Consider the following 288,358-nt stretch of genomic DNA (forward strand, 5'->3'; position numbering starts at 1 on the left):
GTGTCCTGAGAGTCAGCTTAGAGACAAGTCCATCACTCATAGGAGTAACTTCTGTAACAGACTACAGAAATAAAACTTTCTCCTTTTGTCCTCAAGTTGAAAAAACAGAAGTTGTGGCTGCAAAGAAAAAGAAGCTTTAAAAACACAATTTTACCCCAGGAGGAACTTTGAAACCAGGGCTCTAGTTGTTGAAAACTTTCTTTTTGTTTTTGTTAGCTGACTGACCAAGGCTGCACATCCATCTTTCTTCTATTCTGACGTTTGGACAAAAATCCTTACAGCAGTTTGGAGCCAAGAGCGAGCGTCTGATCTGTAAACAAATCAAAGTCCTGTGCTGTCACTCCCCTCTGCTTCCACTTTACAGAGAATCAATTTGTGTGAGAGAAAAAGCCTTTGCGCACCAAAAACAACCCAGACCTTAATAGTTAATCGCGCAGGCTGCAGGGCTGGAGGAGGATATGGTATGAATGATGTGAAGCTGTGATCTGCTGCTGCAGAAAAAACAATGAGCACGGCTTTTTTCTTTTTCCAGGGAAAACTTTAATCCTTGTTGTAGTGAACATGGTGACACCAGAGAAGCTGCTGAGAGATGCTATTTGATACATGAACACCAGTGATCACATGTCGGAGATGTGCTGCATGGAGGCCACTGAAAACTAAATACTTTGACTAATGTCTGACTGAAATCTGCATCTTCAGAAGCTTACATGATTTAAAGGAAACACCACTCAGGTCAGGAAACCAAACACAGGTGTGCCGGTCGAGGGCTGGACAATCAATATGAGCTTGTTGATCGTTTGAAATTCGTAAGAAATTAAACCTGTGCAAAGTTAGTAAAGTTAAGTGTCTCTTTTTGAGTTTAAGACGAAGAATCCTTCTGGATGTGATCAAAACATCTTAGCAAAATGAAAAGCATGACTCCACAGGAGAGCTACATCACAGTAACAGGATTGTCTGACACTGAGGCAGCACCATGTGTGGACTCTGAGACTGAGTGGGGTTTCTGTGGCAGTGAAAAGAACAGAAACGTACAACTGATGCATTTTCAGGATCTAGCATACGAAGCTCACTGAAACGGTTTGAGTCGACATTCCATGTGAGACTTCATACATTTTGCATAAATCCATGATCAGATTTACTAAACCAAATTACACCCATCATCAGCTAGAATTAACAATAATCATATTACAGCTACTCTCCTGTCTTTGCTGTTACACACACAATCTGACACATTGTAATGCATCTGTGACTTTGAGCCGTCCCTCTGAAATGTCCAATTTCAAAGTTGACCTCTAATGATTTACACGTTTTCCCATATCTGGAAATTTCACAATCCATATAAAATATAACAAGAAAAAAAAAAAAAAGATAAAATCTTGAATACATTTCCAATCACAGTGCAATAAAATCTGAGGAGATTCATTCATTCAAACTGTGTCTGCTGGAGCCCACTGTACAGTCACACAACACTTTGAAATCTACACAGGAGCTTTGAGTGAGCGCGTCAGTGCTGCACTTTGTCTGACCTCCAGCAGAGGGTGCTGTGGCACTGTGCTGCATATGATGAAACTCAGTAATCTATAAATTGGAGGTCTGGAAAAAAATTAAAACAATGATTTACAGACAAGAAATTGACAAAAATCTGTCTTGAAGTTGTTTTGAATGATGTGCACAGTTCTGAGTCAGAGGATCGCAGACCATTAAATCGTCCACGAGCATTACACCTATTGAACAACCTCAGCTCACCTCTTCTCCAGTTTAGTGTTTTTGTTTCATCTTTAGATTTTAACCTCTGCACCTAAAATCGCTGATTACTGAAAGGTTCCTATGACACCTCTGAGCTGACCTCCCTAAGGCTCTCAGTCTCCCAAGAGGAGGTGATGAGCAGCTGTACAATGAAACATGGCTCCATCACTGCATTACAATATTTACAAAGGAAATTCGGTTTTGATGTGACACTGAACTTATTACTTGCATCATGGATTTGAGCCTCTGGACACAGAGCTGGACATGTGACATAAAGCATGAAGCGAAATGATCAGTGTCCTCAGTGGATCTCTGACTCCAGTGTTCAGCATCAACACACAATACTCCTCTTTCTTACATGTTGCCATCAACTTTAGAGAATGAGATTATGTTTTAAATCCTTCTGATTGTCAACAAATCTCATGCTCAGAACAAAAGAAAGTCTCACCTAACACTCATTGAGTGTATCAAAGCCTGATGACTTTAAACAAGGTTGAAAAAACACATAAACAAGGCTCACTAATGCATCCAGAGATCATCTTTGTAATCTGACCTGACCCCATATACCCTGCACCAAATATGTTCATTTGAAACAGTTTTTAGTCTCTATTAAATGCATCCTTCCTGTGCGCAAAAAGTCTCATCTGTGTGTGTTTTAAGATCTTTTAGCGAGACTTGTTGACAATACAAAGCTTTTCCAGAGTCTCAGTATTCTCCAGAATGTCTCAGATAAACCGAATCAGGAGCAGACAGGCAACAAACACACCTGCTGAGCACGAGCACTGACTGGGTGTGTGTTAGTGTAATGAACGCAACGTTTATCTTCCAGTATGTGGCAGTTTTACATCAATCACAACAGTGTGAATGCCTTTCGAGGAGGCAGATTAAACCTCAATGTCTGTACACACACAGGCTATTTGGGACTCAGCACTGGAGCCAGAAATGAACTACTACGATTTGATGATGACTGTGTCTACTATGCAAGCAGAGCGTGGCTCTTAACTGAAATCTTAAAAAAAGTGTAACAGCAGCCTCCTGTAAAGAGCAGCAGCAGAGCCTTGTTCAACAAGCGGTGAAAAAGTGTGGAAGAAATGATTTCCTCAATCCACAGGTGGTGATTTGTTCGTTTGTCTGTGTATCTCTCAGGTCACTCTAACAACAGATCATTTTCTGAGAGTTTGTGCTACACTTTAAGCCCAGAGCAAGGCCGTCTGCTTCGAAGACTAAAGAAATGTAGACAATCATTAATGCAGCGAGCGCAGTGTGACGAGAGAGAACTGACCTTTTTTTTACTCATTAACTGGATGTTGATCAGACACGACTGGCACTTCTGGAAAAGAGAGTGATGAATGCATCGCAGCCTTCTTGTAATGACTGTTGATCTTCACGCCTCAGACACAGGAGCTAACCCCCTCACAAGGAGAACACACATATCACACACACCAAATCCAGATGGCGAGGCGTGCACGATGAGAACTCGGTGCAGTAACAGAAGAAAGAAGGTTCAGTCCAAAGTGGAAGCTTTAACGATACTTGATGGACTTCAGCTCTCAGTGCACTTCATGAAACCACGGTCAATCAGTGAAGATAATAATCCAAAGTTAATGACCTCAGATGGGAGTTGGGATGAACTAGAGTTCAAAGTTTGTTCGTCTTTCCGTCTCGTCTCCCCCAACGTTTCTCTCACCCCTGCACGAATCCCAGCGTCTCTTTTGGAGGCACAAGAGTTGGTGAACGCAGGCATCCCACTGCGATATGATGAGAAGTACGGCCGTGTGAGTTTGGGTGTGGGGGGAGAGTTAGTGTTACCATATGTGGGATTCACAGTGAGTCATTTTAATGACGCCCACACCGCCACCTAGCCGGCGATAGTTCATTCCTCCGTACAACCTGCAGAGGGATGAGAGGGGAAGAGTTCACAGGTTAGAGAAAGATAAGGATGCCGTCATAGTTTTAACACCTGCGCAATGTCCAGCAGCATCAGTAGCCACATTTACATGGAGCCAAATATTCCGAATAGAATCGGGTTAGAAGCCCAAACGGAATGAAAATGCTCCATATAAACACCTCATTTGGAATGAACAGGCCAAATCCGAATGGAATTTCATTCCGATGCACAGGGGTAGAATTTTCCTTTTCCCATTCCGATTAAAAGCAAAATCCTGTCATGTAAACAGTGAATCAGAAAGCTGTCAGGCTGGGTTCTGTCTGTGGATGCTCTGTCCTGACATAATCAAGCAGTGACGTATGACATTTACTCACATGGAAACATGGCGGCTTCCAAACAGAGCACACAGCACTGGTCTGCGTCGGAAAGATTGTTTTTAATACAAACTCTCAAAGAACTAGACGCACAGACGGTAACTCTGCAGCTGTAGCTGTGGAGCTTCTACCCCAGTCACTCACACTTACAGCCTGTCGTAGTCTCACGTAGCAGCTCCAGCTGCAAGCAAGCCGACACGGAGGGTAGAATTTACATTTAGACAGTAGGAAAAAGAAGAAATACTGAACTTTTTAAAAAAGTCCACGAAAAACTCAGCGAGGGTGGATCGTAACGTTGAACAAATAAGGAAATGCTGGAAGACACTGAAGGCTAGCTACTATAAGGCTAAACAGCACAATAGCAAAAGTGGGCATGACCCCAACAACTTTCTGTTTTTCAAATAAAAAATAAAAATAAATAAAATAGCTGTTCCGATTGAATGCCGTGGCACATGTAAACACCAGATCGGAATAGATCGCTTAACATGTAAACAGTTCACCTGAGAGCTTCAATCGGAATGATCATAATCTGAATGAGAAAAAAGTCTGCATGTAAACGTGGCTAGTGACACACGAACAGAGACACGAGATACCTCACAAACTTTACTTTCACTGCTACATCAAAAACGTCCCGTTATGGATACAATATCAATGTGCTTTTTTTAAAGAAGGGGTATTGTGCTCTCTAAGGCATCATACTGCCCCTGTGGTAATCCCAAAGTATCTGCACAATCTACAGCTTGAAAAAAAAAACCTTTTTACTCTCACTGGTGTTTTAAAAAGCCCAAACTTCAGGCAGCATGAGATTTAAGTGTGCTAGTATTTAATCTCGCTTTTAGCTGATTGTATTTAATATTATTTTATGTTATATGTAACTTATTTTAACCCTTTTATTTTGTTTTATTACTACATTTCAGTCAGATTTTTTTTTTATTTTATGTATTATTTATTTATTTTAATTTTTTACTTGGAATTTTATTTTTTGTTAAATGCTTCTCCAATTTGAGCTGATTTTATTACACACCTGATGTTACACAATCTCATTTTACAATATTATTTATCCAACTTTTATTCTATACTGTTATATTATTTTATTTATTTATCTTACCCTCTAGTATTTCCAAGTATTTTTAAGTATTATATTACTTTTAGCTCCTGTGTTTCCTCATTTTTAATACAAGATGGCGTTTCCTCAGTCCTCTTATTCTGCTCTCTGTCAGAATTTCCTTTTCTTCATGTGTTTGAGTAAGTGAGTGTGTATGTTGAATATGATTTGGGGGTGGGGGGGGATTGTGGGGGTCTTTTGTTTTGATTTTATGTAGTTACGCAATTTCTGCTTTTTATTCCACATATTATTTTATTTTATCTTTTTCTCATGTGAAGCACTTTGTATGACAAAATCCTGTACGAAAAGTGCTATACAAATAAAGTTTGATTGATTGATTGATTGATTGATTGATTGATTGATTGATTGATTGATTGATTGATTGATATTGTTTGCACAAAAGCTCAACGGGCCTCATACAGGAGAGCATGTAAAATATATCAGATGAATTCAACATCAAAGCTAGCTGGACTGAGTTAAATTGATGAGCTAAAACATATTTCAGCTGATGATTTTTACTATTCATTATTGTTAAAATGCAAAACAAATAAGTGTGCAGCTCTCTCTTTACCTCTTTGGTAAAGTTTATCTCTGCAAACCCAAGTATTGGGTTGGGACTCGGTATGGGCAGATACTCAATACTGAAAAACTGGATCAGATAAAAAAAAAAACGCTGATCAGGACATCCCTACGTGGTCCTGTCAGAGCGATATCTGAGCTGCCCCCAGGTCTCACTGATGTATTATTGATAGCTGAGACTTAGGTACTGATAATAAATCTAAAGGACTCTAAAGCACATATTATCAGTTCAGAGCTGCACTCACCTCCATGTGTTGGCGTCAGGGTCATAAACTTCTATAGTTTTCAGATACGTCGTCCCATCAAAGCCTCCCACTGCCATCAGCTGACCGTTCACCACGGCCAAACCCACCTACACACACAATATCAATTTCAGCCTGAGAGTGCATCAACATTTACAACCTGACTAACATGTATAACTGTCCCACTTTTATTAATGAAAGCCGCCCCTCTGGTTATTTATACACTCACCCCACTCCGTCTGGACGTCATGGCCACCACAGGAGACCACTGGTTGGTTCTGGGGTTATATCGCTCTGCACTGCTGAGCTCTGTGGTGTCATCTCTCCCACCGACAGAGTAAATCATGTCCTGGTACACCGCACAGCCCAGGTGCTTCCTCCTGGTTCCCATGGGTGACACTGTGTGCCAGCGGTTCTCCTGAGGGTTGTAGCGCTCCACTAGGAAGGAAATAATCAAGGGGAAACATCGATCACACAGCTGAGGCTGCGTCTGTTTCATCAACCATCAATACAGACCTGAACTAACACCTACTGTTTCTAACTAGTGCGTCTCAATCAGTTTATAGATGCTGTCATACCTGTATTTAAAGGTGACGTCCCATCAGAGCCTCCAACAGCGTACAGGAAACCACCCAGCACAGCCACAGCTACACCAAGTCGCCTGGTGCTCATGGAGGCCACACGAGTCCATTTGTTCTCCTTAGGATCATATCTACAGCAGGAGGAAAAACAACATCCTGTTCATTAATGTGTCTACATCTCATCACATCGCCAATGCCAAAGCCCAGCACTATCAATTAACCTGTGTAAACAGGACAAGGTCATTGCTACAAACCAGCTCCAATATGGCTCAAAAAGCTAAGCAGAGAAAAATAAGGTGCTTTTAGACTGCAGCAATTTTCCTCAGGAACCAGGAACTATGTCCATTTGATTGGAGGATTGGCCTTGGTTGCTGTCTTAATTCCCTCTACTGGTCAGGCAGTGAAGTGCAATGACTTTTTTTCCTTCGTATGTCATTGGTCTGATTTGAACAATCCTCATGGGACTACAGACCCCAAAGGAAACACATACAACAACGGGCAACAAAACCTTAACTAAAAGTTTCTGGAAGTTCTTAAAAAAAACACCCTGTAACACCAAATCAGAACCAGCTCCTATTGGTTGGTGCAAAACTTTGTTATTTGGTCATCTTTAAAGCATTCCTTTCCAGTGTCTCAGCTGTTGAACTGCCATCCAGAGCTTTATCTTCTCCCTTTTTCCTCTCTGAATATTATTCAAGATCAAATATTTGACAGACACAGGACTGAGATATTTCCTGTGTTGGAATAATCCAAGTTACCTGATTCAGGCTACAGAATCACTTACGGCACATCCATTACCTCTCTACAATGTTGAGACAGGAAACCCCGTCTTGTCCACCAACTGCATACAGATAACCTCCAAGTACGGCCACTCCCACGCTGGTGCGACATGTGCTTGTAGGAGCCACATCACTGCTCCACTGATTTGTCTTAGGATCATATCTGCACAGGAAAAAAAGACATTCAACTTGAACACATGTTCTAAACTTCCTCTGTGAAATATAAAGCACCGAAGTCTTTAGGTCAAACCTTTCTACAGAGTTGAGATACGATGAGCCGTCGTGACCTCCCACAGCATACAGCAAGTCATCTAGAACGCTGACACCAACTCCACATCGACGCTTACTCATCGAGGCGACCATGCGCCACTCGTTGGTTTGGGGGTCATAACGCTCCACGCTAGAAATAGCATCACCGCTGCACCATCCACCGACTACAGAACAACATGGAGAGTACGAACAAGGTTAATATTATCAAACAATGGGGCTGGGTTTTGCATAGAACCTCACGGTTCGGTTCAATTTCGATTCTTGAGGTTGCAATTCGATAATACTTAGATTTATAACGTGTTTATTGTATTACAGCAAGATAGATAATGCAGAGTCTGCCTTTGAAACTGATGTCCTGTTAATGAAAAATGACACCCATCCACTATAGCTATTCCACAAACAGGGAAGGCTGGGTGAATAAATCAAACTCCCCCCTCCATACACAGTGTGTGTTCATGGAGCAGCTACCATTCTGCAATTTTGTCCAAACGTAACTAACATTATTTAAATTTTGTTACCATAAGATGACTGTGTCAAAATTATGATCCAACGACAGCAGCCTCCTGTGCTCTGATGCACACAGAGGAGGGAGAGTGATGAGTCTCACTGATCCTGATCAATGCCTTTTTGGCAGAACCCTTGCAAAAACTTGCTGTAAGTTATATAGAGTTATTGTATAAATTAGTGCTGTCAGGCGATTAAAAAAATTAATCTAATTAATTACAGGATTTGTAATTAATTAATCTAATTAATCACATTTTAATCTCATATCTGCTTAAGGTCCCAAAATAAAGAATTTGAATTCGAGGACATTTAAATTACATTAAAAACATTTAAAAATAAGGTGGGAGTATAAACAACACATTTTTTTTGGTACCCTGAGGCATAAGGAACAAAAGAAAAAAGTGTTATGGTTCTATCTTTACAAAATCTACACAGTCCTGCACCTAAGATAAGCTGATTTGATTTTTAGGACGTTTTTTGCTTCTGTCACATTTTTACTCGATGTGGACTCAATTTTCACTGCAATATGAACTTCTATACTTCTATGAGGTCAGGAGAACCAGGGCTAAAGGCTAAAAACTGTGAGAAACTATGTACAAAACACTTTATTCAAGTCTTGGATCAAAGAAAAGTGAAGCATTTTCAGTTTTACGTGCTCTGAACACACAAACTGTTGCTCATTGGTGCAGAGCAGCCCCAAGCTGAAACATGACACCAGGAAGATGGGAGCAAATTTTCAAAGAATTCTTTAGATATAAATACAGGACAAATATCAATCATTCAGGGCTTGTTTAATGCAGTAAAGAGTGTAGAATTATCTGTTTTTTACAGAAATGAGCTAGAGCAAACGGTTGATTTTCTGCAGATTTTCAAAAAAGACGTGTGAATAAACGAGATGTGGACAGCAAGTCTCACAAAAATGACTCTTGCTTCCCCCCGGTTTTAAAGCATGTTGCGGGCGTGTGATACATTCAGGGACCGTCGGAAAATCTGTCAAGAACACCACTTTTTCCAAGTAGGACAAACGGTTTGTAAATGCCAGACATTTGAAAAAAGGTACGTCTTTGAATGCCCCGCGGGTTTGGATCCAGATTAATCTGCGTTAATTTTTATAATGCGTTGATTTGCGGTGTAATTAATTGACGAGTTAAAATGACAGCCGTAGTATAAATATGTATCCCACATTATTGGCCCTAAAGTTTATGTTTTCTGCAGAGTACCTGCAGTCGCGCACTAAAATTGGGCCCTTTAATTTTTTAACTTGATTTTATTTCATGCCCCTTTCGTGAAATCTATTTTGCAAAATTTTGTCACACCCGTATTTATTTTCATGCTCATGTGAACCTATGTGGCATGTCACCCCACATTTTGACCAATTAAACAACCCAAGGAGCTGGCTTTACGCTGCTGCTTCACGCTTTGGTTGCCATTTTGTTGTTGTTTGGTCTAGTGCAGCCTCTGTCCAACAACACGAAAAACAAGCACAGTGCCCCCGACTGGCCAGGAGGTGATTCAACTCAGAGGATTTGCCAAATGGATATTGAATTGGGTAGGGAACTATTGCAATGCATTGATTAGTCAATATTTTAGCCATCCCCATCAAACAAGCACAAACAACATGCAGGTGACTCATTTCAGTCAGCAAATCATACTTTGCACACTGTCTTTCTCATCTTGGAAAAGGGTTTCTAGGTTTTATTACAGATTTGTTTGGAGGTGAATTCTGGTTTTCCCGTTATATCAAGAGGAGCTGACCTGCAAACAACACTTCACCACAACGAATGGGTTTCCGAGGCCGAGTTCTGGGGCCCTGCATCAAAGGCCTCTCCTGTGGCAGCAGCAGGTAATTCTTTGCTTCATCAACCAGGTCTCTGAAATTACAGAAAAACAGCACGATTTAATATTAATTATAATTATAATTATAATTAAAATAATATCTGTGAATAATCATGTATCAAACACTGTGATGGCTGATAAACCCACCTGCACTCTTCGTCACTCTTAATGAGGGGATCTGAACCCACAGTGCCCACCAGGAACTTTGGGCTAAGCAGTGGTAGACGGACGTGCTGTAGAACCTAAAGAACACAAGCCGTCTTCATCAGTCCCTGCTATGATGAGCTTTGAATAAGACTTTTTGTCTTTGACCACATTTTTGTTGTAGAGGGTTATCCTCAGTCACAAACCTGGGGCAGCTGCGGTCTGCGCTCCTGGATGCTGTATTTGACCCAGGCCATCACAGCGTTGAACACCTGCTCCTCACTCCGCACGTTGAGCTCATCGCTGGAAATGATGTCGATCAACTGGTTGGCAGGCAACAGCATGAACTCTTCACTTTCCATTACCTGAGGGAGGTGAGCAGAGAGTCAGTCAGCAGTTCTTCCACTGAGAGGGAGAGGAGAGAGTACAGTATGATTCTCTTTTACCATCCACTCCCATCACATCACTTTTGGAAGGAGGAAAGTTCAAATCAACATCCAGCTCCTGCTGATTGAAATGTTAACAACCGATGTCTTCCTCACTACTCTTCATAAGAATAGTGATGATACTGATAAACAATAAAGTTGCCAGTGCTCCAGAACTGTGATAGTATCCAGACTGACTCAGCAGTGACTGACTGTGCACTTCAACACAGTCAGTGAGGATTTTTATTATCAACACTTGTTTATCACCAACACCTGTTTCTAAAATATTAGCAGTATAAAACATTTGTAAACACTTCTTCAGACTGCAGGAACGTCACAATATGCAGGAGATCAAATCTCCAAAACATAGAGTTTGTGCGCGCACATCAACGGCCTATCCCTACCATTTACTGTGGTTATTACCACATGCCAAGTGCTGCATGATTAATCCAGTTGCAGTCATGATTTGATTGGATTGTAAAGTCACAGCAGGGGATCTAGTCTCGTTTGCGTATACATGCAGGAAATTGAATCAGACTTCTACCTGAGAATGTCTCGCTCTGCTTCAAACCAGTTTCAGTCACTCAAAGAGGAAGAAACACTCTAACAACAATGGCTGACATAGATGACGCAGTAGCTCTCTGTGTTTTTATGTCAGTATGTGTCATAGAGTTTGTGCTGGAGCCATAGACTGTATGAGCGCAGCAACCCTATTAACCATGGTCATCATCTTCCTCTTTCAGCTGACCGCTGAGGCATCCAAGACATGCTGAGTCCTGCTAAATCCAACCACAGTCCAACAGCAATCACTAGGGCAGGGGTAAACGATTACTTTTTAAAACGATTAATCAGGCGATTATTTTATCGATTAGTTGACTAATCTATCGATTAATTGGACAATTAGTCTAACGATTATTTTTCTGTTTTTTATTTTATTGTTTTTTATTTCAAAGCCATAATGTATCCTAAATAAATGCCAAAACGATCTCTCTAATAACAGAGCTAATTAAAAAACACTGTTTTGCACAGCAAGATGCAAAATATAAAATAAAATTACAAAAAATAAAAAGGCCAGTCTGTTTACTCTTACAGTCCAATAGGGCTGCAACTAACGATTATTTTTAATTTGACTAATCTATCAATTATTTTTTCGATTAGTCGATTAATCACAGTTATTTTGTGTGAATTATGAATGAACATAACGAATCCCAAAGCACACAGACTGAGAAAGACATGCCATCAACAAAGTTATTCTTATATCGTGAGAAATTCAAACTTTGTGATACAATTAGGATACTCATACGGTGAATAGGGTGGCAACTAACAATTACTTTTAAAGTCAACTACTGATTATTTTGTCGATTAGTCGACTAATCGCAGTTATTTTGTGTTTTGGCCTCTAAAATGTGCAGACCTTTATAATTTGACCTGTGTGTTGCATTTTCACTGCATTTACCCAGAGTTAGGTTCTCACCTCTGATTGGTCAGCCCTGTGTCATGTTTGTTTGTCTTTATTTCATTCATGATGACATAAAAATATAAGTACAATACAAAAAAATAAATAAATCTCAAAATGAATGAAGCAGGTAACAGGGAAATGAAGTTGTTGTATGCAGTGTTGGACAAACCGCTTGTTCGTGACTTTGTTCTTGTTTTCTAATGTTTATTTGCTTATTGGGGCTTTGCTCTCTGTATGATCCCGCCTAACTCTCTCCAAGCTCTCCATGACAACACGTTTAGTTTCGTTTCTCTACATGCGCTATTTCACTCATGCGCACTTTCGCCCCTCCTCCTCCCCACTGAGTGTTACCGCTGCAGTGTGAGCTTGAGAGTGAGAGCTCCTACAGATAAATGTTCTCTCTTTTCTAAAGTTAGGAGAGTTTTGACACTAGTTTGTGGCTCAGATCCTGAAAAACTGTCCGTAACAGAGAGTGAAGGAGACTCTCTAAATCACGTTATCATACGCTAAACTCCGGGAACTGTCAGGCTGTCCAAGCTGGAGATGCAGAGCCTCTGTCAGCGCACAACGCTCTCTGGGAGTGGAGAGTTTTCCTCATCAATATTCCTCACGTATGAACTTAGTGATCTTTTCCCATAAAAGTATCCAATAACACAGCACCTCATGCTGTGAACTGAAGTTACGAATTAGTATTACCCCCTGGTATTTGATTTCACCATGTGACAACGACAATGAAAACAATAATACAACGCATCCACTATCAAAATTTGCGTCAAAGATTTTTTATCGTCGACTAGTCGATTATGTCGACTAATCGCTGCAGCCCTAGCAATCACATTATTTAGGTATTTCAATCGAGCTATGATCAGTCCTATTTCAGTGTGACTAAGCTTTTTACATACTTTTCAATAGTCCAATAGTACAATATAAGATTTTTTGTGTTTTAAAAATTCAGAATTTTTAAAATTGAAATTTGTGTGTTCTTAATTGGAAAATACAAATCTGCATGTTCCTTTCAAAGCTTTCAAATGTTCCTAGCAAAGCATGTGGCTTTATATCAATACTCATCATAACACAATTTTGCCAAGTTGAACAGCACTACCATAGACACCGATCAGCCAAAGCAAAGTCTTTGTTGTGCAAATCATCAGAAATAGGTCAAAATGTAAATCCTGACAACAGTTTTTCATGACAGTCAACCACTTAATTGCATCATTTAACTATGCTGCTTTATAGAAAACGTCCACTAGATGACACTGTTTAGAGAGAGTGTAAAAGTGAGAAGCAGATGGGTTGAGACTAATGATGTTTCTTTTATCAAAAATCAACCTGCCAATTATTCCTCTGAACATTTGTTTTGGTTACAAGGTGTGGAAAAAATTCTGAAATGTGTTAAATTGAGTCTCCCACAGTGTGACAGGATGTTTCAAGCTGTTCAGTTTCGTCTAACAACACACATCAGCACATGCATCAAACCAGCTCTTTCAGAAAGTTGGAACCAGAAGATTTTTGTACAAATCCTAGAACATTTTTTTTCTTACCGTCAGAATGAAAAACTTTTAAGTTTGGATCCTGACATGTCTCCACCAGGTCTCAATGAAATCAATAACCAAACATGATGAATGAGCGTCTTCTTTGTTCAAAGATCAAAAAAACTTTTTTTTTGTCACTGGACTAAATTAAATGTGAAGAGTTCTGAAAGGTGTTTTTCTCTGTCATTCTATCACACTTTCTGTCATACACTGAATAATAAGTGAGTAAGTAAACACCTTCTAAAAGTTGGACGCAAGACAAAAAGAGATCAACAGTGAGTCAGTTAATGAGTAAGTCACAGAAGTTAACAGCCTGAAGCCTATTTCCAATTCCTCCTGACTCACAAGCTGCCAAACAACATTTCTTTTATCAGTAAGAAAACATTTAAGTCTTCTGCCAAAGAATTCTACAAGTTCTTCTTCATTGTTGTTCTTTCAAATATCATGATTCATAACAGTAGATACAAAAGGTGAAAGCATGACTCAAACAGAGAGCCACAGCCTCAGAGATGCTTTGTCCCCCATCATGTATTATCCAAACCCAGTCAAGTGATTCCTAAATTAAAGAACAGGCTGAAACAAAGCACTGATCAAATGCCACTGCCAAAGTGAACTACAGTCTGTTGATGAGATATTTGCATTGCTGCATATCAAAAGAATAAATGCTCACATTTTTGTTGCCTCCTCTCACCTACTTGAAGGTAGAGTCTGCAGGATTACCCTAAAAAAATAAAATGTCAACTTTTACAGGAATAATCCTGCTCAATCGTCTCCTGCAGGCCCCTCTACACATGTGTCAGTGTCTGTATCGACCTTAACCCCTCCTCAGCCTGTATGTTGATGTTTTGGTTAAAAACAAAACAAAAAAATGCCATTTTCACAGCAGAAATTAACCTATTTACAGCCTGGTTAAAAACGTCTCCTGTCTGAGTTGCTAATTTTACTACCAGCACCCACTGTACGGGGGTGAATTTTTTTCTAACGTGGCCGTTCAGAGGATATTAAGATCGCAAGCTCCCACGATAAGAGGCACAGCTGAGGGTCACGTGACAGCCGGCGCCCTTTGGCTGTAGGCAAAGCCCTTTCCACTACCAATATGGCCGCTATAGCCGATGTGCTTCATTTTCCGTTTCAGAAACAGATGGGTGACGTCGGCGAGACTACGTCCATGTTTTACTCCTAAATTCCACCGCAAGCACTGCACCGCGCAGCGGAGCGCCGTGGTCTTACTCCGATTGTCAAACCTCACTGGAAGCAGCGCACTGCGCAGCGCTGCTCCGCTCAATCTGGAGGGGGAGGGCTGGTCCTCGGAGAGTCACAGGCTATTGTATGAATAGCGATATCACACGATTACCATCCACTCCCATAACTTTTGATATGTCAGTCCACACCCTGTCCTTTCTGCCTGTATCCTTATAAAAAGGATGTTTGAGATCATACAGAATGTTGAACTTCTCCACTTCCAAGATCAGCTTCTCTTCATCCATGCCTTTGTGTTGTGTCTAGGACCCTCCAACCGACTGTTTACCTGATGCACGTGCCTTCAGATGTGGCATATGTTATAACATATGGGGGAAAGTTACATTTGAGAGTTCGTGCATTGTGTTTTATTTGGAATCTTCCGGGTACTTCAAACAGTGACTTCCTGTCTAGTGCTTTCTTATCAACAGTGAATTTACGAGGTTTGGAAGGGGCCGCGCCGAAAATAGACCTGAAGCGTATTTCGCCGCGCCGCGCCGCACTTGAAACATACTGCGGAGCACTTTCGCTTCCATTGTAATCTATCAGGCAAATTCCACTGCCCGCGCCAAGGCGCACGCCCTGGCGCGGGCAGTGGAATTTGCCTGATAGATTACAATGGAAGCGAAAGTGCTCCGCAGTATGTTTCAAGTGCGGCGCGGCGCTTGCGGTGGAATTTAGGGGCTACACAGTCTATGGAGGACACATGGATATACCTTTGTCTGAGACCTGGGGACCCTTTAATCTTTTTTTCTGCACTTCAACAGGTGGTACTAGTGACAGACACTGCACATCCCTACCCTCCATCTACACTTCAGAGGGTGCCCAAATTGAGCTTGTATCATCCTAAAAAAAGGCCTTTAAATTTGCTGCTCTTTTTGCTTGGAATGAGCTGCAAAAAGACCTGAAACTGATTGAGCTGGTCTCATTGGACACTTTTAAGAGAATGTTAAATGATGTAAACACTAAGGCATCTGGCTACAGATGTGTCGAGAGATGATCTTGCTTCCTTTAATAATCCAGCCCGTCAAATGTCTTTAATTTTTGTACATAAAGTGTTTTACAGGTCTGTGTATTTTGTGAGTAATGCTGTTTGTGAATGTAAGAAACTTTGTACACTGTGCTGCTGCCTATCTTGGCCAGGACACTCTGTAAAAGAGATTTTTAATCTCAATGAGTTTCTTTTCCTGGTTAAATAAAGGTTAAATAAAAACATTCATGTACGACTCAATAGAGTAGTCAAGAAAAACTTTTGAAACTGGTTTCACCTCTTCAGACCCGGGCTTTTGTCTGATGTGCAATTTTTAACTCACCTTGCTATTTGGGACAAGTAAGACCTAATAAGTTTTATAACTAAACTTAGTCTTTGTATGGGAAGTTTGATTAGTTGTGCTATGAGTTCTCTATTAGGTGTTTGTTATTAGTGTTATTGTACTTAAATATGTTGTTTTTTTCACTAAATTGGGGGTAATGTTGTGATTTCACCAAAAGATGATGTAGGCAGCGTCCCTAAATGTGGCTAATTGGTCAAAATCTACAAAAATGAAGAATCATGGGTCTGGGAGGCAGAAATGTGATGTCCTCATATGTGGACGCTGGGTCTTAGAAGGTTAAATCAAACAAAAACAATTATCCCCAGATCAATAAATGATGAAACCATGAGCATGCTGATCCCACATTTACATCAGCATCAGAGCATTTCTAGAACTTGCATCAGTGTCAGAACAATTCTTTTTTTGCTCTGGGTCTGTCTCATCTCACTTAAAAGAACGACGAGTTGACAGCTCCTCTTTCCTCTGTGCTCTGTTTGCAACAAAACCCTAAATCCCCCCCCCCCCCCCCCCCCTCCATCTTTGTGATCATGAGTCAATAGGCTGTCTGGGCTTTTTCCATGTTTACTATCCCCTGTGAACCAGACGCAAACAGCTGTCTTAGTGATTCTGTATGCAGGCGTCATGAGGAAGGTTTGGAAAAAGTGCAGGCAAACAGAAAAAAGCGTGTTACAAGATATCCTGCTGTTGACATGATGTCGTCTGTAAACACAGACACATGTTGATTCTGGTTAGTTTGCAAAAGTAGCAGTTAGTTCTCCAAAAGTAACGTGATAACAGAGATTACAGGGATTACAGAGTCCTCTTTTTGGATTTAACTGCAGCTGTATTTTCGAGCAGCACTGCAATAGCCGTGTTGCAGTGCTTTAAAAGCGAGCAGGAAACAGTTTGTGTGTGTACGAGTTGTTTTCTCACCTCTTGAAAATTGTGCTGGGTGAACTTGTCTGCGATGCGGAGCAGCTCACGGCAGGAGTGTGTGTCTGCAAAGGCCCTGATGCCCAGACAGTTGGAGGGATCCAGCTGTCTCTTGAGGAACTCGCAGCAGGCCTCCTGGATCTCAGCCAGCTGAAGGAGGCAGGCCGCAGGGAGCAGGGTTTGGACGTTTCCTTCCTCTACAGTCACCTGGAACATCAGGGTCACATGGAGTCAGACAGCCAGAAAGCTGTGGGTGGTTACATTAAAGTAAAATCTGTTTTTTGTGGGATGCCTTCAATCTCAGCTGTGCCACCCTGAGGTGGCCTACTGGCCTTAACGTAAGATCCTCATACTGACACTTATCTTTGGATGCTCTACATGGATTTACATTATCTGCACTTTTGTGACAGACTTTTAAATAATCCACAACATTCTTTCACAAACAGCAGTTAATCTAAAAACCAGGTGAAACTATGTTTTATTTTTAGACTGGGTCAAACAAAAATTGAAGAGCAGCTTAAAATAAAGCAAGAAAAAAGACGTATTTCTTAAAACCTTGGATTAAATTTGCTTCCATTTCACAAAACCTCAAACTCTACATTGTGATCCTGTGTTATCTTAAAACTGACATTTGAGCAAGTTTAACTTGCTTGAAAAATGACAAACTGACTGGAAGGTTTTGTTTTTGTTTTGTTGCTGTCTCCTTGATCAAGAAGCTTAATGTTTAACGTTGGGGATGGGTACCTTTCACATTTGAAACGATGCAGTACTGATGCCTGGTACCTGGCAATCTGTATAGGTACTCAGCAGGACCTATTTTCTGTACTTTTGTGTGTGTTTGTGTGGTAAGAAATAGGAATTTCTTTCATTACAAAATCTCAAAGTTTTTCAGTTTAACATCTTTATTTCTCAGTATATAAACTTGCAATGCTGTGTTCATGTCTAGCATGGAAAATTGCCTGCTCTTCCACTTTCTCACAATCACAAGGACATGTTTAGGTACTGAAAAAATGGTACTTTTTGATTTCACATGAATCAGTACTATGTACTACAGATGGTACTTGGTTGGTACCTATAAAAGTACTGTACTCAGTACCCATCCTTAGTAAACATTTCATCTCCTCTTATACTGACAAAGGTCCATTAAATCTGCTCCTATTTAGCTACTAAATTGACTTTAAGTTTCTAAAATAGTTGTACAGGGCTCCAGACCGCGACCATTTTTTCAGCGTGTGCGAGTAAAAAAATTCATCTGGTCGTGTTTGTGCGAGTGCATATGTTTAAATACTCCATCTATCACGGGCACTGTGTAAGACATTGTGGATTGAATTCCCCCTCTCTTTCACTGGCTCAGTCAGTCTCCTCCACCTGAACTCTCTCCTGTTCTGAAGAGAGAGCGCCATCGTACACCGAAGACAGACAGAACTTCACAACGACACGCGTTTCACTATTTTAGAGCCAGCCTTCTCACTTTAAGATTCACACTGCTCTAAACTCTCCTTATTGAAGAAGGTGCTACGTTAGAGCAGAGCTACGTTAGTTTAACTTACGACATGTCATGTTAACACCAAAAAAGAAAGATAGAAAACAGCTAAGGTTCTGATAAACTCTTCATCAGCGAGTGCTGCTTGCTGCACCGTTATCTGTCATCTCTGAGAGATCTCCTGCAGCGTCTTTGGATCAAACCAAGTAAGAGAGAGGGGGGGTGGATGATTTTTGAGTTTTCGATATAACGCCCAAGTACGGGACTTGATTTGACTTACAAAAATATTAGAGCTCACAGAAACATACTGAAAGTTGGGGGACATCAGGAGAAATCACAAGCCAGGAGAACAGCCGGAGAAAGGGTTAAAAAATGGGAGACTCCCTCCATATCCAGGAGTGTTGGCAGCCTGCCAGCACTCGCGATCGGTGAAAGTAACTAGTTTATGTTTGACACAGATTGACAAAAACGAAAACTAAAGAGATTTTCTCTATCATTTTAGGTTATTTTAGTAAGTTTCTTTAAACTGACTTAGGAATTTTAGTTATTGTTTTATGTAAAGCCTCGTTTTTATTTTATATTTTATTTTTTCAACAAAAATGTTATTGCTAACTAATAACCCTGATATGTACAAACATGCATGTCTGTTGTTATTATCTGCTTTCATTTAAGAAGCATTTTTATTGTCTTCTTTTTAAGTTACACAAAAGAAATAACCTGTTATGTCAGACAGAGATTGTTGCAGACAAACTTCATATTTACAGTAAAATATTTAGCAAGATCATAGCTAGAGTTACACACAAACAAACAAACGAATAAATAAATAAATGGTGTGACCAAATCATGTACTGGTGCGACCAAGTTGGTCGCACCAGTGCTACCAGTGAAAAAGTTAGTGTAGAGCCCTGTTGTAGTTTTAATTTAACTGGTTTTAAAGGTTTTGTTTCATATGTGTCCATAGTAAAACTCTTCAGGTTTTGCTCAGACTTTTTCATTTTGTGGTAGTCAAATGGATCTAAATGCATTTGTTATTTTCTGATGTGTACAAGCTTTATCATACAAAGGACACAGTGTAAAATTAAAACAAAAATTTGTGTTAAATAGTTAAAAAATGATTTGTTAAATAACAACAATATTTTAATAATATTCACTCATTTTAAATTTGATCTTTGCGACATATTTCAAAGTAGTTAGGCCAGGGACAAAATGGGAACTGAAAAAAAATGAAACTAGACAAGGTTGTTCATAATGATAGAAGTTCACCACTCCATGTGAAACTTGGTGAGGATATAAATCAGTGATTCCAAAATCATATTGATAACACAAAATTGCAAAGCATGCTGGGATTTCATCTTTGTCATCTTTGTTTTATGAATTAAGATTTGGATGATCTGGAGAAAACTGTAAAAGAGGAAAGAAGAACTAAAACCAAGGCTGATTGGACATGATCCTTGGACCACTGCATTAAAACCAGACATGACTCTGAAGTGGAACTTACTGCATGGGCTGAAAATTCTGTTTGTAAACTATTATCTGTGAAGACAGGTTGTTGCCAAAAACAAACTCTTGTCTGTTTTTTTCTAAAATGCAGGGGAAATCAGCCTACACTGATCTCTACTTATCACTAATTACTTGTTAAGTGAGTTCTACAGGAGCACTCGTAACTGTCATATCTTCACATTTTACTACTTGCACCTCTTGTTTTGTCATGTTTAGTTGGTGTTATTGTTCATCAGAAAACAATACATCACAAACACCGCTGAACCGTCTTCTCTGCTGCAGTTACCTGTGAGGTGTAGGCAAAGTCAATGAGCAGCTCCATGGCTCTCTCATCAATGTCTCTGATAACCACTTCAGTCTGCCTGCTCTCTGCCAGCTCTCCAGTGAACATCGCCCTGAAGGAAACACGCAGTACACCGTTAAAAACGTCTGTCAGATTTCAAATGAATGAGTAAAACCACGCTGAGTCTCTCTGTACCTGAAGTACGGGCTGCAGGCAGACAGGATCACTCTGTGGGCATAAATCTTCTTGGCACCAACCACCAGCACCACATCACAGAGCTCCCTGTGCTTCCTCAGCAGGTTGATCACCTCCAGGGTCTGTCGGGGATGTTTGTCTGAGACGTAGGGCATGCGCGCAGGCTGGGGGACCCCTTCAGGGAGCTTGTTGGGGTCCCCCAGAGTACAGCGGCTGGTGATGTCCATTCCAGTGGCGTCTTGGCGTGCGCTGGTGGCCCTTAGGATCAAGCAGAGGAACAGTGAATCAAAGCACCCTTCGTTTCAACTTGACATTCTAAGAACTCATCTCAGCGCAAACTCACACTATAATTTGTTTGGTTTATTTCCTGAAAGTTATTTCTTCAACATTTCTAAGCCTTTATTCAGATAAGATTGGGGTGTGATGTATTTCAAACAGGTGTAGCTTCCTTTCAACACACTGATGTATTCAGAGTACCTAGGAGTTCAAAGCCCACTCCTCGTAATACACCTGCTCTCCAGTCCCAGTGAAGGAATATTTAAATATAGCTGTAAACAAATCCACACCAAACACTTCACTCAGATGTGTTATGGACGTGGTTTCTCCTCAGATCATGTTCTCTGAACCGGCCAAAAAATCTCTGTCATCTGAACAGATTTAACACAACATGTTGCCTCGCTACGACATGAAAGATTAATACAACTTTCACAAGATCACGGCAAACTTTTCACCTAGACTGCTAAACCTTTATCCAGCACTTACACACGAAACACTGCCCCTCAGGTTCAGTGTCTTAATCATCAGAAGCCACTAAATAAATGATTATAATCTACCTTGACTCACCCACACAGGGTTTGTGTCCAGCAGGTTGTGTTGATTTGAAAGAGGAAAACCAGACTCTCCTCACAAAGAGTAGCCTGCTGTCTGGCCTGTGCAAACTGTGGTGTAATGAGCTTTCAATAATGTGAAATCTATAATCCTGATTACATCACTGCAGTAATCTGGGCTCACATTGAAGACTCAAAACTTTTAACTCCTGCTCTGAAAACTGGAGTTCTTGAGATTCAAAACCAGGCACTAACCAGGCAACCATCAAATTAGAAGTTCCATCACTGAGGCTGGAGGATCCAGACTTTCAGGAGTTTTAACTAAAGTTGTCTGTTTTATTGAGGTGTTACGTGTTACACCTGAAGAGTGAGGCTGCATGTTAGGGGTGGGAAAAAAGCTGTGTAACAACAAAACAAAAACATGAAGAGTATATATCTCACGTTTCTCTGTTAACATGCTGTTCTTCATATTTTACACAATACACGTTTGCAGTATGTCCATCTATGCTCCAAATGAATCCCAAAGCACACAGACTGAGAAAGACATGCCATCAGCAAAGTTATTCTTATATCGTGAGAAATTCAAACTTTTTGTGACACAATTAGGATACTCATACGGTGAATAGGGCGGTAACTAAAAATTATTTTTAAAGTTGACTATCGATTATTTTTCAGATTAGTCGACTAATCACAGTTGTTTTGTGTTTCAACCTAATTTGGCCTCTAAAATGTGCAGACCTTTATAATTTGACCTGTGTGTTGCATTTTCACTGCATTTACCCAGAGTTAGGTTCTCACCTCTGATTGGTCAGCCCTGTGTCATGTTTGTTTGTTTGTTTGTCTTTATTGCATTCATGATGACATAAAAAAATATAAGTAGCCTACTATACAAAAAAATTGAATAAATCTCAAAATGAATGAAGCAGGTAACAGGGAAATGAAGTTGTTGTTTGCAGTGTTGTTAGAGACTTTGTTCTTGTTTTCTAATGTTTATTTGCTTATTGGGGCTTGCTTTGCTCTCTGTATGATCCTGCCTGACTCTCCCAGCTCTCCATGACAACGCGTTTAGTTTCATTTCTCTACATGCGCTATTTCACTCATGCACACTCCGCCCCTTCTCCTCCCCACTGAGTGTTACCGCTGCAGTGTGAGCTTGAGAGTGAGAGCTCCTACAGATAAATGTCCTCTCTTTTGAAAAGTTAGGGGAGTTTTGACACTAGTTTGTGACTCAGATCCTGAAAAACTGTCTGTAACAGAGAGTGAAGGAGACTCTCTAAATCACGTTATCAGACACTAAACTCCGGGAGCTGTCAGGCTGTTCAAGCCGGAGATGCAGAGCCTCCGTCAGCGCACAGCGCTCTCTGGGAGTGGAGAGTTTTCCTCATCAATAATCCTTACATATGAACTTAGCGATCTTCTCCCATAAAAGTATCCAATAACACAGCACCTCATGCTGTGAACTGAAGTTACAAATGAGTATCATTTGATTTCACCACGTGACAACGACAATAAAAACAATAAAAAACAATACGATGCGTTGACTATTAAAATTTGCTTCGATGAATTCTTATCGTCGACGTAGCCGATTATGTCGACTAATCGCTGCAGCCCTACTGTTCATCCAAATTTTAATTTTCAATTTAATTTTCAATTTTTGTCATATGCAATGTTTACTGAAGTGGATGTTACATACTGTGCAATTTATTTACTGTCCTCCAATGTTTTGTGTTGTTGTTTTTATACCATAGATGGAGCTGCACTTCTAATTTCACTGCAGCACTTGCTTAAAATGACAACAAAGGCATTCAGTTGTGTTCTAACAGGGCAGTAATACACGAGCAGCTCCTGGACTCTGCAGGAGTGAAATGACTGTTTTTGTCAACAGAATGTGTCCATACTGAAACAGAAGTAATGTTTAAAATTAAACTACAACCCCTGACAAAACACTGTCAGAGAGGAATTACTGTGCATTGTTATCATGTTGGGATCTTTCCTGTAATGTTGTCAGACATACTGAAGAACAACTCAGCCTGTCAACACCAAACAAGCACTTTTGGTAGGCATACAGTTCGAGCACATTTGCCTGCAGGGAGGACTCTGACAGCTTGTTTCTCAACAGCTGAAGCAGTAAATAAGAGAAATTCCAAAACTTCAAAAGACTTCAAACTCTTACTGCAAAGTATTTAAAAAAAGAGTTGTAAGGGTTTTAAAAGTCCTAAATAAGATCTTACTGCTTTTCCAGTCTACACAAGGTCTGAAGAAGTGACACGCACAGAGTCCTTTTCTTACAGCACACATACCTGCGCATTGGCTTCGCGTCCATGCACTGAAGAGCAATGTTTGGTCTCACAACTGCAGATCAACCTGCAAAAAGGATTAAAAAAAAGATCAGACCATCACCTTCTGCAGTGTTTCCCAAATGTTACTTTCACAGTTCCCAGTTATATGAGGGATTTTTATGTAACACAATATGATAGGGGTGTGGTGAGATCTCACCAAACGAGATCTTGCAGTACAAAAAAAGCATCATCAAGCTAAGTTGTGAACAATGTCAGAAACGTGTCAGAAAGTCGAACTGAAGCAACATTTATTACAAAATGAATAAACATTTTAAAACAAATGCTTTTTGTGAAGTTCATTCAAATAATTTGGCTATTGTACAGTCAGTCTATAGTTACATTTTTCCCCAAATAACATCTTAAAATACATGAGATTTGTTTTCATGCATCATCTCTCATGTGCCAAGTGTTCTGGGACACCTCTGTAAACTTGTGTCTAGTTTTATGACTTATTTCACTGAGCTTAACAAAGCAGCATCTTCTGATGAGAGTATGCTAAATCGACCCATCAGTGTCTTACTGCCTTTATTATTTGATCTGATGTCTAATTTTTTTTATTAAGACTGTGCTCAAATTCATGTGCTTGCTCACACTGAGGGAGCAGCTATTAAAAACAGACACACCTGTCCATTCTCTTTCAATTGGCGATCACTGCCCTACAATGAACTCTGCCTTTGCAGAGTTTACGATAAACGGTTGCTGTCAAACAGGTGCAGCATTGGACGCAGAAGTTGTGTGGTTACACCTTAGCTTTCACATTACATAATGACATCAATACAAAGTACAGCACTACAATGAAAACAAAGAAAGATACAGGTAACTGATAGGCTTGTATTATACACTGGAAATCTAGCTTAACCAAGATTTACAAACTGGATCACTGTGATTCATATTTTTGATTAACACTTTGGAAAGAAAACCAGCAGAATCAGTAGTTGTTGTGTTAAGCATTGCTCAGTGATTTACAGGTGGATGGGGTCGGGCCTATGTTATCAGACTGTGATCTATTAATGGACTGTGGTAGGCCTGTCACGATAATCAAAAAATCAATTAACCGAACGATAAATAAAAACGTCCTCGGTAAGTTTGCCAGCCTCTATAAACTGACACATGCATGCATGTTTGTTTTCCTCCTCTCTTTCCACCAAAGAGGCTGAATGAGAAGATGGCTCACTACGTCTATCTTTCCTAACCTCGGGGTGCATAGGTTCTATAGCGGATTTATAGCGGAGTGAGCATCCGTCAAAAATGCAATCTTTGGGGTGAAGACGGGGCTGCTCGCGCGTACACACGAAGAGAGCTGAAGCCAGCGTCCTGAGGGGTAAGGAGGAAACACGCATCATATGAGTGATGGCACGAAAGATCTGGTTCTTATGCTGCCTACCACAGTCCCAGTGTGGGAATATTTTGTTTTTTATCAGAATGAACAAAGTGTGAGCTCATGAACACCAACGAGCTGATATGTCGCATTTGTTTGAAAATAGTGGCGACGAAGAAGAAGAAGTAGAGGTGCAGCAGAGCCTTATTCTTTGTCAATCCGCTCTTACTGAGACTTTTGGTGTGCAAAGTAAATAGAAATAAAAGCGCCAAATGGTGGGCGCTCAAAGACAGCTACATTGCCAAAGAAATGCAGCCCTTCAATACGGTTGAAAGCCAGAAATGTTCAAAATGTTTGACAGACAGTACGGCTTGACTGGGAAAAAGTACATGTTACAAACAATTCAGGAACTGTATAAACTCCCTTTTACTTTGGCTATAGTTTTTATTGTTGTTGGGTTTTTTTGGGAGTTTCGTTTTTTCTTTAGGGACAGGGTCTATGTTTTATTATTTTTGATTAGTATTAATTATTTTCATTAACATGTATTTTTTTCTAAAAGAGAGTCCATTTCATTTTCATTGTTTTTTTTTCTCTTTCTTGTTTGTTAAATTTATTATATTTTTTGTTTAATTTATTTTATTTAAAAGATCCTGACCTTTTAATTACAGTTAAATACTCTTAAGAAATTAAAGTTTCTTGCTTTTGATATGGTGTACTCACTTTATTATCCCATTTATCATAATTATATCAATGAAAAAATGGGGGGGGGGGGGGGGGGGGGGGGTCAAAATAATATTGACAATAATATAATTTATCGGCAATAATATTTTGGAAAATTATCGTCTAGCAAAATTTGTTATTGTGACAGGCCGAGCTGGGAGTGTTGGGAACCACTCATGACAAAGTGCAGCAGCCCAGTGTAGCTGGCTTTCAGATCAGGGTTAATCAGTAGGAAAACAGGATAAACAGATACTGCTGCACGCAATCAGCAGGACATCGGCTTAGGTGTTGATTGACTTTCCACATTACCTGCCAAATATTACCCCAAGCTCTCTGTATACAACGGAATATATTATTAATATGTATTGCTGCATTCTGCGTACGAATAACAGACACAAATGTAGGCTAAGTGTGTGCTGTGAGTAATTTCAGCACACAGACTGACCCGGTGTTTCGGTTTGATGTGTGTCCCTGTTAAGTTGCGACTGCATGTCGTATGTGGTTGCCTGCTACAAGGAATGCAAACATCCTCGTGCCGTTTTGTTAAGTTATGATCTATTATGTGACAAGATGTCAATAAAATAAAATTCAACAACAGGACAGTTCCAGAACTGTAGTCCTGATTTCACGTCTGCTGTATCCACCACAACGGGTGACATATTTGGCCAGAAGACGCCAGTTGACAGGGTCACTGGTTAAACCGAAACACCGGATGTGAAGTTAGCTAGCTTGGTAGCTTATGTCAATTTTTGCAGATAATTGATTGCAAACATAAGTATGAAATGGAAAAAAAACAGCTGGATGTAACCTAAATAGCGTATAATGCCAAGACATTCTTGTAGTTACAAATGAATGTGTCTAAGTCAGAATCTTTTCGCGATGTCAGAGAACGCTATGTGCTATAGCTAGTACTTGGATAGGAGGACTCTACAGGCGACTCACCCATACATGAAAAACGTAGAGTTGATCGATTGTACAAGGAGTAAACCACTTGAAATAATAGTAATATTTATGATAAATTGATTTCCTAAGATGATGGGCAGGTATAGAGTAGCTGGCTGAATAGTCTGCCTCAGCATCAGATCACACAGTAGGTTTTAAAGTTATAAACTAGAATGTTAATGCTAATGGAGACTAACTTATTGTCAACGCGTGTAATGATTTGAACAGTTTAAACAGTGACAACTGCCCGAAAGGTAGAGAATTTTAAGACGGATTTACCTTAAATTTCCATCCCAGCGACACAGGAGTCCGCCGGGTTTCTAATGTTTACAATTTAATGCTTTCGGTCCAACACTGGGGCTTTTCTTCCTCGGTGTGATTATGCGCATGCCAAATGACCAGCGTAACTTCCGTTACAAGGTTTTTCAAAATTAAAGCACATTACGTCATTTTCTTATGGAGTACAGTCAATGTAGGACGTTGTAGATTTGATTTATTTTTGTCACATCAGCAATGAAATCAATGTTCCCTGGGTCTCTGGTCTCAGAAAGTACATATTTCTTTTCAAAACAACAGCAAAAGAAGTGATCAAAAGTTTGAGCTATTTTGTGTTAAGAACTGTTCTTTTAATAAATAATACATACCCACATATTCTAAGCAGATTTTATTTTTGGATTTAAGCCTCATTTCAGCACTTGTTCCTTTGACCTTGACTTCTTTTACTGAAGGTAAATAAATAAATAAGAAAATAAAATAAAACAATATTTGCCCATTCATGTTAGGCTTTTATAATAAACCCCTCTTTACCTGTTTCAGCACAAAACCAGATCAAAACAGTGGAGTAATATACAAGCAAAAAACACCAGACATAAAGCATGCTTGAAAACAATGGATAGCATACACAAATTGAAAAAAGAAAAAAATAAAGAATTGGAGCCACAGCTTTAGTACAGCTTGTTACACTGTTTAAGGCAAAAATAATGATTTAATCTTTAACCTTTTATTTTCATTTTATTTCTTTTAAAACTAATAAATAGAAAAGATCCCTTTACTAAACCCAGTTGTAGATCAGTCATATATTCAACCACTGATATGGGTAAAGAAATTTTGAAACTGACACTTTTATGAAATATTTGCTCATTTTGCAAATGATGCCAGCAACTCAAATTTTATGAGGAAAATGTATGTATCTCGTATTAGCACTGATAAAGTCTATCCAGGTGGCAACAGTGGAGGACAACAAAAGAGAGTGAAGAGATCACTCACTTTGGATAGAGATATTGTACATAAGTTGAAGAAAAGCAAACTGTATACTTGTAGTTTGTCACCCAAAGAAGTATGAACTGTAAGAAAAAACTTTGTTGTGCAGCCATTAATTTTTATTTTCAGTATCTTTTATAGTAAATCAGACAGTCCATCTATTCCCAGTGTGCTGTTCAAACATGGCTCATAGTGGCATTTAACATTTCCAATCTAGAAAAGCAATTACACTTTTTTGTGGTAGGATTAACACATTGTCTACAGAAAAGCATCCATATTGATGGCAAACATCCAAATTAGATACAATATTCACGTTATGAGAACATCAACTTTTGCACCCAGCAGTGGTGATTGGTCCAGATAGTAAATGTCTTGGAAAAAAGAAAAATCATCGTCAATAAACAGAGTAATCTTAGTGTTATCTCAGGCGGTCAAAGCATTTCTAAACAACGTAATTCTTTTGTCATGAGGCCTAAGTGACACTTTTGTTCTCTTCAAACACACGTCCAACCATTCAACCTAATACTATCCAACTGAAAACATTCACTTCACTTATGTTTACATTTTCAAAGTGCCCCTTTGTATTACATTCTCCAAATAAATTAAAGACAAAAATAATAAAATACATTTAAACAAGGTTCATCTCATAAACAAAGGTGTTTGACTTGACTTTCTAGCATGACTTCATAGCAAGTAATTCAATTACCTAAATTAATTTAAGAGCCTCCTTAAAGATTGAGAAATGAAAGTCAAATTTATCATTTTCAAAAACTGTTTTAAACGTTTAGACATTTAATCATCCAATCCTTCTTTAATCTTTCCAGAAGAGCTGGGAAATTGCTCTTTATTTTCCGGTCAGCTGACCAGTGTCCTCTGTCAGAGGAAGCAGGATGGAGCTCAGGCATGGCTGACTGGCAGCTGTGTCAAAGAATGGGAGATGAGTGGCTGAAGCAAAAGTGGATCTGGATTTTGGACTGGAAATTTTAAAGAAAAAGAAAAACAAACATGAATGTGAATTGAAAGAATGGAGGACATAGCACATCAAGTTTTAAAACAATAACCCCACATTATAGCCTAAGTAGAATGCTGACATGTGTCCTCCAGATAAGGGCCTGCAGTTTCTGAGCAACAGTTTGCCAAGTGTGTAGAGGGAAAGAGCTGTTCTTTGAGTTCTTAAAGTGCTTTAGAGCTGTGATGAAGGCTTTTAATCACCACTCTGTCCCTTTAATCAGTATCTGCAGACTTCCCTGTGGCACCTATTGATCAATGAGAACTTGTGTGAAAGAGTTTGTCCGTCACCCAACTGTCATAGCATCCGACCATTCACGCAGCATGTCTTTGTAGGATGAGCAGCACAGCTTAGTTTGTGGGTCGGGCCCACAAAAAAATAGCCAAATCTTTGACAATGCAAACCAGCTTATTCTACGCTGTGGCATCATTCAAAAGCAGAAATAAGCAGGCTCTCCATCAGCGTAAGATTTACTGCCTAGCAGCATGGTTACTACAAAGAACTAATCTGCTTAACACAAACGCCTTATTTTTTCAACATCTAGGAAAGGAAACCATACAGCATCTGGCAATGTGTCTTACCATCCATGTAAGTCAAAGTAGCCAGGAGTGGTGTGTCTGGGGACATATAAGTGGTGTATTGTAGATCATCCATCAGAGGTGGGGTCATGTGACCAGGAGTTAGTGATGTCATCACCGTAGTGGAGGAGGGATGTGGGTTGATGTATTTCTTTTGACGGGCTCGACAGTTTTGAAACCAAACCTGTGGAAAGAAAGGATCAACAACTGAGGAAAAGTTTAATATTGGTACAGCTTTACCTTAAAGGTACAGTGTGTTGAAATGGGGTTACTTAGAGATATTTGGTGGTCAGATTCTCAATTTAAACCTTACTGCCTTACCCCTGCTTATTCTACCATGAAGTAAATCTGTATACTAGTTCCTTTCATGGAAACAAGTAATTTGCTTTTCTATACACTAAATAACCAAACTTTCCACTTCTGAGCTCCAGCCAAACAATCATCTCCCTGCTTTGTTGTCAGCCAGCCGGCAGGTTGCTTGAGGGAGCAAACCCAAACATAACAGAGCCCCATCTCACCTGTAAATAAGCTGATAGCTCATTACTACCTGGCTGAAAGATATGTGCCTGGCTCTGCAAAAGCAGATATACAAACTCTTCTGCACACAATGAATACTGCTCTCTTCTCCCTTCAGTGTGCTGCATGAAGCCACTCACTTACACAAGCATCACTAGTTTATGCCACTTTGAAACCATGGAGGTAGAACATAACAGCCTCTGTAGCAAGGGACCGGCTCCTCAAGCTGATATAAAAGGCTCAGTCTAAGTTATTGAAGTCAAAACAATTTATATATTCAGGTAACTCCACACAGATGTAAACACTTACAATTATTGTATTCCATTTCTACCAAACCCAGCTAAACCTTCCAAATATACGCATTGTACCTTTAAAGCATTAGTGGAAGAGCATGATTTCATTTAAAAGTACAATAATGTAGCAATAAGTTGAATTTTATTTATCTTTAAGTGTTGGAGACATCTTATTTCACCCTTTCAAGTTTCAGGCTCTTCTCAGCTGATGGAGTATGTGTATTTCACTAACTCTACCACTAACAGTCACTAACCTGAATCACCCTGCGGCTGAGTCCAGTCCTCTCTGCCAGTTTCTGAAGAGTCTGGGCATCTGGGTTGTTATCTTTGGCAAATTGAGTTTGCATTACCTGTGCATGAGAAGAAAAGAGAGGTGAGATGAATGGTTTAGATGTCAGTCAAGATCAATTAGGACACTGCAGAGTTGAATAATAATAATAGTACATTTTACTTAAAAGCATATTTCACACCACTCAAGGTCACTTTGCAAATATTTTTCAATGTAGTTAAGAAAAACAACACAAAATAAAAACAACAGACAAACAAAGTAACATGAAGTTACACATAGAGAGGATACAGTGGCTGTTTTACAAAGTGGCTGCCTACTGTACGAGTAGTGCCCACTATTTTGGCTGAAATTCAGTATGTAGTAGGTAGTATGCAAAAACTTGCAAAATCTGGTCTATTGGAAAATTAGAATCTCAAGGCTGAGATCTGCTCATAGATTGTTTCGTACATTTTTAGGCAAAAAAAAAAAACATAGTCTGTAGCTCTGCTTCTGAAACCAGAAACCAGAGTAGTTCACTACGGGTGTAATCACACTGGCCATCCAAACTGTGCCCCCCCCCCCCCAACTGGAGAGTACGGCCAGCAGTCACATGACTCCAAAATGAACCACACCTTAGCGGGTATCTCACATGCACATGGCACACCTACGTCATCGTGAAGCGTCTGTTTACATGAAGCGCAATCTCATCAGAGTCAGCACAATGAGACACAGAGAGCACTGCTACAACTTTTGGGGACTTTTTGACATATTGTAAGTCGTTTTGGCCCAAAACAGCCCTCTAACACCCTGCTACTGTTTAAAATTATTGTCTAGAGATGCGCTCGCGGCGATCATACGTCATGGATCACACGCTGTCCGCGTGCTTGTGCTCCTGCATGAAGTAAACCGTGCTGAAGCCCACCTCTCCAAAGCGTGCCAAAGCAGAGAAGTAAATCGTGCTCAAGCACGACACAGTTGTGGTCACACTGGTCATTCAAAACGTGCTTTAGGGCTGAAGCGTGCTTAAGCTCAGCACAGTTTGCCAGTGTGACAGTGTCCTACAAAACAGACCCAACAGTAAGACTACATACTAGTACAAATGACAGCAGTGGGTAGTATGTAGTGCCTACTACATCTACATTTACATGTAGTATGTAGTAGGCAGTTTGGAAAACAGTCAGTGTTTTTAAACACAGTGCAGTACCAAACCATGTCACCAGAGGGCAGAAAATACCAACAAACATCACAATGTAAGACTACCTCTGGCTGCTATTGAAGCTAGCTGTAAAGGCTACAGTCAGTGGGGGGCAGTACCTGTAACTGGTCAACAGTGAAACTGGTCCGGGCCCTCTTAGCAGGTCTGGGCATGGTGCTGGACTCCTCCTTGTTCCCCGAGTCTTCCTCTGCTCTGGGTTGCTCTAAAGAAAATAATACAAGTCAACTTAAAAAAGGGGCAGGCACATTATCTGTTTTCCAAACCACCTACTATTGGGTCTGTTTTAATATATGCCACTCTGTTTTTCAGTTTCAGTTTCAGGAAGCAGGAGCATGGCACTTCATATGCAAAGAGATTGTCAGATAGGGAATTTTGCATAAAATCAATCAGTGGTGAGGATACAGGAACATAAAAAATACATTTAAGTTAGAGATAATATACACTGCTCAAAATACAAAGGGAACACTAAAATAACACATCCTAGTTCTGAATGAATGGAATTTTCTTATTGAGTGCTTTGTTCATTTCATAACCGAATGTGCTGACAACAAAATCACACAAAAATTATCAACGGAAATTAACCCATGGAGGTCTGGATTTGGAGTCACACTAAAATTAAAGTGGAAAAACACACTACAGGCTGATCCAATTTTGATGTAATGTCCTTAAAACAAGCTGAAATGAGGCTCACTGGTGGATGAAGCGAGACATGATGTCCCACATGAACTCCGGCATTGTTTTGCATTAGGAGGAACCCAGGGTCAACCACCAGCATATGGTCTCTCAAGGGGTCTGAGGATCTCATCTCAGTACCTAATGGCAGTCAGGCTACCTCTGGAGAGCACATGGAGGGCTGTGCGGCCCCCCAAAGAAATGCCACCCCACACCATTACTGACCCACTGTCAAAGCGGTCATGCTGGAGGATGTTGCAGGCAGCAGAACGTTCTCCACTGCGTCTCCAGACTCTGTCACGCATATCACATATGCTCAGTGTGAACCAGCTTTCATCTGTGAAGAGCACAGGGCGCCAGTGGCAAATTTACCAATCTTGGTGTTTTCTGGCAAATGGCAAACATTCTGCACGGTGCTGGACTGTAAGCACAACCCCGACCTGAGGACATCAGGCCCTCACACCACCCTCATGGAGTCTGTTTCTGACCCTTTGTGCAGACACATGCACATTTGTGGCCTGCTGGGGCTCATTTTGCAGGGCTCTGGCAGTGCTCCTCCTGTTCCTCCTTGCACAAAGGAGGAGGTAGTGGTCCTGCTGCTGGGTCGTTGCCCTCCTCCTGATGTACTGGTCTGTCTCCTGGTAGCACCTCCATGCTCTGGACACTATGCTGACAGACACAGCAAACCTTCTTGCCACAGCTCACATTGATGTGCCATCCTGGATGAGCTGCACTACCTGAGCCACTTGTGTGGGTTGTAGACTCCGTCTATGCAACCACTAGAGTGAAAGCTCTCAGCATTCAAAAGTGACCGAAGCATCATCCAGAAAGCTCAGGAACTGAGAAGCCGTCTGTGGTCACCACCTGCAGAAACACTCCTTTATTGGGGGGGGTCTTGCTAGTTGCCTATAATGTCCTCCTGTTGTTTATTCCATTTGCACAACAACATGTGAAACTGATTGTCATCAGTGTTGCTTCCTAAGTGGACAGTTTAATTTCATAGAAGTGTAATTGACATGGAGTTACACTATACTGTTTAAGTGTTCCCTTTATTTTTTTTATCAGTGTACTATCTAAATAAAAATCAAGCCAGGGAACAGAAAAGATATTTATTTATTTCCTGTTAAGAAATGTATACTTCTTTGTGTAATATAGCTTTTTTTTTCTTTTTAAGTTTTGAAAGTGACATAACATCAACAAGTAGGAATGAGCAGATTGTTTTTTGTTAACTCAATCACTTATTTGGCTCCACTGACTGAAGGTACATTAGAACTTCACCAGGACCGGACAGTTACTGACCAGCGCAATCATCTTACTGCACCATTTCTACTTTGAGTCTTGATACAACAGAAAAGCTGTTTTATATCCTGCTCCAGTCCTCTGAAAGCCTTTCAGACCTCATTGTTGGAGGCCATCATTTCAGCAAGTCTCATGAAGATCTCGTACTGCTATATAAGTAAGGATTGTTTTGATCAGTTTACAGACAGATTCAAGGATTTTTACAACCTATAAAAATGTAGGGGTTTGAAAATCTGTACACATTCAGTCTGCACATCCAGCATTGTTACTTTATGTCCATGTTTAAAGCATGGGAAGGTATAATACTCCTTTTTAGTCAGATTGCCTGGTCCTTTACTTGTTCTCTTTGTCATAAACAAAAAAATGTTTTATATTTCAAAGTGCAGCCACTTTTTTAGGATATGGGGTTTTAATTATTTTTATGTCATTTTCAGAATCCCCTCATTGAAATTCTTGCCATCATTCCACCTGGCTCTTCTTCCTTTTTCATCAGTTTACTACCATAAACACCAAGCGTATCCTCACCATTCTCCTTGGCTCGTTTGATATTCTCCACCATGGCGTCATAGTGGGGTCTACAGAAGATCCTGTTCTCCAGAAGTCCACATTCCTCCCCAGTGGACAGCTGGCGTTTGCATGAGGTGCATGAGAAACAGGCTAGGTGGAAGGTGCTGCCTCTGGCCCGGCGCACCCAGTCACTGGAGTGGATGTTACGGCCACAACGGGCGCAGCGAGTCCCATACCTCCTGATGACAGAGAGTCAAGACAGCTTACTGACAAAGTTTGATAGGGGTTCATTTTTAAGTGTTGTGTAGTGATAGATATTCAAAACCAGGTTATGACCTCATGCTTTTTTCCTGCAGTTATTTATTAAAGATAAAGAAAACACAAGGTAATAACACAATGCAATGACGTGATGCAGCACTGCTGACTGCATTTCTTCAACTTTGAGATTTCTATCCCTCCATCAAAATGTCCCAGGAAACATTTAATTTAACATATTGATGTCAACAATACACCTGGCAGAGAGGAAAGAAGCTCTCTATCCTACTTTAGTTCTCTTATTAATGTGATAAAAAAAACATTTTAACATTTGTTTCACTCCTCCAGAAAAACACTGCTTTTCTTCTCCATTCACTAAAAAATAAACACAAATATCACTTACAGATACTTTCACCTTGACTATCATAACAAAAAACAAAACCATCACTTCAAATTAAACTAAAAAACTCATCTTTTCCTGACTTAAATGTTTTTTTTTAAAAACTGAAATAAGCCTGTGATGGGGCTGACCTACCTGAAGTAGTCTAGTTTGCAGAAAACCTGTTTATCCTTGATGTAGCAGCTCACGTGTCGCCCCAGAGATGTCTGACACACGCTGCATGAGAGGCAGCGAACATGCCAGCACAAGTTGTTTACCTTTGATGGAGAAAATAGATAAGATCAGTAAAGCTGAGTGAAACCATTTGACTGTAGGTTTTTTGAAGTCTTTAAAGAGATTCAAAAAGTTAGTATTTAGATGGCCAAGTTTTTCAACTGGACTCCAATCAATCTTATTTTCATGTCTAATAAAATTGACTCATCTCTCGCGGGATCATTCAGACACATCAACAGACAACTATTAAAAATATTCCAGGATCTCACCCAGCCAGCATCAAACAGCATACAGGATTACAATTACATCCTCAACTGATGTATGTATCTAAAATGTTTCTTTTGTCAAAAGTGTCTTAAAATCTGAAAGAAACCTAAAGAGCTGCAACAAAACTGCTTGTGAAAATCCATCCAAATCCCATTTTATGCAAAGAGATGACAGAGGAAGGACTTCCATTGAAGCAAGGCTTTAAAGTCTCAAAAGCATCTGATCATGTTTAAATTGGGCAATACTATCTTTAGGCTTTTACGCCATAATTTTCCTCCTTCACTCATAATTTATCAACACTTTTTATCCTCTGACATCCAGAGAGGAGCTGCTTCATGTTGCAGTGTGTTGCAAAGCCCTGCTATGAAACAGCACCCAAAAAGTAACACATATTTACCATCATATCTACACATACGTGCACATATTTTCATATATATTTGCCAATCTGCATAACTTTAAACAGATTTAAACAGAGTGGATTGCACAGCTCCACCTTTACCATTGTACGGTTTTGAAGCCAAAATACTCCTGTCAGAGGAGTTGCTATTGTACAGCCAGAGGCTGTGCAGTCGAGAATCTGAGTGGAGCTGGGTGAAATATATGCTTTTTTTTTTTTGCTTTTTTTTTAATTGAGAAATTTTGTGAAAATTACACTTCACATCATTTTCACAATTTAAGTCACTTTATGAGAAGTAAGCTCTCAGATAAGCACTCAAGTTCAAACGTATTTATCACAGGAATGACTTTTAAATTCTTCTATATATTCAGGCTGGCTTCATGTTTTATTTACTTAACCTTTGTTTAACCAGGTAAGAGCTTACTGGGTTATAAAATCTGTTATGCCAAAGTGACCTGGCCCAGAGGCAGTAGAATTCCTAAGTACACAACAAACAACTCAAAGTAATTCTTACAATCAAAAAGGCGCGCCATCTGATTTGAAAACTGAGATGAAACCTGATGCTGTCAAGTTCCTTGGCTCTAAGAGTTTCAACAAAGCTGTCAAGATGGATCAGGCTTGGCAATTTTAATTCAGCATGCAGAAGGAGCAGCACAACAAAATGTTTTTTTCCTCAATTCTGTGATGACAGGAGGGACATGCAGAGTAAGGAAGTCATTGGATCACAGACCATAACGTCCATGGTTCCTGACAAGATGGATTCCAAGGTAGGGTCATGGGACCAAACCAAGTAGAGTCTTATTTAGAAAGTCAACTAATGAGTGGATCTTCTGACAGACAGGGGTGTCAGTTCACCTTTTTTTTAGTACAAAGTTCAACGATGGATCTGATTCTTGCAAACCTTGTGACAAACCTCAAAGCATGGTGATACACAGTATTCAGTGAATGTGAACATTTGAGAGATGTTGCTAATACAAGACATTTCCTGGCCCCATGAGAAAAGCGAGATTTATTCCCTAAAGTGAAAGTCCAATTTTACCTTAAGTTTAGAAACTATATTGGAAATTTGGTATTTGAAAATTCAGAGGTTTATATTTATCTTTAAGTCCACAGATTCCATTGAACCATTTTATGTATCATAATGATTATAAATAGCTGGTAACATTAGTGTGCATAATTTGTGTTTCATCATTTTCTGAAGCAAGTAGCATAGCTTGATTTAAATGTACACAGAAACCACATAACAACCATTCAACATACCAGATAAAATAAGACTACATTACTCTGAAATGTTACCTTTAATGGGGCAGGGAACTATTTTTAGCCCCTTCTGCGGACACTAAAAATAGGAAAATTTTAAAACTGTAAAAAGTTTTGTTATATCCTCCAATCTAGGGCAGGGGTCTGCAACCTGAAGCTCTGGAGCCTCATGTGGCTCTTTGACTCCTTTGCAGTGGCTCCTTGTAGCTTGGAAATAAACAATTGTTATTTTTCTTACAGAGGGTATTAATGATAAAAGGCTCTCACACTTCATAAAATGATGATTTAACGTTTTGTTAACCTAAATAGGCACCACATCTGTCAATAAAGCCTGCCATTGCTCTACCTCACCTCCTACATCAACAGCTCACCAACTTTCCATGCACCTGTGGCCAATTTCAAGTTTCACACCCCTGGGAAGATGATTAAATCTACAAAAAGAAAAATCTGAAATAAAATACAAACTTTACTTCTGTGTGGATAGATTAATTTAACTGTCAACATGCTAGCTCAAAACACATGCTTTATATGTAGCAAGACAGTGCAAAGAAAAAAATGCCGAGTCGAGTGATAGTAAAATTCAAGATTTTTTTCAAAAATGTCAATCTTTTTTTTTACAAATTTGTTAAATTTCAATTTCCATTCTTTATTTCTAATTTTTTAAATTTCTAAATTTTTGCTGTTTTTTAGACAAATAAACTATTACATCACAATTAGGATTTTTTAATAGCAAAAAAAACCCGAATTGTTTAGATGATTATTTACTAGATTTTAGAATTTTATCCACTTCACTGTCTTTATTGTGAAGATGAAGTAGTTTTTTGGCTCTGATATGACTTTAATCCAGATGAGCTGAGGCAAAATGGCTTCTATCAAAGTTAAGGTTGCACACCCCTGGTCTAGAGCGGCATACAAAGGGTTCAGTTGGAGAATTTGGAGACACTTCTACCCCAAATGACAAGAATGAAGCCGTCAGAATAAAACCCTGAATGAATATAGTCAAAGCTAACCTTCAGCAAGTATCGGTCCACTATCTCCTGGCCGCAGGAGGTGCACAGAGTTCTCCCCGGTAGGGAGGTCACAGTGGGGACGGAGGAGGAGGAGGACAGGGAGGACGGAGAGTAGCAGTCCTCGTCGAAAAGATCTTCAGGCCCGGAGGAACCCTGACGGAGGAAACGGGTTAAAATGGACACCTTACCAAAACATTTAAATCAATATTTGTCCCATTTGTCAGGTCTGGCTTATTAATTACAGGTTTAAACGCTAATAAACGCCGAGGTTGGTTGGGTATTGGGACAAACATTATGACAAGTATGCCTCGACTGTTATTTCGGCACCAACGCTGCCCATAAACTATGAGCAAACCCAACATTTAGTCTCAAACACCTACTGAGTCGACAAACAGGTTCGCCTGCAGCTGAGTGAAAACAGCCTCGGTGGATTGCCTTTCTCCCTCCGACACGCTGTCAGTGAAGTCCATGATGCCCACTGACGACAGAGTGAGCCGCCGTACCCTCACACTGTATTTTCATGGTGATGGAGGTAATTACGCCTCACATCGACAGAGTTCTTCCCGAAAAGTAACGTCCTGTATGGGCTCAAACATTTCTGTGGCTGGGTTTATTTATTTGGAGGTGGGTTGAGTGTTACATCTCCATTCTGCTGTGATATTTGCACACATTGAAGGTTTTTTGCTTTAGAAATATTTCTAAGTTGGAGGAAAATGGGGACAGGTCGCGTCCGCAGGTGAAGCTGACCTTTTCACTGAATGATTTCAGCTGCTCGCGCGCGAGAGATAATGAGCCGTCCTCTTAGCCACGTGCGCAGAGTGACACCTCCTGAAGGATTCTATCGGATACTTTGCCCCATAAAAAGAAGAAGAAGAAAACCCGACGATGTATACATGATATGCGACCTGTATTTTACAAAAACAGAATAAAACAACCAAAACATGACACTAAAACCTCACATATGTCCCAATGACAGGATTGCTTTACCTGGGTTTTATTAGACCCCACAGCCTAATTGATCATTGTAGGCAGCTGTGGAGCCTCGGATTGCCTAATCTTCCTCGATGCAGACTACTGTAGTCTACTGTTAAATCACTGTTTGGAGAGAGGGGACGGAATAAAACTCAAATATTCAGACTAATGTAAAAACATTTTTTTTTATTTTACCTGTGCCTGACACCTTTAAATGAACTCTCACTGTCAGTTTTTGCGTAATTAAACAAAAGCCAAATGTCAAACATATTTAAGGCTACTTATTTGTATTAGGTCTAGTTTTAGGCTTGTTGTGTTTGGTTTTATGACATGTTAAAATAATAATGTGACGGCAAATATGAACCCTGTTGTTAGTTTAGAAAAGATATTTTAAATAATTGTAATTTTAGACGGCTATGGGGTTAATATTTGTTTGTTTTTAAAAGCCAAACGGCTCTATATGAATCAATCATTAACCCAGAACATCAGCAGCGTTAATAATAATAATAATAATAATAATAATAATAATAATAATAATAGTGCGTATTATATTAAAAGGCCTAATAAATAAAAAATATAAGGCCTTAATTTGGCGTTCCCGTACAAAATGTAAACGGAGATTATGGTGCAGTTTCGCAAAACTGAGCCTAATGTTTGATGAAAAATTGGCGACATGAGAAAAATTTTCTTTCCAAAATTGTACAAATTTATAAGTACAGCCCACACAAAATGCACGTTTTTTTGTTTGTTTGTTTGTTTTGTTTTGTTTTGTTTCTAGTTTGCAAAAAAATGTAGGCTAATTTTCTTGCAAGCAATATCTACAGTTCAATCATTTTCATATTTTAGCTAGGTCTATGCTGGGTCAATCAAGTGTACAGTAGCCTGCTGTGTTACAACTCACCCCGCTGTTGGAGACGGAGTTAAACATCTTCTCAGAACATCTGCGCGCTCCCCCGGTACATCCCACAGTTCAGCTTGAGGTCCTTGCTCCACAGCAGCAGAGTCCGGGGTTTCTCCCTATTAACAGTCCACTGTACTCCAGCCTGGCAGACTTGTTGCTTTTTCTGTAAACGTGTTTCGCTCAGCGTCTCCCCGAGCCAAAACTTTAGTTCATGTCATTTAAAGCAGGACCGCGCGCGCGCCGCCCACCGCGGGGACCACGGACCCGCCCGCTGCGCCCTTAATGAGCGCTCAGGTTTCCTCTGCAGGTCAATTTATTAAGTAATTTTCCCTTTATTCATTTATCAAAATGGGTTCAGAACAAATATGTCAGTATTTTTTAAGTAGCAAGGAAAGAATCTCATTTAACTAGTCACAATAGTTTAAAAGAAACTGCTCAACATGAATTATGTCACGCTTTTCCTGTGAGAAGCCCTAGTCCTACACAGGGGCGTAGCTGCAATTAGGCAAACACAGGCAGTTGACTGGGGCCCCAAGATTCCCAGGGGCCCCCAAAGCATCTCTTAAAAACGGATTTATGAAGTTCTCTTCACTTGAAAGCATTTCTTTTTTCTAAATCTTACTTCACATGCTTCAAAATGCATCAAAAGGCTTAATCTTTAATGATCGTTTTGGGTACTCCCCCTCCCTTCTTATTCAATGGGCTATTCCATGTTACAACACATCTGAAAATTTGATTCAGGAAGAAAGTGGTAAGAAACACTTTTTACCCCATTTTTTTCTTATTTTCAACCAAGTCGGAAATAAAAACAATGTTGCTCTGACATCTGAGTTAAACATATAAGACTTTTAGGATTTTAAGGACTTTATCTAGCCCAGGAAATAGGATAATTTTCTCAAAATCAAACTTTTTGAGTTGGTGATAAACATTATCGTATAAATCTCTTTTTTGGATACATAACTCACTGAACAGGGGGTCAAATAAAAATACATTAACATTAAAATAATAGAACCAAAAAGTATGGTAACTGTAAATATCACCTCTTTCAGTATTTTTTTTCCCAGTTTTATGTTGTGCTTGATATTTACAAATTTTCTTTACTAAATTATTTTTTTCAATATTTACCTATTGTAATGTTTTTCACTTCATACTTTCTTGTTTGTTACTGTTACTCTGTAAATTCCCCACTGTGGAACAAATAATCTGTCAATTGACAATAAAAGATTTCAAATCCAGGACAAAGTGGACTAAATTATGTATTCACTTTTTTCTAAATCAAACTAAAGTACAGAACTTGAGGAAATGCATTTAGTTGCGTTAAGTTACCATGTACAAGATTAGCACTGTGTCATGCCTTGATTCTGGGAAAGAGACAGTGGACCCAGGGAAGGCCAGTCTAGCTCTGAGGAAGATGAGTCACAAGGACATGGAGGGCCCCATTGACTGGGTTTGCCTTGGGCCCCAGAACGACTAAATAAGCCCCTGGTCCTACAAGACATTATCAGTGTTCTTCATCTTTTCCTTTCTTACCACCAGGGACATAATGAATGCAGCACAGGTTGAGTCAGGGGAGCAGTTATATTTGTGTAGACATCCACACCAACTGACCAGCAGCTCACAGACAGAGCAGCCCATAGACACTGATGACAGCCCTCACAGCTCTGTTGTTACATAGCCTTACATGTTTAGATGAAAATGTGCTTAAAAGTTATTGCTTAAGCCTCCAAACCATTCTGTTCTGTAACTAACATTTTGTTGTTAATATTATTAGATGTTGTATGCATTAACTGAGTCCTATGTGATAGTATGATTTCATTTGGACAGAACTGTTTCATTCATTAACAGTAGTAGCTTGCAGTTTAGATAAGTCAGAGAAGAGTGGGTACTCTCACTCCTTCAGGGCGTCCCGTCAGATTTTAAGTGGGGATGAAGGCTCACCAGAGTCTGGGTCAAAAAGGCATGAATGAAACATTTTCAGAGGGCACTTAGTGAATGAAGAGGTAATGACCCAGGTCCCTTTGGGCCTGCCATGCCTGCAACCTGATACCTCAACACCCCCACCCCAAATCCTTCCAGACCCAAGAGGTGGATGTGTGCCATGGTGTGTATTATCAATGGAGAAAAGTCAGAAGAAACTTCCAAACACCAAGACTCCTGACAGTTTCGTCATATCATCACCAGTATAAACTGCTGACAACACATTAAAGATCTGAAACTTTGGTTGATACCAAAGTGTCTTTCTGCGGGATACTCAACCCCACCTGGCTCCAATCCTGTACCATCGGATTGTGAGTGGATTAGGGGTACATTTCAAGTCCATGGGGTATACTTATTAATTTTACTTAATATTAACTTCAAGGGTTGAACATTTTTATATTGAGTCATTTGGGTAATGTTTTACTTTCCTTAAAATTAAAAAGTAAACAGGTTCCAGTTTTTCCCATTATTTGGCAAAAACTACAAATAATGTGTCGGAATTTGCAGTTTTTGTGCTGTCTGATTCCTCTAATGTCAAGTCTGCTCTTAGAAATTGAGACTAGAATACATGTTTGTGAACATTATATTCAGTATTAACTGTCCAAAATAATCACTAAAACATGACAACGCTGTTTTTAAAACTATTTAAATAATTTATGTTGATAAAATCACTTCGTGTGTGGCCAAAAAATCTGTGTCAACCCATTGAAAAAAGGCCTATAAATCAGCAATGGTTTGCTCCAAAGTCACATGACTTAGATGAGGTCACATCCTTTTTGGTGGGAACCTTGAAGAAAGTGGGGCATTTTTCAACTCCCCCATCAATATTTCATCAGAATGATTGTCTGGGGTGTATTAATAGTTCATCAACCGTGTTACTAACACTTTCGAGAGGCACCCATCTGCAGGGACTGAGCGTCACCATATTGTCAACACATAGCGGAAAAGGCAAACCGGAAGTTGGTCTTTTTCGTGTTTTTTTGTTTTGTTTTTTAATGCAAGAATGTGCAATTAAAGTTATTACAGTACTGAAGATTCTTTTGTTTTTGGAGCCCTTTTTTTTTCTTTTTTTAGTAATACCAAAGTACAATTAACAATATACACAGAGTTGCAGCCAGTGGGTAAGATACAGCAATCATCCAACAAAGATGCACAAAAATATACACATAACAACACAAGAAAAAGAAAAGTTGAAATATTCTCTGTGTTCTTTGTGACTTTTTTTGGCGCTACGGTGCTCTCATTAAACTAAAAGTTGGACATATTCGAGTTTTTATTCAGGGCTCCATAACAGAATATGTTTTTATTTTCCCATTTATGGTTAAGAGAATTCAGACTGGCGCTATACCCCTGGTTGTGTTTCTTACCCATTTTTTGTTGTATTTCTGGTTTAAATTTTTGTTTTCTGTTTTGTTTCTTACATGAATTACTGTTTCATTTGAAACGTGCATAATACATGTCATGTTATGTTTTTTTCAACTTAGAATTTCAGTGGCCTTGTCTTTTTTTTATTTATGATCAAGAAATCCCCTTTAATGTGTCCTGGACATCCTCTCACAACTTTTACAGAAAAAAGGCAAACGTTAAAAATGAAACTGTCTTCACCCCGGTATAAACAATAGCCTATGTGATACAGGATACCTCAGGTTGAACTTATTTCAGTGAGTGACTAAAAACAGCAGCTCAGAGATGGAGTTTTCTGTCTGCGTCTTTACTCTCACCAGGACATGGCGCTGCCCCCAACGACGCTGAGCGTTTCGGGAGGTATTTAGATCAGATATTCACACGTACATCGGCTGCACTGTTAAGTGACATTACTGTGAGACAACAACAGTAACAGCCTCACTTTAAATGGAAGTCTGAAGTCTCTCTGTGGACATTTTTTTCAGCGTGAGGAATACAATGTGTGGCGGGAGTCCGTGACAAAAGACCCAAAAGAATGACTGTCACGCTCAATGCGCGACACTTGAGAGCCCTGAACAGCATAACGTCTACAAAATCTGGTTACGTTGAAATTTCATTCGTGTTTCATTGAGATCTGGTATTATTGGCTCTAAGGGATGCCCGAGTTCCTGCATGGTGTCGTACAGCTGAAAAAGTGAAAAAATAGACGAAGAAGACCAACTTCCGGTTTGCCTTTTCCGCTATGTGTTGACGGTATGGCGACGCCCACTCCCTGCAGATGGGTGCTCTTGACACTTTCTGCTGTTCTTACTATAGACATTATAAAGACCAAACTGTGAAGAAAATGTGCAGAAATATAAGGTGATGGAGGTCACCTGGTGGTGGCATGTTCAATGTCTGCTGTTAGCATGAGGGCCAAAAAATGGAGAAAATGTCAACTGTGTTAGCATCTGTAAATGTAGTATTGTAGAGACAGGCTTCTCTCTACTTATCCTGTCAACTGTGGTATCATATGTTGCCAACCGTGTTACATGTGATTTTTCTGCCATAGCTTTTACATTTTGGCTAAACTGTGATATAAATGATGAGGGAAATTTCTAGAAAGTGTAGTCTGACATAGAAATGTTGAATAACTCTAAATTCAGAACGATATGGATTTATGTTGAAAAAAGAGTCACAACTTTTGTCAATAACACAGTTGACAAAATAATGCTCCATTTTTTTAATTACTCAAATATTTAAGAATTCATCAGAGCTTAAGCTTGCAAATGAATTAATTCAGTACATTCCTTTTATATCATTTGCAAACAGAATTTGTTTTAAAAAAAAAGCACATATTTTTCTCTCTTTTTGTATACCTGAAATGTACCCCTAGTTATAGAATCACTGATTTACTGATGTGCACTTACATACTGTAGCAATCTGTGTGAATGTGGTGTAAGCGTGTGACATGTGCTGTGGTCAGAAAACTAGAAAAAGTGCTTTATAAACAGTCCATTCACTAACAAGTTTCACCAGGCATCAGTCCAGTTTTTGATTCAGCCTGGGTTGGGAAACTTCCTCCTCTCACCTGTGGTTCCACTCCACAGCTCCATAATCCTCCTCACAGGGTTTTAGGATCAGGACAACACTCCTGCAGACATCTGCTGACCAACAGAAAGAAAGGAGGGAGGAGTGTGTTTAGGGTCAGGGCTTTAGCTCCCTGAGTGTTTAACATGACGACCACCAGACTCCATGTGGACTGGATCCCTGACCCTTTGTTTCTCCTCAGATAATTGCAGTAATTTTAGTAATCTCTGGTGTATAAACCTGTATCCAGCTGCCTTTATTCTTTTTTTTCTGTAACATCTCTGACTCAAGAAGGTCTGAGAGCTCTGGAGGACATACACTCTGCAGACACCTGCTTCGCGTGAGTGGATGGTTAAAGTAGCTGTTAAATCTGAAGAGCAGGCACAGGCCACATACAGCCATTCAGGAAATCAGGGAATCAAGGAAAATCAGGAAAATATTCAAATTTTACAAGTTTGTGAGAACACGTGTTTTGCAGATGTGTCTGCCTATGTGTTTATATTCATCTGAGTATGTCTGAGTGAAATCCAGATGAAATGATGATCAGAGAGCTTACAGAGCTGCATGGAGGGAAGTTTTTCATAATGTCATCAGGGTTCGTGACGGTGGCCATGTTTGTCGTAGGGCTTGGTTTCCCTCTGCAGCCAAAAACATCCCACAAACACACTCTTGTTTTTAGTTTGAAGCAGGAGTTGCTTCTGGTTAGGTCATGACATGCCGTGCTTATCTCCCTGCTTCCACTGTCACGATACGGGTGTGTCACTGTGTTTTTGTGTGTGTGTGTGTGTGTGTGTGTGTGTGTGTGTGTGGTGGTTGCAAGTGCATCTGAGATTACGGAGTTTGATGTCAGTAACTGCTGAGGGATTGGATGTGACTGTAGAAGGTCTGTAAGAGGGAGATGTAGAGACCGTTTGCTGGCCTCCGTGTCTCATGTGGTGACCTGACGCTGACAGGAAGTGTTTGGGTGTAACAGGTATGCCTGGATGATGGCGATCCTTTCTCTCAAGACTGTGGAAACTGAGCATGTGGTTATGATAAGAGAGGTCAGCGGGTCTGTCTGATTGAATGTGTGTTTACAGATTCATCACTAGTTTTTCATGTCCACAAAACCACAGCTTTATCAAACAGTAGAGTGGTGGAGTAGAGTGGTCTACCATAAACAGAAAAACAGAACAGACTTTGGATAAACTTGAGAAAAAATTCCTTAAATACAGAAAACTGCAAAAATGTAATGTATATTGTGTGTACAGTTACGTTCATGTTGGTAGATCTACATCTGCTGTGGTCCTGACTCCCGACCCAGACCATGACTTTAAATCAGTCACACTTATTCTGTTGTCTGTAGTGTTTGGTCCTCAAATCAGACATTTCTCTAACATGTAACTGACATTGTTTCTATAAGGCTGTGGCACTTGTTGTTATTTTCTATGCTGTATTCATCCCCATGTCTTTCTGCCTGTCACTGATTAACTGGTTTCCACTGAACAGTTCAGTTGTTTGCTGCAGATGAGTTGATGTGTCTGAGACCTGGGCTGTCTCCTGAATAACTTTTGTAATGTCAATAAAAATTGCCTGACTGATGGACTGACTTTATCTTAAAGGAAAGGATTTACAACTTCCTCTGCAAAAAAAATAAATCCTGATTTACTGATTAGTGCAAACTTAAAAATTACTAGAAAATGGCTATTTACAAGTGGTTCTACTTTAAAAGTGAAATTAAAAAAAGTAAGCTTTGCCTCAACTTTTTGCAGTACTGCTGACATATTGTGGCAGTCGAATATGCACAATTTCTTTGAACGATGCAGATAGAAATAGAATAGAAGAATAGAAAATACTTTATTTATCCCCAAGGGGAAATTCAGGAGTCACAGCAGCAATCAAGAAAACAAAAGTAAGAAAGAGTATAGAAAGTGAAAAAAAGGTCCACGAGAAAATAGATGGCGACAGCCCGTCCACCACTCGTCCACCACTCTCCAGCCCAGCCAGTCTCCACCTCCACAGGGTCCAGGACTGAGCCTCCCCAGCAGTCTGTTCAGTCTGAGTCTCCTGGATCCTGTCTGCTCACAGCAGGTGAAGATCTTCCAATGTGGCGCAGGTGTCCGATGTCAGCTCCGTCAGCCACGTCCGTGAACAGCACGATGCCACTCTGCCTTCTGGCAGCCCCTCTGCCGCTGGGCTAGCACGGCTGGCTCGTCCATCCCACCGGAGATAGATGGATGGAAGGACAGGTCCATGTCGTCATCTCCCAGCTCACACCTGAGAACCGGCACGTCGTCCTCACCGTGAGGGAAATCATCAAGCCTTACACCAGTTAGCATTGACATGCTACAGGCTGCTAACAGCTAATTTCACATGTGAACAATGCAGCCATAGTTACATGTAGGATCTCCAGACAAACACAGGAGAAAAGTAGTAAAAATATCACTGAAGCCACAAAAAGTTTGGTGTCCATGACCAACAATGAGCCATACAAAGTAATGATCCACTCCAAATACAAAGATTACGAAAAAGAGACTAAAAAAATTACAAGAAACAGACAAAGAAGAGAGAGCTGCTGCAACAGGCAGCTACTTGGGCAGCAAGATGAACCAGGACATACAGTTTTATCAGAAGCAAAGCAATCTTTTGAGCAAAAATATAGACAGTCGAACGTACTTTTACAAGAAGCACAAAAGGATGCACAGTGGTGTTCAGGGATGCACCCTCTAGAGTTTGGGGATCACCAAACAACAGGGGCATATCAGAAGTTGTAAGGGCAAGGTCACACTGGCCATCTGTACTCTGACCCCATTTTGTTATTTCATAACAGTGTTTTAGAAAACCCTCATTTTATCTTCTGTATTAAACACTTTATTTTCGCTGCTCTCTCTTTAAGGCTCCCTGTCCCACAAACCTCCCTTTCTCTGATTGGCTAGGCCTCTGGAGGCCTGTAAGGGATGTAGCTATGGTCAGACCTTGGTGTTTGAAAACAGAATCCCTTCTCTTTAATTCTCTGAATGATCCAGCCTCTATTTTTTCTCTGACTGGGCATCAGAGAGCCTCCAGTTTTACATCCCAGAGATTAATTAGATCAGTGGACCTCAGTTTAGGCATCAGACTGTTCAAGTGACAAGTACATACCTCTCATCCTCTTTGAGAAGAAACATGCATCATCAGTCCAAAAGTTGTCCTTGCCTCTCTTTTTTAGTCAGGTGAGCCTGAATTTATAAAAACCATCAGCCAAAAACCTGGTGGTGCTATCCCACTCTTTAAACTCTACTACAGTACCTCTTCACCAAGACAACCAAAATAAACAGAGGCATCCTGGGTAGTGTACTGCAGTGACAACAAAGGATAAGGGGGTAAGGGCCGGACAGGACCAGAGGATCTACATCTGGGCTTCATTTGCTTAACGGGCCATTGACAGACGACTTGTATTTTGCAGAGTGACACAGCGTTGGCTGGCCGGTGGTCTGCTTGGGCAGAAAAGGAGATGACATCATGCAGGGAAACTGATGTTTCCTGGGCCTCATAGAGCCTGGTCTGGACAAGGATGGGTTAAAAGACACAAATAACTGTTGAGTTGAAGTCACTGAATGGTTGATGCAAGGACATACTTTGGAGACATTTCTTCTGCAAACCTTTCAGAAATGCAATCCAATGAGCAGCCTGAAGGTTGGCATTTTATGCTCACCCTCCTGAATAATGTCCAGATATTTTCATCCATGTGATGTGTCTGAATACATTTAGTGGACTGAAGATGGGGGAGACAGAGGGGGACGTACTTTGACTTTTGTCTTTGTGTTCTTATTGCTGATAGGATAATGAAGATACTGGATTAAATCCAGGTCAAAATAAATTTGGCTCTGTGACCTGCTCTGTTTAATAACCTAGTGTCTGTCATCTCTCACCCATAAAAAAACCTACCCTCGGCAGAGATATCATCAGACTTTGTTATGTTTCCTCCCCCCAGCTTCTGCAGTGAGAACTCACTGGATACTCCAAGCCTCCCTCCTCGGCTCCAAAGGAAACAGTGTTTTCTCCTCGGAGGCAAGCTGGCGTGCTGGCTCTCTCCTGAGATGGCTGTGGTCTGCTGAAGGCAGAAACAGCCTTTAAAGTCTGTCTCATGCAGGAACTCGAACACTCACGTCATGAATTATGGATAGAGCTGTCATTTGTCTGGTGTTTAATTTTGTTTTGACAAAGTCTTGATGAAATATCATACTGCCTGTATGCTTGAAGGGTTTGTAGTAAAGCCACACACAAGGTCATATCTGTTACGTGTGCGCTGAGAGTAAGACAGACAGAGTCCTGAGTTTGTAAATGTGGTCTTAAAAAGATGTGTTAGATAAACTTTATTTGTGCTCAGAGTGGACAGATCCTGGAATCCATTCAATGGTTCTCCCTCTTTGGTGTGACTGTGACTTTTCCTCTATTCATTTCTCTTTAACAGACTGTTTTTTCTCATCCCCCCCCCCCCCCCCCCCCCCCCCCCCCCCGTCAGTGTCAGGTTTTCTTTGATATACATAATGCTTTTTAATAAACTGAATGACCAATAAGAGTGACACATGACAGTAACAGAGATACAGACACAGAACAATGTGTCCACTGTTGTTGCTGCACCAACCAATCACATTCAGGTTCTTTTTTCATTCTTTTATTCTGTTTCTTTCAAGATCGATTGTGTTTTGTTTTCTGTTTCTGTTTTTGTCTGTATTTGGTAGGACAGCTAAAGAAAGGCAGAGATACAAATTGTGATGGAACCAGGACTCTGTCTTGCATCTGGTGCAACCAGCACCATAGACAGGTAAGAGTTGGTAAAACTGATAAATGCAATTTGGTGTAATCAATTAATCAATTAATCAATCAATCAATCAATCAATCAATCAATCAATCAATCAATCAATCAATCAATCTTTATTTGTATAGCGCCAAATCATAACAAACGTTATCTCAAGACACTTTACAAAAACATTTACAGGTCTAGACCCGTAAATGATCAGCTCGTCTTCAAGCTCTGCCTGAGCCTGATAACGAGCCATTCATTTGAATCAGGTGTGCTGGAGTGGGGTAACATCTAAAACTTGCAGGGCAGGGGGTCCCCAGGACCAGGGTTGGGTAACACTGATGTACATGTTACATCACATTTACATGTGTTTAGGGGTTACAGTCATGGCATTTATGTATTTAGAGACATGTAAAATGTTGATTATTTTACTGTTTAATTGCACTTTTTAGTAGTTTATTTAGTCTGGACATGAGTCTGTACATTTTATAAAAGTTTGGGATACAAGGGTTGAATTGATGTTCAGCAAAAGTTTTAAGCAAAAAAAAAAAAAAGACACTAAAGCATGGAAAATGTAAAGATATCCTTTTTGCTTTTAGTTTGATAAACTAAACTCTGTCAAACTGAAGGACACTTACAAAGATGGCAACAGACTTATATTTATCAATGTTCTGGTAAATATTTGAAACTTTAACAATTTGGGGCCTCATGGGACTTCTTGAGGAACTTCAGGTTTAGGCTCTAAAACATGGTTTAATTATTGAGACCTCAAAGTATCAGAACAGCAACCATAGTGTTTCTGTAAATCCCTACACAGGAGACATCAGGATATACTACTTCAGTTATTTCCCAGCCTTTTCTTGGAGCCGATGAGCTTAGGGATTTGTCTGTAATTTGAATAGCTTGCTTCATTGTTCCATGTCAGTCACGGGCTCACCATGCAGAATAGATATTAATTATAGATGACAGTAAATAAATTTACATGTAGGGAAGAAGAGTTATTATGTTCCAAGACATTAAAAACCATCACAGAACACTTCCTCATTTAAGTAAAAACTGTAAGCAGCAGATAATTTCCTCAATAGGTCTTGAGGCCTGACCGTGGTGCTGAGTGCTGAGGCCGCAGCTCAGAGCAGCTACAGGACTGAAAACCAGACTGACTGAAAGTCTCTTGTTGGTGTTGACAGGCCACTTTCATCCTATTTCTGTTTTCCTCTACTGGCACACGCAGATACATTACAACAAACCTGAGAGCTATGGGCAAGAAATCCCCTGAAGATTGTGTATATTGGCCCACATGTTTGATAGCCATCAGGATACTTCCTCCGTCTGTCGATGTAGTGTAACAAAACACAGAGTGAACTTCAAACAGGCCAGAGAAAAGGCTTGATCTTCAGCGTGTTAACATGCAACACTGAGGGTCTCAAAGGGCATATCAGACATGTTAAATATAGACCCTTATATCTAACAGACCCTTTAATAAAATGTTCTATGAAACCATGTTTGCGTGGTCTCATATGGACGGAGAATTCTTTAGCTATTCTCCATCTGTGGGTTTGAGTATGTGAAGCATGTATATAGCACTTTTGGATTTACACAGCTTACAGATCATAACTTTGGTCAAATATCTAACCGTTTTTTATTTTGATTTTTTTTTAATTGAGAAAATATGTGTGTTAGTCTGATTTCTGCTATCTCATTCCACCAGAATCCAACAGGGGAAAGAGAACTGACCAAAAACAATTTAGATTATTTTCCTAAACTTTAACTGAATATAAATCTAGTTTAGCAGTCTTTCGAAAGTGAAACCACGGCTGTTTCCTGATGTGTGGTAGAATAGAATAGAATAGAATAGAATAGAATAGAATAGAATTGAATTGAATAGAACCTTATTGTTGTTGTAACAAGTACAAGGAAATTGAAGTTACAGCAGCAATCAAGAAAAAAGTATAGAAAGTCCAAAAAGGTCCATAAGAAAATAGATGCTGACAGCTTGTCCATCATTGTCCAGTTCAGCCAGTCTCCACCTCCACAGGGTCCAGGACTGAGCTTCTTCGGTCATGCTTCATCTCTGTCTCCTGGATCCTGTCTGCTCACAGCAGGTGAAGCTCTTCCAACTCTTGGTGTCTGGTGCGTTAGCCATGTTTGTGAGTAGCATGATGCTACTCTGCCCTCTGGTATTCCCTCTGTTGCTGGGTTAGCACAGCTAGCTTGTCCATCTTATTGGAGATAGATCTTACGTTCCCAATAACGATGGATGGAAGGACAGGTCCATGTCATCACTTCTTAGCTCACACCTGAGAACCAGTATGTCGTCCTTACCTCCTTCTCCACACCTCCTCGCATGCCATGCGCGGTTCATATTGGCCAACTAGTATGCAGCTTTGCAGTGGATATACTGACTGGATTTTTTTTGTTCTTTTGGGTCTTTATATTGTGAAGATTGGACCATAGGACCATTACAGCCCTATAACTGGTGTTATTAAGATGTACAAAGCTTCCAAATCGTAGACCATAGCTTTAAAAGCTACTTCATTATTGTCCAGTTTTGGTGCTCCCGTGGCCCACCTGAAAAAAAGGCTGTCAACCCTAGGAGAGGGTTGTGGGTTAAATTCCCAGTATATCAGCAGTTTGTGAAACACTCAGAACAACAACCATGCCATGTTCAAAGTCTCTTAAATCACCCTTCTTGTCCATTCTGGTGCTCAGTTTGAACTCCAGCAGCTGGTCTTCACCAGGTCTACATGACTAAATACATTGAGTTGCTTCCTTGTTATTGGTTTATATTTGTGTTAATGAACAGCGGCACAGGTGTACCTATTAAAGCGTCTGATGAACACATCCCTGTGTCTGAGTTTGTGAAAAAAGTATGTAATTCTTTAAACTGTACACAGGTCTGGGCTCTGAGTATCAAAGCTAAAGATCAAAGCTGTGTCTGTCAGTCTGCTGGGCTGTCCCGTTAAAAACCAAAAGCTTTGACTCACTTCTGTTGTTGGAAACTTTCATCACTTCATCTGCAGGGCACTAAGAGCAGGAGCTCACTGTTTATTGTATCATATCATAATGACAACAAACTATTAAGCACCAAAAAAGACTTCAGAGTCATTTCTTTCTTTTAATTTGTTTCCTTGTCATATCATTTATGTTTTCTATCTTTGTCATTCTTTATCTTTCTTTACTAACTTGTTCTTTTCTTCCCTTTCTTCTTTTTCTCTGTCAGTCTCATTGACTTCTCTTCTTTCTCCCATGTCCGTCCACTTATCCCCCCGGGCCCTGGTCTATCGCTCCATCATCTCTCCCTCCTGCTCTCTTTGACATGTCTGTGTGTTTCCTGTCCTTTGTAAAACCCTCCTCTCTGTCACATCTTGTTTTCCTCATTCTATCCTGTTTTAATCCAGTTCCCGCCTCCTTGTACAACAGAGTCACGCTATTGGAGGAAATGGCTGAATGGTGGCTGCTGAGTGACAGGTTATTCTGGGCCCACTGTGGAGGTAAACATGGCGAGGTAATGGAGGTAAACGTCCGGTCACTTGGCTGGGTGGTTCACAAACAATGAGCCAGAAGGTTCTGCCTGAGCAGTGGCTCACTTGGGACTGACGTGGATCAGAAAAACCTCACTCATCGGAGGCTTTTCTCATACCCTGATACCTGTTCATCAACAGGTCTGACTACACTCTCACACATAGTCATCTGCAGTTATATCCATGGTCATATCGAGGACTTCTGCTGCCTTCTCTGCCACTTTCAGTGCTTTATGTGTTTCTTTATTTCACTATTAGATAAGCTGTTTTTTTTATTATTATTTCTTTGGACTTAACTGCAGCACACATGTTTGATGAACCATTTTGCTGATTTCCATCTAAATTGATGAACTCAGAACATCTGTGTCATATTCACTGACAAGCATGTCATGAGTTTCCAATGAATTATTTAGAGTTGGCATTAAAGCATGCTTATATATTCTGGTTGTTGATTTTTTTGTGTTTGTTTCATTGTGGACTATGTAAAGTGTCACAGTGTTGATGCAGCTGTAACATATTGTTTTAAAGACTTTTCCACATCTTATGTTTGGCACTTAAGAGACCCCATACTTAAATAAAGTATTTATTAGGGCTGGGACTTCAGTGCTTTAATTCTAAATAATTAACAGTTAGCCTTGCTAACTTTGGAGAGATTTTGGTTCCACAAACAAGGCCTAGGGCAAGCGTGGCTTGGTAACCATGGTATATTAGCCAGCGAGACAAACCTGGTCACGGGCAGGCTTACGGTCAAGCTTACCTGAGCTGCATCTCAGAGAAGGTCTGACAGGCTTCCTAAAGACGCCTTGTGAGCTGTATTTCTCACATTAAATGATGTTCTTGTTCGGAAACATAAATTGAGACCTTTTGGTTACTTTTCTGACACCTCCTGCTTAAAACCCAAAAAGCCAGTAGTATTGTGAGGCCCCGCTTTATATATATATATATATATATATATATATATATATATATATATATATATATATATATATATATATATATATATATATATATATTAGTGCTGTCAGGCGATTAAAAAAATATTCTAATTAATTACAGGGTTTGTAATTAATTAATCTAATTAATCGCATTTTAATCTTAAAATTACATTAAAAGACATTAAAAAACATTTAAAAAAAAAAGGTGGGAATATATACAACACATTTTTAGGTACCCTGAGGCATAAGGACCACATGAAAAAAGTGTTATGGTTCTATCTTTACAAAATCTACACAGTCCTGCACCTAAGATAAGCTGATTTGATTTTTGGGACGTTTTTTGCTTCTGTTCACATTTTTACTCGATGTGGACTCAATTTTCACTGCAATATGAAGTTCTACATTTCTATGTGGTCAGGAGAACCAGGGCTAAAGGCTAAAAAGTGTGAGGAACTATGTACAAAGCACTTTTTTCAAGTCTTGGATCAAAGAAAAGTGAAGTATTCTCGGTTTAACATGCTCTGAACACACAAACTGTTGCTCATTGGTGCAGAGCAGCCCCAAGCTGAAACATGACACCAGGAAGATGGAAGGAAATTTTCAAAGAATTCTTAAGATTTAAATACAGGACATATATCGATCGTTCAGGGCTTGTTTAATGCAGTAAAGAGTGTAGAATTATCTGTTTTTAACAGAATTGAACAAACAGTTGATTTTCTGTAGATTTTCAAAAAGGACGTGTGAATAAACGAGATGTGGACAGCAGTCCCCTTAACAGCGCTCTCTTCCCCCGGATTAGAAGCATGTTGCTGACATCAGGTGTGATACATTCAGGGACCATCGGAAATTTGAAAATCTGACGAGAACTCCACTTTTTCCATGTAGGACAAACAGTTTGTAAATGCGAGACATTTGAAAATAAGTGCGTCTTTGAACGCCTCGCAGGTTTGGGATCCAGATTAATCTGCGTTAATTTTTATAACGCGTTAATTTGCGGTGTAATTAATTAATCTAATTAACGCGTTAAAATGACAGCCCTAATATATATATATATATATATATATATATATATATAAATCAACTTGATTGACAGGTTTTGAACAGCTTTGATTTTATCAAGATTTATCAGTCTCCTCTAGGCCACAGTAGTGTGAGGAGCATCAGGGTGAGAGAAAAAGGTCATCAGATACAGCAGAAACTGAGTGTCTTTATCAGCATGGTACTCTTGAACCAGCAGCATTGCTGGCTTTATTAATTTCAACCGTGTTAACCTTTTATGTGATTTTCTCCCTGTAGTCCTCATACAACTCTGCAACAAGTTTTTGTTCCGCTGAGGGAAACGTCTCTGCTCTCAGTTCTGACATGATTTGATCATTTCAACAATCGATATGTTGGAGCTTTTTATGTACCGCGGACACGTGCTTAGCTGCAGCTTGGAGCAGCCTGGCTTGAATAAGCATCTCTGAAAAACAGCTGAGTCTCTTTAGTGGAATGAGTTGTAGAAGTGTGGCGCTTATTCAAGCCATGCTTACAGGCGATTGCCCAGCCTTTTTTAGCCAGCTTCATGGAATGCCCCCATGGTCTACCTGACGTCACCTGTCCTGTTTCTGTTACAGAGTTTTGAAGCAAAACGGCTGGCGTGTCCATATTGGAGGTAGGGTGGGCTTCCAGTCCCCCACACTAACAGCTATAGGGGGCATTAGTTAGTTAGCTGAGCCTGTTATTAGGTGAACTTATGATCTAAACATCTTCTAAAGTGCTGGGTTAGAAAAAAAATCATCCCCCATACAGTGTGCCGATAGTGAAATTAGCAACTCAGACAAAAACTGCCTTTTTCAGCTTGGTGTGTATGTGATTTCTGGTACTTCTGGAGCCAGCCCCAAGCACACACTCAAGGAACAGCAGATTTTTGCTCTCCACCATTGTCTCATATTTTTAGTCCGTAGTTTGATGCTTGATTTTAACGCAGTCTATAACACTCGAGACAACGTTTCTTAGTGCATGAGTTCCTGGCGTACAAGTTACAGCGACACACACGACCCAATTGTGGAAGTGGCTGTTTTCCAAACCGCCTACTACACTAGCAGTGCCTACTATTTTGGCTGAATGTCAGTCTCCTGTTTAGTAGTCAATATGCGAAAACTTGCAAAATCCACAGTGTACTAAAAATCCTTGGATGTCCTAGTGATCCAGGAAGATTCTCTGATTGCAACGGACCAGTCTACCTCACATACTGTTTTCCACAATCTACAGCGCTAACGCCATTTGTCAATGCAGGTGGCAGGTTTCGGTGAATTACTGCCATCTACTGGGATGAGTCAGCATTATAATTACAACACAATATTAACGTTAGATGGTCTGTGAGATAGAAGTAAAGTGATGCGAAGAAACACGAGTAAATCTTATCACTTCCAGTCATAAAAGAGGTGTTTGCTTCTACAAATTCATTAGCCCATATAAACCGCTTATTCACTTTTTAAACCATACATGGATTATACAGAAGTGTTTTTTTCCATCAGCTGTAAAAAATAAAAAAAACCTTTCAGATTTATTTTCAGAAAATGATATAACTTTTGGCGCAAGATCAGAAATCAGGGATGATGATTCTGCTATTATATGACTAAAATATAACTAAATGCTGAGATCTGTCCATAGTTTCTTTTGTACATTTATATTGGAGGAAAAAAAAATAAACATCATCTGTAGCTTCACCGTTCGAGACTGAAAACCAGAGCAACAAACCACAAAACAGATCCAACAGAACAGGCATACTTCATACTACATGCAAAAGCAATAGTATGTAGTGCCTACTACAGACTACATTCACATGTAGCATGTAGCATGTGTTAGGTGGTTTGGAAAACAGCATTGTTGGTATCAGTACTGATGATTAGATCGATAGTTAAGTTTTGGTTTCTCTTCTCCACGTGTGTTACTCTCACTCACTTTGCTCATACACACTCTGCCCCCTTACCGACAGAGAAGAGTACCATTTGTTTTTATTCTTTAGCAGCTTCAAAAGCTTTGGTTTTTGCTGTAAACAAGCAAGGTACTATGGAAACACCAAATATTGGTACAAACATCCAAAATCACCCTCATGTTTTATTGTATTTATTTATTCATGTATTTTATCATATTTCAGGTCTTGTTTATGTATCATATTAATCTACAACAATCTAATTTTCAAACTTTTTACACATGGTTTGACTTTTGCACTGGTAAATTTAAGACACAACTTTATCAGTAATTCTCAGCAAATCTGATTCAGGGATAAATTATGTAGAGATTAAAAAATATGTTTTGAAAAACTAAGGGGAAAAGCTTTCCCACATCAAAAGTTCAGTTTTCAAATGACTTTTTGGGTAAGAAATATATAAATGTATTAGCCATATAGTAAAAAGTCAATCCACTCCATTCAAACTGTTCATTGTTATTTTAGCTGCTTAAAAAAAAGTAAACAGAGGTGTGTACCACTCTGATTTATGGCCTTTGTTGATAAAGAACTGTAATACTTGATAGTAGTTTTGGTTTTGTAACTTGTGAAACATAAAACCTGCAGGGATGAAAAGTCATCTTTATTCCATTGTTGCGGATTTGCCAGTTTGATCATGATCACAGAGATAATGTACATTGATGTAATATATGTCCTTTTGGAAAATATGGAAAGTTTGATATTCAATCTTCAGACTTGTGAATTTCCCCTGAATTATTGATGATGTTTAAGGATTTTAACTGTTGAAGTTTTGTTGAAGACGTGTTTAAACTTCTTCTTTGCTTCTTCCTTCTGAATGTGAGCTTCTGCTCCCACAGCTGCTGGAGATAATCTCTCTGCAGGCTCAGACAGAGAACACTGCTACATTTATTGGTAAATAAGGTGTGTGTGTGTGTGTGTGTGTGTGTGTGTGTGTGTGTGTGTGTGTGTGTGTGTGTGTGTGTGTGTGTGTGTGTGTGTGTGTGTGTGTGTGTGTGTGTGTGTGTGTGTGTGTGTAATTGGAGGCCACACACTGTCACATTGGTGTAGTATAGCTATCCCTGCCAGTGTTTAGTGTTATCTCTGTCTGTGGGACCCTCAGTTATGGCTGGATGCTGTCAGAGATGGAGAGTTACCAGAGACAACAGTGGAGGGACACATGAGCAACAGAAACTTGGGAAGAGCTACAAGAATATGTGAGATTTTAGACATAAGTTCTGTTTTTAAGAGTTTCTAGATGTTTGTTTGTAGTATTTTATCACAGTTTTATCACACAGGGTGTTAATGAAGAAAAAAATAAAGTTACTTCCAGGTCAAAGAAATCAGTTAAAACCAGTGCTGTAGTCACTATAATAAGTCAAAGGAGGCGCCATGGGTCGGGTGTTTTTCTTATGATGATTTTACAACTTGCTGCTAGCTGCTAAAAAACAACAAGGTTACCCTCTAAAGTTACTCAAGCAATGGTTCTTTGATATTTGGTTAAGTTATGATCTGTTTATAACTTTACAAACATTCATCCTCACACAGATAAGTAAAGTAACATTACATAAATAAATACGGACTGCAGGTGCATTCTGCATATAAAGTTTATTCTGGCAGGTTGGATGAAGTGTGAATTAATTCATCATTTGTTGTATGCATTGTAATTAAAGTGTATTTAAGCCAAGGTTTATAGTACAGACTCTTTGGTAAACTGTCACAGTGTACAATTCAGATCAACAGACACAAGTGCTAGTTCACTGAATGTGTTTTCTGACCATTAGAGTTGTCCAACACAGTCCGTGCAGGTTCACACAGCCAATGATCTGGAGTCATACAGTAGCTTTCCATATCCTGAACTCAATCTTGGCTTCAAGCATTATCATATTCAATAAACTAAAAAGTTAGACAAAATTCCATCACGTGACTTTCCCCTGTCCTACTTTGCTGGATTTTCTTTGGTGACTCGACTACAACACTAGATAGACTACATCCATATATCAAACAGTCTATCATGTATGGGTGTGTCCTGTGGTTAATTTATTATTTTTATCCACAGGCTGCTTTAAAAACAAATGTTGATGGGGCCTCACATGTGTCTTAACTATGAGCACCACACAACTACAACCAACTCTAAGTGTCATAAAGTTAGTGAATACATTTCAATTTTTTATCCAGGTAACATTGTTTTAGGCTGACAGACTCAAATGCTGTCACACCGACAGTCAGATGTATGAGGGGCTGACAGGGACATTATTCAGGATTACTATTCACACACACATATGAAACTAAACATATTCACACACAATATAGTAAAAATCTCACACGCTTACAACTGAAATGCTCTCACACACACTACTGAAACGCTCTCACACACACACTACTGAAACGCTCTCATACACACTACTAAAACGATCTCATACACACTACTGAAATGCTCTCATACACGCTACTGAAATGCTCTCATACACACTACTGAAACACTCATATACACAGCTGAAACGCACGAGTGTATGAGAGCAACAGGACAGGAAAATAGTCAGTAGGAGCTGCTGCTGCCTCAAAAGCTGGTCACATTGCCATTCAACATTAGTTAAATCATATTTTTGGTGCTCTTTTAAATCAGTGCCACAGCTGCGCTACTTAACTCATCTTTCTAGTTGTTTCCCCTTCCCCTAAATTGAAAGAAAGAAAGAAAATTAAAGGTCTTTAAATATAAAACCAAACCAAAACAAATCAAAGAAAAATCAAAGAAAAAAACAAATGAAACAAAAATGAAAGATAAACAAACAAAAAAAATACTCTCTTGTGGCTGTTACCTTGTGGTGGTAAGGGAGCTTGTGTACTTCGATGAACCCTGTAAGCTTTGCTGTTGGGAGGCACTCGGGAGGTTTTACCAAATTGGACAGGTGGAGGGTAAAGAGTTAGACAAAACACAGTCAAATAAACACTCCCGGCCTTCAGTTTTGAAATGACAAGAGGCTGTAAATGCTTTCTGGTCAAGTGAACTCATAAACACTCCTAATACTTATTTTCTACTACAGTGGTGGCTATCCTAAAAAATGACTACCACAGTTGATTTTCAGGTTTTTGATGTCTTTATTCAAATGAGTGGCAAATAGATGGTATCTGTGCCAACTTTTAAGCTTGCATCCCTATTTGAACTATCGAAAAATGTACCTACTATAGAAATGGTGGCCATCTTAAAAAATGGCTGCCATCTTTATTTTCCACATGTGTAATGTTATATTTCAAAAGAATGTCACATATTGAGTACTTGTGCCAAATTTCATGCTTGCATTAACATATGAACTACTGAAAAAATACACTTTTGATAGAAATTTTGTCCGTCTTGAAAAATGGCAGCCCTTTTGAATTTTCACGTCTAACATTTTATTTCCAAAGAGTGACTCTAAGAGAGTATCTGTCAAATTTAATGCTTGCATCACCACTTGAACAATTTTCTTCACTTGTGTATTGTTCTGCAAAAAGTGTGAGGCTGACTTTGTGTTTATAGTGGTAGAAATCTGGTCCAATGTTTTGCTCCTTGAGTGTAAGATGCTGATAATTTTATAAGTCTTTTGTTTTTAGAGTATTTGTAATCATAAAAAACTGTAACATGTAATTTGGAACACTGCGGTTATTTTACACTCACACTCAATAGTTACATGTTAGTTTGAGAGTTTGAAAAGACATCTGTAAACTTGCTAAAGTTATCAAGTTACAGTATCAGTGAGCTATAAGTTGTTGATTTCACCTCGGACCACAGCTGACTGACTGGGTGAGCTTGGAATACACAACAAGGATGTTGTTTGGTAGATTTTTAAATCCCTGCATCAGGATGAACAGTGAAACCACTGGTCACAAGAGACATGGGTCTCAAATGACTCTGAACACCAGCTCTTAGATTTTATTTAACTTTTTTGTTGCTGGATTTCTCTGAGATTACTCTGAGGCACTGAAAGATAGACCAAACAACTACTGCTCTACTGCTGCTGTCAAGTTTGAAACAGGCCCACATGGGTTCAGAGGGTAGAGTAGACCGAGGTGAAAGGGATACCACAGGGACAGGAAGTCAGGAGAGACCTCTGGGCCCTCTCTGAGTGTTTATATAGCGCTGGTAGGAAATCCTGCTACACGATGAAACCATTACAGACCTGAGTAGGCTTAGTTTCTGTGTGTGTGTGTGTGTGTGTGTGTGTGTGTGTGTGTGTGTGTGTGTGTGTGTATGTGTGTGTGTGTGTGTGTGTGTGTGTGTGTGTGTGTGTGTGTGTGTGTGTGTGTGTGTGTGTGTGCTGACTGAGTGATCATGCTCTGGGTCAAAGCTATTTGTCAGTATAAGACCCGTCTGAATCTATGAGGGGCCAACAGGGACATTATTCAGGATTACTATTCACACACACATATGAAACTAAACATATTCACACATTAAAGTAAAAATCTCACACTCTTACAACTGAGATGCTCTCACACACACACTACTGAAATGTTGTGCTCTCATACACACTAGTGAACACTCTCACTTACACTACTGAAACGCTCTCATATACACTACTGAAACGCTACCACTCTCATACACACTACTGAAAAATTCTCACACACACTACTGAAACGCTCTCATTCACACAACAGAAACTGCTCTCATACACACTTCTGAAATGCTCTCACACACACCCTTGCAACGCTCTCATACACACTACTGCAACGCTTTCATACACACTACTGAAACACTCTCATACACACTACTGAAACGCTCTCTCATACACACTACTGAAACGCTCTCATACACACTACTGCAATGCTCTCATACACAATATTAAAACGCTCTCACATACACAGCTGAATCTGCTCTCATATACACTACTGAAACGCTCTCATACACACTACTGAAACGTTCTCATACACACTACTGAAATGCTCTCATACACACTGCTGAAACGCTCTCATACACACTACTGAAATGTTCTCACATACACTGCTGAAACGCTCTCATACACACTACTGAAACACTCTCATACACACTACTGAAACGCTCTTATTCACACTACTGAAACGCTCTCACATACACTGCTGAATCTGCTCTCATATACACTACTGAAACGCTCTCATACACACTACTGAAACGCTCTTATACACACTGCTGAAACGCTCTCATACACACTACTGAAACGCTCTCACATACACCGCTGAAACGCTCTCATTTACACTACTGAAACACTCTCATACACGCTACTGAAAAGCTTATACACACTACTGAAACGCTCTCATTGCACTTGTGAGATTTTTACTTTAATGTGTGAATATGTTTAGTTTCATATGTGTGTGAATAGTAGTCTTGAATAATGTCCCTGTCGGCCCTTCATATAAATCTGTGCTGTTTAGCTTTCAGCTGTAACAAGAAGCAGAGCAGGGTTTGAGGTCAGACATCTAAACTCCATGAAACAGATGAAAAAATTCTTTGAATGAACTTCTCTAAAAGTGCTTTTACTACATTTTAAAGCCCATTCTCATCTTTATGTTGTCTTTCTTTACTCACTTGGGGTGTCAAGGTTCCTAAAATGGGGGTTGGGACCCCGTGGAGGATCCAGAAATGTCAACCACAATTTAAACGTTAAAAAATGTCATATTTCAACCTTTATTTTAAAAGTGTGGAAAAAAAGAAGCAGGATTTAAAGGATTTTATATAAAAAAGTTTTATACGAACAGAAAATTTTTGATCTGTTTTCACATTTCTTTCTTAAAGATTTCTGAGATAACTGGACCAGGATAACAACAGTATCAGCTGAGGTAGATTTATTTCTGAAACACAGCAGAGGAAGAACAGAACAACTAAAATCTTACAGGTTTTTGTTTGTTTATTTGATTGTGTGTATACATGTGTGTGTTTGTGTGTGTGTGTGTGTGTGTGTGGGGGGGGGGGGGGGGGGGGGGTTCTCTCACTAACACACTGTTTGCTTTTTAAACACACTCTCAATTCACGCACGCCTTAGTGACTTTGTGAAAAAGTCCTGATCAAGCTTCACCTAGAGAAAAACAAAAGCTTCATTTCCTGTCTGTGTTTTTCTTTCATTCATTGGTCGATAAGCTTTGAAGCTGTAGTTGTGTTATTGTTCTTTGTCTGAAATGATTGTTGATTTTTTCTGAGACAATGACAGGCACGCTACGTTTCCACATCTCCTTTAGGAGGAAATATTACATTTATCACACTAGTGTCTGCCTTTCTGTCAGTGTGTGTGTGTGTGTGTGTGTGTGTGTGTGTCTCAGTATGTGTTGGCGGCTTGCTTTAAGTGATGTAGAGAGTAGGAGGGTGCTGAAAAGAAGGAAGACAACAGCTTATTCAACAATGAAGCCTGTACAGACTAGAGACTTACCCACACACACACATACACACACACACACACACACACACACACACACACACACACACACACACACATATAGACACACACTTGGAGGTGAAAGAGGAAACCAGACTGAATGGAACGATGACAGAAAGAGTCAGAAACTGAGGGAGAAGTGTGTGACTCGGTGAAGGCCTGGAGCTCGACTTCTGGACGGCACTAAATGAATTCCCTTAAAAGCCTCAGGGTACTGAGTCGTATCATGCTGAAAATCTTGATTTTTGTTTTTTTGTAAGATTTGTATTTTCTAATATGAGCTATTACTGTTTGGCCTTTTAAATTTGCTTTGACCACTGCAGTTTTGTCCCTAACCTCTGGTTGAGACCTTGTTTTCCCCTCAGTTTGCCCCTTTTTTGGTTTCCCACTTTAGATTTACCTTTTCATCCCTTTTCTGTTTTTCAGTTGTTTTCCTTCCTTCTTTAAAGGGGCTGTGAGGAGTTTCCAATTGATCTTGTAAAAGTCTCCCTTCTAGAAATATGTCTGATTGTAATCCACACTTTACAATGACATCACCAGCACCAATATAACAGGTTAGAGGTGAGAAGAGAGATAGAATAGAATAGAATAGAATAGAATAGAGTAGAATAGAATATAATAGAATAGAATTGAATAGAAAATACTTTATTTATCCCCGAGGAGAAATTCAGGAGTCACCGCAGCGTTTAAGAAAACAAAAGTAAGAAAGTGTATAGAAAGTGCAAAAAGGTCCAAAAGAAATTAGATGATGACATCCCGTCCACCACTCGTCCACCACTCTCCAGCCCAGCCAGTCTCCACCTCCACAGGGTCCAGGACTGAGCCTCCCCAGCAGTCTGTTCAGTCTCTGTCTCCTGGATCCTGTCTGCCCACAGCAGGTGAAGCTCCTCCAATGTGGCGCCGGCGTCCGATGTCAGCTCCGTCAGCCACGTCAGTGAACAGCACGATGCTGCTGGGCTAGCACAGCTAGCTTGTCCATCCCCCGGGGCTAGATCCCACGTTCCCAACAATGATGGATGGAAGGACAGGTCCACGTCGTCACCTCCCAGCTCACACCTGAGAACCAGCACGTCGTCCTCACCTCCTCCTCCTCAGCTCGAGGGAAATCATCAAGCCCTACACTAGTTAGCATTGACATGCTACAGGCTGCTAACAGCTAATTTCGCATGTAAACAATGCAGCCATGGTTACATGTAGGATCTCCAGACAAACACAGGAGAAAAGTAGTAAAAAATATCACTGAAGCCACAAAAAGTTTGGTGTCCGTGACCAACAATGAACAATACAAAGTAATGATCCACTCCAAATACAAAGATGACGAAAAAGAGATGAAAAACATTACAAGAAACGGACAAAGACGAGGGAGCTGCTGCAACAGGCAGCTATTTGGGCAGCACCTAGATCTGTGTTTTTCTCTGCTGAAAACGATTTCTGTGATTAATTTTGTAGTGATGGTGGACACTGGAGCCTAACTGTCAGACAGAAAAAGGACGGAAGAGCAGAAGAAAGCTAAAGCGGAGAGTGATACAGCCTAAGCTAAAGGCTAACACAGGGTGATTGTGTTCATTCCAACCCACATGCAGCAGTTATTTTATAGTGGTCTATTCAAACTTGAGAGTCAATCAATAAAATGAAGACCATAGACTGTATAAAACATGGACGTAGCCTCCCCAACGTCATCCATCTATTTGGATAGTGCCGATAGTGGAATTAACGACTCAACAGGAGACGCTTTTTGAACCATAGGTTGATTTCAGCTTTGAAAACAGGTTTTTTTGTTTGGTGTGTATGCGACTTCTGGTACTTCCAGAGCAGTGGCGGCTGCTGGTCAGTTAAGGAGGGGAAGCTCATTTTTTTTTGGCCTACATCATAAATGTGTTTATTTATTTAAACGTAAATTCTACCCTCCGTGTCAGCTTGTTAGCAGCTGGAGCTGCTACGTGAGACTACGACAGGCTGTAAGTGTGAGTGACAGGGGGAGAAGCTCCACAGCTGTAGCTGTAGCTGCTTATTGGTGAAAAGAGACAGAATCTTTAAACACAACGCTTGTTGTTTTTCAGAAAGGTAAACTCGCTGGGGATCAATAATGCCTCCGGATCAGTTCGTAACAACTGAATGTAGAACTCAGAAGATGCTCTGGTGGAGGGTTATACTTCAAGATCCCTGACTGGCTCATTTCACTGTCAATCAAAAAGGGATTCGGCCTCAGACAGATCATCCAATCATCATGCAGAAGCCCAGCGTCCAGGCCCGCCCACTGCCTCATAAACCCCCAGAGACGCTCAGCGTCCGAGGGCGGGACAAAGCCCAGCGTTTATCCAATGACCGTCCAGTTTCCACAGAGGATTAACCCACTCTACGCTTCCCTGCTGAAGTCAGAGGATGTTCAGCGTCTGACTTCGTTAAAGCTCTGAGACGCTGTGGGGATGAATGAGAAGGAGGTCAAGCCAGTTACCAGCCGGCTACTACATTAGTTTGATGTCACATTTCAAACCATAGCGCTACATAATTGTACTGATAAAATACTTGACCTCAGCATGCTGTATCCAGTACAAAGTTGTCTTGAACAAGGAAAGTTTGTTTCAATCCGATCCCTGAATTCCAAAACAAACACACGCTCCACTTAAAGTAATAAACAGTGTGCAGAGACTCCTGGCCAGAAGGTGGTGAGGCAGTCCAATTATAACAGATCCTCCTCACAACAGCTTTAACTTTGCCTTTTCTCTGCTTCATCAGCTTTAAACTTAAGAGTCTTAATTTGTACGATGTCTGTGGTCAAAGTTTGTCTTGTTCTTCCTGGAGAGAAAGTCTCTACGTTGACTTCCATTGCTGTGCGAGAATGCACGCCTTTGAAGACATCAAACAGCCTCAAACGTTTTACTTTCCTTTTAACACCACTGACTATGCACCTTTCATCGTTCCATCAACTTACCACCTTATGTCTTTAAAAAGTAGAATAGTTGAATGACATAGGCATGAAGATGTAAAGCAAAACCCTTACGAAAGAAAAATATATGTACCAATATAATTTTTGAAACGTATTGTAATATATTATTGATATATTATGATATACATGGAATAATATATTGAGGGCACATATACAATATATTATATATTCATGACATATATTGCAATATATTGCAATATATACAAATGATTGCTGCTTTCCATTTATTGCAATATATTGGAAAATATAGATACTAAATCTCATATATGGGAATATATTACTTAATATATGACATGATATTTTCCAATATGCTGCAATATATTTTTCTTTCGTAAGGGAAGGTTCAGCTGTGTTTAACTGACACATTAATCGACACAGTCAGACCTTCTTCCTCTGAAGCTTCCTGACTTTGTCATGTCATTTCCTCTGTCTGCATTACACTTAATGAACTCTAACTATTAAAGAATGATGTACTCCATCATCAGCCCAAAAAACAAGAGATCAAATTATTCATGGAAGCCATTTTGAAGTTGCAGACAAAGCTTTTGTCCACTAGATGGTGGTGCACATCCACATGTTTGGATCTTCAGTATGCTGTTATGTTCTACACAGATCTGTATTTGTGTTGATCCAGAATTAACTCACTGATCAGCTCTGGAAACACAGAGGTAATAAATCTGAAGCTGTTATTATTTAATTTTGAAGTTGTACCAAATTACACCCAAGATACTTGTTCAATCTTTACTCCTCTCTGTCTTCTCTTCTTGGCTTCAGTTCATTTCCTCTTCACACATCATTTCTAAAACATTGCGAAACATAGTTTTTATTCGCAAAAAGCAGAGTAAAAGCCCCCTCAGTATTTCAGAGTACTCTCTGGAGACCTGCATACGATAAAGCTGGTACTGGCTGCATGTTTTATATCTTCTCACGTCTTTTCTGGAAGAGGAGGATGTTAGAAACCATTCGCAGCATCAAAAGACGACAGGACCTTTTGTTCCTTCACATCAGAGACAAAGTCAAAGCTTCTCCAGGTCGTTTTTAGTTTTTGCTTCATGTGTGTATTAGACGCTGCAGTGAGCAATGACAACAAAAATGTCAATGTGCAGGACAGTGAAGGTCAGGTAGACCTCAACCTTTCTGTTTTCATTCTCTTTGTATGAGCCCTGTCCCTCCACAATTAAAAAAAAAAATCAGTGTTTAATAAATTCCTCCAGAGAAAAATGTACACATAGGCAGAAATCATAGGGAGGCAGTGGGGATCGCCAACCCTGGAAGATCAGCAGTTTGTCCCCCCAATTAATCACATTGTATCACGCAGTTTGTGTTTCAACCCTCAGTCACCATAGAAAAGGAGCGCTCTTTCAGATAGATCTTAGATTTTCATTTCATTTAATTTATTTGCACCATAGATTAAAAACAATTACATTGGCATTGAAAAGAAAATACAAGATAGTGCAGGAGAGGTAAAAAAACAAAAACAAAAACAAATTGGGCTTATCAAAGATACCTCCCCAAATAGAGTTGATAATAACATAGGAAGAAAAAGAAACAAGATTCATTACAATGAAATAAACTCAAAATAATTCAACAACAAAAAGACAACAAGCAAATTATTGAGCTATGAATGAGAACAAAAAGAAGCTTTAGGATCTTGATGGATTATATACGACTTTAGTCTGAACTTAAATTGGTCAGAGATGTAGATGTTTTTGTTAAATGATAGCATGAATTCCAAATTAATGAAGCTCTTTAAGTAAAGGAAAACTGACATTGAGAATTTCAGCAAAAGGGGGTGTGACGTTTAATGGCATGTCTTGTATTGTGCGAATGAATCTGAGAGTTAAATGTAAAAAAAATACATAAACGATTCCGGGAGCAAATGTGGTAGATGAATGTATTTATAAATAAATATACAAGATTGAAGAATATAAACATCGTAAATGGACAATAAGTTCAGCTTTTTAAACAGAGGGGCAGATGGAGATAAATAATTAGAAGCAAGAAATAATATTACAGTAACTAAGATGTAGATATATTAAACTGTAATACAATGTATAATGAGTATTCTTTGTAATGAAACCATGAATTTTCCTGATGATGCCAATAGACTTCATCACCTTGTTATTGATGAGCTTAATATGCTTCGTCCATGACAACCTCTCACCAATCAAAACCCCCGAAAATTTTGTGGAAGAGACCTGGATTAAATGGAAATCTTAGCCTTGGATGTACAGTAAATTTTGTTTTTACCTGTTGAAATAATTAAATTAGATTTTTTTATATTTAATGTTAACTTGTTTATCTGGAACCATTCTGAAAATATTCCTATTCCAGAATTAGCTTCACTAATTAACGAATCAGCAAAAAGTATCGGTAGTATGGTGGAAGACACAGAAGCTAAATCATTGATGTACACACGTTGTATTCATGGTTGGAGTTTTTGTGTCTTTGTCCAGATTGGGATCAATCCTTGTTCTACTGAGGATCCAGTTCTGCACTCTTTTGAATCTTAAACTCAGTAGCGTAACAGTTTTTTGATAATGTGAACGGTGCTTCAGTCAACAGAGTATCCTGTTGACTTTACTGTAATTGAAACCAGATCACCAGTGGACAAACAGACTTAGATTGTTTGAAGATAGAACTGAATCATCAGGTTTAAAACCTCAATGGCTGATTTCAGATTAATTACTGTTCATGTTATCATTTCTGCAAACAGGGACACAACCTTGGCTCAGTGCTTTGGTAGTTTGTATCAAACAAACCAAAATAAAGAAGCGTTGACTCTGAGCTGCTGCAGATGTGTAATATTCATCTCCTCCCTCTTTAGAGTTTGAGTGTCTTTAACTCAGCTGTTTTAAAGGAAGTTCAGTGAGCTTAAAACCATAATACAGTGTTTGATTCTGTGTTACGATCCAATTTCTAAGAGCTATCAAGTGAAGGGACTGTGAACACTTTCTTTTTCTGAAAAAATCTCCCTTCTGGGTTTATTTCTGATTACAATCCACAGTTTAGACTCCACACCAAGATTATCAGCACCAAAATGCTATTTCTTAGCTTTCTGATCAGGCCTGAATGGATTTATTGATTTACATCATTACGTGAAAGTCTCAATGACAACACCGCACGGCTGACAACGTTTTATCATGAACTAGGGCACAGAAAGGCATACACAAATGCAAACACACGCCAGAGCTCCAGAAAGCAAATGGGTTTAATCAATTTCAGGCAGAGATCAGTACACGGGAGAGGTATCCAACAAACATCAGGCAAAAAGGCAAGGTCAAAAAGGTAGGCAAGGAACAGATCACAGCAAGGCTTTGACTTTGACGATGAAAGGTGGCTTGAGTGAAGACAGTGTGGTACGACGAACTAGCAACAAGACAGTGAGAAACATGAAGTTCAAAACAAGAGGTAATGAGAGTGATGGGCAAATTGCAAAACACGTTACACCATGAATGCAAATAGTAAAACGCAGGGGCGTATTTAGTGGTTTGGGGGCCCAAGGCAAACCCAGTCAATGGGGCCCTCCATGTCCTTGTAACTCATCTTCCTCAGAGCTAGACTGGCCTTCCCTGGGTCCACTGTCTCTTTCTGAGAATCAAGGCATGAGACAGTGCTAATCTTGTACATGGTAACTTAACGCAACTAAACGCATTTCCTCAAGTTCTGTACTTTAGTTTGATTTTGAAAAAAGTGAATCCATAATTTAGTCCACTTTGTCCTGGATTTGAAATCTTTTATGGCCAATTGACAGTTTATTTGTCCCACAGTGGGGAATTTACAGAGTAACAGTAACAAACAAGAAAGTATGAAGTGAAAAACATTACAATAGGTAAATACTGAAAAAAATAATTTAGTTAATAAAAAATGTGTAGATATCAAGCAAAACATAAAGCTGGAAAAAAAATCTACTGAAAGAGGTGATATTTACAGTTACCATACTTTTTGGTTCTATTATTTTAAAGTTAATGTATTTTTATTTGACCCCCTGTCCAGTGAGTTATGTTTCCAAAAAAGAGATTTTGTACAATAATGTTGATCACCAACTCAAAAAGTTTGATTTTGAGAAAATTATCCTGTTTCCTGGACTAGATAAAGTCCTTAAAATCCTAAAAGTCTTATATGTTTATCTCAGATCTCAGAGCAACATTGTTTTTATTTCTGACTTGGTTGAAAATAAGAAAAAAATATGTGAAAAAAGTGTTTTTTACCACTTTCTTCCTGAATCAAGTTTTCAGATGTGTTGTAACATGGAATAGCCCATTGAATAAGAAGGGAGGGGGAGTACCCAAAACCATCATTAAAGATTAAGCTTTTAGATGTCTTTTGAAGCATGTGAAGTAAGATTTAGAAAAAAGAAATGCTTTCAATTGAAGAGAACTTCATAAATCAGTTTTTAAGAGATGCTTTGGGGGCCCTAGGGAATCTTGGGGCCCCAGTCAACTGCCTGTGTTTGCCTAATTGTAGCAACGCCCCTGGTAAAACACAAATGCAAACTCCACAACACATCAAGTCTACCCACTTTTTTCAGACTCTATCTTTCTTTATGTTGGAACTGATGCAGTTCAGTGAGTTCAGCGGGTTCAGGGCTCAGCATCCTCAGTGTCAGCTGTTGAAAGGCTTTAGAGTATTTAACGTACACTAACCCACAGACCTTGCATGACAACTAAATGTACACGCTGAGGCTGTTACATGGACATCTCATCAAACACAGTTGTTGAAAGGACATCTGAGAGGACATTTTGTGTTTCTAATGGATGGTGATTTGTTGGGTTTTAGAAATAGCCTGTTCTCCCCTCTTTTTTTACAGCTCCATCATTTCTATGTTGCTCTTTCTCCACCCACAGACTCCCTGCCTGCCTCATTGATTCCTCACCCACGCCTCACCATCTTCATCTCCCCTCATCCCCACCTTCTACCCCTCTAACCCAGACACCCCCTGCACAGCCTCGCCCCAAATCCCCCTCCAGCCTTAAAACTCTCTCCTCTAAATCTCTGTTCTCCCAGCCCCACCCCCAGACCCCTCCTCAGCGCACATCATTAAATAAAACTCACCATGCTCCTGACCAGTGACTTGAAGATAAACTGTCAGCTCTGTGTCAGGAAAACACATTTTTGTTTTACAGGATTGTGAACAATGAGTGATGGAGGAGAGGAGCTGTAAAGTCAGTTAACATCAGTGTGTTTATGCAGCTGTGCAGTATGTGGCAGAGAGTGGTTGACCAGCATTAACACAGTATATCCAGTGTATCAGTGTGTGTCAATCCCTGCTCTAAGCCTGTGCTCTGCGGGGGTTCCCTCCTTATTTAGGTCATCAGATGGTTAAAGAGTTAAACTCCTCTGGATGAACGCAGAATAAAACTCTGACTGGTTTCAGCTCCAGCAGCAGCAGCAGCAGCTGGCCTAAATCCTGCACAGCTCCCATACACAGAGGTGGATTCCATCAGGAACAAAATGTTTCCATGAGGGGGGTTTACATCTGCTCACAGTCCAGTGTACATCAAGATTTAAGAGGCTAAACATGACAGTTAGTGTTAGAGGAGTTAAATTAATGCTCTAAGTTTTTTTGTATTGGTCTGATCAGCTGTAAGAAGAGTGAAGATCATAAACCCTAAACTCTGAGTTGTATTATTATTATTTTTATTTTTTAATTTTGCTCCAATCCAAACCTCTAAAAGGGTGTGTCCTGGTGTTTCTTTATCTTCAGAGTCATTTCAGGCAAAATCCCAGAAACATCTTCCCTCCTTCTCACTCTTGGGAGATTTTGACATCCTTTATCCATTGGATATGGGGATATTTGTTTTTCTTTAAGTCTGAACTGAACTGGGAAAAGAGGCTTTCCAGTATCCTGCACTTTTTTTTTTCCTGCAATCAACAGTCAGACTTCAAATTGCAAAATTTGTTCATTTTGAGTGTTTTAAAATCCCTGGTGGTAGCTTTGAATTTTGCAAGGTTCTGATTGTTTTCAGCTGAAACTTTGTGTTGCTGCCAGTAGGTCAGGGGCCTGTACTACGAAGCTGGATTAGCTCTTAGAGATAACTTCCTGGATAAGTTTCAGGTTTTCCGCACTACGAATGTGGATCTCTTTTTATCCAGACACGTTGCCCCAGTAACTGATGCTGAACGCCAAACCTGGTCTGGAGCAGGTTCAGTTCCAGGATAAGAGCTCACGGGGTGTGACAGACCACCCGCTGACCAATCAGTTCTCTCGAGCATAAAGACCACTCAGTCACCAATTTGCTCAGCTGGAGTGAAGTCCTCTGGCGTGGGACCACCCCCTGTCTTTTTGGACCAACATTTTTTCTTATGGGCTGTGAACAAACAATATCTTACTGATCATCATAACTGAGACATTGTCAGGGAAAAGTAGAAATGTGTGCAAATGGAATCTTTCATACTGAGCACTTTGAAGGATGTTTTTATATTTATTTTTTATTTGCTCCCACGTTCTTTTTTCCCCACTGCTATTGCATCCACAATACAAACTGCCTATAATGAGCGTTTTCCTTGGGATTTGTAGGAACATAAATGGATTAAGTCATCCAGGAAACATACATGAAACATGAATGAATAAGGACCTAACTGCCCGTGTCGTTACATGATAAGATAGGTCTATTAATATCAGCATTTTGGAAATTTACGCGTTCACAGAGTCTGCAATTTTTTTTGCCAGCAATCCCTCCGGCTTCTTGCGGCCGCAGTCGTGTTGCTCCTGGCCTGGATAATACTGTGGTACTCCTCGTATTTTTGCAGGATTATTTGTTGCTCCTCCGCCGTAAAGTAGGCTGCTCTCTTCTCCATAGTGGAAAACGCTCCGGGGCCGCTAACCACGCCCATTGTGTGTGTGCGCGCACAGATTCCAGTCGGATTCACTTATAGAGTTGATAACGAGCTTCTTAGTACAGCAGATCTGGATGACGGAGATCCGGTGAAGTTCAGCGAGTTGTCGCAGAGTTATCCTGGATGACTTAATCCAGCTTCGTAGAACTGGCCCCAGGTCTTCCTTGATAAAGAGATCTAATGTCATCTAATGGGATTGACCCGACTGAATAAAGGTTAAATAAAAAATGTTGGAGTGTTACATTCACAGAGAGTTAGCCGGTAACAGTACTTTTTTTTTTTTTTTTCATTAAAACTATGTTACCTCTCACTGACTGTAGATCTGATGTTGGGTTGGATGTTGAGCACCTGTCTAAGTGCTCCAGTCAACAAAAATAAACTACCTGTTTTTGTTTTGTTTTTTTCTTTCTGAAAGCAAATCATTTAATTTGGGCTCTGTAAGATTTTAGGTCAGCATTAGGGTTTAAGATCAGAAAAAGCATTGCAAAGAAGAAGGTGATTATCATGCAGTGCAAATTTGCTAATAAGTTTGTCAAAACAGCATAGGATAATAAACTTACAGCCTCAATTCCAAAAATGTTTTGACACAGCATTAAAAGATAATAAATTATGAGCCCTTCAAACCCAATGGGTATTGAAACTAGAGCAAAGAAAATATTTCGCAAGTAATATAAAAAATAAAAGCTCACATTTAATGGATTTGGGATGGGTATTACTTCTTGCCTTTAGGTGGCACAACATTAAAAACTGACAAGACTCTGTAGTGGAAGTCTGCATGGAATGGACTTACACTCATTCATGTGTTAAACTGATACGTCTGCTATGGAAAATTATTGCTGCTCTCTCTCTCTCTCTCTCTCTTACACACACACACACACACACACACACACACACACACACACACACACACACACACAGTGAGCCACATTCATCCAGTTCTCTGTTCTCTGTACAGTTTCCACCACTAAACAAGTTTAACAATATTAGTAACCACGTTATAACCCCGAAATTATCGATGAAACTTAGTAGTTTAGTTATAACGTGTTACTGATTTGACTTTTCACCATCATGAAAAAAAGCAGTCAAAAAAATGGAATCCTGCATCAGGAAAGGATAAGACAATTTTTAAATGTCAAACATTTTTTATCATATTTTAACTGCGCAAATATCATTTTAAAGACAAATTCCCAGCTTAAGACTCAATAGTTTTTGCACAATGTGATTAATATAAATAAATGCATTTAAATGATTTACAAACTATAAGAATATAGGTATATTTTTCAGAACACATTGGAGCAGACCAGGTGTGCACTGATAATTTGATCAGATGTTGAGTAAATGAGAATCTTTTTCCCTTTGACGTAAGTGAGAGTGCTGAAAAGTTTTATTGAGTTAAAGTGATCGATCCGGAAATGATAAGTTTGATCTATTTTCAGCCCTGCCCCATTAAACTTGGACTCAGAAAATCAATGAGTAAACTGATGCTCAGCTGGGAAGGCTCCTGCCTCACTGTTCTTATTCTTTCACTTTCTGAAAAAGAAAAAGACAGGACATAGGATAAAGAGTAAAGTAATGAGAGGAATGATGCAGCTCTAAGAGGAGGACCGTTAGAGAAAGAGGAGAGGGGAGAGGGTTGTTGACAGATTGAGTTTGGATAAGACAGAAACAAAGATGTTGACAAGAGAGAGAGAGGGAGGGATGATGCAGGCACATTACATAACGCTTCATCAAGGAGAGGAAGAGAGAGCAGCAGGAAGGATGATTGGATGATTTACTGAGGAGAGGACAGGCAGTGACGCAGACTGTGAGCAAAGAGAAAGTACCTCTGACTCCTCCTCTGTTCAAACCTGATGAAGACGACTAACAGACACACCCTCCACTTTGAGTTATTGAGAGGAGCTGCTGCAGCATCAGGAGGAAAACACACACTCCAACGTCAAACACACAAAAAAGTCTCAGCTCAGAGTTAGACCAAAGTTAGTCTCATACAAATATCACTCCATTAGTTTACTCCTCAGAACACCTAACATCTGAGTCTTTTTAAGACCTTACTCTGATATCTATTGGAGAAAATCTGTAGTTCATAATAAAACATTGTTACAAGAAACTTCATTCAATAAGTTTGAGGATAAATGCTTTATTACAGAAAACGGGATGTCAAATTTAAAGTAGACTTTCTAGTTAAGTTTAGTTTTCATTCCTGTGGGATTGTTTTATTTTACTTTAGTTTTGATTGTTTGAGAACATTTTATTTCAATTTACTTTAAATTAGTTTCAGTTTAGTTTAAGTTTGTATTAGTTTCAGTTTAGTTTTAGTTTCAGTTTAGTTTAGTTTTAGTTTGTATTAGTTTCAGTTTAGTTTTAGTTTGTATAAGTTTCAGTTTAGTTTTTGTTTCAGTTTAGTTTAGTTTTAGTTTGTATTAGTTTCAGTTTAGTTTTATTTTGTATTAGTTTTAGTTTCAGTTTAGTTTTAGTTTGGTTTTAGTTTCAGTTTGGCTTTAGTTTCAGTTTAGTTTTAGTTTAGTTTTAGTTTGAATTAGTTTCAGTTTAGTTTTAGTTTGGTTTTAGTTTTAGTTTAGTTTTAATTTGTATTAGTTTCAGTTCAGTTTCAGTTTCAGTTTAGTTTTAGTTTAGTTTTAGTTTGTATCAGTTTCAGTTTAGTTTTAGTTTCTGTTTAGTTTTAGTTTGTATTAGTGTCAGTTTAGTCTTAGTATTATGTAATATGGGGTATTTGTCAGGAGGTGAGATTCCAAAGTGTCAGAAAAAGCCTTGTGTAAACTTAAAACTTGATACCATTTCCAAAAATATATTCACTAAGGACAGATTGACAACAATAAAACGTCACTCAGTGTTATTATATCTGACCACTAGGTGGTATAAACAGAATAGGGAGTTTATGTATGAAAAAAATGACAAAAACAAAAACTAGATATTTTCTCTGTAATTTTGGTTTATTTTAGTGAGTCTTTTAAACTCACAATACAGTTTAAGTTTTTTTTTTTTAATGAAAGCCTTGTTTTTTTTAACTTTTATTTTAATTTTGCTAGCTGTATTTTTTATTCAGTTGTTCAATTAGCTAGTTAGTAAGATAGATTTGGAAAACTATAACAAATTTGGTGTGGACTAAAATTCTCATTTTACAAACATGGATGAAAGGGCAATGAAAGGTGTCATTTTAAGTGATTAGGTACATTTAGACTTACCATCCTGTTTGTGTAATGACTGGTCATACATTCAGGTCCTGGTCATCAGCTTGCTTGCACACTTCCTTAACAACAGGCATGTGTTTCACTCGGTGAAGCTTTACCACATGGAGATAGATATTTTTACAACATGCATCTAAAGTCTGAAGCAGCTAACGCTTAACCCAAAATAAATAAGTAAATGAATAACTAAATAATTCTGTGTTGGCAAGCAGGCAATAACATATTTTATGCCATACTACAGGCTGCTGGTAAGTGCTGTTGCCCTTGAGCAAGAAGGCTCTGGGTTTGAATTCCTAGCTGGGCTTGTTTCTTTCTTGTATAAACAAAGTCACTGAGGTCAAGTCAGCTTCATCCATTAATCACAGAAATGACACAACACATATTTCATCAGGTGTTTGTTTTTGATGTTTTTGTTGACACTGTTTCCGTGCTTGTGTACTGTAGACAGTATTAGGTATTTGGGAGATTACAGACAAACCCACCAAATCAAATGGGAGCCATAATCCAAGATAATCCTATAGAAACCTCTGCCTCTCCAACAGCCAGTCAGTCATCTGGCTAGCTGCATTCAAAAACAATCCAATAGCTTTTATGTTTTCCTATCAAACACACACTCCTCTGAGCCGGGGGGTCCACAAACTTTCTTAGATGATTCACAACGAGTGGCCACCAAGAAAACAGTTATTGTTTCATTGCTTTTATGATTTTGCTGTTAAACTATTCAGTGTAGATACTCTGACTGGAAATTTTTCACTTTGAACCCCATATAAATTCATTTCTTTTGAGGGTAAAAAAATCAAACTCCAAAAGATTCAGCTGGAGTCACTAGGAGATAAATGATTGCTTCACAAATTGAGCAAAGGACACAAACAGGAAACACATCTTTAGGCAAGCCCACTATATTACATATACATATGTAAGTGACAACCAACTCAAAGGAAAACGTGATGACCAAACCCAACTGGAATTTCTCATGAGCATCAAGACTTGCAACTATGTAACTAGTTAGCTCAGTAATAAAAATCTAAAAGATAACTTACCCTTCACACTCCCTAGGGGTAACAATTAGGAATATGCTACCTCTTTTTGTCAGACTGATACCAGTACTAGTGCTCCCTCTTGAGTACTCATCAATACCAAGTACCGATACCCATCACATACACAACACACTTTTTATACATTGATAACAGTGACAGATCATTTTGAACAAAGGCAACAGTCACTCTGCCATTAAGTCCAAAATGAAACACAAACAACTCTTTCTGAGTTAGGATTTGTTTAAAAAAAAAAAAAACTTTTACAACTGTCAGAGTTCCTGGTTAATTCATGTTGTCTGACCGGGACCTGACGCATATGCGCCATGGTGTTAAACCACAGTGATGTAGCACCAACTACTGGCGAGGAGTGTGTACGATTTTTTACCTTGAGTACTGGCTGCTGGTATCAGCAACCTTTCAGAAGTACTGATACCTTGAATTGAAGGCTGTCAATCGATCAAAATATTCAGTCCTGACTAATCATATACCTTACCGTGTACCTTAAAGGGATAATTTTCAAGTTTTAAAACTAAACAGCCTGTCTTTTTAGGCAACTCAACACAAACTGATAGAGCTCATGCACTACAAGGTCCGACGCATTGTCCAACAAGTACTTCTGGTAGGAAAGAAGAGATAATTCCCCGGAGGATTCACACTAAAAAAATCATCTTACCCAGTGTATCTCTCTGAAGCCCCTGCATGCTTGGCTAGCAAGTGGTATTTGAGGACGTGGTCACACTGGCAAACCGTACCGTGCTTAAGCTGCTTCAACCTTAAAGTCCAGCTTGTTTGTCCATTGTAACGACAAGTGTACTGTGCTTAAGCACACAAACCCTCAAGTCCAGTTCGCGTGGCCAGTGTGACCGCAAATGTGCCGTGCTTCAGCTGCTTTGTCACACTTTGGAGAGGTGGGTTTTAGCATGGTTCACTCCATGAACAAGCACAAGCACACAGACAGCGCATATTATTTATGAGGTATGATTGCTGCGAGTGCACCTCTTGACAATAATTTTGAACAATAGCGGGGTGTTACTGGGCTGTGTTGGGCCAAAACAACTTAAAATTAGTGTAAAAGTCCTTAAAGTTGTAGCAGTGCTCTCTGTGTCTGATTTTGCTGACTCTGATGAGATCTTGCTTCGTGTAAACAGACGCTTTATGATGGCATAGGTGAGCCATGCGTGTGTGTGATACCCGCTAATGGTTCATAAAGGCGTAGGGTGACCGCTGGCCCGGCTGTCCAGGGGGGGAAATCATGCTTAAGCACAGCATGGTTTGGATGGCCGGTGTGCCATCTGGTAGTGCTTTGAAGCTGAATTTCCCACCCAAACACCATCTTTACTCATCTCTGCTTGTCAACCACAATGTTACGTTAGTGCGATATCGATTCCTGATTCTTCCAACCTATGGGGCTCGCTGAGGGTCACACACAGAACGTGTGCGCGCTAATCGCGCGTCAAATAAATTAGTGCCGTTAAGAGAAATTTGAGTTAACGTGTTATTATTGCGTTAATTTCGGCAGCCCTACTTGAAATAACACTGGTATTGGCCCCTATATTGATACTTGCCCATCCCTAGTAACAGATGTTTTGCTATAAACCCATCATGTAAAAGCCTTAAAGAAAAACACTGAGCTGTGTTAAACCAGAGAAGACTATGTAGTTGAGCTGTATTACATAAACTTAAACAACACAATTTGAGAGACAGCGCTCTCTGGTGGTGAGATGAGTGTGACAACCAACCCATGTGACAACTAACTCCATTCTCCCCTACTACAGCTTTCAAGGTTAGGTCTAAGTGATCATTCATGCCTTTGTCTCATCTCGTCTAGATTATAATGATTCACTTTTCACCTGCCTCAGTAAGACGTCCCTCCATCGTCCTCTATCAGTCCAGAACGCTGCTGCTAGGCTACTGACCAAGACCAGCCGGACGTCTCATATCACTATGACTCTATCTTTCCTAAACTGACTTCCAAATTAAATTAAGGATTAATTTCAAAGTTCTTGTTTTTGTGTGTAGAGCTCTCTGTGGTCAGGCTTCTGAACAAATTGCTGACCTGCTCCACCCCACCTCACCAGTAGGTCACTCAGGTCTTCTGACCAGAACTTGCTGGTTGTCCCCATAGACTGTAAAAAAAAAAATGGATGTCCTCTTGCTTGGCCCGAAGTGAGGTCGCCACAAAAACTGCTCCCCCTGGTGGCTGGCTGCAGTATAGGTTAAACAATCTGGCTATCCAGCCATTCCAGATGAGCTGTGGCCAAACTTTAAAAAGTTAATACACCTCGTAGAAATGTTTCTCAAGTCCGATTATTCTGGTGATTTGAAGACATCATTTGGCTGTCTTGTATTCAAGTCCTCTTTTTTTCTGAAAAGTTTTGCTTTCATTAGTTCTACGAGGTTAAAAACAAGGCTTTACGTAACATTTAAAAACCATTGACAGCTGCCGTTCTCGTGTATTTTTTCTGGGGATTGTAAAATATGTCAGGAGGTAGAGTCAAAAAGTGATTAGACTCTCGAAAGAAAAAAAAAATACATTATTATTTTTGTCACTCAGCTCTCCTCAGATTTTCCCAGAATCCCTCACAGTCTCTACTGCGTAGACTCTAGCTGCACAACTGCTACAATGGCTGGTATGAAAACTCAACTTGTTCTTTGTACAGGAAGTTTGGTTATTTTTGTCATGAGTTTGCTATAAGTTATTTTTCATTCAAATACTTTTTTTCACTAAAAACCACAGCTCATTGTTTTTCAGATGCTCTCTTGGGCTTTCGGTCATTAAATGAACGGGCTCTCTACTCTGCATGCGCTGTGCCGCGCTAACACGTGTTTGCCCCTCAGCTTGTCAAAATAGTTCAGCGTCCAGATTCGGGTGTTCACGTGGCGTGTTACAGGCGATTCACGCGAATAAATTTGCGAGTTCGCATTTGGTGTGGCCATGGCATTACACCCGCAACACAATGGGCCAAGGTTGTTTAAGCAGTCTAGCTCTGCTGGCCATTGAGAGAACACTGGTAAAATCCCTGGAAAAAACACCTGGTTGGTACGACAGGAACACAGATCATTTTCTTGAAAAGGAACGGAGGGTGGACTTTACGTCTAAATGAATAAACAAATTTATGATGTAGGCCGGAAAAAAATGAGCTTCCCCTCCTTGACTGACCATCAGCTGTCACTGGTGAAGACATGACTCTTATCAAGGTGTATGTGTTTGTTTTGAAAATGGATGGAGGTCAGATCCTCTTTTTAACTCCACTTTTCTTTGTTCAAAACAACTTTTTACTGGATACTGGGCATAGAGGTAAGGTAGACATCAACAGTTACAAAGTGCTGTTGTTCTTAACATGACAAGAAAACTTTGTATGTTTATATAATTGTTTAGTAGCCGGCTACATTTAGTAGCTCATAGCCCGCTTCTCTTTTGTATTAGTGAATCCTGGTTATTCCTTCCAGTGCTCATCTACCAAGCAGAGCAAACGTTGCCTTGAAGGACTCACTCAGAACATTATCACAAACAGTTTAACCAGTTTTAACCTTTAGCTCATGTGTTAGCCTTTAGCTCGTGCTCTATCTCTCTCCCGCTTAGCTTTCTTCTGCTCTTCTGTCCTTTGTCTGTCTGACAGTTAGGCTCCAGTGTCCACCATCACTACAAAATTAATCACAGAAATCATTTCCAGCAGAGAGAAACAGAGATGTCTCTTCTTACTACTAAACTTCATCAGCCGTTGTGGGGTTGTCATTTAGACATGCCATAAATCAATCCAGTCCTGGAAAACCCAACCAGAAAGCTAGGAAAAAAATTTAAGAAATAACTTATTTGGATCTGACAATCTCATTTCAAAGTGTTGATTATGATCTGGCACATATCTAGAAGGGAGACTTTTCAAGATCAGATACAAACTCCCCACAGTCCCTTTAACAATGCACAGTATCTTGGACTTGAAGAGCTCAGACCTCAAACTGTCTGGTAGGATACGAATGAATCTATGTATTAAAGGAACAATCCACTAAATTATGGTAAAGCAAGATAAAACACATTTATCTGTCTAATATCCAATATTCAGAAGCAAAGATTTGTTTAATGAGATAATTCTTTGTGAGAGGTCTCTGAGAAGATTGTGTTTGAGAAAGTTAGTCATATTTGTGACACTTTAACAGCTTGAGTCCATGTTTGTAAGAGCCTTTTTTGTTATCATTATCATTTAATTAACTTTTTATTTTTAATTTATTTTTTTTTTAGTATAAAATGACGTGTAGGCCCACGCTCATATCCATTTGGTGTACTAACCACTTTCATTTTTCCAGCAGCCCTTGAAGGCAGCAGTAGCCTTGCTGCCTGCAGATTCCTTTTTGTTCCTGCGTCCTGATTGGCTGCCCTCGTTGAGAAGGGGGCGGGGCTTTTGTCTGAGTCCTGGCACCCAGTCTGCTCTGCTGAAGCAGTGAAAGGTGGAGAGATTTTCACCATCACACTCTTTGACTGACACACACACACACATACACAAATAAACACACAAACACACTCGAGTCGCGAGGACCAGGACACGTCGAAACGGTGAGTGAAACGTCCTGTTTGTGTCATTTCTCGTCTGATTTGTGGCGTGTCATCGCGTGATTCTGCGCGTACTGTACTGTATCCTCGCGCTGCGCCATCCTCTCGTGCACTGCTAAATGAATGATGAAATTCATGGCATATTTATGGCACTATTTGGGTCTGGCGCTGCAGAGGCATGGATATGGGCCTAAATTTAGCTTACTCTATGGCGGACTGGACGTTTGACATTGTCTGCTCCGTGGTTCCCATCACAATGGTGGAGAGGGGAGTGGGCGTGTGAGGGGGTATCTCTGTCTGCCATGCAGTGCTCCGTGGATTCGTGTCTCTTTGTTATGGTGGTGCCGCAGTCGGGATGGTACACCCTCCTGCTGGAAAAAAACAAAAAAAAACAAAAACACACACGCACACACACACTGGGATAGAGTACTCTAAAATCATTCCTCTGTTGTCTCTCCTCCTCAGAAAACATTAATGAGTGTCTTCATTGAATCCAACGGCATCCTGTATCTTTAACTCTATTTATCCTCAGACAGGACTTCACTGTTCTGTGCACTTTGATGTGAGTGTGTGTTTTTATGTTTTCTATCATTTCTGCCACAGCAGTGTGTTTTTCTCAGGGGCACTCAGATGCAGCTCTAGATCGGTCCAGGCCTGTTATATAAAGGGGTTTTCATCGGATCTCACTGAGCCTACACACCAGTTTTAGGAAAAGTCTGTGATTTTCTATAAGGACTAAGCCTGTAGTTATACAATACCCCCCACCCCCCACAGACAGAGACACACACACACACACACACACACACACACACACACACACACACACACACACACACTGCATCCTCTGTCACTGTGTGGATTAGTACACATTGTTCTATTTATGCACATGTCTTTCTCTCTCCAGCTCTTTGTGTTTCCTGTCTTCAGTTTATTTCACGTGAAAAATAGCCCATGCACTGTGTGTGAGGATAATGAATGTGAAGTCATTGATAAATACGATACTGGAGCACAGACAGTCACACACTGTGCTTAGTACTACTGATGAGGAGCCTCTAACACTTCCCTGACAGTGGAAGTGTGTCTGTAGTGGATGAAGACACCAGGATGTTGTGTATCTGCGTGTTGCACCGCTGGCAGAGCAACATGTCTGAGCCCACAGCACATGGCTGCACTGTTGCATAAAGAGGACATGTTTTAGGGTCGTTATAGTAATTCATCCTGACATGTTTGGTATCTTTGGAGAGTTTAAATTAGTCCTGTGAGCCAGGGAAACATGCTAATATTGATGCACCTGCTGGAGGCCGGCTTTGTTTGCGTGCTTATTTCAGGTTGTTAGACTTTCAACCCAGCTGACCTGTCCCCTCATTTGTCATCATCTGCACTGAATTTAAACAGTGGTCACCATCATTAGGACTATTAATTTTGGAACACAAGCCCAAAACAAAGACATAGTTGTAAAACAGTTATTGGGTCAACACATTCAGGGTTGTTAACTCACCTTTAAACACAGCCTCTTGTCTCAGATTTTATTCATCCATCTGTTTTTCTACATTCTACGGAAGCGTATTGCATTCACTTGAAGAAAAACAAAACACTCAGGTTTTTCAGAGTGATTTATTCTTCGGTTTGTTTTTTGTGGTAATTAATTTTATTTTACTGATTCATATTTTTTATTGGTTTGTTTTTTGTTATAATTATTATATTGTTTTTTTGTTAAAATTTTCTTTTTGTTTTTTTTGAGTATTTTTTTGTGGTGATTAATTTTGTTTTTCTGATTAATATTTTTTTTATTGGTTTGTTTCTTGTTATAATTATTTCTGTTTTTATCAGTATTTTTTTCTGTTTTCAGATTACTTTTTTCCTGTTTTCCGGAGTAATTTTTTCCTGAAGTATCGAGATACTTAGAAATCCCACGAGAACCTTCAACCTGTAGACGACTCCCATGGATGTGTGGTGGCTCCTGTGTCCCGCACGGATCAGAGATCCTGTTCAGCACATATATGCCTTATCCTTAACTTTCTACCAGTCCGTACTGGCTCAATAAAGGTAAGGTATTAGCCACACACAGGGTATGATATCCTTGTTATGTTTTCAACTTTATCCTTATATTTTATATGAGCCTATTGTTCAATGTAATCCTTAAGGAATAGACAAAGATGTGGCATTAAAAAAATGCGTTGCCTCTACATTTGGAAAGCCGGTAGAAAGTTAAGGATAAGGCATATATGTGCCGAGCAGGATCTCTGATCCGTGCGGGACACAGGAGCCACCACATCCATGGAAGTCGTCTGCAGGTTGGAGGTTCTCACGGGATTTCGAAGTAGCTCGATACTTCAGGAAAGAAAAATTACTCCTAAAAACAGGAGGAAAAAAATTACCATGAAAAACAGCAGGTTGAGGTTCTTGCGGGATTTCGAAGTAGCTCGATACTTCAGGAAAAAATTACTCAGAAAAACAGGAAAAAAGTAATCTGAAAACAGAAAAAAAATTACTCATAGAAACAGAAATAATTATAACAAAAAACAAGCCAATATAATAATTATAACAAAAAACAAGCCAATAAAAAATATGAATCAGAAAAACAAAATTAATTACCACAAAAAACAAACGGCAGAATAAATTACTCTGAAAAACCTGAGTTTTTTTTGTTTTTTTTATTCAAGTGAATGCAATACGCTTCCGTAACATTCAGTTAATGCAAAGTAAAAAGAAAAACAACAAACTTGCTGCTCGTGCTTTTTAATCCTTCTGCAAACCTTGTTTACAATATAATGGAATAAATCTGCTTTGAAGCTTCTCAGTTACACTTCTGAGTGTGACGCCACAGAAAATGGCCACTTTGGATAGAAATAGGTACCAAATTAGGTACTTTAATGGGTACTGATTGAGTTGTGACTGAAGTATCAAGTATCAATTTGCATAGAACCAAATGGTACCATGTTTTGGTACCTTAACACATCTTTGTGACTGTGAGGGAGTGAAAGACAAGGTGATTTTCCATGCTGGACATGAACGCAGCATTAAATACAGAGAAATAAATTTGCGCAAATGAAAAACTTTCATTTTATAATAAACAAATGTATATTGATTAACGCATAAAGTAGCAAAATTAGCACCGTTGAGTACCAATACCAGTTTGGCCAGGTACTGAGCATCAGGTTTCAAATGTGAATGGTACCCATCCCTAGCCCTGGATATGGTGATTTGGAGTTTTGGCAAGCTATGCAAGTAAAAGCACCAGTATGACAGCTCTTATAAATACAGAGAAATATCAGTATCCCCAAATTTATTGCTACTGATATTTTAATGTGGAAAATGACTTTCATCTTTTAAAAAAAAGTAATTGACTACTTCTTGGTCAATGTCCTTATTGTGGCTACAGTGGGTCCAAACAACTGGCACTGAATTCTTTTTGGTACAAGCTGCTCATGTTGTGGTGTCGGCCTAGTGTTTCAGTTTCCCTCCATGATGCTTCTGTTCAGAGTCCTGCCAAGTCCAACCGTAGTCTAATGGCAATCATACTATCTTCGTGTGTTGATAGAGCTATGCTCAGTTCGTTCTCTGTTTGACTAAGCTGTTTACATGAATCTTAACCCCTTGATGCCTGTTGTCGCAAATTTGCGGCATACCCTGTTAGGTCTTGATGCAGCTGAAATGAGCCTTGTATTTCATCATTACCTGTTGATTCATATTCTACACATACCAAAGACCGTATTAGATCCACTATGTCACAATACATTGGTCAGGGGATGAACTTCTCATGTCTATGTATAACTTAGTTATAACTATTGTGTGTACGATACTCAAATTTACAACCTCCACTTAATTCAACATCTATAAGAATGCAAAAACACACAAAAACCATCTAATTTTATAATTATGAATTAATTTAGGCAGTAAGGGGTTAATAGTCCGATCTGATGCTGACTAAGCTCATTGTAGGGTTTCTTAAGCTGTGTGTAAATGTACTATGTGTAAGACACCTGGCTGCCTGTTGTGTTAACTACACAACCACTAGTGTAATGTGAAGGGACGATGTATTAAAAGGGGGGGGGGGGGGGGGGGGGGCTACAAAGGGGAAAGATCTAAACAATAGACAGCAGTTTTATGCCAGTTAGAAGCTCTAAATGTCCGTTTCGATTATTTTTCGATTTATCACCCAGCCCTACTACAGGATAACATTTTGACTAATCAGATAGAAGATTAAAAAAAAGGATTCCAAAAAAATGTTTTAGATGGAAGTCAAAAAGGGTGAAAAATAAATCAGTGAATTCTAGTTTATATATTATTTAATATGATCTGAAGTGACTAATATCCGTCATTTTTGTATAAATTTAACTTCCAACCAACAGATTGATACTATAAGAAAGCTTTAAAAACATTTAAAACTGGAATACACTGATATTGCGCAGAATTACATAGTGTACTGGTTACCTTACTGTGGAAAAAGCAGTTCTGCATGTTTGTTATGCTGCCCTTGTATTGTGTTAGCGTGAGACACTTCTTGCATGCTGCAAAGTTCCCTGTCCCATCCACACTATAAAAGCCAAAGTGCATCCAAACTTGTTTAACCTATACCGGTACATCTTCCAGTTCAACTTTACTGATTGTGTCTGCCACAAGTTAACCCTAACCCAACATAAAGAGTGCAAAGATATCATCATAGGGTTAAATATTGTGGTAGAATGTCCTATCAATATTTTGTCACACTTTTAACTGGTAAACAATGTGAAACTGGTTTGCTGAATGGCCAATGTTAGCAAAGCTAGCACCATCAGCCTTCAGCTCTGCTTGCAGGTAAACCTGGTTTATCAGAGCTTGTTATGCTCAGGTTGGTAGTGACTGTTAGTCTGTAGGTGATCTGCAAGTTTAACCAACTGTTTTTATACATAAATCTTTAAATTATTACCAAACTGTACCGTGTTTACAGAGCTCAGACTTGTTTACATCAGAGTAGGAAAGTATCATAGTATTTATGTCCATTTAGCATGCAACAGCTACAGCTGGCATTACTATGGCGCAGACAAACTTTCAGAAAACTTTCCTGAAATGTACCAGAAATTTTCCACCCCTTTGCAACAGTACTACAAAGTGCTTTTCTCACAGTGCATTAACATAAAAACAGATCTTATCCAATCTTGATACTTGGTCTTTAATGTTGTCTCTAATGTTAGATTGTAACAGAGTAGAGTTTGAATCTGTTCTTTTGTACTGCATCTCAAGGTAGCATTTATTGTGATCATGTAGAACTATATAAATGATATTAATAGATAAAAGTAAAGATTGACATAAAGCCAGGCAGACTGCGCTCTTTGCAAAACTGTTCTTTAACCCACTGTGAAGTAGCAAAAAATATGCCTGTGTGAAAATGTTAAAAACTGCAGTAGTTGAGTTTTTTTTTTAACTCATTATGTAAGATGTTATTAAACTTGTAAGTGTTGTCCATATAAGGGCATGGCTGATTTGACTGGCAGATGAGCTGTAGATGTCTGTCACGGAGCTAAAGGCCCGCCTGTTTATCCCTACTAACTCAAACAAGGCTAGCTTGTGTTCAGGATTCCCAATGTCGACAATGAACTTCAAAACTCCAAATCAGAAACAAATGGATGATGTTACCAACTAGGGATGGAACAATTCACAAAATCCACGGTTTGGTTCCTATCACGGTTTTGGGGTTACAGTTTTTGGTTCGGTGTACATTGTTGTTTTTAACACCTTTATTTTTACCATATGCCCCAATAATCCACTCATAACAGATTACTTTAATCAGTTAAATCATGTGTAGTCATGGAAAAACCTGAAAGGATAAGGCTTTTTTCCATTTCAAACATCATTAAAGCTGAGTGAAACATGGCTAGTTTCAACATGCCAACTCCTCAGTAAGGAAACTCACTATTGGCTGTCCCAGAAGTCAAGTCACTTAATGATGCTACTGTCTAATTTGCATAATAATCCATTTGCATGTAAGTGTAATGGAGTCTGTAGGAGACAGAAATAAGGTGGTAGAGACAGACAGTAGGTAAAAAACAACATCATAAATATGTTCAGAACTACAAATTAACTTTCTTCTGTCCGTTCTTGTTTTATTTAAATGTCAAATATCAACCCTCCTCGTCCGATGTCAGCTCTGTCAGCCACGTCCGTGAACAGCACGATGCCGCTGGGTTAGCATGGCTAGCTCGGCCATCCGAGCAGTGATATATATATATATATATATATATTCTTTTTGGCCTGTTTCCCTATTGGTGGATCCACTAGTGAGTACAGAGATGGACTAGATGTGACTTTCAACAGCCAGAGTAAGAGAAAATCACCACACAACTCTTAATACCGAGTTTAACTATCTCGGGAGCGAGAGATCAACAGGTGGATCAGTGCAGCGTCTGCAGTAATGCGGACTCTGCACAGGTCTGTCGTAGTGAAGAGGGAGCTGAGCTGGAAGGCAAAGCTCTCTGTTTACCGGTCGATCTTCGTTCCCACCCTCACCTATGGTCATGAGCTTTGGGTAGTGACCGAAAGAACAAGATCGCGGGTACAAGCGGCTGAAATGAGCTTCCTCTGTAGGGTGGCCGGGCTCTCCCTTAGAGATAGGGTGAGAAGCTCGGCAATCCGGGAGGAGCTCGGAGTAGAGCCGCTGCTCCTCCATGTTGAGAGGAGCCAGATGAGGTGGCTCAGGCATCTGATGAGGATGCCTCCCGGACGCCTCCCTAGTGAGGTGTTCAGGGCACGTCCCACCAGGAGGAGACCCTGGGGCAGACCCAGGACACGCTGGGGAGACAACATCTGCCGGCTGGCCTGGGAACGTCTCGGGATCCCCTGGGAAGAGCTGGACGAAGTGGCTAGGGAGAGGGAAGTCTGGGCTTCCCTGCTTAGGCTGCTGCCCCCGCGACCCAACTCCGGATAAGCGGCAGAAAATGGATGGATGGATGGATGGAACTCTTAATACCTGCATCCCTTTGTTCTTCCTCCTGCTGCACTCTCACCCATACCTGCAAACACTCCCATTTTCTGTGGGTGTCTCGTATTTTTTTACTAATTTGGACTTACTCACAATTTCCTCCCTCATTTTCATGTGGATTTGTTTCAAGAATTAACATTTGATACCATGTCAGTGATTACAGAAACATTCCTAGTGCTGTATCTGTGCAAATAATGTGCAGTGAATAATCACTTCACTGTAAACACTGAGAGACAGTTTCCTCTCTGGTGCTCCTCATAAACCAGCAAAAACATGAGCCGGAGCTGGGAGTTGGAGATAAATCACAGAGATGCAGACTAAATTTGTTGTGAAGTGGGCAGTGTGCTGGATAGTGGAAGCCTTACTTCATAACCCATGGCATTTTACATCCCTCAGGGAGCCTAATTATGATTCATTAGCTAATGGTGGGGAAATCAAAAGTCATTTCTGCAGTGAAATACAAATTTTGAGATACTGTGAGGTAGAAAAAAAGCCAAATGAGCCCTTCAGATCTGAAGAGTATTTCTGGATCACAGCCGGTGTGGTTTGGCGCTGCAGTGCCAACAGCATCCTTGAATATTGGAGCAATAGATATCATTGTAGGAGAGAAAGCAGGCAGGCTGGAGCCTGAGCCTACAAGCAGGACATTGGATGGATTATCAGAGATGTTCTAATGCATGTCCGTTGTGATGATGATGCCATGATTTCTGCTTTAGGGATTGGTGGGATTACATGCAATCCCTTCCAGATTACAAGCCAAGCAAAAAGGAAATCATGCTTACTCTCAACCAAGCAGGTAAACGCAGCATTTTTAGCCTTATTTCCAGGTAGTCAGTGATTCAGAGTCTCTAATGAAACAGGCGGTATCCAGGCCACAAAACCTAGCAACCACTCACTTTTAACTTAAGAGCTGCAACAGTTATTCTAATAATCGATTACTCTGATGATTATATCTATGATTAATCGATGAATCAGAAAAAAAGGATGAGAATGCATAAAAGTGAAATTCGCAAAACCAAACATGGGTTGTTATTTTAGTTTATGACTATTGTTTGCTTAATGACATATACAAAGAAATAATGTATTTGAATATAAATAACCGGACCAGATGCTACATTTATAAAGTATAAAAAGTGATATAGATGTATTGTCCCCATCATGTTTGCATTTTAAGTGCTAGATTATTGCAGTTGTACTGCCATACCATCCAAGGTCATTTTTACAAATGTTGCATTTAACACGCTGTGTGCTTTTACTCAGCGTGAAATACTCCCAAACTCTGGAACTTTCAGGAAGATCGGCTTCTCCGGCTCTGCCATTATTTACAAGTTTACTGGTTTCCCTCACTTGCTGGCTCGGCTTGTCCTCCCCCGCGCTGTTCTGTTTACATGTGATGCATACAGCCCCGCACCCCAGGTAATCTACACTCCAGTCGAGTAGGTGGGGGTAATGCACCTTCAACTAGTTGCCAACCACTAAATGATCCAATAAAAAAGAAGAGGACAAATTAAACTGAAGAGAAACTAATACATCAATGATGCAGCACAGTGTATCAATTATGGAAATACGTTGTCGATGCTTTTACTAATCAATTTTTATCCATTTCCATTGATTCGCTGTTGCAGCTCTAGTTAACTGATATTACATGATAACAGTGTCAGTTATAAACCACTGTGGGCACAGAGAGTGTGTGGGCTCTTTATTCACTCAATGGGCTCTAATTTCGTAGACCAGGCGCAAGCACAGGCGCACCTGCCCTGCGCCAGCCCTCGCCGCGTGGACAGGGTGTGACCGGCTAAAAAACTTGATGCTGTAGTAGTTTGTCTATGGTAAACTTTGGTGATTCTCAGTGTGTTGTGTTAGATTAGAGCTGTTATATTACCCTCTTTCATACACCCGTGACCCATCATTGCAAAGTAGAATTAAAAGAAGATGAGATGGACTGTATGGCAATGTTATAAATACAGGAACCATGATGTTGCCCAAGTGGACCAATCAGGCCTTGTAGTCATTTTGGAGGAGGACTATCAGCTATAGTTTTCTCCAGGTGTCTGGGCTCCTCATCCTTTCTCTAAGACTGGTCCCAATGAGCATAACAGGAACCAAAACTAAAGCTGAAAAGGAGAGTAGAAACTGAACTTGAAAATAAAGTAATGATCAGTGTTAAAGATTTAAAGCTGAGGCTAAAAGTTTTAGAGAGTTTTTTGTTCAGAAATGTTGGTTACTACTACTTCAGCACTTTTTAACATTTGCTGTAACAATTTTAAATATTTCACAGCTGAAAAGTAAAAGTGGTTTCCAGACAGCGCTTCTTTCCTTAATGTTTTGATTCTTTCATGGATTCAGCAAGTATAGTTTGTCTTAACAGTATTTACCAGAGCACTGCAAAAATGCATGATTAGTAAAAACTGTCCTGTTAGACTTAATGAGCCAAATCCTGATATAACATTTCTTACTAATAATAAAATGGACATACAGCCTAGTTTTCAGGTTTTTGCTGTGAGAGTACCAACACTACTGACAAGGTTCGAGGAATTAACTTCAGTTCTGCCCTTTAAAGATGATAAGTTTCATTGAAACCTTGTTGTCTTCTCTGGTGAGTCAGTAAATATTATGAAGCTGACCTCAACAAAGTGCTGATGGGAATATTGGTGCTGTCTGTTGTACTACTCCTTACACTCAGCTGAAAGACTCCCAGTGCACTCCATTTACAGTTAGCAAGTCATTTTAATCCATTATTGATTACTTTAGATATCAAAGCTGTTTAGGAACAACAGTCACTGTGGAGTTGTGCTTCAGCCACACACCCACAGGATGACTGATTGGTGTTGGAGGTGTAGCATATTTCCTGTCTGTGAGCAGCCGTTGATACGTTGAATTTTCAGTGGAAATATATTAAAGTGGACATATCATGCTTGTTTCTCCTTTTCACTATGTCAGACTAGGATGCCTGTAAAGCATTTCTGCCCTCAGTACAAGTAATTTAGATCCTTCATTGCCCCACAAGAGCGTTCTCAATATCCTCATTTTAGGTCATTCTGAAGATCTCGTTGAAACGCTCGGTTTCCAGAATGACCTCCAGTAACCTCGCAACGTCACAGCCCTGATTGGTCAGTTCTATCAGAGGGGCGGAGGGGGTAGAGCCAGGGGGCGGTTTTTGCAGCATGGCAGTATTTACAAACTCACCATATTGGATGGGGCAGACCGAGCGAGTTTGCTGTTTGCCAAAACTTCACTGTAAGGCATTGATAGCACTAATAGAATGGCAGAGTGTAGGATACGTCCTTTTGTATTGGACCCTGAGTCAGACCTGGACGGTTCTGCAGCTCAGGAGGAAGAAAATCCACCTGGACACAGATCATCTCAGGACGCTTCAGTGTGGTGAGTCAAACCGGTAAGAGCATAAAAAAGTTTGAATCAAAATTTGAGAGGTTTTTAGAAATTAAATTCCAGGTGTATTGGAAACGTAGTTAAAGACAGACTGGTATTGACTGGACACAGATTTAGTACTCAGATGGTCTCCATCACTCTTTTAACTGTAAACAAACTTTGACTTTGACTAGTTACAGGGTTCGCACAGGTCCTTGAAATCCTTGAAAATGGTTATGTTTTCATGTTGTGTTTTCAAGGTTTTAAAAGTACTTAATTTTCTATTCAAGTACTTGTGAATGCTTGAGTTTATAATCGTAATTGGCTCGCAGGTGTGACATAACTGGTCAGTTCATATGTGCGTCGTGACGTCTCCTCCATGAGGATTGTTTGTAAAACAGCATGCTGGGAGGCTGCCGGTTCAATGAACGTTGGTTGGAGAACGAAAAGTACACATTTTGGATAAAACGTGGCGCACACTCCCGTGCAGCATACTGCAATGACTGCAAAAAGAACTCGCCAGCCATCGCAAAAGTTACCCTGTTAGCCCTACACGTTCATTAGCCAGTTAGCTTGCTACCTGTTGAAGCTAACCACCTTTTTAGGCTACATGCTAGGCATGTGTGATGAAGACACTGTCCTATTTAACATGGAGGCAGTGGTGCCCACGGGTGTTTGTCGGGGCAGGTTTAGAAATGACCGCAATCGGGCGGTGACAAGTTTTGTCTACAAATACCGGGTCTTGCCTGGTCTGAGCATACGGCCGCGGCGGAGTGGGAGGCTCGCCCTGTACATACGAAAGAACGAAACGGCGTTTCTCATTGAGACCCGGCACAGACGAACAACGGTCATGTGATAACCTGCCCCGAGCATCAAACCATAAAGGTTAGATGGCTCGTTCGTGCTAAAGCCGCGCTACCGGCTTGGTTTATCATAAACGTCAGAGATGTGGCTATCTAACTCATTGTTTGAGAATAATAAAAACCATAGAATTCGATACAAAAGAGTACATTAAGTAGATGGACAAAGCGACGATGATGAAATCTACAGCAGCTCACAGAGAGCAAAAGGTGCAACAATAAAATATGTTAGTTTTCCCATACTGAATGGGATGGATCTCATTTAAGTTAACTGGTTGATTCCTTTTTATTTGCAACAAACGACTGAGTGGTGTTTTGAAAATGAAGTTTTATGAAAAAAACAATGAAATTGCCATTTTGTGTGCGCATCAATTTCTTAACATGAAATTAACAACCGCTCACAGTACTTGAAAAGTCTGAAAATTGACCTTGAAGTTCCTTGAGGAGTACTTGAATTTGACCATGAAAAATATGTACGAACCTTGTAGTTACTGTGACTGAACTCAGAATAGTCATGGGCTGAGTACAATAATCATAGCATTTTTGATTTGAAGGGTTGGTTATAAAACTCTGTAACTAAGTTTTTACACCCGTGCAGTTAAAGCTGGAGGCAGTGAGCTCAATGTCGCTTCCAACTGAGTAAGTTCTTAGTCATATGAAGAGATGTTCAGATGTAATGACACTGCAATCTGCTGTTTCAGCATCATATTGAAAGACCATCCAAACAGAAAGAGATGACAGTGGTAAAGCCAGCAATATACGATTGAAAACATGACATCTGAAGTAGAGATAAACCAATATGTTTTTTCAGGGCCGTTACTGAGTATTAGTAGTCAAGGAGGCTGATAGCTGATATTCATTTGCCGTAGAAGTGAAAACACTGGCCTCCATATTTGGAATACAAACTCGAACGCCTAACATTGTTTACATGCCTTTAAACATATATTTATTAATAATCTCCCAGGCTCAGCAGCATGTCTTGTGAAGTTAAATGAAAAACGTAAAAAATCTTTTTCAAAAATTTTTTTTTACTGTAGAAGTATTCAAAATGCCTCTAAATGTCAAATAATGGTGTTGAAAAACAGCCTGGCGGAATCAAACGATCGATTTAATAATTCTGACAGCTACACATAATCAGGATGTTAAACACAATGAATATTTTCTCCTTTCTGTAGATATAAAGAGCAGTTAAAGAGCCTAAAAACAGTCTCCATCCATTGGTCAGAGCAGGATTCAGAGAGCTGTCATTGAGAATATATACCAGGCTGTGTGCAGTGCCAGGACGGTAGAGGTGGCCCATCTGACTGACCTGAATATATGTCATGGATGCAGTGAACACATCAAACAGAGAGTTCAGATGAAACAAAGGTCGTTGTCTCCTGCTGAGGGAGGTGGCAGAGATTCAGATCAGACCTGACATCATACACCACAGTAAAGCCAGGGACAATGGGAAGACCGTGTGTCTTCTCATGTTCGTCATCCTCCTCCAGCGAGCTTCAGTCAGTGTGTGTTCCTGACTCCCAACAAGCAAAGGTTTTTTCTGTCCTGATGATGGCTGGGGCTGACATTCAGAGGAAACCTAACATCAGACGGTACAGTAAAGGGACAGACTAAGTACAAAATGTCCTCATCTACTCACTGTACTGCCATTGACAGATGGATAACAGTAAAAGCTGGGAGTTTAACTCTCTGAGGTTAGAGTCAAAGTAACACTTCACACATAAGTCTGTTACACTTTTCTCAAAAGGGTCTGTTTAGATTTTATTCATCCCAGTTACTTGAGATTGGGATAAGCACATGCTGCTCATTCAGGTGATCAACACTCGCTTCAACTTCAGACTCCAAACTCCTCCAAAATGGTTGTCTCTAAACACCACAGGTACACTCTCTAATTCTGTCTTTTCCATTTGTCATGTTAAAAACACACACGCCTCCCCACACAAGTGTTCAGCTGTATCCTTCGCATTGCATTGCACATGCAATACATACATATTCGAGTTACATGCTTGCTCAATAAACTGAGCCGTAAAACGAAGAATAAAGAAAAACAAGAACTGAACGGAGCACACATGCCCCGAACGGAGCACACATACCCCGAACTGAGTGACGGAAACCAAACAGTACGGTCTTCATTCATAAACTGTTTTATCCCTAGTACAGATGGATTACGGATGGCTGGATGGATGGATGGATGGATATACCAAAATGCTATCTCAGAAAACTTCAGACCGACAATTTGCAGATGAGCAGATGATCAGTGGTTTCATCCTCATATCCCTGAAGAAGGCCAGGGTGCAGCCTCTATTTTACCTTCTATAGTATCTCCGGTGAAACTGAGACCCACTAGTGGAACAGGAGCCTCACAAAAGAGGAATACAAAACACAAGAATTAAGCAATTCAACCAGAAATAAAGTCATTTATTTTAACACATCTCTAATGGCTTCATATTTGATTTTAACACCTGGCCACTTCCCAAGTTTCTAAACAAACAGCAAACGTCACAGCACATACTAATAAAGTGTTGGCTGGAAGTTGTTGTTGCGAACTGCTGGCTACACTCACAGTGCAGTGAAGTAAGCAATCGTCTGCCAAAGAAAATGTAAGATGTTAGCCAATGGTTTCTGGACTGATATAGAAAGTAATTCAGAATTTAACATTTCTTCAGAAGAGTGTTGAGTAGAAAATACGTACGTTATTTTGTGATAAACAAAGGTCAGCTCTGACTAGTATTGGCACTTTCCGTCTGATAAAGTGTAAGTTTCATCAAACTTATGAGTTTGATCCATAGACTGTATGAAACACGTACGTAGTCTCAGTGACATCATCCATCTGTTTCTAAAGCAGTTTGAATCAGCGGTGGTCTCATTATTGGAAATGCTGCCTCTTCCTTACTTTGGACACACCAGCCAGAGGCCAAGAGGAGGTTTTAGAGGCAGTAATGCTAAACATGTAACTGTAATATCAGTATCTAAAAACTTTTAGTCTGTTTAATGTGTGTGAATCATAGATTGTATAAGATATAAATGAAGGCTCTGCTACGTCACCTCTTTTTTCCTGATACAGGTGATGAAGGTTGTTGGCAGGGGCCATATTGGAAATGTTGACCCAAGGGACAGGCTTTGAGGCTCCTATTAGCAATATTAGCATTTCAGATCCAAGCTGTCTTTTGAACCAGGCTGTAACTATGTTTTTGATGCTGTGAAAGTCCTTTTTTTTGGCTTGGTGTGGACATGGTTTCTGGTCTTTCTGCGGCCAGACTCAAACGGATAACCGTTGAACTTCAGCTTTTTGTGCTTCCTCTTAGGCTTTATTTTTCCAAACCAGATGTTGCCCCTTGGTGTGAATACAGAAATGAGCTTTATGAGCCAAATGTTTTTAGTACCAGGTAGGGATGAGTACCAAATTAGGTACTTTTATCAATACCCACCGAATTCTGTCAAAAGTACCAGGTACCGATTCACATAAAATCAAGCAGCATTGCAAAGTTATATATCGAAGAACAATATGTTAAGGGATAAGTTTGGTTAATACAGCTTTTACATTGTTTATAGAATGAAGTAGAACAAAATACTCACCCAGAAGGCTTTCCTGATCCAAGCAGTGCTTCGGGAGATATTTAGATCCAAAATCGTGCAGCGGACGTCCGTATAATGGGATCCATCGGGGCATAGACAGCACCACTCCTAAAACTGCATTAATCGTCAAAAAACTTGTGTTTTTCACCAATATTCTATAATGGTCCGTTCTGGGTTAGTCCTCTGCTGCAGTCTGAGTCACTCCAGACAGCGCTGTGTGGCTGTAATGACCTCTAAACTGACTAAGACTTTGTTTACGTTTGCCCCTCTGCGCATGCGCTGTACTCTCTGAAGAGCTGACTCAACGTACACAAAGTCTTCGTCAGTTCAGAGGTCAGTACAGCCACACAGCGCTGTCTGGAGTGACACAGACTGCAGCAGAGGACTGACCCGGAGCGGACCATGACCATTATAAGGACGTCCGCTGCACGATTTTGGATCTAAATATCTCCCGAAGCACTGCTTGGATCAGGAAAGCCTTCTGGGTGAGTATTTTGTTCTACTTCATTCTATAAACAATGTAAAAGCTGTATTAACCAAACTTATCCTTTAAATTGAAGAAAAAATATATATTTATAATTAAACAAATTGATATTTTTTATGACATAGACACAAAAAAGTACCAAAAATTGGTACCGTTGAGTACCAGTACTGATCACCAGGTACTAGGCATCAGTACCGTATCATTTCAAATGTGAAAGGTACCCATCCCTTGTACCAGGTAGTAAATATGTTTATGTTTGCTGTAAACAAACATGGCTCTTAGGAATGGTTGTGGATGTGTCCTCTGGGGCTTTTGGAGCCAGCCTCAAGTGGACTCTTGTGGAACTGCAGTTTTTCATGCTGCCACATTGGCTTCATGTTTCAACACTGGGGGAATTTCTGCTTGGTGTTAAACTTGATAGGTATATCACATAATGGGGTTTAGGTGTATGGAGAAAGGTCACTTTTGTATCTTGACGTGGGACTTGCTGCAAGAAAGTAAAATAATCATGTTGTTCTGGACCCGTGCTGTTACAAAAACACAAACCACACTTTGAGAGGTGGTGTAAACACAGTCTGAGAGATGAAAAGATTCAATGTCATTCATCCCTCCAGTGATCTCTTTTTAACTCATTGTTTTCACTCCTTCACTGAACCTCGTCTTCACGATGCCGTTCTTGTTTTCTTCATCATCTCTCAGATACGTCTCACACAAACGCAGCACGGTGCCATGTTTGACTGATGTGCTCCATTAGTCATCAGGCTGTTTGAAGAAGCTGACTGTCTGCACCTTTCTCTCATGAACTGCTGCTGTGTGAAAGAGTGTGAGTGTTTGTGTGTGTGGACAGGTTGACACAGTGTGTTGTCAGCAGTAATCTAAACTGCTGCTCATCAGACAGAGTGTGTGTATGTGTGTGTGTCAGGGGGGAAACAGTGAGTAGCTGCTGAGTCACCATGGCGACTGGCTGGGCACCAATGACAGGATGAAGCTACAGCTGACCGCTGAGGGTGAAAATGTTAAAGTGACGGAACGTTACCCAGAACATCCTTTGTTCAGACGGTGTCTCTGCCACCGTCAGTGTAAGAGCTGTTGCAGTTTGTGTTCTCTTTGAACACGGTGTATACACAGGACTAAAACAGGGGAAAGCAGAAGGACTTCCTCCTGATGCCAGCAGCCATGATTCAGACAGAGTCAGCTGACACGTCTATAACTTTCAGAGTGGACGTTTCTGAGCTGACTAATGGACTCTCAGACACATTTCAGCTGTCTGGATTTCAGCTCCAAACTGAATTAGGCTCCAGATTATCCTGACCGAGTCGTCTTAGACATCAACTCACACATGAGTGGATCAGTCCGTCATTTCAGCCAGGGACCCCTTCTGCAATCTGACCAGACAGATGAAGTATTGATCTTCTGATGATAAAGAAGGTAATCTCGAACAGGAGTCGTCCCTTTAATCCCTGATGTCTCGCTTTAAGCTGCATGAGAAAACTTTATACAAGGATTTCCCTTTTTGATCTCCTCTTCTAAAATGCATTTATAACATCTCACTCCTACAGAATCCAACAACAATCTTCTTTGTTTACCACACTCTATGGTCGCTCTACTATAATCCCAGAAAAATGCTGAAACCTTTACTGTCATTGTTTTAAGAGTGAGTATTCTGTGCATTACACCTGTGCACTAATCATGGTGTCTGATCAGCATCTTGATGTGACACACCTGTGAGGTGGGATAGATTATCTCAGCAAAGCAGAAGGGCTCACTATCACACATTTAGACAGATTTGTGAACAATGTTTGAGAGAAATGGTAATATTGTGTATCTGGAATTTTACAACTTTAAGTCCATCTCATTAAAAATGGAAGCAAAAACAAAAGTGTTGCGTTAATATTTTTGTTGAGTGTAAAAAGAAATTGCTTCCTGTCTTTGTGTGGTTGAAATTCTGTACACCGGTCCAAAGAACTCACAATTAATGTAGCGGCCTTTTGATATCGAGACTTGATAATTACTTTAAGGTAGGGTCTGCAGGAGGTTTTTCTATGAATTGTTAAATCACATAATTCTTACAGTAAACCTTTCTCAAGTTTCCCTATTTTCTCCAAAATTGGGTGGTGCCCCGACTTAAATTTAAACTCACATATTGTAAGTTTAGATGTCTTTTTGAAAGATATACTTTTGCTCCGGTGGAAAGCTGGCATTCTGCTGTTAATGATTAATTATTTGACACTGATTTACGCTATAGTATCAACAACATCTTTGTAACTTTCTGCAGTCATTTATGCATCATTCTGCCTATCATTACAGCTGACTTGCTGTAATGTCTGAACTTTTGTAGCTGGCATTTCAAAAAGTTAAATAAGCCCTGTGTAAAATCAGTTTTGCATTGATGATGATCGATACTTTTTACTTAAATCATTCCTGGCTTCCTCTTCAAAGAAATATTTGATGATAACTTTGGCTGTCAGCATTAATGCATTAATAATGATGCTATAAAGATCCTAAATGTACACATTCACTTTTTATAGCCACATGCTGTTTCATATCCCCTTTGCCAGACCATTGTTAAGACACTGTATGTCTCCCTGCCTCTGCGGCTGCAATAATTGCACAATGGCACGTTTAACTCCCAGATGGCTCAGCTTTTTCTATCAAAGTCTTCTACCTTCTAACGACCATCTCTGACTCCAATATCTAATGAATGCTAATGCTAATGAATTATATCTAAAAGTCACGATTACAAACCTGATTGATTGCATTCATTTTATCCGCAAATCAAGATGCAAGTGAGACTTCCTACAATTGTTTAAAATCTGATTGCGGTAGATTTTAAGGATGCAAATAAAAGTGGGATTAACAATTGAAATTCGGGGGGCACAACAGTTAGCACTGCAGCCCCACAGCAAGAAGGTCACTGGTTTGAATCATTCATTCATTCATTCATTTTCTAACCGCTTATCCTGTTCATGATCGCGGGTGACTGGAGCCTATCCCAGCTGTCATTGGGCAAGAGGCGGGGTACACCCTGGACTGGTCGCCAGCCAATCACAGGCCTGACACAGACAGACAACCATTCACGCACACACTCACACCTAGGGACAATTTAGAATGATCAATTAACCTGAAGAGCATGTTTTTGGACTGTGGGAAGAAGCCGGAGTATCCGGAGAGAACCCATGCATGCACAGGGAGAACATGCAAACTCCACACAGAAAGGCCCACTGGCCAAGCTAGGATTGCTGCGCTCAAGGCAAACTGAAAGGACATGATAAATTATGTACCGTATTGATTTAATATTTTACGGGACAGGTGGCAACCCTAGGTATTTGACACATCCCTTGTGAGCAGAAAGCCAACTTGCCACCTCAAGCTGCTCTCCAAGTGCCCAAAAGTGAGTGAAAGTTGAGCCAAGCTTCACCATTGTTTAGGAAAAAGCTTCATCTGTTTGGCGTTTCATCTCACTTTGATTGACTGCTCTCATTAGCTTCTTCCATTCACTGTCATCAACACGCAAAGTCAGTTGCGCACTGTGATTGGCTGAGGCTACTTAAACTCTGCCCAGAAACATACCATTACAACAAAAACATGAACACACAGGCTGAGGAGGGGGTTGAGGCAGATACAGGCACTGACACACATGTAAAGAGGCCTGTAGGAGACAATCAAGCAGGATTACTTCTGTAAAAGTTAACATTTTGTTTTTTAGGGAAATCTTGAAGACCCTGCCTTTGAATAAAGGTTAATGGCGTGACAACTAATGATAGTTACCAGCAGATGCAGTGCTGATCATCAGGGTAATTGCTAGTTTCTTTTACATAAACTTCTAACTTATTTTATCTTAATCAAATTGATTAAATAAATTCTGACTTTTCTGATAATTTTCCTTACCTGTTAAGATCAAGAAAGCTCTCACAGAAAAGTCAAGTCACACTGCTGTTAGTTTTGATGCTGAACTGAAGAGAAGATGTGATGTGGAAAAACTCTAAAAAGAGTCACAGGTTTTTGTTAGATATCTGATTTTATGAAAATTTGATTGAAGTTTCAAAGTAGTCTTTGCTTTTTTCAAGGCAAAAATAAACAATTTAGCTTTGATAAAATAGAAAAGAAAAAACACTGCTTTATGTAAAAATACAATTAACTTTATAAGAATGCAAGTATCACTATCTTACCTCAAGACCAAAACAATCAAACTCTGATTGTTAGCTGTCTCTATCTCACCTCCTGTGTATGAGGAGCTAAATGTGCTCTTGATAGTGTGACTCACCTCTCTTCAGGGGGCCAGGAAGACATTTATTCTGATAACATTATTGGTTTTAGAAAATAACAATAATATATGCACTCTGTTGACTGAAACTAGTGAAGATGACTAACTCATAGCAAAGCAAAACATGGAGGATATTCAAATGTCCTTTCATTTTGTGGAAACGTCCTCAGTGACCACAAGTGATTCTTTTTGTGTCCACAGTGAGCAACAAGGCCATGAATGCAGGAAGAAAGAGCTCCTCAGGGCCACTATTCTCTCCATTCACTGTTGTTACATCATTAGCTCAGACTCAGATATTGTGCTGTGACTCATCACTGAGCTGAACAAACCTGAGGGTGGGCTGGAGAGTTGGCTGGTATCAGACTGTGGAGCAGAAACAGCTGTGTTATGTTGTGCTGTGCAGTGGCTTGGTATTCATGTGTCCTGTGTGTTGATTCAGACCTTTTTGTATCACTGAAGCCCTTTTCACACGTGGGGCTTTGAAAATTCACTGAATCTCTGAGGAAAGCGGCTCTTTCACACCCGCTCTTCTGAACATGGAGTCTTCTCTGTCAGACAGAGCAGACAGAGGGATGGAGAGGGGATGTGGCTTTTATTCATGTTGTTTCATGTTGCTCTTTTGGGTCCTCACTGGTCACATGGTATAAATGTCATCGCCCCCTCCTGCTTACTGTGCGGCATGTTTCCTGCTGTGTTCACACATTGGTTCACTGAGACTTTACACGTACATTTTTTTTCTGGGCTGGAAGTTAAAACTGAAGATGAAAAATTTTGGCTCACATGCAGCACTTTTATTTTTGTTAAATTTTTCTGGTCTTGGATTACTCTCTCCAGATTAAAATGTTTCTGCTTAATGGACCTGTGAGGACTTTCAAAACAGTTTAGAAATTGTCCCATTTCTAATATTGCCTGTTCATAATCCATGATCTAAAACAAGATTATAAGTGCTAAGATTTATCAGTATCTCTGGTCAGGTCTGGTTTTCCCAGGAGAACAAAATTCCCTGTGACAACACTACATCGGCCAACAAAGTTCAGCAGCTAGAAGCAGGATCCATCCTTTTTTGTCAATGAAATAATTTCTTGGAGGTCAGAGCAGAAGAAAACTAAACAGGAAAAATTATGTTGAGCCACTGGTCACGCTCATAGACGTCGCTCTTTACTCGATACGTTTGGCGCGAACCAGATTCCAGCAACACTGGAGCGGGACGTCTGACTCTGTGTAAGTGCAACTTCTTTCTTTGGCATTAGCGCCCATGCTAACTGCGGCAGTGGAAACAGTATCTCACTGTGCTGTCGGCCCCCCTTCTCTATCAAACTCTGCGTACACACGGCTGCACACTATTCTCCGTGATAAATCACACCGTGCCGAGAAAAGTGCGAATGTGGTGATGTTAGCCCGCCTCGTTTCCCGCCTTCAGCACGCCCGAACATAACCATATATGGTCAATGGAAACCAGTAAGTGCATATTAAGTAGCCATGTGCGCTTTGTAGGGTAGGGTTTTTGTAGAGTGACGTCAGTGTAAGATGGTGAACACAACAGACGGAGAGAGCATGGAAGAAGCTGAATTTCTCTCAAAGCCAGATACACAGCAATATCAAGAAATATCAGTCAGAAAATGATCTTGCATTGATTTAGGCTACATTTTGTGATGAATTGGGCTGCAGCAAATTTAGGAATCTTTTTATTTAGGCTATTTTCTGAAGTCACTGTAGAAAAAAAAACAGAATGAAATCACAACACTCCCAAATCCGAATAAGGGAGCAGAGAGAGGAAGAATCGTAATCTGACCCTTTATCCCAAAGAATATTTTTTTAAGATCTTAAAACAATACAAAGGGTGTAATGGGTAAATACTGTAAATAACCTGTTGTTGAAATGTTGTTCAGTAAATTGTTCAAAACATTGTGAGTGAGTGAGTTTTTGATTTTGTTTCTGAATTAGATTTAAAATATTTCTGATATGCCTTTGTTAGTTCTTATTTATAAACGTATGTTCATGCCCATGGTCCCAAACTGCACTTACTGTAAGGGCGATACATCACGCTTAAAAACGTACACACACATTAAAACCGCAGAGGTTCAGAGACTCTCCCACCACAGTCTCCTAAAGACCTTTGGGAAACACTGTCATGAAAAAATTGTATCGAACCAGAAGTAAAAAAATCTGTATCGGGACATCCCTACTGTGTGTTGGTGTTTAGGCCTCTCTGACCAAGTCTTATTCCTTTCACTTTGATCATAAAAGTGTGTGTTCTTATTTCGAACCAAAGACAGGATTATTATATTGTATTATAATATATTATATTATATTATATTACATTATATTATATTATATTATATTACATTATATTACATTATATTATATTATATTATATTATATTATATTATATTATATTATATTATATTATATTATATTACATTATATTATATTATATTTTATTATATTATATTATATTATATTATATTATATTTTATTATATTTTATTATAATATATTATATTTTATTATACTATAAGAACACTAATCACACCAATCTCTCATTTATTTTTTCAGAAGTGTGTGTGTGTGTGTGTGTGTGTGTGTGTGTGTGTGTGTGTGCGCTTGCATGCAAGCTGTCAGTGTTATGGAGGATGAGATGATTACGTAGCAGACAGTTGGAGTCAGTGTGGAGAGGTGGTGTTAGCTGCAGCAGGGGATTGTGGGTACAGAGATAGTTTTTAATCCCTCAAAGTGCAACAGCTGTCTCACCCAACAGCCCATCACCATCATTATCATCTCTCCCTGACTCACACACACACACTCTGTTTATTTGCACTCAGTTACATCATACCGCTCTGTGTATTATTGATATAACAGACTTATGGTGTCAAAGTTGATCACAGCTCGATTGGACGTGAGAGACAAGCACTGTTTTAAAAATCTGCTCCTTGTTTATCTTTATTTTTGTCTCAAATCTGCTGTTAGATGCTGTCCTGACCTTCATGTTGGATCAACACTGATTTATAATGTCAAAGGTGAAACCATCATCGCACTGCATCATTGAGAATAAACAAAATATTAGAGGAAAGCCATTTACATTTTGCTTCAACATATTATTTTCATGGCTGATTATTATTTTGTTATGCAATCTATTCCTCACCAGAGGGTCAGGGAAAGAAACAAAGCACAACAAAAGCCTAAAGCACAAATATGAACAAATTATTAAAATGCCTGCAGAGTATGTGGACGCTAATGTTTTCTGAGTGAGCCTGAAGTGACGATAACCTGGGTAGTAACAGGAAAATACAAACATTGCTCTTGTTTTTCATTATTTTGCCAACATTGAATGAACAATTAAGTTTGTACACCTGTCTTTCACCTCTTTCACATTTTCTCTCTTCCACGAGCAGTGTGGGTTGGGCTCAAAGAGGCAGACAGGCTTCTGTCTTGTTTGTGATTAGTTGAAGCAGATGATTACATGAGGAGTTTTTCGTCTTTCCAAATGGAAATCCAGGTGGAATCTTTCTGAATGACTTTTCCGAAAACAACAGTATACATGGAAAGGAATATTCTAATCTCTGGTCTACATGCGCCGCTGTAATCAAACAGAATAGTCAATGGGGCATGCGCAGAAAAACATAAAAATCACGTGATTTATCAAAGATGGAGGACGACAGTTTTTCTTGCGAGTTTTTTGTCCTTCCAGTCTTGAAATAATGTTCAGATTATGTTTAGGTCAAAAACGAACTTTCCGCAGCAGTCCAGTGCTGACGGCTCTCCAACATTTTTAAAGTTGAGGAACGTTTCTAGTTGTGTCTTGCGTCATATCTTAGCATGCGCTGAAAGAACGCACTATGACAACTTTCTGTTTGAGTAGATACATGATTCCTCAATCAGTTTGGGGAAAGGAATATTCCACCCCTGTGAAACCGATTAAATGTTCATTCCTATTGGCACTTTTCTTTTGGAATGAGGTGTAAACAAAGATTAAATTCTTTCCATTTGAGCAAATTAATTGAATTCAAGTGAAATATTTGGGTCCATGTATGCATGGCTAGTGAGAGCTGTCTGCAGTTTATTAGTTGTTGTAGACTGTGATAACCTTGCCAATCTGCAAATTCAGATTTAGGTTTGCAATTCAATTTCAGTTTAGCGTAACCATAGACTGTAACATCATATACATCTGTGAGGAAGAGTATTTGAGCACAGACTCACAGAAATCTGCTCCATGTCTGCAAAGGGCCTGAAGACCTGCCTCTTAAAGGGAACATATCATGCTGATCCCTGATTTAATACTTACATATAATATAATAAAGTTGAAAACAAGACCTTGCACCACCTGAATTTTCAAAAAATGAGATATTGTATTTTTTCTGATATCCTAGAACGAGATTTGATGCCTCTGAAAATAGGTCATTGCCATTTGGCCGCAAGATTTCGACCTTTGTGATGACACGGGGATCCTTTCTTTTTATTGGAGTAATCTGATAAAGCAGCTCCTCCTCTGTGGTGTCAGTTGGTCACACAACCGCCACCGAGGGATACACCCACCAAGAGCCGAGTATAAACGTATAAACTATACATGTTACAGTACCGGTTTGACTCACCACACTGAAGCATCCTGAGATGATCTGTGTCGAGGTGGATTTTCTTCCTCCTGAGCTGCAGAACCGTCCGGGTCTGACTCGGGGTCCAATACAAAAGGACGTATCCTACACTCTGCCATTTTATTAGTGCTATCAATGCCTTACGGTGAAGTTTTGGCAAACAGCAAACTCACTCAGTCTGCTCCATTCAGTGTGGCGATTTTGTAAATACTGCCATGCTGCAAAAACCGCCCCCTGGCTCTACCCCCTTCGCCCCTCTGATAGAACTGACCAGTCAGAGCACAAAAGGCTGTGACGTTGCGAGGTTACTGGAGGTCATTCTGGAAACGGAGCGTTTCAACGAGATCTTCAGAATGGCCTAAACTGAGGATATTGAGGACGCTATTGTGGGGCAATGAAGGAACTAAATGACTTGTACTGAGGGCAGAAATGCTTTACAGGCATCCTAGTCTGGCATAGTGAAAAGGAGAAACAAGCATGATATGTCCCCTTTAACCTCGTCCCAATGTGAAGAAGTTGTTGTGAAGTTTTCTATGGCAGCTGCTGATGATAGGCTTTAAAACTCTGCTTCAGAAATAGCTGGATGACCTCATAGAGAAGACAATCATACATATAATACTGGCTATGGACTTACTATCTAAAAGACATAGTCTGAAAGCCTAACATGACAGCCTTCATCCTGCTCTGTCCTTGTTTTGCTCTGTTTGATTTGAGAGTTTACCTTAATTTGGTGTGACTGCTGAAAACAGATGTGATGTAACCATGTGAAAGGAAGCAAGCAGCATCAAGAGAAAATGTAATGTAGGGAAAACAGGAAAGTGTGGAGGATGCTGCTTAAGGTCCTAAAAAAGTTAAATTTAGAAATGACTGATTTAAGGCAAGCATCAACTCTAAAGAAGACACTTGTTTGTTCTTTCATCTCCCATCATTTCCAACAGGCTGTGTGTTTGTCACCATCAGGCTGCCTTGGATAAACATGTGCTTTAGTGATGACACATTTTCACAATTTGAAGACACATTTATAGAAAATTTACCCCCTGTAGACCCAAGTCTTAACACAAAACCCAATATTGGAAGTACAGTCACAACACCCTTGATCCTGCTGGCACATTTAGAGAGCTTTACCTGAGCTCAGAATCAAACAGTTTTCAAATCACACACACAGCAGTCTGAATAAAAACACCCCAGAACAGGTTTTACACATGGCATCACAGCTGCTCCAGAGAAAGGATAGATGGATCTGAGACAGCAGTTCAGTCTATTACAAAACCGATAATTCACAAATACTAAAACGCAGTTGTGTTCTACAAAAGAATTATAGTTTGTGATAGCGAAAATACAAAAAGTTTTAGGCATGCTTTTGTCTACTCTTTTTACTCCAGGATTAAATGTATTACTTCAGGATATTCCATTGGTACTCAGACCTTCATCAGCTTGATTCATCGTCAGGGTCAGTGGTGTGTGTCTGTGGTCAGCTGTGGATCAGTGATAGTTTTCTCTCAAAAGGAAGGTCTGCGGTTTGTTTCCATACCCCTTTGACTACATGCAGAACAATCCTTGGGCAAGAAGTTTAATATTTCCTCTTCCCTCTTCCCTGTGATACACACTCTCCCCCCTCTGACTTTCAGATTGTGTCTTGTATATCTTTGGTCAACTTTCAGATCATTCATCTGCTCTGAACTAGCTTATCAAATCGTTGGCAGCAAGTGTTTTCATTCTAGGGCTGCTGTGTGTAAACTGTGACACTTGTGTAATTGTGATCGACTGCCACCTGTGGCTACTGTTACACAGCACATGCAGTGAGATCCTCAGACTGTGCCTGATTTGATCAAAGTGTTTATGGCTTGGTTCCACACCATTTGCTCCAGAAAACAGGACTGATGTTTTTTAGTATTTGTGAAAAGCTGTAAATAAAAGTGATTTCTGATTGTGTGTAATGAGGGACAGAGTGAGTGAGAGAAAACAAAGAGCACAGCTACAGGCCACTGAATGAACAGGATTATGAAAGCTCTCCAATGGAGCAGTAAATATTACAGAATAATACAACAAGAGGGTAAGAGAGGTTAGGGATCCTCTTTTTGGGATTGTTTCTTTTTATAATTGGAGTTCTGGGGAGGGGGTCCATTACAAGTCAAAATATATGCAGCAAAGCACTTCATCAAACAGATATAATGCTATAAAGAGAAACATGAAGAAGAAATCAGAAAGGAAGAGTTCTGTGAAGGTACCCAAACTGAGCGTGTGTGAGGTGTAGACTGTACTCTGTTCCTTCCCTGAAAAACAATGGCCCACAGTTTCACTCAAGGCCTGCACACACTCCACTGTATGTCCTCATACTGGCTGCTCCCCAGAGTGTGTGTATGTGTGTGTGTCTGTGTGTGTTTGTGGTATAGTTGTTAGACAATGGCAGCTTGTTTGTTGGGAGCCTGGATGAAGGGACAAATAGAGAGCAGGGACAGAGGGATAAAGGAGTTTGTTCTGGGGTCACTCTGTCACCAGTTGTGATGAATGCTTGTTGCATAAAGCAGGTGAAATAAATCCAACTGTAACTGATCTTAATTAAAACAACCCTGCTGGTGGGGTACTACTTTCCAGAGGTCCAGGAACTACAGGAGGTGGGACCTGTAATCTGAATGTTTTTAAGTGGTGGATAGACCTGTTACGATAACAAATTTTGCTAGACGATAACTTCTCAAAGTATTATTGCTGATAAACGGTATTATTGTCAATATTATTTTGATTTTTTCCATTTTTTCATTGATGTAATTATGATAAATGGGATAATAAATTGAGTACACCATATCAAAAGCAAGAAACTTTAATTTCTTAAGAGTATTTAACTGTAATTAAAAGGTCAGGATCTTCTAAATAAAATAAATTAAACAAAAAATATAATAAATTTAACAAACAAGAAAGAGAAAAAAAATACAATGAAAATGAAAAAGACTCTCTTAGAAAAAAATACATGTCAATGAAAATAATTAATACTAATCAAAAACAATAAAACATAAACCCTGTCTCTAAAGAAAAAACGAAACTCCAAAAAAACAGCAATAAAAACTATAGCATAAATAAAAGGGAGTTTATACAGTTCCTGAATTGTTTGTAACATGTACTTTTTCCCAGTCAATCCGTACTGTCTGTCAAACATTTTTAACATTTCTGGCTTTCAACCATATTGAAGAGCTGCATTTCTTTGCCAATGTAGCTGTCTTTGAGCGCCCACCATTTGGCGTTTTTATTTCTATTTACTTTGCAGACCAAAAGCCTCAGTAAGAGCTGATTGTCAAAGAACAAGGCTCCGCTGCACCTCCCCTTCTTCTTCTTCGTCGCCACTATTTTCAAACAAATGCGACATATCAGCTCGTTGGTGTTCATGAGCTCACACTTTGCTCATTCTGATAAAAAACAAAATATTCCCACACTGGGACTGTGGCAGGCGGCTTAAGAACCGTATCTTTCGTATCATCACTCATATTAGCTTGTGTTTCCTCCTTACCCCTCAGGACGCTCGCTTCAGCTCTCTCTCTGTGTACGCGCGAGCAGCCCCGTCTTCACCCCAAAGATCGCATTTTTGACAGATGCTCACTCCGCTATAAATCCGCTGGAGAACCTATGCACCCCGATGTTAGGAAAGATAGACGTAGTGAGCCATCTTCTCTTTCAGCCTCTTTGGTCGAAAGAGAGGAGGAAAACAAACATGCATGCATGTGTCAGTTTATCCAGGCTGGCGAACTTACCGAGGACGTTTTTATTTATTGTTCGGTTAATCAATTTATTGATTATGGTGACAGGCCTGGTGGTGGAGCATCCACAGTGTTTTCATTTTAGTCCCCTTCCATACATAATTAGATGACCCTCAGCTGTGATGGACTTGGTTTAGTACCTCCTAAACAATGGTCTTCTTTGAGTCAAATAGTGTGAATGTGTCTTCATCAGCTCCTGGTGTTCTTGTTTGAAGAGTGACCCTGTAAACTGGAGACCTTCAGCTGGACATGTCAGTGGATATTCAGTTTGCAACAGCTGTTCAACCATGGAGAAAGTCTTGGTTTTATTTACGTATATACGTCTTCTTAAGCAGTTTGAGATGGGTACATCCTGCTGAAAGTTGTGTAACAGAAGCCTTTAGATGGGGAACAGCCTGCTGTTCCACTTGTTCAAGCTGTTTGAGGCGCTTATAAATGGCTTCCACCAATGAACGTATGTCTCCGCTTAGTGTTAACAAATGTATCTGCAGTGCAATAAAGCGCGATCAAAACCAGCACAGGCTGGATCCCTTTCATGCTAACAGGCTAACTGCAGTACCACACAGCCTGTTGGTCTCCTTCTGTGGTGTACTTTTTTGCTGAATAGCCTTTTTTGCTGTCTTCCTACCCTCTACTGTTTTGTAAAATGAAGTCTTAAGCCCTGCAATCAAAACGCACACATTAGGCCTCATGAACAATTCAGTGCTGGGGAATGCTTTAACAGGAACTAAAAGTTCCTGAACCCTCTGGATTGAAATCATAGACTGTATTATAAATGGAAACAGTCTCTGCGATGTCACCTGTCTGTTTCTGACACAGAGTTTTAAAGCAAGTAGGACTAAAAATGGGGTGGGTTTTGAGTCTCCACACTAACAGCTATAGGGTGCCCACCTGTGTATCTGATTGGGCAAAAGAACCCCCTGTTTAGTGAGTCATTACAGAAATCTGATTTCTAGACTGAGGTCATTTTTTGTACCAGACAGTTAATATGTTTATATGTTTTGTTAAAAATGTCTTTCTTGGCTTGGTGTGTTTGTGGTTTCCAGAGCTGGCCTTAAGCAGATACTTGATTAACTGGAGGTTCTAACACTTTTGCATTGACACACACATTTTTAGACCAGAGTTTACTGCTTGGTCTAAATGCAGCTTATGTTGTCTTTTTTGCTCAATGGCCTTTGTCTTTACCTTACTGCCCACCTACCCAAGTCTTCAGCCCGTGTTGGAAAGACGGACAAACAATGCACCACAGGAACCATGTAGTTCCTGGAAACATTTTACAGAGAACCAAAAGTTCCTGGACCTTCTGGTTGAAAACCACTTATCAGTCTGATACATGATCTGAAGCCACGTTTACATGGACCCACATATTTCGCTTGCATTCGGTTTATTTGCTCAAACGGAAAGAATTTAACCTTTGTATACACCTCATTCAGAAAGAAAAGTGATTGAACTGACATTTAATCGGTTTCACAGGGGTGGAATATTCCTTTCCCCAAACTGATTGAGGTTTCATGTATCCACTCAAACAGAAAGTTGTCAGGGTGCATTCTTTCAGCGCATGCTCAGATATGACGTAAGACGCAACTAGAGACGTTCCTCAACTTTAAAAATGGCGGCGAGCTGTCAGCACTGGGCTGCTGTGGAAAGTTTGTTTTTGGTCCAAACTTTGAAAGAAATGAACATAATTTCAAGACTGGACAGACGACAAACTCACAATACAGAGTAGGGATGGGTAGCTTTCACATTTGAAACGATAGGGTGCCGATTCCCGGTACCTGGCAATCGGTATCGGTACTCAACGGTACCAATTTTCTGTACTTTTGTGTGTGTTTAAGTGGTAATAAATATCAATTTGTTTGAAAATAAAATGTTAATTTTTTTCAATTTAACATTTTATTCTCCAGTATATAACCTTGTAACGCTGTGTTCATGTCCAGCATGGAAAATCACCTACTCTTCCACTCCCTCACAGTCACAAGGATGCATTTAGGTACCTAAACATGGTACCTTTTGGTTTTACGTGAATCGGTACCTGGTACTTTTGACAGATTTTGGTCGGTACCTTTAAAAGTACCTAATTCAGTGACCATCCCTAATATGGAGTATTGCAACACCGTGATAAACAAACTTTCATCCTCCAGCTTTGATAAATCTCGGGATGTTTACGTTTTTTCTGCACATGCCCCATTTACTATTCTGTTTGATTACAGCGTATTTCCATGTATACTATTGTTTTCGGAAAAGTCATTTGGAAAGACGAAAAACTCCTCATGAAACCGTGGCTAATGGGCAGTGTGACTGTCAGACAAAGGGATATGAAATAAAGGAAGTAAAAAACACTAAAGAAACAGATTTCTTAAGCATAATGAAAGTAATCACCTGTGTCTTCTTTTCTGTCCAGTAACAGGACTATGGACCTGAGCCTGAGAGATGCACTGGGTGGGGGTGGACATGGGGTCCCAGCTGGTGCCCCTGGAGACGCCCTGCTGAAGAGAGACTTTGTGGCCTCGCTGGAGAAGGAGAGCTATGATGACAAGGTGGGGGAGAACGTCTCCAAGAGTGACTACCGACCCTTACTGGATGGAAAGGACATGAAGAGCGGTAAGTCGCCTCCAGGGTTTAAGCCAAGACGTGAGAGGGAGGTGATGCTTGTCTCTAACGTGGTATTGACCCCTGAGGGGAGGTTCTCTCTCCTGGGGGAGGTCACAGATCAGCTGGAGGATGTTCAGCAAAATCAGCTTTGAGGGTAATCTGACATAATCAGGCCACATTTAGATAAATAATTAAAATAAAGTTAAACTGTTATTTCTCACATTACTGAAACATGTATCGCATTTAGCTGAATTATTATTTGAAATGATGTTTTTTAGTTTAATCATCTTTCTACTCTCACTATTCATTCATTTTCTCTCTTTCTCTTCTTTTCTCTTTCACTGTTTCTTTCAGTCCCTCAGTTCTCTCTGTCTTCCTGTCATTGTTCTGCTGTGTCAGCCCGGAGACAGTGCTGTATTAGCATCATTAGCATAACCACACAAACACACACTCACACAGACACACAAACAGCATTAGCAGCCTGCCAGTGGCAAAGTCTGGTCCAATGAGTTGAATGTTAGCCTTACTGTCAGGATTTGACACGCAACAGTTCAAAGCTGGAGGGAAACCGTTTGGCAGCAGCTCTTATCCATCACACTTGTAGATTCTTTAGACTGTACCGTTAGTTGTTGTATAACTTTTCACTTTGTATGATTGGGAGCTCAAAGGAAGCAGGAAAAGGAATCATAGCAGCAGAGGCTGAGATTTGATTTTCTGTTGACAACTAAAATTCATGAACTAAAAACCTGCTGGAAATGTTACTTTCCCTGATCCTGGATTTACTCAAAGTCTCTTCTCTCTTCTCTTCTATGGAGAGAGACTTGTGTTGATGTTTATGTATCAACACAACTTTTTTGTCCCCACAGTGATATGGTTACCAATATCTGGGCCTTTTCTATCAGCTTATCCGATCTGGTACATAGAGGTTTTCTCCTAAATGCAATGGTATGTATGGTTGAACTGCTTATCAGCCTGTGTGTTGCAGCAGGGACAGGGAAAGGTTATTATAAGTTATCGTAATTCAAGCACCATAGTCTTTATTCAGAAACCAGGCAGAGGTACAGGGATGGAAGGCAAAGAGGAATCAGATGGTTGAACCCTAGGGGCTCTAATTTCATGCCCCAGCACAGGGGGCGCAAGCCTGGTGCACCCCACGCAGTGTTAATTTTGTGTGGCGCACCGCCATGCGCTGCCAATTTGACAATTTGGTAGACTGTCTGCGCAGAGATGGGTGTGACGGCGCACCATGGGGAGTTGACGGCAGATTCATGTTGGCGCAGTGACAATTTTGTGCCAAAAACAGTGCAGAAAGTGCGCTGAAAGCTCGCCAGCTCCAACTTGGTCTATTCTCGGCGCAAAGCAGAGTGCACCCTCCACAGCTGTAATTTGGTGACAGGTGCACATGTGCGCACATGTCAACAAAGCCTCAGAGGCAGGTTTCCAGAGTGTCAGGCACATTTTAATGCAGTAAACAGTCACAGTAATCACTATTTAATGTAACCGTCTGAACCAGCATATACATTTATATCTATATTAACTGTCCCGTCACATCTGATGTCAGATTAAAGCCGTTTGTCATAATGGAAAGTTAACCTGACGGCAGCTGGAAGTTTGATGCACATCTTACAATTAAACAATAAACAGCCTTAACATCTGATACTGAGTATATATCTGGTTCTCTCATTTCATTTAATTCAAAGAAAAGAGGGAGAGAAAAGACGAAGAAAAAAGAGACAAAATAAATGTATGTCACTCAGGATTTACCCGTGATTTCCCATATTTCTCTGTTTTAGTCTTTATTTTTAACGTGATCTAAAAAGATGGAGTACATTATTGTAAGGAGGATGAGGTGGAGACACTAGGAGAGTATACAGTACATCACCAAAGGTTCTGCTATTTGGCGATGACAAACCAGGAGTGCAGGTGGATCAAAAGTATTCTGGATGGATAAGCCAGCTGTGTAACTGTCTCTTCATTTTGTACTCCTGTTAATGACAAAGGAACAGATTACATCTGTCCCGGGAGCTGGCCTACACGGCGACGCGCTTCGTGTCCTCCGATGCGCCCTGCTGTCCATTCTCCTGTCCTCTTTCCAGCACACTGTTTCTGCGGTGCTGGGGATCACTCAGACCAATCAGACGCTGCGCCTCGGCCTTTAAAGGCGAGGAGAGGTGCTCATTTGATTGGTGAAAACAGCGCTCGGCTGTGTTGAACCCACTCATGGCTTCCCTCTCTGCCATTTGTGCGGAGGGAGGCGTGGATGCGCTCCTCTGCGCCTTGACTGCGCCTCGACTGCGCCTCGACTGCGCCTTGACTGCGCCTTGACTGCGCCTTGACTGCGCCTCTCTTGGCACTGCAGGAAACTTGCAAAGTGCGCCGGTCACGCCCTGTTCACGCGGCGAAGGCCGGTGCAGAACAGGTGCGCCTGCGCTTGCGCCTGGTCTACAAAATTAGAGCCCTAGGAGCTAATACCACAAAGAGTGCTGCAAAACGACGTGGGAGTGAGTTGATGTGGCAAATGGACACACTGGGAATATATAGGGGCAGGGAGGCCAGGTAACAAGACACATGTCAAACACATGAAGGAGGGGTCAGGTGATCACACAGGAGGGAGACTCGATCAGAACTGAAAGATGTCAGCAAAATAAAACAGGAAGTTGAGACCATAATGACACAGAAATTGCAGAAATTGAGAAACAAACATTACGTTGTGAAAAAAATGTTCTTGAAAGAAACAATGAGGACTTTCTGAGTGATCTTGCAAAGTCTTCCTACTAGGTATATGCCCCATTGTAATCAATAACTTAAAATGAGATTATCAGCACTGACATAGGTTATTTCTAAACAGTACTTCTAAGCATTTCTAGTTCATTAAAAAAAAATTCTGTTTAACTCCGAAGGAAAAAGAAAAATAAAACTACTCACAGCGGCAGATCAGGTCCAAAAGTCAGTCAGTCATGTCAGTCAAAGTATCTAAGGACGAGTTATAGAATACTGTGCAACTGGTTCATGTCCTGATCTGTAAAGAATGCTGAAAAATTTGATGATGGGTTTCGTCTGCATGCAAATAAGGGACTAACCTACCCCAACTTTCGCATTTTTATCTCAGTCGATTGCGCAACTCTGTGCCGTTTTCCTGGGACTATCTCAAAAAGCCACAAGCACCTTTGACTGTCACCGTTAGTAAAGACCTCCTCTCTCGCAGTTAGCCGTCTTTGGCCAATCAACACCTGGAAAACAGGAGCAGGAGGAGCGGAATGAACTGGCTTGTCACAGTGTGCGTGCGACTTAGGGCCAAAAGGTGTCACTGCAATCCACTTCAGAGTGATAGTCCTCACGGTGCCTTTAAATGCTTTTATTCTTCTCAGGACATGAAAAAAGTTTTCGGGTCAAATAATCCTTAATGTCTGGTCCAGTTAGTTTGGTCGAATGGTTTGAAGATGCTGTGATAGTCTAAGGTCTCTGAGCACAAATCCATGTTAACCTTTATCTCCTTTTTCTCCTTCTGACCCCCTAAAAGTCCAATGTTTCTTTTCTCTTTTTCGTATATTTATCTTTTACTCAGTAAATCTGACATTGAGAGACCAGTTTATATCCTGCAGCTCCTGATATCACCCTCACATGGTCATGATGTTACTAAATAACACTCTCTCAGGTTATATAATAACACGTTTTTAATAATTACCTAACACAGCCTCGTAGATGTTAATGAGATGACATTTGGAGGAGGTTCTGGGTGGATTACAGATAGCAGCAGAGCCCTGAGATGGATGAGGCCTGCTCTGATTGGTTTGATATTTATGATGTTAAACACAGATGGCACATTGAACAGAGCTGAATGTTTGTTTTTTATAATCCTGAATGATAAACCGTCAGCCTGTCCTATCAGCTCACAGACGTGTTTTTGACAGGCCCATGCACAGCTGGTATGGTAATGATTATCAAAAGAAGGGACACATCCTCCAGCTCTGTGTGTGCGTGACTGTTTAGGGCTCTGGTGACCATATAGGCCTGCAGGCTACGCTCTGTGTGAGCCATATGGGTGTCCCTGTGAAGTACCAAGGAGGACTACAGCAGATGTGTTATCAAAGGGTGTCAGGGATTTCTCCAGATCCCAGATCCTTTAGCTTAAGATGCATGAGAGCACCAGCTCACATGGGATCAGATTTTAACCCCTTAAATTTCTAATATCGGCCTTCAGAGTCTTTAAGGCTGGAGTGTTTCCTACCAGCTTATTGTCACAAACACTGATGATTTTAATTTTCATTATTTTGCATTTGTTTTATTTATTTTTCTCAATAACATGTTTGACATGTTTATTGGGAACATAGATTTTAAATCAGTTTCATGGCTGGGAAAAAGCATATTTTTTTATTACTTAAGTGTTGGGTGAAATTTCTTTGTATCATCTGAAGCAGATCTGAAAAATATTTTGGACATGTCAAGGACCCATGTTTCTCATCCTTTAAGTATCATCCAGATAAAAGATTCACATTTAAACATTCGAGGGATCAGGACTGAGGTTTATCAATTTGACATAAAACACTTTTATGTGAAGTGAACCCAGCTGATCCAGACTTTTGTCTCAAGACTCGAAAGCTCAGCAGTCGTGACTGTGGTATTACAGTAAGCCATAAAAAGGAGAGACCTGTTTTATATTAGTGAAATGTATTTGTGACATGAAGTCAGCAGATTGACATATTGGCAAATCAGTTTGGATGGTCTGGGTACATGTCACTGTTAGGACCAATCAATGAGCTCTGTCTGAGACAACAGGAGCGTCTCCCTCCACCCTGTCCCTCTGACTCCCTCTGTGAATAGATTCATGCCTCTCACTCTTGTGTGAGCATGCAGGTCACTTGTGGTGTACTTGTTCATGAGGTTTCAAGGTTTTAGGAAAATTGTTATTTTAATTTTTAAAAGTGAGGAAGGAAAACCTGTCCATGGTCATGTGTTTCATTGACTTTAAAAAGGCATATGAGGTACAATGGTTAAGATCCTTAAAGCCTACAGTGTCCCCCCAAACCTACTCCAGGCAATAGAGACCATGTATGCAGGTACAAGGGCCAGGGTAGTGACCCCAGATAGCAACAGTGGGGAGTTTGATATTCTGGCTGGGATGATGCAAGGGGACACACTACCTCTCCATCATAGTCCTGGACTACGCGCTCAGGAAGGCCATCAACGGAAGAGAGCAGGATCTCGGCTTCACCCTTACTCCAAGGAAGTCGAGACAACAGCCTGCAGTAGTCCTGACAGACCTTGACTACGCGGATGACATCAGCCTGCTCTCCACCAACATTGAGCAAGCACAGGAGCTCCTGAGCAGTGTGGAGCCAGAGTGTGCCAAGGTTGGCCTTATGCTAAATGCCAAGAAAACCGAGGTCATCACCTGCAACATTTCTCCTGAGCATCAACCACTGACTACAATCAGAGGGGATGTCCTGGAAGGGGTGAAGGACTTCAAGTACCTTGGCTCATGGATCAGCCCAACCGAGCGGGACCTAAAAGTGAGGAAAGCACTAGCATGGAAGGCGCTGAACAGCATGACCTGTGTATGGAGCTCCACCCTACCCCGCCAAATCAAACTAATCTTCTTCGCTTCAGTGGAATCTGTTCTACTCTATGGCAGTGAATGCTGGACCCTGAAGCCGACCTTTCAGAAGTCTTTAAACGGTTGCTACACCAGGATGCTGCATGCAGTACTGAACATCAGCAAGGACGCACATGTACCCAACAGTATCCTGCACAAAGGAATTCCAAGGGTGAGCGACAAAGTAGCTGCCAGGAGGATGAGACCCGCAGGACACTGCCAAAGGCATAGAGAACTGCCAGCCCCCAATTGGTTCTATGGGAACCAACACATGGGCACCAGTCGCGAGGATGCCCCACGTTAACCTATGTGGAGGTACTAAATGAGGATGCAGGAGCTCAAAGCACCAGCGAGCTGGCCCGATGCATGGAAGACAGGGATGACTGGAATAAACTATGGAAGGCTCGTCTGAGGATGACCTAGAGAGAGAGTTATTTAATTTTGATGATGTTTGAATAGATAGAATGACACAGAAACAGTCAAAGATCAGACATTAAAACCAAACTGGTGGACTCCAGGGTCCATATGCACATCCAGTCAAACAGGACCATTAGTCTGAACATACTGTTATGGAACAGCCCATTTGGTTTTACCATTAGCTGCATGCATGACTGCCAAAAATTGGTCAGTTAACTAATCGTACCATAAAAGTGAGACAAGCACAGAACATCAAAAGCCCGGGGGACTTCCTGGAAAACTTGTTTCCAACAAATTTAAATTACATACTCCACATAAACACACATAAATCTTGTAGTTAACGCCTATAATGGTGGGGTCCTACCTTAAATTCAATGCTCTGTTGGGGCTTTAACCTTGTGCTAATTCTTTTTTTTTAGTTCAAATATAGCTAATAGTTGGACATACATACAAGCCCTGGCTTTGTATGGGTTATAAATGCAGGAGGGGCTGAGATATTGAAGTTTAAGAAGGAGCTTTGAAGGCAGATTTGTGAAGTTTTTTAAAGTAATCTTTTACAATTACAAAATAAACAAAACAAAAAAAAAAAATCAGCCTGATGCATGTTCACTGTACAAGTTCTGATGAGTTTTAGGGCAGGTTAGGCTCCTAAGTATATAAACCATTTTGAGGAAAATTAGCAATTAAACTTTGAATGCTATGAAGGCTTTAGTTAGGTTACACTTTTATTGTCATACGGTTTTACATGTTGCCATAAAATACCCTTCAAAAGTCACAGTGGCGTCTGCATCTGACGAGAAGTTTTAAGGTGTGGATAACCTGCAGCTTCTCTGGTTGCAGATGAAGAGTTTCTGTTTTTTGAATAGAGGGTTTCATTCAGAACAAGGAAGTGAGCTTCAAATCAGAATGAATACCACTGTGGCTTCAACAGACCCTGTTGTAGAGCTGGTTGGTCTAGAATACTCTTTACAGAGTCACCTTCTCCTTTTTGTTCTTCTACAACCTTCCTCTGATCTCACAGTTTAACCGAACCAAACATGCTGACTAGCTTTGACCTTTCTCCTGCTCCTTCACATAAAGTCAAAGCTTTTCTTTCCAAATTCACGTCATTCAATATGAATTATGATCTAAAGTTATTTTACTTTGCTGTAGTTCAGTAATAAGTGTAAAAGCTTTAAAAGCTGATTTATGGTGAAGTTCCTTGCAACTTTAACTGTTTGACACTAAAACCTGGCATCCTGAAGTGTAAGAAGACCCTCTCACAGTTTGTGTTTGAAATACAAAAGAAAAAAAAATCCTGTGACTTTAACGTGTGAAGAGTGTGAATGAGTGTTTGTTTTGGTCGGGTTAACTTCAGTCACTGCTGGACTGACGTTTACCTCACTGTGGGCTCACCATGTGGAGCAGCAGCAGAAGTTACGCTGCAGTCTGACAATGTTTTTATCAAGCTGGGAAGAAGCTGAGTTTGCTGAGGCATGATAACACAGCTCTGCAGTGTGTGTGTGCTTCCACTGTACGCGTCTGTGTGTGTGACATCGAGGCGGAGGGGAGAAAGAACCACTGCATTACTAAGCGTGTGTGTGTGTGTGTGTGTGTGTGTGTGTGTGTGTGTGTGTGTGTGTGTGTGTGTGTGTGTGTGTGTGTGTGTGTGTGTGTGTCTGTGTGTTGGGGTACGAAGACACTGCAGTCACATGTGACTGCAGTACAGTGGAGCATCAATACAGCAGCGTCACACACACACATGCAGTAGTTTTGGTGAGGTCATCACACACACACACACACACACACACACACATACACACACACACACACGCACATACACACCTTGGCTGTCACTGCCAATAACAAGAATGTGTGTGTGTGTGTGTGTGTGTGTGTGTGTGTGTTTGTGTGTGTGTGTGTGTGTGTGTGTGTGTGTGTGTGTGTGTGTGTGTGTGTGTGTGTGTGCGTGTGTGTGTGTGTGTGTGTGTGCTGAGTTCAGCAGATATGTTAAAGTGGATATGATGTAAGTAAAGCTTTTACAGCACTTCTGGGGCACAGGATGTACCCAGACAGACAGACGGGTGGACAGACAGACAGAAAGAGAGACAGTTACAGCCATGAATGCCACTCTCACAAGATAGCGCAAGACTACAAATGTAAATATGAGACAGTAATACATAAGGATGTGTTAGTATCGGATCGGCTCAGTTTGGGCATTTTTTACAGTATCAGTGATCGGGGATTGTAGCCGATCCTCTCAACCAATCATTCACCTCAGTTGCACAAAAATTGCTGCTCAACGCCAAAGCATTACTAAAACTGAGTGCTATAAGTGCGTCCAACCTTATTAAAGCTATGGTCTACGATCTGACACCCAGTTTGGCTGATTTGACACATTTGAAAAACGCAGCCTCACTCACCCCTCCCCTCAGTGTTCCAAGATCCCGCCCCCAGCTCGTATGGCCCTTCTTTGCCTCCTAACAACATGCACCCTCCGAAAAAGAGCAAGCTACCCGGCAGAAAATGTAACAAACAAGACAGTCATCCTCCTTGTAACACACAGTGGTAGCTTTTTCAATTGGACCGGCGCAATCAAAACCATGAATTAGCCAGCGAGGCAGGTCTGGTGTTGCCACTGCCAGCTGATCAGAGCAGAGCAGACTGTGGGCAAGGCTTTACCTTTCTCTGAGTGTCTTCACCAGCTCAGTTTACAATGCTAAAGATGTGTGGCTAACTTATGCTAAAATCTATTGACAGAGCTGACCAGTTCTGACCAGCAGCGTGCAGTCATTAGCCAGTACAGGCACAGACTAACCAGAGTTATTCAGCTGACATCTCCCACTGTGGTAAACAAAGTCATTACCTGTTGGAGCGAACAGCTGTTTGCCAGCTGATACGTGAAGCACAGCCTCAGTTTCCCCGTGACGCGCACAACACACAGCCAAACTCTGTCTAAGGTTTCTGTGGTTTTTAAGGAAGCACTCACCAGAGCAGGTAGGCACCTGTATCCACCCTGGAGCGGTCCCGGTGGCTTTTTAAGTAGTTCGGCATGAGTTCGGCTATAGTGGGAGTAGTAGTATCCACTGTTAAAGCTAATTAGTTTGTGTTTAGCCCTATGTGAAACTGTTGCAGCGAGTGTGCCCGTCCTGTCAGCTGGTTCATGTACACGTTAGTTGCTCAGCCGTGTCGAATCAAGCAGGAGGAAAGGAGACGGTAAAGGTGAGCAGGTCAGATCAGTTCTGGTTTCTCATCAAGCTATCTACTGAGCTGTGTGTGTACCAAAATCCAACAGCTGAACGGACAGCCAGTAAGATCACACTTATTTCTTTTGTGGATACAGCAAGGCACTTATTGTGGTGGTGAGGCACTGTGGCGTGGGGGAGAAATGTTTGTGAATGGGTTGGATCCTTGGCCGCTAGTGAGGAAATTAGAGAAAGTGATCATTTTTCTGCCTGAAAGGTCAAACTGAGTGTTTCACTGTTCAGAAACTCAGCTGTCTCTGAGTCAGTCGGTCTTCTCTGGTTCCATGATGCATCTGTAGCTGAGCAGCTAGCTGACGTGAGAGGGGTAGTGGGGAAGGACGAGATGGGACCATGGGCATGACGGTGCGAAGTAAGGGAGATGGATTGGATGGACTCACGTACCTATACGAACCGCGCATGCCATGCGCGGTTCTTATTAGCCAACTAGTATGCAGCTTTGCAGTGGATATACTGAATGGATTTTTTTTGGTCTTTTTGGTCTTTATATTGTGTAGATTGGACCATAGGACCATTACAGCCCTATAACTGGTATTATTAAGATGTACAAAGCTTCCAAATCAGTATCAAAGTATCACCGATACACTAAAAAATGCCAAAATCGGGCCTGATCAGAAAGTATGGATCGGGATCGGGACATCCGTCAAATTTATGATTTCTCTGTGATGCAGAAGAAAATGAAGAACAGACTCAACCATCCTGGGAGCATGTGTATACGCACACAGGTTTCAGTCGACATGCACTCACAGAGGGATGACAGAGAGAGAGGACTGCTCTGGAAAATGCACCCTGAACTGTAAGTGGTTCAGTGCCTTGCCCAAGGGCTGTTTGGCAGCGCTGAGGAGGTAAACTGGCCCCTTACCAGTAACAAATCCCATCTTCCAAACTGGGCCATGGTTCAGTCAGCCTCTGGGCAAATCCAAACATTTGTGACTCATGAACAGTTTTCATTCACTGCTTGTCTAAACCTTATGGTGGTCTTTCTCTCCACCTCCTGACCCTGCAGCTTCAAGGTCTTGCATGAACCTGTGGTTTTGTTGTCTCAGCCTAACCTCGTCTGTCAAACAGTGTTTCTCATCCAAAAGTCATGAAATATGAAACATTTTTCCACGAGCTCCCCTCTCAGAAATAAACAGCATATAACTCATGAGTTGATTATCCAGTGATAGTTTTTCAAAGGGGGTATCTCCACATGTGTTGGAGTCAAACATTTACCCTTGATGATAAAGTTCTGAAATCATTCTAAAAATAAGACACACGATGGGAGAATCTACATGAAAGCACCTCAGAGCTTCCTGTCTGTCCTTGTGCTCGTCCTGACCTCCTTTACGAGCTTCGTATATCACTATAAGCCGGGGGGTTACAGTTGCATAGAAACAGGAGGTTGTGTTGGATGTAATCTAGAAAAGAGCTCATGTTTTACAGCCAAGACGAGAGGCAGAGTCCCTGGAGGTTCCACCATTTCCACAGTCTGTCAGTCACAGCGACAGGATTTACATGGTTTTCCACGGCCATGGGATTTCGGCATCATTATAGAGCATCTGGAGTGTGTTGTTCTGCTGTGTGTGGCTGTCACCCAGGAGAAAGGGATTCATCTGAACGTTTCCCTTCTTCTGTTTCTCTTTTTTTTTCTGTGCCTATGTGTTTATGTCATGTGTTCATCACCCCTGTTCTGATGTCTGTCCTCCTCCTTTTCCTGTAATCTGTCTTTTCGTCTTTGTTGTGGGAAAGAGATTCTCACTTTCTTTTGTAACTCTGTCATCTTCCACCCCCCTTAAACACTGTCTGCTTGGTTGTCTTCCATCTCTCATCGTCCTGTATCCCCTTCCTCACCAGCCTGGTCTATCTTCATGTTCTTGTCAGCATTTCATAGCTGTGAAAAGAGCTGGCCCCTACTTTAAGAACATGAAGAGGTACAAACTGAGGAGTTACTCTCAAAGAGTTTATAGATTCAGTGTTTAAAAGGGGGTGTTATCTTTTTATTTGTGGAAATTAAGTAACGATGCTGGATGTTCAAACCTCTACATATTCAAATGTTGAAATCCCCAAATCTGTCTGTAAACTAATCAAAATGCTCCGTCCTAAAAATAGCAAGGGATCTGTATGAGGTCTTTCTGAAATTATGAAGTCTTCACATGAGGATCTCCTGACTGGTTACGTGGAAGAAGCGGGCCTCAAACACCAAGGTCTGCCCATAGCTCCATAGCACAGGCCTCCAGAGAGCTGGCTAGTCAGAGTAAAGGGGGTTTTTGGAGGTGGGGCTAGTGTATTTGCAGCACATTTTTTTTATGTGTTGTTTTGTTGTATTTGCTGTGCGCTTTCTAAATGCTGTGCGGGTATTGTCAAACTGATGAAGATGTTTTCTTAATTTGCTTGTCTTTTGTCTTTTTGCATGGGTTTTCTTAAAGAGGACATATCATGCTGATCCCTGATTTAATACTTACATATAATATAAAAAATTTGAAAACAAGACCTTTCACCCCCTGAATTTTCCAAAAATGCGATATTGTATTTTTCTGATATCCTAGAACGAGATTTGATGCCTCTGAAAATAGGTCATTGCCATTTGGCCGCGAGATTTCGACCGTCGTGATGACATGAGGATCCTTTCTTTTTATTGGAGTAATCTGATAAAGCAGCTCCTCCTCTGTGATGTCAGTTAGTCACACAACCACCACCAAGGGATACACCCACCAAGAGCTGAGTATCCCCCCTCAGATGCTGGATGCAGGGACTCTGCTCTGCTGAGCAGCTCGGTTTTACATGGTGAATTAGCAGTTAAACACTGTAGTTTTAGCAGATGTCGTAATACTTGTGAGACTGTGATATTTGCATGCTTGTTCTGACATGCACTGTGAACCTGGACCACAATAATGCTGCGGTAATAACATAGTGAGGAACTGACGGTAGAGGCGATCTTTAGACTACACTTTCAGCATGATGGATAAAACAGACAGAGAAAGTGAAGGAGCAGGATGGAGCCCTGTTGTAGAAATAGTTTATTGGTGAAGTCTGCCTATATTTCCACGTATAAACTATACATGTTACAGTACTGGTTTGACTCACCACACTGAAGTGTCCTGAGATGATCTGTGTCCAGGTGGATTTTCTTCCTCCTGAGCTGCAGAACCGTCCGGGTCTGACTCGGGGTCCAATACAAAAGGACGTATCCTACACTCTGTCATTTTATTAGTGCTATCAATGCCTTACGGTGAAGTTTTGGCAAACAGCATACTTGCTCGGTCTGCCCCATCCAATATGGCGGTTTTGTAAATACTGCAATGCTGCAAAAACTGCCTTCTGGCTCTACCTCCTCCGCCTCTCTGATAGAACTGACCAATTAGAGCACAAAGGGCTGTGACGTTGCGAGGTTACTGGAGGTCATTCTGGAAACGGAGCGTTTCAACGAGATCTTCAGAATGGCCTAAAATGAGGATATTGAGAACGCTATTGTGGGGCAATGAAGGAACTAAATGACTTATACTGAGGACAGAAATGCTTTATAGGCATCCTAGTCTGGCATAGTGAAAAGGAGAAACAAGCATGATATGTCCCCTTTAAGTTTCAGCGCTGTTAGCTCTAAGGGCCACCATACATTACTCCCTTTTTCCACAACATACCTGTGTGAGCTTAGCTTTTCAACCCTGACTGTTATAAAAAACATAAATAAATGAAACAGAGAGCTGCTTAGGAAGAGCTTTGTGTGTGTCTGTCTTCAATTCCACCCTGGATATCAGCTTTGTGTTGGTCCAAACAGGCCCAGGTTTCACACTGTGAGTATTGATATATTGTCATTATTAGGCCTAAGGGCCATCTTATTATTCTTTTGTTTTGCAGCATACCACGGGATATTTTCAGTTTAAAAAGTTTGCCATGGCTCAACATAGGTTGAAAAAGACTGATCAAAGCCACCAGTGAAAGAAAAATAGTGTTTTTTCTTGAATAGTATACCATGTAAAGCTTCTACCCCTACTGGCCCTCTCATACCAATGCTAAAAACAAGCGTAATACCCCCTCTTTAACCTGTAAAATAAGCAGTGTCATTGGTGTCGGTGCTCTGACTCCTTATCGTCTCTTACTGTGAACCAGAAAATTCATGTGCATGAATTAAAGACTTTATTCTTTCACAAAATCCTTCCAGCTTCAGTTTTTCCCTCTAAAATAGTGACTCACACACACACACACATCAGTAAAGTGTGCTTACTCTCGCCAGCTTGTTGCTATAGCAGTATATGATGACATATCCTCTGTGTATGTCTGTAAGTGAAAAACCTTCGCTGTGTCTAAACTCTTTAACCTGCTCAGCTTCTATTCTCTACCCTCCTCATGTCACCCTCATATTCACCGCCCGCTTCACGCCCTCCCTTTAAGTGCTCGTCTCCCCCCAGAGTTAGTGACAGCTGTTAGCAAGGATGGGAGCTCTCTCTAACCTCCTCCGTCCTTGGCTTGAAGAGAAGAGAGCTGGACAGACTTTAGCATTGCTAACACGCACGCTAATATCAGCCTCAGTGAGAGTGGGAAGAGTACAGGGACAGGCCAAGGACGAGGAGATAAAATCAGGGAGATCCATTTCACCACAGTTTCTCATGTTCACGTGTAAAAAGCAGAAATGGTCTGTCAGCGTGTGCTTTGAATGAATCTGAGCACACTTCTTCATCTTGACACAGATTTTAATCATGTTGTCTTGATCTCTTTGATTTGCCATCTCCTTTGATTTGATCACAGCAGACATCAACTCTAAACTGTCTTATGGCATTCTAGAAGAACCATTAAACTGATCGTCCACTATTATATATAAAGGTCAACGCTGTATCTTTCATGAGGGGCACTAAGTTCAGTACAGTAATTATAATGAGGGAGAGGGTCTAATTCACTCATAAAACCTGAATCCTGAATCTAAGATCCCCGCCATGTGAATTTGAACTGTTACACTCTGACCTCTGTTCCAGCCTGAACTGACCTCACAGATGTTTATTGGAACAGAGCAGCAGGCTGTACTCTCACTGTGAGCCTAAGTACAGCCTGGCCCAGCCCTGACACTCCTACGGCACAGCTCCGTCATCACAAAGTGCACTTGTGCAAACCCCAAACCACTTCAGAGGCCCTGCACAGCAGACGGTCCAGCCCCCTGACCTCTGAGGGAGAACATTTGATGGCCTGTGTCTCGTCAGTCCTCCTTTTGTTGTACTTCAGACTTTGTGTTTGAAACAAAGACTGCTCAGATCTACCTTTACTTATTCTTAGCTATAGCTAGATTATTGAGGCAGTTTATTCCTGAAAACAGAAAACAGAAAACAGAACCAATGATGTCCTGTCTCTCCTCTCTGTACTTTCCATCTCTGTTAGCTGTCTGTGTGAATCATGGACTGTACATAGAAACGACAGCATGCCTCCAACTTTTACCATTGCACTGTTTTGAAGCCATCAGAGGCGCCACCATTGTGCAGCCAGCCAGAGTCTGGGTCAGAGTCTGAGCTGGATGACAAATACGTTTTTTTTCTATTTGAAGTCTTATATTTCCTGTCAGCTTGTGCTTGAAAAACGTTCTTGAAAAAAACGTGACATAAAATCTTGTTTTTAACCTAGCAAATAAGAAATATTTTTTTTCAGAATAAAGAGGATTTGAACACAATGCAGCCCAATAGTATCCTCATTTCACCACAGCATATAAATGTGAAAAAACATTTCTACATGTTGTATTTATTCTTAAAAAATTAACCACATTCCATCTGGAAAGACTGGGTAGACAGAGTTTTTGACCTACACTGCTGCCAGTCACTAGGGGGAGCAGTTTTTGTGGCAACCTCACTTTGAGTTGAGCAAAATGATGTCCATTATTTATTTTTTTTCCAGTCAATGGTCTAAACTTCTGAAGCAGTAAATCTCTTAACAGGGCTTATAAAGTAAAAACCTATATCTTCAAATCATCTTCACATTATCCTCAAACCTCAGGAATTCTCTAATACAGTTGCTCCAGGTCATTATTTGAGCTGCAGAAACAAAATGATTTTTTTGTGTGTTTGAATGTTTTTGTCTTATTTTCAGTAGAAAATGTCTTTTTAGACATAATATGAGCCACATTCACCTGACCAGTCCAGAAAAATGTCTTATTTCAAGTTATTTAAAGACAAAAATGAGGTCTGAATTGCTTGTAAAAAAAAGTTAAAAATAAATCTGCCAATGGAAAAAGAGACAAGTTACTAGTCATAAGACATTAGTCTAGTGTCAAGCAGATTTTCTAGCAAATTTGTCTACAGGCAATTCAGACCTCCTTTTTGTCTTAAAATAACTTAAAACAAAACATTCTTCTGGGCTGATAAGTTGAATGTCTCTTATATAAAGTATAATTAGACAAATTTGACCTCAAACAAGACAGAAACACTTGATAAGGTTTCAGTTTTTTCATGTGCAGTGTTTACTTGTTGACACGTTAGCCTACAGATACATTGGAGCACCAGGTTGCCGATAGTGCTACATATAGCCGGCTACTACAACGTTTGCTTGATGTTATGTTTTCAAACCGTATCGCTACGCAACTGTACTGTTGAGCCTTTAATGATGAAGCATTGATTATCATGTCATTGTCATAAAACATCTAAAACCAATCAGACAAAGGTTTTGGATAGGTTTTGATCAAATGAGTTTTCAGCTGAACATTTACCATGTTAGACACATAGACTGTATAAAACATGGACGTAGTCTCCCCAACGTCACCCGTCTGTTCCTGAAACGGAAAATGAAGCACATCGGCTATAGCAGCCATATTGGTAGTGGCAAGGGCTTCGCCTACAGCCATAGGGCGCCGGCCGTCACGTAACCCTCAGCTGTGCTTCTTATTGGGGGGGTTCACGATCTTAATATCCTCTGAATGGCCGCATTAGAAAAATATTCACCCCTCGTACAGTGGGAGCCAGTAGTAAAATTAGCGACTCGGACAGGAGAAGTTTTTTGAACCAGGCTGTAAATAGGTTAATTTCTGCTTTGAAAATGGCTTTTTTTGGCTTTTGTGTATGTGACTTCCGCTTCTTCCGGAGCCAGGCTCAAGCGAACACTCCAGACACAGCAGATTTTAGCACTTCCACATTGTCTCAATTCTCAGACCGGAGGTTGCCGCTTGGTTAGACAACTTCTTGTGTTGTTACCCTAATCCAGTCGGACTTCAAAGGGCTTGGCATGTCAATAAAAGAAAGTAGTCATCACTTTCCTCTTGTGTTTAAGGCTCAGAGTGTTGCTTGATCGTGATGTGTCATAGGGTCTTAAGAGGACTCTTATAGGACTCTTATGGAACTCTTAGAGTATGTACTGTTCTGTTCTTTAATGTAATGATCTGAGCTGATTGGAAAATAAAACACTAAAAAATTTAAGGGTATGCATTGATATTCATTTCCTAGCAGAACAACCCCACCTCCCAACTGGACCATTATCCTGCAGTATGCCCCCCCTTTAGTTAATAACTAAACTTGTTCTTATTCATCTCTTTTCTAGTTTTCTGACACCTTAGAGCACTTCACTCCATCAGTCACCACAGAGCAGGACCATGAGACTTGGTTCATCTCATTGATCTTTTTTCAATTCTAAAAGCTTTTATAGCACACCTGTAAGCACACTGACTAACAGGCCTTATATTTGAGAAGATGACCATTCGAGACAGAAGACTCCCAGCAGTTCATCCATTCAGCTGATCATCAAACGAACACACTGACAGAGATACTTCTGGATCATCCATACCACGCTGTGCTTACCGAGCAGCAAAAACAGTCTGTGCCTCTGAATGAGCAGGTCAAACTGTATTTCCTTAAACTGCTCCCTAAAACTATCTCTGTGGAGGTCCCCTGCTCGGGTGTTTCGCCCCGGCTCTCCTGGTCTTGTTTCTGTCGTGTCTCTGCTCCAGTGAGGCATGAATGCTGTAAGAGTCCTGTTGGAAAAGCAGGTGTTGTTTGACCTTGGGGCTCTGTAGTGACTGTGGCCCTCAGAGGACTATCTGACTCTCTCTGCACGCACACTGTTTGGGTGTGTGTGTGCGTACGTGTGTGTAACATAATGGCTTTGACTAGAGTTCTAGAGTAATCAGGACCGTGGCCTTTGTTGATTTGTCACAACATTTTCACAGTTTAATCAGACAGTTTATTTGATCTCTATTAGTTTTTGTTGCATTTATTTTTAATTACCCCAAATAAGAAACCTCATAAAATGAATTGAAGGGTACTTTAGACATAATGACTTTGATGGTAGGATGTTATTTGCTCAGTGTCTGTTTGGATGTGTATATTCGGTAAAAAGATGTTTGATTGCAAACAGATCACAGATTCACACATATTCCTAACATACCTGAAACCCGACACAATGCAGTTTTGAATCTTTTACCTTAGCAGCTAAGGTCACACTCACACTAGGGATCATGTGATTCTGACAAAACACAAGAACTGAATCGAGGAATCTGGTCCAAAGACATTCACAGACAACTAAAGACTCCAACGACTTTCAGGAATGAGGTCAACAATTCTCCTAACAAACCCATGTGATAATGACGAGAATACTGGCACACAGGCATTCATTTTCCTTCAAGTTTCCCTGACAAGTGTCTTGCCCAAGGACACTCAGGCATGGGGACAACAAGACTTGTAATTGAACCTTCAATCCTCAGAGTGACTTAGTTGTTGTTGTCCTTAATAGTTGAGCTTATTGAGGCCAACTGAAGCTGGTGTTAGAAAGTTGTTAAAGGCTGTTTTTAAAACTGTTCACTGAGTCTAGCTATAGAAAATAACTGTTGTGATATTTACATACATATGATGTCACAATGCCCATCTGTGTTTGCCTGGACTGCAAACTCAAGCTGTTACTTCCTAAAAGTCAGTGCTGAGTGAATGACTCTGTTGTAAACTGTAGTCTGGTTTTAGCTATGATTATCTCCTGTTGCAAAGCAAGGCCCATTTATCTTTTAATAGTGTACGACAAGAAGTGGAAAGGAGGAAAAGCTGTGCTAGCTCCTCCGCTAACCTCTGTAATCTCTGTCACTGTTTTTTGTTTAGTTAACAGCAACAGTAATCATCTGCTACAGTCAAGGTTATAATAGTTAACTAAAACGAAACTAAAATCGAAAACTAAAATTTAAAATACACTGTAGTTAACTCAAACTAATAAAAACTAGAAAAGAAAACAAAAACAATAAGTAAACTAAAACTGTATCTTGTGTTAACAAAACTAACTGAAACTAACCAAAATTATAGACAAAATGTCCTTAGTTATAGTTTTTGACAACATTCATAGCCTTTAGGATTTAAATTTATCCGACACATTTTCCAAACCAATTTTACAACAGTTTTCTGCAGTTGTCAGTGCCGGACAGCACCATCATAGTGACGTACTGGGACGTGCTTGTTTACTGCACTGACTGGCTGTGCACTGTGCTGCGACGAAACATAGAGGGGCAATGAATCAGAGCATCTGTTATAGTTTAATTTCATGTGAGTCTGACTTAAATTGTATTTGAGTCTGCCTTTATTGTTATGGAGTCCAAGTTTCTAATTATTAAAGCTCATATTACATTGTTTTATATCATTTATGTTTAAATTACTTTTATGTAACTTATGTTAACAGTTTTTATATAATTCATGTTAACATTTTTTATTCAATTTATGTTTATATTTTTTATATTAAGTTAATATTATGTTCTTGTGTTGAAGGCAGCAGCCAACAGTTCAGTATCAGCATTGACTGAGCAGTGAGCACTATGTTGGACTTGAAAATAAACAGTATAACAAAACATTTACTCTGACCTTTTTGAATCCTGCACCTGGTTAATAAGGTATGAAAAACTAAAACTAAACTGAAACTAAACCAAAACTAAACTAAAACTAAGCCTTGTTGCAAAAATCAAAACTAAATAAAAACTAGAATGCCTGCTCTAAAACTAATTAAAACTAAACTGTAATGGAAAACAAAATGTCAAAACTAACTAATATTAAACTATAATGACAAATCCAAAACTATTATAACCTTGGCTACAGTTACAGGATTCATCACACATTCACAAACTTATTAACAGAGGTCTTTAGGCCTCAGTCCAGATCTATTGCTGCAAAAACTGGTCGATATGTGAAATACACCGCCAAATGGTTGAAGAAATAATTTCTGATTTTCATTCATCTTTGTTTTCTAACAGTTTACTATTACACTTGAAGCTCTGAAGGTGTGTTCAAGGCGCTGAAGCATTTTCATGCAGGTCAGGTGCTCTGATCAGGTCTGATAGGACAGGACTCCTGAGGCGTCCTGTCTGTCTACAATGACTCGGCAGTTGTTGTGTCTGCTGTGTGTGTGGGGGGGGTGGGGGGTGGGGTGGGGTGTAGCAGTTCAGAGATGTCTTTCATCTTTATAAACCCCAAAATGATACAGCAATAAAGAAACACTTGCTCTCTCTCACACACACACTCAATCACTGTTGATGCACTCTGCTTCATTATTCATGATACCCACCATTACACAGATACTGGCACTGCCCCAAAAACCAGCGTCCTCATTTCCCCCTGAAAACACGACAGAAAAACAAGTCATGACCACCACGTGTCTCTGAAGCAGGGACACTTCTCAGAAGAGCAAACACACTGCTGGTTTGAAGACATTGATATACAGTAAAGGCTGTTTAACCCCTGAGTGTTTCAGGACCATGGACAGCTACACACTCTATTATACTTGATACATGAGCAGTGTGTGCTCAGGACATTTATATGGATAATCAAAGTCCTATAAAAGAATAAGAACACATGTATTCACTGATATCTATTTGATGTGTATAAAACCTTTAAATTGACATTATTTAAGCTTTGTACCATAACTCCAACAAACATGACTGCTGACAATATGAAGCATTTAGAGACCATCCAAAACATTACAAGTGCTCTCTTCAGTTTATAAAGCTGATGAACAATGTCTACCTTCATTAACTAAAATAAGACCAAAACCATGAAAGTCCACTAAGAAGCTCTTCACAGGGCTTCAGTGTTTCAGTCTCTATCAGCACGCAGAGAGGTGATAACATCCACCAACAGAAGCACTGAAGCAGTAAACTAATATCACTCACAATGAACAAACACTTCATGAAGCCTCCACAATGAGTGTGGTGGCTACCCAGAGAGCAGGACTGACAGATAGGAGGGAGTTGTTGTATTACTGCTTTTTGAATGAATGAATGAATGAATGAATAAATAAATAAATAAATAAATAAATAAATAAATAAATAAATAAATAAATAAATAAATAAAGGTGCTGTTTTCTTCTTATTGCTAAGGCAGACTGACCAGTTTTGGTATAAAAGACAACGATGTCAAGAGGCAACATCTAGTCTCAGAAAATGAGACACTGCTGAAGTGCTAAAATCGTTTGTTTCTTGAGCGTCCTCATGAGGCTGGCTCCGGAAGTACCAGAAGTCGCGTAAACACCAAGCCAAAAAAAGCTGTTTTCAAGGCAGAAATAAACATTTTGACAGCCTGGTTCAAAAAATGACTCGTGTCTGAGTTGCCTATTTTATTATCGGCGCACTGTACGTGTTTATCCTGCTCATCAACATCTACAATGTGCGTCAGCAGTTTGCTCACATGCATCGTTCTTGTGGAAAAGCTTGCCAACAGTGTTTGTTGTCGTGGGAACCACAGATGCTGTCATCCTCTCCTGCTGTAACCCTGGTGATTGTTCCTTCTGAAATGTGCTCTGTCTGCTCGCCTCAGTGTCAATAGATGAACACCACACACACACATCTGCACACACTCACAGTCTGGAAAGGTTGACCTAGGGAGGCCAGGCCTGTTTAATGTTTATTTGGATGACAGAGCAGAGAGACAGACAGGGAGACAGAGGGACAGACACATTCAGGTGCAGTTTTCAGTCTGTCTCACCTAGTGCTGGATTCAAAACGCACAGTCCTTCATGTGTTTATAAGAACTCCTTGAGATGGGTTTCAGTCTGTATTTGAGAGACTTAATGTTGATGAACCTTTTTGTCTTCTTTAGGTCAGGGAATGATGTCATCAATGATGTCCTCTGGGGGACGCCAAGACCCACCAGGACAGCCGGCCTTTGGCTCTGACTACCTGTCAGGTAAGAGGAGCAAGGATTGTGGTTCAGAGAAGTTTTCACATTTGACATAGCGTTAGTGAGCATTTCTCTGTTTCTGAGATTTTCTTTCTGACCTGTCATCCTGGTGAGAGCAGAGGTGTCACATTTCTGATGGCTGTGTTATCCTCAGTCATGGGCTGTTTTAGAGACCCCCTAGTACATACCCTATTGACCTGAATGTAAGACAAGGCTTTCTTCATTGAAAAAAAAAAAAAAAAAGAAGTGGGGTTGTCTTATAATAAGGGTCTTCCCATTGATATAGCTGCAACAGCAGAGGGCATCAGCTTTTTGTAAAGCCAGTGACCTCACTGTGGCTGCAGTCATCTGTCAGTCACAGCAGAGACGCAGTGACAGGAGATGACACACACTGATTGTCCACAGCAAAGTGGACCAAAACCGGCCAATTTAACTGACAACCGAGGCGGAGTTATGATGCTAATTTTAAGATCATGACGGTCAATGCAGCAAGGATGTTAAACTGTCAGGCGCCCAAAAATATGGCGTAAGAGAGCAATGTCTGAAGATTGCATGTCCTAAGAGAGTGTCTGAATAACATGTCTACAGATATTAGTGATTGCATTTAAAGCCAGAAATTAAAGCAGTCGTTTATTATTATTTCAATTATTTTCTCAGAATTGCAATAAAAAATAGTTTCTTTGAACAAAGTACATTTTGGTTTTCTAAGTCTTTTTCTGTAGATTGGTCTGGAAAATAGAGTCTTATAATCGGGTTCGTCCTATATTCAGGTCTAAATGGTACTGCTTATAAATGTAGTATGTAGTCCCTGTGACTATTGAATGTAGTATGACTACTCTGTTAAGGATGCACTGATCAAACTTTTTAAGTCCCAATACCAATTCTGATACATGAGCTTTGGTATCAGCTGATACTGATTCTGATTTAATCTGATACCAGTATTAATTTACCATTCTCTGTTCCGTAATATAGGGATGAGATTGAGAATTAGGTTTTGGTAACTTCAGGCTTTTCTAACTTTGTAAACCAAAATGATATTAATGTATTCAAAATTGGCATGCACTGATCCTGAAACTGGCTTCGGTATTGGCCAAGTCCAGCCTCCCACAGCTGGATAAGGTATTGTTGGGAAAGGGTCAATCTGAACTTGACACAAAAGCCAAAAATGCACAAACTCACCAGTGTTGATGAATGCAGAAGAGCAAGAACTGAACTGAATAGATCTATCCTATGGGTTGGCCCTTTGTCACTGATATCCAATCTTACTTTTTGAGTAGTATTGGAACCAATACACAATACCAGGATCGGATCAGTGCATCCCTGGTTCTGTTGAATCGGTCCTGTAGTTGTAACGGTTTTTGGTTGGGAAAGCTGAAGTACAGCTGATAAGAAAACTGTCCGACTGGAGCTGGTAGATGAGCACTGGTAGGACATAATCAAGATTTACTAACGTTGATCACATTAGTGAGGAAAACTAAACAGAAAGTCGGCTCACCTTCTGGACACTTAACTACAAACTGAGTTTACAAAGTTCAATTGCTGTTGCCTTTTAAACAATAGCTCCATGTAACTAAAAATGTAAATTAAATACAGTAGCCAACCTCATTGTATTATATCCGGTAAAAAGTTGTCTTCAACAAAGATACATCAAAAAGACCTGCTCTCCATTGATTTGCTTCAAAACAAATGCAAACCTTGGTAAAAGTCACATCCTCATGACAGTGGGTGCAAGTGCTCATGGGAAATTGTATCTTTATTCTGGAAAACACTAGCTTTTCCAGATAGTCCTCACTGCTCCTTTTAACATTAGTGTTGTTGTATTGTAGTTGTACTGCCAACTCATCACAGTAGGTGTGTAGGTAAAAAAGAACAACATTGATGCCATGCACTGTGGAAATTAGGGATGGGTACCAAATTAAGTACTTTTTTAGGTACCGACCGAATTCTGTCAAAAGTACCGGGTATCGATTCATGTAAAATCAAAAGGTACCATGTTTAGGTACCTAAACGCATCCTTGTGACTCTGAGGGAGTGGAAGAGTAGGCGATTGTCCATGCCGATCATGAACACAGCATTTCAAGGTTATCTATGGAAGAATATATTTTTTAAATTGTAAAAAATATATATTTTATTATTGAACAAATTGATATTTTTTACCACATCAACACAAAAAAGTACCGAAAATTGGTATCCTTGAGTACTGGTACCGATTGCCAGGTACCAGGCATCGGTACCGTATTGTTTCAAATATGAAAGGTACCCATTCCTTGTGGAAATGGTGAGAAATCTTCCTAAATTAGAAGAACATTTTCTGCGGATTTTTGCTCTTCTCATGTAGTATTTTTTTTTGTCGTTTGTACGTACTGCTTGTACAGCTGGTGGTTCTGGAAACAGCCTTGGTCTTAGTGAGCCATGACAGCCTCATGACCTTGTAAGCACCAATGAAAAGATACAGGGTCTGCCAATGTGCATCAGTTGCCTCCTCTGGCTACCACCTATATTTCCACCTTTATCCTTATTGGACTTGAACCATAAACCCACTGGTTTACAAGCCAATCCAAGTCCCAACTGAGCGACTGACTTCCATTGTGTACTGAACATATTCTCAAAATCAGACGCCTGAAACTGAAGCATCTTCAGGTCAATTCAGTTGTCATGAAGTGTCATGAAGTGTTATTGACGTGTTATTAAACTGTGCCTTGACTTGCTCTACATGTAACAGATAGTTGAATGATGTTTTGTCTCATTTTGGAATATAAACTCCTGAAGTTTGACATTTTGCTTTGCCTCATCACATTTCCTCCTGACTTGTTTCAATCTACTCTTTATCCCTGCGGACTTTCTCACTGCTCCCACTTCACCTGACTCCCTCTTCGGCTCTGCCAAAACTGTCTCATTGATTTTCCAATTCTCCCCCTCAGTCACTTGTCTTCTTTCTCTCTGTCTCTTCTTTTCTGTCTGGTTGTCTCTCCTCCTCCTCTCTTACAGGTCCGATGATGGGAGGGAAGACGGATCAGTGGAGCCTGAACAAGGGGAAGGACAGCAGCATGCCCGACTCATTCCTAGGTCCTCTTTCCTTTTTTTTGTCTTCTGTGTCCTTTTTGTTTCGTTGGGTCTTTAAATCAGATCCTAAATTTAGTCGATGAGTGGATGAATTCTGAGTATGAAGACAATTCTGATTCTGATTCTGATTCTGATTCTAAAAGAAAAAACTGATAAGCACATAATTTGATCGCTCCCTGACAAACTTTTTCCTTTTCTAATTTTTAAAAATAATAATTGACTATTATTGCACAGAAGCAGATTTAGTAGTCCTGGTTGGCTTTAACTTAACAAGTATCATCCCATATGTCCACCATCATCTCACCCATAGCATACTTGATATCCAGCAGCAGGATGTGTGTTTTCTCTAGTCGTGTGTTTTTAAGGTCTCTCTGCTCTGTCTCCTGTCAGGCTTCTCTCAGTCCGGGATGGGAGGGACCATGGGGTCCAGCCTGCCGCCACTCCAGACCACGATGGGCCAGACTGTGATGGGTTCAGCCATGGACTCCCAGAAGAGTTCTGGCCTCTTTGGTGTGGAAAACAAAACCAGCAGTAACACCAGTGGGAGCAGCCCATTTAAAACCAGTGATCCTTTCTCTGCTGGCGGCCAAGGACTCTTCTCCATGGACCACTCCACAGGTAACAGAGAGAGGGTTGGATGCATGTGTAAGTGTACAGTGGGAGGAGGGTGGATAAAGGAGTGTGTTGAGGAGAGAGGAGGAAAAACAAATTATACCTCACAGTAACCTGGGGAGAGAGAGAACCTGAAAGTCTGGGTCCCAGTCTGCTTTGGAATAATCTCAACAAAATCTAAACTTCACACCCCGTTTTGTCCATTCACAGAAGTAGTCCAGAGTTAGGAAGGGTTAGACCAGGGATTCCTAAATGTTTGAGCCTGAAACCCCCAAAATAGCGCTGCCAGTTACCGCTTACTGTGTGAGTACATTAAGCAAATCCAAAAACAAGCAAAATCAAACAAAAAACCCTACAATCTCATAAACTCAGGGATTAAAGTTCTCCATTGCTACGACAGATTTTTGGTCAATTCCAGAATTTTCATATTTCTCATCAGTGTCAATCAGACAGAAAAGTTGAGCAGTCTGTTTTTAATATCAGTATTTATCTGAAGTGGACACAAGTGTAGCTTTGGGTCTGTGTGACATTAATAACAATCAGAACTTTTATCTGCTACGGGAAGTTCGCTCTGCGTAGGAGGCTGTGTTAAACCCACTCACGGCTTTTCTCCTCCCTCTCTGCCATTTGCACAGAGGGAGGTGTGGACGCGCTCCTCTGCACCTCTCTGCGCCTTGACTGCGCCTCTCTTGGCACTGCAGGAAACTTGCAAAGTGCACCGGTCACAACCTGTCCGCGCGGGGAAGGCCGGCACAGAGCAGGTGCGCCTGCGCTTGTGCCTGGTCTACGAAATTAGAGCCCTATATGTCATATTAGCTTAAAAAGCTAGCAGTAGGTCACTATTTGACTTTTAATGACTGAGTGGGTCAAAGTTATTAAACACAGCACTGCACAAGTTATGTTCAATTGCTTAATAAAATATACTTCTTAGTCCACTGAATTTATAGGAGCTCTTAAGTTTGTTTGTTAGTTATTTCCCAGATTTAAGGTATATTAAGTGAAATATGATGACTAAACCATCTGTTAAAATATCTTTGATATATTCCCTGGGAGTTCACAAAGTATCCAGCTATAGTTCAGTTAACAGAATTAGCTCCAACTGTAGCAATGACAATAAAATGAGGAACACAGTAATGTATTTTATGTATGTCCACCTACCTCAGTCTGCTTAAGATCAAGAGCAGTGGAGGCTTCTTATTCTACTGTCATTAATTTAAATAACAGGTCCTCATTTATCATAGCCTGATATCAAAATGCTCCAAAGCTTTGCTTTAATGTAAGAATAGCTAGATTTTTCCTCTGGGAGACAATCCCCCACACCTCCTGACTTTATCGACTTTTTATTTGTTCGTTTTATTCCTTAAATAAAAAAAAACCTTCTGTTGTTCTATACATTGACAATTTGTAGACTTGGCTTTAATCCCTGTAAACTTAATTTATCTGATTTGTATAAAAATAGCTTTGATCTAAACTGTAATCCCTACTATATCTATATATATATATATATATATATTTTTTTTTTTTTTTTCAATAAAGGGTGAAATTTGCAACTGTAACTGTAGTGTTTGATTTTGGAAAGCATTTTTGTGGCCCCAACTTTGAGAACCACTGGGCTAAATTACAATGGACATGCTTCAAGCAGCAGAGGGCGCTGTTATCCAGCTGTTTGCACTCAAGATGAGCCAGTGGAAGTTTTGCTGGTTTGATAGAAGCCAAGGAGAAGAGCTTAGGACTCATTGAGTTTTGAAGTAAAACGTCAAAGCCCTCAGGGTTTGCCCAAAGGGAGTTTACTGTTCCTGTCATACAAGGTCAGTTTCTGTCAGGATCAGTTCACTGAAAGAAGCTGACCATTGGTTGAAAATAAGTTCTGCTAATAAACCCACAGAGGGGTTTCTACACCAGAGAAGGACCAGCACACTGAGCCCTCTAATTGAGCCCAAAGGCCAGAGCTCAGATTCTGTAATGGAGACGTGCTGCGCTGAGAGCACGTCAGTCTGTTTGCACTTTCAGTCGCTCTGTTGATCCTTCAAGCATAAAAACTCCACAGGAGAAATAAAGATCGTGTCTACAGGAGCTCAGAGCACTCTGAACTTATCTGAGTCTCACTACTGCAGACGCTATGAATGATTTAGGGAGCTCTTTTCAGGGTTTTATTTTTATCTCTACCTTTGTTTTTGTCAGTAGACTAAAAATAGACCCATTAACTTAAAGTCATGGAGCTGTGCAGGCTTCATGTTACGTAATTACTATTCTCATTCAGTCACTTTTGGGGTGATTTCGTGTCAGTCACATGTGTGAGTAAAACTCTGTTGAAAGCATTGATAGCTGAAGGAAGGATGATCATTCTGTGAACAGTGTGTCAGGCATTTCACAAAACAGTTAAAATTTGTAGTAACCTTGATTTCAAGGAAGAGAACGCAGTGACATAACCACATGCTACTATTTTTAGATGTTCTTGTTGTTAGCTAACTGCTCCATCATACAAAATACCTGCAGACGGCCTATGAATGTGGCGATCCTCTTACGTAACTTTGACGACAACAATACAGAGTCAAATGTGAGCTTCAGATAAAGAGACAATCTTTGATCCTCATGGTGCAAATCCAATTTCTTTGTTGAGTTATGTAAACATGTAACATGTCACCAGTTAGCACTGCAGCTTGTCTGTGTGCGCTTAAGATCCCAAAGTACCAGATTACAAATTACTGAAATAAAAAGTGTAAAAATGCTCAAATTGTAAGATCTATGTGCTGAGCTCCAGCTTTGTCACATGAATTAACCCAAAGGAACGTTTTAATGAAGTGAAAAAACTAAAGTACAGAACCAGTATGCATCATACAAGACGCCCTCCATAAAGAAAGTCCATCATTAAAATCTGTTGTTGTGACTTCAAGTATTTTTACCTCTCCACCTCTGATAGGAAAATGTCAAAAACTAAGTCACAAAAAGGTTTTGGATTTCTTTCTATAAAACATTAAACTATGAAATAGCAAACATACTCTGTAATCATTCCATGCTTTGTTCCATCCAATGTTTTGTCACCCCTTAGCGACTGAACTAGTGCTAGTGCTACACCCAGGCTAGTGCACTGATGAAGCTGTCTGGAGTTTCTCATTAAAAAGTTGAAATGAAGGCAAAACTGAAGCTGCAGTACATGCAAAAGATGAGCTCCTCTATTGCTGTTTTGTGGGCTGCCTCATCATGAGAGTGACCCTGGGTTAATGGATGTATCTGCAGTGATGTACTGGCTGTTTATAGTTAATGGATATTACGCTATGACTTGGCTCCAAATTGGAAAACCAAACCAGCTCTTTGGAAGAATGGGATTTTAACCAACTAAGCACTAGCACCAAACGAGCACCTGGTTCTATTGATGTAAAAAGAGGGATCTAAGGGCGTATTCAGACCTGGACTGTTTGGTCCACTTTAAACGGACCAGGGTTCGTTTCCCACACTGGTGTGGACTTTTCATGCAGGTGTGAATAGACACAAACGAACCCTGGTGCAGACCAAACAACCGGACCAAGACCCACTTTTTGAGGTGGTCTCGGTTCACTTCCAAACGAACTCTGGTGCGGTTCGTGGTTTTCTGGTGCTGGTCTGAATACAAACCAAGGTCCATCCGAACTAACCACAGGATTCATGCGCCTTTTGGGCCTATAAAGCCACCGTAACCTAACCGTCTTTGGTTCATACCTGATCCTCCGTCTTCTGTTTAGCCACACTGTTGCTAGCATGTTGTGGGTCAGGACATGCAGAGCATAGCGTCTCCTTGCTGCGCGCATTCGTCTTCGCTGTTCCAAAATTGTAAACGGTGTTGTTAAGCCTGCTTTGAAGGAGCTGCTCTTGAAACTGAAAATGATTTAGCAGCTCTAATAAGAGCACAAACACATGTTTACCTCCATTTCCAGGTCTGTATTCTGTGTGCCCCCTTTGTCAGTGCTGTCCAATGAGAGCACTGATCGTCACACACGTTGATGTGTTTACAGAATATAGTCCACTTGCAAAAAGTACAATCTGAATACGAACCGCGCCAAACGAAAAAAATAAAGTCCGCTTTTGGTCCGGACCAAACAAGTGGACCAAAGGACTTTAGGACTCTAGTCTGAATACAGCCTAAGACCCAAGACAAAAGCATTTAGCTGCCCAAAAAACATTCACAGGAACTACATGGTTCCTGAGACTCAGGTGGATCAGCAAAAATGACACTTTAGTAGAAGAAGACAGGCCTGCATTGTTGGGTTAAGCACTTCAATTAGCCTGTCTGCATGCAGGATATTCAGCCTGTGCTGTTGGATCATGCTGATGATTATTTTTTTACATTTGAGAGGAGATGAGCTGGGATGGCTAATCAATAAAGACCGCAAAGCTCAAGCAGTTTTGGCTTAAAAACAAGTCCTTGTCTGATGACTTTCATCAGGATGCTTCCTTTGCAAACAGCTTTAGACTGTTATTAAATACTGATCTCATGAGATTTTGATATAAACAGGTTTAAAAAACTAAACTAGGATGCATTCCCCAGGACTTCCTGCTGTTGCTGTTATAAACTGGATCTCCACTGACACGTTCAGCCGAAGGTCTCCAGTTTACACGGTCACTCTTTAAACTGGAACACCAGGAGCTGACAGGGACACATTCACACTATCAGGCTCAAAGAAGACCATTGTTTAGGAGGTACTAAGCCAAGTCTATCACAGCTGGGGGCCATCTTATTGCGCACAGGGGGAGAAATAAAAACACTGTGAGTGCTTCATTAATCAGAGGTGTTCAGCTTGCAGGCCCCACCTCCCATAGTTCTAGGACATCAGGAAAGTACTACCACCAAGGCAGGGCTATTTTCAGATTTATTACCCTAGAACTATATTTAGACTGGAAAAGCTTTTAGTTCTGCAGAAAAGTTCCTGGTCCATCTGAAGTGATATTCCAGACTTTCAGATGAGGCAGAAGGATTTTATTTAGAGCTACAAGACTTCTGCAGGACACTGATGACACGTTCACTGACCATCCTGTTGCTCCGTCCATGACGCCTCGATTCACACTGCTCCTCTGCTCCAAAGTCGGACTCTTCTTCTTGCTCTCACCTCTGTCAATGCAGGTGCCAAGGTTTCAGTGAGATTAAATCTTTATGCACAACATTCAGATTAACTCTCACACTATGAACTATTGCTCCGTCAATATGTACGAGGCAGCCAGCACTCAGCTTTAATGTTGCTGTTGGCAGTGTGCCTGACTCCAGATTAAGAGGTACTCCCATTGAATACCTTATCACGTTAAATAACCACATTAAATATAGATGATAATGCCCAGTATGTGAGCTGTTTATAGCTGGGGGTGAGGGTTTGCATCACAGCTCAAAAAGAGAAAATAGCAACTTCAATCAGTTTAGACGTCCAGGGACAGATGATGGATTTAGAGGGAAATGCACCTTTTTCTGGACTCCTAATGACATCCTGTGATGTAATAGAGAGGAAGAGAGGACGGGGGTGAGAAAGGTGAGATGGAATGGTAATCAGACTGAGAGGGGTGTGTGTGTGTGTGTGTGTGTGTGTGTGTGTGTGTGTGTGTGTGTGTGTGTGTGTGTGTGTGTGTGTGTGTGTGTGTGTGTGTGTGTGTGTGTGTGTGTGTGTGTGAAGGAGTTAGCTCAGTGTGATCTATCCTTCTGTCTGTTTAATCTGTTTGTTCATCTTTCTGTCTCTCATTCTCTCTGAGCTGATGAAGTGTGTGTCAGAAACCATTGAGAAACATCAGAGATCAGAAGGCTTTCTCAATGACGACAGCTTCATCCTCAAACACGAGAACATAGAGGGTGCAGAAACATGAAGGGATTACTCTGATGCAAGCCCGATTTCTCCCTTATTTTGAAAACTTGCATGTCCACACTTTGCTAATCATCCTGACGTGTTTGATGTGTTTTAATGTGTCATTATGATCATTTCTGCATTCCTGCATGTGTGGAAATGATCTGTTCATTACTTTGTCTTTGAACACATGCATGCAACACATTCATCCCAAACCATGCATGTTTGACTTGGTGTGATGTGTCCTTTATTTAAACCATGTTTATGCTTCAGAGCTTGTTTTGCTCACTTCAGTCTGCCTGCTGCCTACAGAAGAGCAGATCTGACCCCTGGGCTGTGATGATGATGATGATGATTATGATGCTAATGTTGATGATGATTATGTTAATAATGATGTTAATGATGACATAAGACAGAGTACATTCTTCATATTGTATCCTTTTCAATACAGATGCCATCTTGAAACAGCTGATTCCAGACTCCATCCAAATTTTCAGTTAAAAATGAAAAATTGTGTTTTACATGAATCTTTCTGAACATTTTACATTTCTCATAAAGCTATGTTTGGCAAGAACCAATAATAACTGGATGTTGAACAGGGTGAAACCATTTCTAAAGGCATAAAATGTGAATATACAGTGGAGGAAATAAGTATTTGACCCCCCGCTGATTTTGGAAGTTTTCATACTAAGAAATAAATGAAGAGTCACTGATTTTTATGGCAGCTTTATTTTAACAGTGTTAGAAAAGATATCAAGAAAAAAAATTGAGAAAATTACATGAAATGAAAAATTAAAAATAATTTGCATTTCATTGAGGGAAATAAGTATTTGACCCCCTAGCAAAACATGGCTTAATAATTGGTGGCAAAACCCTTGTTGGCAAGCACAGCAGTCAGACATTTCTTGTAGTTGCTTACTAGGTTGGCACACACATCTGGAGTCATTTTAGCCCACTCCTCTCTGCAGATCATCTCCAAATCCTGGAGGTGTTTGGAAACTGGAAGCTTCAGCTCTCTCCATAGATTGTCTATGGGATTAAGGTCAGGAGACTGGCTAAGCCATTCCATGACCTTTATGTGCTTCTTATGGAGCTACTCCTTTGTTTCCTTGGCTGTATGTTTTGGGTCGTTGTCATCCTGGAAGACCCATCCACGACCCATTTTCAGTGTCCTGGCAGAGGCAAGGAGGTTGTCACTCAAGATTTTGTGATACATGGCCCCGTTTATCTTCCCGTCGATGAGGTGAAGTCGACCTGTCGCCTTAGAAGAGAAACACCTCCAAAACACAATGCCATGCTTAACAGTGGGGATGGTGTTCTTGGGGTCATATTCAGCATTTCTCTTCCTCCAAAGTTGAGTTGAGGCCAAAGAGCTGGATTTTGGTCTCATCTGACCACAGCACCTTCTCCCAGTCTCTCTCTGAGTCATTAATATGTTCATTGGCAAACTTGAGGCGGGCCTGGATGTTAGCCTTCTTAAGCAGAGGGACCTTGCGCGTACTGCAGGATTTTAAACCATTGCGTCTCAGTGTATTACCAACTGTTTTCTTGGTGACTGTGGTCACAGCTGCCTTGGGATCATTAACCAGCTCCTCCCGTGTAGTTTTAGGCTGATCTCTAACCTTTCTCATGATCAGTAGCCACGGTTACATGAGGAGTTTTTCGTCTTTCCGAATGACTTTTCCGAAAACAATAGTATACATGGAAAGGAATATTCCAATCTCTGGTCTACATGCGCAGAAAAACGTAAACATCACGAGATTTATCAAAGCTGGAGGGCGGCAGTTTGTTAATCACGGTGTTGCAATACTCCATATTCCACCATATTTGAAACCGATCAAATGTCCATTCAGATTGGCACTTTTCTTTTGAATGAGCTGTATACAAAGGTTAAATTCTTTCCGTTTGAGCAAATAAACCAAATGCAAGCGGAAAATTTGGGTCCATGTATACGTGGCTAGTGAGACCCCACGAGGTGATATCTTGCATGGAGCCCCGGGCCTAGGTCGATTGACAGTTATGTTGTACTTCTTCCACTTCCTAATAATAGCACCAACAGTTGTCTCCCTCTCATTCAGCTTTTTACTGATGGTTTTGTAGATAGGTAGAAAGGTTTGTGTAGGTCAACAATTTTGTCCCTGACATCTTTAGACAGCTCTTTGGTCTTGCCCATGGTGGAGATGTTGGAGTGTCTCTGAGTCTGTGGGCAGGTGGCTTTTTGTACAGGTGACAATTTGGGACAGGTGTCTCTCATGAAGGTAATGACTTCACTGAGATAAGGAGTATGTTAATGGTCTGTGGGAGCCTACATTGCTCATGGTTGGTAGGGGATCAAATACTTATTTCCCTCAATGAAATGCAAATTAATTTTTATTTTTCATTTCATGTAATTTTCTCAATTTTTTTCTTGATATCTTTTCTAACACTGTTAAAATAAAGCTGCCATAAAAATCAGACACTCTTCATTTATTTCTTAGTATGAAAACTTTCAAAATCAGCAGGGGGTTAAATACTTATTTCCTCCACTGTAGGGTCACAGTTTAATCCAAGTTGATTTCAGCCTTACAGACATGAGACAGAGAAGATTCATCGGAGTGTATATTTCACTTGATGTCCATGACTCTCTTAGGTTAAAGTCAAACAGAACCTTTACATATCAATAATTATAGAAATGAATCATGAATTCTTAGTTTTATAAAGGCAGCAGACATAATGTATTTATAAAAGCAGGTACCATCACATACATACTTTTGATAAATTGTTAAAAAACTTGTTTTTAAATGGCTCTAAAAGCTGTAAGACTGTGGTTACTGTAGAAAAAACCCGTTTAAAATCCTACTGTAGTATAAAGTGGACACATGTAACCTTAAACCTTTATGGGGCAAAGAACTATTTCATAAGTCTTCCTACATCCTTCTAAAACTTCACACTGAAAAAAAGAAAAATCCACTTCATTTTTACTTCCATTTCCTTTTTACGTCCTCTCATAACACTCTAGGTTAGAAATATTTGTATATAAGTGTTTTATTAAGTGTTTTATAAAAGGCTAAAAGGCAGAATCAGTACAATTCTGTATAAAATATTGCAAATATATTGATTCTAGAATCAATAAAATAGTCTTCTCTCTCACAAGATCACAACAAATGTTACTGAAGGGGTTTAAATTTGCTGATTGTTTTTTGTTAACAAAGACCCAACATGAAGACAAGGAACTAAATGGGCTCTAATTTCGTGGCGCAGCGCAGGGGGCACAAGCCTGGTGCACCCAGCGCAGTGTTAATTTCGTGCGCTGCCAATTTGATAATGTAGAGATGGGTGTGACGGCGCACCAGGGGGAGGTGTCAGCAGATTCATGTTGACGCAGTGACAATTTTGTGCCAAAACAGTGCAGAAAGTGCGCTGAAAGCTCGCCACCGCCAACCTGGTCTATTCTCGGCACAAAGCAGAGAGCACCCTCCACAGCTGTAATTTGCTGACAGGCGCACATGTGCGCACATGTCAACAAAGCCTCAGAGGCAGGTTTCCAGAGTGTCAGGCACATTTTAATGCAATAAACAATCACAGCAATCACTATTTAATGTAACTGTCTGAACCAGCATATACATATATATATATATATACATACATACATACATATATATATCTATAATAACTGTCCCGTCACATCAGATGTCAGATTAAAGCCGTTTGTCATAATGGAAAGTTAACCTGACGGCAGCTGGAAGTTTGATGCACATCTTACAATTAAACAATAAACAGCCTTAACATCTGATACTGAGTATATATCTGGTTCTCTCATTTCATTTCATTCAAAGAAAAGAGGGAGAGAAAAGACAAAGAAAAAAGAGACAAAATAAATGTATGTCACTCAGGATTTACCTATTTACTCCTATTAATGACAAAGGAACAGATTACATCTGTCCCGGGAGCTGGCCCACACGGTGACACGCTTTGTGTCCTCCAATGCTCCCCGCTGTCCATTCTCCTGCTGCAGGGACAGCGGCTCTGACCGTCTCCGCTACTGGGTCTTTCTAGCACACTATCCGCAGTGCGGGGATCACTCAGACCAGTCAGACACTGCGCCTTGGCCGCAGCGCATTTAAAGGCGAAGAGAGGTGCTCATTTGGTTGGTGAAAACAACGATCGGCTGTGTTAAACCCACTCACGGCTTTTCTCCTCCCTCTCTGCCATTTGCGCAGAGGGAGGCGTGGAGGCGCTCCTCTGCGCCTGGACTGCACCTCTCTTGGGACTGCAGGAAACTTGCAAAATGCGCCGGCCACGCCCTGACTGCACTTGTGCCTGGTCTACGAAATTAGAGCCCTATATATGGTTACTTAGGCACAGACTACAAAATGACATTTTTTGAAAAATGCTACAAAACAAAATAAGTCTTCCTACATCCTTCAGTAATTATCTCAGGTTGAAATTTTTAATTTCCATGCATTTCTGTGAGTGCCCTTTAAATGGCTACTCCACTATGAGTAGAGCCTTTTGCAGGATTTTTAGTAAGTTGCAGTGCCAATCTTGATTGTTTTGTTTTTTTTCAAGTTTCAAGTGCAAAAAGTCCTGCTCTGATATCTTTTGCAAAAGGATAATTATGAAAATGAAATTTACTTTATCCCTGGGATACATTTGAATATAAATTCTTCCTTGTAACATTCTGCAAAGTGAACTATGTATCTACAGCTTTAAGGTTCATATTCCCCATTAACAGATTTAGGCCTCCTCCAGTGTTTGTGGTGGATTTGCGCATAGAATTTAGGACATTTTGCAGCTTTCCCTCAAAAAACATTGGTGTCACAAAGAATGGCTTAATTTAAACCCTCAAAACCAGCACATATGTAGTTATAATTCCAAAATCAGTGCTCAGGTAGTATAACCAAAGGTGTGTCCTGTGAATGTGAGAGCAGTACAGCTTTTTGTAAGGCTGTCAGTGTTGAGCTGATGATTCATGACTGTAGCCTCTGCTAGTAAAATGAAGGTATTCAGAGTTAGAAGTTTTGCATACTTTTAGTGAATTCATGGTTTCTACCTTGAGCTGTCAAATAAGATCCAGTTTAGGAAAACCATACCCAACATATGTGACTAAATTTTTTTGTTTTTGATCCTTTAAATCGTCCACCATCCAGAAGTCGGTAGATAAGAATTAATTCAGAACTTTGGGTTTGTCTTTCTTGATGCTTCCAAATTCAAAAGATACAAAGGTCCTAAAAACTCTGTCTGGGTCTTAGACATTTAACTTCACACCTCTCTCCTTCATTTCTGAACTTGAACTTCTACAACCTGACTGATGTGGACTTAAGTTACAACACTTGAGGGAGTATTTAAAAAAAAAAACATGTTAATTCAGCGTTTCATCCTAAAAAAAGTACACAGACTGTGATGCGTACATGTTTAAAGTTTTAGTACATCTCCTCCCTCCCTTTATGCCACATCATAAAAAATCAGACATATGTTCTCACAGGGATCTAAACCCAACTGTTAACTCTAGCCAAGCCTTCCAACTTCAAAACTTTGTCAAACTGTGTTTGAATGACTCTGTGTTTAACTCTACAGAAGTCTGTCCCAACACCAACTGAATCCAAAACATAATCTGATGGGTTATCCTGATCCCTGTAGGCCCCTTTCCTAAAAAAAAAAAAAAATAGAGAAACACTTCTTTGGTATCTTTAGACTCATGTACTCTGAGGGAGCAGTGATAATTGAGGCATTGAGTAAAAGAAGCACGTATGGTAACCTGAATCTGATGGCTTTTTGGCAGGTGACTCTCAGTATGTGATTGGTTCCTCCTCTTATAAAGCCCTTCCCCCCTCGGCAGCTCCCGTCCTTTCTCCCAGCGGCTCAATGGACGACAGCAGTTCCTCCACCTCGGAGCCTCTCAGCCCTGAGAGAGTGGGGCTGGGGGGAGAGAACGGCAAGCAGCAGCAGAGACGGAAGAAGAAGAAGAGGAAGACCCAGAACGAGGCCTACGACTTCTTGGACAACCAGGAGAATAGTTTCGACCCGTCAGATAAACGCGGAGCACAGGACAAGGGTCGACAGGACCAGGACGAGGATGAGGATGAGAACTGGGAGTGGGAGATCAGGGAGAGTGGAGGAGGGGGGAGAGTGAAAGGCAAGAAGACCAAAAGTCGAGCAAGACTCCCAGAAGAGTGGGGGGCCCCTCAGCAGCCACTTTCTCCAACCCTGGCCTCTGTGGCTCCTAATTTGGCTCCAGCTGCCGACTTTGGTCCAACTGACTCCAAAACTCCAAACGCCACTAATCGCTCCTATGCTAGCCCCGTAACAGATTCCTCACCCCGCTCCTACGAGCCCATGTGTGTAGATGATTTCCCCATGTCGGCCAAAGAGGGTCAGAAAGCAGCTGAAGACAAAGTCCTGACCAGCAAACCTGAACCCAACATGGCCGCAGTGACCAGCGCCGCCACCAGGAGCTTGGCTGGAGACGTTAGCAGTAGTCTGGCATTAATGACAGGGGATAACCTCAGCCCAGTGTCCCAGACCTTTTCTTTCCTGGATTCAGTCCTGCAGACTCCACCAGGCTCCACTCCTGACTCACAGACCACCACCCCTGTCACCAACACCCCCTCCCTTGTTACTGCACCTTTGGCTAAGACCATCCCAGATTCAGGCCCTGCTTCACTAATCACTTCTGCTGTTAGCCCTTCCAAGAGCACACCTCCTGCTTCCACTTTGTTCACCAGCCCATCACTCTTTGCTGCTGCAGACACACCCCCTCCAAAAACTGGGTCAGTTCTTAACGTTGATGCTAAACCGTTCGTCCCCTCGGCATCACTCACCTCCTCTCTGGTCACACCTATCATGACCACAGCTGCTCCGGCCACCTCCACCATGCCTCCAAGTTCCTCAGCGTCTCCCTTTAAGAATGAAGCCACACCCCAACCACCAAAGGACACGCCCCCAAAAAGTGTAGAAACGCCCCCTAGCTCAGTGACAGTCACCCCCTCTCCTACCGTCACCCCTGCAGCCCCTCCCTCTCTCCCTGCACGCTCAGAGCACCAGGAGTCCTCGTCGCCAAAGCTCCCCCCAATGGAAGGTTGGTGAACTACGGGAAGATATTTCATAACATGGGGCTTATTTGAGCAAAATGAATGGGGGATAGGAAGCAGGAAGTAGCTTCTGTTTGTCTTCCTGTATGCATGGCTCTCTGTCTTTTGGTTGAGCACCAGGCCTGCTCGGTGCTCCATCCTCTATGTATTTGTAATAAGCTGGGCCCGACACATGATGCAGATTTTCTTATTATATTGTTACAAAGCTTAACAAAAATCTGCTCTTGACTTGAGACGAGACATGTCAGTAAATTAGAGAACGGGAAAATACCATGCTGGTCAGGCCCTTTATTAACAAAACTGCAAGGGTAAGGTGAAGAGTTGTTTGGTTTCCTTCTGCCTGCCTCTGTGTGCCTGTTTCCATGATCATAACAGTTTAATGACTTGACCTGCTGATGACGCTGCTTGCTACTCTGTCTCCTGTTCGTCTGACTGTCAGTCACTGTCTAACCTCCCTCTATCTTTTCTGTCTGTATGAACGCAAACCTAACTTGGTTCCTTGCATCGCTTAGCTTGTTTGTTTATGTCTTTAAAGAAATGGGAAAGCTAAAATGACAAGATGACAAGAAGACTAGCTGTTAGAGATGGTTTTACATTATGCAAAACATGGTTAAGATTGATTTTATTTACAGGTTTCTTTGGTTTATTTGGTATGGACAGTGAAAATTACACATCATAACTCCTGTCTGTAGCTGTAGCAGTGGTGACTGATGCTTCACAGTAACAGATTTTAACTGGTTTCCAACTCCTTCAAATATCTTATCATGTTTATAGTGCACTCCATCCCCCCTCCTCCTTTCAGCTGTAGGGAATGTAAACAAGTTATGCTTCGGACGCCGGATTTAGCCTCGTGTAAGTTTGATTTTTTTTTAATTCTTTTGTTTGTACTCTAAGGATTGTGAGGCAGCGTAGGAAATTCAAAATGAGTGACTGTGACAGCGACAATGAAGTTCCATTCACTTTGGAACCAAAAGGATACCTGTATGAACCGGAGCACACAGAAGAAGAGCTGCTACAGCTGGCGACTGAAAGGAATACAGTGGAAACATCCACGGACACTGGACATCAAGATGCTGAGTGTTACTGCTGCCACGACTGTTGTTGTTGTTGTTGTTGCTGTTACAGGACACTCCAGAATTTAGAAGAGCAGGGAAATCTGTGTGATGAGATATACAGACGGCTTGAGAGCCAGCAGTGTCCTCAGACAAATCCTGAAGAGTGTCTGTAACCAAGTTCCACTCGTGACAGCAGTAACACTCAGCATCTATGGGCATTGAGTCACAGCTCAGACATTTACACCACTGAGGATTTCCGACTCTATCTTGATGTCTAGTGTCCATGGATGTTTCCTCTGTATTCCTTTCAGTCACCATCCATAGCAGCTCCTCTTCTGTGTACTCCGGTTCATACAGGTATCCTTTTGGTTCCAAAGTGAATGGAACTTCATCGTCACTGTCATAGTCACTCATTTTGAATTTCCTACGCTACCTCACAATCCTTAGAGTACAAACAAAAGAATCACGATACTTGATCAAACTTACACGAGGCTACAACCGGCGCCTGAAGCATAGCTTGTTTACGTTCCCTACAGCTGAGAGGAGGAGGGGGGACGGAGCGCAGTAGCGCCGCGCGGAAGGATACATGACCAGTTAGTTAGGTCCGGATAAATGTTTATATTTCCAAAGACTTGATGCACTTACAAATGATTTTATGTAGCTGGTACAGTATGTCCCTGTTAGCATCTATTTCCTTGTCATCAGCGATTACAGTCTGTGTCTTACCGAGGGAGAGGAGACAACTTTCTACTGTATCTAATGTCCTTCGTGGTCACATAGAGCTCATACAACCCCACTTCAAAAAAACTGAACTGTCCCTTTAAGGCCCTGAGGGTTTAACTTTATCCAGACTTGTGTTTTCTCCGACTGTCTATAAAAATCATAATCTCAGAGACTTAATTGTCATTTTAGGAGCACAGAGATTTTCACTTCACCACCAACATTATTCATTTCCAGACAAAAATATACAAACTTTGCACTTTGAGATTTGGCCACAAATGTTAAGTGCATTATAAATAAAATCAATTATTATTATTACTATTATTAAAAAACATGACACACAGGATTTATAATACAAACAGAGAGTCTGGAACCACTGCACATTGCCATCTTCTTGAAGACAATAATTCTGAATTTAAGTTCTTTCTCTTTAAACTAGGTTGTTGGACACTTCCTGATTTCGGTTGATCTAAAAACTTTTCCAGTGTGTGAGCAAGGGTAGTTGAAATTCACTGGACTCAGCAATTGAACATTGTGGCTACTCAGACCAGTGCAGTGGCGTACACAGACTTTTTGAAGAGCAGGGGCGAGTAGAATAAAATGGCACAAACTGTGCATGTTTTTGCCACCCAGGAGGGCAGTTTATCTATTTTAACCAGTCAAGGGGGCAGTTAAGTGGATTTCTGCCCCAAGGAGAGCACTTTAGAGTGCATTTTGGCTCCCAAGACGTCCCTGAAGTGCATGTTATGGCCCTCATGAGTGCACTTTGGCGCATGTTTCGGCTTTAGCGCACTTTTTTGCTCCCAAGAGGGCACTGCAGCTAACGGTATGGCTCCCAAAAGGCACTATAGTGCATGTAATGGCCCAAAGAGGGCACTTAAGTGCATATTTTGGTCCCAAAAAGGGCTCTGTAGTGAACAGGACCAATGGTTTTGTCAGCAAAGTAGTTATAAAAGTTTGTATAATTGTAGACCTGAAATGATGGTCATGTGTTGCTCCACCACCAGGAGGTAAACAAGCACAGAAGACAGGTAGCATCTCTAGCTCTGCTAACATTAGCCAAACTGTTGCATCTTAGTTGAATCACTTACTCTGTGGCTTGGCTGTAGTGTTGATGCCTCATGGAAGGTTAGGAGGGTCCCAGCTCCTGCAGTCAGTTGCCAAAGTGTCCTACAGCAAGACACTGAAGCACAAAACGTGTAGGTTGTTAACAGCGATGTCCCCTTCACAATCCAATGTTCTCTCTAGTACTGGTCCCATTTCTGGATACATGAAAAGTGTGTCTCAGGAAGGCAAATAGGAAAAGAGCAAGAGCAGTAACAAACCCAAAATAAGAATCCCATGCGTTTTACTTTTTGGTTGTTATGAGGTGAATTTTCTGTTTAAAGGAAATTGGTTGTTTCTTAATGTAAATGGCAAATCTGAACAGGAAAACTGTCAAAGTATCCAAACACTCACACTATCTGTTGGCTAAATTCTCAAATCTCTCATCTTTAAACTTAAAGATAAACAAGATACCAAAGAAAATGTACATGTTAATAGAGGCTCGTGACAAAGGACACACATCTTTTCATTTTCATAAATCAGTTTTTGTGTTAGGTTTTGCCTTCAATAGGTTTTTTTTGTCAAAGCTCCCAGCCATTGAGTGTGCAAAACTGTCAAAATCAAAAAAGCTTCACTATCCTCATGGACCCCCCCTCTTAAGTCTAACAGAGAACAAGATGGACAGAGTCCAGAGTCAGATCCAGCTGCCCTCTGGCCTGTCAGACCCCAGTGTACTGCCTCGCCCCCCTGACAGTGATAAGAATCAGTCCCAGGTGCTTTGTCTCAGGCTCCGGCCCACAGTCTGCTGAATGATGCTGATTTGACAGTTCTCGCCCTGCTTCCCCTCAGTCCTTTCTTAACACCAGAACCAAGCTTAACACTCGACACCGGGGCAAAATGCGTTAAAATGACCATCTTTTCCCCTCAACATTCCCAAACTTTAAATCCCAACACATTTTTCTTTTAACACAGACCTTTAACCTTTAATAATGGTTCTTTAAAATGTACGGCAGCTTCCAGAAATTTAAAACCTAGGCAGTAAAGTATCCAGAAGTCTTAATGCTGAGACAAAAGTTTGGTCAGTGTTGGATTGTTGTGCTTTCTACAGTTGATGTGATACAGCATGACTAAAAATGATCTCCTTTGTCCCTCCCCCTTCCCTTTTCTCTTTTTTTACGACACCATTCACCTTCACCGACAGGTAAGAAACATTTTCCTTTTAACATGTTTTATGCGTGTGTTTTGATAAGGGGCCACACTAAGGCCTTCAGACTGTGTGAGGAAGAAGTAAGCTGATTTTAAAGTTGTATTGGTTGATTTTAGAAGTACACAGTGAGCACACAAAGACTGGTTGTGGTAATGGAAGGTTCAGGAGTTGCTTGCATCACAATCTGCAGTCACAGAGAAAAAGGCCTCCCTCCCGTGACATGTCACTAGATGGCAGCATGGAGCCACAGGAGGATGAGTGATTTATTCATATTGAAGGAATGTGAACTCAATGACTCATTTCCTGTTTTACTTTAAACATGGTCAGAGATCCTGAAGTTGTTAAATATTTGAAGACAGGTTCAGTCATCTGGATCCACAATCTTTCCATCAAATACTGATCTGGCAAAACCATTAAAAGAAAAGATAATCACTTCTTAAATTCACCAGAATAAAGCTAAAACAAACCAAGTGAAGGTAAAACACTCAACTTCAGACCTTTTGGGTTGCTAATGTATGAAATGAATTTAATTTAATAACAATGAAGAATAAAATATTTTTATATACCTTTTGAGACACTCAAGATCACTTTTCAAACAGCCATAAAAAAGACTTAAACTGTGTATTCAAGTAAAATAAAGTTTAAACAGTATAAAAGAAAAAAAATGAGATGCAATAAAAGGCACATTTGTTTTTACAAATGAACATGACATACAGCGAGGCTCAGTGTTAAAACAAGTAAAAACAAACAAACAAAAAAAAATGGAGTGACAGCTTCACGTTTCAGGGTCCAGTGTTTAGGTTTTTGCCAGCTTGTCTATCAGGAAAGTGCTTCCCTAATCTACTTGCTTGTCAACTGTGGAAAGAAATAAACAACATGTCTTACTTAAGAAAACTGTAAACTGCACTGAAACAAATTTTAACTTTTTACAGATCAGTACAGTGTGAAAGGTGCACCAGGAATTCCATATTTACAATATTAATGAAGAGATAATACAAATTTAGAAATACTCTTTTCACAACCAATGACACTAACTATTCTCTGAGGAAAATGAGGTCAACAAAACACAAGCACTAGAGGTAGCGGTGGCCGCATGTCAGCAGACATTCTCAGCCAATGGAGGCAGCGACACACTGCATCTGCTCACTCAGGGGCTCTGCTTTAACAGAAACCATTGAGGAAAATGACAAAATTAATAAATAGAAAAGCTCATGGTCTGCTTCTTGAAGTTGCCCAAGACATTCAGGCAAGCATTTAAGTTGGACCCTGCCTTATGTTTGTCTGTATACATATGTATACATTGCTGTGAATGCACAGGTGACACATCAGGCACAAGAGAAGGTGAGAATCAGATCACTTCCAGTCTTATTAAGTTATGTTGTTCTTTCACTTTCTCTGTCACAATCCTGTCAGGGAAAAAAAATGATTGGGGCGGAATTGTTTGAATGTCTCTGTGGTATCAAGTTGTCAGGGGCGTAGCTACAATTAGGCAAACACAGGCAGTTGCCTGGGGCCCCAAGATTCCCAGGGGCCCCCAAAGCATCTCTTAAAAACTCATTTATGAAGTTCTCTTCAATTGAAAGCATTTCTCTTTTCTAAATCTTACTTCACATGCTTCAAAAGACATCAAAAGGCTTAATCTTTAATGATGGTTTTGGGTACTCCCCCTCCCTTCTTATTCAATGGGCCATTCCATGTTACAACACATCTGAAAATTTGATTCAGGAAGAAAGTGGTAAAAAACACTTTTTTCCCATTTTTCTCTTATTTTCAACCAAGTCAGAAATAAAAACAATGTGGCTCTGAGATCTGAGATAAACATATGAGACTTTCAGGATTTTAAGGACTTTATCCAGCCCAGGAAACAGGATCATTTTCTCAAAATCAAACTTTTTGAGTTGGTGATAAACATTATTGTACAAAATCTCTTTTTTGGATACATAACTCACTGGACAGGGGGTCAAATAAAAATACATTAACTTTAAAATAATAGTACCAAAAAGTATGGTAACTGTAAATATCACCTTTTTCAGTAGATTTTTTTCCAGTTTTATGTTGTGCTTGATATTTACATATTTTTTCTTTATTAAATTATTTTTTTCAATATTTACCTATTGTAATGTTTTTCACTTCATACTTTCTTGTTTGTTACTGTTACTCTGTAAATTCCCCACTGTGGGACAAATAAGCTGTCAATTGACCATAAAAGATTTCAAATCCAGGACAAAGTGGACTAAGTTATGTATTCACTTTTTTTAAAATCAAACTAAAGTACAGAACTTGAGGAAATGCATTTAGTTGCGTTAAGTTTCCATGTACAAGATAAGCACTGTCTCATGCCTTGATTCTCAGAAAGAGACAGTGGACCCAGGGAAGGCCAGTCTAGCTCTGAGGAAGATGAGTTACAAGGACATGGAGGGCCCCATTGACTGGGTTTGCCTTGGGCCCCCAAACCACTAAATACGCCCCTGCAAGTTGTTTTACCATGATGTGCCCAGACAGCTTTATTTGTCTTATTATGATTTTTAATTGCTCATGATGAAAAACATGGATTATTATCATTATTGTTGGCCTGTTGTCACTTAAGAGCTTTGTGTGTTCCTGCCATCACACACAGAGCTGATCTTCACAGAAACCCTGTGCGTCCCCTCTCTTCTCTGAGCTCTGTGTCTTCTCTGTTTGTTGAAAGTCTGCTCCTGCTGCAGAGGACAGGCTGTTTATTTTGCTTATTGAGTTAGCACTAACTTGTCCTGGAGTGAACATGTTGCTCTGGAGCTGGTCCTCCCCCAGCGATGAGCGGAGCTGAGATCTGGTGCTGCTGAAGCATGGCTGTGCAGGGCTTGTGGGTATTGGAAAGAGGGTAAACTCAAGTGCCAACAGTGCGGTGGGTTGTTTTCCAAACAGAGATGTGGCTGTGTTACAAAGCAAGCTTTAGATTTTATTTATGAAGTTTCAGCTTTTCTTATGCTTTATCATCTTGTTATTGTTATAGGGTTTCTCTAATCAACCTTTGAGCACAGAACAGGCAGCTGACCTGTTCCTGCTCTCCGGTTTAGACATGTTGTCCTTTTCATCTGGCCATCTAGATCAGGGGTGGGCAAACTTTTTGATTCGTGGGCCACAATGGGTTCTAACATTTGACAAAGGGGCCGGACCAGGAGCAGATGGATGGAGTGCTTTGGTAACTATCAGGGTATCATTCGTTCATTCCATATCCGATTTAGAATCCAAAATCGGAAAACGGATAACGACTTATTATTCAATTTTTCGTTTTCGAATCAAAAACCAGAAAACAAATAACGGTCTATTTTTCGCTGTTTTAATTTTGTTTTGAAATTAAAATTAGAATATGAGAGAAAGGAATGATATAATGGGATTTTTAATCCGTGTATGGTTCATTCTTTTGTCATTCTGTTTGAAAACAAAATTAAAAAGAACGAAAAAACTGACTTGTTTTTTTGTTTTTCTGTTTTAAAACCAAAACGGAAAAACGGAATTACAGAACAACACGTTTTTTCTGTCCTGGTTTTAAAAATGAAAAAAAAAAAAATAGTAATAATAAAAGATTGTGTCAAAATTGTTTGTGTGATATTTTGATAATAAATGTGAACAACTCTATATAAGAATTAAACAAATAACTCACATTGAAGGTTTATACAGACATGTTCCTGAGCTTTTTTTTTTTATAAGTAACAGATCGCTGTCGATCCACTCCATCCTATCCGCGCGCATATGCACACTTCCATGTGTTTCAATGAGTTTTGTTTTATCCATTTTCTTTTTCTTTGGTCCGTTCATCTTTTCAAAACGGTTGATGGGTCAGAGTGTAAAGTGCAAATGTGGAGGAATAGGCCTATGCTTCACCTCAACAAAGCCAATGTCTCTACAGTGCGCCATCTAGTGGGAAAACATCAGAATTGCAGGGAAAATAAAACATTAACAAGGTTTATTCATTTAATTTTTTCAAGTTCAGTGGGCCGAATTAAAACGTTTAACGGGCCGCATGTGGCCCCCGGGCCGTAGTTTGCCCATGCCAGATCTAGATCCATGAAATTGTCTGTAAGTGAAATCTCTATAAAAAAAAACACACGCACAAAGCGTTAAAATGTGCATTGATCCAAACTTGTTTGTTTCCCTGAATTAGATGTATATGATCAGATATTGCTCACTTTGTCCAAGCAGCAGCTCTTCTTTCCTCTGAGGGTCTGATGTCTGGCTGACGATGTGGTAAACATCTGCTCTGCTGCTTTATCATTCTATCTGGGCCTGTTTTTTCCTCCTGCTTTTATCTTTCATGCCTCTATTTTTAAACCTGTGTTGTGCCTTCACACCTCACTATCTTCTATCAGATCAATTATTGATGGCCGGAGCATTTTCATCCTTACATAAGGCAAGGACACTCTCACTGTTACTGTGTGTGCCCTTTAAAATGGAAAAGAAATGACCTGCCAACTTTGTGTCTGTGAGTGTGCAGAGCTGTGTGTGTGTGTGGTGCAGAGCTGTGTGTGTGTGTGTGTGTGTGTGTGTGTGTGTGTGTGTGTGTGTGTGTGTGTGTGTGTGTGTGTGTGTGTGTGTGTGAAGGCTCTGTCACATGGTCACTATTTAGCCAGATAAATTGGATAAATTGTGTCCCTGTGTGATACTTCTATTTTGTCAAAAACAGCGCAGTGTAACCTAACAAACACGCTCTCTTGGCTGAAGTGTAATGAACTGTTTCGTCCTTCACAGTGAGCTCGTGATCTTGACTCTCAGTGAAAACAATAAATTGAGAAGCTCCGGGGACCCACGTGTGTTGTGGTTGCAGATGGATTATCAGGTTGCAGTATATGTGTTGCACTGTTTGCTGCAGTGTGTGTGTCTGTTGGAGAGCACTGGGAGGTTGTTGAGCTTACTCAATGATGCCACCAGATGTCCACTGGGAGAACTGCAGCTCTGACCACAAACTGCTGAAGCCAGGAGTCAGCAGAGACAGACAGAGACTACAGACCTGTTTTCTAACCTGAGATCAAATTATGTGGCCAGAAAATTTTTCTTGCTTTGACCAAAAATGGTTCAGGGTCTGATCCTGCGAAGAAAAGGTTCTTGCTTTTTTGGAAATCTTGTTGAACTTTGTGCCACAGTTGCTCATACTGAATTGAACTGCAGTGATATGATGACAGCTTTGGCTTCTAAATGTGGGTTCAATATGCAAAAAGAGTGTTTCCCCCTCTCTGTGCTAACTGGCAAGCAAAGATACTACTCAAAACCCAGCTCAAATTCAATTTAAACAAATCTCTGTCTGTTGTGTTGTGTTGTGTTGTGGTGTGTGTGCTCTGCTGTTCAGGATCTTTGTTGTGCATGCGGTTAACAACAGGAAGCCTCCAGGCTTCTGAAGGTTTCATTGAAGTTTCTTGTGCAGGGTGTCCGCGGGGTCTTAAAAAGTATGAAAAGTTGATAAATCAATTTTGGGAAAATTAAGGCCCTTAAAAAGTATTAAAAAGTCTTAATTGTGGTTTTATGAGGTATTAAGTTTCGTAGGTATTCAAGCTTTGACCCCAAAATATCCATGAATATTTATTTTCCTTCTTGCAACTGTCCCCTGATTGGGACGTTAAACATTCAGACAATAAAGTTCTAAAATAGAATAGAAAAGAATAGAGTTACTTTATTGATCCCAAACTGGAAAATTGTTGTGGTAACAGCAGAAATTGATGGAGTTAGTAGAAAAATACAAAATAAAAAAGAATAAAATAAAAAAGAAAAATACATAAAGACTCTAGTTACAATAAAATACAATAATAAGGATTGTGAGTGGTATAAACACCAGCTAAAAATTAACTCCATTTCTAATTTCATGAAGAGAAATTAGATACAACATTAAAGCATATCACACAATCTCCGGCACATGCCTTAAATTTTAAAAATGATTAAGTAATTTCTCATTTTCGTCAGCAAGTTGGCCTTGAATAACTCCTGTATCTTGTTGTGGGAGTGTCGATAAACCTGCCTTTAGTTTCATTTGTTCTTTCAAGCTTTATTCCTCCTTAGCTGACATCATTTCTGTAAAAATGTAAACTACAACTGTTAAATAGTGGATGCCAACAACAACTGTAAGTTGCGATAAAGTCTTAAAACTTTTTTAAAGGTTTTTGAAAAAGTCTTAAAAAGGTATTGAAATCAACCTCAGGATTTTAGCATATACCCTGTTGTGATAAATCTTGATTTTTTTCTCTACAATGTTCCACAAGAGCCCATACGTGTATGTTAAAGAGGGGTGTTCTGCTTTCCCATATGTCAAACATGTATATAAAGTAACAATGCTGGATGTTCGTATGCAGCATGTGCAGATTTTCAAACCTGTACATGTTCACATGAGAAATCCCTGAGTCTATTAACTGATCTTAACGGTCCATTCTAAAAATAGTTCAAGATCTTTACAAGATCTTAATGATGAGGTCTCGAACCCGACCAATGTGGAATTTTTAAAGGAAGACGTCCATTCCAGTATTTGGCAGAAAAACATTTTGATAACTGAATAACTGGCCGGTTAATTTCCAAAAAAATATTGTTAATAAAATGACTGCTGTTTTGGTCCCCCTGGCACTAACAACAACAAAGATGAATGCAGAATATTGTGCTGTCTTACAATTTGTCCTTTAATTTGTTTTACTTGACTTAATTCTTCAAAAAATAAATGAACATATATATATATATATATATATATATATATATATATATATATATATATATAAACATGCAAAAAGGTATTAGACCCACTGGTAAATTATATAACTTTAAAAAAGATTCACTTTTTCAATAATTCCATATTTCTGTGTCAACTTTTTATTTAATTTATAATTAAATGAATATAAAATTGGTCAATATAACTGGATATTTTTGGACATATATAAATAATATGAGTAAAAATCACACATGGCATTGATGTACTGTTTGTTATATGTTACTAAGGTCAGCCATCTAGTTTCTTTCTTTCTACTTTCTTCTGTCTTCTTGTTTAGAAAACATTTGCTAGTTTGTATTTTGACATTTGACACCAGTGTTGCTCACAGAGACTAAATGTGATACGTTTCTTTTGTGAAAGTTGAAAGTCCATTTTTAAAATGGAATATGGATATTTACCAGTTGCTAGCATGTCAATGCAATTTCCCATGTACGTTAACATCAAGCTAGCTCGTTGTTGTTTCTATGGTTTTTGGTACATTAGGAGATGTATGACATGATGGATGCATTAGAAAATGTATATTTCTTTGTGTGTTCAGTTTTACAGAGGGGGAGGAACATAAGCTAGGTTAGTACAACTTCAGCAGTGCAACGTAAATAAAACACATGAATGACACAGCAGAGCACCCTTCACTCGTCATGACATGTGACAAACAGAGTTAAACTGAAAAGGATTACTGTTTTATGACAAATTAGAAATGTAGTGGTGTTTAGTGTGAAAAACTCTGACTGATATTGATTATTTTGAAAAGGGCTACAATCAGCCAGCTGAGAAGTAGGTCAGGCCCTAATGAGGTCATCACATAAGATCCTCCTGACTGGTTCAAGACACATTCAAGGGGTGAGCCTCAAACAACAAGGTCTGCCCAAAGCTCTGCTCCCAACAGGCCTCCAGAGGGCTGGCCAATCAGGGGGGAGTGGGTTTGTGGAGCGGGGAGCCTTAAAGAGACAGCAGCTAAAACAAAGCAATTGACAGCAGCTGAAACAAGGGTTCTCTGAAACACCAGTGAGAGAAAAATAGAGATTTTTTTTTAGCTGTGAATCATGGAAGGCCAATACAGGGGCAACAGAGGGTCAAAATAAAGACTAAAAAAAGCACAACTACCCCCTCTTGACTGTTTAAATAGGGTAAGAAAAATAGCGCCATACAATTTTACTAAATTAGTTTGAAAGGAAACAATGAGGCAGTAACTTTGTTCAAGTCTCAGAGCTGTCATTCACTTTCATTCATTGAGGCTTGTTCCTGAGCTCAACTTTGACTGTGTCTTCTGTTATGAATTGCCAGCTTGTCAGTGTCTTACAGTGAGCTTCAGATTTCCATCCATCCAGACGTTTGTGTGAGGCTGAATAAACCATTTTTGCTTTCAGGGACTTGTACCTTTAAGGTGCAATCATGGCAACTGGGATAATAATAGGTGTTAGGATCATCCATCAGTGCCAGAGCATGCCGAGCTAATGAAATTGTCTTCTCCATCGAGGCAGAATGATCCTAATGAGTGAAGCTAACACGAGCTCTGCAAACTGCAGGAGCTCATTTAAGACACTTTAATGACGGAGCTGAAGGCTGACATCACTCCTCTTTTTGTTTCCCTTCACTCTCTTCTTCATCCTGTCCTTTTACATGACAGACGATGCTGCTCTGTCATTTCTGCATATTTTTGTTTCTTTATTTTATGCTCCATCTGCTGTTACCAGGAAAACTAAAAGTTCACCTCCCTTCTTGCCAGTTCTGACTCATACAGCCGTAACATGAAGTGAGACGTAGAAGCTGCCAGAGAAGTTGTCAATATGCTCTTTACATTAGAAGTGTTTGATGATTGATGTTTTCTTGACTTACGACACATTGGATTTCAGTGATCTGATTCTTAGATTGTGTTTTAAACTCTAAGTGAGGTCTTTTTGGCTCTATGAACTTATTTCTGAGACACTGATGGAACAGATTAAAAGAAGTGGGCTAACAGGGAGGCTGTGGAAATGATTTCTTCCTCCTTGTCCTCCTTTTTCTTGCTCTTTTCACCCCAGTCTCTATTTTTATCTCTAGTGCCAGTCTTTCTACAGGTTGACTCTTTTTTTCCTCTCTGTGTTTACTTCATTTAAACTCTTTTTCTCCTTTTCTCTTCCTTCTTCCTTCTTCCTTCGTCTTCATCTGTTGCCTTTCATCATCTCGTCTTTATCTATTTCCAGACTCTTCTGTTTCCCTCTCTCCGCCTTCCCCGCTCCCTGTCTCTGTATCCTCTTCCATCCACCTGTCTCCAGCCCACTTTCCCCCCTCTCCTTCCTTCCTTTCTTCCTTACCTCCTTCCTTCCTCCCTCTCTTTGCCCTTTCTGTCTCCTGCATCCACGTCACGTCTTCCCCTCTCCTGCCCAGACTCCCTGTGTCGCTGCGGCACCATAATAATCACTGCATTGGCGAGTGTGAGGGGGAGGAGCGAGGGTGTGGGGTGGGGGGCGTTGTCAGGGAGACATGGGAGGCGGTTGCCGTGGAAACAAAGAGACTCAGCTCGTGAGGGATGGAGGGGGAAGAGAAGGGGTGGGATGGGTGTGACAGTCAGTGAGGTCGAAGTGTAAAAATAGAAACGCTCTGACAAGATCCTCGTCCCTCCAACCCTCCGCCATCTCCCCGCCGCTCTGCTTCGCTCTCCCTGCTTGGCGCCGTGGGCGAGCAGCTGTAGATTCTCTCTCTCTCATCCCTGATGTTCATCGACCTGTGACCTTCAGCAGGAGAGCTCACGTTGACCCCTGGGATCTTTGCTCTGCAGAGATAAAGATGTAAATGTAGTCCTCAGACCCAGCTTATGAAAAAAAAAGATTTAGTTTGATGTTTCTCGGCGGAAACTAAAGTTTCAGTCTGAGAGATGTTTCCATTTAGCCTCAACACATACATCAATTCTGTGACCATTAAACGTCCCAGCCTGGTCACTGTGATCCCATTTTGAACTTTTGTTGGGCCCTGAGCGATCCAATGTCTCCCCATTCACTGCACCTTGGGGACAAAGGGACATGTCAGTAGTTTCAGCTAATAAATTTGTTTAATTGCTCAAGCATTAAAATGTAGACTAAGAGTCTTGGCTTTACAGCAGCACATAAAAAAACAGTACTTAACCCATCCAAAGCAAACATAAAACAAGGTTATCGATCAGATAAATGTGACTAAACAAAAGATTGAAACTCTCTGTATTACTTCTTCATCAAAAGAATTAAGTATTCACATGCTTTTTGTTGTATTTGTCCATGTGGTTCTGTTCTTGGAGCTCCCTGCCCTACCACATGACCACCTGGAAAACCAAATCATGAGGTCGGAGCACACCTCCCCTTTCTCTGTCTACATTTAAAGCTGGAAGAACAGTAGCAAAGACCACAGAAGTACAGAGTTAGAGATAAACAGATATGGCGTTTTTTAGAGCTAATGCAGACTAGTAGTAGTCAAATGGGATGATAACCAATACTTGGAGCCAATATTTATTTGCAGTCAAAGTAAAAAATATTGGGGTCAAAATTTTGAACAATACAAACTCCAGCACTTAACTTAGTTCAAATGACTATGTTTATTAAACAGCTCCTAGGCTTAGCAGCATGTTTAATAAGGTTAAATAAATAAATAAAAAATAGCTAAAACTGAACTGAATTGAGTCTGTGCTGCCCATAGGCATGCAATGTAGTTGCATTAATTTTCTGTTTAATTTTCACATGACTTTGATTTTAAATGTTTTGCCCATTTAGGGATTCCACAGTGTAGAGAAGGAGAAACTGTGCAGAGAAGCACCAACAAGTAGCTCCTGCAGTTGAAATCTTTTCGTATAATTTTAAGAGCTGCATCAGAGCCAAAATAACACAGTTTTAAGTGGATTTCCTGTAGGACCTCAGATTTAAAGGTCCCATATTATTCAAAAATCACTTTAAGTCTTTTAGTGAAATTTGTGGGTCTTTGGCTTTCCTCCCAGACCACAAAATGTGTTGTTTAATAACAAAACCTGTACTTAGTAGTGCTTCTGAACGTAAAATCCTGACCTAAAACGAGCTGTTTGGATTTTGGGGATTTGCTGACGTCAGCGATTCCCTTTTTTGACCAATCAGGAGCAAGTCTGACCTGATTGGTCCACCTGAGCAGATACCCCGAACTCCCTCCCCACCCACTCCTCTCCCCGCTGCTGCTCCAGCAGCCATCACTGCTTTGTTTTTGGCTGTAAACAGCCACATAGTTCCATGCTCAAGCTTCCCATCTCAGAAGAAGACAAGACTAAGTGTCTAGAGTTCATTTATGAGGGAAATGTTTCAGCTACACTCAGTAAAACTGCATGTGTGTGCAAGTCACTTCACTGCTGACTGCTTTTCCAACTTTGGACAGTACAACAGAGGACTAGAGAATAGACTGGTCCTGAATCCAGGCATATTACCAACCATCTGCCAACAAACCTCTGACCCTGGAAATGTAAATATCTTAAATGCTGTGTGCTGTGGAGCAGATGTAAGAGCTTTTCCTCAGTGTCCCCCCTGTCTCTGTGTTAGCTTCAGGATGCTAACTTTAGCTGCAGTTAGCCTGTTGTTTTAGCCTGTAATGTTACGGTAAAGAAGCTTAGCTGTTCGCTCTCTGTGATGTGAAAGAGCGGGGCGGTATCAGCTGTGACTCATTTACATATGAAGGTCACGCCCACTAAATCAGAGCGTTCTGAACAGAGGGGCTATGAGAGCCTGGAAACAATGCTGCTGTGCTTGATTTATTGGCTTTTTGGATCAATCATGTTACTACCATCTGATGAGGACATCAATGATCCAGATTAAACTGCAGAAAAGGAGCAGAACATTGGACCTTTAAAAAAAAGAAGGCAGATGCTGAAATGCCTCAAAAGGCCAAATATCGGCGTTCATGATCGGCCTGATTGATAATCGGTCTACGCCTATCAAGCATCAGTGACATACTGAAAAAATCAGACACAGCATGAAAGTATTAACAGGGGTGGGGTTGGATGGCAAAGCGGTTTGCAGGGGAAGCAGGAAGAGCAGCGTTAAGAGCAGCTGACTGTACGCTTTGCTCAGTTTTGAAACAAGAGTTTTAAGGAGAGAGGAACAGCAACACTCTTAGCCAGAGTGCTAATTACCAGGACGCAATCGGGGGGGTGACCAACTAGTGCCCCAATAACAGGCTGAAGTCTTTCACAGCATGCAGCATACAAGACCACCAAGCTGCACACAGTTACAGGACCACCGATCAACCCTGCTCTGAAACCAAACAGGACACACACATATGAACCCAACCAACTGACGTTTGGTGAAATAATTATTTCTACATGAAGCACAGCAGGTCTGTTTGTCAGTCAATTAAGTCTGGGTTTGATAGATATTTTTTTTACCTTAAGCAAACAGACCACAGAGGTCTTGGCTTAGATTCTTTTTGTTACCGTCCTGGTCCCTAAGAAGAGGAGAGACAATGCCCTGCTTTGACCTTAGGTTTCTCAAATGGCACCAAATCAAATAAGTCCACAGGAGGTCTGTTGAAATCCACAAACAGAAGTGAAGACAGGCTATCTTTGTGTAGTCTTTCATGTTGCGTGCCCTGTACACAACACGGCGTGTGTCATACAAAATCAGTGCATCCTGCGCTCCTGGCTCAAAAGCCTATCAAGGGTCTCAAGTGTCTGCGCGAGTCTGGACTCGGGTATGCTCTTTGTTAGACTGATGGCCAGTGGTTTATAAAAGCCGAACTGGTTCACTTTTTCTCTGCCTCCGGTCATTTCAACATCTTTAGAGCATCCTGATAACTCACAATGTTCGGCTTTATGGGAGCCCAAAATGTTGCAGAATGCAATAAAATACAGTGTAATTTGAACCAAAATGAAATGACTAGAGCCCGACCGATTAATCGGCCCGGCCGGTTATAGCCTGTCACCGATTAATCAACATCGGCCAAAATGTAGCCGATTATAAAAAATTTTGCTCCGCAGAGATTCTGTCACTACTGCTCCTGTGTGTTAATTAATATAAGGCTACTACACGGCGTCTCACTTCATAATGCCATGCAGGATTAACCTGGGCTTATAAATTCACAACTTATTGTTTTGGTTGAAATAATTTTTGAATATGTTTCAATGTATTTTTTTGTAATTGTATTTATTGCATGTTTTGAAAGCAGCTACATTGTGACTTAAAATCTAGTTCAGCCCCATGCATTAAATGGAAGATGGAACTTTTCAATAGCTAGTCATAATTTGTGTTCATAAACAGTATTTATCCTGTGTATATCAATGAATTTATTACATATGTCAGCTGATATATTGGATATCAGCCGATATATCGAATAGTGGCCTATATATCAGATATCGGCTTCTTTTTGCCCTTAATATCGGTATCGACATCGGCCCCAAAAATCCCATATCGGTCGGGGTCTAGAAATGACTGACCAAAAAATGTAAGTTGTTACATAATGTACTGTTGTGTTTCAAAAATAAAGAAAGTTGTTACAATTTAGGCAAAGACTTTTTACATTACTGACTCAGCACCTTTTTGCATTTACATTTTTTACTTACTTATTTAAAATAAATAAATATTTAAATTCAAGATTTTGTTACATTCTGGTTTCCAAAACAGATTTTCAGTCCCTCTCAGACCCCCTCAGTATTTCACACAGTGCTCTAAGCCTCCTCTTTCTTTGTTGTGAGCTCTGCACAAGTTGTTTCTTTATTTAGGATGTTCACTCTTCACCAAATCAAACATTGAAATCAAGTTAGTTGGAACTTCAGAAGTATCATCCTTTGGTTGCACACACATCTTTCAAATGTCAGACCGTACTGTCCCCTAGTTCTCGACGGGTAAAAGTATATCAAAAGATGCACTCGACAAAAGTCAACAAGAAACCAGTCTCCCTGTTTTCCTGTCTGTCTGCCTCCCAGTCCATCATTTAGTGTTCATGCAGGATCTGCTGCTCCTCCTGTTGCTCTGTGTTTGGATTCATCAAATAAATATTAAAACTAGGTATTTTATTCAAATTTACAGCAGAAACATCAGAATAGAATAGAACTTTATTTGTCATTGCAACAGGTACAATGAAATTGGCTCCACCAACTAAAAATGTGATTGGTGTGGAAACTATTAGACTACTCCTCCATCATTTAACTGACCAAATACAAGGCAACAAACCACTGTGCTGTTATCCACAGGTCGGATCTATTGAGACATTATCAGGAAGATGACGTTAAACTGAGCAGACATTTTGACAGAAGGGGATTAAAAAAATCAAAAACTGACATCCCTGGATCCAGCCTGTGTGAAAGTGACATCAGCAGGCGTATCATCTGCTAAAGGTCACTGCCACAGGCTCTCTGACATGACAGCTCAGTAAAGACCCCATCCAAACAAATCTCAGATCCCCATCAGCGTAATCATTTTTTATATCTAGTTTGTTTCATAATCACCCCATGATTAAAGTTTGAGAATGAGCTCTTAGTTTCCTCAGTCTCAGATTGTTCTTGTTTATGAAATGCTACAACCTTAGCTGCCAGAGCTGCTCATTTATCCTGCAGAGCTGTCGTTGTTTTCAGAGTCACCTCTAAGCTTGAGTCAGACTAATACAGAAGCAGCAGGAGGAGGAAATGCTGGCTGTTTTGAAGTCTATTGATAAGTGAACAATGGTCCAATGTCTTCCTCTGCTGCTCTCCGGCTGCTCCTCCCTCGGAGGGTCCTGCAGACAGATTGTAAATGGAGGATTATGTAATAATACTCATTCATTTCCAGTCATGCCTGACAGACCGCTCTTGTTATTTTGGCTCAGGCCCCCAGTGAGCCAGGGGTGAAGTGGGGCCACTGGGAGACAATCATCTGTCATGTGCAGGGAGAAAAACTGCAGTTCAGATGTCATATTTTGGCAACATTTGTCAAAAATGATGTTTTGAAGGCAGGTTCGTGACCTTCAGATGGCTCACTGACAGCTTCCTTGATATGAATTTACTAGTGTTACTCACATTGAGGCTTTTCAACCCCTGAACTGGAAACATTTGATGTGACTGATCCATAACTGTTGTATTTAGACTTTTTCTTATTTCTTTTTTCTCCTTGCTAACAGTTAAAACGATGGATTTTAACACAACTCCTCCTATAACAAGACATAGAGCAATTCTCAGATTGCCATTTTTGGGGTAACCTGCCCAGCTTCCTCCAGCTTCACACCTGGAGCTTCAGCAGGAGCAACAGGAAGCAAGGAATTGGTCTCACAGCTTCCCTTGTGCCTCTTTGGAGGAGGGGATGAGGACACTACAGGTGTTGTCATTAGTGGAAATGACATCATTGTCGCCACCGCTGCTTCTGTGCCGTCTGTGACTGTGAGACAGCGTCGCACAGCCATGTGTGGACACAGCGCCTGTCCTGTAAGGACAACATTTGGTGCATTGGGATCCCTCCTGTTATCATTCATCACGTCATCATGTAATGCTATGATGTTGACCTCAGTAACTGCAGGACGGATGTGCTGGAAGATGTCTTACTGTGTCTTTCAGATCACCTTTGGCTCAGTGGTAGTTGGTCATCTGCCACTCGAAAGTTTGGGGGTTCTTCTTCTTGTTACGCAATAAGTGAACGTGGCTAGCAGTGTAAAGTAGGTTGAATGGTCAGAAAGACTACAGAGCAAGTCCATTACTACATATACTTATGGTGACTGCTCACCAATAGATCACAGACATTGATCTGATAAAGATAAAATGTGAGAAAAATAGTTGGTAAATAATTATGGTTGCTGTTGTGCTCATGAATAGTCTATCTGGGGATACTGTTATTGGGGTTAGAGTTATGCCTGAAAGGAAAAGACTTCCAGCTTCATTTATGAAAACCAAAACAAATCATAAAATATGGTAGAGAAGTTGCAGGTCTTGGGTCAAAATCAAGCCCTGGGCTTTTGATGGGTCTCTAAGAAAATTATGCCCCTTTATAGATAAAAGGATAAATGGATAAAAATGGTTAATTTAAGAAATCACCTCCTGTACAGTTTGTGCTGAAAGAAAAGTAGGAAATTTAGATGTAGACCCCTTTTGAACCAGAAACTGTATGTACACTCCTATATCTGCAATGGAAATGGACCTTTTGTACTAATGGTGAAAATAAAAACGAAAATAACCCTGGAATCCCCCCCCCCAAAAAATAAATAAATAAATAAATAAATAAATAAATAAAAATAGATAAATAATTAAATAAATAAATAGTAAAAAAAAAAAAAAAAGAACACACAAAAAAAGTGATTAGTTGTTTTCACAAGCCAGGTTAATGCCCCAATAGAGCTTTAAAAATTATTGTGGTAGACCCCACTGTTACAGATGATGACTGCCAGATTACTGTACATTAGGGGTGGGAGAAAAAATTGATTCAGCACAAGGATTCTTTTTGTTCAAAAACCGAAATTTTGTTAGAATTGCAAATCCTTCATTTAGTCTTTGTTTATAAGCTGTGTTGAAAGAGAAGTTACTGCCCCCAGCAGAGGGCGAAATGTATTTGTCTGACTCAGGTGATGTGTATGTTTTGGGAAAAATATGTCTTCTGATGTAGTCTGTAGACATCTTAATCATTATTTTTCAACCTTTTTTCCCACATGGCCTGGTGATAAAAAAAAAAAAAAAGTGAACTCAAAAGCACAAAAACTTGAAATATCTGAGAACCACAATTTAAATTGAATCTGTAAGCCAAAAACTGTATTTTAAATTCATCTTTATTGCTATTGATGGAGCATACCAGTTAGGGATGGGTATCGAATTAGGTACTTTTACAGGTACCGACCGAATTCTGTCAAAAGTACCGGGTACCGATTCATGTAAAATCAAAAGGTATCATGTTTAGGTACCTAAACGCATCCTTGTGACTGTGAGGGACTGGGAGAGTAGTTTATTTTCCATGCTGGACATGAACACAGCATTGCAAGGTTATATATTGAAGAATATGTTAAAAAAAAACAAAAAACTATACTTTATTATTGAACAAAGTGATATTTTTCACCAAATAAACACAAAAAAGTACCAAAAATTGGTACCGTTGAGTACCGATACCAATTGCCAGGTACCAAGAATCTGTATCGTTTCGAATGTGAAAGGTACCCATTCCTAATACCAGTGTGTAATTTGAATTTGTTGGACAAGGGTTTTCCGGGAAGTTCCTCGGAAGTGTATTGTTCTGCCCCTGCCTTTCTTTTATGGTACTGTGAGTTAGTTTTTTAGCAGTTGTGCATGCAGCTAATGCTAAAGCTAAATGAGTCATTCCATAGTAGGTTAGGGCTAATGGTCCTATTAGTGTAATGTCTGGATGGTCAGGTCGTAAACGTGTTTTGTAAAGCTGCAAATATCACCTGTCTTGTAGTTTTCTGGTGTTTCTGCAGCCACCTTCAAGTGGACTCTCACAGAATTGCAGTTTTTAATACTTCCACCCCGTTTCAGAAGTTACTGCTTGTGTCCATCTTGCTTGCGTCGCATTGACTTCATCAGCAGTTTAAGTTTCTGTCAGAACGGCGCATGAGGCCAGCTGTCGCTCTCTACCCTTAATAGAGCGCCTCAGCTACCCATGACCTTTTACTGCTCCTCCTGTTTTCACTCGTTTCACCACTTCAGGTCGACACCGACAACTACAGAGTGGAAATCTCTCACAGAGCCACAGATTCAGAAATACTCTAAATACTCTGACCTAGCCAGGACGATTTGGTCCTTGTCAAAGTTCCTGCTCATTTTCCTGCTTCTAACTCCACTTTGAGGAAAAGCTGTTCACCTTATGTCCGACAGGCCTCACAGACTGACAGGTGTCATGGTTTGAGATAACCAATGTCTTCAGCTGCCGGGTGCTCATAATGATACAGCTGATTGGTGCTCTGCAAAGAGACAAAGTGAACACGAGTGAGGTTAGAAAAGACAAATTCTTCACATGCTCACTGTATCTTCTCATGACGTCAAAGTGGTGACATATCCCCCTGAATGTATGTTTTGTTGTTTTTTTAATCCTGTGCTGGAAAGAGACAAAAACCATCGGTCTAGTCAGAACAGTGACAGCTTTCAGAGACATCTGACTAAGCCCGTCTTGTGTGTCTCACTCTGGATCAACATGTGAACAGCAGCTGTCATACGGTGGCTGAGTAACTGTGGCAGCCATTGATCTGCTCTTCTGTGTGTGTGTGTGTGTGTGTGTGTATGTGTGTGTGTGTGTGTGTGTGTGTGTATGTGTGTGTGTGTGTGCTCTCCTGCACTTTACATTCATTGTGCCATGTCTATATGTGTTGTATGTCTGTGCACACTTGTCGCTAAGGGATGGATACTGAATCTGGCCCCAGCGAATGAGGGAATATGCCGGGCTGTCATGTGACTGTGTGATGTCATAAAGAGAGAGAGAAAATAGAGAGCCAACAAGAGACAGACAGAGAGAGAGAGGGAGAGAGAGAGTAAGGTGCAATTTAGCCCCACAGCTGATCTGTGCAGTGCTCAGTGAGAAGCCGAGACAACCAGACACACACTCACACACACACACATTCACTCTGACTTGCACTCTTTTTTTTTGCTTCGCCTGTAAACACACACATACGCACACATGCACTTTGCATACATACATGCACTTTACTCACAGCAGCGTAGTTACTTGTACACAACTCAGAGGCATCACTTTGAGAGAAAGGATGCATGTTTTTCTTTACTTTCCAAGCTCCTAACAGTTTGGATGCTGAGGACGACTCTGCCTCTCAGGAAAGGACTGACAGAGACGGAGAGGAAGGAAGACTGAAGACAGTTATAGAGACTTAAAAGTTCAAACTAGGCTGAAGAAAGGAACTAACAGAGAGCAGAGGAAGGGAGGTCTGGCATAACAAGAAGAAGACGAGGAGGACTTGTCAACAGCGAGGGAGTATGTCCTTCCTGTCTGGTGCACCCTGGCAGCAGCCTGGTATTATTAGTGGCAGCGGCGGGTACGGACAGCCATCCACTGGGCATCAACAGCAGCAGCAGCAGCACAAAGCTCCCAGTACATCCTCAGGTGCCAACATCCCTGCAGCTCTGGCCTCGTCTCCACTGTCATCCCCGGGCCTGGCCTCTGACCGGCTCGGCGGCTGGCACTGCCAAGACCAGATGGCACCAGGGGGGCAGGCTGCCACAACAACACAGGGGGGATCCAGAACAACTTTGATGGAAGAGGACGGGAAATTAGGGCAAACCAGAACTGGTGCCACCTTGCCTGGGCCAGAGGTGCCTGGAACGCCTGACCTAAAGATGCCAGTGCTGAAGATAGAGGGCGAGGAGTCTGCAGGGGGGAGGCCATGGGAGGATGCACACAGGATGGGAGGGTCAGGGGGGGCACTTGGGAGTGCAGGACAAAGTCCCAGCAGCCCCTTGTCTTCCCACTCCTCCCCTTGCTCTTCACTACCTTCCCCGTCCATCTTGCCTGGAAGATCTGTTCAGAGCTCGGAGCTGAACCGTCTGCCCAAACCAAACCTGAAAGACGGACTCTGCATACAGGGATCCCAGATGTCTGTTCAAGGCCTGACCTCACTTTCTCCTTCAAAACAGGTCCAGAGGCTTGAGGAGAGAAACACACTGAGCCCCTGCTCCACCGGGGGTATCAAACCAAACCTGGGCAATAGGGAGGAAGAGAAGAAACTGACTGCGTCCTCTGCTTTTGGAGGTCTTCTTGGAAATGTGAGGGATGATTCAATTTCATTTTTGCCTGGAAATCAAACTCTGAAAACATCTCCAGGAAAGCAAATTGTTGATACCCAGCCTGGAAGTGGTGTGACTCCAGGGACCACTGCAGGCCAGCCTTCAGCCATAGCTAACAGAGCCAACGTCGCTGTCGAAATGAGTAGAGTTAGGGAAGGTGGAGGGGAGAGAAAAACCCCAGATAAGGGGAGAACAGGGGAGGCAGTCCACGGCCTGTCACAGGATCTAAACTGTGCTGAGGACGGGAGAGTAGGATCATGCAACAGCTTGAACCAAGAGACCAAAACAAGTCCAAACATTGAACTGCCACAGAGGACTGCGGTCAGACGAGCAATGTCTGACTGTTCACACTTGTCCGTTCCCATGGTCATGGCTGGAGCGTACCCCACAGGTTTGGGGGTTCAGTCCGGGATGATGCCCAGTTCACCGAATTTTGCCCTCATCGGAACAACCTGCCCACCCAGGGCACCGTACCCACATGTGGCAGTGCGGCGCTCTCTCACAGTCACAGATGGCACAGAAGCCGCTGTTGCAATGGCAACCATGATGTCGTCCCCACTAATGACAACACCTGTAGTGCCCTCATCCCCTCCTCCGAAGAGGCACCAGGGAAGCTGTGAGACCAGTTTCTTACTTCCTGTTCCTCCTCCTGCTGGAGCATCAGGGAACATGAGCTTGGATTGTAAGCTGGCCACAACGGGTAAGAGTTCCTCAGCAATTTAAAGGAAAATAGTACTTAACTCTTGAAGCAACCCCTACCATAGCCTCCAGATGGATGTGCCTCTCATTACTGATATAATTAAACACACAAATCAGGCTTTTCCTTGTTGAAATGCTGATGAGTAGGAGTCTACCAGATGTTCATGGCCATAGTACAGGCTTAGGAGATTGTTTGAAGAAGCATCTTTGGTTAATGTGCTCTGAAGAGAGTATGGATCTAGTTTTCCTGTGGTTTTCTTTGCACTAAGAGGTCAATCATGATCCAAAATAGGCTCAACTAAGGTCTATTGATGCAAGATAATCACTTATCTTGGTTGTTTCACTTCAATAAAAAACATTTGCATCTTTATCAGGGAATTACCAGAGATTTGTATAGAACTGTTTATTCTGCCCCAGCTTTTATTCATGCCCTCCTTTGTGTTCCTGAGAGGCTGTCAGATATAAATATCATGATTATAGTGGTGGCGGTTGTTGGTGGCTGCATTTCTTTCTTTGCTTTTTATGTCGCTTCACTTCATTCGAGCACACATCACAATCCACAGAGTCAAAGCTCAGTTACGGCTAAGTTAAGGTTGTTAGCTGTTACTCAGGTCTTTACATCATTCACACACATTTGGCTGAAAGGTTTTTGATTTGTTGTTGTTGTTTTTCAGTTGGAGGCTGCCACACCGCTGGTCGTCACTTAATTGAGGAGCTTATATTGTTCAGAGGGGAGGGACTGAAAAGTCCTTTCTGTGGTGGTGATGGAAAACACAGTTTATCCAGCTGTGGAAGTCCATTTTGTCTCTTTGTATTTCACTAAACTTAAGTTGTATCTATCCTCCTGCTCTCAGTTTTAACCACTTTTGTGTGATCTAATGGAATTCAGAGCAAAAACAGCCTTAATAATTTAGTCATGGAAATAAGAAAAAAAAACTTTTATAGTGTCTATCTGTCAGTAGCTGTAGTTTTTTGGACATAAAAATAACCACGTGGAGCGGCTGTTAAGCAGTGGTCATCGTCTCTCAATCAGAAGGTCAGGGAGTTTGAGAAGGTGTCCTTGGTCAGGACTCTCAGTGCTGAACTGACCCCAGTGATGAGGGATTGGTGTATTAATGAGATTAGTGATGATTGGCTCTTTACATAGCAGCCTCTGACATCAGTGTGTGGAAGGGTGAATGTAACTGTTAGACAAACTTGTGTTTATTCAGTCAAGAAATGGGACGGGACAATGACGAGCAAAAATAATTCACTAGAAATAAAGAATGTGATGAACGTGGGTTCTGTGTTTGTTGATGAAACAACGCAAAGACGAAAATATTTGAGGGGAGCTAATGCACATTAAAAATCTATGATATTTCTGAATCTGTCAGGATTCAACACATTCCTTTAACAGGCTTAGTGTTAGCTTAGTCTCTCACCTGCAGCAGGCTGAGGGTACAAGTTCTCACCTCATCCATGTGTCTTCCTCATGTTCATTGATGATTTTTACCTGAGGCATCTGTGAGAGTTTAAACACCTTTATCATCCAAGTATCTGGAGCTTTTTTTGTTATTTTGACTTTAGTGAGGTCATCTAGAAAGCTTATCTTTTTGTCTTACGAAATCCATTTGACTATTTTCTCTTGCTTGAGTGTAGAAGAGTTACGATAACGAGAACAGTTTACATCAAGTATTGCCTGGGATTCCAACGTTGTTGCACAGAATTCCCTATGCAGTACTATAATGCAATATATATTGTTGTAAAGCATTTCTTTTCCTCCTCAAAGAGCTGTTTAAACTTTCTCTCTACCCCAAATGGTTGAGGAGTTACGGTAATTTCAAGAGTACTCGTAAAATGGGAGCGCCAGCAGTCTGATGGTTTTGAAGAGTACGTATTTAATGTTTGTCATTTTTTGCTGCTTTCACTGTTTATAGCTTTGGTGTCTTAGCTTTTTTTTAGCCATTGTTTGGTGACCAGTTAGACACATTCAATAAGAAGTGTGAAAGTTTGGATCAACTCTCCACCATCAAAGATGAAGAAACAGTTCAGAGTTCAGTAAACTATCTAATCAGTTAAATGTTGTGTCTAACTTAAAGAGGGAGAGGGAACAGTGTGTGCTGGATAGGTTAGATACAAAAGGTTTAAGGATTACAGATGGATCTTAACTGAACCTTTAGGTCACAGGCTTCAGTCAGAAGCTTTTTATATTAGATAACAGTTTTTTTTATTATTATTAGTTCAGTACAAATCAGGATACAGCAGCTTACATGGATGGAGCTTATACTCAGTCATTAGTTACCCAACAGTTATTTATTGTCATTATGCAAAAGTCATGAAATCAAGCATCCAACCTCAGAGGGCAGGTCCTGAGTTAAATAATTGAGTCTCTGAGTCAAACACTGAGGAAGAGTCAGAGCCCTCCCCCCCCCAGATTACTGATGTTTTGGGCACACCTGCTAGCACAGCGCCACCTCAAAGACACCTGACAGTCACACAACCAGATACATCACTGTAGAAACATACATACTCACAGTTCAACATAGCATCAGAGAAGAACACTGCACAACAGAAATACATTGGATACACAATGGATGGTGAAATATTGCGGTAAACGGTGTCACTGTGAAAAAAAGAAAAACAAGAAAAACTTTTCTTTTTTTCTGTGGAAGAAATGGACATAATATTAGAAGAATAGAGACTGAACGAACAGCTATTATCAGCTGATCAAAGATTAAAAACAAGGTTTCTGTTGGGACATTAACCCGGCTCAGGTAAACTGCTTATCAATTTTTTTTTTAAATTTTTTTTTTCTCAATTTGTACAAATGGTCCATTTTCACAACTGATGGCCTGGTTAATGTGCATATTAACAGGTTAATATACTGTCATGAGTTAAACATAAACTCTTTCTTTATAAAGTACATTTTATTTATTCAAACATGCAGCCCAAAGTACTCTATGAGAAACAGAAACAATAAAAACAGAAATATGTGGAAAGAGGTGTGTAAAATACTGAAATCAGTGACAAAAAAACTACAATAGATCTAATCTATCTAGATCTAACTACCATTAAGGGCTGTAATTTCATAGACCAGGCTCAAGCGCAGGTGCACCTGCCCTGCACCGGCCTACGCTGCGTGGACAGGGTGTGACCGGCGCACTTTGCAAGTTTCCTGCAGTGCCAAGAGAGGCGCAGGGGAGCGCTTCCACGCCTCCCTCTGCGCAAATGGCAGAGAGGGAGGAGAAAAGCCGTGAGTGGGTTTAACACAGCCAAGCGCTGTTTCCACCAATCAAATGAGCGCCTCTCCTCGCCTTTAAATGCCCTGCGGCCGAGGCACAGCGTCTGATTGGTCTGAGTGATCCCCAGCACCGCGGAAAGTGTGCTGATGATTGTGACAAACGGCTAGGGGACAGTTAATATAGATACAAATGTATATGCTGGTTCAGAATTACAGCTGCAGAGGGTGTGCTCCGCTTTGCGCCGAGAATAGACCAGGTTGGAGCTGGCGAGCTTTCAGCGCACTTTCTGCACTGTTTTTGGCACGAAATTGTCACTGCGCCAACATGAATCTGCTGACACCTCCCCCTGGTGCGCCGTCAACTCCCCCTGGCGCGCCGTCACACCCATCTCTGCGCAGACGGTCTACCAAATTGTCAAATTGGCAGCGCACAGCAGTGGGCCACACGAAATTAACACTGCGCAGGGTGCGCCAGGCTTGCGCCCCCTGCGCTGCACCACGAAATTAGCGCCCTAAATCATTAAATCAAAATAATAATACAAAATTAGTTGAAATAAAATAAAGCAAGTAATAATAAAGTTGGATATTATAGAATTTATTAAGAAAGCACTGAAGTAAATGAATGATTCAGAATAAAGATATATTAAAAAAACAATAGTAGTAGTGGGGATAATGAGGCCCATGGTGTAAAAGAAATGATTCTGTAATAAAGGCTTGATTAAAATAGATTTTTCTTTAGTTTATAAAGTTTCAATAAATATGGAGCCAAAACAGTGACTTTAATGCTTGGTATTATAAAAAAAAAAAAATGCCATTTAAAACATATCCTGAAAACAGAAAAGAGTTATATTGGCATTTGTTATTCGTTGCCAATATGCAAATAACACTGAAATCATAGCCACTTGGCCCCTCTACAAACCCTCCACTCCACGCCAAAAGTGAGAATGAAAATTGAAACTGACAAAAAGGCAGTGAGCCAAAAAAAAGTAAAAAAAAAAATAAAAAAAACATAATTGAACCTTTAAACTATCATTGATAAAACTGTATTGTCAAATAAATGAAATATGATTTGAATTTAATAAAAAAAGATAGAATGCAAAAATTTATAATACATATATTTCTTTACCAAATTTTATTTTCAATATGACTTTTTGGTCCAATGAAACCTTTTACAGAAAAAGTTTTCCCTTTGAAGAGAAACGTACAGCATCCTGGCTCATGAAACAGGAGCAGATTAAACCACATATCTGAGAGGTCGTAACACTCACACTGAGCTCTGAGATGATTCAGAGCATTTATGTAACAGATGATTCCCTGAGTTCAGAGAAATGTTCCTGTAAGGTTAAAAAAATCTGTTTTATTTTTCATATTAGATTCTCTCCCTCTGAGTGAAAGCAGACGTTTCTTCAGGAGCAGCTGCAGCTGTAGAAATGAACACTCAGAGCTGCTTTTTGTGAACTTTGCAGTTTGAGAGATGTGTCAGATGAATCAGATGAGAATATCACACATCCTCTGTTGGGGGATGATGGGTGCACAGAAAGAGGCTGGTCTTAATTTTCAGGATCTGAAAGGTTAATGCTTTGAAACGTCCTCTCCTCGGAGGAGGGGGGGTTAATGAGATGTATCAACATGAGTTGGTAAAATGGGTTTTTCTTCTGGTTTAGGATCATCAGGGTTGTATTTCTTATTCAGAGGATCACATGGGAATAATCCCAGCCTGGTTTTTATTGCATTCTTTGAAATGATCATTTGATGAGTTCTGGGATAATTCTGCTGAGATGAGGTTGATGTTGATTTACCAGTGATACATGTAAGGACTGAAAAGGGACTGTAGTGCAATAAGATTAACATTTAAAATAAAGCATGATTTGGAGTAAAAAGTTGATTGAATAGAGAGCATCCATGATGTGTTTTAGTTTTATGACGTACTATTTTCAGCCTCTGAAGTGAGTTATCAGTCTGTTCAGCTGGGTGTTCTGCTTTTTAGACTGCAGCACTCACAGAAAAAAGCTAGGGCATTGATTAGACATTGACTGTACTCATTCAAATATAGAGCAGCTATTTCTGGCATAATGTGTGCATGCCAGTGTGTCTCAGTGTGTGTGTGTGTTTGTGTAGGTGAAGCGCTTCCACTGACGTGAATTCTTCAGATTTTATCGGCACACGCCCACACACACTCTCTCTGACAGTAGACGGGGAGTCTGTGACTTCAGGTGTTGTTGTTTTTTCTCATCATGCACAGAAATAGATCCTCTGCAGCACAGAAACATTCACACACAGCTGTAAGAGAGGGGAGGGAGAAGCAGGTGTGAGTCTCAACGCTGGAAGCAGGAAACAAATCAGACTGTAACAAAACACAACACGTCCTGTTGACAGAGAGCCGCAGCAGCAGGCAGATCTCACTCCACAAAGCCCGGCCTCTTATTCTGAAAAACTGTGTCTGTGTGGGGTCTGAGCAGAGGTGTGATACAGCAAATCCAGAGGAATGAATCAGCGCAAAAACCTGACAACAGAAGCTTTTTATTGAGCTGTGCAGCTTCTGAGTGTGTGGTTGCTGGTTATCGCAGGAAGTCCCAAAACTCTGCTTCCTGCTGTAGAAGGATGGAGGCCTGAGGAGCAAAGCATCATAAGAGCAGCCTCCATGGACGGCTTTACTGTTTAACTTCATTTGAAATGTAGAAGAGTGAGTTTGTTGCATAATCCCATCGGATTATTACTTTGATTATGTAAGATTTCAAACCAATAATCGGATTTAATTGAAGGATTTAAACTTAAAGAGAATTTTAATGCTGAGGATGTTTGAGTAACAGCTAACAGGAGTCAGACCCAGCTCGTATCTGATGCTGCCGTGTGTCACTGAGCACAAAATCAGTGTGTAAATGTGAAGTCACGTGGATTATTTCTGTTTTATCAGTCTGCCTATTGATCAGCCTGTCTCCCCGAGTGGTGTTTTGATAGCTATCATGCTAGGAAGTAAGAGCTATAGCGGTCAATAATCTATCTCGGCTTATGTTGGCATTGTGTGTGAGTGTGTGTGTGAGTGTGTGTGCACAGCAAGACGGTCCCTGCAGCAGAATATCCATGCATGTATTTCCCATCCCTGTTTGTTAGAAATGCTCTGATTTACGTGGCCGTCAACATGCTCTCTGCCTCTTTTCTGAAGCGCCCTTACACACACACACACACACACACACACACACACACACACACACACACGCACACAAACACACACACACACGCACACACACACACACACACACACACACACACACACACACACACACACACACACACACACACACACACACACACAAGCACACGAACACACACACACGCACACGCACACGCACACGCACACGCACACGCACACGCACACGCACACACACAGCTGGTGGCCAGAGGCTGTGTATTGTAGCGTGGTATTAGATGGATCCAGTGTGTTCTCGGCCAGCGGTTTCATGTTCGATGAGTCACATTGCTGGTGTTTCAGGGTGGTGGTGCAGCGATGAGAACTACTGTAGCATGAGAAATAACAACTGCATTTTGTGATAAGGCTTTAAGAACATTTAACCAAATAAATTCAGTTTTTTTGACAGACTAGCCTCTTTTAAAAACTAAGTACATCTAATATTTTGTAGAAAACATTTGACAAAAAAACAAAAATAGAGTTGTCATGCTACAGCTGCTGGCTTTTAATGTCTGATGCAGGGGCGCAGTTACCTACTTTCTGGGGGGGTGCAGACACATGACAGCCCCCCCCCCCCACACACACACACACACACACACACACACACACAAAAAAAAAAAAAGGATGTATATAAATATACATATAACATAAATAAATAAATATATATATACGTGTGTGTATGGATTTTGGAATATGTGCGGTCCAAAAAAAATGTTGATGTTTTTTTTACATTTTTATTGTCTTTTTTTCTAAGGCTACAAGTCACACAAGATGTTTATTTTTTAGTATATTTTAATGATGTGAAATCAGCATTTTTCAAAAAAAAAAGTACATTTTTTTCAAAAAAACAGATCAACTGTTTACACCAAAGGCTAGCTGGATTCCAGTGTACTCTGTTTAAATCTCTTGGACATGTTTGCCCTGCTCTCTGTAACTTGTTTTCTGTGGAATGGGTATATTAGAATTATTATGAGCTGAAAAAAAAGCACGCGTCACGTGACTCGAGGTCCTCGAGTAGTCGCATCATCGTGACCCGTGCCTGGCCAGCTGATGAGCCAAGCACTCATCAAAAAAAAAAAGTGCTGGGCGCGCTCTCCGATGTGGATAAAAGTAAATGAACTGGCTGTTTTCAGATGATTTGACAGGCTGAACTAGTGCTGAAATATCTAAAAAGTATATGTTGTGGTCACCTAGGTGTAGACGGACGTGGATGTGGTCGTATCGTTTACACAAACAGCCGTCAAATACAGAAGATGCACTCAAAATAATTTCTCCTCCATCGCTTTGGCGCCCCCTTTGGCCTTGGTTTGAAGGTTGTGTTTTGTTAAACATGGTTCTCAAGACGTAAGAATGAATAATATGTTGATAAATTAAAGCACTTTGTGAAGTTTCATGTTGTCATGTTTCTGGAGAAAACTACACATTGGACAAAACTAAAAAAAAAAATTCAAGATGAGGACTGTATTTCCCATGAGCATCATCTCTCAAAATTTATTTGCAGCTCTTGCCCATGCAAAAGTTTATTGTGTTAGCAAATAACTTTATGGCGCTTTTTTTTAAAGGTATGCACTCTTTATCCACTGAGATAAAACTGAGTCCAAACCAGGTATATACACAAAACAAACATGATTTTAATCAATTAAAAAAAATGTGGTTTAGTTAACATCAAAAATGAGTTCCAGCCGGAGGACGGATGTGAACAGCCACCAGAATTTCATATAAGATTTCCTTTACCAGGTGATATGATCAGAGGCACAAAGCGAACAATCTAATGTACAGGAAGCAGATCTGTTCTTCAGTCACCCTGGACAGTCTGGAAGCTGTTGATGGTGATGGTTTGGTCAGTTATACATTTTCCGTAAGCACACCATGCTGCATTGCCCAAACTCTGTCTCCTGGTTTAAATCCAGTTACTGTCATGAGACCGGAGGGGGAAAAAAAACAAAAGCGGTGGAGGACCCAAATGCAAATGAACAAAAAACTTTATTTTTAACTCAGTCCAAAAATCAAACTTAAAATCCAAAAACTTAAATAAAAGAAACAAAACCAAAAACACTAGAAAACCCACTAGAGGACAATCCAAGCTGGCACGGGGAACACATGAGACACAGGCGACAGCAGACAGCGACAGCATACAACGAACCAACAAAAAGCACATGGAACACAGAGACTATACAGACTGGGTAATCAACCACAGGTGCAGAAAAAGACACAGGTGAAACACATGAGGGGCAATCAGCCACAAGAGAAACACAAGGGTTGTGTCCAAAATCACTCACTCATTCCCTACTCACTACTCACTATACAGTGTATTAGATGTAGTAGACTTTATATTCCACTCAATCAGCTAAATTAAACCAACATTTGGGAATCTACTCACTCATTCGCAAGCCACTGACAGTGACATAATTACTCTCGCGTCGCTCACGGACGGCTGGGGATTTACAGTTATATCTTTTCACAAAAACTGCAAAACAGTATTATTTTAGTGATACCTAATATTATATGTAGGTTATTTTCTGCAACAGCCAAATATAATAGAAACATTTATTACATATTATTTTTTAAATAAATAAACCATATATTTGTGCGGAACTTATGCTGTGATTGAGAATTACAAGGTCCAGTGAATGCATCACCCATGATGAACGGTTTAGCGGCTAATGTCCCTGTTGTTTGTTTCTCAGCACAAAGTTGTGAGAGGGGCTCGTCCGAAAGTTAAACAGGGAGCTCAGTGTTATTCTCTGACAGTTTTTAATGTTTTTTCATGCTACTAGTAATCATTAATCATGTAATAAGCCATTTCTTCTGTTTGAACCGAAATGCATGATGGTATATATTGCTCATACAGTAAGCATCGCTAATGCACTACTTTTCAAAATGCATTGTGGGATATATTGAGTGGACTATATAGTGAATGACCACGCTCACTCAGATTTCAGACAGCACTACAAAATGGAGTATTCACTATATTGTGCACTATATAGTGAATAGGGAGTGATTTCAGACACAGCCAAAGAGAACCAAACCAAACACAGGGAAACTCAAGACGGATACCAAATACATAAAAGACACTGAAACACTAAAGACAACCACAAAAAGACATGCACCTGACCAGAACAAAATCAAAACCACAAGAAGCACGAACTAAAGACAAAAACAAGAGACACAGAACAATCCACAAGAATAACTGAGATTAACACAGAGACACGGGACAAGAACCAAATCAAAACCACAAGGAGACAAACCAAGGAACACAGAACCACACTGAAACACAAGAAAACCCAGAAAAACCCAAACTAAAAACTCAAACCATGACAGTTACATCAGTAAACAATTGATAGCAGACCGTTCTACAATTTCATACAACACATTACCCTGATCAGAGCTTTGTCTTGGGATTTCACCCTGAAATCATGATAATCTAAAGACCAGTAGTCTGATACTGACATAGATGATGGGCGTGGTAACTGTTATATTTAGATAACATAATAAAATGTCTTTCCATTGGTCAGTTAGGTCCAAATAGCTGACACTGGCCTAAGGAGACTGTGCAGACTTTATATACTGAAGCAAGTCAAATTTGTCAAGAGTAGAGTTATGTGTTTTCTTATTGGACAGTGACAAAATGTTTCTCTGAGGCCTTCTTATGAACCATGGAGCTTCTATTTTTAAAGTGTTTTATAATCAGTCTCAGTTAGTTTCACACACCGGAGGGTTTGACTGCATCTCAGAATATTAGAGATGTAATTTAATCCCCGGGCAGCAGTCAGCTTATAAATCATTTTATAAACAGATTCATTAGTGAGAAGAATGCTGTCTCATGTTTGGAGCTTCCCTAGAGTTTGATGTTACCACCTCTTAATCTGTTGTAATGATGTTAAACTTTTCTCTCTCCTCACTGTCTCCTCTTCATTATATCTGCAGTCAGGGATTACATGTTAGAGCTGCACAGGCACCAGCATCAACAGAAACAGCAGTGACCATCAGGTTTTCACAATAAAAGTCACATAGAGGACTGCGTTTCTGAGAAATGCTGCATTAAAGACCATGTCATGCTTTTAGATCAACCCTCATAGAGGATTTGATCTGATAACATTAATGCATCCTTTCAATGACAGACTCTGAAATCAGACAGGAAGTAAACACTGCTCGGACTCTAAGAATAAGGAGATTAAAAATCATGAACCAAGTTAGTGTCACTGAGAGGCTGTGCAGTTGTAGCAGGCGAGGAGTTTGCAGGACATGAGCTTAACTCTGCAGAGCAGGGAGCGACGACAGCTGACGAGCTGCACGTGTGAGGAGTCTCTGCGCTCATTATCTCAGCATGTAGCTCATTCTGGCTGCAGGCAGAGCTGGTTTGCACTAACAGTTTAGCTAAACCTCTAAAAAGAGCTTGTTCATGTTGTCGTTTGGTTTGGTTTTAGCAGATTCAGAGCGGTTATCAAACAGCACATATCAAAGGAGTGGGGAAATGAGGGGACATGAGGGTGCAGCAGAGCCTGGCCTGTCCACTCTCACTGTTACATAAGGGATGTCTTGGTGGCAACAAAGGGCCCCTGTCTCTAACAGCTCGCCTCCCTCACTCCCACCCCCAGTCTTACTGTCATGCTCTCATCTTGCTCCTCTTCTCTCCTTCTCTTGCTCATCCCGTGAATCAGCTGTTGGCAGCGTTGGTCTTGCTGCTCAGTTTGACCTGATGCTTCGTCTGTGGAGGATGAGAGTCCCAGGGTAGTATTTTAAATCATCTTGGCACAAAGATGAATAACACAAGGAGGACTCATCGTTTTTAAATTCAACTGTACTTTTCAATCAGAATTAGACAGAAAGACCAGATAAAACATCACAACTAAACAAGTAAATTTGGTCGGCTGACGGCTGTGTTTTTGCAACAACATGAAAAAACTACATCATTATATTTTGAATTATTTCGAGCACTTTACACTTAGTCTGGTGATTTTAGTCAGTAACATGCTTAAGATTAATGTTTACAGCTTTTTTTAAAATATGCTTCACACAAGATCATTTCAACCTCTACAACAAGTTCTGATGCTAACTGCCAGCATAAAGCCCAATAGAAGTCACTCATTAAAGCCATGTGAGGACTGTCTGAGTGATCTTGTAATTAGGAATGGGTACCAAATTGGGTACTTTTATAGGTACCGACCTTATTCTGCCTGTAGCATCAAGCACCTGGTTCTGGTAAAATCAAATGGTACCATGTTTAGGTACCTAAACTAAACACTGTGACTGTGAAGGAGTGGAAGAGTAGGCAGTTTCCATGCTGGAAATGAACACAGCATTGCAAGCTTATACATTGAAAAATAGATTGAAAAACTTTGAGATTTTATTGTTAAACAAATTAATACTTGCCACCACATAAACACACAAAAAAACAAAAAGTTGGTTCCGTTGCGTACCGATACCGATTGCCAGGTACCAGGCATTGGTACCGTATTGTTTCAAGTGTTAAAGGTGCCCATCGCTACTTGTAATGATCTCAGAACAGAACATGAATTTGTTGACAGCACAAAGACCAAAAGTCACTTTTTTGGGTTTATTTTGTCCTAATGGTGGACACACTGGAGCTGGACCATCAAAAAGAAAAAGGACAGAAAAACAGAAGAAAGCTAAACGGGAGAGTAATTGGTTACAGGCTACAGTTGAACAGCCTGGGCTCTAATTTTGTGGCACAAGCCTGGCGCACGCTGCGCAGTGTTAATTTCGTGCTGCACACCGCCGTGCACTGCCAATTTGACAATTTGTTAGACCGTCTGCGCAGAGATGGGTGTGACGGTGTGCCAGGGGGAGTTGAGATGTCAACTCCCAGGTGTCGGCAGATTCATGTTGGCGCAGTGACAATTTAGAGCCAAAAAAGTGCGCTGAAAGCTCGCCAGCTCCGACCTGGTCTATCCTCTGCGCAAAGCGGAGCGCACCCTCCACAGCTGTAATTTGGTGACAGGCGCACATGTGCACACATGTCAACAAAGCCTCAGAGGCAGGTTTCCAGAGTGTCAGGCACATTTTAATGCAATCACAGTAATCACTATTTAATGTAACCGTCTGAACCAGCATATACATTTATATCTATATTAACTGTCCCGTCACATCTGATGTCAGATTAAAGCCGTTTGTCATAATGGAAAGTTAACCTGACGGCAGCTGGAAGTTTGATGCACATCTTACAATTAAACAATAAACAGCCTTAACATCTGATACTGAGTATATATCTGGTTCTCTCATTTCATTTAATTCAAAGAAAAAAGGGAGAGACCGGCAGGACATAACCAGGATTCACTAACATTACACATTACAGACATGTCTCAGAGCACCGGGCTGAAAGAAACACTAAACACACAGTCTGCTCACCTTCTGGACACTAAACTACAAACTGAGTTTAAAAAGTTTGCTTGTTTTAAACAATACCTCTGCATAACTCGCTTTGGATCCTGGGAAAAGTTGTGTTAAACAAAGAAAAGTAGTGTTCAAAAGAAGACCTGCTTTACATTAATGCAAGAGTTGTGTCCTTGTGACAGTGGGTGATAGTGCTCATGGGAAACTGAGTCTTTATTGGATTCTGGCCAAAGGTGTCAGTACAGTCAAAGCTAAACGAACAGTCCTTACTGCAACTCAGTCAAGTTTTTCTTTCATCTATGAATGTCACACAGAGAGATTTTGAGACACTTGCATGAAGACATGGGACTGACTTAGCTTACTGTCAGACAACAGACTCAGTCAAAGGATGAACTATACAGATTTAGGATGTAGTGCTGCACGATTCGGGGAAAAGGTGCGATTTGTGATTAGGTGGACAATATTGCGTTTGTGATTGTGCTTGCTATTTAATAAAAAAAGTTGTGTCATGATGAGTCTACAGACTTGCTTGGTTATCATGGAGAAAAATCTGAATTGCATGTGCTGACATTGCAATTGCGATTGCGATTGAGATTGCGATTGCAGCCCTATTAGGATGTTACTGACTTTATCTGGTGTAACAGATAAATAAAACCCCAGTCAACTCCATACTTGGGGCTTAAAAAATTGTAGTGGAATAAAAATCAGTTGCATTTGAAGCAGTTTTCAGTTCTTCAAACAAAAATTACAAATGCAAGTCCACATTGCTTTGGACTTGTTCTTTGATTTTGCCTAAATGAAAGAACTAAGACTTAAACAGTTCTTAAGCTATTGTAGTATTCTCTCTTCGGCAGTGGGGTTTAACTGGGCCTTCTACACTGGGAACGATTGGTGGACCCTTTACAAGTGCAAAAAAAAAAAAAAAAAGAGGAAGAAGAATAGGTGAGCTGATCCTCGGGTCACAATAACAAAGGCAAGGAGACTTCACGGTAGTGCGTCCTTCTGCAAAGGACCTTCCTACATCCAACATAAATTCACACAACAACCTGAAACAATTGGTGAATATTTGTTGATGGCGTCGCTCTGAAGATAACTTGGATGAATGCCTATAAAACCAGCAGTTATCTGGAGGGAGGATAATTATCTTCTGCCCAGGAGATAATATCCTGTAAAAACAAGTGTTCACGATTTAAAAACCTCTACTTTGAGACTTCAGGGCTCTATTGATTTATGACTAAATCATGAAGTAAAAAAAACAAGCAAACTGATTTTTTCGTTCTGAAGTCCAAAAAATGATTGATATCTATATCATAATAAAAATCCAACTACATTGATCAATACATCATAACATTTTGTACATGTAGAAAAGATGACACCATCTAAGGGAAATAAAAGAAGAATGTGGATGAGACAGTAACCTCACTGATGATGCTGCCTGCAGGGTCTGGAGGGATTACTTCTTTTTATTCTATCACCCTGGTGAGCAAAGGCATTAGCTGAGGATTTGAAAATGTAATTTTTCAGCCCAATCGATCAACTGACTGTTCGATCTTCCTCTGTTTCAGTCTGATTATCTGGCTCCACTTTGAACACAATAACAGGAGCTAGAATGTGTGCACACCGAGTTCGCTGCTTCCTTCCAGGGTGTGAAAATGAAGGATGTCTGTTTGGCATCTGGCTTTCACAGTCTGTAAGCAGTGTTTTTGAACAATTTGAACAACTTGTTGTGATAAGATTGCTCTGGCCTAAAGTTGTTCCTCTTCACTTTTTGTTGTGGAGAAACTTTGGTTGGGAACCCACTGTTTAACGCAGTCACTGCACATTTTCTCAAAATCTCAAGGACACAATGAAGGAGACAGAAAATTGGATGATGAATGTAGTTTAGAAACAATAATGTGTAGTTTATTTGATGGAATAATCTTTTTGGTTTCCATATGAATGTTACATGAGTCAGGTGTTTGTGTGTAAATAAAATATACTCCTCAGTGTTTTTAATGTATTCAAAAGCTGTTTTTTGTCAGTTACCATAACTTAGTTGCTAATTTAAGGCCACATAAGGACTGAAACCTTCAGCTATTAATCACCATTTTTGAGTAAAAATGAAAAGAAGCTCTAATTGTTTAACACATACGTGAAAAAAGCGTTTCGTTAAAAGACAGAAGTAAAATAAAAAAGATGGCTGCAAACTGGAACAAAAAGTTAAATTAATGCTCCAAATGTTCAAACAGAGAGTCATACAGCTGAGAGATTCTTAATCAATCACCATTGATGAGTCTACAACAAAAATGTTGTTTCCACTAAATTCAAATGAGGGATACATCGTTGGAAAAGGCTGTTAGTGTCAATCAGGACACAACTTCAGCAGAGTGGGTTCTCCAAGGAGGTCCAAACTGGATGTATGAAGAGGCTTCGACAAGAAGTTTTAGGAACTTTCAGTTCCACCAATTAGAAACATCCAACAATTTCTGGAAAGTACTGCTCCCAGGCCGGGCTGGTTCCAGGATCTGTATTTGTTCTTTTTTACCCAGAGCTAATTGTAGATCCCAGTTCTTATGGTCAAAAAGCACATAGGCTGTTTCCCTATATGACTACTGTACCAGAAGATGCGGGTGAAAGAGGTGGTCAGTTGGTGAAACCAGTAAATATCCGTTGGTGTGACCAATGTTTGTCCTAAAAATCTGATACTTGCACAAAAAAGTTCATATTGATCTGATTTTGTCAGTCTACTACCCTATGAAAAATGAAATTCAACAAAACTTAAGCCAACTGACCCAAAAAAGAAAGAGAATATAACCCAACACACACTTAAAGATGATATTTCATAACAAATAACTCATTTTATCAGTACATTTGTAGAACTTCTCAGAAGATGAGTTTGAAGATGTGTTTTTGTGGTTGCACCATTTTATACTTTAATGGGACTGATTTTATAACCGGCTAAAAACAGCAGAAGTGTCAAATATACAGGTATCGCAATAAAGTCATTGTAAGGGTTAGGCCCCACAGGTTAGGTTTAGGCATGGGGCCCTGAATGGTTAGGTTTAGGGGAAGGGCTGTGGTAGGGCTCATGAAAGACAAGAGCAGAAGACAAAAAACAAAGAGGGTTAGGGTTAGGTTCCATATACCTTATAGATTAAGTTGTCTTGTAGTAACTATTACAATGACCTTATTAAACACTTTTTAAGCAGTTACATAGTCTTATAAACAAATTATAATGTTAATAACCATCTTATAAGTACTTACACAGGTCTTATTAATGCTTATTACAGGACCTTAATATAAAGCTACAGCTACAAAAATGCAAACTAAACATTAAAAAAATAGAACATGTTGTTTTAACAAGTTTAAAGCATATTTTTGATACCAGCCTTTATTTATCACTGCCTGCCTAGTGATTTGTTTGAAATTTTGTAAGTAGTCTGTAAAAAAGAGCAAAGTCTGCAGCATGCCCAGATGTCCTACTGATCTGGAAAAAATTCTCAGTTTGCAGAGGACCAGTCTATGTCCCATACTATTCCCCACAATGCCCAGCGCTAATGCTGCTCGCTTCTTTTTCTGTGTATGGTGGGTAGCACTCAGGATGTACCTGTAGTTTGTTTTGTACATTTATAATAAAAAAAGTAGAGTTCTTCAAGAAGTCCCTATTTCCTGGGGAAGGTTCCTGTGGGACTCAAAAACTTGAGATGATGACCACCAAACATAGCTGAGGATTTTGAACAAACATCAACTAACCCGTTGATTTGTGGGTCAGTATAACAGGCTTTATCACTCATCAGGTTTAAAAAATAGTCTCTTAAAAGTTTTGCTCAGGAGCCAAAAGCCCTAAACTTTTACAAGGGCTGGGATTTTTTTGTGCATGTTGTAAATTATGTTCATTTGATATTTGTTAGCTTAAAAATCTGAATAGGTACAGTGTATATACAGTTAATCTTTCATTTGTTTTGGCTTACAATTTCTCTAATTTTGTTTCTCCCACAGTGAAATCTGACAACAAACAGGAGAAAACAGACCTCATGTCCAGCAAGACGGACAAGATCGATACGCTCGATAAGAAGGAGAAAGAAGATCAGCAGAAGAAGGACAACGGCCCCGATAAAAACCAGAAATCCGACAAGATCGTCAAAGATGACGACAAAATGGAGAAGATGAATGCAGAGAAGAACAACAAAGCTAACGAGAAGGCGGAGAAGGAGAAGGTGGACAAACCTGAGAAGACCAACAAAGACGAGAAAAAGGAGGAGGAGAAGAAACCTGCTGAGAAGAAGGAGGAGAAGGGAGGCAAGGGGACCGCCAAGTCCCCGACAGGAAACAAGACCCTGCCAAGTCCTGATGGCAAGGGCAAGGTGGGTCACATACACACACACACACACACACACACACACACACACACACAAACACACACACACACACACACACACACACACACACACACACACACCTCATGAGTGTCCAGCTTCAGAAACAGCCCAGTCACCCAAAGGTCACAGCGCTGAACTCAGCCACAGCTCCTGTGTCCAACAACAGCTTGCTGCTGGAGTGTCCTTGAGCTCGACACGCAAACCCTGCCTGTCTGCTCACACACACATACACGCTGCACACACACTCACAGGTGCTCAGGCTGGTGCAATAGAGGCACAGACATCAACAGCCTGAGTCATTGTTGTGCTTCTGCTGATTGTTCTGGTCTTAAGTGTGGGTGTGTTTCTGTGTCTGTGTGTGTGTCTGTGTGTGTCTACATGTGTCTGGTCTACATCCTTTTCAAAGCTGAGACATAAAACAGTTTTGTGTGCTATGAGTGGATTAATTCTTTGGAAGTTTTATCCCCAGGCCTGTAACAAAGGATTTTAGTTCTTTATTAAAAAACAGCTTTTGTGTATTTGAAAAGACACTCGTGCAGGATGTATGGCTGCACCTTACAGGAACTCAGACGTCTCTGTGGATGTGTTCGTATGTTGTCTTTGCAGAGTGTCAGTGTTGAAACAGTGAAATCCCTCACAGTCACTTTAATGTTCACACTGGCTCCATGTGTCACATACTTAACGTTTGCATGGCTGTGAACAGGACACAAGGTTGAAAAATCACATGTTCACCAGCTCACTGTCTCCTTCTTCGTTAGCTGTGTGGGGTCATCACAACTGAAAGGCAACTTAAATGTCATCTATTCTTCCTAGCTATGTGTTCGTTTCATGCACTGTAAGTCATCTTTCACTCCAGGTGTGAGTAAGTACCGTTATCTGTCCGAAAGTCCTGGCTAACAAACTCTTTGTATTGACAGCAATGCAGAAAGCTAAAATTAGCATACATATCTTTGTGAAACACATCATGCTGACAGAGGATTTTTGATTAGCATTTGCAAACTACTTTGAAAGCTAAAGTTGAATTCAAGTTTTACAGCAGCTCTACGGTAAAATACACCGGATGTGTCTGCAGTGCGTCACCGCTCCGTCACAGCGCTGGATCAGATAGGTTTCCATTCATGTCAATGTGTCAGCTTACACTTGATCCGCTCTGTTGTGGTCTGGCTGCATGGCTGGTCCAGGAGGTCGCAGGTAATTCGCAGCCATCCTATTTTTGCCGGATGCCAGAGCTTAGATGCATCAATTCACTGTAGGGAAGATTGAGTGGGGCAGGAAGTTGTGCCCAGCCAGTGACCTTCAAAACAAAACAAACCGTGTCAAAACAGACAAACAGACAAAATGAGTGGAGCCAGACCTGGGGCCTGTACTACGAAGCTGGATTACTCTTAGAGAGATAACTTCCTGGATAAGTTTCGGGTTTTCCGCACTACGAATGTGGATCTCTTTTTATCCAGACACGTTGCCCTGGTAACTGATGCTGAATGCCAAACCTGGTCTGGAGCAGGTTAAGTTGCACTATTTTTTTCTACTGTGAAGCACTTTGTGACTTGTGTCTGTGGAAAGTGCGATACAAATTAAGTTTACTTACTTACTTACTTGTTTAAGTTTACTTAAGTTCCAGGATTAGAGCTCACGGGGTGTGACAGACCGCCCGCTGACCAATCGGTTCTAATTATGAGGTCGGATATGATGCTGATCACACACACACTGACTGACAACATGAATGAATAAGGACCTAACTGGCCGTGTTGTCACATGATGAGATAGGTCTTTTAATATCACCATTTTGGAAATTTAGGCATTTGCAGAGTCAGCGATTTTTTGCCAGCAATCCCTCCGGCTTTTCACGGCCGCAGTCGTGTTGCTCCTGGCCTGGATTATACTGTGGTACTCCTCATATTTTTTGCAGGATTATTTGCTGCTCCTCCGCTGTAAAGTAGGCTGCTCTCTTCTCCATTGTGGAAAATGCTCCAGGGCCGCTGACCACGCCCATTTTATGTGTGCCCGCACAGATCCCAGCAGGATTCACTTATCAAGTTGATAACGAGCTTCGTAGTACAGCAGATCTGGATGACGGAGATCTGGTGAAGTTCAGCGAGTTGTCGCAGAGTTATCCTGGATGACTCAATCCTGCTTCGTAGTACAGGCCCCAGGTCGGTTAGCAGGTTGGAGGTTTTACAACCCAACATGAATGAAGAGAGGCTTAAAAATGGAGTGGGCAGCGTGGGAACTCCTTGGTCTTGACAAATGCAGGCAAGCTGGACTGCACACATATCTAGTGTATCTGAGGCATTAGCCTTGAGGGTTTTTGTCAGGTGATAGTTAGAGCCCTATTTTTAACACAGACAGTGGATGAACCAGTGTTGGACTGATGTAGTACAAGTTATTAACTACTTCTAAAACATCCCCAGAGTGCTTGGAAGGGTCATTATATCAGTCAGTGTTTTTGAAAAGGGTTAAAAAAAAGTTTATATCAAACCATTTAATCGCAAATTTTCCCTGTAAAATAAGAACATGTATATCATTCCTTAGACCTCCCATGAACACAACATGCATTGTTTTGTTCACACTTTTATAATAATAATAATAATAATAATAAGTATTATTATTATTATTATTATTATTATTATTATTATTATTATTATTATTATTATTATTATTATTATTATTATTATTATTATTATTATAATAGGCATTATTATTATTATTATTATTATTATTATTATTATTATTATTATTATTATTATTATTATTATTATTATTATTATTATTAAGGTTGATAAGATATTATAAGACAAGATAAGAAAAGATATGCTTTTTCAATTCAAAAGCATGTATGAAAAGCAACTATTGTTATCATAAATAAGTAAAAGCAGGAAAATATTTTATACTGTGTCAGAAAAGCTGTGCAGCTGCATAAATATATGAAAGTTACCAAGACTTATTAAAGTCTGTTTTTTTTACTGTAATAAATCTAATGGTTTAAGACAGTAAGTTAAGTGCGTATAAAGAAAACACACAGCATACATACATGTTTTCTTAATATTTCATGTAATAGATAGCTGTATTTCATTGTTGTCTTTGCTACAATGTAAGAGTAATACTTATGATTACTTACTAGAGTAACTGTCTTTTTCCTGATGTCAGTGAGATCTAGTTTTTCCCTAATAAGCACCAGGCAGATTTCTTGACTGCCACTAGCATAAACATTTCATTGTATGCCTCTTTTGTGTTGTATAAACTTCTATTTGATTTGATTACTTATTTGGAAAATTATTTATTTATTCATTCATTTATTTATTATGGAGCTGCAAAAACATGATTTTGTTTGAATGTTGCATGTTCTGCAAATATGATGGTTGTTTTCTGATGCAGTTGCCAAATTTAGAATTTCATTTTTTTAATCTCAGCTACACTTTTAAAACACAAAAATATAACTGTTCATTATATCTCTATTATACTATACCTTCATTAAATACTAGTTAAGCACCACAACTTACACTCACCTAAGCACCTTTTTTATGAATCAGCTCAAACCACCACCACCAACATTAAAAAACCTGACATTGCATCACAGCTGATGTCAAATCACACCTTTCTCTGTACCACTCATTCCATAAAATCTAAAGCTTATAACTTTATCATTTATTGAAAGCTCATGATTCATCCCAAGGGACTAGAAAAATCTCATTCTCAGATTTCAGAATTTGTTTCAGGTTGCTGTTTGGCTGTGCTGCCATTTCACTTCTCTTTTTCCTCTCCCTCTCTTTCTGTCCCTCGTCTCTTTTCTTTTCTGTCCTCCTCTCTTTTACTTTTAATTTGCCTTTTTTTAATTCCATTACCACTAGCCTGACGCTGGTTCTACCAAACCAAACTCAGCCAAATCTCGCCCATCCACCCTTTCCACCAATGGCGAGGCCAACTCAGCCAAACGCCCCTCCCCCACCACAGCCACAGCCAATAAAAAAAGCCCCAAGGCGACCACACCCACTGCTGCCAAGCGGCCACCAACTGGCTCTGCCAAGGCTGCTAAGGTGAGTCTCAAACACAAAGTGTACACGTTTCCTCAGCGCAAAGTTGATGAATGCACGATGTCTGGATCAGGAAACGTCTCGCCTTTGTCCTCAACTGAAACCGCACCCCAGGTTAAAGAAAACACTCCACTGAGTCCAGAGGCAGACAGCATCAGCCACTTCAAGTGAGCTCAAGCATATACAGTAAAAAGATGACACACACATCTTCACTTCCACGAGATTTATGTATGAGCCATGCTATCAGTCTGCAGCATCTGAAAACACAGCTCAGACGTTATCACTCGTCTCTCTTAGAGCAGAAAAAACACGACAGGAATGACTCATCAAAACACACAGCGATGACAAAACAAATACAAAGTGATGTTACTGTGGGTGAGATTATTCATGGATTAGCATCTGTACTGCTGACAACACCTGAAATCATGAATGCAGTGTGTGATAACTTTCTATAATACAAGCTCAGTGTGTCTGCTCTGTTTTGCTAACCGTCAGCACAACTTAAATCTTTCCTATCCCTGTGGCACCTGACTCTAAAATCCACAGCAGCTTTGATCTCTTCAGTTATTGTTGTTTACTATGTCATGACATCTGTGAAAGGTGAATGAGTTGTGTGATGTTTTGTGCTGTGATTTCTCTCAGCTAATCTGGAACAAGCCCATTATATTACTGTGCTGAATGATGTGAGCCTCACTGAACCCGTGATGTGAGGGTAACTTCTTTTTTCCTCTGTCTTTCTTTTCTCTATTTCTTGGTTCCCTTTCTTTTTTATTCTCATTTATTACTCTCCTTTTTCTGCTTTATTTCACTCTTTTTCTTACTTTCCTTGTACTCACCCACCCTCTTTCTTTTCTCTTCTTTGCTTTTATCTACTTTTTTATTTTCTATTTAAATCTTTTCCCCTTGTTTTTTCTCAATTTCTTTCTTTCTTTTTCTCTTTCTCTTATTTCTCGTCTTTCTTTATCATTTTTATTCTTAAATCTTTTCTTATTTTCTTTTCTTTTTTCGACTTTTGTTGTATTTATTTATTTTCTTTCTTTCTTTTTATTTTCTTTCTTTTTATTTTCTTACTTTCTTTTCCTTACTCTATAACTTTTTCCCTTTTCTTTTTTCTTTTTTTTTCTTTTTTTCTTTCCTTCTTTTTATTCTGTTACTTTATTTTCTTTACTCTGTCACTTTTTTTCTCTTTTCTTTCTTTCTTTTTTTTCTTTCTTTCTTTCTTTCTTTCTTTCTTTCTTTCTTTCTCTTTCTTTCTTTCTTTCTTTCTTCCTTTCTTTCTTTCTTTCTTTCTTTCTCTTTCTTTCTTTCTTTCTTTCTCTTTCTTTCTTTCTTTCTTTCTTTCTTTCTTTCTCTTTCTTTCTTTCTTTCTTTCTTTCTTTTTCTTTCTTACTTTCTTTCTTTCTCTTTCTTTCTTTCTTTCTTTCTCTTTCTTTCTTTCTTTCTTTCTTTCTTTCTTTTTCTTTCTTACTTTCTTTCTTCCTTTCTTCATTCTTTCTTTTTCTTTCTTACTTTCTTTCTTTCTTTCTTTCTTTCTTTCTTTCTTTCTTTCTTTCTTTCTTTCTTTCTTTCTTTCTTTCTTCATTCTGTTACTTTCTTTTCCTTACTCTGTAACCTTTTTTCCCTTTTCTTTCTGTCTTTTTTTTCTGTTACTTTCTTTCCTTTACTCTGTCACTTTTCTTTCTTTCTTTCTTTCTTTCCTTCTTTCTTCATTCTTTCTGTCTTTCTTTCTTTCTTTCTTTCTTTCTTTTTATTCTGTTACTTTCTTTTCTTCACTCTGTCGCTTTTTTCTTTGTTTCTGTATTTTTTTTTATTTTGTAATTGTTCCTTTTGTTCCTTTTTTCTTTGTTTGGTTCTTCTTTCCCTTCTTTTATTTCTTTTTCCTTTTCCCCCTCTACATGTTCTTTCATTTTATTTTATTTCTTTTTCCTTCACTCTGCTTCTGTTCTATCTTTTTCCTTCTTCTCTTTTTCTTTTTTTCTTTTTGTTCTTTTTTTCTTTTCTTTTCATTGCTTGGTTCTTTTACCCTTTTTTTCTTTCTTTATTTTTCTCTTCTCTCTTTGTATGTTGTATTTCATGGTAATTGATTCCTTTTTACATGCTTGAACCTTCTTTTTTTCTTGCTCTCTTTTTTTATCAGCTTGTTACAGCTTGTCTCATTCATGGAAACATTGATCCTCAGCTCATGATAACTCAGTTTTCTTCCACACAGGAGCAGAACACACACACACCTGCTGTACGAGCTGAAAACATGTAAAAAACAAACACATTTAAACTTTTTAAACTCTCCTTCAGATGATCTCGTCTTGTGATTTCAGGCTGCAGAAAATGGTACAGCTGAGAAACGCCCACCTGTGTCAAAGGCCACGCCCACTCCTCGATCAACTGCCAATAAGAACGGCTCTCCTGCCAACGCAGCAAGTAAAGCTGCTGGTAAGTGCACACATTTGCACACACACACATGCACACACACACATACCCAGCTTGCACTGAGAATCTTGTCTGCACACGCTGTGTGTGTGATTGTGTGTGTGCCCTCTGGCCCTGATTGTGTGATATTAGCACCATGGTCACAGACAGTGTCCCCCCTGTGCTTTGGTTACTTTATAGCGGTGTCAGAGCAGCATGACCTCCACAGCAGAAGCTGAAGGTGCTACAGTAGCCGGAAAAATGACTCACACGTTGACTGGCACGGCTCCAGGAAACAGGCTAACCAAACCGCTGCCATATGCTGCACTTTGTCAGATTTAAGAGGAAGCTTCTGAAGACGCCAGTCAAGTATTTTTATCTACAAATCACAAACAGCATCTCACCTCTCTCAGTGGTGGAGCTATGACTCAGTCTGAACCGTGTTATTCCAACAGGCGTTATGCTTTTTGTGCATCCTGTGAGGATATGATTCACTTATTTCACAGCCATAGCTGTGATCTTCCACAAGGTGTATTTCATTTACTGTGACCTGCATCATTTTTATGACTGTTTCACTGATGGCAGCGGTTCAGTTAGATTTCATAATGCCTCTGACACAAAGTGGCAGAATTAAAAACAGCACAGCTTGTGCCTAATGATGTACATACTGTGACGTTAACAAGAACAGTGAAATGACTCAGGTCCCATCACCAGTTAACCCTGACAGTTCTTATTCAGTTGATCATTTCTCCATCACTGTCATTTCAAGCAGGGCTCTATAGTATAAGGAGACTTATTAAAGCAACTTTTCTTGGTATAACTTGAGTATAAAGGTAGAAGACTGCATATTGATGGTGCTTTCCAGTTTCCACAATGTTATATTTGAAATGTCACAGACTTCTTCAAAGGGACTCTGAGAAGTTTGAGAGTGATCTTGATAAAGTCTCACTCCTAGATAAATGCCTGATTGTAATCCACACTTTAAAATGAGATTATCAGCACCAATATTACAGGTTACAGGCTATTTTAAATTTCTACTTTATGGCTTCCTGATCAGGTCAAGCAGGACTGGATGTTTAACGACACATCGAGGTCTCTATGACAGCACCACGCCGGCTGACAAAGTTTTGTAGAGACAATAGAGATGCATGTTTTTCTATGCTGAAAATGATTTATGTGATTAATTTTGTAGTGATGGTGGACACTGGAGCCTAACTGTCAGACAGAAAAAGGACAGAAGAGCAGAAGAAAGACAAACAGAGGAGTGATAGAGCACGAGCTAAAGGCTAACACAGGAGCTAAACTGTTTGTGATACCGTTGCCTCCAACCCACAGTCAGCAGTTATTCTGCAGTGGTCTATTTAAATTTGAGAGTCTATCAATAAAATGAAGAGTGAGGTTACATTAGCTCTGCTTGGTCGGTAACTGGCAGGATATAACCAGGATTCACTAACAGACAACTTACAGACATGTCTCAGAGCACCGGGCTGCCAGCTGGGCTAGATGGCTGCTAAACTACGAACAAACTGACGGTGTTTACTTGTTGTCACGTTAGCCTATAGATCTGTGGGAGCACCAGGCTGCTGATGTCGCTAACATACAGTCGGCTACTACAATGTTTGCTTGATGTCATGTTTTAAACCATACTGATAAATACCTTAACTTGGCGCATTGTATCCAGCAAAAAGTTGTCTTGAACAAAGACATTTTTTTTCGATCCAATCTCCATTTAATTCCAAAACAAACACACGGCTTGCGTAAAGTAATGTACAACAGTGCGTAGAGACTGCGGGCCACAAGGTGACGAGGGAGTCCAATTAAAAGAGATCCTGCTATTAGCATCTTTAAGTATGCTAACAAGACTTAGCACCAGGAAAACAACTTCTAACGTTAGCAAAAATGTGTCATTGTAGCGCTAAGTTGTTACAGCAGAGATGTTATAAATCAGTAGGGGAGAATGGGGTTAGTCTTCCCACTTTTTACATTTGTGTAAATCTCTCATCATCAAAACAACCAAAACGTCTTTCTACAGTAATAACTACATTACACAAAACACAAATTAAAGCTACAGGTGTTGGCATGAACAACTACCACCATGTAACAAATAGTTAGCTAGCTAATAAAAATCTAAAATATAACTTACCCTTTACACTCTTCAAGGGCATCAATTATTTTGTTATAAACCAATTTTTTAAAAGCCTCAAAGAAAAATTCTGTGGAGCTGAATCTTAAAAAAACACTCAAAAGTTCAGCTGTCTGACTCCAAAACAACTAAATAGGTGAGCTGTGATCCCAATTCTGTAAATTTCCATACCACAGATCAAGAGAATGCGCCCCCTGGTGGCAAGATATGAGTGTGATAACTAGCCTGTGTGACAACTAACCCCATTCCACTCAAAATGTCTTGGTCTCCACTTACTTCTGAAAAACAGTGTATGGTTCTTCCACACCTGACTGCAGCTCCTGCTTGTTCAATGAATAAACTCTTAGTTTGCCAACATGTCTTGCTTCTTCTGACTTCAATCATTCAACCCCCGAAACAACACCAACAACAGCAGAGTAATCTTGCATTGGCACAGAAACTCTGCTGCTCATCTCACAAATGCATTCTCCTTGCAGAAGTGGCCCTGTTCAAAAGAGAAATAAAGAGGCTTCACAACTGTATGAGATTTACTACCAAGAAGTATTACACCATGAAAAACTTGGTGTTTCTTATTTTTTCCAAGATTCTGATCTCTGTTTCTGTCTTACAGTGAACAAGAATGAGAAGAATGAGAACAAGACAGGGGAGGCCAAGAAACCCAAGACTACAGGTAGGAACAGAGGAGTTTCAGATCAGTTTGTGTTGTGGTGAAACTCTGGATATCTGTTGAGAGAATTTTTTAAATCTCTAAATCGGTAACTTTAGGGTGACTGCACAGATATCATAACCTTGTGATTTTGGTGCTTCATGAAGTTATTATCAGCTCTGTCATGCAGTCTGATTCTAACATTTTGAACTAATGATATCCCAGAGCAAACATGCCCAAAGAGCTTTTCATGCAGTTTGCCTTCATCATGTGACTAATTTCCAAGAAGAGCTGTCAACGCCTCCTCTCTGCCGCAAGACAGTATTTCTCTGACTGCAAAGTTAAGTTCCACCCTCAGATAGATGACAGACTGCAAGAAGAAGACAACTCATCTCTGGTTTATGTAAAGTCAAAGTCCAGACTCAATAGATGTGAAAGCAGGAGGGGGTCCACCAGCAAGAGCAAGTCTCTCCGTAGGCCCCAGGACTGTGTTGACCTAAGATGATCTGAGTGCTGATTGTTTACAGACTGCATCTAACGACCCTCTTCATTCAGTGGGTCACATCATAAATAAGTAATTGTAGCACCGAATCCGACTCTAAATTATGTGTACATTAAAGGCTCTAATTTCGTGGCGCAGCGCAGGGGGCAGCCAATTTGACAATTTGGTCCGTCTGCGCAGAGATGGGTGTGACTGCACGCCAGGGGGAGGTGTCGACATAGGCGCAGTGACAATTTCGTGTCAAAAACAGTGCAAAAAGTGAGCTGAAAGCTCGCCAGCTCCAACCTGGTCTATTCTCGGCGCAAAGTGGAGCACACCCTCCACAGCTGTAATTTGGTGACAGGCACACATGTAACCGTCTGAACCAGCATATACATTTATATCTATATTAACTGTCCCGTCACATCTGATGTCAGATTAAAGCCGTTTGTCATAATGGAAAGTTAACCTGACGGCAGCTGGAAGTTTGATGCACATCTTACAATTAAACAATAAACAGCCTTAACATCTGATACTGAGTATATATCTGGCTTCTCTCATTTCATTTAATTCAAAGAAAAGAGGGAGAGATTAAATCTGTCCCGGGAGCTGGCCCACATGGCGATGCGCTTTGTGTCCTCCAATGTGCCCCGCTGTCCATTCTCCTGCTGCAGGGATAGCGGCTCTGACCGTCTCCGCTACCGGGTCTTTCCAGTACACTGTTTCCGCCTCGGCCGCAGCGCATTTAAAGGCGAGAAGAGGTGCTCATTTGATCTCCTCCCTCTCTGCCATTTGCGGGGAAGGAGGCGTGGATGCACTCCTCTGCGCCTTGACTGCACCTCTCTTGGCACTGCAGGAAACTTGCAAAGTGCGCCAGTCACGCCCTGTCCAAGCGGTAAAGGCCGGCGCAGGGCAGGTGCGCCTGCGCTTGCACCTGGTCTACGAAATTAGAGACCATTGTCTGAATATGAAAAACAAACCTGATAAAATCCAGATCCTGATCCTGCCATAAAAACATCCTGACACATTTTCTCTATATTGTCCCCTAATAGAGAACATTTTCCCTGGTCAGAAGCAGAATTTGCTGATGTTAATGCTGCACGATAAAAAGCTTCAGTTACAAGCCAAGGTTTACAGATCCCAGTGCAAACGTGATTAACAGCATCTGGTTAGCATCGCCATCTCAGACAACAAGATAGAGGATCAGCATTTTTGTACACAATGATTTACAATCACCAAAGTACAAAACTAGAAAAAAAAAATAGGCCAATTCTTTTACCATTTTAGATTTAAAATCTTTGAAAAAAACTCATAAAACCAAAGGAAACTGACTTTCTGCATGCATTTCAATGAATGTCCGAGTGTATGGCAATGGCTGAACACACTGTGATTGGCACACAGCGTTTGAGGGCGGGACTTAGCCAAAGGTCAACCAAAGGACAGGTGTGGTTTGAGTTCACCAGTCTGTAATGATGGCTTAAGAATGTTTGGCTGATTTTTACAGAAACCACTAAAAGAAGAATAACAAGTAGAGCGTTCATCTGTTATTTTCACTGTTGATAAATACTGTATGTCAGTTAGAGCTGCTGGACCCAGGTCACTTTCACAAAGTCAAATATGGCCCTCTTTGACAAAAGTTTAGACACCCCTATCATAAACCAAGGCCAGGACCTACAAGTATGATGCTAGGATTCTAAAAGCACAAGATCTTACAGAAGAGAAATTGGGACAGATGGTTATCATTTAACCAGAACAGGGCCTGACAAACAAGAAAACAGCATGTGAAGAAAATGTTTAGAGCCCAAAAGTAAAAATGCTTGATGTGAATCCTGATAATGAATACTAAGACTGAATGAATGAAGCTACCCTGAACAGCCGATACAGATAAACTTCTGTCTCTGTTTTTCTTTGACACGCAGCTCGTCCCCGTCCTCCTGCTTCTGCAACTCCTGCTTCTCAGGCTGCTTCAACCAACGGCGAAGCATCCTCTCACCGCCGCCGGGTCATCACCAAACCCCCTGTGCCCAAGCAGACCCCAATGGAAAAGAAGCCTGCAGTGCCCCGCGCCCCTCGAACCCCCCGACCCCTCAACGCTCCAACACCTGACCTGAAGAACGTCCGCTCAAAAATTGGATCCATCGATAACATCAAGTACCAGCCAGGAGGAGGAAAGGTAAGATAGATGTGTCCACATGGATGGCTTTAAATAACTCAGACCTGTGAAGATACCTTGAATGCAGCAGAGGAATGGTCTATAATTCAAATAGCGGCTCAGTGCTGCACCTCATTATAATGTCCTGTTTTTAGAGCTCTGTCTGCACACTGGCTCTGCACACTGGCTCTGCACAGGCTGTCAGAATCAATGCAAACCAAGAGTAACTCTGAGCTGAAACTCTGAGCTGAAACTCTGAGCTGAAACTCTGAGCTGAAACTCTGAGCTGAAACGCTGAGCTGAAACTCTGAGCTGAAACTCATCTGGTTCTGAAGTGTCAGCCCTGTCACAAATTATAGTCACGAGGCTCAGGAATCAACACATTTCTTTTTTTAACCACAGTTAAAGGGTTTTTTTTTCTTTTCAGGAGCCATTTGTGACAGCTGCTGTCTTGCCTTGAATTTTCACGCTGGGATAGACTAAATACAATCCAGCTCTGTCTTTAAATTTAGCATGTTCACCCAAACATCATAAATATTCACTTTAAAGGTCTTCCACACATTTTTATCATTGAAAAATGGAGCTTTATGTTTATGAATGGGCAAACAGGTATGTATATGAGTGACTTGAGAGGGCAACTGACAGAAAGGAGTCTTTAAACTCTCACTGGAAACATTTCAGTATCCTCATCATATAGCTCTGATTTCCATTCATTTACTTTAAAAAAAAAATGCACGCCCCAGTCAAAGTCCCATCTCTGCGACAGTGGCTGATATTGCTCATGGGAAACTAAGTCTTTAACCCAGAAAAACACCACAGATTCCAGCCACAGGTATGACTTTAATCACCACTGAATGGACAGTTTCCCCAGCTCCTCTAAGACCCACAAGAGATTTGATCTGTTGGTTTAAATTTTTCCATCCTACATTTTAAATCAGCATCAGGGACCAAAAATAAAAAAGATCATTCACAAATTTTAAGAACAGTTGAAAAATTGCAAGAATTTACATTTTGCACTGTTGGATCCTAAGAAATTTCTTAGTAGAGTTTCAAAATGCAAAAAGAAGAAAAAATTCAATTGAAATGTTCTGTTTATCTTCTTATCAAAAGTTTAAGACCTCAGCCTTTAGAAGCTGGTCAATAATGTGGATTCAGTTGTTTTCTGTCAGGTTTTCACTCTGTCCTGACCTCCTGATGACAAAGGCTCAAAAGCTTTCTCTCTTTGAATGTGGTCAGATTGTTGAGCTGCATCTCTCACAACACGCCATCTCTGCTGAGGTTGGACGCAGTAAGACAGCCATTTTGAATTTCTTCAAAGATCCTGAGGGTTATGGAACAAAGGGGTCCAGAGGTAGACCCAAAAACATTTCACCAGCACTGAGCCAGAGGATCTGATTGGCTGTCCATTAAGACACAGGTTGAACCTTGACCCAAATGAAGGCCATTACTGGAGCTGACTGCAGCCCAATAACTATCAGACGCCATCTGAGAGAGAAGAGCTTTAAGGAGAAAACCCATCTTCAAAAGCCTCGTCTCCTTCAACGCCACAAGCTCGCCCGTTTGGACTTTTCCAGAGAGTAGCAAACATGGGACACTGAAAGGTGAAGAAAGTTTGATTCTCTGAGGAGAAAAACTGAACCTTCTTTGAAGGTAGGGTCTGCAGGAACTTTATTACATGTTAGTTAACACAACATTCAAACTGGGCTCCTCCTCCTTGGTTCAGTGCCAGTGGCAGCACACACCCACAGTCAACTGAAGCTACGTGAACACACTCACTAGCCCAGCAACCACCTGTAGCATTGTATTTCGACATGGGAGGGACTCAAGAGCTGTGCACCTGACTTGGTGTGTTAGCACAAGCTAATCACAGGGTTATCTGACACATACTTGCCCAGTAGAAAGCCAACTCACATTGCTCTTCATCCCAAGCTGCTCCAAGTCCCCAAAAGCGAGTGACAGTTGAGCCAAGTTTCGCCCTCGTTTAGGAAAAAGCTTTGTCTGTCAATGTTTCTTCACTTTGGTTGTTTTTCTTGCTCCTTGCTGTGTCAACCATCGTAGCCACTCAGGATAGCTTTTTCCACTTGCTAATCAACACTCAAAGTCACTTTGTGCACTGGGCACGCTGTGATTGGCTGAGGGAACCACGCTTATTCTTCATCCAGAAACATCATGAAACAACCAAAACATCAACATACAGTCAGAGGAGGGGGTTGAGGCAGACACAGAAACTGACACACATGTATAGAAGCCTATAGGAGACAGTTGAGCTGGATTATTCCTGTAAGTTGCCATTTTATCTTTTAAGAAAATTCTGCAGGCTCTACCTTTAGTTATTGTTTTCAATAAATTGCTTACTCATTTTTTTGTCTCACTCGCATTTCTTCTTTTTACAATTTGAAACTCTGCTTAGAACCTTTTTAAGATCCAACACTGCACAATGTAATGTGTTCCCTTAACCCCAGTACTTGATTTGTCCTGTCAGATAACGAGGCTGAAGTGTTCCTGTAGAAACTATTGTTGCAGGTCTTACTGATATGGCCAAAACTTTCAACATTGTGATAACTGTCCTTTGATTCACAATAAGCTGTCTGTGTCTGAGACTAGAGGTGGGCTGATCGATCCAAATATCGATAATCGACTGCTTAAGTTTTATGAAAGTGGCGACCTGGCTGTGTCCATGTCACGTCATGTGGCTCAGTGGCACTAGGGAAACGAGCAAGCAGACTCCAGAAAAAAGAAGTTTGCTTGAATTTTTTGAACATTTGTTCTGGTGTGATAATTCTTTATGCTTTACTATTTAAATAAAAATGAGTTTGATAACAGGAGAAATTTCATTTATTTATTTTTTAATTTTTGTATTGAAGTCTTCAACTTTATACCTCAAAAAAAAAAAAAAAAGAAAATGATATTTTTTTATTTGCACTTTTTTTAAGAAAAGAATTCCACACAAAATGTTTTAGGGATTTTTTTTATTATTACTACTTTATTTATTTTTACTGTTGTTTTGTTTCTGAACATAAATGTTTATCATGACACTAAAGTATTTTGTAGTCACCTTTAAACTTTGCCTAAATTCTGTCCTAGATTTTTACGACATAATCAAAGGAAAAAATCACAAAAACAACTTAATGTCAGCAGTTTTTTGAAGCATCAACCTTAAATATGAAAAATTATCGGTATAAGTATCGGTATCGGCGATACTGGCCCTGTATTTACTTGGTATGGGATCGACACCAAAATTCCCAGTATCGCCCACCTCTATCTGAGTCTGATTATAAAACCAAAGGATTGTTCTCTCACCTAGTCTGTTCTGAAAACACTGGAGTCAGTGTTTCCCTCTTTTCTGTGCTTATGGTTTAAATTTGAAGCGATGGAGAGAGGACGACTTACTCTGTGAAGATCAAATAAGTATTAGTGAAAATGAGAGAGAAAGTTTTCATCAGTGAAACATTAAAGAAACCAGAGGAGCAACAGAGGAATAAAAATGAAACTGAAAAACAATGCAATGATAGAGGAAGTCACATATGGCTCGGTATCAGCTTTCCTTTCCTCTGCACTGCAGACTTTGTTTGTAGAGGTCATTGCCTGATAATTAAGGAGATGGAAACTATCAGTGTCTGTTTTTGTCCTCCTGCTTCCTTACTTTAACTTTAATATAAAACCTTATTTCTTTCATGTTTGCTGGTTCCACTTTCATCCCTTTGTTGGTCTCTGAAGTCAACATAAACAGTATCATCAGCCTCACTGCCTGATGCTGTCGTGGGAAATTGGGTTTCTCACACTTCCAACCATCCTGTAAAGCCCACCTTCCTAACAGTAATGTCAGAGTCTCTCTCCACCTCCTCTCACACCTGCACTGACACTTGGAGAGCAGTGTAAATTGTTCCAGTGTGTTCAGACTGTGCTCTTATTCTGCTGGGATGAAGGTGCAAAGCATGTTGTGGATTGACACAACCTAGACACAGACTGTGTTTGTGTACTTTGTGTACTTTGTGTACTTTGTGTGTGTGTGTGTGTGTGTGTGTGTGTGTGTGTGTGTGTGTGTGTGTGTGTGTGTGTGTGTGTGTGTGTGTGTGTGTGTGTGTGTGTGTTTGGGAGAGGTTTGACTCACACACATCAGCTGTTCTCCATCTGTCCTGTTTCTTGATGTAAGCTGTAGATCAGGTTCATTTGGTTTCCATCTCCACTGAGCTCAATTTCGTTAAACAACGCTGATGAACATCAAACTCTAAACATTTATTTTCTCTTCTTTTAAATGTACTTAATGTAGGACAATGAAACACAAACTCTGTGTTTATTTTTGGTTCAAAATTATAGAAACAATTAGGCTTTTGTGGTATTTTGATGCAAAAATGGGCGCCAACCTCATTCATGTTGATTTACTGAGATGTCAAAGCTGGGTTGAACTTTCACACTCCAAAATCCAAAATCAAAACATGTGTACAACTGACTTTGTGTAAAAAATGTCTTTCTAGACTTAATAAGAGCCATAATCACCTAACAGGCCTGGGAAATGACTTGTTTCAAGATGTCAGTAGACAAAAATCCAACTGGAACAGCTTATTAAGAGAAAAACAAACAAATCTGCCTGTGGAGAAAGAAAAATGTTTTAGTTTATTATCCTCTGCTGGGACATTCTGATATCTGTTATTTTGACAAGCAAAATTGTTGGACTGCGGCTATTTTTACATGAAAACTTGGAGCCTCTCTCTTAACATGTTTCTTATTTGTTTCAGCTCCCAAGTGTCAGTGGATGATTGAAATTAACATTTCTATAAAAATGGTTTTGCATGTATTTGTATTTTTACAGATGCAAAATTGAGTGGAGATTGTAAATTTGATTATAGCACATACAATAGTTATGAATAAGTTATATGATATGTTGAGATATGAGAAGTTCACTCTCAGACCAATGTATCTATGCATAGTGCGTTTAATATTAACCTTGGTAAGTAAAGAATATGAATCATTAGGCAACAGCAGAATCTATTTTTTCATAGTGGTGTTTTAGGAAACCCTTATTTCAGCCTCTGTCTGAAACATTTCAAATTAGTTGCTGTCACTTTAAAACTTACCACTCCACAAACCCCCTTCACTCTGATTGGTCAGCCCTCTGGAGGCCTGTCAGGGGCAGAGCTATGGCCATGTCATGGTGTTTGTGTTGGGATGGGAATTCAAAAACAGTTCCTGTTGAGAATTGATAAATGTTTTTAAAAAATCAATATTGTTAGCTTTTGTGCTTTACGATTCCCTTAACGATTCTTTATGCCAGAGCTGCCAGACCTTAAGTTGGTTAGTTTTCCACAGCTATCTTAGCTTAGCAGATGATAACAGTTTCCCAAGAAAACTCTGATCCAGGATTTTCAGCTTGAAGTTTTACTGAAGATCTAAACACACAAAGAAATGTACATTACTCTCTCACAGGAGATTAATATTCAATACATTTAACATGTTATAAATCTTCTTATTTACCAAACACAATATAAACAAAATAGCTCTAGCTTGCTACTAACGTACATGGGAAATTGCATTGATATGCTAGTTGTTAGCGTGCATTGTTGTAACTTCGGCTTCAGAATAGAATTTCCACTTTTATCACAAAAACATATCACAGTAACTCTTTGTAAAAATAATTCTGTGAACTCCAGATGTCAAAATGCATGATGAAAGAAAAAATGCGTGCAGGCTCATGGCTAGCTTCATACATACAGCAAGGTCCCAAACAACTTAGAATAATGCTATAACCACTTCATGACACTAGATTGCCAACTCGAATGAAAGTATATTACAAAACAGTGCATCAATATCACATGGAATGCAATTTTTACTTATTTCTGTATACACCCAAAGATATTCAGATCCAGTGACCAATTTCATATTTTTTCCCTAATAAACTCAATTAAATGTTGTTGACACAGTAAACCTGTAAAGCGACTTTTTGTTCAGAGAAAATGCACAAGACAGATTGATAAGAAAATCGATAAAGAGTGAGAACAATTAGCAGATGCCATAAGGGCATGGATATCACCAAAATCTTATTAATACCCATCCCTACTTATGTGATCACCTCATCATTTTGGCAAATTTCTTAGAGATCTTGTGAAGATCTTGTGTGATATATAACAGGCTGTTTTGAGCATGTGTTTTGTATGAACACCAAGAATTATTACTTTTTATTCATATTCATAGTCTTGGAAAGTATAGTACTCTTTCTTCAAATGGCAAAGCAATAGTTGAGTACTTGTGCAGCCCTTTTTCCAACTCTAAGCTCACTAACATTAGCCTTTAAAGGGGACATATCATGCTTGTTTCTCCTTTTCACTATGCCAGACTAGGATGCCTGTAAAGCATTTCTGCCCTCAGTACAAGTCATTTAGTTCCTTCATTGCCCCACAATAGCGTTCTCAATATCCTCATTTTAGGCCATTCTGAAGATCTCGTTGAAACACTCAGTTTGGAGAATGACCTCCAGTAACCTCTCAACGTCACAGCCCTTTGTGCTCTGATTGGTCAGTTCTATCAGAGGGGCGGAGGGGGTAGAGCCAGGGGGTGGTTTTTGCAGCATGGCAGTATTTACAAAATCGCCATAATGGATGGGGCAGACCGAGCGAGTTTGCTGTTTGCCAAAACTTCACCGTAAGGCATTGATAGCACTAATAAAATGGCAGAGTGTAGGATACGTCCTTTTGTATTGGACCCTGAGTCAGAAAAAACGACAGTGTTTTAACTGCTAATTTACCATGTAAAGCCGAGCTGCTCAGCAGAGCAGAGTCCCTGCATCCAGCATCTGAGGGGGGATACTCGGCTCTTGGTGGGTGTATCCCTCTGTGGCGGTTGTGTGACTAACTGACATCACAGAGGAGAAGCTGCTTTATCAGATTACTCCAATAAAAAGAAAGGATCCTTGTGTCGTCACAAAGGTCGAAATCTTGCGGCCAACTGGCAATGACCTATTTTCAGAGGCATCAAATTTTTTTTTAATTCAGGGGGTGAAAGGTCTTGTTTTTAAATGTATCATATTATATGTAAGTATTAAATCAGGGATCAGCATGATATGTCCCCTTTAGCATGTTAAAAAAATAGGCTTAAACACTGCAAGAATAAGCAGATTCTTGGATATTGAATTGTTTTTCTTCACAATGTGTAAGCACATTTTATTAAAGACTTTTCTTAGTTGAATTGATTTGTGTTCGTATTATCAAAACTTCTCTGCATTGACATGAAAGATGTGTGTTTATTTGCACAAAACCCGTCTGACTTTAATTTGCTTATTTCTTTCTTTCTGTTGTTAAATGCTGATGTAAACATGATATGAATCAGGTGTTAAAAAATCCTATCTCTGCTGGTAATTAGGAGAGCATTTCTGGCTCTAACCTTTAATGTCACCCAGACATATTTGTCCATCCGTCCCCGACCTGGCCAAAATTCTGGGCAGGCTGTTATGTAACAGCTGATAGCCGCCGCACAGGGGCTGCAAACTATTTAAGATTGAATACCAAATATAGACACCATCTCCTCTCTTATTTACCTAGGGAAACTGCCTGCAAGCTCCTTTTTTAGCCGCAGCCTGTCTTTAATGACTGCTACCTTTCTCAGCCTCGATCAGGTAGACAAGATCACATGGCCAATTAAAGCTAGATGAGCTGAAGGGAGCAGCTCTCCAAATGGATCTGCAGCCTAACCTTATGTTCTCTGAATGTTGCAGACACACCTTTCAGACAGCTGTGTTGTGTTTTGTGTGGTAGCAGGTCCATCCCTGCTGCTTTGTTTTCTTTCCATTTCAAAGCAATGCTGCTGCACTTTTTGTGGGTCTGTCAGAGTAAAGCCACTTTACTTGCAAACACGTTCATGCTCTGCATCTCAATGACGGACTCTGACTCATTCAGTGGCACAGGTATGGTTTGGTTATTAGGTGTTTAAATGTTTTCCTTTTAGCAGAGGTTATTTGGTTTAACTGATTCTCCATCCTTTGTATTCATAGGGCTGGTGTTATTTGACTGGAAACACACAGCACTGTGACTTTGTCTCATGCTGTTTTTATAATTGTGTTCTTTTTAAACTTCTCTTTGTATTTTTTCCACTAATCTCTTGATTCATTGTCAGGCCTTTTAAGGGACTCCGTCTGCTGTGGTTTGCAGGCTGCTGTTATCATTCTGTCACCTGTATAAACACATGTCACATACCTGTTTTTAAGCTTCTGTTTGACTGGCTGTTGGAAATGTAAATCTTCAAACAAAAACATGCATTCTTTGTAAATTTGATATAAAACTTGGTTAAGTTACATCCTCTTTATTTCATGATGACTTCTTTTGTCTTGAAGCTGATGCATCCCTTTTGATTGGCTGCATTAACCCATGCCTTCATCTGATTGGTCCAGCAACTTACCCACACTTTCAGCCCACCTCCATTCATCCAGCTCCCCCTGTCACCACCCTCCATCCACCTGCTCTTGCACCCTGTTGTGTTGTGGTTATTAGTTGGCTGGAGGTTGTATTTACCACGGGGATGCTTGTCCCCTACAGGTCTCCTCCACCCCGAACAACAAGACATCAGACCCCTCCAACCCTGCCGCCAAGGCCAGAGTGAGTCCCTACCATCTGCACCCTCACACACAGTACATCCTCCCAGCTTCTCTGTGCATTCACCGCGCACACTGCCCACTCTACATCCTCACAGGACACATCACACCCTCAACGTGTGTACATTAAAACACGACAGGAGGTGAAGAGTCATTCATTTTTCCGTCGTAGTTTGTACTTTATTTTATCAACAACCTTGAGGCACTTTTTACAAAGAAAATCAGATTTTTTTTTTCCTCTCACATTTTTTAGAAAATCATGTAAATGTCTATTACAGTTTTTCTCATTTGGTTTGGTTCATTTATTGAACCAGAAATTACATTCTTGAAATAACATGGATAAACCTTAAAAACTACTTGGCAAAAGTTCACAGCATAATTACATTTCTCATTAACTTCATCAAATTGCGAATGCTTTTGTTTAGTTTTGCAAAAGACAAAGTACAGGTAGCCTACAGTTGGCACAGTTAGCCTAGATTTAGCACAATTTTCAATTGAATACATCTCATTGATCTAAACTGATTGTTGATATTCAGTCTAATGGTCAGTCTCTTCAAAACATAGCATCATTTCATTGTATTAGTCACCTCATGCACAATAGTCTGTTTTAGTTGTCAAAATTAGTCAGCAACATAACAACATGAATACCATATAAATGTCTTGGAACATTTGATAAATTGATCAATCAAAAGTTGGGTTAAACTAGAAGGAGTAAACTAGGAAGAGTTTCACACATCTTAGAAGTTCAGATGATAGGTGATGTCTATGATTGTGAAAATACGATGACAGTAAAAAGGTTCGTTGTACACCATGTGCTGGCAGATTGCTTACCGTTTTTCTCTGTTGCTTTGGTTCATTCTTTGGTTTCAATTCTCAAATGTACTTGTTCAATCTTCACATCATTGTGCCACTTGTGTTTATCCAAAAAGCAGTTTCTCATTTCTTTGAACAAAATGCATATGGTTTGGGAAGTCCATGCAGATGATTATGTACAATACTCTTCTGTTCCCTACATTACCAGTTGCTTATGTCATATTGATCAAAATGGATCATCATGGCTCTCTGTTGAATGGTCTCACGTCCCACAACATTTAGTCCTTAGTTCATCTCATAAGTTTTTACATGCAAAAACGTTGAACAAGTTATCATAATATGTCACACATCTTCCCACACAATTACATTAGACTTTGTCTGGATTGGTAAAGTGCTCCCTGGTCAATCTTGGAAATGTGTGAAGCATCAGATCAACCAATCAACCAGTATTCTGAAATAGCTCAAAGGTGCATCAACCATCGACTCGCAGGTATGTATGTGCACTTTCCTCTGTATATTCAGTGGCAACAAATGTCCCGTAAAGGGCATTGAAGATCTGTCACACTTGTGGACCATGTTCTCAATCATAAGCTTACAACGGCCCAGGTTGGTTGAAAGGTGCAGCCAACCTGTGCCAGGAGCAGTAAGACTGTTTTGCCAAATGATCTTAGAGTTTTGAGAATGCAATTTCTTTTTCAAGAAATGAGCCAAACCAATGGAGAAAAACTGTAAAATAAACCTAAAATCATTCAAACAAACCCCTCTACTGTAGCATCCCCTGTTAACAGTGTGTGATTGAGTGAATGTGGTTAACAGTGTGAAAGCTCTTTGAGTGGTCTATAAAACCAGAAAAGTGCTCCAGAATTACAACTCCATTTACCATAAACAAGCCAATAAGATCAGTGATACATGTGCTATTAAATAAATTTGCTTTCCTTTTTTATAACTTTCAGTTGAAAGCCCATTTCTACCTCTCATTAAACTTTTTGTTTACATTAAAATAATCTTTATTTTTTAACAGTGGGGTTAGTTAAGGTACCTGTCAAATATAAAGACATCACCATCAGGAGAGACCTTTAACCCTGACCCATTCATCAACACACAGGTGACATTATTTAACACTGCAGAGGGGCTCAACTGTTCATGTAATTTAACTGTATATAAGAAAAGATCGTTTAGCCAACAAATGCTGGACTCTCTATAGTAAGCCATGTTATTTCAGTTCCATGTACCATCACAGTGTAGTTAATGATATACTGTGTTGTTCTGCCCATAGGTATTGTCATTAGGCCTCAAAGAGAAAAGCAGAGTTTTGGCCTTACTTTGAAGAAGTGTTTTCTAGTGGAGTGTTTCCCTGGCTTTCTGATGTGACAGCTAATTCCCAAACTGTTGGCCGCACCCCCTATTGGGCTGCAAAGGTTTTGCAAGTGGGCCGCGAAATAATTTCCGAGATTGTATAACTTTGTGTTTGGGTGGGAGAATAGTGTTTTGAATGTAAAAACTGAGTTATGTTTCAAGGATAGGTAAAAAATGTTTAAATATTCTTCAAGTATTAGCTACAAAAAGTTGGTGCCCAACTTGCTCCTGATTGGTCAAAAAGGGAATCGCTGGTGTCGGCAAATCCCCAAAATCCAAACAGCTCGTCTTAGGTCAGGATTTTACATTCACAAGCATGACTAAGTACAGGTTTTGTCATTAAATATCACATTTTGTGGGCTAGGAGGAAAGCCAAAGACCCATAAATTTCACTAAAAGACTTAATAAAGTGATTTTTGCACAATATGGGACCTTTAAGAAAAAATGCTCTGAGAATCATTATATGGCTTGAGTATTTATGGGGTCTGAGATGTGCCACAAAACTTTTTGAGACTTAAATATGGGCCCTGAGTTGGAAAAGGTAGGAAACCATTGATCTAGAGAATCAAGTAGCAGCAGCTCCCCAGGGATTGTGAGCATGACTCACCAGCTCTACCAAGAAGCATACATTAACAAACCAATAAGCCAATTATTGATATTCTAAAGCCATCCAAAATCGATTCATGAACGCGTCCTCTATTAAAAATGTGGTTGTATTTTAACTTTATTTTGAAGCCCAAGGACCCCAAACAGCAAGGCTTTCTGACTTTGAGTTGGACTTTCCTAAATGAGCTAAATGATCTGATGAAGTTGAGCCTGTCTGCAGCAGTTAATCATCAAGCTCCCATTCCAGTTCTCAAACCAAAAGTCAAACCTTCTCATAACTTTACCAAAATCACTGCCCCAGTTTAATTATCCACCCTGAGGAGTCATGGGAGTCACATTGCACCAAGATGTCACACCTTAAACAGCATGTTGTTAGCACATGGCAGCTCTATGTTCCTATGCTTCACATATGTTGATAACACTGAACAACTAACAAACAGCCTCTATTCACCTGTTACTCCTGTATTTGTTTGTACTATTCAAAACCCCACAGCTATTGGTTCAAAGTCAAAGTCATATATCTTGAAAGCCTTTTAACTTTTTGTATTCACTCATTTTAATGGGATTCCCTGGAATGTTGCTAGGATAAAGGATGCTGACAGTGTCAACAAAGCTGAACAGAGCAAAGGAAAAAAACAGAAGTCTGTGGGGTTTTATGAAACATAATGTCCTGTCTTTCTTTGTAGGAGAGAAAAAATAATTTGTCAAGGGAATACAGATTTCTTTAAACTTGTTAGCCTCAAAGGTGTTAAATGCAGAAATGAAGGAGACGCAAAGCGACCACGAGTAGCCACTACAGGCCACAAGACTGAATGAAGATGTATGCAATATGTTATTAGAGAGAAAGGAAAAAAAGGAAAACATTAGGATACTGTGTGTGTGTGTGTGTGTGTGTGTGTGTGTGTGTGTGTGTGTGTGTGTGTGTGTGTGTGTGTGTGTGTGTGTGTGTGTGTGTGTGTGTGTGTGTGTGTGTGTGCGCGTAAGATAACGGCTCAGTGAGTCATCTTTTGCCGGTGCCACCTGCGTCATCCCACCATATTCATCCTGGAGACAGAGACTAAGACAGGGATGGGAGAATGGAGGAAGGCGCCTTACGTCTGCTGCAGGGCTTTTTATAACGTAACCACAGAGGGGATGAATCTGAAACCACAACATGATAGGAAAAAGGTTACATCATGTCGTGGTTTCAAGGGTTCATTTGATTCTATATTGGTCAAAGAAGACAAACGACTTATGAGTGGACTCCAAATGTGAGCTTGATTTTAGGGGACATGTTTCCTCTGAAATGAGCAGTGGAGTGGGATGATAAGTGTCCACTGGTCAATAGGATGTAATGTTTGATAGGTGCTGTGTCGTAAAGGCTTAGGTTGATTCTGTTTTATATCACACTGAGTTACTACAGTCTCAGGAGCAGTGGTTTAGCACAGTGGATCTCAGAAAAGGGGGGTCTTAGACTGCCTTCCAAAATCAAAAACTATTTACAGTTGCATATTTTATCTATTATTCTTAAATGTAAACAAAAATAGGGGTAAAAATTTATATTCAAACCATATACACAGAAAAAAATATTTGTTTTTCACATTTCTTTGTAAAAGAACCCCAAAGTGACTACATCGAAATACCTATGCCTAGGCAGTCTAATTTTTAGCCCTATTAAGTTTCCATGGCCCTTTTGCTTATTTCTCCATTTTTTGGATTGGCCCGTTTGTATACTCCCATTGTAAGGGGTCACCTGTTTATGGCGGGTACCCGACGCTCGCCGCATACTGTATCAGTCTGCGCGCGCAGCGTGCCAGATATAAACAAACGCAGGTAGTCTGCCAGGACGAAGAGACACAATGAGAACTAGAGCCTTATTTAGCGGTGTTTTGTGTGAAAGTAACGCGCTGAAAATTCTCTAAATAAAGCATGAATGCAGACCCATATCAGATTTTTTCGGTGGGAGTCTCTTTATTTGTGTTTTTGATCAAGTAAAAATGGCCCCGTCTGAGTGCAGAGGAAACTGGCAGAGGAGCAGGGAGGGGGTGTTTGGTGTGAGTGCTCTGGGCTTCTGCTGCACAAAAACACTGCTGTAGGGGTAATTTCTGCCCTAAACCTTGTGACAGGACCCAACTTGTTCCATCGCGGAGTATCACTTTAAGTCTGGACAGAAAGTAAGGCTACTATTACACATGTATAGGTCCATTTAAGAGATTAAAAGTTTATAAGCATTAAACGTAAAAAACAAGTGATTTTACAGTTGTATGTGAGAAGATCACAGAGGGTTGATGATGGAGCTGAAGTCAGGCTTTTATTGGAAGAGTTGCTTCATTCAGGTGTGTTGTTTACTCACTGGCATCTGAACCATGGCAATATACCGTTCAATTTTCAGACAGTATGACCCAAAATGATTACTTTAAATAAGGTTAAGGGTTGGGCTGCGGGTCAAGCTGCAGGTCGGGCTGCGGGTCGTGTTTCAACGGGTCGGATCAGGTTGCAGTACTAATCGGGCTGATGCGCGGGTTTGCGGGTCGGGTGCGGCTTTGTATGTCCCTGGGTCAGGGCGGGGCGGATCTTGAAAATTGGACCCGTGCAGGACTCTGGTTTATGGCACCTCTAATTTGAGGGTTATGGGCTGAAAAATTACAAAACCTTGGACTAGCCATCTTAAAAAGTCAACGTCTATACTTTGAAACTCATAAAATTTATTTTTCTCAAATTTCGGTTTTTATATCAACATACAAAAAGTTACCATACCAGGAGCCTGTACTACAAAGCACATTCAGGACATCCAACCTCTCCCTCAGTTACCTGGGTTGACTTAACAAGACATTTGCAATCCTGGTAAGAAGTACTATGAAGCCGGGTATGAAGTTAATAAGTTTGCATTTCCACAGCAAACCTTGCTATTCTTGGTAGGCAGCAAGTTAGCTGGATACCGATAGCCGCATCAGCTACGTAACAGCATGATGGCATAGCATTGCGACGCGGTGTTTCCTACTAATGAAGAAGAAAAACTCGACACAATAAACAAAGAGCTACCATGGAAGACATCCAGCAATCCATCTTCTGTGTGATTGGCATGTGGCTTTGTCTTACTAATCGCCATCAAGCTTTGTTTCAGAGAAGACTATGTGCCGCCAGGGGAAATACAGCCACTGTCGCTTAGGAAGTGATGATTCTTTTGACCAGTCAACAGACAGCAGTGTTTCTAGCTCCACCTTCTGGAGTCAGATCAGCATGTCTGGCACCCCAATAGAAGGGTTCCAAAAAGTGGAATGGTAGGGGTGGTGGTATGGGGACTTGTCCCAGTTTTGGTCCAAGGAAATGCAACAAAACGTGTGCTGTACTGAGAAAAACCAAACTGAACCGCTTGGTGGAAACAGGGCTCAAGTGAACCCAGTTTCACTTTGTTACTGCACAGATGTCTGGGGCAGAGCACTTTCTTTGGTTTATATTTTCCATTGAGTTCTTTGAGGCCCGCCCCCCCATGTGAGCATGTTGTGTGGCACAAGTAGTTGTGGCCATTTTTCTGCAGTTATGTCATGTGTGATGATTATAATTAACCTCATCATTTCAGATGCCTGACTGATGTCAAGACATGACAGACTGTGATGTGCTGCATTAGTTGACAAATGAAGCGCACTCCGTCTGATGTATATCTGTGCCTTTAGTTCAAGATATCACCAGGGACATCTAAAGGATTACAGCTATCCCTAAAAGCTCTTTCCCTCCTAAGCGCTCCTCTCATGGATTTACAGGATCTCCTTAGAATGGGTAGATCAGGCATGGGCAAACTACGGCCCGGGGACCACATGCGGCCCGTTAAACATTTTTAATCCGGCCCACCGAACTTGAAAAAATTAAATGAATAAACCTTGTTAATGTTTTCTTTTCCCTGCAATTCTGATGTTTTCCCACTAGATGGCGCACTGATTGGCTTTGTTGAGGTGAAGCGTAGGCCTATTACTCCACATTTGCACTTTACCCTCTGACCCATCAGCCCTTCTGTAAAGATGAACAGACCCAAGAAAAGGAAAGTGGACAAAACAAAACTCATTGAAACACATGGAAGTGTGCATATGCGCGAGGATAAGATGGAGTGGATCGTCAGTGATTTGTTACTTATTTAAAAAAAAACGTAGGAACATGTCTGTATAAACCTTCAATGTGAGTTATTTGTCTAATTTTTTTATAGACACATTCACATTTAATATCAAAATATCACACAAACAATTTTCACACAATCTTTTGTTATTTTTGTTTTTTGTCATTTTTAAAACCAGGACAGAAAAAACGTGTTTTTCTGTAATTCCGTTTTGGTTTCAAAACAGAAAAACAAAAAAACAAGTCCGTTTTTTGGTTGTTGTTGTTTTGTTTTTTTTTTCATTTGTTTTGAAACAGAATGATGAAAGAACGAACCATACACAGATTAAAAATCCCATGATAATTCCATTCCCTCATATTCTAATTTAATTTCAAAACAAAATCAAAACAGCGAAAAATGGACCGTTATTTGTTTTCTGATTTTTGATTTGAAAACGAAAAATTGGATAACAAGTCGTTATCCGTTTTCCGATTTTGGATTCTAAAATGGACATGGAATGAAGGAATGATACCCTGATAGGTTACCAAAGCACTCCATCCATCTGCTCCTGGACCGGCCCCTTTGGAAAATGTTAGAACCCATTGTGGCCCACGAATCAAAAAGTTTGCCCACCCCTGGGGTAGACCATTTTCCAAGAGAGCTGATGAGTCACGAGGTGGTGCTTTTATATTTGTTGATCTCTAATCCAGAATTTAACCTGCTCTGGATCAGATTAGCACAGTGTTTTTCAATTCCGGTCCTGGGGCCCCCCTGCCCTGCATGTTTTAGATGTTACCCGAATCCAACACACCTGATTCAAATGATCAGCTCGTCATCAAGCTCTGCTGGAGCCTGATAACGAACCATTCATTTGAATCAGGTGTGCTGGAGTGGGGTAACATCTAAAACATGCAGGGCAGGGGGGCCCCAGGACCGGAATTGAGAAACACTGGGTTAGCAAGTCAGCATAAGTTACCATGGTGATTTATGTAGGTAAGACATGAATCGTAGGACAGGATAAACACAGGGGTTAACCCTGAAGTTACCTTGATAAGAGAAAATCCCAATCAGTTACACACAGGTATGAGATCATTCATTCTTGATCCACGGGTGCTTGTCTCAGTAAAAATTTCTATGAGCACTTCTGGAAGCAAAAGTGGAAGGTAAAGTATGTTACTATACTACTTTTGCAGAAAAAAGGTGGTCTTTGTTTCTTTGATTGCAGGTAATTATAAGAGAGGAATCATAAAGCAAAGACAAAGAGTCAGCCTCTGTCTCCTGTTAGTCTGCCCCGTGTCCACTCTCTGCAATAAAAGTGATAAACTGCAGGGTGCGACCGCTAACACCATCACTTAACTGCAAAACCTGCATCCTGGAAGCAGCTGAGATGTGGATCTGGAGTCTAATAATTAACCTTCTGTGAAACCAACAGACACCACCTCACATTTGTCTCTTTTAGAGTGGCACGGCTGAACTGCGAGTCATTTCTAACCACACTGCTCACCTAATCTGTGTATTTCTTTGGTATTTGTGGTTCCCAAGATAACTTTACTCCTTCTTTCACTAATTGATGTTGTGTTGTGTTGATTCTTTTGGGCTCTTTTTGTGTGTTTGTGGTGTAACCCTTGTGGCGAAGCTGTTTATGAAAGAGATGGCATTCAAAATGAACAAAACACAGATTTTAGTCATCACTGAGTATTAAAGTGGACCCATGAACTGGACTTTACTGGTCTAAGAGAATTCTGCTGTCCTGATTAACCACACCCTACTCCATAAAGGTATGAGTCTTTTTCATGTCATCAGAGCTGTAGGGCAGGCGGCAGGTATCCATCTACTTTCAACATCTTCTGTCCTTCATTTAGCATCCACCTGCTGGGTGATCTCTGAATAGGCGAGCATGAGTCCACACAGAGCCACTCACCTGTCCTGTGTAGTAATCTGTTGCATGTCATCTGTTCCCTCCAGTGTTTGTCCCAAGCTTGATCAGTTTGGCTGTTTATGGAAGCGTTCTGTTGTTAATCAGTCCGTTTTCTCATCGTTCAGCTCTCTAGCTTTCATTTTTAGATTGAAGACAAAGTATTTCCAGGAGAGTCTGATCTGACAAGTTGCACTCACATCTCTAGCCTCCATGATTATCCATGTAAACAATGCTGTGTTCTAACCGGGGTATCACACACTGCAGACTTCTCTGAACCCATGTTTAGGAGGAATGGTTTGATTTGAATGACAGAATCTCTTCCATACTTGCAGAGCAAGGCTCTCTGTCTCCTGTTAGCTTAAGCTGCTAGCTGACCTGCTCTTCTCTGCCGCTCTTGTCTGTCTTCTTGTCATTTCTCTATTTTTTTACCCTTTCTCTCTCCTTTCCTCTCCCTCTCTACCTCCTCACTCCCCCGCTTGTCTGTGTGTGTGTCTGCCTGCTTGTCTTTAGGTTCAGATAGTGCACAAAAAGCTGGACTTCAGCCATGTCACATCTCGCTGTGGCTCCAAGGACAATATCAAACATGTCCCTGGAGGTGGCAATGTAAGTACTGCTAGAGCTGAAGGTAGACTCTGGATGGCAATTTTTTGCTGATTCAGCTAAATCTAGGCTCCCTGGCTGGTCATGTTTTTTTCTCAAAGTGATAAATAATGGGGTTTGGATGCATGTTGAACCACTAACTTTTGTTTTTACAGTTTTCATAAGAATATCTTAAGTTTTAAAGACATTTATGATTACCATTTGCCTTTTTACACACACCTACACTTTAGTTTTATGAAACCATAAAGAGATATTATATTTGCAGTACATCTTAAACTGTTAAAAGCTTGTTTATTTCCCTTTTAAATGGAGCAGCATTGGTAAAGAACATAACATTTATGGGATGTGCAGCAGAGCTGAGTCTGTGGGTTGAGCCCATGAAATGTGCCAAACCTCCTCTATCAATGCCAAACAGCTAATTGTTTTGAGCTTCTGGTAGAGGTGGGTGTAAGTCACTCATGTGCGAGTCACAAGCAAGTCTCAAATCCTAGCCTTCAAGTCTAAAGCAAAAATCTGACGATAACCCCAGTTAGCATATTTAGTTTTATTTCAACACCTAAAATAACTCAAACTATCGCAGCCTCGTGCCATTCTATGGCCTTAACGTGTCTACGCATTTCTTAAACTTAATGTTAGTTTGATAAGCTACATTACAAAACTTAACCTTATAAGTTAACATCAGACTCATTTGACAAGCTAAAAAGTTAGCATTAAACACTTCTACTATGTATTTTATTGAGAAAAGATAAACAGTAGGTAGCTTGTTTAAGCTATGTTACTGTTAGCAAACGTTAGCTTTCTAACAGCCGTAACAACTCGCTAAAAGACACATTCACGTAGCCTACCTTTCTTTGTGGGTTTTGTTGTGATAGATGACGTTGGTTGTTGTGATGGTGGTGTCACTTATTTTGAGCTGAAGAATCAGAAATATTTTGGCTTAAAAATGTAGTTTAAAGTGATACTCTGGGATGGAACAAGTTGGGTCCTATCACAAGGTTCAGGGCAGAAATTACCCCTACAGCAGTGTTTTTGTGCAGCAGAAGCCCAGAGTGCTCACACCAAACACCCCCTCCCTGCTCCTCTGCCAGTTTCCTCTGCACTCAGACGGGGCCATATTTTACTTGACCAAAAACACAAATAAACGGACTCCCACTGAAAAAATCTGATATGGGTCTGCATTCACGCTTTATTTAGATAATTTTCAGCGCGTTACTTTCACACAAAAACACCGCTAAACAAGGCTCTAGTTCTCATCGTGTCGTAAAAAGGCGCTACCTCCGCTGCAGAGCCACAGCTGGCTACGAGGCGCTCGCCGCTTAGTGTATCAGTAATAGTCCGCGCGTGGCATGCCAGATATAAACAAACACAGGTAGTCTGCCAAGACGATGAGACACGATGAGAACTAGAGCCTTATTTAGTGGTGTTTTTGTGTGAAAGTACCGCACTGAAAATTCTCTAAATAAAGCGTGAATGCAGACCCATATCAGATTTTTTCAGTGGGAGTCCGTTTATTTGTGTTTTTGGTCAAGTAAAATATGGCCCCGTCTGAGTGCAGAGGAAACCAGCAGAGGAGCAGGGAGGGGGTGTTTGGTGCGAGCGCTCTGGGCTTCTGCTGCACAAAAACACTGCTGTAGGGGTAATTTCTGCCCTAAACCTTGTGATAGGACCCAACTTGTTCCTTCCCGGAGTATCACTTTAAAGACAAAATAGTCTTAGTATAACAAAAAAATAAAAAACATCCTGATAAAATCCAGATCTTGATCCTTCCATAAAAAACAAAATCCTGCATGTTTTCCATATATCGGCCCATAATGGAGGACATTTTTCTCAGTCAGAAGCAGAGTTTGTCCATGTTTACAGGGCTCTGTTTTGAAAAAAAAAAAAAGTTTGGATGTACCTGTCTTAAAATGCGCTGCATACAATGTTAACATCCACAATCCATTAACTCTAATAATCTAAAGTTGTTGTTCTTTATCTTAAATGGCAAAGGTTAAGAAATACTGGTTGGATTGTTTATTATGGTTGAGACTGATTTATAGTTGGTGTGTTGATCAGCCACCATTGAGGAGGAGGAAGACACTCATAATTATCAGAGAGTCAAAGCTAATCATGGTATGTTTGCTTATAAATAAATTCAACACTGAGGGCTAACTGTTAGCCCTCCTGTTTGTCATGAAGTGTGTAAACATGATTGATCTCATCACACATGGTTAAGCAGGTCCCCAGGTCTTAAGAGTCATCGTACCAGCAGCTGTCAGACTGATGAAGAAACCTCTCTGTGATCCTGAAAACACTTGTGATAATGATGACAGCAGTTTAAAGAGCCTTTGTCCATCCTTTTATTATATCCTGTAGTGATTTATTGAGAGTGATCAGCAGAAATACCCCTGGAGCTCATTAACACACTTAGAAAAACAAGAGGCACCTAGAAACCAACAAAACAGGTCAACACAGAGAATAAAGTGTTGTTTCGTTATCCTGCACTGCTCTGTTGGATGAATTTATTCCTGCATCACTCTGTATGGCATGTAGTCTCTCTGAAATGCACCGTGCATGATTGCTAAAGGTTGACAGTTAGTAAATATGATGTGAAGAACAATAATCTGCTCAATGCTGCAGCATTATGGCCTCTCATCCTCCTTAGGTGCAGATCCTGAATAAGAAAGTGGATTTAAGCAAGGTGACATCCAAATGTGGTTCCAAGGACAACATCAAGCATAAGCCAGGTCAGCCTCAGTCGTCTCTCCTCAGTTTCTGCTCCTCTCATTTCTCTGTCAGAGCATCACTCAGGCTCTGTTTATCCTCAGGTGGAGGTGACGTGAAGATCGAGTCGCATAAGCTAAACATTAAAGCCAAGTCAAAGGTTGGATCCATGGACAACATGGGGCCGGGTAACGGACAGACCAACGGACACAAGGTCAAACTTTAAGCCTCTACTCTCATTAATCGGCTCTGACTGCTCATTTCTCTGCTTCTGCTGACTCATTGTGCATTTCCTGCCAGCCACCACCAGATGGTGCAATACCATGAAGTAATGCTCCCTGAAGAAACAGACCATCATGTTCTTTTCTCTGTGTGTGTGTGTGTGTGTGTGTCCCTGCTATGCCACGTCTATATTTGGCAACAGGAGGAGAAAACAGACGAGAAGACGGCCTCACCCCCAAGCGGCGCTCCAACAACAGGACCAGTAGGTGGAGGTGTTGCCAAGGAGAATGGGGTGAAGGAGCCCACACCGAATCCTTTTGGGGGGGACGGACTGAGGGAGCCTCTTAGCGTAGACAAGCGCATCACTGAGACAAGTGAGTATGAAAACACACCGACACAGAGGTTGTTAGTCCTCCAAGCGTCAGAAGGCATTTTGTGATGCTGAGTCTTATCTGAGCCCTTGTTTACACCAACACTGACATTATTTGGAAGGTAATAGCAGAGGATTTAACATGGCACTGTATGGATAAAGCAGACAAAAACAAACATTTTTTCAGCCTGATACAGAAACTTGTTTTTTTCTAAGTTATTAAACCCACAAGTTTCCCATATAAGGGCATGGTTGACTTGACTGACAGGTGGGCATCCTATAGCTGTCTTTGGAGCTGTCTTTGGAGCTGTCTTTACCTCATCCTTATTTAAACAAATCTGGGTTGAGTTCAGCATTTCCAATATGGCCTCTGCCAACAATGGTCTGTAAAGCTCTGTATAATAAATAGATGGGTGATGTCACAGAGACTACATCCATATGATTTACCGTCCATGAGTCGGTCTGTGAGCTTTGGTGTCGGTGCCATTCATTTCTTTCTGAGCTCTGATACCAAACAGACCTTTTCTCAGGTAGTGGATGTTCCAGTGCAAAGGTTTTAATTGCAAAGCAACTCTCCTCTCTACTCTACTCTACTCTTCTCCTCATCACTTTAATGTTTTAGATTTAAAAAGTTGCAATAGCTGCAAATCTAGTGTAAGTCAGACTCAGTCTTTCTTGAGTACAGCCTGATCCTCACTGCATTACTCAGCACAGAAATGCAGAACTATACACGTCTTACATGTTTGATCAGTTTTAAATCCACTGTAGGACAATCTTTCCACAGAGCTTGAGCTCATAGTTTCCTTCAGAGACAAGTGACAATAAAAAGGTTGAGATTGTGAGCCTGTGTGTCTGAGTGCATACGTGCGCTCAGCTCGCTGTCCGATAGAGCGGGGTGATAAAAATAGCAGAGACTTTGCTACAAAATGAAATTATAAAGGGATTTACAGAGACTGGCCCAGGCAGAGTGGATAAATTCATCTCTGGCACTGCAGCTGGGCTCCAGACACCCTGAGTCCAGAGGGACAGCAGACTCTGAGCTCACATCTGCAGAACTAACTGATAGATGTCTGCAGCAATAACACAGTTAAAACATGACTCTTTGATAAGCTGGTCTGTGATTTTAAATGGACCTGCCCCAGAGAGGAAGAGCCTGTGAGCCTGAGACCATCTGGTACACTTTAATGTTTTGGGCATCACTTGCCTCCTCATGTCTCAGCTCCTGTGTTCTGTTTGTGTGGGCTGCTGCCCCATTTCTCATCATTTCTCCCCCTCTCTCCACAGATTGAATCTCAGTGACCTGCAGATTTTGGCAGGACCGGCACAACCCTTGTCAACCTGCCAATGAACCGACCGACAAACCTACCACGGCGCAGTCACTTTCCTCTGGCCCCGCCCCTTCATCTCGCCCACCGCAGCACCGAACTGACCGATCGCCTCTCAGTGTTTCTCTGGGGTCCGCCTACCAGCTTCCTGCTACCAATCCTGACCTTTGACCTCTAGATGCAATTGGGTTAACCGACAGCTCCTACAAGAGAGAAGAGCACTTGGTGTTTGTCTGTTTCTCTTTGTGAGGTTCCTGCAGCTCCATGACTAATTCAGTTCCTCTGATCACACTGAGGGTCGACAACTTTAACCCTGAATTCACCAATAATACCGAAAAGAACAGCCAACTTCCTGATTTATTCCAAGAAAAGCCACTTTTCTTGTGAAACATTTTCACCTATGGCTCAACTTACTGTTTTGATACAGGCCTTGGATCTTCATGACTTTGTCCCAGGCCACACCAATCACCTGACAAACACTCCAGCAAGCTATTCAGTTCAGCTCTTCAGTGCATTTAGTCTTACTGTAGATAGCGCTACAGCTCACTTATCAAACTATATCTTCCATTAGAAGTAACTGCAGAAGACCCAGTTTTCTTGCTTCTTTATCTCTGGTCTATTAATGGCACATGAAGCAACTGTGCAGAAAAACACACTAAGTAAAAGAGTTATTATTGGAGAATTTAGAAATAGATCTAAAGAATAGAAATAGATCTAAAGACGGAGTCTAAAACCAGTGCAGAGCTTAGATTTAAGAGGCTCTTATATTAGCAAGCATACATTGATGTATGTGCTGACTATAGGAGGTACTCTGGGAGATTCAGAGGCTCTGAAAAAGTAGAGTCAGTTTAAATCAGTTGCGAGTAGCACATAATAATCATTAAAATGTTAGGAGCTGTGTTGCTTCTCAGCACAAAGGGGATTTGGCCTTTGTTTGACTTTGAAAATATGAATTTGAGCTGAAAGTTTGATCTTTAACTGTTAAGTTAAGCTGCTTGCGGCTACACTGGGTCATGTGACATGAAAGAACACTACACTAAGTGTGGCACCGTGTTATTTCTGACAACTCCCGGACACCTGTAGCAAGGTGGAGGAGCAACCAGGTCACACCAGCATGAGTAGAAAAGGATTTAAAGCTATGACAACAGGATCTGCTTTTGTTTTTTTCATTGCAATTTGTTGGTGTAGTCTAAGTGTCCTCTGCAGTAACAGAGGCTGAGTGATCCAAACAGAAGGGATACAAAGGGAATATAAACTGCTCCATACAAAAAAAAAGTGGTTGCAGATTTTATAGGATGTGGAAACTAACTAAACTGTTAGCATCAAGTCAAGGAAGCTGGCCACCTGTCAGTTAGCAGGTGTGCTAGCTTGTTTTTCAATGAGTTTGAAAAATAAGTAGAGATGACTTGCATTGAGTCTCCATCTGGTGTCACCAGGACAAGTCACAACAAAAAGTAAATGACCAAAATAGACCTAAGAGTTACCTGCTCTCTATGTATCTCAAACCCTTCAGTCACCCCAAAGATGTGGTTTGGGGACACAGACAGACACACAGTGCTTTCCTCTTTGAGCTTAACGTGGCATTTCCTGGTCATGTGGTTTACCCCAGCGGAGAGAGGGCGGGGCTACAGAGCTTCACCCTCTTAAAGTCCTCCCTCTAGTCAGTGCGTCAGAATCCTCTCTGTGAGACCTGCTAACTTTTTTCACACAGACACAAACACAGGAGCTTACACATAAGCACAGATATATATATACAGGGAAGCACACATGCTTGTTAGTGTGCATGCACACAGACACACACACAAACAGGAATCAGCACACACACGCACATACAGTTTGACACACACACAGACACAAATCGGCATCCTGAAATATGCTGTTCATTGAATCATTTCTCCGTTTTTAGAAAGAAACCAACTCTTTATTGTGTTTTGGTGGTCTATACTGATATTGTTCAAACAACGATGAGCTGTGTTGGTGTGTTTCTCCTTTCATAGTCATTGCAGACATTTTCATCATTGGGCTCGCCTCATCCTGCCTCTTTCTCATTCATATCCTCCAGTCTGTCTTTCATTCCAGCTCTTTGACAGCAATACAGTGACTGTAGATGAGGACCTCCGGTTACCCAGATGTCGTATAGATAGAGAAAGATCGACGGTGGCAGAGAATGACCCAGAATGAAGTTAACAGGTAGTTAAGAGAGGAGTGAAGACTGTCAAATAAATTGAATATTGTTACATTCATGGCAAACCTGAAGTTGGTCATAGTTGCAACTTTTAGGTGATTCAGTGTTTTTTTTAGCAGAGGCTGTGTGGTTGCTTTTCCTAAGCCACTTAAGTTTGAAGCGTGTCATTTATTTCACTTAGTGTAAATAGATCGAAGTAAATAGATTCTTAATGCTTTTTTCCACATTTCCTTCATTATCCTTATGTTGTTATTTTGTATGGTATTTAACTGGAAAGTCCTGAAGAAAAGATCAGCTTACTTCACTGGGCTGCATGAACTGCCCAGCCATGAAATGCCATGAATGCAGCAGTATTTTAGCAAGGTTGTGATCATTTAGTGATGCTCGAAGTTTTTCACAGAGTCAAACAATCTGTTTGTTGAGAATTTAAAAATCCAAATTTTAGATGATATTAGCTCTAAAATTTTTGTAGTTTACTAAAAAAACAACAAAATCATTATCATTGGTTGATGAGAAGTTTAGGTCGTAGAGGTTTTATTTTTGCTTCATTGATCAGCTGGGAAGATTAGACTTTTATTCCAGCTTGTTTGTATTATTCTAGGAAACCTTTTTTTTTATTTAAGATTCTCTTTCTTGCTGTGATGTGACTTTGATCTCCATAGCAGAAGCATTGTAGTGTGTCACTCCGGTAAAAGCAGACGATATGATGGAGAATGTTGAATCTACTCACTGTAATTCTATGCATTTTGCATCGCTGGGAAAATCTCTGCTGAAACTTTTGAAAAGGATTAGTGAATTGTTTGTGGCATGTTGCCGTTGTTGTCAGATGTGTGAAGTGTTACTACTACTGCATCCATCCTGTAGAGAGCGCTGCCTAGCCTCTGGAACACTGATAGTCTGGCTCTGAGACTTAAAGAAGGCTCACTGAGAAAACATCACCATTAGAGAAGCCTCAGTAGAGTTGCATACTGTTCTCATTCAAACTAGCTTCGACGGCTGTATTGTAGTATTGTGTCTGGATTACTAAATACTATCTAAATTATATTAACTATGTACAGTTCCCCTGAAACTCAAAAGTCTTGTGCACTTTGAACATAGTCTTGTTCATTTCTTGACGCACACTGGAGTGGTTTTTAAAGTTGCTTTGCTGTATATTGGTAAAACATTGTCAGCTGTGTTCTGTACACGTGTGCTTTTGGGAGCAGAGCAGTCTTAATAGTTAGATGAAGTTATGATAATCAAAGAGCCAGAGGTCAAATATCCAGTACGGATTAGATAAGTTAAAGCAACATGTAAGAATATTTAATATTGTACTCTTCCTCCAAATCATTCCCACAAAGGCTGCCTAAAATAAAACATGATATGTGACGTGTGGATCATACGTGAAAATGTGAAAACGAAAATGTGAATCTCTCTGGGGAAGAGAAGTACAAAGGGATGAAAGCACTTTGATAAATGTAGATTGTAGTTTGTTTAAAGTAGGACAGAGAAGTAGTCTTACTGTGTGTTGGATGCTCAGTGTAGGAGTGAGTTACTGTGTGAAGGGATGACCTGGTGTTGTGTATCTTGGATCACACGCTGGTATCCCTTTATCTTGGCCAGCTTAGATGATTTTAGTGGAACTTTGTTCATCAATGTTGTTCTATTGGTGATGATGATTTAACACTCAACTCTTGGCTCTGCCCTCATGTTATCTCTGTCAACATTAAACGGGTTGTTACTGTTCAACCAAGCTCCACAGCCACGCTCTTTGTTCAAGAGGATTATCAGAGTACTGGCATCAGATCTGCTCCTGGATGAAGAGAATACATATCCATCCTGTGGCATATTGTACGTAAAGATATTGAAGGAAAAATCTACTCATTTTAAAAAAGGAACGATGACAACTTGCAGCAGTTTTAAGGCTGCATGGTAAATTAGCTGCAATGTAGCATTAGCATCTTAAACTGGAGGTTTATTCTGCAAACTGTAAAACAGACTCAAGATTTAATCAAACTTCTGAAACATTTGAAGAACTGCTGGAAGAGAAGCAGAAGGTATTTATAAGTGTTCTGGACAGTGTGTTGCCAATTATAAACACTGAATCTACAGATAATTATGCAGAAATATCTAATTTTAGGTTCTGGTTTACAGAAACATTAAATCAGTTATTGAGATTTTTATTCCAGACCTCGAAAAGCTGAAATTTGGATGTGTTATTGTTGATTATGAATACATAATTCCAATCACAACTCAAGTGAAATTATTTAGAGTGCTGTTTTTCCTTTGTAAGATAAGAGCTCACGTGAAATAAGGTGGGTTCATGCCAGTTTCATTTATCTTAAAATGCTGGCATTTAAGGCAACAAAGATTACTGTGGCTCTTGATTAAAAGTACAGGTATCAGCTTGACTACTGGATGTTAAAAGTTATCAATATTTCACATCATCCCTTCAGTTATCTAGTAAGGCTTCTATAAGGAACTTTTGGTTTGTACCGTAGACTGTAAAACAAATTGGATGCCATCTTGCTCAGCTGAAAATTATGTCGCCACAACAACTACTCCCCCTGGTGGCTGGCTGCAGCATAGGTCAAAAACTCTTTCTCCCCAGCCATTCCAGATGGGCTGTGGTCAAACTTTAAGAAATAAATACGCCTCATAGAAATGTTTCTCATGTGCAGTTTTTTCAGGAATAGCAAGATACATTGGGAAGGAGAACCAAGAAGAGATTAGACTCTTGAAAGAAAGACTTTGCCATTTTTGCGGGTACTGTGGCTCTGAAACCGTTTAGTGGTAAAAGGTGGAGCCATACTGTCCATTCTATATACAGTCTATGGTTCGAACCACTTTGTCCTGAAGTGTTTGGAAACTGTTTGAACTGATTGAACAAATGCTGTTAGCCACTTTCTGACACATAGTCTGTCTTCTCATGGTCTTGTTTACTTTTATGGTTCAAATATAGGGGTCAGTATTAATCTAGAAACTTTAGTAATAAAGTAAAATCTCCCATCATCCTTTCAGTGTGTGGTTTGGTGACACTACAGGTGGCATGTTCAGGTTTGAAAAAAGGTCTGATGTCCCAGTACTCAGCAGTAATCTGTACGATTGTTTGTGGATTGGAGAGAGTGCAGTCTGCAGCTTGGACCTACAGTAATAACCATCTTCACTGTGATGTTCGCTCACAGCTGTTTCACCCCCCACTTATAGAGCCTGTATACCACCCTTCTACTAGTACCTCACCATACCTTGTATATAGGTTCCACCATGTTTTTATCACTCCAAATGTATCTCAGAATTGATTAAAATCAACAAAAAAAGGGAAAAATAAAAGAAAAAATAACATACTTCTTAACAGGGTGTTGTGGATGTTGACAGATGAGCTTTCACGCCCATAAACCTGTTACAGTTAAGCTCAATAATGGTATTACTATAAGATTGACAGCATAAGTGAGGAAAAGTGTACTTTTTCTTTTTTCAGTCTGCCTTTTTCCTCCAAGAAAAGGGCTTCTGAAGTTTCAAGAATGTTTTTAAAATGTATTAAAGATGCAAGATTATGAATAAATGTATGAGGTCTGTCTCTGTTCTGTTTTGGAAGATAGATCAAATATGGAAACACTATTTACCAGATTCAAACCGACGGGCAGGAAGGGAGACAGTGTGTGTCGTGTTAAACAGGGTCTGACCAATGACTCCAAGTCACAGAGAGCAAACCTGGAATTACAGAAAACACGCCTCAGACAAGAAACAATGCAAAGAAATGTACTGATTGGCTCCCACTTTGGTTTGAAACGCACAACTGTACATGTTACACCAGACACACACTGGTCAACCCTTTCTCCCGCCTTGCGTCACGCCCCTGCTAAACTAACCTGACTTAGTCTTGGCATGTGGTAGAAAGTAATGTTCTGTATTAGCTCTTTTGTAGACACCTTGGCGTAACTACCAACACAAGACTGAACAAGGGAAGCTTGGACCAAATCCGATTTTTCACTATCAGTAACAAAAGATAACAATGGGAAAAAAAAAAAAACATTGTCACGGTTCATCAGCTTCCATAAATCTGTGAATGCTGATCTCAACAGCTGAGTTTCTGGATCCTAATTGGAAAAAATAACTCAGAGTTAAAGAGCATGTTGGTAGATATGCATCTGGAGCCCCTAGCTGTGTCTCCCACCTACAGAGGCTCATTCGCATTACAGCACTGAAAACTATTTGTAATCTTTCCACCTATACTGCAGCTATCAGATGATTATAATCCAGTGAAACCATGTGATTAGTGTGATCAGTAAATACAGCTTTGATTAAAAACATAATCTTTGGGGGATCTTTGTGTTCCAAGCTGTTGTTACAAATGAAGAGCAAACAAACTAACAAATGTGCTTTTCAGTGCTGTGAAGTTGGTCCACTGTAGTGTGTGCTGTATTATTCTGTAGGGCACGACACCATAACAAGAGCATGCAGAAGATGACAAACAAACTGCTGGTTGTTAGAGGCATCTGTTCTATTAGATAGAGCTCATCTCCCCCTTCAATTCTGAATATTTGGTATGAAAGAGATGTTCATCGTGATTAATTGTTAACCAGTGATGTGAATATTAATCGAGAAATAAAAAGATGAGCAAAAAGCTGTGTCAGAATTGTCCTTTCTTCTTCACTCACAGGATACACCATTCCACTTGAAGTGTTTTAAAAATATATATATATATATATATATATATATATATATATATATATATATATATATATATATATATATATATATATAGTTAATGTTTTTTTTGTTTTTGTTTTGTTTTTTAATCAAAAGGTATTCAGACTAAACTCCCTGGTCCTAGATTATGCACAAGTGTCAAACCATGAAATTGACTGAGTGACCTGAGGAGGAGTTTAACCTTCATCACTTGATTTCTATAAATTTCCCCACCTGAATTGTTTCCCCAAAAAACAAGAAATAGGATAATGTTTGTAAAACTTGGGGTCAATGATGAAGACCATGACTGACAGTGATGGCAATGAATCAAAACCAATATAGATAGTGGCTTTGGAAATCCATACAAGGTGCAACACCGTGTGTAGATGTCATCAGAAACCAAACTAAATCAGCTGACTCAAGACTTCTGACTCTCACTGACAGTAAACAAGGTTACCATAGACGTTAAAGAAACACTTCTTATCTACAATAATTCAAAGACATTTAATGTTTTATTTTGTGTATAACTGTAAAGAAAACTGCTGTTTTTATTGAAGTTTGATTACAGTTGTAACAAATATTTTCAATCCACAAGTTGTTTGAAAGGTGCCTAGTTGATATTTTTCACAAGTCATACGCATTCTCCAATTTGCATAATGTGCCACACTCACTTTGGCAGTTCCTACATTTACTTAAAAATACAGCCTACAGTACTTTGAAAAGAACAATATTAACCACAAATTTCAAGAATGAAATATTCACCATTTAAATTCTCATCAAATTTGAAAATATCTGTCAACACAGTTTTTAAAAAATTCACAAGGAAGTGTTTTTTGGCTTTCTCCCTCTATCAAGGTGGAACAAAGTACCGTGGAGTGTTACACGCGCCTCATTTGATTGACACATCAAAGACACACAGGTAAAATTGTGTCAGTCAGCAGAGGTAATTAATTAACTTTATATTTTATTATAAAAACGTTGGAATAAGACAAGAAAAAGTAAAAATGTACCAAAGTGGACTTCTTTGCACATCTTAGGGTTCACAGTTTTTCTCATGCTCTTTCGCGCCAGCGAAGTTCCGCCGCTTTCAAACACACATTTACACAGATTTACAAACACAGACAAGCACAATCCAAAACTGAAAACAACGGATGACTTGGACAACTCTGCTTTGTGGCTGGTTTGTAGTCATAACATTGGCGATCTAACCATTTGCTGCCACCAAGGGATATAATGGGCCCTTATTTCGTAGACCAGGGCCCTGTTCTACGAAGCAAGTTCAGTCTAGCGAGATAGCCTTGGAGCTACCTCGCTGAACTGAGCGCGGTAGCCGGCAATCTCGCTACACGGTTTTACAACGCTGGTTATCAACCTCATAAGTGGATCCAGCTAGGCAATGAGCGCGTGCACAGATATAAGGCGGAGCCCGCTGCATCTGACCAATCGCGAACTTGGAGCAGTCTGGAGTGTCAGAGCAGGCGGAGAGAGAAGGAGCGCATACTTCACTCAGGAGGAGCAGGAGGTGATCATGAGGAAGTATGACGAGGTGAAACATGTAATTAACGTTAAAAGCAGCACTGTCGCCGCTGCTAAAGCACGGAAGGAGTGCTGGCAGAAAACTGCTGACAGTCTAAATGCGTAAGTGTAGTGGCGTAGTGCAAATAAAATATTTTGTGCCATTCTCATCCTGAAATAGCACTGTTCACCATGCACTTTTACTGGAACATGCAACATATTTGATTTAGTTCTTACGTGAATTTATTCATTTTTTCACTCCTATCGTGTTTACATTTTTTGTGAGACATGTAGCCCACATGAGCCCTACATGAATTCCTGTCACAATTTTAATACGGGCGATAAAATATTGTCATGGAACAGAAGTGTTGGCATTGAAGATCTTATTACGGCAATGAGAGTTCTTCATTCCCTTTAACTACCATTAGGAAGTGTCATGTACTACCAACCCCTCCCTGGAAAACCAGTAACTTTCATCATCCGAAAAAGAGAGTGGGTCGGGCTCCGATGTCAATGGGATCCTCTAAGAACGGACAAGCCATTTTTTCGTGAGGGCTCATTGGTCAGTGAGCGGGGTTTTTATAATCCGCGAGTTCAATCTGGAACCTAACCTGCCCTGGAGCAGGTTAGCCGTTCAGCGTACGTTGCCATGGAGACTCGCCTCGCTGAGGAGTGATCCCGTGTCGTAGAACAGGGAATCCGGAACCTATCCTCAAAGCTACCTCGCTAGGCAGTAATCCTGCTTCGTAGAACAGGGACCAGGTGCAAGCGCAGGCAAACCTGCCCTGCGCCGGCCTTCGCCGCATGGACCGGGTGTGACCGGCGCAATTTGCAAGTTTCCTGCAGTGCCAAGGCGCAGAGGAGCGCCCACGCCTCCCTCCACACAAATGGCAGAGAGGGAGGAGAAAAGCCGTGAGTGGGTTTAACACAGCCGAGCGCTGTCTTCACCAATCAAATGAGCCCCTCTAAATGCACTGCAGCGGAGGTGCAGCATCTGATTGGTCTGACTGATCCCAGCCACCGCGTAAAGTGTGCTGGAAAGACCTGGTAGCAGAGACGGTCAGAGCCGCTGTCCCTGCAGCAGGAGATTGGACAGCAGGGCGCATCGGAGGACACGAAGCGCGTCACCGTGTGGGCCAGCTCCCGGGACAGATTTAATCTGTTCCTTTGTCATTAACAGGAGTACAACATTAACACAGCTGGCTTATCCATTCAGAATACTTTTGATCCACCTGCACTCCTGGTTTGTCATCGCCAAATAGCAGAACCTTTGGTGATATACTGTATACTCTCCCAGTGTCTCCACCTCATCCTCCTTACAATAATGTACTCCATCTTTTTAGATCAGGTTAAAAATAAAGACTAAAACAGAGAAATATGGGAAATCACGGGTAAATCCTGAGTGACATACATTTATTTTGTCTCTTTTTTCTTCGTCTTTTCTCTCCCTCTTTTCTTTGAATTAAATGAAATGAGAGAAGCCAGATATATACTCAGTATCAGATGTTAAGGCTGTTTATTGTTTAATTGTAAGATGTTCATCAAACTTCCAGCTGCCGTCAGGTTAACTTTCCATTATGACAAACGGCTTTAATCTGACATCAGATGTGACGGGACAGTTAATATAGATATAAATGTATATGCTGGTTCAGACGGTTACATTAAATAGTGATTACTGTGATTGTTTATTGCATTAAAATGTGCCTGACACTCTGGAAACCTGCCTCTGAGCCTTTGTTGACATGTGCACACATGTGCGCCTGTCACCAAATTACAGCTGTGGAGGGTGCACTCCGCTTTGCGCCAAGAATAGACCAGGTTGGAGCTGCCAAGCTTTCAGCGCACTTTCTGCACTGTTTTTGGCACAAAATTGTTACTGTGCCAACATGAATCTGCCTACACCTCCCCCTGGTGTGCCGTCACACCCATCTCTGCGCAGACGGTCTACCAAATTGTCAAACTGGCAGCGTATGGCGGTGCACCGCTCGAAATTAACACTGCGTGGGGTGCGCCATGTTTGCGCCCCCCTGCCCTGGGCCATGAAATTAGAGCCCCTTATCTTTAGTCTGCCAACTCCAGCCATGCACTGTCTGCTACAGGTAAAGAGTATTCAGACATTTACCATAGATGCCAACTTTTACAACCAAGGAGTTCATTTGTAAGCAAAAGAATACCAACAGTTGCGTATGATTATTTGTTGTTTTTGTCAAGAATGGTAATGGAGAAACGCATGTTTATACTTCACCAACAGAGAGAATGTTACATTTACTGTGATTTCTCATTGTAAGGCAGGATAATGCTTCACTGCTAATAAAAGTTTTAATGATTAAGTTCCATCAATTCCACCTTTAAGTGGAATTAAAATGTCATTGCTGTGGAAGGGCTACCAACCATAAAAATGAAGGATTTTTAAACATATAAAAGTAAATTTTGATGTAGCCACAGCTTCTCTGAGTTAGGGCTGACACCACAAACATATGTTTATGAATATTTGCACCAAGACTTTGTTTAAGGGCAGCTTGATGAATGTTCATCTTAGTTTTGTTTTTGTTCTGGTCCAGAAAAAAAGATGTGATATTTTCCCATGAGATGACACAGTCTACACTGAACCAACGATCACAGGTAACCACTCTGTAGGCTTACAGTTTTAAACTGATCGCAGATTAAAACGTTTTTGAGTTCAGGAGCCTGTGTGGGTGGAATTCTCTTTGGAGAATCTGGATTTGTGTTGCCTCTAGGTCTGCGCTGGACTGTAGGTGCTGTACCAAAACACTTTGGTATTTTAAACCAATGAAATCCTCTTAATAACAATACTAAGTTTCAAACTTTTTTACTTTCAGTTCTTCCTGAGACTCGACAGGCAGGGAGGATGTATGCCAACTCCTTTCTGTGTATTGATAGACCTGTGATCAGGTTGTCCCTGATATTTGAACCCATCAGAATAAAGTATTTAATGGTAAAGGATTTAATCGTTAGCATAGCATATGATAGAAATAATGTGACAAAACTAATTCAATATATTTCATTTTTGGGTCTCAGATATGTTTTTGTAATTCCCTGACCGTTTTTTTAAATTCAGCACCATCAGTCCAGGCAAGAAATACAAACTGGACAGCTCCCAGAGTTGAAGGTAGTGTCGTTGCTCAGAGTTTCTACCCTTGCCCCTGCCTTCTAGCACAGCGTTGTATCCTTGAGAACAAAGATAACCTGTGAAATTCCAGCTCCCTGCCTCCACAGCCCTCACGGTATGGGAGATGATTTGGGGACGGCTTATGACGCATGGTTTGGAAGAAAAGTTTTTCATTTTTTTTTATTTTGGAGGAGCACAAACAGGTGATTTGAAACTGACAACAACTTAAAAGTCTACTGTCAGAAAATGAAAGAATGGCACTGAAGTGTGAGGTGTAATTAAGAAATCTCTTATTGCTTGTTTTGTACGGCAACCCAAAGGTATCCAATGGATGAGGTCTATCTTTTTTAGAATCACAACTGTCAGAATGGAAATATCTCTGGGTTTATTTTTCCATAGGCTGATAAAAGTAAATACGAATTGTTTTTCTCTTATTTTGGCAGGATAACCACCATGTAAGGTATACTTATGAAGCATCATTCCCATCAGCTAGAGCTACAAAAGCAGAAATCAGGACAAACAAGTCAGTAGGTTCAACATCATGGACAGAAAACCTTGGCATCTCAGCCGTTGGAGGCACCTGAGAAATCTCCATAGGTATTCATTTTCCCATCATGTTACAGGAAAGCTCAAGACTGAGGGTGGAATGAAACACTCAACCCTTGAAACAGTGTGGTTTCAAGGGTTGGTGCATTCAAGCAGCAAACCCTGGTCTAAAAGTATGAAGCCCATACAGCTGTGCTAAAATCTGTGCTTCTTTGAGATTCTGCTTGAAGCTAACTTCTGAAACACCGTTTATCACAAAGACACCAAGTCAAACAGCTGATTTTTACAGCAGGAATTAACATGTTTATATCCTGGTTCAATCAACAGCTTTTGGTCTGAATAGCATAATTCTGTACCTGCACACACTATACAGGGGGACTTTTTCACAGAAGGCATTTGTAGCTGTCCGCAAAGAGGTGAAAGACCTGCCTCTTTTATTCATTTAAACTTGAGCAAAGCTTTGTCGACTTCAGCATTTCTGATATGGAAACTATATCCATGTATTCTACCGTCCATGGGCTCATGATATGAGAAAAGGATGTACCTGTAACGAGGGCTTCTATAAAAGATTGTAAAAATAGAAATAGGGGCTGCACGGTGGTGCAACGGTTAGCGCTGCAGCCTCACAGCAAGAAGGTCACCGGTTCAATTCCCCACCTCGGCCGGTGGGTCTTTCTGTGTGGAGTTTGCATGTTCTCCCCGTGCATGCGTGGGTTCTCTCCGGGTACTCCGGCTTCCTCCCACAGTCCAAAAAACATGCTTACCAGGTTAATTGGTCACACCAAATTGTCCCTAGGTGTGAGTGTGTGCGTGCATGGTTGTCTGTCTATGTGTCAGCCCTGCGATTGACTGGCGACCAGTCCAGGGTGTACCCTGCCTCTCGCCCAATGATTGCTGGGATAGGCTCCAGCCACCCGCGACCCTAAAACAGGATAAGCGGTACAGAAAATGGATGGATGGATGGAAAATAGAAATAGTTTTTTTTTTTTTTTTTTTTTTTTTTTGAGGAAAAAGAACTTTAAAATGTAGTGTTTATATTTCATAACTATCAGATATCAAAGTCAAAATTTTTGAGTTTTTACAGTTGTCAAGTTTCAAGAAAAACTTCAAATTTCAGAAATCATCAAGTCACAGATTTTTGTGGAAAAAAACTTAGAAATGTAGGGTTTTTAAAGACATGATTCTCAAAGAAATCAAACTCAGAATTTTTAAGTTTTTTAAGTCAGACATTACAATTTCAAGAAAACTGTGAATTTGTATATTGTTAACAAGCTGCCTACTTCACATTATCATGAAGCCACTGAACATCATCAAATTTTACTTCCGAATTGGGCTCAGTAAAAAGCGTATACTACCGATTTTAGCCCAGAATTGTCACATTATTAAAGCATAGGGACTTTGAAAAGACACTGACGAACTGATCTGGAGAAGGTGATTGCATTAATCCAACATGAAATTCACCACAGCTGGCAGAAATCTCTGGGTTATTCAGAGGGGGTAAGTGGTACAAGACACAATTTATGATTTTGAAAATTTGCGACTTTACAGATTCAAGACTGTAGAGTTTTTTCTGGAAAATTTTGAGTTTTCTTTCTCTAAAACTAAATTTTTTTCGCATTTTTAAATGGCTATAGTACCCCCTCATAGTGACCTGATGATCTACAGTTGCAAAGAAGAATGTAGTTGATCTAACAAGCTGGGGATTGGTTCTTTCCAGTTCATTTTGGACAGTCCTGCAAAGTGGGATCTTTGGTTTGCAATGTAGCTTGAAGTGATACTCTGGGATGGAACAAGTTGGGTCCTATCACAAGGTTTAGGGCAGAAATTACCCCTACAGCAGTGTTTTTGTGCAGCAGAAGCCCAGCGCGCACGCACCAAACACCCCCTCCCTGCTCCTCTGCCGGTTTCCTCTGCACTCAGACGGGGCCATATTTTACTTGACCAAAAACATAAATAAATGGACTCCCACCGAAACATCTGATATCGGTCTGCATTTACACTTTATTTAGAGAATTTTCAGTGTGTTACTTTCACACAAAAACACCGCTAAACAAGGCTCTAGTTCTCATCGTGTCTCTTCATCCTGGCAGACTACCTGCGTTTGTTTATATCTGGCACGCCACGCGCGCGGAATGATACACTAAGGGCCGAGCGCCTCGTAGCCAGCTGTGGCACTGCAGCGGAGGTAGTGCCGTTTTACGACACGATGAGAACTAGAGCCTTATTTAGCGGTGTTTTTGTGTGAAAGTAACGCACTGAAAATTCTCTAAATAAAGCGTGAATGCAGACCGATATCAGTTTTTCCGGTGGGAGTCCGTTTATTTGTGTTTTTGGTCAAGTAAAATATGGCCCCGTCTGAGTGCAGAGGAACCGGCAGAGGAGCAGGGAGGGGGTGTTTGGTGTGAGTGCTCTGGGCTTCTGCTGCACAAAAACACTGCTGTAGGGGTAATTTCTGCCCTAAACCTTGTGATAGGACCCAACTTGTTCCATCCCGGAGTATCACTTTCAGGGCTGTTGAGGTTTTCAGTAAACCATCCACTTCTAACATGGGTAGGTCACTTGGGGTTCTGTTTGTTTGTGTATTTAACCAGGTAGCAAGGTTAAACCCTTTCAGAGGATTTTTTTTTTTTTTTTTTTTTGTCTGGACATCTACAGAGAAAAGCAAACTTTTAAACTGATGAAACAGGCAAAACAACCTGTCTTATGACTTGGTATTTAAACAGAAAGTTATGAATCACCATTGGGTGCTATCTCCCACACTAACAAGCTAAAACGTTGTTTTAGTTCTACACAAAAAATAATATCTGAAATCAAACTAGCAATGATGCCATGGTAAGACCGTCCCTGATGGGCCAGTATCTTTTCAGTTATCTTTGCTTAGCCCGATAACAACAAACAGTCCTTTGAACTGTCCTTGATCCAGGAGATACACACAAATTATGCTGACAATGTGTTTGCAGAACTCTGAGCTCCTTTTCTTAGCTCTCATCTATTCAAAGCATTAGTGGAGCAATCAGCCCTCAGTCAAAGGTCCCATTCCCAGCTGTCCATAGTCCTTGTGTCTCTGACTTCTGCATCACATGCACCCTGAAGGGAAGGTGTGAGCCACCTTGTCCCTCTTAAGTTTGAAATCTGAGACAGCCGTGGCTTCAGATGAAGTTGCTATTGTTAGATTGCTTAATATTTACTGAAGGTCACTCGAGGAAGTGTTAAGAATCTGATCATGCCTTCTGTGTCCTTCTCTTGTCTTGTCCCTTCCCCTGGACTCCATTCAGACTGTAAAGTTAGCTGCTGGTGCACAGAAGTCTCAGAAGACTCCTTTAGATAGCAGGTTTGTCTGATGACCAAACATTGCACAATGGAAACTGAAATGTGCAGAAAGGTAGGGTTTGGTGTTTCCTTCCATTTTAGTAATGATTTAATTTTGTGATGATTTGGTTAATATGAAAAAATGTGTGTGGTATGCACAACTTGCTGTTTGTGTTCTTTAAGTTTTCATTTCAAACGCTCTATACTAGTTGACACGACTGGACAAGATGTGTAGCAAAGAGCTTCATGTTGTTTTGATTTACTGATTTATTTTGAATTGATTGTTTTACTGCTTTGTCCTGTTATACTTAATGTAGTTATTAAGTACTATATTTACATTTTGAGGTCAGTTTCCTCAATATTCTCAAAGATTAAATGCATAAAAAATTCTAAAAATAGATCTTTAAGGTTATGACATTTCATTCTATTTGCAATGTTCTCTATTAATTCACTCTAGCATCCTTAAAGAGTAACAACAATTCAACAGCACTTAATGTTCTTCATTTATTTTTTAGCAAATCTCAGGCATCAATTTTCACCAACACATCATAAGAATGGCCCATCCTCCACAGGGAACTGTCTTTTAAAAGGTAAGGTAATGAAAGCATGTCTGCTTTAAATATCTTGTCTTTTTTTGGTCAAAGCCACTGAATTATGTTCATGGTATGGTAATTCTCAAACACTCATCAATGGAATAACAGAGCAGTGCAAATCAAGACTTTATGACTGTAAAGTGAGTGACTGAAGTTTTGCTGTGGATGTTCAACAAAATTCACATTTGGCGCAAAACTGGGTCTTAATTTTTTCGGATCCTTTTCATAACCTGTGGACTGTTTCATAACTACAAAATTCAAGTGACACATCCAAGGACAACTGTCCTTATTCCAGGAACATCTTACAAATCTTTCATATGACCAAATGTGTCATGTGAATCTGGGTTAATTTCCCTTTTAAATCATAAATATGAAACTATCAAACTAAGATCCATTCTTCCCTGTTGCCTCCATAGCCGCGGCCTAAAAGAAAACCCTTATAGTTTGCTGACCTCTTGTGGTTCAATTTATAATGTTCATCTGTGCTGTCCACACAGTGTATGATTCTGCTCACTAGTGGTACAAGGTGAAATGAGAGTTTGAGCACACAGTAATCACCATTTGTCTTTACACTCATAGTTTTCTATGCAACATTTTTCAAACAAATCTGAATTAAAATTTTCAAAGTGCACGTATGTTTCATTGATATATGAAAGATGAAATCAGGACATTTTGAATCTTTATTTAAAATTCTTTATGGCCACATCTATGGTTTGTCAATGACCACAGTCTACATTTTTACAAACTATTGGTGCAAAAAAGATACAGAATGTTGTAAATTCCTTAGAGTGAGAGGCAGATGGAGAGACGAGAATAGATAGATAGATAGATAGATAGATAGATAGATAGATAGATAGATAGATAGATAGATAGATAGATAGATAGATAGATAGATAGATAGATAGATAAATAGATAGATAGATAGATAGATAGATAGATAGATAGATAGATAGATAGATAGATATTTAAATTAACCTGAGGGGCATTCAAGGACAGGTGTGAAGAATTATTTGAAGAACATTGACACATTTATGACCCAAGTTGTGGCATCTATGATGTGGGTTTAGGATACATCAGTTTGCCCACTGGCCTGTTATTCCTGCTGTTATTTAGCTTGGTGGTCTTGTGAGTTTTTTTGGGTCCTTGGTCTGAAACTAAGAAACTTAGATGTAAAGTAATGTGTGGTTTTCTGCAAGCATGAGCCCTCAACTTAACTCATATGTCATCAGTTTGTTTACATGCTAAAATGGATGAGTTCATCTATCAGTTAAAAATACAGAATCATTAGAAAGCTATCAAAGGACGCTTCATACAGAGCAGGGCCCATACGTAGGCCTACGTTTAGTCATTAAACCAACGGGAACATTAGTCCTAACGTTCTGTAATGCAGTGTTTCTCAACCCAGGTCCTGCATGTTTTAGAGTACCCCACTCCAACACACCTGATTCAAATGAATGGCTCGTTATCAGGCTCTGCTCGAGCCTGATAACGAACCATTTATTGGAATCAGGTGTGCTGGAGTGGGACATGTAATGATAATAATGGGTCATTCTTTAAATACAATGCCTTTTGCGTTCCCAGCCTAAATCTAGCTGTATTTTCTAAAAATAATAGAATTTAAAAAAAAAAACGTTTTTATTTTGGTGAAATTTCACTAATTATCTGTTAAAAACACAAGGATATAATTCATAAAACTTAAATAGTTTTTTAAAATACCATTTAAAAAATTAAAAATGTGCTATTTTGCCATGTCCCCAGTGCCCTTTCCACTGTTTCATTCAAGAAAATTATGTTGTTGTTGTTGTTTTTTTCAAAAATATTTCCGTCTTTTTATTCAGCTATAAGGGGTTCTTTATATTTTTGATAATTTCATCAGCAAAAAATAATATTTTTGTCTAAAATTGCAGTTTAATATTTGTCCCTGGATTTAGTGTCCACCGTGTTATCCTAAGTTACTGTACCCCTAAGAAGGCTCCACACACATCAGCATGATGCAGTCTTTTGATGTGATGTCATTTCAGAGGAGGGAAATTTAACAGTGGTAAGATTACTGACTTTTCTTTTGTTAATGTTATTATAGTTAGCCTTTTATGATGAAGATCTAATGTGGTCAATCATAAAATGTCCACCGTGTTATCCCAGTTTTATGAAGAAAATTATCAAATATTATAATTTTAAAAGGTTCCTGGGTAAAAATGTTGATTTCTTGTCAGCTATCCAAAATCCTGTTTGCTTAAATGCTAATGAAGCTAAAGCTATTTTTGTTGTAAAATGTCCACCGTATTATTGTCCACCGTGTTATCCTTATGGATAACACGGTGAACACAACACAGTGTCCACATTCACTGTGACATATATTTTTAAAACTTTAAAACATATATTAAATTTAGCAAATTGAGACTGACCTTTATGCTTTTCATAAAGCTTAGAGTCATGTTTTTAAGAAGAAACATCCAAATAAAATAAAAAAGATTATTATTATTATTTTTTTTTTTTTTTCATTTCTATGACCCAAAAGGCACCGCATTTAAAGAATGACCCTAATAAATAATAATAAATAAAAACATGCAGGGCAGGGAGTCCCCAGGACCAGGGTTGAGAAACACTGCAGTAATGGAACGGCCCATTTGGCTGCTGCAGTAGCTGCATGCACAACTGCAAATAAATGGCCAGTTAACGAATTACACCATGAAAGAGGCACAGGTGCGGATTACGTCATAATTAAGGGGGAGCCCCTGGAAAACCCTATCAAAAAAATTCAAACTGCGCATGCCTTCCACTCTTTAACAGCAGTAAACCTGGCGAGGGGTAACAGTGTGACTGCAGAGATTATATTTCAAGAATACACATGGACGAACAGCTGTTATCCATGAGTCAATGAGGTAAACACAAAGAGAGTTTGGCAATCTTGAACAGAGTAAATGCGTGTTGTTAGCACACAGTAGAAAACCTCTATGATAAAATCGGTAATATGAAAGCTGCTTTGTGGAACATGTTCTGCCAGTTTAAAAACAGACCGTATGTGTGTGTTGTTTTTATTTTCTGTCATTGTCCGAACTGAAAAATCAAAGATAGCAGTTTTATGATGGTCTCTAAGCGCCTCAGCTGCCACCCTACTCCGACGGACATTCAGCGTTGTTTTTTGAAGTTTCCGCCACAACTGCATAGGTTGGTGAGTTGATGAGACCTGTGAAATGTCTGTCGTAGCCTACTTATCTGTACAATAGACCAACCTGGCTGGAATTGGTACGGTTTTAATGACGCTATTAAGATTTGAAACAGAAAAAAACAGCGAATCTCGATGAAACCAATTTCACTCCGGACTTATATCATCTGTTCACTGGAAGAATGTGCATCCTAAATTAATAGTTGCTGTGTGCAGGGCATCAACTGTTTTTTACTAGCCACTTCCTAGCAACTCCCTGAGTTAGCCTACTAGCCACTCAGCCTTTTCACTAGCCACAATTTTGTTGTTGGATAATTATGTTTAATGTGATTAAAGCAGATGATGACATGCTAAAGTTTACCTGAAATAGATTTACAACCTTTTTAAACGTAAATGACCACTGTGCACACTCAAATTAAAACTACATAAATCGGGTAGGCTATTCAGCTATAAAATGGTTGTGCCTCTTTAATATGAAAATATGCAGACTATTGAGACAAAGTAATAAAAGGATGAGTTTATTATTGCATTTAATGAAAGTTGTGAACGTTGAAGATTAATTGAAAAAATAAAAATTAAACTGAAAAATCTAGCTAGAAACACTGTCTGCTTAAATATTATATTACATCAGTCATTTTTCAGTAATAAACTAAGTACCATACTTTCTGAACTTTAAGTCACTCAATCCTACAATTTTTTTTAAGTCAGTATCAGTCAAAAAATGCGTCATGAAGACGAAAACATCATATATGAGTCACACTGGACGATAAGTTTCGTTTAGAATGATTTGGTTTGTTTACAGTATTTCCAGAGTGAACTTTTTACATTTAGCTTTGATAAATGTTTGGGAGAGATCTAAATATTGTTCCTTCAGCTCCTCATATCTGTGACCAGTTTCTCTTCTCTATGTGTGCTTCTTGACGCCCACGGCCCTTTTGCCGATAGCACAAACAGTCTATTTTCCCCACTAATGGCCTGTCGTACATACGGGCCCAGATCTGTATGAAGGCCTGAAGGTCTTCTCTTTGTGATACTGCCTCCTACTGGAAAGATATACAAAATGCAGATACTGTTTGAGATGCAGATTGACTTTATTCTACTCAACGAACAACATGCTTAGGGAGACACATTTTGGAACACAGGTGCCTCAGAAACAACAGCTGATGTCTGTGACACTCATTCCTCGTCGTGTCCTTTCTGAAATGAGAGAAAAACAGGTTAACACAGTCACACGACAAAATGTCAACCAGTGTTTTTTTAACATATGAAAAAAAATCACTGTCCTATATGTTCAAAGTAAAGGTCTCAAACAATTACCAACATTGTAATTCTTCCCTGACAGGACATGAATCAAAGAAAAATATAATAAGTATGATAGCTTTAGCCATGTAGCATTCAGACTATCAACTTTAATGCTGTATTTATGTTAGAGCTAACTTGGTTCAGACTGGCCTGTAGCCTGCCTGCCAGATGAGAGGAGAAAATTAAACCACTGACCTTTGACCCTACATCACGGCTCTTGGCCCGAAGCTTGTTGACCTGAGACTCAGCGATGTCAGCTCTCTCCTCAGCCTCATCCAGCTCATGTTGAAGTTTACGGAACTTGGTCAGATTACTGTTGGCCTGTTCCTCCTGCAGGGCAGATACGTAATCCAAACATTTTCTATTCTTAAAGCAGGGCCAAATACTTCCAACGACAAACTTTTACATACTTATATTATTTCAGTAACAAGTATAAAAATCTTGTGCTGTAAGTTTGAATGTACTCTGAGTTTTATTAGGAAATTCCATTGTGTACCATCAAGGCTGTGTGATATTAATAGTTTGTTGCACAGCTCTAGCACACTTCTGTGATTATAATTAGCAGGAAATGCACCATGTAATTTGAAATACCCTTATACATGTATAGTTTCAGTTTTTGTCATACTGTCTTAAATATGAAGACCACTTACAGCCTCTTCTGAAGCTTTCTTGTAGGATTTGACTTTCAGCTGTAGTTTGTCCACAAGGTCTTGCAGACGAGCCAAATTCTTACGATCCTCTTCAGTCTCAAATAAAAAAAACAAAATACAGTCTTAATTTTTTAGTTAGAGTTTAAATAAAAGTCACATGTTGAAAAAAGATAAAAATTAGACACTTACCTGATAGGTCAACTCTTTGATTCTTCTCTCATATTTCCGTATTCCTTTAACAGACTCACTGGATTTTCTTTGTTCGCCCTCTAGCTCAGTTTCCAGTTCTCTGATCTGTTGGGGGAGATATCAGTGGTGATTTTTTTTTGTTCTTTTCACAATGGCTACATTTCTTCAATTACATTTAAATCAACATTGTTGGAAACGTTACTGTTTGCAGGGATGTTAAGAAAAACGATCTCATCAAGATGGATATTGGTCGTGTTAAGATGCAGCAGGCATTTAATCAGAATCAAACCACTGTTACATGCTTGTACATTTTAAGTTGATCCTATCAGCCAGAAGCAGCTTAAGAAGTAGTTTCAGTTGTCTGTGTAGTAAACACGTGATGAACAGTGATGTTGCTGCCAGACTGTAAAAAAAAAATGGACGTCCGCTTGCTTGGCTTGAAGTGAGGTCTCCACAAAAACTGCTCCCCCTGGTGGCTGGCTGCAGTATAGGTTTAAAGATACGGCTTTCCAGCCATTCCAGATGGGCTGTGGTCAAACTTTAAAAAGTAATTACACCTCGTAGAAATGTTTCTCACGTCCGATTGTTGTGGTGATTTGAAGATATTATTTGGCTGTCTTGTATCCAAGTCCTCTTTTTTCTGAAAAGTTTTGTTTTCATTAGTTATAAGAGGTTAAAAAAGAGGCTTTATGTAACGTTTAATGATGATTGACAGATGCCGTTCTCGCATATTTTTTTCAGGGATTATAAAATATGTCGGGACGTAGAATCAGGAAGTGATTAGACTCTCGAAAGAAAAAAAATAATAATTATTTTTGTCACCCAGCTCCACTCAGATTCTCCCAGAATCCCTCATCGTCTCTACTGCGCAGACTCTGGCTCCAAACTGCTAAAATGGTAGCGCCTGAGACGGTGGTATTTTGGCTTCTAAACCATACAATGATAAATGGCAGAGCCACGCTGTCCATACATACAGTCTATAGTTGCTGCAAATATCACTTCCTTTTCTCTTTCTTTCTCATGATGTTTTCTTTGTTTTCAAATATACTGACATGTTCACAAAATGATACATGTGTTTCTGATTTTCTTCCTAGTTGAGGCTCAGCAGTAGTTGCTTCTACTGTAATCAACAATCTGTGGGGCTTTGTCGGCCCATGCAAAATGAATGCATGTGGTAATCATTCACTCCCCATTGTTTTGTTTTGCAATTAGCTGTTTAGCTGCTCACAGCATGCTGAGTTTGCACCTGTTGCTGTTATATTTTAGCAGTTTTGGGCACTCATTATGTTACTGATGTCACTTTAAGAAATCAGTGGTATGCTCTTCTGTAAAACTCATTCATTGATAGCTTTTTGCTTCAAATAACTCCTTCCAGTAACAGACAAGGCTGATGACGATGGTTGCAGTGGGTCTTAACCAGGAAGTGAGCAGAGGGACCTCTACATAACCACTTCTTGTGAGGTTCACGTGTAGTGAGGATTATTTTATCTCAACCAGATGACAAAAGGCATTCACCACCTCTCATGAATGGGGTGAATCTTCTCTTTAAATGGGCTAAATGCCACCAATGTCTTCTGATTGAAGAGTTAACATGGGGCATTTCAATTCTGATCAAGCTTTTCTTTTACTATCAAGAAACTAAGAAAGAATGTACAGGTCTTGAGTGTGACATATTTAAGGAGTTTGGAAGGTTGAGTGGGGTAGTTGGATGCTTCTTTCGGAAACACTGGTACTCACCCTGGCCTCGAGCTTCTGCAGCTGCTTCTTCCCTCCCTTCATGGCGATCTGCTCAGCTTCATCCAGACGGTGCTGCAGGTCTTTGATGGTCTGCTCCATGTTCTTCTTCATACGCTCCAGGTGAGCGCTGGTGTCCTGTTCCTTCTTCAGCTCCTCTGCCATCATGGCAGCATCAGTAATGGCCTTCTTGGCCTTCTCCTCAGCGTTCCTGCACTCCTGCACTGCGTCTTCCACCTCAGTTTGAAGCTGGGATGTATCAGCCTCCAGCTTCTTCTTCTGGTTTATCAGGCTGGTGTTCTGGGTATATACAAATTGAATTATATATTTCCTCGTTAAACCATCAATAGTAGCAAAGAATAGTACCAAAGCCAGGTGACTTCATCTTACCTGTGAGTGCAGCAGCTGCACCCTCTCGCTGACATCCAGCAGCTCTTGCTCTGCAAGTTTACGTCCTCTCTCAGTTTGCTCCAGAGCAGACCTCAGCTCCTCCACTTCAGCCTGAAGCAGGTTGTTACGCCTCTCAACGATGGCGATGTTCTCCTTCATATCATCGTTGGCTCGCAGAGACTCATCCAGCTGCAGCTGAGAATCCTGGGCAGGTATGATAATGATGGTAAAGTAGGCAAAATCTTGTTCTTCTAGTCGTCTATGAATTACTTTTAGGTGGAAGAAAGTGGGATAAATACCTTGAGATGTGCATGAACAGCCTTGAGCTGTTTCTGAGCCTCAGCAGCTTGTCTGTTGGCCTGGCTGAGCTGGATCTCCATCTCATTGAGGTCTCCCTCCATCTTCTTCTTTAGGCGGAGGGCCTCATTCCTGCTGCGAGTCTCAGCCTCAAGAGAGCTCTGAAGAGTATCCACAATTCTCTGTTGGTTTCTCTTTGCCTGCTCCATCTCTTCATCTTTCTCTGATAGTTTGCGTTCAATATCAGCCTTGACTTGGTTGAACTCCAGCTGAGCTCTGAGAATCTTCCCTTCCTCATGTTCCAGTGAGGCCTGTCATGAAGTAAAGGAGTAAAGGATAAGAAAATAATTTGACACATCTTGCTTGGTTCCTGAGGTCTGCCTCTGAAACATTCAGGGTACCTCTGCCTCCTCCAGAGCTGTTTGAATCTCAGTCTTCTCTTGTTCCAGTTGTTTTCGAATCTTCTCAAGCTCATGGATATTCTTTCCACCCTCACCAATTTGTTCAGTGAGGTCAGATATTTCCTCTGAGAGATCAAATGCTATGTTAGCAAAGGTTGCAAAGTTCTAGTTCTGTAAAAGAGATGAAGCTAGCTTTAGCCTTACCCTGCAGATTCTTGTTCTCTCTCTTCATGGTCTCCAGATGCTCCAGAGATTCTTCATAGGAGTTCTTGAGTTTGAAGAGCTCAGTGCTCAGAGACCTGGCCTCCTTCTGAGAGCTCTCCAACTCTGTCTGAGACTCCTCATACTTTTGTTTCCACTCTGCCAAGACCTGAAATGTGTGTGTCACAGGTTTAATGTGCTAACATTCTAAAACATTGATGGTAGGGTTTGTTTAAAATCCAACCTTGTCAAAGTTTCTTTGCTTCTTGTCCAGAGCAGCAGCAGCAGCATTGGACCTCTCCACATCCACCATGAGATCTTCAATCTCATTCTGCAGTCTGTGTTTGGTCTTCTCCAGAGAGGAACATTTAGCATTCACCGCTTCCACAGCCTCCTCGGCGTCCTGCAGACGCTGAGCCAGCTTTTTTCTAAATGTTGATGCAGCTTAGTCAGAGCTCATTCTCTATAATATTGAAGAGTTGTTCAAGTGAAAAGAGATTGAACCTACTTGGCGTCCTCCAGTTCCTCAGTCCTCTGGATGGCATCAGTTTCATACTTGGTTCTCCACTGAGCCACCTCAGAGTTGGCCTTGGACATGCTGCGCTGGAGTTCAGCCTTGGCCTCCTGTTCCTCCTCGTACTGCTCTCTGAGCAGGTCACAGTCGTGACGAGAAGACTGCACCGCGTGAGCCAGGGCATTCTTGGCCTAAAGCAGAGAGCATATCTCAGTTTGCCATGAACTATCATTTACATCTTTTGTACTTGATGAGGAACCATTTGTTTGTTACCTTCACTTCCTCCTCTAATTGTCTTTTAAGGTCTTCAACTTGTTGAGTGTAGGACTGTTTTCCTCTGGTGAGTTGAGACACCAGGGAATCCTTCTCCTCAAGCTGCCTTATAAGTTCACCTTACATAAAAGAAGGATGAAATAAGTTTTCATTCTATTTCAAATCAAATGCACATGAAACCAGATTGTTACCATTTTCAGTTTGAAGCTTTGCTTTCTGCATGGTGAAGTCATTGATGACACGCTGTCCCTCCTCTGACTTTGTTTTATATTCATTCATCTGATCCTCCAGAGACCTGCACATTTTCTCCAAGTTATTCTGGAAATGAAAGAAATTCATGTTGGCACATAAACTTCTTTAGAAATACTGACCATTTGGACTGAAATCAGTCTGTAGAAAAAACATTGTTCTGCATCACAGCTTTTTACCTTAGACTTGACAATTTGTTCCATGTTGGAGACCACATCATCCAGCTCCAGTCTGAGCTCACTCTTCTCCTTCTCCAGCTTCTGCTTGACTCTCTGCAGGTTGTCGATCTGCTCTCCCAGGTCAGCAACGCTGTCAGCCTGTTTCTTCCTGAGTGTGGCGGTGGTGGCTTCATGCTGCAGAGTGGCCTCTTCCAGGTCTCTGCGGAGTTTGAGGAACTCAGCCTCCCTCTTCTTGTTCATCTCAATCTGGGCAGCTGTTGCTCCTCCAGCCTCCTCCAGTCTCTCACTGATCTCCTCCAGCTCTCTGGCCAAGTCTGCTCTCTGCTTCTCCACCTTAGCTCGAGCAGCTCGCTCTGCTTCAAGCTCTTCCTCCAGCTCCTCGATGCGGGCCTAAAACAAAATCAACAGACACTCTTTCATAAATTTCAGATCCAACACTGGTCTAAAAATCTCAGATTCACTGTATTTTAGCTAAATCACATGAAAAATATTACCTGCAGCTCCTTTAGCTTTTTCTGGAGCTGTGCACTTATTGCCTGTTCATCCTCTATCTTGCCAGTGAGTGTGCTGATTTCAAAATCTTTCCTAAGGGAAAAGTAGTTTAATGTACCAGCCAAACCATTGAAATATACAGCCGTGTTTTTAAGGTGTCCATTCTGCGCTCCCTTACTTTTTCAGTCTCTCTTCAAGTTGCTGTTTGTCATTTTCCAGGTCCATGATGGTCTCCTGGGCCAGCTTTAGGTCTCCTTCAAGCTTCCTCTTGGCTCTCTCAAGGTCCATTCTTACTTTCTTCTCTTGCTCAAGGGACCCTTCAAGCTGTGACAGATGGTTGGATTAGTATTTTAGAAAGATCATGATAACCATCATGTTCATCTTAGTTTTCTTGAAATGTGCACTCATTTTGTATGTGCTTTTGCCTTACATCATCCACTTGCTGTTCCAGCTTAGTTTTGGCCTTGGTCAGAGTGTTGACTTTGTCTTCCTCACTCTGCAGGTCATCCAGTGTTTGCTGATGAGCTTCCTGTAAGGCTTTCTTTTCCTTGGTCAGCTTAGCAATGATTTCATCTTGAGCAGCCATCTCCTCAGTCAGGTTTTTAACCTGTGGACAATTTTTCAAGTAATTGGACATTATGGGGAACTCACAAAGTTATTTGACAAAATAATAAAAAAACATAGTGGATGGTACCTTGTTCTCAGTGGCATGCTTCTCTTTCTCAACTTTGGCCAGAGTTAACTCTAAGTCATCAATGTCTTTCTTCAGCTCAGAAGACTCATCTTCCAGTTTCCTCTTCTTAGCTGTCAGTTCAGCGTTCATCTCTTCCTCATCCTCCAGTCTCTCCGTCAGCTCTTTGATTTTTGCTTCCAGCTGTATCTTGCTCTTGATCAGCCCCTCACATCTTTCCTCTGCATCACAAAGATTATCTTGCTCCTGTTGTATGATGGGACATAGAATTACACAGATGCTTGCTTTTTATATTTGTAAAAAGGCTAGAGAATATTGATCATACAGATTGAACTTGGAGTTGCAGGTCATTCTTCTCTTGGAGAAGGGTAACCATTTTTTCCTCTAGCTCCTTTTTGCGGGCTTCAGATTTTGCAAAAGCCTCTTTGAGTTTCAAAAACTCTTCTTTCATGTTGGCCATCTCCTTCTCAGTCTCTGCTGACTTCAGCAGAGGTTTGATCTTGAAGAACATCTTCATCCAGGGCCAATTCTTGACCCCCATGAAGGCACGGATGTTCCACTGGATAACAAGCAGTGCATCCCTACAGACATCAGAATAACACTGCTCATAACCGTCTTTTCTTGCAAAATGGAAAATAAGAACAGCTGACACTCAAATAATCATTTTTCACCCCTCACAAGCAAAATGTGAATAAAAGTCGCCTTGACATGGTAGAGTTTTAGTAGTCGTAGTGCAGGTACCTGCGTTCAACGATCTTCTGGAATTCAATTCTTGCCAAAAGACCTCGAGACCGGGCTTGAATGCCAGTGATAATAAGTGCCAGTCGGTCATCTCTCATTTCCTCCAGCTGACCTAGCAGTCCAGCTTTGAAGAACACCTGTTTTTGTAGTTGATAACCAGTTATGGTTTATCTTTTATGCAGTTGTTAAACCTCTTTTTATAGTAGAAAATACTGACCTTGGTATGCCCCAGTTTGTACTGGTTATGGTCAATATCAAGAGATCCCAGCAGCTTCTCGGCAGCTTTCTTGTTGTCAATAAACTGTCCCTCGGGAATGGCATTTGGATTCAAAATACGGTATCTTTGGGTAAAGATAGAGAAAAATGTCCATGTGGAATCTTATATCACAGCACATTTCCTCAAGTCTGCTTACTTACACTAGATGTATTAATGTTTAGTCATCACATGCAAACCTCTGTTTGAAATCTCCGTAGAGGATCCTGTTTGGGAAGCCCTTCCTGCAGATCCTGATGCCTTCCAGCACACCGTTACAGCGCAGCTGGTGCATCACCAGAGGGTTCTCCATGGCCCCAGGAGTCTTGGTCTCATTGGGGATGATGCAGCGCACAAAGTGAGGATGAGTAGACCTCAAGTTGGTCATCAGCTTGTTCAGGTTCTCCTGTGGAGTGTGGGAACATGTTTTGCATGAAGCATACTTTCTCAAAGACCAAAGTCAAAATAGACAACTACACAAGCTGACAGGACTCAGTTATCCTGTTAGAGTAAATTATTTCACACACAGTGAATCATTAGCATGTAACACATTGTTCCTTGGTTCTTGATTTCTTGCTTTCTCTATCTCTTTGAGGGTTTTTTCATAGTCATGTTTACATATACTTTGATGCAATACTTGTAGTGTAGACCCTATCAGCATTATTTGGCAAAAGTTTATAAAACTTTAAATCTTACCCTGTGTAAAGCTGATACAGTTTGGAAGGAAGATCCTTTCTTCTTTGCACCTTTCCCTTTTCCACCCCCTGACTCCTGAGCTGTATGAATAAAGGAGTAGATTAAATCTATAGAGAACTGACACGTTAGGTTGAATTGATTCACACACATTCCAGTATTGAACGTCAGCATACCAGAGTCAGCTCCTGCGTATCCAGCAAATAGCAAGGCTAAAAGCTTGAGATTAGATTTCTGGAAAAGACCGACCACAGTCTCATTCAGAGGGTCCTTGTTCTTCACCAGCCAGTTGTTGATGTTATAATCAACGGTTCCAGCGTAATGGACCAGGGAGAAATGAGCCTCTGGTTTCCCTTTGACAACTCTGGGCTTCTGGAAGTTATTGGACTTTCCCAGATGGTTGTCGTAGAGCTTGGCTTTGAAGGTGGCATCAGAGGCTTTTGGGAACATGCACTCCTCTTCAAGGATGGACATGATACCCATGGGCTAGGGATTGTGTATTTAAGAAGAGAACAAATATATTAAAAAAGATATTTTTGGATTCATGAGAAAAATTTGATACCTTTGGCTGTTAGTCACACATCCAATGAAGTGTTTCCCTAGCCATATTACAGGGGGAGAGGGGGGCTTTCTCATAAATTAGGCCCTTACCTTGTTTTTTGAATCTAACCGACCAAACAGCCTTATGTTATTTTTTTAATGTTAATGTTTTAATGTTGTTTGTACATGGTTGGGTTCACATTTCTCCTCACGGAACGTCACAGTGTGTGAAAGAACAAAAGAGCATGTGATCTTTAGCGCATGGCGAAGTTCCGCTCCAACATATTCACAGACACACAAACACATGCGTGCATTTACACACAGAGACAAGCTCATTTTGTATAGCGGACAGTTCTTGAAAAACCACCACAAGAAACATCTACCAGTGCTCTCTCCGTAACGATTTAGCCCCCCCAAGCTGTAAACCTAGGGGAAACACTACAGTGTACTGCCATTAAATCTCACCTTTTCAATCAGGTCGATACAGGCCTGTAAGTCCATACCAAAGTCAATGAACTCCCACTCAATGCCCTCTTTCTTGTACTCTTCCTGCTCCAGCACAAACATGTGGTGGTTGAAAAACTGTTGTAGTTTCTCGTTGGTGAAGTTGATGCACAGCTGCTCAAAGGTGTTGAACTGTGATAACAGCAAAGAAAACCTGATGTTAATCCAGGCATTCAGGTACCCTGCAGAAATATCGATTATGTTTGTGAGCTTTGGGCTTTTAATTGAAACTCACATCAAAGATCTCAAACCCAGCAATGTCCAGCACACCAATGAAGTACTGGCGAGGCTGCTTGGTGTCCAGGGATTGGTTGATCCTCAGGACCATCCAGAGGAACATCTTCTCGTACACTGACTTAGACAGAGCACCAATAGCGTAGTACACCTTTGAAAGAAGATAATAATCTTCAGCTTTCTGTGACATTGAAACTGTCCTGTAAAGTTTTATGTAAATTATTTACCTGAGCTACATTCTGTCCCTTGGTGACCCACTCATTTCCCACTTTGACTCTTGGGTGGCAGAGACCTTTGATGAGGTCAGCAGAGTTCAGGCCCATCAGGTATGCAACTTTGTCTGCATCTGGTAAGGTGACGATACACACAAGTCGCAACAGACAGGTTTATGCCTTCTAGCTTGAGATGGACATACTGCCAGAATGTCTTTCATTTCAGAGTCCTTAGTCACTCTCACGTTTAAACTGGTGATAGGTGGCAACCAATGATTGATCAATCACATTAAAAAAGCTACAGATGGGTATGAAAGCACTGGATAAAAAAGGTTTGTAGATATTTAGTTTAATACATAAAATCTAAACAAGCTATTTTTAAAGTGACTGTCATCAAGTTCTACCCATATAAGGGCAATACTGATTGTAGGGGAGACAAACCATCTCTGTCATATGACAATTAAAATTCAAGTTCTTCTTCTGGCTTACAAAACAATGACAAGAACGGCTCCCCCTGGGGTCCCTCTTCCAGGTCTACACTCCTCCTCGCCCACTACACTCTGCTTGTAAAAGACATCTGGTGCCCCAATCCCAGCCCGGCTCTTAATCTCTAGCCAGACTCTTCTCCTCTGTAGTTCTGAAATGGTGGAATTAATTACCTAACTCTATACAAGCCACAGAGTCACTTTCCACTTGTCTTTCTAGATGTCTGGGGACTCATCTGTTCAGAGAACACTTAGGCCCTTAATCTGAGCCTTCTTCTCTTTGTCCTCAGGAGTAGAATGAGTCAGAAGGTGTTAGACCCAACTCTTAGTGAATTTTCAGCTTTAAAAACTGAATATTGTTTAAGGTTGAGGTATATTGTTGCAGCAACTAATTGTGGTTAGTTGGCTACATTACTCTACATTAAAAAATAAAAATAGAATAAAACAATCTTCTTGCACTTGATGGCAGCACCTGCAGCCAAATAACTTATAGCACTTTGTTGCTCTACTTAGGTTTTTGTCTTCTGTCTACTCAATTTTTGCTTGTGTTGTACGTTGCTTTGCACAAAAGTGTTTGTTAAATGAAACTGTAGAACTGTAGAAAACTTTGAGGGAATTATTGCCTTGTGCTCATTTATGTTTGGTTAAAGAGATAAGTGGGATAGCCAGGAATAGGTAGCTAGCTGGAAGTAGCTAAATTTCTAGTTAAACTTTAACTTGTAAAATGCAGACTAAACTACTGCACAATATTATACCCTAGCCTTTATGATAGTGAACCTAATTTTTCACCAGTAGAAACGGATTCAATAATCATGTTTACAGCTTCTTCTCCTCTAAGGATTCTGTTTAGTCTTGAAGCAGCCGCCATCATAAGAGCTTGTTAGATTGTCCAAGTCACACATTTTATCCTAGATAATCCAAAATTTTGACTTGGGCTTGGAATAAAATGGCCTAAGTCACTCTCTTGACAGAGGGTATTGTCCCATAGGGCATAAAGAGTATGATCCTTTTAGCTGAAGATTTAAGTGTTTTTACCAGAGATGGCCAGCATGATCAAGAGATAATTTAAGCCAGGGATCTCGTGCCATGGAGGGTGGATGGAACCGCATTCAAAATCAGGTCAACCTGTTGACTGGTGGGTTTTACAGGGTGTGTAAACTAACAGCTAGACCATACATACCCCCCCCCCCCCCCCCCCCCCCCCCCAATAATAATAAAAAAAAAGTTTTTTTTCCATGGTCAAATCAGCACCCAACATCAATCTGTTAAGCCTTTATGATGTTTGTGTGCAATAAAATGCAAGTATATTGAGCAATGTTTGAACATGGACTTAAGTATTACCGTTTTGATTGCAATATATGAGTATCCTGTTATTGTGATTCCTGCATGTATATATAATGCCCTGATTCCAGTAACCATGTTTTGAGAAACTCCATTTTCCTACATGAAGACCTCTTAAAGAAATCCAGATATTGTGACTTATTTAAACCCTACCCCCCTTTGTGACAGCTTTTAACTGAGCTATCCACAAAAAAAACAGAGGCAGCAACAAGATGGTCTTACTTCTGGAGTGACTGATAAACTAAAGTTTTTTTTAGATGATGCAGTTAACTGATAGATTTTAAAAAAATCAATAGAACATAGCCTGCAATGAGCAACATTGGTTTCATTCCCAGGAAAGTACTCAGAAACAGGGATACAAGTATTTATCACATATACGAGGCTTCTGGAGTCCATGTAAGCACACACACATTAATGTGTCATTGTTTCAAACAATGCTGGACTTGAGCTTTGAAAACCACAAACGGTAACAGTTGTGTTCCTTTCACGTTTCTAAAAACAAAAACATCTTACCTTCAGTGCCGTCAGCCTCTGCCTGCTCCTCTCTCTGCTTCTGCTTAAACTTCATGTTTCCATAGTGCATGATGGCACCAGTCAGCTTGTAAATACTGTTCTTCTCTTCTTGAGTGAAGCCCAGCACATCAAAGGCATCCTAGGTAAATTAATAGAGTTTATACTGGATTTCCCTTTAATGTTATAAACTATTGTGACTGAAAAGAAAGCTGCAGCTCACATCAGTGGCCATCAGCTCCTCGGAATCGTTGATGGAGGCCACCGTCGTCTCTCCTTGGGAGATGAAGGAGTAGTCGTAGGGGTTGTTGGTGATGAGCAACATTTCTGGAGAGATGTTGTGAAGAAGTGTATAAGAAATTCAGTGAAACAGTGTATCATACAGTACAGTGATAAACTGAGGCAACGTCTACTTACCCAGAAGCTCTGGCTTTTGCTGAGACAGGATCTGGTAGAAAATGTGGTAGTCCCTCTCAGCTTTGAGCTGATAGGTCACACGAGACTTTTCCAAAAGGTCTGTCAAAAATGATAGTCATGATTTTTTTATGTTTGACTTTCTGTGCGTGTGTGTGTGGAGAGAGATAAAGCGTTGTGCCATTTGATTGAGTTGAAAGTATTTGCTGTATCTTCCAGATTTCCCTTCTTGATCCAACAGAACATGCAGGCTTTACACTGATTTGGTCAAGAAAAATGACCATAGCTGTCCATTTACTAAACTGCAGGGTGAATTTATTATTAATTTAACATGTGCATCACTTTATATAGAAGTTAAGTTTATGGGTCCCATTTTGCATCAAGCACCCTGTGTGAGGTCTGGGTGTAAGACCATACCTGTGTCCTTCTAGGGAGGTTTCCTTTTCAAATCCAGATTAAATGTTCCAGATGATCAAAAAACACTCACACTTTGAACTGTACACTCATAATGAGTCTCTTTGCATTATGTGTATGCACTTAGATGGGGTAAAACCATGTCCCCTGCCCTTCATAAAACAATTCATGCACCTAAAATGCATGAATAGTTGTTTTTCCACTTACAGGTCTCAATGTCAGCTGAGGCCAGCTTTCCTCTGTTGTCAAAATGAATTCTGATGAATTTACCCTATGAAAAAATGAAGGTCTTTTAAATAATAATAATAATATTGTTAATATTAGAAAAGAAATTTTGCAGAACTGAAGGTGAGCGAGCCAGCTCAGTGCAGCTACTCAGACACTCACAAATCTGGAGGAGTTGTCATTCCTGATGGTCTTGGCATTCCCAAAAGCCTCCAGAGCAGGGTTAGCCTGGATGATTTGATCCTCCAGGGTACCCTGATTTTTTCAAGAAAGACAAACTCAAGGTTTTTTTTTACATTATTGTTTCTCTACACTAGTGTAAAGATTCTGAGAAAAACTTTAGCTTTGACTTTGTTTTTTACTCTTTTGTATTTTTAGGAAATATTCAGTACACACCTTCTTCTCAGCAGCTGGATCCTTCTTCCCTCCTGGGACAGCAGCAATGCTGGCAAAGTACTGAATGACACGCTTGGTGTTGACAGTCTTTCCAGCACCAGATTCTCCGCTGAGTGGAAGAGAAACAGAACAGTGATGACCTTTAAACCTTCAACCAGTACCTGGTGATGAGGATAGTGTTGGCTGTCTGACTTACGTGATGAGGATTGACTGGTTTTCTCTGTCTGCCGTGGAGAGAGATTTGAGATTGTCATTGAAAGAGATGGAAGTGTTAAAGTTTGACAAGTTAAAAACAGAAAAATTACCTGCCAGCATGTACTGGTAGGCGTTGTCAGAGATGGAGAAGATATGAGGAGGAGCTTCACTCCTCTTCTTTCCTCTGTAGGCAACAACCACTTCCTGGTTGTAGACTGGCAGCCACTTGTAGGGGTTGACAGTCACACAGAAGAGCCCAGAGTAGGTCTGTCAGAGTAAGAGAGAGGGATGATGGACTGATACTTTGGACACTGAGTTGTTCAGAACAAAGACAGAGAATAAAAGTGTCTCACGTAGATCATCCATGCTGCGTAACGCTCTTTGAGGTTAAACAGCACAGCAGGCTCATGGAGGAAGGTGAACATGGCCATGTCTTCAATTTTATCAAACTTTGGTGGGTTCTGAGGGTGAACATCACACTCCTTCACTGTCACCGTCTGTGGGATGAGATACAAATCTCTGTTAGAGTCAAACACTTGTACAAACACACATTAAATGAAATTAACAGGACAAGTGTATTATATTTACCTTTCCAAACTCAGTTTGAGCAGTGACTTTGTCACCATCTCGACTGGTTATGGAAGCTTTGACGTACTCGACCTCAGCATCAGGCACGAAGCACTCTTTCTTCATGTCGAAGGGTCTGGTCTGGGCCTCCAGACGCTCCTTATCTGACTTCCTGAGATAAGGAGCAGCAGGCCCAAACTCTGCCATGGCGGCATCACCCATGTTTCAGCCTCTAAAAGATAAAACATTTTTAGCTTCTACTGATTGTTTTTGCACACATGAGTGTTCATTTATCAGTCATAGTAGATCCAGAAAACACACAACACACCAGGGGTTAGTGAAAGCAAATGTAGTGAAGAATAGTCAAAGTGGTGTGTTAGGAAATCTAACTGCAGGTTTTCTGTATTCCTGTAAGGCAGGGATCTCAAACTCGTGCTATGGAGGGCCATCTGATTTCACTGATTAGTCACTGCTCTCTGCTTGAAGGTGATGTAATCAGTGAAATCAGCTGGTGGAGTTTTTGGTTGGAATGAAAACCTGCAGCCTCTTGGCCCTCCATGGCACGAGTTTGACATCCCTGCTGTAAGGCAAAAATAAATTCTTCCAGGTACAGTTAGTCTTGATTTGTATTATTTTTAATAACAGTACATTAAAAAACTCTAGATGAATGGGTCCCATTCTGTGCATTTATAGGGGACAGAAGGGAACCTAAAGAGCATGTTTCAAGCTCTGAATGTTTGTTTTTATTCAATCATTTTGTCTCTAAAATGTCAGAAATAACAGGCACTAGTTTCTGACATGCATACATTACTGCATTACAGAATGTATCAAGGTTATCTGTTGTCACATCACTTAAAAAAGGAAGGTTGAAAGGAGCTCGGGATTGTACCTGAGATGTGTTACTCTCTGACTCTCTGTGCTGTTTAAAATGAGTTAAGAAGGGTAATCAGAAACCAAATTACAGCTTACAGTGGGTAAGGTTTAAATGTAGATATAGTTATTGAATTATACAGTGTACACGAAGCAGAGTGTAATCTTAATCTAGATTAACATATACACCAAAACAGTTTCTCACTTCAGTGGATGTTTTCTTACCTTTGACCGTCAACCTTTCTGAAGTGAAATGATAGATCCAGTGGCTGACACCGGGCTGCCTCTCCATTAATAAAGGCTGTTTGCCAACCAAATATGGGGATGAATATCAGAGAAATGGCATGCAGGTTTCCTATCACAAAAAGCATTCTCCAAATTGGGTAGAGCCTACTGCTGCTATTTGTTGCACTCACCTTGTGAACAACAGGCTATTGTGCCAGAAGGGACATGACAAAGAAAGGGGAGAGTAGGAGGTGGGGAGCAGAAACAGGCATCAGTCCATCAAGTTATCCTGCTTTGCTTCAGAGCGATAGTTTACTGTGGTTAGTTCACTATAGAAGTAAGAGGTTTTTACACAAGAAATAGGGATATTACCGGCTGTATCATGTTAATTTAGCATCCAGATTTGCTTATGCACATTTTTTTTTTCATTTTTTTATTTATTTTTTATTTTATTTTTTTTAATACACAAAAAGGTCAGTGATCCACAAAGTGCCATAGCCTATGATGATACAAGAGATTAGAAATCCTTTTTTGCTGCATACGTAGTTTGATTTTAAACCTTAATAACTGTATGGTAAAACATGCTTTAACGTGTTCCTATAAGCACATAGGAATATTTTCTGTACTTTGAGGAGAAAACACATATATAAGGACACATAATGATCATTTGTTTCTTGTGAGTTTGAAAATCTGTTCTTAGCACTCAACTCGAACAATGTTTCATAGGCCTCCTCCACAGTCAAACTAAATAAAGATAGCTAGCCGGCAATTAATGAGACATCAGATATCTTGAGTTCTGGAGTTCAACAATAGTTCGTCAAGTGATAGGGTGTGAAATACATCTCAAGAGGGAGACTAAAGAGCAGCAGCTGTTGTCTACAGAGAGGCAAGACAAGGCCAAGGTCACAGCTGTGAGATCCTTTTATTATCACTCACCACTTTTCACAGATACACCCTCACTCAGACCCTGCTCACTTCTCATTGTCTCTCTTTTTTCTTTTTTACTGACTAAAAGAATGTTGAGACAATGTAATAGAACTCACAAAAAAGTACCCAAAAGTTCACCTGTATCTTTATGTAATGTACATGATTAGATATTTTCTCTGATTGTGGTAAAAGACTTATAGAAAATCCCTTTTTGTTGTATTTATAGAGGACCCGGTTTCTTTGAGTTTGTGTAATATGAAGTTTTACACAAACATACAACAGTTGTTGGTTTAAGGGATAAAATTAAAGCATATGTGAATAAGAATACCACAATTTTCAAGATAAGGTTGCTGAAAAGGTCTTAATTCAGCTTAATGAAGTAAAAATATTTATTTATTTATTTATTTTTAACCTTTATTTAGCCAAGTAAGTCATTCGTAACAATTTCCTTTTTACAATGGCGGCTTGGCAAAAGGCACAAAGCTAAGGAAGCTGAGAGAGTAGGGATAGGGGTTGGTTAAGGAGAGATAATGGTTATCGTAAATAAGAGCAGGGAAATTGTGGTCTCCCAGTGGGTGACCACGTCCGTGAGTAAATTGTGTGTTTTATGGAACATTTATAAAAAAGGTAAGTTCGCCAAATGATTATTGAGCGATGAACAAAACAAAACAAACAAAAAAAACAATGAAATGGTCATTTATAGGGATGGGTGGTGATAGGATTTTATTGATACCAATGCCCATATCTATTCCACTTATTGATCCGATTTCTTATTGATTCTCTTATCTATTTTTCTGTGAATAATCTGTGTACAAAAAGTAGCTTTACAGGTTATCTTTGTCAACAACATGATATTGAGTTTGTGGGTAAATCAATGTGAAAATGGTGTCTGTAACTGGATATCTCTTGACATAAATAAATTAAACAAAGTACGTTACATAATGTTAATTTATTTTTTGTTATATGTTATTGACTGGAATAGGCCATCTAGTGTCTTGAAGTAGTTAAATCAATGCTTTGAGTTGTTTGGAACTTTGCTGTAGTTATAAAGTCAGCCAGGAGCCTGCAGTAACTTAACTTCTCTCTTCCAGTTGGAAAACATTTACCTGCTGACCTGTTAGTGTTTTGACATTTGGAGTTTTCAGTATTGCTTACTAAGACTAATTGTGATATGTTTCTGAGATGAAAGTTGCAATTCTGTTTTTGAAAAAAAGGTTATATCAATGTATGCTAAATGCTAACTAATAGCATATCAATGCAATTTCCTGTATTTTTGGCACCAAGATAGTGCTATGTTTTCTTTTTCATTTTTGGTCCATCTGAGATGTAGAACATGTTGAATGTTTTGAATAGGAATCTTGTTTTAGAGAGTAATTTACATTTCTTTGTGTGTTCAGTTCTTCAATTAAACTTCAAGCAAAAAAACCCTGAAATAATATTGGGACACTGCCATCTATCTGCTAAGCTCAGATAGCTAGGGAGAATAGTGGACAAAAGGTCCAGCCGCTCTGGTGAATGGTTAAGCATAAAGGCTAATGATGTGGATACATTGAACCTTTTGTTATCAGCACTTAACAGGAACAGTTTTTTTGAATGCCCATTCTTGGTCGTTCAAGTAGAGTGAGTAGCGCTCAGTCTTTCCTTGGTAAACTGCAGCCAGCAGCAGCATGCTCACGTGTTGTGAAGACACTTTGCCATTGGTTGAAGGAGAAGGCAGAAGCAGCGTTGCGACTGGGGGGCATTTGTTTGCAATGCAGCCTGTGAAATAAAATGCGTAAGAATTGTTCATGTTGTCCATGTTTAGAAATTAGATCACATACCTGTGAATCAAGATCACAATCTTTTAATGAATAATCGTGTAGCCCCAGCCATGACTCACAAAAGTTTCCTTGAACTCCTAGAGAAAACAGGCAATCTACCAGTACTTCATTTATGATACGAGTTTATAATGCATCAGTTCGCTATCTGAACCAACTTTTGGTTCTAAATTTGTTTAAAATAAAATCTCAAAGTTTTTTTAATTTTAACATATTTATTCTTTGGTATACAAACTTGCAATGCTGTGCTCATGTCTGGGATGGAAAATTACCTACTGTTCCACTCCCTCACAGTCACAAGGATGTGTTTAGGTACCTAAACTACTAATCTCCCTCAACATTTTGGGCGATATATATCTTTTTAATTAATTCCACCAAAACACCACAATTAAATAGATCAGATTCTATCTATCAGCTGTGCTAGCAGCCGTTTATTTCTGACACTGCATGATAACATGTGAACACCACAATGGAAGTTCCATGAGCTTTTATTTTGGTACTTCCTGTTACAGAGAGTGTTAATTTGCATATTAGCTAAATATTTAGTTGTGTCTGAGAGATTTAGAAGTAACATTTAGATTCAGATTTAGATTTAACTTTTAGATTTATATTTGAAATTTAATTTTATATTTAACATTTATTTTTATATTTAACATTTTTATTTATATTTAAATTTATATTTAACATTTATATTTCCCATTTATATTTATATTTAAAACTTATATTCATATTTAGCATTTATATATAGCATTTACGTGTGACTTTTAATATTTACATTTAACAATTTAAGATTTTCTAAGATGACAAATATTGGTCTAAATGTCATAAAAGGTCACTAGAGAAAATCACACCCGTTTTTTTGCACATGATTTGAAGCTAAATGTGACAAAATGTTGCTTTTTTTTTGGCATGCGCTGCTTTACAAACGGCACCCCATACTTAACATGGTACCTTTTGATTTTACATGACTTGGTACTCAGTAGTGCAGATGGAATTTGGTCGGTACCTACTTCAGTACCCATCCCTCGTCGGCTATTTAGCCTGGTGGTCCATGAGTTGTTTTTTGGGGTGTAAAGTGGTCCTCGGTCTGAGATAATTCAAGAAACACTTGGTAAGACGGTATGATTTCCTTTTAGGCTGTTTAAGTCATTTAAAACTGTAATTGAGTTTCCAAATTTTGGCTCAAGATAAAGCTTTTAATTGTCACATAATTAAACCTTTATTTGTTTGATTGATCAGAGATGAAAGTGAATCATTTCAATGACAGCATATGTTGTGCTCTAAAATAAATCCATATATCAGTGGCTGAAATAGAAAAGTTGTCTGCTGCAGCTCCCCTTGGCGTGCGTCTGTTGTCGAGGCATTGTTTCCTTCTCTTTGTCCTTGAGCACAAAGATAACTTGTGAAATTCCAGTTGGCTGCCTTTGGGGGCTTGGTGGTGGTTCAAAGGACAGCTTGGGGACAGCTTGGGGACAGCTTGACGCAGTTTTTTTTTTCTTGTTTCTGATGAGCACCAACAGATGAAAAACCTTTAAGAAAACCACTTATGTCCTGATTTCTTAACAGTGTAGTGTGATTTTCTAATAATTCACTTCTACTCAAAAAACATATGCCTGTCCTACACTTGTGCATTTCATCAAACTCTGCAAGTGTGGGGAGTCTGACAGTCAGATAAAGGCCTGTAAAACAAGGTGATGAGAATAGCAAACGTGAGTCTTGGCTGTCTCGTGCTGCACATCACCCCTGGCGTGGACTCTCTGCTGCTTGGCTTTAAACTAAATGTCTTGTGTCCTGAACTTATCCCCCCATCTATTCCAGGCTGCAGCCAGCCACTCAACCATCTAAGGTCTCATTCCCAGCTGTCCCGAGGCCCTGAGTCTTTGACTTTTATGATTGCAAAAGATCACTGGGGAAGGTGTGAAGCACCTTGCCTCATTAAGGCTTGTAGCCAGCAGAGCTATTGTTAGTATTTGTCCTTTGTTATAGTGTAAGGTCACTTCTAAGGGGGTGTTAAGCTCTGGCAGAGGCCATATCTTTATTGTTCTCTTGCCTTGTCTTCACATCTCTTATTCAGACGGAGGACCTCCGTGAGGAACCAGACCTCTGAGCTGCTTGTGTCCTCACTGTAAAATGACCAGGACACAGCGAAATAAAGAAAAGGTACTGATGAACATTTATTGATTTTATGCCTCAAATTTCACTGGAATTTATAACCAATTATTAGTAAATGTCTTTGTTGATTGGTGAATTTTGTTTCTCAAGTACATTAGGTTCGTCTTGGGTGATTAGACCTCAGAGTAGACCATTCCAGATTAACTTCTGTCATCCTAAAGTCTGCATCTTTTCTTTCTTCTGAAAGCACCCTCCCTTTACTGCCTATTTCAAGAGACAGAGTGGCCTCCTCGTCTTTTAAGCAGGTTAGTAAGTTTCACTTTACTTTCCAACAGAGAAGGTTGTGGTCAAAAATCATATGATGAAATATGGTGAAAATGTGAGTTAAATCCATGTGAGAAGAAAACATTTGATTACTTGTGGGAAAGCTCTGATTTCCTCTGTCCAAACTAGAAAATTATTTTTTTATGACTATATTGTTGATTATTAATTTCTACTACTAATATTACTAACAGAGCCACAAAATAGTTTGCTTGTAATCAGTTAGAAGCATGATAGAACAAATCATTCACAGGAAGCCATGAACAGATATTGGAAAGCAGCACCTGTTAGCTCTTCCTCATGATCAGCTAAAAGTGTGAGATGGTGTCTGTATGTGCAGAGAGCTGCCCCCTACCTTCTTTGTTTTGTGTCATTGTGTCTGGGACATATCTCTGTGTTAAACCTGTAGTAAGGTTTTTTTTTTTTTTTTTTTGACTCAATTTAAAACAAACAGCGGACCAGACTCACAGAAATTTGAGAAGGATACATGGCTGTGTCTTTTATTTACACGGCAAAAGCTGGAACTTTATCAAGTGTTTGTCATTTTTTTTACTTTTTTTGTTTTATTTCAAAGTTTTAAAAGACAAACATGTTACCTAAGTTAAAGAAAAACAAAAATCTGCAAATGGGTAAAGAAAACAATTAGGCACGCACAGATTGATCAACCAGCCAATAGAGGTTAAAGCATAAAGATTTTATTGTTTCACGGGTATTGTTCAATAATTTTCAATAAAATAAGATTGTAACATTGAAGGTATATGCTGTCAGTTATAGAGAATAAAAAATAAAAATTGGTATCAATGATTGGCCAGACAATTGTGATCAGTGCACCCCTAAAAACAATAACAATGTATGTTTTTGGTTTCTTTTATAAGGGCGTTCCTCTTCTTCTTTTTTTTTTTTTTCTTTTTTTTTAACCTTGTCCTGTTCACACATTTACTTTTCCAAAGGGAGCCGTTAGTGTATAAGGCTCCCCTTGAGTTTGAAAATTACACTCTTTATTAGTGTTTTTGATATATATATACTTTCCTTCCCGTATATTGCCAAGTTTGAAGATAACTACTTGATCAGAACAAGGTGATATCAGGAAAAAAAACATAGATAAAGGGAAAGAGAAGAAACGAGACAGAGAGGGAGAGAGAGACAACAAAACAACAGTAGAGGGCAACCACAACAACTGATCAAATGACTACAGACAGTAGAACTAAACTACCAGCTGCTGAGCCTGCGTTACTCTTCTTGAAAGAAGAAATCCCCCTGGACTTGTCAGGGTAGTGTGGCACATGTAAAGTCTAATAAGACATTTTTTTACTCAGAGTAAGATATTAACAGTAGCTTAGAGTTCAGTTTTTGCAGTGTTGTATGTCTTGAGAAAAGGCATTCAGGATAAAGTCTGTCTTTAGTTGTAAACAAATCCTATTTCATGTATTCTCTAAGTCTGATCTTTTAGTGGAGCTATGCATTATACTAGAATGTTAATGATTTCCTTTTTCTGTATAAAGTAGCAGACTTCCATCCTACTGCAGCTATTTTTAGCTTTTCTTCTGAGGGGTAAAACAAAGAAGATATGTCTAACTATAATTTGTTTCTTTGTTATTTATTTATTAGTGCTGTCAGGCGATTAAAAAAAATAATCTAATTGATTACAGGATTTGTAATTAATCTAATTAATCACATTTTAATCTCATATCTGCTTAAGGTCCCAAAATAAAGAATTTGAATTCTAGGACATTAAAATTACATTAAAAGACATTAAAAAAAAAACATTTAAAAATAAGGTGGGAATATATACAACACATTTTTAGGTACCCTGAGGCATAAGGAACACATGAAAAAAGTGTTGTGGTTCTATCTTTACAAAATCTACACAGTCCTGTACCTAAGATAAGCTGATTTGATTTTTAGGACGTTTTTTGCTTCTGTCACATTTTTACTCGATGTTGACTCAATTTTCACTGCAATATAAACTTCTATACTTCTATGAGGTCAGAAGAACCAGGGCTAAAGGCTAAAAACTGTGAGGAACTATGTACAAAACACTTAATTCAAGTCTTGGATCAAAGAAAAGTGAAGTATTTTCAGTTAAACGTGCTCTGAACACACAAACTGTTGCTCTTTGGTGCAGAGCAGCCCCAAGCTGAAACATGACATCAGGAAGATGGAAGCAAATTTTCAAAGAATTCTTTAGATTTGAATACAGGACATATATCAATCATTCATGGCTTGTTTAAAGCAGTAAAGAATGTAGAATTATCTGTTTTTTACAGAATTGAGCTAAAGCAAGTTGATTTTCTGCAGATTTTCAAAAAGGACTTGTGAATAAACGAGATGTCAAGTGTGATACATTCAGGGACCGTCGGAAATTTGGAAATCTGACGAGAACACCACTTTTTCCAAGTAGGACAAACGGTTTGTGAATGCCAGACATTTGAAAATAAGTGCGTCTTTGAACACCCCACGGGTTTGGATCCAGATTAATCTGCGTTAATTTTTATAATGCGTTAATTTTATTAATGCTTTAAAATGACAGCCCTATTATTTATAAATTTAAATGTCATCACTTGTTGCTGTTCTCAGAAGTTTAAATGATGAGCAGTTTTTCCTCATTTCCCCCCCTCCCTTCAAAACCAGACCAGCCTTCACATTATGGCCAGTTTACCATCATAAACATGATGGAAATAGTTATACTGCTTAACTAAGAGGGAATGATCAAGCCAGTATGACAGTTTACCTGGAGTAGAGAAATTGGTGATATATATTTATTTGATTGGATTATCAGAGTTAAAAAGGACTCCTTCACTACAAGCTGTTACTAAACTACCAAATCAGAAGAGATAAACCCAAAGATGCCTGATCAACATGAGATTATATTCACTTTGGAGTTAATAATAGCTGAAGTGCAAAGTGAAAATGCAGTGGTTTGGATTCAAACCTTTTGCAGCCCCAATATGCATTAAAAAAAAAAAAAACTTATTTTAAAAGATGCAACTTAAGCACGAAAAAGCAGACTTATTCACAATCATGCAACTTTAAGAACATCACACGTTTTGAAACAAAGAAAGACAAACAAAAAAAGTATACCAATTATTTTATTCTGTTGAGATGATCAGAAGGTATTTCTCTGAAAGCTGAAACAACTGTCTCATCCTGACTCCAGTCAATCAAACTTAAAAAAAAACCTGTACACACACACACACACACACACACACACACACACACACACACACACACACACACACACACACACACACGGTGCAGTGGATCACAGCTGATCCATAATCCAAATGGATTAACCACGAGATGGTTGGACTCATTCTCTGTTGTTTTGTCTAACTTATACATCATGCATTACAGGAGTATCGGCTGTACAGAAACAAACACACATCTGCAGAATGAACATTGTGCGTGTGTCATGTCCATGTCAGTATTTTGGCAGTTTATAGAAGAAAACGGTGTGCCAATTTCAGACATTTTATCACACAGAAGTATTTTTGTTTTGCTTTGCTTTTGCATTTTTCAGCACGAATACTGTTTATGAAATGATTTGGCTTCATATTTCAGACTGTCATGGTTTGATTTTCAAAAGAATGTATTCAGTGGGAAGGGAGTAAAGATTAATCTGACTGACTTCATTATTGGAGTTTTGGTGATGTGAATCAAAAGAAAAGAAACTGAGAATGTCACACAAACCAATTGGGTCACATATATGCACTGAGATTATTTTGGGGCGGATTTAAGCAGGGGAACTTTCATCCTCCATGATGATTGAGCATCTTTTATTTATTAGCTTATTTTTTATTTATTCTATTTATTTTATTTATTTTATTTATTTCATTATTTTAAAAAAAACTCGATTTCTCCTTTGTTCTGTCCCAGTTCTCGATAAATCCAGTGAGGAGAATGACAGCGATGCATTCTGTAACATGGAGTGTAAAGTAAAGAGTAAGTTCCTGAAGTTTTGCAACTGCGTGAGGACTTTATCATTCATTATCATATAATTAATCTTATTGTTCAACCTAACATAACTCAAGTAGTCAACACTAAAGCATCTGAAGCTAATTCTGACTTTATTCTTGACATCCTATTCCGACTTAATTCTCGCTATTATATGCCGACTTTATTCTTGACATTCTATTTCAACTTTATTGTCGCTATTATATTCCGACTTTATTCTCTGCATGTTGACTTTTTTCTCGACATTTCGACTTTTTTCTCGAAGTGTATGATGAAAAAAAAATTCTGCCCCCTCTAATTTCATTTGTCTCACGGGTGGCCCTGATACTCTTCCGTATAAACTTGATGTTTTTAACAAGGAGCGATAAAATTATTCAAACCCCTGTACAATGTTTGCTGATAGAGAAGAAAGTAATTCAGAGAACAAAGAGCAGCAGTTTTTGTTCTCCACTTAGTCACAGCCCGTTTTTGAGTGTCAAAGGGGAAATTTAAACTTTGACACAGATGTGATCAGAATTGATCTGCATGGATGTGATCTTCTGTGGAGTGTCTCTGGATCAGCAGTAGTGTTGATAGTTTCTCAGTCAGAAGGTGAGGGGTTCAATCCCAGGTCAACTGTCCATATAACTCATAACTGCCCTCTAGTGGCTGCCCCCTTGAAGGTGTGAATGGGATTAGTTAATATAGATAACTCCTTACCCTGTACTTTCTGCCAATGGGGTGTGAATGAGTAATCTGAGTAATCAGGAGACTGAGGAGGAGCTATATTAACAGCACTATTTACTGTCTTGCTAAAATACACAGGGTTACAGTCATGGCAGAGAGGGAAGAGCAGTTAGGAAAAAGAAGGTGCAGCCACTATTAACTCTCAGAAGTAAAAGAAAAGTCAAGAAACAGTTTAAGATGCACAGTAAATTTATTCTACTGGACAAACAACATATTTAGGGAGACACAGTTACACAAGCAACACGTGCCTCAGAAGTTAACATTTTAGAGGACTTCACTCTTCATCAAACCCTTTCTGAAAAACAAGAAAAATCAGAAGTTTAAAACAATCAGACATTTTTTCCTTTTGAGTGTTTTTAAATCTATGTCACAACAAAACAAACTATACTGACCTTTGACCCTGCATCACGGCTCTTGGCACGAAGCTTGTTGACCTGAGACTCAGCGATGTCAGCTCTCTCCTCAGCCTCATCCAGCTCATGCTGCAGCTTGCGGAACTTGGTCAGATGAGTGTTGGCCTGCTCCTCCTGAGACACAGACCCCAGGTGTGTTACAAACCCCTATGTGCTTAGGTGAAACTCAGGTTTTGTTGTTAAGACGTGTTGGATACTTACAGCCTCCTCAGAAGTCTTTTTGTAGGATTTAACCTTCAGCTGCAACTTGTCCACTAAATCTTGAAGACGTGCAAGATTTTTACGGTCTTCTTCCGTCTGAATCACAGAAACATAATAAGATTTGTTTTTCTGGTTTTGAACATGGTACCTTAGCATCAATAACACAGACCTTTTTTTAATCATTACCTGATAGGTAAGCTCCTTGATGCGTCTCTCATACTTTCTTATCCCCTTCACAGCATCACTGGCCTTTTTTTGTTCACTTTCAACCTCACCTTCAAGCTCTCTGACCTAGATGTAGAAGGCAGTAACAAAGAGATTAGCCAAAAGCCTTTGAACTGACAGAGACCATCCAGAGATCTTAAGATTTAGATGATGTAAACAAAAAACATTGGTACTTACCCTGGCCTCGAGCTTCTGCAGCTGCTTCTTCCCTCCCTTCATGGCGATCTGCTCAGCTTCATCCAGACGGTGCTGCAGGTCTTTGATGGTCTGCTCCATGTTCTTCTTCATACGCTCCAGGTGAGCGCTGGTGTCCTGTTCCTTCTTCAGCTCCTCTGCCATCATGGCAGCATCAGTAATGGCCTTCTTGGCCTTCTCCTCAGCGTTCCTGCACTCCTGCACTGCGTCTTCCACCTCAGTTTGAAGCTGGGAGGTGTCAGCCTCCAGCTTCTTCTTCTGGTTTATCAGGCTGGTGTTCTGGTTGTACACAATTTGTGTATATTTTTTTTGTGAAAGAATGATATTTTCTTTCTTTCTTTTTTTTTTTTCATTAATTATTATCTGCATCTTACCTGTGAGTGCAGCAGCTGCACCCTCTCGCTGACATCCAGCAGCTCTTGCTCTGCAAGTTTACGTCCTCTCTCAGTTTGCTCCAGAGCAGACCTCAGCTCCTCCAGTTCAGACACAAGCAGGTTGTTACGCCTCTCAACGATGGCGATGTTCTCCTTCATATCATCGTTGGTGCGCATGGACTCATCAAGTTGTAGTTGTGTGTCCTTGAAATTGAAAACCCAGAAAATTAAATTGGAGCTAAGTAAATAAAACAACTCAATGACTCCTGCCTATGAAGTCGTACCTTCAGATGTGCATGAACAGTCTTGAGCTGTTTCTGAGCCTCAGCAGCTTGTCTGTTGGCCTGGCTGAGCTGGATCTCCATCTCATTGAGGTCTCCCTCCATCTTCTTCTTCAAGCGGAGGGCTTCATTCCTGCTGCGAGTTTCAGAATCAAGAGAGCTCTGAAGAGTATCCACAATTCTCTGTTGGTTTCTCTTTGCCTGCTCCATCTCTTCATCTTTCTCTGATAGTTTGCGTTCAATATCAGCCTTGACTTGGTTGAACTCCAGCTGAGCTCTGAGAATCTTCCCTTCCTCATGTTCCAGTGAGGCCTGTCATGAAGTAAAGGAGTAAAGGATAAGAAAATAATATGACACATCTTGCTTGGTTCCTGAGGTCTGCCTCTGAAACATTCAGGGTACCTCTGCCTCCTCCAGAGCTGTTTGAATCTCAGTCTTCTCTTGCTCCAGTTGTTTTCGAATCTTCTCAAGCTCATGGATATTCTTTCCACCCTCACCAATTTGTTCAGTGAGGTCAGATATTTCCTCTGAGAGATCAAATGTTATGTTAGCAAAGGTTGCAAAGATCTAGTTGTGTAAAAGAGATGAAGCTAGGTTCAGCCTTACCCTGCAGATTCTTGTTCTCTCTCTTCATGGTCTCCAGATGCTCCAGAGATTCTTCATAGGAGTTCTTGAGTTTGAAGAGCTCAGTGCTCAGAGACCTGGCCTCCTTCTGAGAGCTCTCCAACTCTGTCTGAGACTCCTCATACTTTTGTTTCCACTCTGCCAAGACCTGAAATGTGTGTGTCACAGGTTTAATGTGCTAACATTCTAAAACATTGATGGTAGGGTTTGTTTAAAATCCAACCTTGTCAAAGTTTCTTTGCTTCTTGTCCAGAGCAGCAGCAGCAGCATTGGACCTCTCCACATCCACCATGAGATCTTCAATCTCATTCTGCAGTCTGTGTTTGGTCTTCTCCAGAGAGGAACATTTAGCATTCACCGCTTCCACAGCCTCCTCGGCGTCCTGCAGACGCTGAGCCAGCTTCTTTCTAAATGTTGATGGAGCTTAGTCAGAGCTCATTCTTTATAATATTGAAGAGCTGTTCATGTGAAAAGAGACTGAACCTACTTGGCGTCCTCCAGTTCCTCAGTCCTCTGGATGGCATCAGTTTCATACTTGGTTCTCCACTGAGCCACCTCAGAGTTGGCCTTGGACATGCTGCGCTGGAGTTCAGCCTTGGCCTCCTGTTCCTCCTCGTACTGCTCTCTGAGCAGGTCACAGTCGTGACGAGAAGACTGCACCGCGTGAGCCAGGGCATTCTTGGCCTAAAGCAGAGAGCATATCTCAGTTTGCCATGAACTATCATTTACATCTTTTGTACTTAATGAGGAACCATTTGTTCGTTACCTTCACTTCCTCCTCTAATTGTCTTTTAAGGTCTTCAACTTGTTGAGTGTAGGACTGTTTTCCTCTGGTGAGTTGAGACACCAGGGAATCCTTCTCCTCAAGCTGCCTTATAAGTTCACCTTACATAAAAGAAGGATGAAATAAGTTTTCATTCTATTTCAAATCAAATGCACATGAAACCAGATTGTTACCATTTTCAGTTTGAAGCTTTGCTTTCTGCATGGTGAAGTCATTGATGACACGCTGTCCCTCCTCTGACTTTGTTTTATATTCATTCATCTGATCCTCCAGAGACCTGCACATTTTCTCCAAGTTATTCTGGAAATGAAAGAAATTCATGATGGCACATAAACTTCTTTAGAAATACTGACCATTTGGACTGAAATCAGTCTGTAGAAAAAACAATGTTCTGCATCACAGCTTTTTACCTTAGACTTGACAATTTGTTCCATGTTGGAGACCACATCATCCAGCTCCAGTCTGAGCTCACTCTTCTCCTTCTCCAGCTTCTGCTTGACTCTCTGCAGGTTGTCGATCTGCTCTCCCAGGTCAGCAACGCTGTCAGCCTGTTTCTTCCTGAGTGTGGCGGTGGTGGCTTCATGCTGCAGAGTGGCCTCTTCCAGGTCTCTGCGGAGTTTGAGGAACTCAGCCTCCCTCTTCTTGTTCATCTCAATCTGGGCAGCTGTTGCTCCTCCAGCCTCCTCCAGTCTCTCACTGATCTCCTCCAGCTCTCTGGCCAAGTCTGCTCTCTGCTTCTCCACCTTAGCTCGAGCAGCTCGCTCTGCTTCAAGCTCTTCCTCCAGCTCCTCGATGCGGGCCTAGAACAATGTTACATTATTTTTTCACTGAATAAAACTAAAAGATGCAGCAGAAATGTCACATCCCCATAAGCTTATTAAATCTTTATAATATTACCTGCAGTTCTTTCAGTTTTTTCTGAAGCTGGGCACTTATCATTTGTTCATCTTCGATTTTACCAATCAGTTGGCTAATTTCAAAATCTTTCCTGTGAATGACAAATATGTCATGGGTACAAGGATAAGTTTAGGTACATTTATCTTTTACAAGTGCAGTTTCCATGTTACTTTTTCAGTCTCTCTTCGAGTTGCTGTTTGTCATTTTCCAGGTCCATGACGGTCTCCTGGGCCAGCTTTAGGTCTCCTTCAAGCTTCCTTTTGGCTCTCTCAAGGTCCATTCTTACTTTCTTCTCTTGCTCAAGGGATCCTTCAAGCTGTGACAGATGGTTGGATTAATGTTTTATCAAGATCACAAAAACCATCCTGTATATCTTAGTTTTGCTCACTCATCTTGTTTTACAAAGCTCTTACATCATCCACTTGCTGCTCCAGCTTAGTTTTGGCCTTGGTCAGAGTGTTGACTTTGTCCTCCTCACTCTGCAGGTCATCCAGTGTTTGCTGATGAGCTTCCTGTAAGGCTTTCTTTTCCTTGGTCAGCTTGGCGATGATTTCATCTTGTGCAGCCATCTCTTCGACCAGGTTTTTAACCTGTTGTTGAAAAGAAGCAAATCATAACTTTGATAAAAACTACAACAAGACTTGTTGACATGGAAACACTCTGGACTTACTTAATACTTTTTAGTGTAATACTTTTACACCAATTAGCTGTTACACTAGGACAACCTACTAAATACCAAGTGGGCCCTCCTTGTCATCAGGTCAGGACCACAACCGCCCTGATCTGACAAGACATGGTCCCAAGTAGACCACTGAAGGAGTGCTGTGGTATCTGGAACCAAGACATCAGCAGCATGTCTTGTAGGTCGTAGATGTTATGATGCAGAGCTACATGGATTGAACTTTGTTGTAACCAAAGATGTTCCATTAGATTGAGATCTTGGAAATTTGTAGACTAAGTCAGTTAATGACAATTTCTTTCAGGCCATTACTTTCCATTGCCCTATGGCCCAGTTCTGATGAGCTCATGTACTTAGTTGATTCTAATGGTATTGGACAGGGGTCAGTATGGGCATCCTGGCCAGTCTTCAGCTACACAGCCCCATAAACAACTGACTGTGTGTTCTGACTCAGTAGAACTACACTGGCCACCCCAGGCTACCCTTCGCCAATAAGCTTTGTCTGTCCATGACCTTTTTTTCTGGCTCAGCAGTTTCCTTTCCCTCAACACTTTAGCTCATTGACCACTTCAAACTAGGAACACTGAAGTTTGGTATAAACTTCAGCCATTACTCATACACTCACTATTTTTATTTATATAGTTTTCTTGTTACTTCACTTGTCTATCAACAGTCATAATGAATGAATGATGAGCTTTATTGTCATTGCACACGTTTCAGCTATGGCTGATCATTTTACATCCTTCTTGCATTGTAAGTATTAGTGAAGGTACCTTGTTCTCAGTGGCATGCTTCTCTTTCTCAACTTTGGCCAGAGTTAACTCCAAGTCATCAATGTCCTTCTTCAACTCTGAACATTCATCTTCCAGTTTCCTCTTCTTAGCTGTCAGTTCAGCGTTCATCTCCTCTTCATCCTCCAGTCTCTCCGTCAGCTCTTTGATTTTTGCTTCCAGCTGTATCTTGCTCTTGATCAGCCCCTCACATCTTTCCTCTGCATCACAAAGATTATCTTGCTCCTGTTGTATGACATGACATAGCATTACACAGATGTTTGCTTTTTATATTTGTAAAAAGGCTAGAGAATATTGATCATACAGATTGAACTTGGAGTTGCAGGTCATTCTTCTCTTGGAGAAGGGTAACCATTTTTTCCTCTAGCTCCTTTTTGCGGGCTTCAGATTTTGCAAAAGCCTCTTTGAGTTTCAAAAACTCTTCTTTCATGTTGGCCATCTCCTTCTCAGTCTCTGCTGACTTCAGCAGAGGTTTGATCTTGAAGAACATCTTCATCCAGGGCCAATTCTTGACCCCCATGAAGGCACGGATGTTCCACTGGATTACAAGCAGTGCATCCCTACAGACATCAGAGTAAAATTAGCTTTAACAGCTTTCCCTTGCAAGGAAAATAAGAACGTTTAACCATGGCTAAATTATTTTCCAACTCTTACAAATCAGTCCAGAGCTTATTAGAATGTGGTATGAATAAAAGTCGCCTTGACATGGTAGGGTTTTAGTAGTCTAAGTGCAGGTACCTGCGTTCAACGATCTTCTGGAATTCAATTCTTGCCAGAACACCCCGTGACCTTGCCTGGAGCCTGGTGATGATGAGAGCTAAACGGTCGTCTCTCATCTCCTCCAGCAGACCAAGAAGTCCTGCTTTGAAGAACACCTGATTTTGGCAAACAGATGGCATAGGCAATAAATCAATACACGTACATACATGATCACATGGTCTTAATAAACCTGAGGTAAAAGTCGGAAGTCTTTATTGCAAATAACACATGCATTAGTCCCCTTACTTTAACATTACCCCAGGAATGGCTGTGAATTATAAACCACAACAACCACATACATGCTGTTAGCATGCTAACTTTCTAACAGTGCATAGTAAAAATAAATACTTAATGTGTAGATCAACCTTAGTATGCCCCAGCTTGTACTGGTTGTGGTCAATGTCCAAGGAGCCCAGAAGCTTCTCTGAAGCTTTTTTGTTATCAATGAACTGTCCCTCAGGGATAGAGCTTGGGTTCAAGATGCGGTATCTTTGTAATGAAGACAAGAGAGAGTTATAAACTAGTTAAATAAACACCAATGACTTAATTTGTGTTTAAAAGCTCAAAGAAAATCATACATGCACAAGTGATATATGATATACAAATTAGATGCATGGTTGGATACAAAATGATGTTACTCATGTTTTGGCCTTGTCATCAGATCTTAACCACATTCAAAAGGTATTTGAAATTTTGGAGAAAGTGAGACACTAATCTGATAGTTCCACTTTGAAAAATTTCAGTTTGTGTAGACTATAGTCAAATTTTCCAGCAGAATGGCAAAATCTTTCGAAATCAAAACTGTAGCTGCTGTGGTCACACGGGCCTGCTGACTTTGAGAGGCAGTGATTTTTGCATATCTGACAGACACCTCTGTTTGAAATCTCCGTAGAGGATCCTGTTTGGGAAGCCCTTCCTGCAGATCCTGATGCCTTCCAGCACACCGTTACAGCGCAGCTGGTGCATCACCAGAGGGTTCTCCATGGCCCCAGGAGTCTTGGTCTCATTGGGGATGATGCAGCGCACAAAGTGAGGGTGAGTAGACCTCAGGTTGGTCATCAGCTTGTTCAGGTTCTCCTGTGAAGTTTACCCCAAAGGACAAATGTGCTGTCAAACAAGAATGGACCTTAAAAGAGCTTCATGTTGTTTTACAGCTGAAGAAAACCTCTTGAAATGTTGACATGCCCATTCTATTGAACCCACCCTGTGTAAAGCTGACACAGTTTGGAAGGATGAACCTTTCTTTTTGGCACCACCACCTTTCCCCTTCCCACCAGACTCTTGAACTAAAAGAAAAGAAGTCATTACATTTCTAAAAGAAAAAGAAATCTCAAAGTATGTATAATACTTAATAGTCTCCAAAGATTCCTTACACTGAAATCTGTGTTAGTTGGTGTAGCATGTTTTTTAGTAGAATTATCTCTTCATATATAAATCATATTTAAAACAAAATGTCCAGTTTTATAAGGACCAACCTGAGTCAGCTCCGGCATAGTTTGCAAAGAGTATAGCAAGTAGCTTCAGAGTAGACTTCTGGTAGAGTCCGACCACAGTCTCATTCAGAGGGTCCTTGTTCTTCACCAGCCAGTTGTTGATGTTATAATCAACGGTTCCAGCATAATGGACCAGGGCAAAATGAGCCTCTGGTTTCCCTTTGACGATTCTGGGCTTCTGGAAGTTTGCAGTTTTGCCCAGATGGTTGTCGTAGAGCTTGGCTTTGAAGGTGGTGTCAGAGGCTTTTGGGAACATGCACTCCTCTTCAAGGATGGACATGATACCCATGGGCTGAATTGATTAAACAGGAAGTTATAGCAAACTCTAATAGTCATTTTACATGGCTGGAATTGCAAGGGTATCAAATCTCACCTTCTCAATCAGGTCGATACAGGCCTGTAAGTCCATACCAAAGTCAATGAAAGTCCACTCAATGCCCTCTTTCTTGTACTCTTCCTGCTCCAGCACAAACATGTGGTGGTTGAAAAACTGTTGCAGTTTCTCGTTGGTGAAGTTGATGCACAGCTGCTCAAAAGTGTTGAACTGTAGAAAGAAAACATTGAAGACTTTTAGTCCAAGTTATGTTTCAACTATGGTTGGTTATTAGTGTATTAGATTACTCACATCAAAGATCTCAAATCCAGCGATGTCCAGCACACCGATGAAGTATTGCCGGGCCTGCTTGGTGTCCAGGGATTGGTTGATCCTCACCACCATCCATAAAAACATCTTCTCATACACTGACTTGGACAGTGCACCAACAGCGTAGTACACCTAGCAGATATGAATTATGAGTGAAACTTGCTGGACTTTATTTTCTAAACAGAACACAAGGAAAAATCTCTTACCTGAGCTACATTCTGTCCCTTGGTGACCCACTCGTTTCCCACTTTGACTCTTGGGTGACAGAGACCTTTGATGAGGTCAGCAGAGTTCAGGCCCATCAGGTATGCAACTTTGTCTGCATCTGTTTTGGAATTGAAAGATTTCAACAAAGTTAATTCTGTCTTTAGAGTCTTTATCAGTATATGGTTCTTTAGTCACAGCTAGCTGCTGTTACCTTCAGTCCCGTCAGCCTCTGCCTGCTCCTCTCGCTGCTTGTTCTTGAACTTCATGTTGCCATGATGCATGATGGCACCAGTCAGCTTGTAAATACTGTTCTTCTCTTCTTGGGTGAAGCCAAGCACATCAAAAGCTTCCTGTCATGGATATTATTGAATCAGAAACATAATTTTGGTGTTGTAGAAGTTGATTTATACGTGTATGTTGACCAGTTTTTAGAGATTTGACTCACATCAGTGGCCATCAGCTCCTCGGAATCATTGATGGAGGCTACAGTGGTCTCTCCTTGGGAGATGAAGGCATAGTCGTAGGGGTTGTTGGTGATGAGCAACATTTCTGAAAGGAATAACCAAAATGATTGCTCATCGTATTGTAACAACGCCAGCTTTCCCTTTTCATCAGCCAATGATTAGTTAAAAGAAACATAGTTGTTACTGATTGATTGATTGATTGCTGTGGAGGCTGTGATTTATCAGTGTAAAAAGTCCTTTTCAATTCCCTCAGGTTGTCAAAGTACTTAAAATGTGCTACATTTAGATAACATAAGTACTATGTAACCTGGAGCCCTAAACAGGATAAGGGGTATGGAGAATTATGAATGAATGAATTACTACATACAAACCAAAATACTTATGTGACTCCACAATAGGGATGGGTACCAAATTTGATACTTTTATAGGTACCGACCAAATTCTGCCAAAAGTACCGGGTACCAATTCACGTAAGATCAAAAGGTACCAGTTTTAAATTTCTTGATTATATGTTGAAGAATAAATATGTTTAATTGAAAAAAATATGTATATTTTGTTTTTAAGCAAATTGATATTTTTTACCACAAAAACACAAAAAAAGTACCGAAAATTGGTACCGTTGAGTACCGATACCAATTACTAGGTACTGGGCATTGGTACCGTATCGTTTCACATGTGAAAGGTACCCATCCCTACTCCACAATGTCCTTTGTCTCCAGCTATGTACAGCTCTTTGTATTCATTTTATATGTGTATACCCTTCTACAGGATTTACTACCAACTCAGCTATGAAATTTCAAACATGATTACCCCTTTTCCACCAAAGTGGTGCTGGTACTAGTTCCAGGCCAGTGCCTGACTAGGCACTGATGAATTGATGCATTAAAATATTTCCTTGCCCAATTCAATATCGATTCAGCAAATCCTCTGAATCTATTAATCTCCTGGCAAGTGAGGGGGGTTGTGCGGGATATTTGCGTTGTATGGGCGAGGGCCACCAGAGACCAAACAACTGAAAAATGGCAGCCAAAGCAGCAGCAGCATAAAGCCAGGTCCTTCGGCTTTAAAGTCTGACGTTTGGGTTGTTTTATTGCTCCAAAACGTGAGGTGACATACCACATATGTTCACATGGGGCATGAAAAACGATAATAGAAGCATTGAAATCAATATAGACTCAAATCGAAATCAAAAATCGTGAGGTTCTTGGTATTACCAAGCCCTAACATGCACACACACACACACACACACACACACACACACACACACACACACACACACACACACACACACATACACACACACACACACACACACACATGGACACACACAGAGAAAGCGAGGGATGAGCACGCTCCGTGTAGCAGACAGACATAAACAAGCAATATTAAACAAACCTCTGTCTAGTTACGAGAACTTCTAACTTTGTTGTCTTCCCTCCCGCCATGCGTCCACCACCACCACCTGGAGCTCTAACGTATGCAGTGAATTGCAGACATTTTGCAATGACGCATTGGCGTGGCCCCAAACTGGTTCTTAGAATGAACGTGATTTGACCCAACTAAGCCCTAGCACTAGCACCAAACAAGCACTGGTGGAAAAGGGGTGTGTGTTGTTGACATTTCAGGAAGCCAAATGCAAAAGAATTTCATTCCAAACGCACTGCTTGGTATTTTGCACATTGACAATAAAGGAAGTCCAAGTCTCAATTAAAATCTAAGCTTAGTGCATGTTTTGATGCTCAATGCAGGTGTGATGTCAGTCACCTGATGCTACCAGCCAGGTAGCTTACATCTGTGTTAGTTACATTTGTGCAATATTTCACTGCACCTGCAGGGGGGGTATTTGGGCTAATTTGAATTTTTTTTTAAAAGTAAAAATAGCCAAGTTTGAAGTTTACTTCTTATAATAAAAAGAAAATCTACAAAACCCTTGAAGACATCCAGTGCTATTATAAAAGTTGGACAAATAGCTTTCGACTGCTGAGCAACTCAAGTCCTCACTGTCTTGGCTCTGAGTTTCTGCTTTTATCACACGTTTACACTTTTAAAGGCTAATAAGGTAAGTCAGATTTAATGTAAATTTGAATGAAAGCCTGAAAGTCATCTTGATAGTTAAATCATATTTCATCTCTCAATGGTGTGCTAAGGTCACAAAATGAATCGTACATGTTAGCTCAGCATTAACAGCCCCACTTTATGACCTTTTACAATAACACAGTTTATGTTCAGTACTTACCCAGGAGCTCAGGCTTTTGCTGAGACAAGATCTGGTAGAAAATGTGGTAGTCCCTCTCAGCCTTAAGCTGATAGGTCACACGAGACTTTTCCAGAAGGTCTGTGAAAGAAACAGGACTATGCAAAGAAGTTCAAATACAGCATTGTATCTTCACATCTATATTATTAGTCCTTAACTTACAAGTTTCAATATCAGCAGACGCCAACTTCCCTCGGTTATCAAAGTGGATACGGATGAATTTACCCTATGAAAGAAAGACAATCATTTTAGTCCTGCTGATTTTTTTTTTTTTTTCAGAAATTGTTATTACTGGTATCAGACACTCACAAATCTGGAGGAGTTGTCATTCCTGATGGTCTTGGCATTCCCAAAAGCCTCCAGAGCAGGGTTAGCCTGGATGATTTGATCCTCCAGGGTACCCTGACCATGGCAGACCCAACTGTTAGATTTCACCATAAGCTTAAAGGGTTAAACTGAACTTTACAAATGATAAACGATAAAATTCAGGAATCTACTTTTTACCTTCTTCTCAGCAGCTGGATCCTTCTTCCCTCCTGGAGCAGCAGCAATGCTGGCAAAGTACTGAATGACACGCTTGGTGTTGACAGTCTTTCCAGCACCAGATTCTCCGCTGAGTGGAAGAGAAACAGAACAGTGAAGACCTTTAAACCTTCAACCAGAACCTGGTGATGAGGATAGTGTTGGCTGTGTGACTTACGTGATGAGGATTGACTGGTTTTCTCTGTCTGCCATGGAGAGAGATTTGAGATTGTCATTGAAAGAGATGGAAGTGTTAAAGTTTGACAAGTTAAAAACAGAATAATTACCTGCCAGCATGTACTGGTAGGCGTTGTCAGAGATGGAGAAGATATGAGGAGGAGCTTCACTCCTCTTCTTTCCTCTGTAGGCAACAACCACTTCCTGGTTGTAGACTGGCAGCCACTTGTAGGGGTTGACAGTCACACAGAAGAGCCCAGAGTAGGTCTGTCAGAGTAAGAGAGAGGAATGGACTGTTACTTTGGACACTGAGTTGTTCAGAACAAATAGAGAGAATAAAAGTGTCTCACGTAGATCATCCATGCTGCATAACGCTCTTTGAGGTTAAACAGCACAGCAGGCTCATGGAGGAAGGTGAACATGGCCATGTCTTCAATTTTATCAAACTTTGGTGGATTCTGAGGGTGAACATCACACTCCTTCACCGTCACCGTCTGTGGAAGAAGAAATATTTTACACTCTTTCAAAAAATGCAAGAATCCAAAAAGAATCCGCATCAGAAGCAGAAATGTGTGTACCTTCCCGCATTCAGTTTGAGCAGTGACTTTGTCACCATCTCGACTGGTTATGGACGCTTTAACGTACTCAACAGCTGGGTCAGGCACGAAGCACTCTTTCTTCATGTCGAAGGGTCTGGTCTGGGCCTCCAGACGCTCCTTATCTGACTTCCTGAGATAAGGAGCAGCAGGCCCAAACTCTGCCATGGCGGCATCACCCATGTTTCAACCTAATATAAAAATGTTGATCTTGTAATGCTTATTGTTAGGTCAGCGTAAAAAACAAACTAGCATCAAGATTTAGGAAGTACAAATAGTCTCAAGTTTCCATGCACCCAGTTAGCCATCATACTTTAGAAGTACAGTAATTAGATGGCAGGTATTTCAATCACAGCAATTAGGTAAAGGATGGATACAGACTTCATCTTTTATCATGTACCTGTTTATTAAAACTATACAGTTATGGGGTTTGAAGTCAAGACTAAAGATATTTCAGGTAATATCAGAACTAGTTTTTACCGAGGGTGGGTCGGAGTCCAGGGAAAACTGGTTCAGTCTCTGTATTATTTTCTGTTCAGGCAGAAGAAAAAGTAAAGCATGAAGCCATCAAAACTAATAAACCAGCTACAAATATGAGGTATGCATGGGAAACAAAACGTTACAAAGAACCTCTAATGGTTTAATAGCAAAGGTAGGCTGTTAAAGTCCAGTGTCATCAGGCTGATCAAACTGTTCCTCTTACCTTTGACTCTCAACCTTGAGTGCAGAGAAGTGATGAACCCTGTCGCTGACAGCAGCCCCTCCGCTAATAAAGCATATTTATCCACCAAATATGGGATGATTTTTTTGGGAGACAGGTTTCACATTAAAAAGCAGTCTCCTAATTGGGCGGGATGTGCTGCTGCTATTTGTTGCTTTCACCTTGTGACAAACAAGGCGAGGACACTGTTTGTACAAAGGGGAGGGCAAGAGGTGGGGATTAGAGACAAGCTTGATATCAAGTGTCTTATTTTATTCTGTATCTCAGATCAGAAAATTTGGTTTGATTTCTTACTGGCTACTATTTTACCTCAGCTGCAGATATATAATATATGATTTTATTACAGAGTTAGAAGTAGATTTAAAATTGTGTTTGCAGTATTTTGATTAAAAGACGAGTGCTTGATTGTATCAATATAAATCCCATGGCTAAAAAGGCAGAAAAAAAACATGTCCTATAAGTTTAGCAGTTTATGGTCAGGTGGTCTTGGTATAAAATTATCTTTTAGCTGAGACGTTTGTTCAGTTAAGGAGATCAAAATGACCTGTTTAATTTCACATGATGATGTTAAAACTGTATCTAAAGTTAAACAGAAAGGTCCTCCCTCTTGCAAAGCCCAATGTCTCTCCTCTGCCTCCCAAGCAACATAATATGAAAGATTCATTTGTTCATCATCCTGATGTGAAAACAGCTTGGGGCTTGTCTTGTTAGGATTTTTAAACAAAAACATCAAGTCCATGAAAGGTTGCTCACGTGAAAGCTGCTGAAGTGCATTTCTACACCATCTGCTGAGACAATGAAGTGTTGCAGCTGTTGTCAAGTGAAAGCTAAGGTCATGGACTTAAAATTATCACTCATCGCCGTCCTGCCCTCTAGGTCTGCAGCCTTTGTCTCGTGATGTCGTCATGGCATTGTTTCCTCTCCTTTGGCCTTGAGGACAAAGATAACCCTGTGAAATTCTTGTCTGGATTCTCTTTGCTTGAGAAGGGCAACGACATCGCTGCAGAGCACAGCCTCATGTCATGATGGATGAACAGGAACAGGTGCTTTGCACTGAAGTCTACCCAGAAACCTTCCTTCACAAGCTCAAACACTTAAAAACATAAAACTAGTTATAATGTATTTCTTTTTCTCAGACCATCCAAAATATGAAAATTGCTTCCTGACTCCACCCTGAAATATTGTGTTTAATGACACAACCAAAAACATATTTAGAAAAAAATTTCAGATGAAAGCTGAAGTGTCTTAGCTGTTTCTGTATTTTGTCAATAGTATTAAACACTTTCTAGAAACTGAGACTATGTTTAATACTTAGTTCACTTTGTGATGGTTGTGTGTGTTGTTAAACAAATTCTCCCTCAAGAGCAATAAGAATATCCTTGACCCTTGAATATAAGTTTTCAAAGATTGATCTAAACTTTATTTTATGTTACTGTTTTTTTTTTTCATCCTCAGCTGTCTGAATCCCCATGAGACTCTTCCTCTGATGTGTCTTTGCTTCCTGGTTTTGGTCCGCCCTTCATGTATGTGAGCATAACTGTAACTAGACCCCTCCAAGGTAAGGCCAACTGTTGACTGCTGGAGTCTAAGATTAAAAGAACAAATGGTGTCACCTTGATCGCCTGTTGTTGGTGGTTGTTGCTAATTAAACCAAAAGCATTCACAAGTACAAGTCCCGCATGTGTTCACATGTGACACAGGGAAGGCCAAAGGTGAGCCAAGGGAGGTGCAGCTTCAAGGTTGTTCTCAGAGAGTCAGAAGGAGCCAGGGTTTGTGAAACTGTGTTTGTGTTGTTGCATGTCTTAAATGAATTTATTATCTTTGTCAGATTTGATCAGTCTTTGAAGGATGGGGCCACATAAGATCAGCTCCAAGCCCAAGCAGTGTGTCAGGCCAGCAATGCACTCTTTGCTTGGCTCCCCCTGATGGTGCCAGAACTCCGGCTTCAAATCCTCCCTTGGGTTGTTCAGGAGATTGATGCACGGTGAGTCTTTGAACTGGATTTAGACATGAAGTTAAATATTTTCTTAGCTGTCTTGATTACACTTTTCTGTGTTGAGAAACATAACCTTAGAGCTGCTACTAGAGATTTATTTTTCTGTTATTCGTGGAGTAATTATAGTTAAAAAAAAAAAAAAAAAAAAAAGTTTAGTCATTAATGACTTCATCTGACAGTGAGACTTGGTAATATTCCATAAACACATGAAAAGTCATCACATCAGAGAGCACACTGCAAAAACTTAAATTCAAGCACCTTTTTAGTCAATTTCATTAAAAGTTGTTGTATTACACTCTAACATGACCTGACAAATCCAGAAAAAATGTCTTATTTCAAGGTATTAAAAGACAAAAGTGATGCCTGAATTTAGAGTAAAATAAAGTAAAGTAATAGAGTAAAATAAAAATTACCAGTAGAGAGAAAAATTAACTTGTTTTTCTTGCATGAAAAATTTCTTTCATTACTTCAAGGAACACCCATTAGAGCTGCTTGTCTGACTCTGAACGCATCCTCTCAGCACAAACTTGTTTTTATTGCTGTTCCTTGACAAACACTGTTTAACAAATTCATTAGATCACCACCCAGAGGACGGTGTCTGTTACCACCATCCCAAATGAACAGAATACTGCTAATTACCAAAGTATGTCTTTCATTTTTTGTCATGGTTAATCCACTATGATGTGCAAGATCTTTCACTAATAAAAAAACTACAAAGATAACTAGTGTTGTTATCCATGAATCTTTAAATGTACTATAAAAAACAGTAAAGGCTGTTGTTATTTTTTAAATGGCAAATTAGATTTACTTCCCTTTATTCGTGAACAGACAAATGTGTTTTAGTGGTTGTTTGTTCTTGATTCATTTCTGACTTCTCACAGAATTCCAGTTTTCTTGCTCAAACTTGGGAATGAGAACCTGAATTTACTTTGAAAATGCTCACTCCTGTTAAAAATGGTGAACCCTAGAGAACTCAAGGAGAAGGAAAGAGCTTAAGCTTAAGGTCTTCACGATGCCAGATGTTTGTTTTTGTTTGTTTTTTTATGACAGGTGGTCTAATAAAGCTGATAGGAATTGCACCTTTAGAAAGTCCACAGTGTGCTCTTTATTCTTTTTATCATTGTTTCAAGTATTTCAGTTTGATAATGAATCATTTTAGCAGCAACATCAGTCTTGTCCAGAACTTCATGAACACATTGAATCGTATAAAAACTTCATAAATGTTTGCACCAGAAGCTTCCTGTCTGACTTGTATGACTGTAAGATTGTCCAGATTATTTTAGAAAACATTATATGGATGTGAATGATCAGACCATTTGATAAGATGACTTTTACAGCACTCCAGTTTTTCATACAGTTCCAGATGTTTTGCATTTTGTTTCTTTGTTATTTTGTGGTCTACAGAGTTGATCAGGCATTGTGTTCTTTAGGATTTTTAATCCACTTAGGGCCAGTGCATAATTAGTGTCCTGGTACTAAAAAAAGTCCCTGATATTGCCAATAAAGACAGTTGTGAACAGTTTTAAGTATGAGCACATGGTGGCAGTATTCACCTATCTCATGTGAATAGCAGTATGTGCTAGTGGTTTCTGCTGGTATTGTTAAAACTGTTGATAACAACTTGTTGTTCTTACATGAAGCTCACACTCTACTTAAGACAGAACACCAGGGGACAGATTTGCAGCGTTGGGCAAACATGTTTCACAATTAGATTCAAACCAACAACTGAAAGTCTTGTTGGCAGGGAAAAGTTAATAAAAAAAAAAAACTCACTTTAGTCACCTCGTCAATGTGTGTTTGTGTGTTAGAGAGAGAAATATTTTTGTAAGGTGTAAAAACTG

The 288,358-nt window shown here is 40.2% G+C and overlaps 5 protein-coding genes across 10 annotated transcripts; 1 reads left to right on the top strand and 4 right to left on the bottom strand.

The window, feature by feature from the left end:
- Positions 1-533: 533 nt before the first annotated feature.
- On the bottom strand, positions 534-26,947 carry klhl20 (kelch-like family member 20). The gene is made up of 14 exons (XM_074688477.1): positions 26,836-26,947; positions 23,538-23,601; positions 20,411-20,668; positions 20,219-20,327; positions 16,950-17,156; positions 10,255-10,413; positions 10,052-10,146; positions 9,824-9,939; positions 7,545-7,728; positions 7,314-7,457; positions 6,513-6,646; positions 6,164-6,372; positions 5,938-6,044; positions 534-3,636 (listed from the first exon to the last, which is right to left on the bottom strand). The coding sequence occupies exons 2-14, from the start codon at positions 23,558-23,560 to the stop codon at positions 3,552-3,554; spliced, it is 1,830 nt and encodes a 609-aa protein (XP_074544578.1). The 5' UTR covers positions 23,561-23,601; positions 26,836-26,947; the 3' UTR covers positions 534-3,551.
- Positions 26,948-27,891: 944 nt separating this feature from the next.
- LOC141804370 (LIM/homeobox protein Lhx8-like) lies at positions 27,892-40,029 on the bottom strand. 2 transcript variants are annotated; one of them, XM_074688757.1, is made up of 8 exons: positions 39,850-40,029; positions 37,977-38,129; positions 34,965-35,086; positions 34,193-34,413; positions 31,795-31,898; positions 30,467-30,562; positions 29,407-29,587; positions 27,892-28,790 (listed from the first exon to the last, which is right to left on the bottom strand). In XM_074688757.1, exons 1-8 carry the CDS (start codon positions 39,874-39,876, stop codon positions 28,714-28,716), a joined length of 981 nt encoding a protein of 326 aa, XP_074544858.1. In that variant the 5' UTR covers positions 39,877-40,029; the 3' UTR covers positions 27,892-28,713. The 2 variants fall into 2 exon arrangements, with proteins under 2 accessions (XP_074544858.1, XP_074544857.1); XM_074688756.1 differs by lacking the exon at positions 39,850-40,029 and adding an exon at positions 38,357-38,906.
- A 41,728-nt stretch (positions 40,030-81,757) lies between these two features.
- Positions 81,758-230,782, top strand: LOC141803859 (uncharacterized). 5 transcript variants are annotated; one of them, XM_074687890.1, is made up of 17 exons: positions 81,759-81,926; positions 112,170-112,369; positions 133,615-133,701; positions 136,684-136,761; positions 137,149-137,376; positions 148,987-150,225; positions 191,076-191,440; positions 195,304-195,489; positions 197,802-197,916; positions 200,646-200,705; positions 203,082-203,335; positions 211,837-211,896; positions 221,162-221,254; positions 223,896-223,977; positions 224,059-224,168; positions 224,379-224,550; positions 225,831-230,782. In XM_074687890.1, the coding sequence occupies exons 2-17, from the start codon at positions 112,180-112,182 to the stop codon at positions 225,833-225,835; spliced, it is 3,324 nt and encodes a 1,107-aa protein (XP_074543991.1). In that variant the 5' UTR covers positions 81,759-81,926; positions 112,170-112,179; the 3' UTR covers positions 225,836-230,782. The 5 variants fall into 5 exon arrangements, with proteins under 5 accessions (XP_074543992.1, XP_074543991.1, XP_074543993.1 ...); XM_074687891.1 differs by lacking the exon at positions 211,837-211,896 and having other exon boundaries at positions 81,758-81,926; XM_074687892.1 differs by lacking the exon at positions 221,162-221,254.
- Positions 230,783-246,159: 15,377 nt separating this feature from the next.
- Positions 246,160-260,491, bottom strand: LOC141804461 (myosin-7-like). The gene is made up of 37 exons (XM_074688896.1): positions 260,291-260,491; positions 260,056-260,199; positions 259,813-259,969; positions 259,704-259,731; positions 259,508-259,616; positions 259,274-259,366; positions 259,094-259,157; positions 258,476-258,574; positions 258,282-258,385; positions 258,062-258,200; positions 255,738-255,856; positions 255,512-255,661; positions 255,238-255,408; positions 254,409-254,718; positions 254,236-254,315; positions 253,740-253,945; positions 253,504-253,627; positions 253,287-253,423; positions 252,871-253,126; positions 252,549-252,791; positions 252,285-252,461; positions 252,033-252,178; positions 251,857-251,947; positions 251,363-251,752; positions 251,126-251,252; positions 250,935-251,053; positions 250,656-250,852; positions 250,392-250,575; positions 250,151-250,316; positions 249,947-250,071; positions 249,548-249,856; positions 249,249-249,452; positions 248,862-249,158; positions 247,125-247,229; positions 246,936-247,031; positions 246,481-246,615; positions 246,160-246,180 (listed from the first exon to the last, which is right to left on the bottom strand). Exons 1-37 carry the CDS (start codon positions 260,489-260,491, stop codon positions 246,160-246,162), a joined length of 5,823 nt encoding a protein of 1,940 aa, XP_074544997.1.
- Positions 260,492-271,495: 11,004 nt separating this feature from the next.
- On the bottom strand, positions 271,496-283,983 carry LOC141804462 (myosin-7-like). The gene is made up of 37 exons (XM_074688897.1): positions 283,783-283,983; positions 283,555-283,698; positions 283,315-283,471; positions 283,206-283,233; positions 283,010-283,118; positions 282,815-282,907; positions 282,668-282,731; positions 282,488-282,586; positions 280,233-280,336; positions 279,999-280,137; positions 279,787-279,905; positions 279,563-279,712; positions 279,311-279,481; positions 278,920-279,229; positions 278,648-278,730; positions 278,316-278,521; positions 277,810-277,933; positions 277,424-277,560; positions 276,990-277,245; positions 276,668-276,910; positions 275,629-275,805; positions 275,386-275,531; positions 275,216-275,306; positions 274,729-275,118; positions 274,492-274,618; positions 274,301-274,419; positions 274,022-274,218; positions 273,758-273,941; positions 273,517-273,682; positions 273,313-273,437; positions 272,914-273,222; positions 272,630-272,833; positions 272,238-272,534; positions 272,022-272,126; positions 271,836-271,931; positions 271,614-271,748; positions 271,496-271,516 (listed from the first exon to the last, which is right to left on the bottom strand). Exons 1-37 carry the CDS (start codon positions 283,981-283,983, stop codon positions 271,496-271,498), a joined length of 5,826 nt encoding a protein of 1,941 aa, XP_074544998.1.
- Positions 283,984-288,358: the final 4,375 nt, after the last annotated feature.

The sequence above is a fragment of the Halichoeres trimaculatus genome, unplaced genomic scaffold (assembly GCF_033239565.1).
Source record: "Halichoeres trimaculatus isolate MK-OKI-2021-1 unplaced genomic scaffold, fHalTri1.1 fHalTri1_scaffold_15, whole genome shotgun sequence".
NCBI lineage: Eukaryota > Metazoa > Chordata > Actinopteri > Labriformes > Labridae > Halichoeres > Halichoeres trimaculatus.

Coding starts and splice junctions, on each gene's coding strand:
- klhl20 (XM_074688477.1), bottom strand. CDS start 23,560: ATGGACGCGAAGCCAATGCGCAG. Junction 10,414..16,949: donor CCCAGCACAATTTTCAAGAG/GTGAGAAAACAA, acceptor CACCTCCCTCAG/GTAATGGAAAGTGAAGAGTT. Junction 10,147..10,254: donor GCAGACCGCAGCTGCCCCAG/GTTTGTGACTGA, acceptor TGTGTTCTTTAG/GTTCTACAGCACGTCCGTCT.
- LOC141804370 (XM_074688756.1), bottom strand. CDS start 38,446: ATGGACTTCACTGACAGCGTGTCGGAGGGAGAAAGGCAATCCACCGAG. Junction 35,087..37,976: donor TGGACCGATACTTGCTGAAG/GTTAGCTTTGAC, acceptor TCTCCATCAAAG/GTAAACAACTTGTGCTGGCA. Junction 29,588..30,466: donor TCAGCCGCAGGGTGATTCAG/GTTAGTGACTGT, acceptor TTCTTTCCACAG/GTTTGGTTTCAAAACTGTCG.
- LOC141803859 (XM_074687890.1), top strand. CDS start 112,180: ATGGACCTGAGCCTGAGAGATGCACTGGGTGGGGGTGGACATGGGGTC. Junction 137,377..148,986: donor CTCCATGGACCACTCCACAG/GTAACAGAGAGA, acceptor CCCCCTCGGCAG/CTCCCGTCCTTTCTCCCAGC. Junction 195,490..197,801: donor GCTCTGCCAAGGCTGCTAAG/GTGAGTCTCAAA, acceptor TTGTGATTTCAG/GCTGCAGAAAATGGTACAGC.
- LOC141804461 (XM_074688896.1), bottom strand. CDS start 260,491: ATGGGTGATGCCGCCATGGCAGAGTTTGGGCCTGCTGCTCCTTATCTC. Junction 251,753..251,856: donor AAAAGCTAAAGGAGCTGCAG/GTAATATTTTTC, acceptor ATTTTGTTTTAG/GCCCGCATCGAGGAGCTGGA. Junction 250,317..250,391: donor AGCAAAGAAACTTTGACAAG/GTTGGATTTTAA, acceptor CACACATTTCAG/GTCTTGGCAGAGTGGAAACA.
- LOC141804462 (XM_074688897.1), bottom strand. CDS start 283,983: ATGGGTGATGCCGCCATGGCAGAGTTTGGGCCTGCTGCTCCTTATCTC. Junction 271,932..272,021: donor TCAAGGAGCTTACCTATCAG/GTAATGATTAAA, acceptor TCTGTGATTCAG/ACGGAAGAAGACCGTAAAAA. Junction 271,749..271,835: donor AAAAGACTTCTGAGGAGGCT/GTAAGTATCCAA, acceptor TCTGTGTCTCAG/GAGGAGCAGGCCAACACTCA.